Source organism: Lontra canadensis, unplaced genomic scaffold (genome assembly GCF_010015895.1).
Source record: "Lontra canadensis isolate GAN:19392208 unplaced genomic scaffold, GSC_riverotter_1.0 scaffold3, whole genome shotgun sequence".
Classification (NCBI taxonomy): Eukaryota; Metazoa; Chordata; class Mammalia; order Carnivora; family Mustelidae; genus Lontra; species Lontra canadensis.
In genome coordinates, this window is record NW_022630997.1 from 45,622,376 (window position 1) to 45,874,020 (window position 251,645).

Here is a 251,645-nt window from a genome sequence, read left to right on the forward strand (position 1 = left end):
CTCTGCTTAAAAGGGCTCCCTTCCACACTTGCCTCTACAAAGGGCACCCCACCCATCAAATAAGGTGACATGCCAGGTTGCCTCCAAGCCCGCTATGGTTTCTGGTGGACGAGAGTAAATGAGCCATATGCACACACCACCAGCTGGCTTCATTGATTAGTCCACACCCCCTTTTTTGGTAGTTGTTCTGCAGGAGTCTAACTGGATGGGTGCTACAACCAGCTCAAAGGGTGGGGGACTCACCATCTAACAGAGAGCTAGGGGGGATGAGGCACAGACTTGGGGTCAGAAGATCTAGACTCTTATTCTCTCTCCACCATACAAACTGGGTGCCTTTGGGTGAGTCATGCCAGGTCTCTAAAGCCTCAGTTTCTTCATACATGAAATGGGGGACTGATCTCTGACGGTGCTGCCTCACGGACCTGTGTGTCCTAACAGTTCATGATCCTGCCATGGCAGTTGCTGATGACAGTAGGATTCGAATTGGGTTGCCCGAAAGAGGAGATCACAAGAAAAGTCACATATTAGAACTTTGAGTAATATTTATTTTTACTTCCTGGGTGCAAATTTCTTTGGAGGTGTGTTTGATAATGCCTATATCATCGATTGTATTCATAACTGGTTGAACACTCACTGCATGCTCATGGTGATGGCTTTACAGGAATTCAATGATTTAAGTCCCAAGAGGTAGGTCCTCTATTATTATCCCCCTTTTTATTTTTTTAAAGATTTATTTCTCTTAGAGAGAGGAGGGGGGAGAGAGAGGGGGCAGGGGAAGAGTTAGAGGGAAAGGGGGAGAGAGAATCTCAAGCAGACTCCATGAGGACCATGGAGCCTAACGTGGGGCTCGATCTCATGACCCTGAGATCATGACCTGAGCCCAAGCCAGGAGTCAGATGCTCAACCAACTGAGCCACCCAGGTGCCCCTATCCCCCATTTTATGGGGGAGAAAATGGAGGTGCTACAGAGAGGCTGAGTCGATAGGCCCATCTTACACAGCTATGAGGTGTGAAAGTCCACACTGAAACCCAGGGCACATGGCTCAAAAATCACATTTTCTTCTCCACTACTTTTTCTGCCCGGTACCAAAAGACATCCGTAACTTATAATAAACCCTATTTTGCATATGTTTTATATTGCATATAAATGTGAAGAGTAAGGAACAGCTATTATAACATATCATTATATATAATAACATATCATTATGTTTTTGAAGGGTGTGCCTGAACTAGTTTTCTGATAATGCCACTTAATAAAAAAAATTGGGACCAACTGCTTTTAGGTCTAAGCAAGGGGCGATATGAAACTCATTACCCTCAAAGCAGAGCAGGGCTGGAGTGAGGCAAGTGGGGTGCCTAGGCACCACATTTAAGAAGGTCCTCACTTTCAATGCTCTGTAAATCTCGTCCCAGCTCCATAGCCCTGATGGGAGCTAGGAGAAGCTGTGGAAGCCATACAAAGAGAAAAACAAGAGAGAAAGGGAAAGTCTCCATTATTTATTGCTGCCAAACTCTTCAGCTCCTGTATCCCCAAGACCCTGACAGACCTGTCCACCTCCACAAAACTCCAGAAGGTGGCAGGATGGAGATCCTGGAGTGTGAGTAGTGGGTAGGGGGCGGGGAAGGTGACACAATGAAGATTCTCTACCAGCTAGCTGGAATGGACACAAGAGAAGAGGAGTGCCACGACCTTGAGCCTCAGAACGCTGGGAAGTAAAGTGGGAATTAGGAAAATCCCTTCCTGGCTCCCCTGGAGGTGGTTTGAGAGAGTGATCTGCCTCTTTCAAAAAAAAAAAATAAAATAAAACAAAATAAAATAAAATAAAATAAAAAAGAGCCACACACCCACCACCAGCTTCCCAGCTCTACCTCAGCACTGGAAGAAATGAAGGTCTGGAAGCCTGGCATCAGTAGGCATGCTGCTACTGAATGTCACAGTGGCCCAAAGTCCCCGGTGCCCCAAGAGTTGGAACATGGAGGGAACAGAGGATAGTTTCCTAATATCCTCAGTGCCTACCTTTCCCCACTACCAAGTGGCTCCCAGGACCTCAACTGTTGGTGAAAGACCCTTTGGCCAGAAACTCAGATCTGGGAAACCAAGGGTGGGGATTGGGGCAGGATTAGAGGAGGGGATATGCTCTCTCCCGGTTTCCTCATCTCACAGCCTGAGACCCATTGATAACCAAGATTTCCAAATTTTGCAAAATTTGAAAAGAAAATTTCCTTTACTGGATAGGAACCAGGCCCAGGTGAAATAATTTTCTCCTGGGGGCAGGAGGATAGTGGCAAAGCCAGGGCCGCCAGCCCCCATCCAGTGGTCTCCTCATCACGTCTGTTAGAAAAGCCCAGCTTGGTGAACTTGCATGCACCAAGGAGGTAAGTGGGCAGACGTGTGTGAAACGAACTCCTCCAGGGGTACCGCCCTGCCCCCAGTGCGCATTAGGTGGGTGTCCACTCTTGGGAATCCCGGAATACGGAGGCATCTTCACCATTTAGGAATTGAGAAGCTCGGAGGTCAAGCGAGGGCCAGAGGTCAGGTAGTGCCTTACCGGAAGCTCCGGAGCCTCTGGCCCTCTCCGGTCCTGCCAGGGACCCCTTTCCTGCCTCCTCAGGGTTGGCGCTCCGCGCCCACAAGCCGTGCGCTCTCCTGGCTCCCAGCGCCGCGCCCCGCGGTGCGCCCTCGCGCCAAAAGGCAAGCGCGAAGTTAGAGAAGCCTGGAGGTGGCCTCCCCGCCCGCGGCTGTTTCGGTTTCTTCCGGGCTGGGGAGAGAAAATCGCACAGTTCTGTTTGTTTCCCCAGCCCTGGCGGGCGGGAGCCGGCATATGGACATCTTGCGCTCCGCATCTGTGTCATCGGTCGAGTTTTCTGTGGATGCCTGCGTGTGTGCGTGTGTGTGTTTGAGACCAAGCGCTGGGAACAAACGTGCATCTGTTAAATTTGACAATAACGTCCTAGAGCGAAGCTGCCAAAACGGGGGCAGCAGGTGGGGGTGGAAGGCGGAGGGGGTAGGGGAGAGCGGGAGTCGCAAAAGGCCACGCCAAAGCGCCTGGCCCAGGTATTATGTCGGGAGAAGGTGAGCGGAGCAGCTGCTCCTTCTCGCGGGGTGTGTATGGGAGCGAGGATGCGTGTGTCCCTGTGAAGAGTACACACCAATCTGCTCAACATATGTCGCCACAAATCACAGTACCTCTCCCTCCTCCCAACCCCCTACCCCTCCCGCTGACCGAGGGCAGAACAGAGAGAGGCTCTGAGAAGAGGCGCCGCTCCAACAGGTGTCTTGGTGCGCAATGCACCTTTTCACGCATTCACTGTCTCCGCCGGCGGCTGGGATAATGTGGACACTTTGTTTCCAGGCGCTTTGCGCGAGCTACGGACATCCGGGGGGAGGCGGCCCTGGGCAGGGAGGGGGATCTGGAAATAAAGACCTCGGGCTCTCCTGAGGTCCTGGGCCCTCTCTTGCCTTTGTTAGAGGGCTGCCTGGGATGGAGCTCCCTCCTACGCCCCGGGGGGTGGCATATGGCGCCCTCTCACCTACCCAAGAAAAAGAACCAGCCACCCATTCAAGAGCGCACGAGGTCTCTGCGCCGGGGGAGGAGGAGTCTCTGAGGGAATGGCTTCTCTCCCAAGGCGAATGAGGAGCCCGTCTTATCTCTCCCCACCCCACCTCCGCCATCCCCTCAGCTGGCGCAGCAGCCGTTGAGTAGGGAGCAGCGCGCCTGGGCAGCACCAGCCTGCGGAAGCGCCCCAGCTCCCGGCAGATGAAATATGGGGCTGGTGAGCCCCTGGAGACCATATGCTTTCAATAAAAGAAGACAAATAGGACCGAGATAGGCCTTGCAGTCAACCTGTTATAAATGGGTGGCAATTGGGCCAATGTACACGGAGGCAGGGCCCCCCGGGGGGAAGGCCTGCTCGGTGCCAAATCCATGTGTCAGCTTCTGGGACAGGTGTGCCCAGGGGCCAGGGGCCAGGTCTCCCCCCCTCTGGGTTTATCACGGCAAAGGTAATATTGTGCTAACTATGAGTAAACAGTCATTGTGAAAACGAGGGAGAGTTTATCAGAGGCAAACTAGTTGGGGGGTGGCTTAACAATAAAGTTGTCCGCCTTGGGAGCAGGTGACGGCTGGCTGCGGGACTCCCGCGGTAGATGTTTTCCAAAGCACTCCACTTTACAATCTCTTGTAATTATTTATTAAACGAAATCTATTTATTATTATTTTAGCAAACACTGGAGACAGGTGGGGCTTTCTTTTCATCGTCTCCTTTTGTTTGAAGGGCTGTTTGAAGTGGCCAGTCTCGGCCCAGGCAGCTCGCTCGCCAGATTTTTGTCTTCCCCTCTTTCAGCGCCTAGGCGAAGGCGAGAGAAAGAAGCCCCCTCCTCTGGCAAGCCATTAGCTATTCAGCTTCCCATGGCCCCCCTCTCTCCCGCTTGTTTCTCAAAGAGCCCCCAGTCACTGCTAAGATTCCCCCCGCCGACAGGAAGGCGGCAGGGCGGACCGCTGCCTTCCTTCTTTTCCAATCTGCCCGCGGTCTCCAGGCGTCAGGCCGTCGCCTGTCTCCTGGGCTGCCTCAGCCTCCAGGCTTGCCCAGGTCTCAGAGAGCAGAGGCGCGCGCGTCTGGGAGACCTTACAGGCGGTGGCTGGCCTGAGGCTTCAGGAACCGGCTCTGCTCCCCAAGGGAAGAGCCGTTTCCCAAACACCGGCGGCGCGCGCTGAGTTGTCACTGTTTGCGCCTCCGCCGCCAGAAGCACAGGCATTGACTTTGGAGAGAGGTCTGTGCGTCCCCAGCAGCGAGAGGGAGGACGTGGATCCCGGATCTCTAATCCCCCAGGACTCTGTGACCTCCGGCCCTGCTCTCCTGGCCAGAAGAAGGGCTGTCTGCCGAGAGTTGGTGCGTTCCTCAAGGAGACCGCTGCCCCGGGACGCTGCGCGCTCCTCGCCCTATTTTTTGCGCAAAGTAGTGGTGATTGCTGCCTGCAAAGCCCCAGAGAGCCCTGGGCCGGAGCTGCTCCGGGGAAGCTGGATAAGAATTCCAAGTGGGTCCCAGAATTCTCTCCCAGATAAGAAGGTTCTCAAGAATGCCCAGAATCTTACCCTGGTGCAGGAGGCTCGCCCTTCCGCTCTTGCCAGTACCCATTAGCCGCTTGCGGCAAAACCCAGCCAAGCCAGTCGCCTTTACCTTTTATGCCTTTTATCTCAGGGCCACTGCTGGATGAGAGTCCTGGTTTCCAGCTGCTCTCCAGGATTCCTGCAACCCGTAGGGATGTCTTGATCCTTTGTAGCCAGGGCTCGCTCCCTGGAGAGGGGCTGGGTCTGGAAGCCCTAGGGAAGCATGCTTTGGATTTCCTGTCCGTTCATTAAGTTGCAGGATAACAGAAATCAAGCAAGGCAGGTATATGGGGCAGGAAAGTAGAGAGATGGAACGTGGGTGGACGCTGGCTCCTCTTGGCACTGGGAGATGGGGCCACTATCCCTTTTCTACTCTGACCCTGTCTTTGTCAAAGATACGGGACTTCTATTTTCTGCACTTTGGGGTTCTGGTTTTGCCTTGAAAAAAAAATATATATATTTCCCCCAATCAGGAAGAGGCAGCAGGTACAAAGGTGAATCTACAAGTGAGAGTCTTAGGACCTGAATTCCATGTGGTTCCAGTAGAACTTGCTGTGTGACCTTGGGTGAGTCCCTTCCCCTTCTGGGTCTTGACTTTTCCATCTGCAAAAAGGGCCTTGGGTTCTCATTCTTATGACTAGAAAACACATTTGGAGCAGTTAGTGACCTAAAGAAGGAGCAGTAGCAAAATGTGGAACCTGAGAGTCTCATTCCCTTTGCTGCTACTGAGTCTGACCCCTAGCTTCAGATGGAAGGCAGAAAAGGAAGGAGCATCTGCTTAAGAGCCCACTGGCTGAGATCTGGAAGACAGCGCCCCCATCCCCATACAGTCCTGGAGCCCTCTCTCCCTGGCTCCCAAGAGTATCCATCCTCTCCCTGCCCAGGAGTTAACTGCGCCCTCCAAGCAGCTGGGGCGGGTGTGGAGAGGCAGTCCCGGGGCAGATCCGCAGACTTACCTCCTCCCTTCACCCCATCCCCTCAGTTTCCCAGCCGGGTCCAGCCCCCCTCCTCCAGCTTCCGGCACGCACTGCCTATCTGCATCTGCTGGAAAGTAAAGCCATCTCGGCCTGCGGAGATGTAATGCGGGCCCCACCCTTCCCACGCTCGGCTCCCCCTCCTTCCCACCAGACACGTCCTGGTCAAGAGAGAGCAGCGGAAGCCGCGACCCCTCACCCTGAGTGACCGGAAGCAGAAGACCACGGGGTGTCCGAGGCGGGGACAAAAGGGAAGGGCGGGGAAGGAAGGAGGGAGGATGCGTTCAGTGTCACTTTGGAAAGATTTCCAGACGGCGATAACAGGGGACTTCAGAGTCCCTGCCCGGTGCTCACCGCCGGATCCCGGCCCAACACTGTGGCGCTGGCTGACCCAGTGAGTGCCAGCAGTGCCTGCTCTCCTGAGTTCAGGCAGGAGGATGGAGGGGAGGAAGACGGGATCTGCTTCTCGCTGGGCCAGCAAACCTCGGGCATTTAGAAGACAAGGCCTGACCTCGAGCTCCTGGCCCTCTCCTGACCCATCCTCTCCTGGGCCCTTCCCCATAGGCCCTGGCCGAAATGTGAGGGGGCTGTCCATGACTACTAGTGGTGGAATGTCACCAGAGGTCCCACCATGGCCATCTCCGGTTCCTGAAAGGAGATTGGGGGTGGGGGGGAGAGGTTCTAAGCGCCTCATCTCCAGACACGGTGGTGGGAGGTGGGGTAGGGGGGCTCCTAACCGCCCCCCCCCAGGAAAGGTCTCTAAGTGGCAGAGACATATGCAGAATCACTCTCTCTGTGGTCGCCCTGTGCCCCCCTCCCAGCAAGGAGAGGGTCAGGGAAACATCACCCAGTGTGTGTTTCCTGGCCTGCCCGAGGGTAGGAGAGCAGGGCAGCAGCTGGAGTTAGGGGCACTCCTCCAAGCAAGTAGTCACAACACTTTGCTCCTTGTCCTATCTCTGGCGGAGAGATTTGGGGCGAGCCGCCACCTTCTCTGAGCCTTAATGTCCCCGTGTGTAACACGTGGAAATTAACCAACCCTATAGGCTTCCCAAAGCCTTCTGTGGGGTACCAAAAAATGGTTTGGACAGATGCCAAGGAAAGACAGAATAAGAGCAAAGAGGTAGGGGCGGCCAGACGGGAGCCAGATGAGGCTCTTCTCACCGGGCTAGGCTCTTTGAGGAACCGAGAGTTGCTGGGACGGAGCCCGCAGAGAGGAAAGCAAACAGAGTGGCGCTCCCCTCCCCCGACCCCGGCCCTTTGTCCGGAATCCAGCTGTGCCCCGCGGGGGAGGAGCGGGCTCGCGTGGCGAGGCCCCCTGGCCCCGGCGCTGATTGGCCAGCGGCTCGGGCAGCAATGGGGCAGGCACGCTCCTGGCTGAGGCCGAGCAGATAAAGCGTGCCAAGGGGCACACGACTTGCGGCTCAGAAAATCCGAGTGGTCTCGCAGCCGCTCCAAAGACAGAAACGGTGGCCCGGGAACCCCTTTGCGTTGCGCTTTCCTGGAGCTGGGGAAACTTCAGGCAGCGGCGCCTGCTCTCAGCCGGGCTTGCAGACGAAAAGGCCAGCTCAACTCACCAATTGCTCTCGCTGCCCACCCCCCGCCCTGCTCTCTACCCTTTTGCGCGTGAGAACAAGGTAACACCTGGAGGCCACAGAGCGAGGGCTGGAGGGGGAAAGGGGTCCTCTGATCCGGCGGGAGGGGGGAGGTGGCTCTTTCTGGGCTTTTTCCCACTTGGATCCGGGATAGGGAACTGCGCTAGGGTGTTGGACCCACGCTTACCCCGACCTCTTCCCCTGCTGCAGGATGACGCCTCATCCCTCGGGTACGCCAGCTGTCCAAGTGACCCAGGAGACAGAGCAGCCCTTCCAGGGCGTCTTCGAGGACGAAGTGATCTGCGTGGCGTCGGCTCCGACCAGCCCGGCTCGAGTGCGGGGGAACTGTGCCGACGAGGAAGGGGGTGGCTGCCGAGGGGCCTCGAGGAAGCTCCGGACGAGACGCGCGGGGCGCAGCCGGCCCAAGAGTGAGTTGGCTCTGAGCAAGCAGCGACGGAGCCGGCGCAAGAAGGCCAATGACCGCGAGCGCAATCGAATGCACAACCTAAACTCGGCCCTGGACGCGCTTCGCGGCGTCCTGCCCACCTTTCCCGACGATGCCAAGCTCACCAAGATCGAGACGCTCCGCTTTGCGCACAACTACATCTGGGCTCTGACGCAGGCGCTGCGCATAGCAGACCATAGCCTCTACGGGCTGCAGCCTCCCACACCGCCCTGCGAGGAGCTGGGCTGCCAGGACGGCAGCTCTCCGGGAGACTGGGGCTCCCTCTACTCTCCGGTCTCCCAGGCGGGCAGCCTGAGCCCCGCCGCCTCGCTGGAGGAGCGTCATGGGCTGCAGGCATCTGCCTCTCCTGCCGATCTGCGCCCCAGCGCCCTAGCTCTTTCAGACTTCCTATGAAGGAGACTGTCAGCCACTGGGTGGTGGGTGCTTGGCTGTGGGTGGGGGGCCACAGAGGCAGTCAGGGACCCACCGGGGCTGCAGCGGCCCCAGGGTGAACTTTCTCCTCCAGTCTCCGGCTCCCTGCAGGAGGGAGGGTAACAGGTGGGTTCAATTCCCAGTTCCTCTTCACAGCGCCAGCTTCAGCCCTCTGTTTGCTGCCTGCACAGGGGGCGATTGCAAGCTCTGCGCGTTCCCCTCCCTGCAGCCACCCCAAGTCTCCGGCAAAGGCACCAGGGATTGTGGCACTAAGCAGCTGGAGACACCTGCTGTCTCCAGCCATCCTACACTCACTCAAGTCTGTCAGTCTCTCTTACCAACCCTCCACCAATGTGATTTAATCCAGTATTTGATCTCTCACCGTTTGCTCTCTTCTCCAAAGACGCTGCTGACCTTCTCCTCCAGTCCCTATTAAGTGCTGGTTTCTGGCCGTTCTGATGCCTTACTCCACGGAGGGATCCTCTGCCTTCTCTCGAGCACTTTTTGGAACCATTGCGCTCCTGGGGGAGGGAGACCAGGCTGTGAACTGGGAAAGAGATTGTCTGCCTCCGGAGTGTCTGTCCTGCTTCCCTGTGAGCTGAAGCGCCCCTTTAAAAAAGAAGAAGAAAGAAAGAAAAGTCGTCTTTAAAAAAGAAGAAAAAAGAAAATATCAGCCTGTAAATTATATGGTATCTTTTGAAGTGAATTTTGATACGGTAAATTATATGCCCCCCCTTTACACACTTGTATTTATTGATGAGATTTCACAGCAGGGGGGAAAGTCTATATTTTGTACATAAGATTATTTAGAGACTGGTGAATGAGATTTTGAGCCAATAAAAAAAAAAGCACCCTCAAGAAACCTCAGTTAGGTAACTCAATTATGCAGAGGGGAGGGTGACAGCCTCTGGCTGGGGTGGGGGAGGACCTCAGTCCAAGGAGAGGGGGTCTGGGCACCTTCTCTGATTTGGGCAAAGAAACTGTGGCGCTAGGCTGGTGGCAGAGCAGACTGCGTCCTGAGAGTGAGTCAGCTAAACCCCCATGGAAGGTAAGAGCTGGAAGGCTCTTAAGAAATCACTGGTCCGGTTCCCTGTTTTATTTATAGGGCAGCTACTTGTCATATTCCAAATAGTGGTTTAGATGAAAGACAAGTTTCCAACTAGGGCTACTTGCTGGCCCTGCTGACGCCACTAGCCTGGATTTCGAGCAACTGTTGAATGTGGGGAGGAAGAGTAATAGCCCAACCATAGGGTCAGAGCCCTCAGAACCATGGAACGTGAACTGGATATCCCAGGAATTTTCCCAGAGTGCTTAGAGAGCTAGCCCGCCTTCTGAGCGCATTTTATGCATCGGGTTCTGGGAGGGTGGCATCCTGATGCGTGGAATTGAGCAGCAGGGAGTGGAGAGAGTGGAGATTCCTGCTGAGATCTCTGGCACCCCTGGTACCCAGCAGTCTCGATAGAAAACTTACCAAGAACCTGTTCAAGGTTTCCAGCCACTCTTTACTCCCAAGGTAGAGTTGCGCTGGTGTGTGGCAGGGACTGAAACTTACCCCAGGGGTTCTACTGGAGCACTCCTAAATGGCTTGCGGGACCCTGTACCTCTGGAAGCCGACTGAGGTGTAAGAATTCCCAGATTCTGCCTGACAGGAACAGGAAAATGGAGGGTGGGCACTCTATTCTGTGAATTGAACCCCGGACGCCTTTTTGGATTGGCCGCAGGAAGGAAAGGGCCTAGCCCAGGTGAGTGTGGTGGCTGCCAGGGGCTGGGAGCCAGACCTTAGGTAGCTTTCCAGTTAGAGCACAAAGGTGGAGTCTTACCCGGGGTTAACGCCTCTTGCGTCTCTCTCTTTTGCCCTCCCAGCTTCCAATAGAACTTTTATTCTCCTCTATTCCCAGGAAAGGTAACTCTGAGGAAATATGCCTCAGTTACCAAGGGCTGGATTTGGGGGAGGGGAAAGGGATGCACAAACAAAAGAATGAACAAAGGTGTTGTCTCATTTCATGGCTTTAATCTGGGAGGAGATTAATTGGTTATTGGTGACTTCTGCAGCAGCCAATTTCCACCTGGGGCACCACACCGGGACAGGTGTCCGCAGCTCCTAGTTGCATGGAACAAGCCAATGCCTGCTACTTTCTGTGCCTTTAGGGGAAGAGCATGGAGAGACAAAAAGCAAGAAGATCCATTTCTGTCTTCCCAGGAAAGCGACAAGTATACAGACAAGTATACAGCCAAAATTATGGGTGGTGGGTAGAGGTACAAGGCACAGGATGGAGGTGGGGCTGCTGTTACCTGGGGCTGGACTGGGAGGCTTGCAAGAGAAGGGGGCATTTGGGCCAAGGACTATATGTTTAGAGAAATCCTTAAGTACGAAAATCCTTCTTTCTGTGATTCAAATAGGCAGGGGACTCCCTCGGTGCAAAGGACTCCCTGAAACTCCAAAAGTGTTGTTGGCTCCATGTTCCAGGTTGAGGCTCCCACTGCCCAACCCCCTCCTACCTTTGAGGGTACTCATTAAGGAGCCATTAGTCACCAAACACGCAGACTGGTCCTCCGCCCCACAAATTAAAAAGAAAAAAAAAAAAGTACTGTTTAACCAACTTGACTGCTGGGCTGCCACCTTGGGTCAGGGGTGGATTTGACCCCGGAGCTGTCTGCCAGCTCTACTCTCCAAGTCAAGAGGAAACAGAGAAAGGTTTGGGTTTGCTTGAATCACTGCAAAGTTTAGGGCTCCCTTGCACAGGGTGAGCGCCATCATTGTGTACGGAATTGCACATGGGAGCAATGGGAGACTTTGTCCATGCCTCTTTCCAAAGAGCCACTCACCAAGAAGGCCTCAGAAACATTCCTGTGAGTGGTGCAGACAACTAACTCCCAAAGCCTCACTATCACCACGCCCCATCCCACCCCCAAGACCTCACGGGCATTTGGCTTTCAGAGGCTTTTAAAATCAGTCAAGCTGGTCTCAGTCTTGGCTGGCAGCCCGCACTTGGAGACTACGCCTCACTCGTAATGGTGCGGAGCCTCCCACAGTCTGAGGTCATCCCCTGCACCTCAGCTCTCTGAAATCCGGGCAGGCTCCCGTGCAGGGCCAGGAAAGACCCTCGGGTCGAAAGGCTCTTACCCCTTTTCTGCCTTTGTCTGAGACCAAGACTGACTTCCAGAAAAACGGCACATGAATCTTGTGCCCCTACCCCACCCCCATCCGTGCACACAAGCAGGTAGATTTATGGTGCCCTGCCCCCATCCCACTCCATCCCCAAGCCGGCCTCCGTCGGGAGACAAAGCATCCCGGGGCCATTGGAATGCTAATGTCTGGGAGCCTTGCTGCAGGGCTGGCCCAAAGGCAGGAGGGGCTAGGGGACACGAGACCCCACAGGCGCCCTTTGCCCCTCCTCTCCTCTAAGGGCCACTCTGCCTGTCTGTGTGACCTTGGACAAGTCCCTGAGCCTCAGCTAATTCACTGGAGAATATGAAGGGAGTCCTTAATACACTTTCACTGGATTTCTGGGTGCCTAAGAAAAGGCAGTGCTTATGGTGGACAAAGTTACAGGCTCCCCACAACCAGAATGGTGGAGAAGACCCTTTGGCCTTGGCAGTGGGGACACTGTGGGGAGGGTGTAAGGGAATTTGGCTAAAAATATGTTATGGAATAAGTGCTGAGTATATTATAATTACATTTTTGCATTTACATAATTAATATTCTCAGTTGTGTTTATTTTCCTGCCCCCAATCCTTTTAAAATACCTTCAGGCTGTGCTCAAGAAAAGGAAGAGAGCACTCACTAACTGTACCTGCCTGCTCTGCCTTCGAAGGGCCAAGAGCACAGACAGTGGGAGATTTGAGGCTGGACACTTCTTATCTTAGGTCCCTTCCTACCGTTGGTGAGGAGGACAAGGCGGGATGTTCACACCCATAGACACAGAGACCTAAAGTCTTAGGAAAGTTGGTGACTTCCTCAGGCCCCCCAGTCACTTGGTGAATCACTGAAGCAAGCTAGGACTGCGACCTGGTTCTAGGCTCTGTGCTGTTTAGAGCTCTGTGCTCTAGGCTGAGATGGTTTGTTCCTGCTTTGGCTCTAGCTGGGTCTTCTGGGTCTTGTAAGGCCAAAGGCTCCCTTGCATACTTGCCTTTGATCCCACCCCCATTCTCTTCCAAGGTCCCAGGCTGTTCTTCTCTGCCCCCTCTGCTTCTGGGATCTGAGGGCCAAGGCAGAAGCTGGGGGAGCGGGATTGGGTACGGACTTCCGGAGAGCTGGTGCTCGCCTCTGACCATGGTGCTGAAAGTACCGTGTTCGTTCAGAGGGGGAGACGTTCCTGGCAAAACCATCTATCGACCCTGTCCACGTTTCTAGACCGCGGTCTCTAGGGAGCCCCCTGTGGATATGTGTAGATCCAGAAGAATGTCAGGTTTCCTTGGCGTGGTGGGGAAAGGATGGACTCTGTTGCTGTTAACTGACTGTGTGACCTCAGAAAGCCCTTTTCCTCTAGGCCAAAAGACTCTCCTCTGTAAATGATGGAGTTAGAATCAGTGACTGTGTTAGGGACTTCTGACAGCATCTGAGAGGTCTGAAGTGAAGCAACATTTGGAAGTGTAGGCTGCAGCGCCCCTAACTGGGAAAACTGGTTTGGAACTTGGCCCTCAATTGGAGTCTCATTCTTCAGGTTACAAAGAGCTTTTAGTTATTCCAAGAACAAAGGCTTAAGGAAGCCCCCCAGATGCATACATAGGATGGCAGAGTGGTTAAGAACACTTAGTTCTTCAGAATTGCACAGACATTGTTTGAAGCCTGGTCCTTCTACTGGTAGTTTTCAATAACTGTGAATTTGGGATGGTAAATAGTGACTGCCTAACTGGACTGGTTAATGTGTTCGCTTTTAGTGCAGGCAAAGCTGCCATAGATGGTAATTATTACCATTAGCATCTTCATTTGTCTCAAATTCTTCTTATTCTCCCTGAATTTTTTAAGGAGGGGGTGCTTTTGTTTGAAGTTGAATTTCCTTTGCACCTCTGTACAGTGCAAATTTGCACAATGGCTAAGGGTCACTTACCTTTCTTGGTGACCCTCCTCAGATGAAATCTACCCTTCCTAAACTCTAGGATTATATATCCAGATGTCCCTTGGCACCCCAAATGAGACTTGTCCAGAATGGAATTTCTCTCCCCTAACTCCAAACTAATACCTCCTCCCATTCCTGTCTCATTAAGTATTACTATTCAGGCATCCATACTTGTCTTTTCTCACTACTTACACCCAATTAACCCTTATGCCCAGCTGATTTTTCCTTTGTTGCTATTTCTTGAATCTGGCTGTCCCTTTATTTCCTTATGACCACTACTCTCATTTAGGCTTTCATCCTTCACATGGAGAGACTGCCTAACTGATCTCCCTATCTTTAATCTCAGCACTCTTCACTGTGCTCTCCATGTTACAGCCAGAGTAACATGCAACTATAACATTGTCACTCCCCTGTTTAAAATCTTCAAGTGGTTTTCAGTCATCCCTGGGATAAAGCCCATGTTCCAATAGGGAATGATGGTATAATGTGAGCTGTGAAGTGATACAAATCTGGGTTCAGTTTCCAGCTGGTTCATTAACTATCAGTATGACCATGAACAAATTCCTTAACATTTTTTTCAATTTCTTCATCTGTAAAGTGGAGATAATATTGCTTATAGGGTTCAAGTTAAGGTGCTATAACACAATCACTAATAATTCAGTCTGAGGGAGCATTCCAGGTGGGTGGTAGCTCTGCTTCCTGACATCATTCAGGGACCTAGGTTCCTTCTACGTCCTTTCTCCACCAGTTCCTAGGTCTTTGCCATCCACATAGTTGAGGTTGCATTGTCATATGTTCTAGCCAGTGGGAAGGGAAAATATAGCATGGAGGAACCTCAGCCACAGTCTTAAATCTTAGGCTCTGAAGTAGCACTTTCCACTCACATTCCATAGGGAGAACATGATCATATCACTGTACCCAAACTGGAAGAGTACTTATGTGCCGACGAAGAAGTAAAGTATGGATTCTGGTGAGTAATGAGCAGTTAGTACCACAGGGTTGTTGTCAGATTAAATTACTTTATATATGCTATTATTATTTATTTTTATCATCACAAATCACTTCAGCTTATGACCACAGTCGTGCTGCAACCAGCCTCTTTTTCACAATGCTTTATTTGCCTTGATATTTACCATCCAGAAATACTGACCTGTTTGAGGTTTTTCCTTACACATACTCAGGCATACCTTCCATGCTTTTTTTTTTTTTCTTTTCCACACTGCTCTCTCTGCCCAAAGCCTCTCTCCCTCCTCTCCATCTCCCACCAAACCTCCAACACAGACATTACCTCCTCCCGGGGATTATCTCTGAACTATTCCTCCCTCTTTGCTCCTGTTCCCATAATATTCTGTGCATAGGAATATCCTTGCACTCTCCTGGTAGTATTTTAATTAGCTGTTTATTCACCTATACCTTCCACTGGTCTTCTCTAGGGTAGGAACTGTCCTTCATGAATCCAATGAGTGCCCATTCTCAACCTATGCCACACATTTTTAGAACGAAGTAAGAGTAAGTGAATTGACTAATGAATGAATGGCATGTCAATTAATGTTTGGAAACTTCTATCCTTCCCCAGACCAGCTACCACATAAAGTCAATGAGTATTTGTTGAATAAATGAATAATTTATATGGAGACCCATGACCCTTCCTGCATCATATTCTCCTCAGCACCAAAATAACCTATCCTTGATTGCCTATGGGTCTATTTTAGAAGATGCCCCATCTGGTTAGATGAGACTGGATTATCACCACAGTATGATTATTTCTGAGATCACCAATAACAACGCCAATAATCAGGTTATGGGCGTCCCTCCTGCGATAGTCCTCTCATAGATTTGACATCTATCCTAACTTCACCACTTCCTAATTCTAGCACCTTGAGCAATTTCTTAGCTTTTCCAGTCCTCCATCTTGATAGATGGAGAAAACCACACCTACCACATAGGGTTTTATGAGGATTCAAATGAGAGGACGGATGTGTCCATACACTTTGTGTGCCTACCAGCAATTTGAAGCAGAACCCATGACAGTACCCACTCCATCTCTATCTTATTCCTACAGATGATTAGCCAAGAGGGCATGGGCTAGAACTGACTTTCCCACATTAACTAGGGAAGGTTATATGACTTACCCAAGGCCTGTTAACTATGGAGACAAACTGAGGCTCCTGATACCCTAACATTATTACCAGCTATACTATCTCTGTTGTACTAATTATCTATTGCTCATAACAAATTACAAAAAAAATTTTACCTCTTAAAAAAGATACATTCATTACGTGGGTCTTCTGTGGGTAGGGGCCCTGGCTCCAAGTGTCTCATGCCTGTAGTTAGGGTGTCAGCCAGGAATATGGTCTTATCCAATAGCTTTACTGGGGGTGGATCCATTTCCAAGCTCACTCATTTGAGCTATTAGCAGGACTCAATTCCTCGAGGGCATTGGACTAAGGGCCTTAGTTCCTCAGTGGCTTTGGACCAGAGCTTTCCTCAGTTCCTTGCCACGTGAGCCTCTCCATAGAGCCGCAACTTACAACCTGACAACTGGCTCCCTTCAATGCAAGTGAACAAGAAGACCCAAGACCAAAGCCACGGTCTTTTTGTAATCTAATCTCAAAAGTGACATCCCATTACCTCCACCACATTTTATTTACTAGAAATACATTACTAAATCCAGCTCAAAGCCAAGGGGAAAAGATTACACAGTACACAGATACCGGGAGGCAGGGGTCACTGGGGGCCATCTCGGAGGCTGCCCGTCATATTGGCAGTAGCAGAATTTTGCTACCTGCTTTTCAGACCCCAGAGATGGACAGACACATGTGCATGGGCACACACGTGTGCAGGCACACATACACCACACACACACACACACACACACACACACACATCTCCCCTGGGCCAAATACACCAGGATTCAAAAGAAGAAGGCCTCCGGCGATCTGACTCCTGGGGCTAAAGCAGATGTCTCCAGTGCTGGGTTTGCTTCCAAGGGCCCAGGAGGGGGACCACTAAGTGCACATTGGAGCCATCCCAGCTGATCTCTGACATCCATTTATTGCTTTCACAGGCGTCCCCACCCCCACTCCTGGAGGCAGAGATTTAGGACGTCTGGGGCCTGGACACCGTACCCACCGAAGGGAAATTTACTGCCTCCAGAGAACCAGGCCCTGACTTGGGGTCTTGAATGCATCTTTTTCCCCTTTGCCTCTGCTTTATTAGGTTAATCATTGCTTGAATCGGTTGCCATGGTTTGGGCAAACCCATGGCGACTCTATAATGAAGCCTGAAAGACTCGGACCCCATTTATCATCCCCAGTGTTTGGGAGGCCCAAAGCCTCATTTGCCTCCCCCAAGGTCTGGGCACCACCCTTCTGCCTGGGGCCTCCAGGCCCCTTTTGAATGAGGAATGAACAGGTGGCGACTTGGAAGAGAAGAGGAGACCCACATAGGTGGAGCAAGCAGTGCACTGCACATCCCCCCGCAACTCCCCCCCACACACTTACATTTTTCCACTCCAGGAGTCTGGACACAGACCAAACACATAGGCAGCTCTGCCAGACTTTTTCTTTCTGCAGAGTGGGAGGCAAAAAATGAATCTTCAATTAGAAGGAGTCCATGGCTGTCCTTAGAAAGAGAATTTGTGTCTCGACAGACGGAGGTGTGACCACACTTCTTATCTCCTGGGCATAGACTGCAGTCTTGCAACCCTGCAATGAGTTGGAAACAGATGGGGGAAGGCCCAGTGGAGAAACTAAGGCATACAGACATTCTGTAACATGTTCAAGGTCCCCCAGTGACGGTACAGCCAGGGTAGAACCCGGGGCTGGTAATATTTACCATAGAAAAATTCAAAAATAGGAAGAAGAGTATAATGAAATCTCATGTTATCTATCACCCAGATTCAACAATTATCACCTCGGAGCCAAGTGTGTTTTGCCCACACACTTTCCCACTTCCCCCGGCACTACCTGTGTAGATTACCTTGAAGCAAATTTTAAACATCATACAATTTTAGCCCTCAGTCCTTCCCCAGTGTCCTTTCCTTGCTCAGCATAAATTGCACAGTAGACTAGAGCAGCAGAGGACATTGACTCTGAAGACAAAAAGTCTGGGTTCAAGTCCAAGCTCTGTCCCTTCCCAGCTGTGTGACCTTCAGCCAGTGACCAAATATTTCTGAGCCTCAGTTTCTTCAACGATAGAATGATATGCTGTTACCATTCTCACAGGATAAGGTCAGGGTTCAATGAAAGAAGGCAACCTAAGTGCTCAGCCCCTGTGCCAGGCGCAGAGTCAATGTTTCCATTCTTGCGACCACCACACCATCAGCAGTGGCTGTCATCTAGCAGAAGGTTGGCTTTCGGCCTCTGAAATCCAGGTCTTTCGGCGCAATCTCTTGACATGGAGGCAAGTACCTTGTTACAATACTCTGCCTGGGGCTGACCTCTGAGAACACAGACCTCAATGGTGAGCCTGGCTCTAGATGGTGACCGACCCCAAGCTCTGGGGCTCACAGCCCCACTGAGCTCTGCACCATGATCCCTGCCCCCCAGCCAGCAAGACCAGGTTCCCCCTTCTCCTCTTCTCCTTGCAGCTTTAGACCTTCTAACGTCTTTGCTGCTGGTCCCATTTGCAAGCACGTGTTAATATACCTGCCTGAAGTTTACGTGCGTGTGCACATATGTCTTGGAGTGTGTGTGCTGCTCCACATGGGAACTAGCATATGCTCGCACTTCCTTAGGCTCAGCCTATAAGGGAGACCCCAGGAGGAGCCTGAGTCCTGCCCTCTTGCCTTCATGGTTGACTGACAAGAGACCAGAGGAAAAGTCATCAACGGCATGAAGACACAAGCTTAGCCACTAAGACCTGGAGCAGGTGAGGAGAAAACTAATCTCTGCAGAACACAGGAGGCTGAAAACAAGAAAGGGGCAGGCAGGGCGCTGCACGGAAGCCAAGGGCATGGGACAGGAGACAGCCATCTGGGTTCATTGTTCAGTCAGGGCCTAGCCCCAATAGTGGCCCTCTCCAGGGAAGGATTATTCCAGGGAATCACCCACGACCCCCGGAGAATCAAAGCCCTGAAGGGTCCTCCTGGCTGAAAGGGTGCATCTTCCCCCAAAAGCTCCCTATCTTAACAGCAGCTAATTTCTATAGTGCTTACAATATCTAATCACAGCCCAAGAACTTTCTGTTAATTAACCTATGAGAGCAGAATTATTTCCATTTTACAGATGATGATACTGAGGCTGAGAGCAATTCAATGACATGTTACATGTCACCTGGTAAGAAGTAGAGTTGGATGGAACCCAGGCTCTCCTTAGCTGGAGCTGGAAGTCTTGAACACTGCTACATTGCATCACTGACATGCTCTCCCTTTTGATTTTAGATATTTTCAAGAATGTATAAAGTGGAGAGAGAGAACAAGTGTGCGCCATCAGTCAGCTTCTGTAACCACCCATTCATGGCCCCTCTTGTTCTTTCATTTGCCCCAATCCTATCAACCTCCATCCTGCAAACACATTTTTTAAAAAATATTTAATTAATGTATTTATTTGTCAGAGAGAGAGAGAGAGAGCACGCACAAGCACTGGGAGAGGCAGGCAGGGGGAGAAGTAGGCTCCCCACTGAGAAAGGACCCTGATGCAGGCCTGATCCCAGGACCCCAAGATCATGACCCGAGGCGAAGGTAGATGCTTAACCAACTGAGCCACCCAGGTGTCCCTGAAACATATTTTTTAAATATTTATTTATTTATTTGAGAAAGAGAGAGAGTGTGGAGGAGGGGGGAGAGGGAGAGGGGCTGAGAGAATGTCAAGCAGACTCCCTACAGAGCACGGAGCCTTCAGTGGGGCTCAGTCTAACCACCTTGAGATCAGGATCCGAGCTGAAAGCAAGAGTCGGGCGCTCAACCGACTGAGCTACCCAGCCATCCCCTGGGTGTGTGTGGAATTTTTAATTTTTATTTCTATTTTGTTTGTGGAATATCTTTAAATATATCCCAGATAGCTGTCCTCCCACTTGTAAATACATTTCTAAAGGAGAAGTTATTTTTAAAAAACAGAACCACTGAACCATTTTTATACCTGATGAAATTAACAATTCTGTAATATGATCTAATATCCAGTCATATGCAACTGTTTCTAATCGTCTCTTTCACAAATGAAAAAACAAATGAACAAAGAACCTCCCATTTTGGAATCTCCTCTCTCCCCCCTTGAGCAGGTAAGCCCTGCAGCCCACTGGAGGCCAGGACCAAGGCCAAGACGAAGACCAGCCCAGCCCTGACTCCATGGCTTGGTAGGACTGGCTCTGGGCAAGTCAATTCCCTCCCCAACCCCTCCCAACCAGCCCCACCCTGCAGTCTGGTGACCAACCATCCCGGTTTGGCTAGGACTCTCCCAGTTTAGACATTGCAAGTCCCTGGCAAACCCAGATCGTTGGTCACTCTGTAAGGAGCTGGAAACCTGGTGCCCACTCCAACCCTCCCTTCCTCCCACTCCTCACTCCAGTGTGGTGCTACCCACCCAGAGCAGGGGGAGCCTGCCCCTGAGTTTCAAGGGCCCTCGAAATAACAAATAATTTACCGAAACCTTTGAGGAGAGGGCCCCAAGCTCTCTGTCGCCAGCAGAGAATCAGCATCTTTTCACACCCAGGGGGCCAAATTCAGCAGTCTCCGCCCTCCGTCTCTTCCCCCTCTCCAGATCTAATGACAATCCAAAGAGTTCCTGATAGGGTTTTAAAAAGATGCTCTTCATTCACCTTCCACCAAGCATGAAAATCCAGCTCATTTGTCTCCATTCTTCGCCCTAAAGGCCCGGTCGGCCTCAGGCCTGCAGCCTCAAACTTGTCACTCACTTTCCACATCCTTTTGTGAGTTTGCCTTTATTTCATTCCCAGTCTCCTCCTACGCCCTCCTCTCCCCCTGCTCACTCCATCCTGATCCTTCCCCTCCGCCCTCCCCCAGTGGTCCCCAGTTCCTCTGTCCACACAAAAAAGGCAACAGACCAGTCTGGGAATTTCTTCACAGTCCCTGTGCCCCACCCCCACCGCGGCCTCCTCTCACTCGCTGCTTTTAAAAAGTGAGAGCAAAAAGCCAGCCGCCGCCCAAACGGCTCAGCATCGGGGGAACAAAATTGCCTCATGCCCAGGCTGGAAATGGCCTCAAGGACCCCTGAGTGTGGATCTTTGGCTTCACAGCTGTGGAACCTGAAGCTCGGAGAGGGGAATAGACTAGCCCAAGGTCACACTCAGAGGTAACAGCAGAGCAGTGCCCTGAGCCAAGTGTCCCAGCTTCTCAGCCTGGATTCCCCCATGCAGAATTGACCGCTACTCCTCTGTCCCCATGGCACTGAATTTAGTCCCCTTTTGTGAGTCTTAACTGTCTGGGGTCAGAACTGGAAAGCTATGGCCCCATCCAGGGCATCGCTGTGTCCCTTGAAGGCATAGCCTGTGGTAGGCGTTTGGTGGTGGCAGTGGTGTTTTTAAGGAAATTGAACTGAAGGAATGGGAGTGCCAGGCCCAGGGCTCAAACCACCCCCCCCCCCCCCCCCCCCCCCCCACCCCCGCTTTTTAAAGAGATCTGCCTTTCGGATCTCTTATCAGTCACCTTCTGGGCTGAGGCTTCGTTTTCAGGCTCAGGGAGTCCCCTTAGCCCCAGGGGAAATGAGAGTGAGAAAAGGTAAGAAAAGGGTATCTGTTAAGCAGTCAGACCCCTCACCTGCCATTTCCCCTTCTAAGGACAATCAACACTGGGAGGAGCGGAGTGCTATTCCTACCCTTCTCAGGGGCAAGGCAGATAGAGCTGGAGTCCTTAAGAAAGCAGGAAGGAGGTGGCGACTGTCCTCTTATCTGGAACAACATGAAGCAGAAAGGAGTTGGCTCCCGTCATGATCCCAGAGTCCTGGGATCGAGCCCCTCATGGGGCTCCCTGCTCCGTGCGAAGCCTGCTTCTCCCTCTCCCATTCCCCCTGCTTGTGTTCCTTCTCTCCTCTCTGTCCAACAAATAAATAAAATGTAAACAAACAAACAAAGGAGTGGGAGAGAAGCAGGACAGAGTAAAAAAGGCCCAAGGAGTTCTGAGGGGGGTGTCTGGCCCTGCCAGTGTCAGTGAGTGTCATCAATGTGCCAGGCCCTCTGAGCGCTAAGAAAAGAGGCAGCTGCTGGTGGCGGAGCCCCACGGCCTCCTGGGAAAGAGGGGAAGGTCAAGCTCAAAAGCACATCCCCAGTGGAGCATGGCCTCTCCTCTGGCCTCATTATCATTTGTGAAACAGGGATAATTACAGTACCTTTCTCCTAGGATGGTTATAAAGGTTAAATACAGGATCTACAACACAATAAGTATACGCTAGCTACAATATAATAATATATAAAAGCAGGGGATGGCGTGACAGCTTCAGTGAATGTCATGTGGGGCCATTATCATGATTATGGTCTCTCTGTACTTAAAAATTTTTATTATGTCGGTATATTACTTCAGTTATTTAAAAACTGACCCATCCTTTCTTTTTGGCAGTTTTATCAAATGCCTTAAAATAGTCAGATTCTTGGGCAGGGATTATTGGGTGATGGGCCTTAAGGAGGGCACTTGCTGTAATGAGCTCCGGGTGTTACAGGCAACCGATGCATCATTAAACTCTACCCCTGACCTGAAACTAACAGTACAGTGTATGGTCACTAAACTGAATTGAAAATAAACAATCAAAAAAAAATAGTCAAGTTCTTGGTCCAGAAATTCTTCCTAGAGAAATCTTCAGAAGTCATATAAAAATTTATCAACAAAGGTATTCATAATGTCAGCTTTTATAATGGCAAAAATTAGATACAAAAGAAATGTCCAACCATAGGGGGCAGATTAGAATATTATACATTATATATATATATTGTGTTGAAAAAATAATACTTGTTAACATGGGGAAATATATCACAATATATTGCCAAATGGAAAAAACACACATGATTTTAAGCAAGATGGCAGGCAACACAACTTGCAAACTATGCCACTACAAAATACCTAGAAACTCTGGCTAAAAGCTAACAAACATTATTTTAGAGGTGTAGCATGAAGCTATTTGCACAAAACATACATGCGTGTTTATGTTTGGGAAAGAATCTGGAAAGACATTTAACGATTTATTGACAAGACAACAAACTTGCAGGATTTTCATTTCTACATGTTGTTTGGTTTTTGCCCTGAGCTTGTTTTATTCTTTAATTAGAGGGAAGTGTTGTCTTTTAAAAGCTTTAATGAGGGGCTCCTGGGTGGCTCAGTCAGTTAAGCGTCTGCCTTCACCTCAGGTCATGAATCTAGGGTCCTAGGATCAAGTCCCACATCAGGCTCCCAGACAGAGACCTTTGTAGTGAACTGGCAGGACAAGCAGGGATCAGGAGGCTTGGTGTAGGCACTCAGGGGCTAAGACGTCAATGAGCAAGGAGCAGGAGGGGTGGAATTCTCGGCTCTCTCAACTCGAAAACTAGGGATCCTTCCTCCTGTTCCGGTTTCCCACTGTACCACACGGGGTTTGAGAAAGGGATGGAAGGGAAATTGAATGGGCTCCTTGGTTCAGGATTGGTTGGGTGCCCCCCCCCCACTGTGTGCCCTGCACTGTGCTGGGCACTCTGGAAATTCAAGGTAGATCCAGAGCTCCAGTACCTGCTCTGCCCAGGAAATGAGCTTTCTGTATAAAAACATTTATCAGAAACTGGTTGGTTTGGTTAAACATTAAAGTGGGACTTTTAGGGGTGCCTGGGTGGCTCAATGGGTTAAAGCCTCTGCCTTTGGCTCAGGTCGTGATCCCAGGGTCCTGGGATCGAGCCCCGCATCGGGCTCTCTGCTCCACGGGGAGCCTGCTTCCTCCTCTCTCTCTGCCTGCCTCTCTGCCTAGTTTCTCTCTGTCAAATAAATAAAAAAAATAAAATAAAATAAAGTGGGACTTTTAAAAAACTTATAACCGGGCATCTGGGTGGCTCAGTCATTAAGTGTCTGCCTTTGGGTTGGGTTATGATCCCAGGGTCCTGGGATCAAGCCCCGCATTAGGCACCCTGCTCGGTGAGGATCCTGCTTCTCCTTCTCTTTCTGCCTCTTCCTCCCCTACTTGTGCTTGCTCTCTGTCAAATAAATAAATAAAATCTTTTTAAAAATTTGTTTGTAATCATCTGAGATTAAGAATCTCTCTGTAGGGGAATGACTAGTGCCCCCCCACTTCCCACCTCAGAAGATACGTCCACCAGGAACCCGTAACTGTGACCTTATTTGGAAGAAGGGGTCTTTGTAGAGGTTATTAAGTTGTGGGTCTGAAGACGAGCTCGCCCTGGGTTAGGTGGGCTCTAAATCCAGTGACGAGTTCCTAGAAGAGAGGAGAGAAGAAGCAGATCCTGAGACCCAGGGAAGAAGGCCACATGAAGGCAGAGGCAGTGGCTGGAGTTAGGGAACCCCAAGCAGAGGAGGGCCAGGAGGCACCAGAAGCTGGAAGAGGCAAGGAAGGCGTCTCCTCTGGAAGCTTTGGAAGGACCAGGGTCCTGCCAACAACTTGATTTCAAACTTCCGGCCTCCAGAATTGTGGGAGAATAAATTTCTGTGTTTTAAGTCACCCAATATGGGATCATGTGTTATCGTGGCCCTGGGGAACTAATAGACTTTTTTTTTTTTTAAATACTGCATGTTTCTGTACCTCTTTACACAGAGCACACGCCGCATGCCCAGTGTGTGGGAAACAGCCAAAGTTCAGCAGAGGATGGCTTCCAAGCTCAGCTGTCGTGATGGTTAGGGAGGCATCACAGCTGTCACCTGTGCTCCGGCTCTGGATGCTCCTGGAGCTCCTGAAGTGTGCCCACCTCTCTGACAAGAGCCCCAGACTGCTGTGAGGACTGATCTCTTCTCTCTGCGGTCCTGGCCTCGGCTCTTTTGGGTGGCCTGGCTCTGGAAGCTGGCCACCCACTTTCCAGTCTGCTGCCCCCCCAGTCACCTAGAGCCCGGGGAGCCAGTTATCCAAGCTCTGCGGGATTGCCTGCAAATTGAGAAAAAATGGAATCTAAGTGAGGAGCCGTGGGTCTTTCCCTTGAATGTGTGAGCTTTGGGGTTTGGACTTGATGTCATCAAGATGATGCCAGAAAATGGGAAGAAGGGAGGCCTCATCTAGTGGGATGGGGACCAAGACCCTGAGGTACCAGCTGGAGACTCTCAGAAGTATGGCTAATGAGGATGAATGTGGACTTAACTGTGCAGGGCACAGTGTCAGCCTAAGGGCTGGTCAGAGGACAGGGTTTCTAGAATGACTGAGATGGCCCACAAGAGATTTGGAGAGGAGTCCCAGAAGGCCACCTGGAGGCAGTAGGAACTTGAAGGAAGAAAGAACCTCAGGACAGAGAGGCAAGGACAGACAGTAAAATGAGCATGGGATCTGAGCCCAAAGCCCTGGTTGGAATCCCAGCCCAGTCACTGTCAGCAACGCGCAGATATCCTTGCAGACTTTTATAGAGATGGTGAAGAAAAACATAGGCTCTACTTTTGTCATACTGTCCTTGTTTCACTTAATCTGTTATGAAAATTTTTCAGTTGTAGTGAAATATACATCTATCTTATCATGTGAATTGCTACATTCATTGCTTCCATTTTCTCATCTATAAGATGGTTCTAATCAGAACTGCTATGTTCTTGGGTTTATGGGAGGTTTAAATGAGAAAACTTAACAGTACCACAGAGGCACATTGGAAGGGGAGGTCTGCGTGTGGTTCGTGGACATGGATCAGCCATCCTGCTCCGAGGAGACGTCTGGCCCAGGGAGGGTGGGGGGACAGCGGCGGGACAGAGCAGCCTTGTCCAGCTCATCCATCAGCATTGACAAGCCTGGCCCCAGCTGCTGAGCAACGGCAGGTATGGGGCGGGAGCCCCTCCCTGGGCCCTTGGCACCCTCCTCTTAGGTCAACACACAGAGTGGGCTCTGTCGGCCAGGTGAGGACACAGAAGATTAATGGAGCAGGTGCGGGCTTGAAGGGGGGGCAATCACCTGGCCAGACAAGGTCCCCCCTGGAGACTGAGTGCCCAACACAAGCCAGGAACCAAAGCGGACGTCATTCAGCCTGGCTCAGGCTTGCCTGGAGGGGGGCTAAAGCCAGTTCTGCCGTCTCTGCTACCCACCCCATCCCCAGTCCCCAGCCTCACCTGGCCTCATCCAGTCTCCACCATGGGGGCACACGGGGAGGCCCCCCGAGCCCAACCTGGGGCACTCAGCTTTCAAATAAATGTCTTTGTTTCTTTAATTTCCCAAGTAACTCACCGCAGAAAAGTGTAGATTAACAAAATACTATAAATCACCCATTAATCTCACCACCCAATGTTAACAATGTTAACAACATTAACATTGATATTGATATTGTATCTCTACGCACCCCCAGATACATTATATATTTATGAAGAGAAGAGATACAGAGAATTCACTCTGTGGTCTTCGTCCTATAATCTTCTTTTTACACTTACATATTATGCACATCTTTTGGTGCCAAAGAATTAGCGATTGATTTCATCGTTTTAATTGCTACATATATTCTGACCTGTTCGGGTACAGTATCATCATAGAGGTAATCAAAATCCTCTTTTGGACATTAGGTCATGTCCAATGTTCAGCCCTTTATCAATAACTCTGAGGTGAACTTTTTTGTCATTTCTTGTGGGCAATATTCTAGAAGTGAAACTGTTATGCCCCAGGGTGCGCGCTCTGTAAGGCTCTTGGTGCATATCACTGAAGGTTTATGCCTATGTTTATTGGAGCCTGTGTTTATTTACACCTGTGTTTATTGGAACCTCCTGGTTGGGGTGACGGGGAGAGGTAGGAGCAAGGCAGCCTGTGGGCAGAGGTTGGAAATGAGGCCAATCGAGCATGGATCCCACTGTCTAGGGTTTGTCATCCAACCTTCCCTCCTGCTTCCCCCTCCCCAGGGAGAGAAGTCCTTGAACCGGCAGGTAAGGAACCTCGTGGGCTTGGGAATGAGTACCTGGGAGCCGCACAGATTGGAGGAGGAGAAAATCTTCAGGGGACATGAAGTCAGAGAAGACTTCCCAGAGTAGGTGGCATTTCCGACAGGGGAAGGAACGGAGGCTCAGAGTCTCCAGTGCTACTTGGTGGGCACAGCTGGTGGGCAGCCACGGCTCAACCCCAGGTGTGTCGGACCCTGTCCCTCGAGAACCTTCCCTGGGCCAGGTGGCCACCAGATCTGAGATTACTTCTCAGCATCCTTCGGGATAGAAGTCCTTGAGAGTACAACTGGGGTCCCCAAAGCTGGTTAGTGTGGGATCTGAAGCCATGGAGATGGAAGGCCAGGCCTCCTACAGGCTCCCCCACCCCCTACCACCACCACCACTGGCTGCCTCTGTGTGGGGCAGGCAGCTGGCGACGTGACCTTGTGCCTCTGACAATGATTTAACCACATTAGTGGGGGTTTGGGGGAGATTTGTAAAGCTGTCAGTAGGGGAAGGGCTTTAACTCCAGCCTCTTGGCTCAGCCACTAGTTGGGGGTGGGAGGAACAGGGCCCAGGGAGAGGCCAGGGGACCTTCTGGTTCTGCTTGCCTTTCCAGCATTGGGGTCCACCATGGAACATGAGGGACCCACTGAGCCCACGCAGTTCTGCATCTCTTCCCAAACCCTTAAGTCCAGCTTGCCTTAGGGTAACCCCAGGCAGCTCTGAAAAATTGTCACTCCTCCCCTCTGGCCATGTAGAGAGAGCCCAGCTAGCCACAGAAAATAGCAGAAATCACAGTGGCAGGGAGTCCAGAGACCCGGGCTCATAGCCCAGCTTCCCTGCTGTCAGAGCCGAGGCCACAGAGCCCGTGCTACAGGCACCCGCAGGCAACACACATGAACAGTGGTGGCCAAGCGGAGACTGGTCACCTGGAGAAGCTGCATCCCCTAAGGGGGCCAGCTACTACTTAAGTCCAGCTTCTTAATTTTTTTTTTTTAAGATTTTATTTTTTCATTTGAGAGAGAGAGCATGAACAGGGAGAAGAGGGAGAAGCAGACTCCGCACCCAGCCGGGATCCTGACCTGGGGCTTGATCCCAGGATCCTGGGATCATGATCTGAGCCGAAGGCAGATGCTGAACCAACTGAGCCACGCAGGGCCCCCAGCTTCTTACTTCCAGGCAACAACGAAGACTTAGAATTTCTCAAGAGAAGTGGACATTCAGATTTATACGTGAAATCTTCCCCATGTTACCAACTAACTGGAAAAAAATTCAAACACAGTGTAGGACAAACAAAAATAATTCTGAAGGTAGCCTCAGGCTGGCTTAAACACAAATAATAAAGGAGGAAGGAACCACTATTAGATGTTGTCTAGCATAACCCTTTTGTTTCAGATGGAGAAAATGAGGCCAGACTGGCCAAGAGAGGGATAACCTGACTGAAGTCACACAGGGAGTCAGTGGCCTGGCTGGGCAAGGAATCCAGGCTTTCAGCCCCCAGCCTGTGCCTTTGCATAACGTGCTTGACTGAGGGGGGCCCGTGGGGACACTCTGGGGGTTCTGAGCAGTGGGTGAAGGGAGGAAAGCTGAGCCTTTCCCTCCTTGCCAGACTCACTTAAGGCACCTTCAGTTAGTCCTCCCTGAGCCCCCGGGGTCCAGCAACCAGGTATCTCCTCTTAACCTCTTTGGCAGTTGCTCCCTCTCCGTTCCAGGGCTCACTGTTCAAGCCCCCGTGGTCAACTGCACAAGGCAGGTAGCAGGGGGCCCAGCTCCCAGGTGCCATCAGGGACTTGACTGACAAGCTACCCTCTGTGGTATATGGCTGGGGGGGGGGTGTGGTCAGTATCTCCACAAATACCGATTTTTAAACCAGTAAGAAATCAGACAAAGAAGCAAGGCAGAGAGAGGTCACATTTTCATTTACGATGGCTGAAGATGATTTTGGAAGAACATTGTTCATGCTGTGGGCAAGTAGGCTTCCTGACACGGACACCTGGAATTAGATTTACCAATGAACTCTCGGGCAATCCTGCACCATCTCTATACCTCCCCAACCACAAGAGCACAGCAAAGGTGTGTGCTCCTTGCAGCTTGAGCCAGAAAAAAGGGCTGGGTCACTCAAGCCCCAGGCATCTTTCAGATAAGACACTCAGTACTGGGTACCTGGGTGGCTCAGTGGGTTAAGCTTCTGCCTTTGGCTCAGGTCATGATCTCAGGATCCTAGGATCGAGTCCCTCATCGGGCTCTCTACTCAGCAGGGAGCCTACTTCCCCCTCTCTCTCTTCCTGCCTTTCTGCCTACTTGTGATCTCTCTCTCTCTGTCAAATAAATACATAAAAATCTTAAAAAAAAAAAAAAGAGTTTAAGAAAAATACACTCAGTATTCCCTGGAGCAGAATGAGGGAGAAAGCCGAGAGACTGGGTGTGTTATGTTAATGGGGCTCATTAGACACAGAAGGAAATATTAAGATTTCATTTTATCTCTGCTTTTGGCTTAGTAGCTACACTTGTTATTCTCTTAGTGATTGCTTAAGGACTTACTTCCAGTGGGCTTGCTTCATATCCCATTATCACCGTTGGCCATCCATAGTATTATACCATCTCACATAAAACGTAAGAACTTTACAACTCTACACTTCCATTAACCCCTTAGGTCCTTGGTGCCCTTGTTGTCATTCATTTCTACTGATATTATAAACCTCTAAATATAGCATTATTGTTTTTGTTTTATACAGTCAATGATCTTCAAAATATTTTATACATATGCATATGTTTATCAGTTCTTGCTCTCTTAATTCCTTTGTGTAGATCCAAGGTTCTACCTGGTATCATTTTCCTTCTGAGAAATTTCCTACAACATTTCTTTTTTTTTTTTTAAGATAATTGAGTTTTTATTATTTTTTTAAAATTTTATTTATTTATTTGACAGAGAGATCACAAGTAGGCAGAGAGGCAGGCAGAGAGAGGAAGGGAAGCAGGCTCCCTGCTGAGCAGAGAGAGCCCAGGACCCTGGGATCATGACCTGAGCTGAAGGCAGAGGCTTTAACCCACTAAGCCACCCAGGTGCCCCTCTAATATTTCTTATAGAGCAGATCTGCCGGCAAAAAATTCTGTCACCTTTAATTTGTATGAAAAAATCATTTCATTTTTTTTAAAGATGTTATTTATTTATTTGACAGAGAAAGACACAATGAAAGAGGGAACAGAAGCAGGGGGAGTGGCAGGCAGAGGGAGAAGCAGGTTTCCTGGCTGAGCAGGGAGACTTATGTGGGGCTTGATCCCAGGACCCTGAGATCATAACCCAAGCCAAAGGCAGACGCTTAACGACTGAGCCACCCAGGTGTCCCAATCATTTCATTTTTGTTTTTGAAAGATATTTTCCCTGGGAATAGAATTCTAGATTAACAGGGTTCCACCCCTCCCCCCAGCAGTTTAAAGATGTTGCTTAATTATCTTGCAGCTTGCATAGTTTCTGATGAAAAGTCTGCTGTAATTATCTTTGTTCCTGGGTGCATGTTTTGTTTGTTTTGTTTTTTGGTTTTTGTTTTTTTATGGGGTGTTTTTTTGTTTGTTTTTGTTTGTTTGTTTGTTTTTGTTCTCTGACTGCTTTCAAGATGTTGTCTTTATTGCTGGCTTTCAGCAATTTGATTGACTATTCTTTGGTGCGATTTTACTTGTGTTTATCTTGCTTGGGGTTCTTTGAGCTTCTTTGGTCTGAAGATTTATAGTTTACATCAAATTTAAAACTTTTGGGGCATCTGAGTGGCTCAGTTCGTTGGGCATCTGACTGTTGATTTTGGCTCAGGTCATGATCTCGGGGTCATGAGATTGAGCCCTACTTCAGGCTCTGTCCTGGGCATGGAGCCTCCTTTAGATTCTCTCTCTCTCTCTCTCCCTCTCCCCACCACACTCACTCTCTCCCTCTCTTTAAAAAATCAAATAAAAGAATAAACATTTAAAAAATGGAAACTTTTGCCCATTATTTTTTCAAAAAATTTTTCTGTCTCTACTCTCTCTTTCTGAGGCTTAAGTTTCATGTATGTCAGACTATTTGATATGGCCCTATAGGTCATAGGTCACTGAGACTCTGTTGATACTTTTCTTAATCTTTTTTTCTCTGTTTGCTTCATTCTGGATAGTTTCTAAGGCTGTGTCTCCAAGTCACTGAGCTTGTCTTCAGCAGTGTCTAAATAGCTGTTCATCCTATCCAGTGAAATTTTCATTTCAAATACTGTATTTCTCATCTCTAGGAGTCCGTTGGGGCCTTTTTATCATCTATTTCTTTCCTCATTATGTTCCTGTTTCTTTTTTCCAAATCATTGAGCATATTTGTACAAGTAATTTTAGTATTCTTGAATACTAATTCCAAGATCACTGTCATTTCTGAATATATTTCCATTAATTTATTTTTCTCCTTGTTAAGGGTAACCTTTTTTTTTTTTTTTCCTGCTTCTTTGCTCTTCTAGTCATTCCTGATTGGATGCAATGTAAATTTAGGTTGTTGACTGCTGGTTTTGGTTGGTAGTCCATTAAAGAGGGCAGGACTTTGTTCTGGCATGCCATTAAAAGCCCAGTATGATCTTTCAGAGGCTTGTTTTAAAGCTTTTTAAAGGTAAAACTAGGGCGCCTGGGTGGCTCAGTGGGTTAAGCCGCTGCCTTCGGCTCAGGTCATGATCTCAGGGTCCAGGGATTGAGTCCCACATCGGGATCTCTGCTCAGCAGGGAGCCTGCTTCCCTCTCTCTCTCTCTCTGCCTGCCTCTCTGCCTACTTGTGATCTCTCTCTGTCAAATAAATAAATAAAATCTTTAAAAAAAATAAATAAAGGTAAAACTAGAGTAGCCTTTATTCTAGAGCTAGTTTAGTCCCATTATTGAAATATGACCCTTCTGGTATCTCTCAGAGGGCTTCCCTCATTTGTCTCCCCTCAATCAAAGATAACAATCCCGAGTTTCCTGATTTCTACTGCCTAAAAATTGTTGTATCATACATTTTGTCCAGTTTTCTAAGTAAGTCCATCCCTGTTACTCCCTTATGATTGATAAAAGTCTAGAAGGAAAGATTAGGAGTGAAGAACTGTTTTGTCATTAATAGTTCCAATATAAGAGTGAGCAACAGGGGTGCCTGAGAGGCTCTGTCCATTAAGCATCTGCCTTCGGCTCAGGTCATGATCCCAGGCTCTTGGATGGAGCCCCACATTAGGCTTCCTCCTGGGCAGGGAGTCTGCTTCTCCTTCTGCCTGCTGCTCCTGTGCTTGTGCTTGCTCTCTCTCTCTCACTCTCATTCTATCTCAAATAAATAAAACAAAACAAAACAAAAAAAAGGTGAGCAACAATGAGGACCTGGACCATTTTGGAGATGCTCTGAGGGATGTCCTATTTGAACATCTAGCTGCCAGGATGTGTGGTGCAATGGACAGAATTATGGATCAGGGATATAGTTCTGCCCCTGCACTCTAGTGGCATTTTGCTTTGGTCTGCCCCACATCAACCCCCTCTTCCTAGTCATAACATTTTCTTTCCTTCAGAGAACTGCTCCTCCCCTATTCTATATGGTTCCACTTGGGCTGCCAATTATAGTGCCCTGCTCTCCAGGCAACAGTGATGATTGATCCATGCCCAGCCAATCAGAGCTCTTAATTGCCCTGCCGCAGTCATTGGTTTAGGGATGACTACATGATCCAAGTTGGATCAATCACATCCCTTCCCTAAGAATTTTACATGGATGCTAAGAAAGAGAGTTTTCTCTGAGTCATTGCAAGTCTGGATTGATACAAGCCTATGGTTTCCTGTGGACACATCCTCCTCTTCTTTCCAACTTTCCATAGAAGAGATCAAGGCAGAAGGCCTGAAGCGAAGAGCAGAGGGAGTCCTCTCTCAACACAAATGATGTCTGTACAGTCCCAGAGGCTAGATGCATCTCTGCATTTTCTGTTTATATGATCCAATAAATTCTCTTTTCTACTGGCTTGACTTATTTTCTGTCACATTCAACCAAAAAAAAAAAAAATCTGTTTACATCCTGTTTGAGGTCTTGGTCCAGTGTTTTCAAAGAGCACAGTATATCCTCTTAGGGGTATACAAGATGATCCATTGGTTCATGGGAAGAAAATATAAGATCTATTTATCAGTAGGCATTTTCCAGATGGAAAAGAAGATATTGGCATGGCAGAATAGCATGTGGGACAGCATGGGCACTGGATTCCACCCCCCATGAAGGCTGGGGCAGGATCTCATGTTTATGTCTCCTAACACTGTGCACAGAGTCTGACTCATAGGTGACATCAAAACAATATTTGCCAACCTTCCCATGATACCCAGAGAGGGGTCCACACAACATTGTTCTGGGTTCCTGTTATAACTTAAAGAGAAATCTCACAAGGTCCATAGGCCTCAATGTCCTGCAAATGAAGGATGTCCTCAAATTTCTTGCAGCAAGAACCCACTTGGGTGGCACTAATCTTGACTTCCAGATGGGACAGTACATCTGCAGAAGGAAAACTGATGGCATCTACATCAAAAATCTGAAGACAACCTGGGAGAAGCTTCTGCTGGCAGCTCACACCATTGTTGCCATTAAAAACGTGGGTGTTGTGAGTACCATATCCTCCAGGAACACCAGCCTGTGGGCTGTGCTGACGTTTGCACCTGCCCCCAGAGCCATGCCTACTGAGGCACACTTCACATCTGGAATCTTCACCAACCAGATCCATGCCTACTGAGGCACACTTCACATCTGGAACCTTCACGAACCAGATCCAGGCAACCTCCCCGTGTCTTCTGGGGGTGACTGACTCCAGGGCTAAACACTGGCCTCTCACAGAGGTATCTTATGTTGACCCACCTATCATCGCCCTGTGGAACAGACTCTCCCCTATGCTATATGGACATTGCTATGTCTTGCAACAACAAGAAAGCTCACCCAGTGGGTCTGATGTAGTGGATGTTGGCTGAGAAGTTCTGCACATGCATGGCACCATCTCCCGTGAACACTCATGAGAGGCCATGCCTGATCTCTACTTCTACGCAGAGCCTGAGAAGACTGAAGAGGAGGAACAGAGCAGGCTGCTGACCCAAAGAGAATTTCAGAGTAAATGCACTGCCCCATCTCCTGAATTTACTCCTACCTAGCCCAGGGTCTGACTGGTCTGAAGGCATGCAGGTGCCCAGGGCACCCATCCACTCTGAGGAAGACTGGAGCGCTCAGCTGGCCACTGACGATAGCTCTGCAGCTCCCACTGCTCAGGACACTAAAAGGGTAGAAACAACAGAGTGGTCTTAAACTGTTCTATGGACTCTTAAACAGAAAAAGGAAATAAGGCTGATGTGAAATACAGGTTCTAAAAGTAATGAATGAACAAATAAGCGAATGAATGAATATTTGCTGGGTAAATGAATGAATAAATGTGCAAAGATGAGTGGTGTTTAAACAAGGGCTTGTGCAGGGGTGGGGGTATAGAAGCAAGTGGGCGTGGCAGGGAAAGAGCAAGTGATGTGGGTTTCCATGAGGGACGGGCATAGAAATCTTCAGTAGGGAGATTTTTTTTTTTTTCCTGGCAAGGCAGGGACACAATTCATCAGGGTAGCCTCATTGAGGACAGGAGCTGCAAAGATTGAAGGAGGGGAGGGAATTCAGCTAAAGCAAAATTCCTGAGTCAGGAGCATGCCTGACCCATCTGTAGAACAGCAAAGAGGCTGGCTAAACTCAGATCATGGGTAGGATGCCATAGAGACAAGAGGAAGATGACTGGATCCTATGGGGTGTGTAGCCTTTCTAAGGACTTGAGATTTACTCTGAGGGAGGTGCGGCATTGTTCCAGGGCTTCAAGCAGAGCTGTGGTTAGGTTTGTCTTTGGGAAGGGTCCTCTGGCCACTGCACAGAGAATAGGCTGAAGGAGGGGCAAGGTGGAAGCAGAGTCCTGTTAGGGGGCCATTGGTGGTGACTGAGGGGAGAGAGGACAGTAGCTTGAACCAGTTGCTCAGCAGAAGGATCTGTTGTGACCACAGAGGCAACTAGAGTCCCTGGTGATGACAGAGTATGAGAGAAAGAAGGGTCAGCCATGACCGACCTTGGGGATTTTGGCCAGAGCAATGGCAAGGAAGCAGTAATCACCAGCTGAGGTGGGGAGGGGAAAGGAAAACTGGTGTTACAGGTGTCCAGAAGCTCTTCTAGCCCAGTCTCTGCTTTGGCGGCTGTTTGGGACCACAGGGCTTGTGCCGGAATCCTCATTGGCACTGTCACCATCCCCTTGTGTTCACATCACCCACCTAACATCAGTGCCCTTGAATCATTAATGTAATATCACCTTGTCCTACAGGAGCTTGAGTCTTCTCAGAGAACCTTCTTGGAAGGATCTTGGAGAATCTTCCTTAGGAAGCGGTGGGCTCAGCTTTTGCTAGAAAGACAGGTCCACCTTGCTCTGGCGGTCAGGAACCCAAAATATATTGGCGGGACTGTGTTCCTTATGCAACCTCTAGGGGTTTCCTTGGTTCTTCCAGCTTCTAGAGGCTGTCCCCATTCCTTGGTCCGTGGCCCCCATATCAGTCCCCCCAAAGGACTGCTTCTGGTACCACCTTCTCTCTAGTAGGGAGATTTCTATAGTAAAATTTGGGGGTAGAGGGCTCTCTTTGCAGGAGAACGACCAAGCAGTGACACTTGTTAGGGACCCCCTCAGTCAGGTGTGAAACAAGGTACATGTCGGGAATGGGGAGCTGACATCAGAGAGATTTAAGAGGAAGACCCACCCCAGCGACTGGGTGTTGGGGTAGTATGACAACGGGCTGGGGGTAGGTCTGGGTCAGAGAGGGGGATCAGAGGTGTCAGGGCAGAAGTGGATCAATGAAGACCCAGGAGTTTCCATTTGGGGATCTTGGGACAGAAAGTTTCATGGTGAGAAGACAGTTTGGAGGGAACATGACTTCCATCGATGGTCTCTGGTGTTTTTGAGTTGAGACATCCAGGGGGATGTGTCCTAGAGGCCATGGCTTATCAGGGATGGAAGTAAGTTTGGAGGTTGTCAGGGAAGAAATACTATTAAAACAATGAGACTGAAAAACAACAACAACAATGGGACTAATTATAGATGAGGAGCCTAAGGAATGAACCTGAGGCACATTCAATGCATGGCACTGCAAAATTACATCACTCCAGAAGGCACCTGCTGTCTAGAGACATATTCAGTACACATATTCAATACACACAGAGACATATTCAATACACACACACACACACATGCACACATACACACAGGCACATACACAGCCCTGACAACAGATACCTGGGCAGAGCCCAGAAGAACACACCCATGGTGTGCTCAGAACGGTAGGAGGAGACCAAGGAGACCGTGGTGTCCGGAGCCAAGAAAGACAGTGTAGAAAGGCAAGGCTTTCAACTGGATGGAACGCCACAAGGAAGAATAGGGACTGGAAATGGGTGGATGGCAAGGAAATACAGGGCGAGCTCCGTCCTGACTGGCTGGTGTTCTTGAGCCGGTCACCAGCCTCAACTACCTCCTAGAGCAGGGAAGGGTAACTAGCTGGGCCCCCGAAGCGCCTGGCACGTGCTGAGTGAATGTCTGGGAAATGCAGGCTCCTGCTTTACTGATTATGATTATTCTCTTTTCACCTTCTCTAAGCCTCCTTGCCTGCTCCAGCCTGTGCAGACGACCCCCACCTTCTTTGGACCGCCCTGCCCTCTCTGCCTCCTTTCTCAAGCATTGAACTAACTGGAGAGCTCCTGAAGCTTTGGGGGTGTCCCTGGGTCTATCTTTCAAACCTGTATCACCCAAATCTCCGCTGGCCCACCATTCTGAAGGTACAGGCATCCTGGAAGAGCAGGAGGGAGCAGGAAGTCCTCAAAGCCCAGAGGGGTCCCTGATTGGTCCGCGGTTGCTGGGCGGGGCTTATTCTGAGCCACACCCCTAGAATGCACTGCCCCTCCCCTAACCTTCCCAGTTTGCCCAGATTTCCGGGGTCTGGGAAATGGGGATGTGTTGTCCCACCCTTCTGTTGTGAACTCTTCTGGGGCCAAAGCTCTCCACAATGCCCCCATAAATTAGAAGGGAGCAGTGTTTCCTGTTTGGAGAAGGCACGGGCAAGGACACCTCTAAAATCCTGAATCCCCCATACCTCCAGGTCACTGTGCCTCAGGAGACTCCCATCCACGTGTGCTGGAGAAGAGAGCTCAGTTAGCTGGGAATGCGGGAAAGGGGACGGGGGGGGGGGGGGGGGGGGGCCCGCCCCGGGCGGCGGGGGGGGGGGGGGGGGGGGGAGCCGCCAAGCGGCGCACAGTGTCGCAGGATGATTTGCTGCTGTGGCAGGGCTGGAGGAAGGAAATGCTTACTTCTTCCAGAAGAGAGTCTGCTTTCCTTTCTCCCAAGTCCAAAAGGGAGGGAGAGGGGGAGACAGAACCTTCTGTTTGCCCTGGGACCAAGATCCTTCCCCACAACCCCCAGGCTCCTCACACCTTCTGGGACCCCAGTGAGCACAGAGAGCAGTTCCAGCCAATAACGCAGTAGGTCCCCACTTTGCCCCTATTTCCCACTCAGCAGGGGGACATACCAAGTAAAAGGACAGAGGACTGAAGTCACCATAGTCATTGCCTCAGGGAGCCAGGGCTGGGAGGGCCTAGCCAGGCTTGTGCCACTGTTGAAAAGGAGGGGGAGGGAGGTGTTCATTTTTTAAATCCTCTTAATCCTCTGGGATTCAGGATGAGGAAAGTCTGGGATTGTTGCAGACACTGGCTAACGCCCACGCCCAACGAGCTTTGGGCTTCCAGCTCCAAAGCCCTTGGCCGCTCCACTAACTAGCTGAGGTTTAACAACATTGGGGTGTTTGAACTACATTTGTTATTAGAATTAACTTCTACTTCCTCTCTTTGCAGTTAGGATATAAACTTTTCCACTTAAACACTAAGCTTCAGTAATACACTTTATATAAGATTAAAGAGGGGCACCTGGGTGGCTCAGTTGGTTAAGCGTCCAACTCTTGATTTCGGTGAAGTTCATGATCTCAGGGTAGGGAGATGGAGTCCTGAGCTCAACACCGAGCATGCTTAAGATTCTCTTTCCCTCAGGGGCTGGCTCTCTCCCTCTCTCTCTCTGTAATGAATAAATAAGTAAAATCTTTTAAAACAATAAATAATTTTAAAGAAAAAGGATTAATAGCTTAGGTGGATTCGATGAAGACCAAAAGTGTGTAGTGGGCACCAGATAACTCAAGTCTTGGAGACCCTGGTGTGATGGGAGGAGAGTGGGGTTCGGAGAGGCTGGGGTTTGCCTGGAAGGAGCTGGGGCATCTCCGGGACCAGTCCCGCGGCTCTGAGGTGGAGGCCTGGCTGCCCAGATACTCCCAGGACCTGGAGCTTCCCAGGCAGAGCCTCTGGCCGACTGGAATGAATTAAAAACCCCCAATCCCACCCTCCTGCCTGCTTGCCTATCCCCCAGGTCTCCTAGGGCTGAGGGCTTTGTTTCTTCCTGGCTTAGATGGGAGCCTCCCTACAAACACACACACACACACACACACACACACACACACACACACACACACGCTCTGCTGCCTCTCCCGAGATCTCCCCCTCCCCTTCTCTCCCTAGGCTAGGAGGCCCCTTCGGGAGCCCCTTTGTAAGGTAATTGGATTTCTCCTCTTGTTAGTTTGCAATGAAAATGTCATCTATTCGGGCCACCGCCAGGGAGGGGCAGGGCCCCATTCAGCAAGGCTGGAGGAGCTGTGAAGCTGTCCGGCCTCCCTGCCTCCCTGTCTGGCAGCTGGCTGCTTCCCCCTCCCCCCTGCACCCCCACCCCTCTCTGTGTGCTCAGCCTCTCCCGCCGAGGGCTTGGGGGTCTAGAGTCTGAGGTCCCCGAGGTCACCACCACCCACCCACCGCCAGCAGGCGGGTATTGGAAGTACTTGATTTTCCGAGTATCCCCCACCCCTGAGTGTGGGTACTTGGAAAGGGCGGGACCGAGGGGAGGGGCTAGGCTTCCCAGAGGGAGAAAATGCGCTAAGTTCTAAGAAGTTAGGGCACATGTCAGGCAGATGGGGAAACGCCACTGGGCAGGTGCTGGGGCAGAAGAGAGGACACTGTGACTACCCTTGGGAGATTGTGACAGTACAGATGCCATGGGGGAGCTATGTTTCCTCAGACAGACACAGGGTGGATACGGTGCTCACTCCTCACCCTCAGCGCTCCTGGCTGGAAACACAGCAGGAGAAAAGGGCTCAGGATGTATCCAGACAACCACCAGTCCTTCCCCCAAGATCTCACCGTTTGGTGAGATCATGCCGGGACTATCGCCAGAACTTCCTGTGATGTGACTGCCCAAAACTCATATGTTGAAGTCCTAATCCAAGTACCCCAAAATATGTCCTAATTTGGAAATGGGGTCACTGTAGATGTAATTAGTGAAGATGAGGTCATACGGGAGCAGGGTGGGCCCCTAATGCAGCATGACTAGTGTTGCTATAAACAGGACAAGCACAGACATGAGAGTTCATGCCACCAGCCAGCAGCTACTAGCAGGGAGAGGGGCTGGGACTACATCCTCCCCTCGTGCCTGCGGAAGGAGCATGGCCCGCCCATGCCTGGATCTCAGACCTCTAGCCTCCGGAATTGTGAGACATCTGTCACGCTAATGCACCCTGTGTTTGGTGTTTTATCACGTCAGTCTGGCAAACTGCTATGCTCCCTAACTGGCTCCTTGCTGGCCTTGGTCCATCTCCTCGAAGCTGCTGGAGGGGTAGACAGTCCAGATGTGACCTGTCACCTTCCTGCTTCAAAAGTCATCAGTGGTTCCCACCAACTTCAAGGGCAGATTCCAAGGTCTGACCTAGCCCCGCTTTACGGCTCCAGCCCGGGACACTGTCGCTTCTTCCTTACACCGTAGTCCTCTGCTACGTGCCCTGGTGTTTCTCACTGTCTGCAGTGCTGGAATATTCCTCCTTTGCCCATCCCACTCGTTCTCTTGAAAGATGCCTGCTCCATGGTCTAGTGAAACTTCCCAAGACTTCCCTTTCTGGGCAATGACCTTGGTTGGAAGGTACCTGGAGTCAGAATGCCTCATTGCAAATCCCAGCTCAGATGCTTGCTAACGGTGGCTTGGGCAATTTATTTTCCCTCTTGGTCACAGTCTCCTCATCTGTAGAGGGGGGCTAATAATAGCTATTATCTCAAAGGGATTGCTAGAGGATCGAATGAGTTGTTGGTAGCTGATCTCCCAAGATAGCTGCATGAAAGCTGGTTCTAGGTAGTCTCCTCCAACATTGAACCTGAGCTGGCCTGGGACTAACAGAACATGGAAAGAGTGTTTCTATGTCAGTTCTGAGCCTCGTCTTCAAGATGACTGGCAGCTCGTGCTCCTTCCCTCTTGGATGGCGTGGCCTTGAGTTGCCACAGAAAAGGTCTAGCTCTCCTGCTGGAGGGGGAGCCACTATAACAGGTCATTGAGGAGGAGGCCTGAGACTACACGGAGAAGGAGCGAGGACCAGCCAGGCCGACATTCGAGAATTGCAGTCAAGCCTCCAAATGACCTCAGGCCCAGCTGTTACTTGATTGCACCTGCATGAGACACTCCAAGGAAGACACGCAGAAGAACTGTCCAGCTGAACCCAGTCATTCCACGGAACTCTGAGGGATAATTAAGCCACTAAATTTTCAGATGGTTTGTGACACAGCAGAAAATAACCAAAGCAGAGTTAAGCAGGTAATAGGCTAGGAACTCTGTCTGGCTCACAGTAAGTGTAAGGAGTTGGCTCATTGCCACTTGCCCTAGAATCCATAAGGCTGTCATCTATACCCAGCTCTTAGAGACCAGGGCAAGAGGCCAAAGGAGGAGAAAGGCACAATCAGGACAGGCCCCCTGGGGAAGGCAGTTCTTGATATGGGTTGGGTTGGAGAGCTGATGCCTGGCTTGCTGCTAGAGGCAAACAAACCAGCTGGAGTTCCCTTCTTCCAAAATGGTGTGGAGGTTGGTTTCAAGGTCACTCCCACCATCACTGGTGACCATGATGCCCTGAGCCTCCCATATCTTCCTTACCGACCCCAGTCCTCCATACCCACATAAGGTCAAGACTTATTCTCCGGAGTATCTCTAAGCCTATGGGTCCTGAGGGGCAGGAACCAGCCCCCGTTAAGTGCTCTGAGGCCTTGGATCCAGGGCTGGTTTCTCAGGGAGGCACTTCAGACACTGAGTTGGCTAACGGGGAAAACGTTTCGGCGGGGAGGAGGTGGGTAGAAGCCCTTAAATCACACTGGATATTCTATAAGTTTAGAAAGCAATAGTTCCTTTCATTTATTGTTTGGTTATTCCGTAGTACTATTCATATAAGAAAATCAGTATAAATGCTTGATGATTTCCATTTATTTATCAGGTTTTTAGACAAAGAATTGGTTTTCTGTCATCCTTCAAAAGAAACACATTAATTTTGTGGGTTTTTTTTCCCTTCAGTATCATTATGAACTCATGAGTCAAATATCTGATTGATTTCAATCCATTATCATTATTGTCATCATTGACACTCAAATTGTCCCATTTTGGCCAGTGGAGACCTCTTTTAGTTGGCTCCTGGGTCCCTTTGACGTAACTTTAACAGTTTGATAAACTTATCTCTATCTAGTATAACAAGATGTTCCCGATTCATCTTAGATGTTTCCTATCCCAAACTAGGAATCTTCTGTTTCTCGAAAACCCTGATTTCCTTTCAGGGGAAATGGGAAACATTATAATTCCGGTCCTAGGAATACTCACTGCTGCTGAGTGGGTCATTGTTTCTAGATGTTTTCTGTGGACAGCGATAAGAAATGTAAATTAAAAATACATAAATTTTTTTAAAAGGTTTTATTTATTTAATTGACAGAGAGCTAGAGAGAGAGCACAAGGAGACAGAGCAGAGGGCAGAGGGAGAGAGAGAGAAGCAGGATCTCCGCTGAGCAGGGATCCTGAAGTGGGGATCAATCCCAGGACCCCGGAATCATGACCTGAGCAGAAGGTAGCGACTCAACCAACTGAGCCACCAAGACACCCCAAAAATATATAAATATTTTAAGATGAAATAATTCCAACAGTTTCATACTGGCTCTTCCGATTCAAATCCAATGTTACAGAGTCGTTATTTAACCTCTCCTGTATTATACCAGTATCTCTTTGGTCCATATCAGGTTTCCTAGTTCCCAAGAAGCAATGAAGGATTAGAATAGCTAATAAAGATTTGCTATACCACACTTGGCGTACACAACAGTATCAGAAGAGCAATCCTATTATTACCACAACTAATGGGATTACTGAAAATGGTTTAAACTATCTTTGCATATGCTCCCACAGTCTTTTGCTGCCCCCATGATCTGTTGCAGATGGTGGAAGGAACGCGAGACCAGTGGGAATCAGCCACCCACCAATGAGGAACGTCTGTTTGGATCTTTATATGAGTAAGAAATAAAGTTGTATTGTGTGAAGCCCCTGAGATTAAGGAGGGAGGCTACAGCAAGTAGTATCGCCTTCTTAATACTGTAACCAACTAGAATTTTAGCTAGTTAAAAGCTCAGCGGGGAGCCTGCTTCCCCCTCTCTCTCTCTGCCGACTTGTGATCTCTGTCTGTCAAATAAATAAATTAAATTTTTTAAAAAAAGCTAAAAGCGAAACTACTCAACCTGCTGGCTGAGTCAGGAGAGTGTGCAACTCTTGGTCTTACGGTCATGAGTTCCAGCCCCACGTTGGGTATGGAGATGACTTAAAAAAAAAAAAAAAACTTAAAAAATTTTAAATAAAAATGATCTTTTCATCATTGAATTAAGCCAATGAAGACAATGAATTAAGATTAAGTGAATACAGCCTATAAAATCTCTGCTTTTTGAAATTTTTTGAAATTTATTCTTTGTGACCAAGTAAAGAATACATTTTTGTTAGTGTCTCATATAGTTTTACATGAGACAAAACAATGTCAGATGCATATATAGGTACATATAAGTTGCATTTATGTATGTATATAAGAGGCATTTAGGTACGATCTTGTTATTTTAATTATTCAGATCCTCCGCTTCCTTGCATAGTTTCGTCTACCGAATTGTCAGATTCTGAAAGCTTTGTATTTGGGTCGCCAACATGACGGTGGGCTTTTTTCAGTTCCTTGTTTTTCAGCTCTGTAGTTCTGGAAGTCTTTACTCTGTTTACTGAACTGCTGTGTAGTTCAGCACATAAAGGTTTACAACCGTCTTATGTTATTCATGGGGGAGTAATTTCTCTTCTAGAAACGGTATTGAAATTGATCTATCGACACACTGTAACTAAATCTCCTAACGCTGGACTATGGAATGAAGCCCTCCTGAGCGCTGATATATGAGCTTTGGTTCCTTAATTTTAAGTGCTGTGCAATATTCCACTGCAGGTACATATCATCAGGTGTCTTCTCACTCTCTTTTGGTAAACACTTAGGAGTTTCCCCATTTTTCACATTACAGTGTTGTAAGGGAACTCCTTGTAACCACTCCAAGGGCACCTATGTGAGCATCTCCAGGGCTCGCCCGCCCGTGTACCCAGGGGGGTGTCACAGGCAGTTGAGATTCTGGTGTCTGAAGCCCAGCGCCTGGGTGCCTTTACCCTTTATTCTGAAATTCATAAATATTATCACTCTCTCTATAAGCATTGAGGAAAGTTAGGAAGAATTGCCATAAGGCTTACACATTTTCAACTCTACTGGATTCTCTCTTTTCAGTCAAGAGTTTACTGCTTTTATAACTTTATTGCCTGTTTCCTTTATTCCCTTCTCCCGCCCCTCCGTGTGTGTGCACACGCATGTGTGTGCATGTGTGTGCGTGTGCACATGTCTGGTGGAAGGCAGAGAATGCGTGTCTCTCAGGTGAGCGTCCCGTGGCCCTCATCCTTGTCTGTTCTTGGTACTTCTCTGTCCTTAGGCTTTTCCTTTGCATCCTGGAAATGTTTCTCCATCTGGTCCCTTGTATCTTTCATTGGAATTTTACACTTTCCATTGACTCCCAATTGCATCCAGTGCAAATTTAAGCAAGTTGCTGTATTTTTGTTCATCACGGTCTCTCACCATAAACTGCCCTTCCTTCATAGAAGCAGTATTCTCTTGCAACTTATAGAGCCTGAAGTACAAATATTCTAATTTTGCCAGTAAAATCTATTGCTGAGGAAGATTATTCTCTGGGTTATGTACTTATTTGCTGTCTTCATTGAGCACCTGCTATGTGTTTGTGAGATGCTAGAGTGACAGTGATCATACAACCCAGCCCAAACCCTCTGGTCCTCCTTTCCTCTTTGCTGCACCTTTTTACATGGCCCCATATATTTCTCTTGAGGACTCTTCCTCCAATGAAGTTCTTCTCCCATCCTTTGTCAAATGCGTGGATTGCCCCAGCTTCCACATGGGACCCTCAGACTCTGAGGGAATCTTCCTCACAGATCTAAGGTGGGAAATGTTGGGATATGTGGTACTCAGCTGTGCCCCGAGCCAGTATTCTCCACATGCTGGTTCCCCCTCCAGGTGTGAGACGTTGCACTAATCTTCCAGACAGGGTCAGCTGTGAGCCTTTGGATGGGATCTGTCTTCTGCTCCCACTGCCCGCTCTCTGATTGGCCAGGTTTTCCCATTGAAATTGGCTCTGAGACCCACGTTTGCTGCCACAGGGTCCACATAGGTCGGAAGGGATCTCTGCTGGAGGTCCCGTTCTGGAGACTACCCGGCATCCCCCAGGTCAGCATCAGGAGGACAGCAAAGCCAGTCATAAAACCCCATCCAGGCGGCTCAGCCCCTCATGAATGGCATCTTAGTCTGGGTCCTTGCTAGAAGCTTCCTCAAGATCTGCCCCCAGCACAGACCCAGTTTCTTAAGTTGATACAGATACTGTTTTTATTTGTAGCCACTCAGGCTTTTCATTATGTATTGGAAAGGGGAGAGGCAGCCATGAGGAGGAGGGACACAGTTGGAGATGGAGGAAGGACACAGTTGCGGGGAATGGGAGGGGACACTGTGGCCATCTGAAGGGGGGGCAGGTGGGGTTAAAGAGCATCCTCACATCTGGCACGATTACTCCCTGAGCCATCACATCTGGAAACCATTAGATGTCCCCTCCAGAGAGGAGGGAGAAGCCCTAAGAGGGACATAGATTTGACCAGGTGGACAGCCCTTGACCCTCTGGGGTTTACAGATGGAAGGTCCTGGGGCCCACTGGGTCCTGGTGGCTTGCCCAGCACAGGTGCCACACGCTCCTGGCCATTTCCATTCCCTCAGTGAACACCCACCGTGCACGAGGCAACATTTACTAAGCAATGGGGGAGACGGCATTGTGTGGGGCAGAGCTGAGCCCTGTCTGCCAGCAGAGGAGACCGCCAACAGCAAAATAAATCAGTAAAATAGGGGACACCCTCTGGCCTCTGGCAATCTACACACACGGTCTCCGGTCACACCCCACGGACCTGGCCAGGTGGGAGTAATTTTACTTCTTTTCCAGACAAAGGAACTGCCCTCTGGAGTGGCCTCACTGGCTCATTCTGAGAGTTAAGTCCCTGCCTCCCTCCCCAGGCTCATTCCAGGCCTTTCCGTGGCCCTCTAAAGGCGGAGGTTGCCCTCGGAAGGTTGCAGTCTGTGCTGCCTGAGCAAGAGAGGGGTCCTTCTTTGGGGTCCTGTTTGGGGTGGGGAGGGGGGCACTGGAACCAACAGGTGACCTTGCTCAGACGCAGGCAGAACACAGAGTGATTCAAACCCTGGCTCCTCCCTTTGTTCCACTAAACTGGCCTCTCTAAGCCCTAGTGTCCTCACCTGCAAATCGGAATAATGAAGCACCCGCCTCGTTGCTGTGTCAACTGGACAGGATGCCACTTACTAGTGTTGGGATCTGGCCTCAATTTCCTAGCCTATAAAGTAGGGTTGGAAAGTCTCGTCTATGCCAACTTCACAGAATGGTCACTCATTTAACGACTATTGAGCGCCTTACTGTATGCAGCATACAGTAGGCGCTGGTTATGGTATTTTAGGCTCCCTCACCCTGCAGCTCAGTCCTTGGGACGGGATAGGAAGCGCACTCCAGCTGCTGCTGCTGCGACCTCCGGCGGCGGTGCGCCCAGGCTCTGAGAGGAGAGGATGGAGGGAGTTCGAGTGCCGGGCTCCAAGTCGCGGCCGGCGGCGCCACCTAGTGGCAACATGCAGCCATGCCGGAAGACTTGTGCCTTCTGTCTTTCTGGGCTCTCAGGACTGCAAATCTGGCTCCCTTTAGGGGCTCACGGAATGTGGGGAGCCAGGAGCCGGTGCCAGAGCCAGCGATCCCATATTATTTATGGGCGCTTCCCACGCCCCAAGATGATGGTAGGCAGAGCAGGGGCTTGGAAGGAGCCAGGCTCTGGGGTTGCTGGCAAAGCCTCTTGGCATACAATTTACTAGTCTGGTCTCGGTTTCCTTCAGGCTGGCACAATGTGTGGGAGCAGGGCCTGCCTGGGGTTTATCCCCCTGCGCAGTGTATCTTCCCAGCTCATTCTTTCCCCTCATTCAGACACTCTGAGCTGCTACTGTGTGTCAGGCACTGGGCTGGGTTGCGGGGAATGCCGTGGGGACCGACACCTCTCTGTTGCATTCTGTCTAGGACTGCCTTGCCTCCAGCCTGCCCTGGGGCTCTTCTGGGGCCAAGGGTCTGAAATGCCTGCTTGGAACTCAAGCATGCACAACTTAACGTGCAGAGAAGTTAGGCCCTTTGGGGGCCGCTCTTATTGGGAGCTGATGGAGAAATGTTTCCTGCTTTCATCCTGGGGTGGGGAGAGTTCATTCCCAAGCCTTTTGATGGGGTCTCAGGGGAGTGATCAGCCTCACTGCAGTGGGAAGCAATAACACATTCTTGTATTAGCTTTCTCTTCTTCCTTGTCTCTTTTTCCCCTTGTTCCTCACTCCTGCTCCCAAATAAATTGCATGTATGAGGCATTGGTCTCGGGTTCAGCTTTCAGGAGAACCCAAGCTCAGACAAGCAGTGAACAAAACACACAAACATTCCCACCTTCACGGAGCATTCACTCTGCTCAGAGACAGGAAATAAGCAAGGCCAACACGTACAGAGCAGGTCCCTAGTGATAAGGGCTGGGAGAAAGACAAAGCCAGGCTGTGGGGGGGGGGGGGAGAGGGATGGTGGGCAGAGAATTAAGGAAGGAGACAGCCATTTTATTAAGGGTGGCCAAGGATCTCTCACCAAGCAGTGGACATTTGACCAGATGAAACTGAGAGCCAGCCATGCAGACATCTGAGGGCAGAGCCGTCCAGGCAGAGGAAATAGCAAATGCAGAGGTCGGGTGCATTCCAACAGCAGTCAAGTCTGGCTCCAAGGTCATTGGCCTAAGCAACCAGAAAGATGGAGTGGTCATTCCCTGAGATGCAGAAGGACAGCTACAGGTATGTAAATGCATGTGTGTGCCCATGCGGGCGCTTGTGTGTGTGTGTGTATTATGTGTGTGCACGTGTGTGTGTGTTTTGTGAGTGTGTATATATGTATTGTGGGGGGTTATGTGTGTTTGTATGTGTGTATACACACCCACAGAGTCAATGAAACATTATCAACCTTAAAAAAAGGAGGGGCGCCTGGCTCCCTCTGAAGAGCATGTGACTCTTGATCTCGGGGTTGTGAGTTCCAGCCCCACGTTGGGTGTACAGGTGACTTTAAAAAGATTAAATAAAATATTTAAAAAAAAGAAGGAGAGCTTGCCACTTGCAAAAACATAGACGGATCTTGAGGACATTATGCTAAGTGAAATAAAGCAGAGAAAGACAACTACTGATCTCATATGTGGAATATAAAAAAAACCCAATTTATAGAAACAGAGAACAGATTGGTGGTGAGCAGAGGTGAGGGCGGGAGTGGGTAAAAGGAGTGAAAGGGATCAAAAGGTACAAACTCCAGTTAAATAAGTCCTGGGCAATGTACGGTATAGCACAGAGACTATAGTTAATAATACCATATTGTGTATTTGGAAGGTGCTAAGAAAATAGATCTTAAAAGTTCTCATTACAAGAAAAAATTAGCTACGTGTTGTGATGGATGTTAACTAGATTAATTGAGTTGATCATTTTGTGATATATACAAATAGCGCATCATCTTGTACCTCCGAAGATAATGTTATGTATTGCTACATATATGGATATAATGATATTATAATGTTATATGTCAGTTATATCTCAATTTTTTAAAAAAATAGTAAGTGAGGTGATAGATGTGTTCATTAACTCAATGGTGGGGATCCTTTCATAGTGTGAAGCAAATCATCACATGGTACACTTTAAAATGTTAGAATTTTATTTATCAATTATACTTCAATACAGTTGGAAAATAGTTATTAATAGAATGAAGAAATTAATAAGCGAAGCTGGAAAAAAAAAGGTGAATGAGAGGCGAGGAATTGGACAGAGTATGGACACTCTTTCCAAGTGGTTGTGGTGGAGGGAAGGCCAAAAATTGAGGGGTGAATGAAGGGAAGTGAGATCAAGAGGTTTGCTTGTTTGTTTCCAGATAGGAATAGCATAGCTTGTTTATACACTCATGAGAATGATCCAGCTGGTTCTTTGAGAAGATCGATAAAATTGATAGATCCCTGGCCTGACTCATTAGAGAAAAGAGAGAAACGTCAAATTACCAATATCAGGAATAAAAAAAATGTGATCGGTATATATTCTGCAGATATTAAAAGGGTAATAAGGGAAAATTCTGAAAAACGTTATGCCAATGAATTTTATATCCTACATGAAATGGACAAATTCCTTGAAGGACTAAACTGTCAAGTTCTAGAAAGAAAGGAAGAAAGAGATAAAGAGAGAAAGAAAGAAATAGAGAAAGGAAAGAAGAAAAGAAAAGAAAAGAAAAGAAAAGAAAAGAAAAGAAAAGAAAAGAACCTAGATAGCCTGATATCCATTAAAGAAATTGAAAATTTTTTTGAAGATTTCATTTTTAAGTAATCTCTACATGGGGCTCAAACTTACAACCTCAAGATCAAGAGTGGCATGCTCTGCAGACTGAGCCAGCCAGAAACTCCAAGAAATTGAAATTATTGTAAATAATTGTAAAATCTTCCTACAAAGAAGGCTCCAAGTCCAAGTAGCTTCACTGGTGAATCCCATCAAACTTCTAAGAAAGAAATAACACCAATTCTACAAAAATCTCCCAGAAAATTGAAAAGGAAAGAATACTTTGCTGCGAATTCTATGAAACCAGCATTCCTTTGATTCCAAAACCAGACAAAGATATTACAAGTAAATTACAGCCCAACATCCCCCCTGAACGTTGATGCAAAAATCGTAAACAAAATGCTAGCCAATCACACCCAACAATTAAAAAGTGAGTGGAAATTATTTGAGGAATGCAAGGTTGATTTAACATTTGAAAATCAATTGATGTAATTCACCATGTAATTCACCATGCATCTTTTAAAAGACGCAGAAAAAGCATTTAACAAAGTCCAATATCCATTCTTGATTAAGAAAAAAAAAAGTCTCAGTAAACTAGAAATACAACAGAGCTTCCTCAATCTGATCAAGAACATCCATGAAAAACCCACATCTAATGTTATATTTAATAATGAAGGACTCAACACTTTCACAGTAAGATCAGGAGTAAGATAAGGACATCTATTCCCACACTTTCTATTCAGCAGTGAATGAAACAGAATAGAGAATCCAGAACAAACTTACACATCTGTGGACAGCTGACTTTCAGCAAAGGCAATTTGGTAGAGAAAGGACTGCCTCTCAACACATGGATATTCATCTACCAAATAAATAAATTTTGATCCATACCTCACACCATATAAAAATTTAACTAAAAAATGGGCCATTGACCAAAATGGAAGTGTTTTATATAATTACAAAACCTCTAAAAGAAAATATAAGAGAAAATCTTTGTGACCCTGTGTTTGGCAAAGATTTCTTAGATGTGAGGGGCACCTGGGTGGCTCAGTGGGTTGAGGCTTCTGTCTTCGGCTAGGATCATGATCCCAGGGTTCTGGGATCAAGCCCTGCATCGGGCTCTCTGCTCAGTGGGGAGCCTGCTTCCTCCCCCTCTCTCTCTGCCTGCCTCTCTGCCTACTTGTGATCTCTGTCTGTCAAATAAATAAATAAAATCTTTTTAAAAAAAGATTTCTTAGATGTGATACCAAAAATATAATGCACAAAAGAAAAAAAATGATAAATTGGATTTCCTCGAGTTGAAAACTTCTGCTTTTTGAAAAACACTGTTCAGAGAATTCAAAGATAAGCCATAGATGGGGAGAAAATACTTGCAAATCATCTATCTGCTAAAGAACTTGTATATAGTCTAGAGAAAGAATTCTCAAACCTCAATAAGAAAACTAACAATACAATTTTGAAAGAAAGATTTGAACAGATACTTCAAGGAAATTACACCCGTGAAAAGATATTCAACATTGTCAATTATTGAGGAAATGTCAACTAAAACCACCAGAAGGTATCATCACACACTCACACCAAATACTGGCCGGGACATGGAGGAACTGGGACTCCAGCATGGCTGGTGGAGATAGAAAATCATGCAACCACTTGGGAGAATACTTCTTGTAAACTGAACGATTTGGCTAGTCTACTCCCAGATATTTACCCAAAAGAAATGAAAGGGTATGTCTATATGAAGACATGTACGTGAACGTTCCCAGCAGCTTTATCTGTAATAACAACAACAAAACCCTGAAAGCAACACAAATGCCCATCAGTAGGTGAATGGTTAAATAAACTGTGGCACGCCCATTCAATGGACTATCGATGAGTGATAAAAGGAATGTACCATGGATACATGCTCCAAAGTGAGCAAACCTCAAAATAATGATGTCGTGTGGAAGAAACCCCACACTGTATAAATCCACCGATATAAAATGTTATACAGAATACTGTACAGAAACGGAAAGGAGACCCATGATTGCCTCAGGGGTGTGGTGGGGAAGGCTGTAAAGAAGGCATCCCCAGGGGGCAAGAGGAAATGTTTTTAGTGTGATGGCCATGTTCATTATCTTGATTGTGGTGATGGTTTCCTTCATGCTGTGTTTGTCGCTTTAACCAAGTGTGGTTTATTTTCTGTTGAGTACACCTCAATAAACTGTTAAGAAAATAAGTCTGGGGAATATCGTACTTGGAATTTTTATTCAAAGCCAGTCTTCCCAAATGCAGTTGATTGTTTTGTTTTTCTTCTAGTTATATAACAACAGAAAAGTCTGAAATTAAAGCCTACACATCTCCACCAGTTCCAGGACTTTTGTGGGCTGCAACAATGTGGCCATTTTCTGTAGGCACTGAGGTGAGGGAAAAGGATTCGTCTAGAAGGTCAGTCTTCCATTCTTGTGAGATGAGGGGTCAGGAGGATGATGTTGGCCGTGAGCACCGGAAGTGCAATAGAAGCATCCCAACCACAGGACGGAAAAAGTCCTCTCTGTGTTTCCCGTTTTGCTTTCTAGAGAGGTAAGTGGCTGAGCAAAGTGTCGGTTGGAGCTCAGCCATCTGTGGCCACCCACCCATGACCCCTGCCCTACATCGGCGGCTGTGTTGGGTAGGGGCGTGTCTGCACAAGGTGGAGGAAAGAGGAAGGACAAGGTGACCAGTGGTGTTTGGGTTCCAGGGTCACATGACTTCAGATAAACACACTCAGGGCAGTCCCAAAGCTGTTAGTGCCTCTGCCATCTTGTCACCCCAAAAGCAGCTGCCTCCCCACTCTGTGTCCAGAGAGAATCCTCAGAGAATTAGCCAGAGCCAGACAGCTGGGAGGCCACCAGCCAGACACGGAGTGCAACCTAGCCTTGTGTGCATAAGTCAAAATGGGGACCAGGCGGAGGTTCCAGGAACAGCTGCAGGGGCTACCCCGTGCACAGGGACAGCTGCACTAGCAACCATCGGGGCTTGGCACACCCAGTGGCACACCTGTGTCCACACAGGGTTATTGAGGCAGTAGAACAGAGGGACCGAACGCCAGGGAGAGTCCACCTGGGTTCCCATCATGGCTTTGTCACCAGCCATCCAGGTGCTTTGGGCAAGTCCCTTAACATGCCTCAGTCTCTCCATCAATAAAATGGACATAACGAGAGTGATAACCACACATGGTCGTGAGACTCAAAGGAGCCGGTGAGATGTTTACACGAGCTCCCAGCACAGAGATCACTCGTGGATGTGTTTGCTGTGGTTGCCTCAGTCTGTGCTTTGACAAACCCCTCTCCTGTCCTTTCCCACACCCATCAGACAACTCAGGTCCCTACACAATGCCAACCAAACATCCGACCACTTAGCTTCTGGGGGTGATGGGCAGCTCCCTAACACCCTCAGATGAATTCTTCAGGTCTGGAGGCTCCTGCTGTTTATTTCTATTATTCTGACTACTAAGAACCTCCCAGGAAATCTGGGACCCAAGTCTTGGGGCAGGAAAGCTTTGGTGGGCAGACCTATGCAGGTCCCGCCATCTCCAGCAGGGGGCGATGGGCACCAAGCTTTGCTGGGCATTGTGCGTTCTTCCTCCCATTCCCCAGAACCAAGAACCACCCCACCCCCAACACTGCGTACTGTCAGAGAGAGAGCCTCTCAGGTTCCAAAGCTGTGGGTGGGTTTGTGGGCACAGCTCCTTCCCACACCCCTGACTTTCCTAGTTTCCATCAGCCCCACTTCCCAGAAGAGGAGCCTCTTCCCATTGGAGGCTTTGCCTCAGTTTCCCAGTATATAAAATAGGTGTGGCCATCTTTGCCCCCTCCAGAGATTTCCCACAGGTGAATCCCTAGCAGGAAGGAGAGGCTGTCAAAAGCAACACCAAGAATGGGAGAGGCCATTCCAAACCCGGAGCAGGCAGCCTCCAGCCAGCTGCCCACCCCCCTGGGCCGCAGGGTCCCAAGCCATCCAAGATCTTGGTCCCAGGGTGCCCCCTTCAATCTTTGCACCAATGAGGGGCTTCCCAGCCCAAATGGAGGACTTCCCCACCCCCCTCCTGACCCAAAGAGCACAAATGAAACACCATAATAAAAAATCATGTGTTTATTGCTTGATTAATAAACTGACTCGGAGAGGCAAGAGTGGGGTGTGTGGAGAACCACCCAGCTTTGATTAGTCAGAAACTCCTGTTAACTGTGTACAAAATGAATGTTACAAAAATCAGGTAGAAAACAGGGTCAGCAAAGCAGCAGTCTTGGGGAGGGCTCAAGGTCCCTGGGAGGCTGTGAGATGGGCCCAACTTGGCCTCTGGGGTGTGGCTGAGGGACTCCAGGGCCCTGGAGGGGCCACACACACCCCCTTCCCTACACAGCACATATGGTCTCTTCCGTCCTCGCTTATGCATTACTACAAAATTACCCTCAAAGGGGCATAAACACCACAGGCCATGGCATTGCCAGAAATGAAACGGGCCCTGAGCTGAGCAATGAGCACCCCCTTCCCCAGAGGCCTGGCCTGAGAAGGGGTGCCCTTGATCCCCACGCCAAGGAGGGTGGGCAGGCACAGGACCTCAGAGCTGGGGAGGGGCTCCACTCCCCAGAGAGGCAGTGGCCGTGGGAGGCCTGAACAGGCCACCAGAGCCAACACAGCCGTGCTTCCGGCCAATGCCAAGTGTAGGGAGAATAACCACAGTCCCTTTCGGCCGCCCGCGCAGAGGCCCGAGCGGCGCAGTCCCGGCACCATCCAGATAGGGGCGCTAATTGGGGTAGCACATGCAGCACCCCGTGCCTGCCGCCTCCACGCTGGGCTTGGCGCCTGGCCCCAGGAGTCCGTCGGTGACAGAGTGCTCCATGATGATGTCCTCCACCCGGGTGATGTACAGGAATGTCAGCAGCACCCCCAGGAACTGAGGAGCAAGGGCAAGGTGGGTGAGAGCCTGCTGGGGATCTGGGTGGCTCTGGCAGCCCCCAGCCCGGTCCCTTCTCTATCCTCCCAGGAAATCCCAGAGACCCTCCCTGTGCCCCATCAGCAGAGGCCCCACCATTCTAGGACTCCTGTCTCCACCCCGGCTCTGCCACTCATTATCAAGGGGACCTTGGGCAAGTCACTTAACCTTGCCAAGCCTCAGTTTCCTCCTCTGTGAAATGGGCATGATAATAGTACCTACCTCACTGGATTGAAGACGGTGGTGCCTACAAAGCACTTGGAAGAGCTTTATAAGCAAACTCTTGTCATTGGTGCTCTCCTTCTGGCCCTCCAGCCCAGACTGATGGTAGGAGAGCCTTCGTCACCCCGCCCTCTCTGAACCGACACCTTGCCCACCATTCCACTTCTAGCTCCCTTCCCGGGAGGGACAGGGTGGGGCAGGGCGGGGGGGGGACAGCCCACCTGGGGGAGCAGGATGCCCAGCAGGAGGCCCGCCATGATGGTGTAGTTGTCCATGAACCAGATGAGCACGGCGTTGGTGCAGCCCCGCACGTAGATGACGTCCTGCACGCTGAGCCGCTGCTCAGGGAGGAGGAGCCTGGCTGACCCGCTCGCCTGGCAGAGCCCCAGCCCCAGCCCCGCTGCTCGCTCCTCGTCCACACAAGTCCCTCAACCTGTCTGAGCCTCGGTTTCTCACACGCAGTAGGAGCAGATGGCTCCAGACCACTGGGTCTCCGTGGCCGTAGCGTCCCCTAGAGAGCACTGAGGACATGGTGGTGGCACTTGTGGCTGGCACGGCAGCTGGGTTTGGGGAGTTGGGGGATGCGGAGCTAAGGACAGTCGTACTCCACAAACAACTGCCCTGCCCCCCTGCCTCTCAGAAGTTGGCCGGGGCATCCAGACGGCTGAAAACCCATCCAGAATTACCTGAGCCGAAAGGACAACTCCAGGGACGCATAAACACCGAAGTGTTTTCTGTGTGGTTTTGCCACGTGCAGATACACAGCACACACAAGTATATACACTCTATGTAATTTTGCAGAAATACTACCAAAGGATATACATTCAAGAATTATTATATTGTGTTTGGAATTTTATCAAGAATTGTCTGCCATTTTAAAGACCCCAACTCGGCAAAAATAATGTCCGTGGTGTTGGCCTTACCAGCACGGCTCCCCCTCCCACGAGCCAGCTGCCCCTGTGGGGCAAACCCTTCCGTGCTGTCCTCTGTTGTATCTAATGCCTGAGCATTTCCATGTGTAATATGCTATCTGATTGCAAATTGTTCTATTTCTCCTTTTATGTCAGATCTGTCACTTGTTCTGAAATTAGGTATGTAGGCAGATTATGTTATCTGTGAATTTCGAGATAATTAACTAGGGCATTACAAGATGATTATTATAAAATCTGGCCTTCGGGTCTGTTAGCTTGAGAACCTCTGCTAGTCCACGACTCTCCAACAGTAATGGGGATCAGAAGCACCTGCGTTTCTAAACAATTGTTCCTAACAAGTCCCCCAGGCTACTGTCACTGCTGGTTTGGGGACCTCACTTTGAGAACCAATACACACAGGCATCTCAAGTCGACGTGATTTTTAGCTCCCTTCTCAGCACCACGCCAGTGTCACTCTTAGCCTAGTGGGGTGCTGGGCTAAGGCAGGCTGGGCTGGGCAGGACTGGGCACATGGGGATGCAGGTTAGGGCGACGGTATGGGCAAGGGCTCGGTGACCTCCCACAGGCAGGCCATAGTAGGTGCTCAGCAAACACAGCCAGGCAGGCTCTCCCAGCCTGGGGGGTTCTTGGCTCCCTGAGTCCTTCTGTGTCTGGGCACAGATGGAAAACTCTGGCAGTCCCCGACTCCAAGCCAGGAGCCTGGCCCCCTCCCCCCGCCCAGGGACCCTTCGCATTCCTCTGGGGATGGGACAGGAAGAGCAACCTTTCTCAAGGAAAGAGACTGCAAAGACATTACCTCCTTGTCAATGGTTTTGTAGCCGCACATGGTGTTGACCACTTCTGTCTGAAACAGAAATGGGTATTAGCTGCCACTTACATCGTGCTTACTGCGAAGGACTGTTGTTCTCCCCTTTTCCCAGGACTTGGTCTGCGGGCAAAATAACCTCCCTCCGCCTAGACTATATCCCAGGTGCCCTCAGACCCAAATCCACCCAGGGTCCACTTAACACTGCTCAGGTTTTGTGGTTTCTCTAGGCGGTGCATGCAAACCCCATGGAGAGGGTCAGGCCCGGGAAGCAGGTGCATGACAGAATGACGGGAACTGTGTTTTCTACACTACGTGTCTGCTCTTCCATTCATCGACTGAACAAATATTAATTGGGCACCCGTTATGTACCAATCACTGTTCTTAGGTGTTGGGAATGTATGAGAACCAAGGAAAGTCTTTGCCTTCACAGAACTTATATTCTAGAAAGGGAGACTCGCAATGAGCATAATAAGTACGTAGACGATATGGGTAGAGGAGTAACCACGTGGCACTGTGCTTCCCAGCCCTCTAGGCAGGGTCCCTGTCCTCAGACCCAGACCCCTCCTCTGAAATCACCTCCCCTGCCAGGAGAGCCCCTCCAAGGAGGGCGATAAGAGGCATCCATGGTCTTTCCAAAGGTAAAGCCTGCCTGGATGTGCCCAGAACCAAACTCTCTAGAGTCTCTGCTGAAGCTTCCCAGGCCCCGACACCAGCTCTGCTCTGAGGCTGCTCTGCGGCCTCGTCCATCTGGCACAGGGTCAAAGTCAAGAAGGGGACTCCTGAGCAGCCCAAAGACGGACACAGCAAAGTTCACGAGGGCTCTTCATGCGTGCTTCCTCTCGCTCTGGCCCAGGGCTGATGAGCTGGGTTATCGGAGGTCTGGCAAGTGAGTGGGAAGGGGAAGAGAGAGCCCTGGAGGGACAGGCCCCCAAAGGGTTGCCAAAAATGAGCGAGTGGAGAGCTCTACAAATTGGACATGAGCTCAGAGGCAAGCTGTCGGAGACCATTTAATGGAGCAGCAAACTGCCTTCCATACCAAGTCTTGGGGACATCAGTTAGTGTAAACAAGTTTCATAACCCTGTACGAACTCCATTGCTTCAAATCCTCTGTGGGAGGCCAGGTAGAAGACATTCCCCTTAAAGCTGAGAGCTAGGGGTAAGGGTGACTTTCCCGGAGGGACTGGTTTGCCTTCTTCTGTTGAATGGTCAGAGCACATCTCCCTTTTTCCTCTGGCTGCCAGGAAGCTCTAAACCACCAAGCACAAGACTCTAGCTTCTGATTTTTTAAAATTTCCTTTTTGTTCTCCTATGTATTTCCTGTGTGTTCATTCAGATCTATGGCTAACTGAAATAGTGGACAGTAAATACGTTTGTACACACATTCTATGAAGGCAGGAGACACAGATTCTATGAAGGCAGGAAACACCCTCTTTTCTATTTAGACAAAATGATGGTGGGATTTTGAGAGAACCAGAGATAACCCACCTCATGATCCCATCCAGACGCCAGCTTCACGGTCCACTTCTCTGCAGGGGGAATCCGTGCTTATACTCCCGGCCTGGACTTCTCCCCCAAACTCCAGCCCCCTATATCCAAGTGCCTTTTTGACCTCCCTGCTGGAAAATCACAGAGGCTCCGTAGACCTGCCTCCCTGCTGTCCCCTCACAGGCGATGGCCGCCCCATCTTTTCTTGTGGCTTGGGCCAAAACCTGGGTGTTCTCCTTGATTTCTCTCTTTCCCAGAATCCCCGAAAGTGTGAAAGCACAATTGGGAGGAGCCTTAGCTGTCAGTCCCTTGTGGTGATTGTCACATGTGGTTGTTGTTTTAGGTGTCAACTTAGCTGGGCCTTGGGGTGCCCAGATTCTTAGTCAAACATTATTCTGGGTGTTTCTGTGAAGATGCCTTTCAATGAGATTAACATTAAATCAGTAGACTGAGTTACAGCAGACTGAGTTAAGGCAGATTACTCTCCCTACAATGGTGGGTTTCAACCAATCAGTTGAAGGCCAGGTAACAGGGAATTCTTCTGCCCCTTCCCCAAGTAACAGGGAGTTCTTCCTGCCTGCCTAACTGCAGACCTGAGCTGAGGACCTGATTAAGTCAGGTCCTCCCTGACTTAATCTGCTACTCTTGAGCCTCCCAGCCTTTGGACAGGAGATAGACCATCAGTTCCCCTGCTTCTCAGGCTATGGGACCCAGACTGGAGCCACACCACTGGCTCTCCTGGATACCCAGCTGGCTGATTCCTCCTACAAACCCTGCTTGCTACCCAGAATCTCAGAGCCTACTTCCCTGACAGTCTGACCTGACATGGACCACTGTGCCAGCTCCTAACCAGACTCCCAGGTCTACTTCTGCCCCTCACAGCAGTCAGAGTGACCCTAAGGTAAGGCCTCAGTCAGATCTGCCACTCAGCTACCAAAGCCCTTCATTTGACTCCCAGGCACTCGCGGGAATACCAAAGTCCTGACCATGCCTTCAGGATACCTGGGTCCTCCCTGACTTAATCTGCTACTTTTCTGCTCCAGCTGGAGCTATGCTGTTTCTCCAACACACCAGGGCAATTCCTACCTCAGGGCCTTTGCACTTGCTGTTCTCTTTGCCAGGAATGCCCATCCTCCAGATATACCGGGCCTCTCCCTTTACTTCCTTCAGGGTTTTACTGAAAACCTATGTTCTCAGTGTCTGAAGTTGCAGTCTTCCACACCCCTGCTTTTTCTCCTTAGCCTTTACTACCTTCAAGCATCCTATCTCTCCCTTATTGCTTGATTTCATCAGTCTTCCTGACTAGAACATCAGTTCCATGCAGGCAGAGGGTCCTCCATGTATTTTCTGCACCCCCAGAGCCTAGAATCACATGGCACATAGTAGGTGCTCCACAAACATCCATTGAATGAAGGAATACACATAGGGCTTGACCTGGACAGCTTGCCTTGGGCACTCAGGTGTCACTGCCCTCGGTGATGAAGTTCAGAATCACCCCCCATGGGCTTCTCTGAAAAGGCTGGGCCCTTCCCCAGCATTCCCCCCTTCCCAGAAAGCTACCCTAAAATGGCAGCTAAAATTCCCAAACAAACCTTCCCTCCAGGCCCAGGCTTTTTTAGGGCTGGTGCACTTGGCCCTGGCTCCCTGACTCATGTGGGAGGTCCCCCCAGCCTCACGGGCAGCTGCTTGGTTTACAGAATACAGGAGTGGGCACAGAATGATAGAGATGTTCAAAAAGAAATTTTCCATGACTGTTCAGGGCATGAGTAATCGCGAAGATCGCCACCTCATTCCAGTCCAGAAACCAGGCGGTTTCGATAGACGTTAGTTAAACACAGAGGACTGACGAAGCCCGTCCTTTGTAAGTGGTGACTACAGAGGACCAGGCTCCCGAGTGGCCGTGGAAGTGACAGCACTGAGCGGGGGGTCCTGCTGGGGAGGGGTTGTGGCTGGCATAACATCCCACACCCCTTCCCAGGTGCCTCCAAGAGAGGGCTGCAGAGCCCGCTGCCCCACGAGTCCTCCCTGGTGGGGACCCATCTCCCCGCCTCCACGTTGGGGTCTGGAGCATAGTTCCCACGATGGCAGCCTGCATCTCATTCCAGCCCCGCCAACCCTGGGCCGGGCAGGCACCTAAAGCTTTGGTGTTCCAACTTCCTCATCTGTGCGGTGGATAAAACAAAAGGATCAACCCCACCGTGCTGTGGAAGGAGCTAAGTGAGTTCCCACGACTAGAGAGCCTAAAACAGACCTGCACGTGGCAAATGTTCAGTAGCTAGTAATGACCGCGGCTAGCAAAGACGACCTTCCCCGCCCCCACCCCCAGATGTACCCCTTCTCGTGGCCCTGGAGACTCTGGACGCCTTGGCAATGACCACCGCCTCCTGCCCGCCCCCCTTCCTGAAGGGAGAGAGGTGTCTGACAGGAGGGGGTGGGTACCGTGTTTCTGACGCAGCAGGTGTAGGGAACCCCACAGGCCAGGGGTCCCGGGCCGTTGCAGTCATGGTACTGGTTTTTGCTCCAATCCCGGTAGTCTTCCCCGCCACAGCACTTGAACTGAGGGGAAAGGAAGCAGGGAAGGGGGCTGCCGTCACCGCCGAGGCCCCAGGCGCACACCAGGAAGGGGCCCCACCAGGAGACCCTGAGGTTTCTGATCGGGTCACCTGGGAGGGGGGGAACCGGAGGCGGTAGTTGTCAGCCAGCTGCCCGAGAGGTAGGGAGCACCCCATCACTGGAGAGGCATGCAAGCCAAGGCTGGGCAGCCTCTCGGAGATTAACTGGGCAAGGGGGACTAGATATTGGAGGGAAAGTCCTCCCTTGACGTTCCCATCTTCATGTCCCATGGCACTTGCTCAACCCTTGAAGGTCCCAGAGACTAGGACTCTATGGATGCCCATAGCCCTGTGGCCCCTATGTCACAGCCACCCATCAGCTCTTAGCACAGGGGAACACACACTTCACGTCCTGCCATGGGCTCGGGACCGAAGGGGTGGCAAGGAGGCCCTCATTTTCCCCTTAGCTTAGCTTCTCCCCCCTGCACTGGTGCCAGTGCCCTGGAAAGTGGTGACTCCACTGAGGGGCTGATGGGCACCAGGCATGATGGTGGGCACTGGAGTGATAGGGTGAGCCAAAGTAACACGGCCGTGGGGGACAGGCTCCGTTGGGGAGACAGAGTAACCGCTACATGGAAAGGTCAGTGGTAGAGCCATGCACCAGGGGCATGGGAAAGGAGAAGGGAGCTGGGGGGCGGCTGTGTGTTGGGAGGTCAGGAGAGGCCCCTCTGAAGAGATGACATTTAATCTGAAACTGGAACAGTAAGAAAAAGCCAGTCAACAGTGCACGGGCCCCGCACATGCGGGCTGAGCTGTAGCGGGGTAGGTAGCACGCAGAGGCTCATGCGTTGGGAGCAGGGCGAGCAAGAGGGGAGGGATGAGGTAGAGAGGCTGGCCCTGGCCATACCATGCGGAGCCTAGTCAGCCAGGATAAGTAGGAAGCCGGGATTGCATTCAGAGTGATAGGGAGTCATGGCAGGTTAGTTAGGGGAGTGATAGGGTCACAGGTCCCAGAGAAACACAAACCAGACAAGACACCCTTCCAGAGTCCCCACAGTGCCCTCTGGCTGTCAGCTCTTAGGACCTAGCAGTGCCTCCCCAAGGTGCGGTTCAAAGGGCATTTGTTTTGAGTTCAAGAGTCAAGAGACCAGAGATCAAATCCTCATCCTCCCATTCTTAGCTGTGTGACTTTGGGCAAGTTGATTGGCCTCTCTGGGCCTCAGATTCTCATCTACCAAGCAGGAAGAGCCCTGCCGGCCTTGCACAGCTGAGCTGAGGATACTGACGTCAGGCTATGCGTGAAGCACGCAGCCTGGGGCCTGGCACCGAGCATGAGTCACCCCGCCATCCCACCCTGGGAGAAATGAAATCCCCAAGCCAGGGGAACGCTGGTTCCAATAAAAACATCACACTTCATCCAGCGGCCGGAGCTGGCCGACACACCCTTGGCAGAGCGGGGCTTCCCAGCAGCTGCACCTGTTGTGACTACAGTGAAGGCCTGAGCCAAGGGAGTGGCCACTGCGGGTGGCCGTGGGCATGGGGAGATGTGGTTCCCCCTGGGGACGAGGCCCGGGAACCAGGACCACTGCAGCCCCCTAGACTGTGTCCCAGGAAGCACCGCCAGGGCTGAGTCTTGCCTAGGAGAACACAGCAGCGGTGCTAACCACAGTCTAGGGGAAGATACCCACCCCCTGCTTCCAATGAGAACCTGAGGCTCAGAACCAAGTGAGACTGATATGCAGAAGCCATCAAGGGCAGTGCCGGCCTGCCACTGCTGTTATTATAACCCCACAGATGCAGGGGATCTTGGGGGGGGGGACAATGTCCCCAAAAGATGATCATTGCATTGAAAGAAGTGTTATGGAAGAAAAGGGGAAGTCATGTTCTGTTCCCCAATGCAGGGGGAAGTGGAATCAGGGAAGAGTGCTATCTAGCTCAGGGCTGTCCCTGATGTGCAGGGACTAAGCTCCCCATCACTGAAGGGACTCAGCAAAAAGGTCTCTGAACTGGGCAGCTTGGAGGACTTTGTCTGCCCCCTCAAGGAAGGAGGATCTTAGGCCACTGGGGAAGTATACCCTGGGACCATGCAAGGTGGCTTGTAGTTAGAGTGGACCTTATTATTTATATATTTATTTATTTTGATGGGGCGGGGGGATATCTATGTGACTAAAGGGAGGCAGGGAGCATAAGGACATTCTGGGCCAGGCACATGGGTAGAGGACTGGTTGAGAAGGTCAGGCCCCACCCTTGGTGCCCATCCATGCCCACGCCATTGCCTCCCAACTTGGCCAGCCCCTGCTCTGGGAATGGATAAGCCACTGCTCCCTATCCCCTGCCCTCCTGAGTGAGGTCCCGAGCCGGGGGCAAAGGGCATGGCAGGCACATCTCTGACCCAGGGCATCTGGCTCACCTTCTTCTGAACAAAGTCCATGATGTTTTTGAAGTCCAGATCGTCATAGTAGTTCTCAATTCCTCTTCGAATGTTGTCATTCAGAAAGTCGATGGTCTATTTCGATGGAGACATTATGAAAGAAACAGACAACTCCCCACCCCCTCAAGGTCCAACCCAAGAGCTCCGAGAATTCAGGACTAGAAGAGAGTGCTCACAAGCCCAAGTAGCCCCCAACCCACCTGCACTACCTTCCTGACCACACACCCCCTCCGCACCCCGGTGCCCATCTGATGCCTGGGTCCCTTTGCCATGTCTAAGGAGGAGTGATTCACCCCCTTTCCTATACAGATCAGAGAGCTCAGGCCCCAAGAGATGGGACTCTGCCTGGGGAAGCAGCCACACCCAGCTGGGACTTGGCTGGCCCGGGTTCCCGGCTGGTGCCCTTTCCACTGCCCAAAGACAGGCCCGAGCTGGGTCTTTGTCCTCCAGACCTCCTCTTCGCTCTTCTCAGCTATCCAAACTCTTGTGTCATGGATAAGGAAACCGAGGCCCAGAGAGGGGGCCTGACTCTCCCAGGGCATGACAGGCTGGTTAGGGCCCTGCCCGGGACTGGAAATCAGCTCTCCTGACTTCCCCAGTGGGCCACTCTTCATGCAGCAGGGCTCGGTGCTAAACGACAAGGCCCAGCTCCCGCCTCGGGCGGGGACGCTCCCCACCGGGAGGGGCGCTGGCACATAGCCTTCTCCCGGTCACACTGGGCCTTCTGGATCAACAGCCCGGCTGTTGTGCTGAAATCCAGGAGCACAAAAGGCCCCACAGCGGGGAGGGGTGGGGGTGGGAGGGTGGGCAGCCCAGCCCCATGCTCCCAGCGACAATCAGGGCTTTCAGCACAGGGAGGCCCACGGATCACCAGAGATTGTGCTGGTACAAAGGGGGCATTCTTGGCTCTGGAGCCAGACGATCTCCGGGGAGGTGCCTACAGGCGCCACTGGGGAAACAGGGCCCTGGGTTCCAGGCCTGGTCCTGCCGCTGCAGTCCCTACCACCACCTGCCCTCTCTGAGCCTCAGTTTCCCACTTGTGAACCAAACCTGCAGGCCTATCTTTGCGATAACTGCCAGCTCTGAGGGTCAGAGACAAGGCTGAGAGGGGCCGTCAAGGCCCACGGTCAAGAACAGTTCCAGCAGCCACCCAGGCCTCAGACACCTCATTTAGCCACCAAGCCTCCACTTCCTTCCCTGCCAAATGCGGAGCACAGCCTCTGCCTGGGAGAGATTTCAGTTTAGATAAACGAAAGCTACAAATGTGCTTAGCAAGGGGCCAGGCACATGGTAGGCCACGGTATTATAGATCTTCCTCTCCTTCCAGGAGACACATACCCTCCAGTACTGCTCCATAACCGTCATATCATCACTGGAAAATGGCTAATCCCAAGGGAAACTAAGGCCTCAGGTCTTGTCCAAAAGGCTTCCTGAGGTGGAAGCGGCCTCCCAAGGAAGAACCAGCCCCTGGCCTCGGACCCCTCACAAACACCTGCAGTCCGGAGAGGTGAGCTGACCAAGGTCGCCCCACCAGTCGTTGGCAGAGAGATGCTAGCAGCAAGGTGGCAAACCCCCAGTGCGGGGTCCTCTCCCCAAACCATCTCCAGTATCAGGAAGAGAGAGGAACAAAGGGTACCTCAGCCACCTCCTTCCTGATACTCACCCTGCTCGGAGTCAAGGCAACAAAGGAGACGGGCTCAGGGAGATCTATCTCTGTGGCCAGAAGGACAACCCTCTGCTGATGAAGATCAGCTGCTCAGAAATAGACTGGGGAGCCCAAAACCTGACATCAGCATCCAGTGTCAGGGGGCACCGGGGACAGGGGCAGGCCCTCTCTCGCGTGAAAGACCGCTAACTTGCCAGCCCTCAGTCCCGCACTGATCCCAGGGCAGGAACCTGCTGGTTGCACAACCTGGGCAGGTCGGGGACCCCACGGCCTCAGGCCCACCCTACTCAGAGACCCTCAGGTCATGAAGGTTTTCCAATCTGGGGTGCCCACTCCTCTAGGGGATGAGGGAACAGGCCAGCCAGCAGGGGTACAGTTGGGGCATCTAAGAAACAGGACATGAGGATTGGGGGGTCAGTCCACCACCCAGGGTAGGGCAAGAGAACAAATTCATTGCATTGAATGGCATGTGGGAGGGGGCCCATGGCTGTACAGAGGTGTGGGGGGGGTGAGCCAAGGTCAGGGTCACATGCATAGGGGTGTGTCAGCTTGTTGCAGCCAACTCTCAGGGCATTGCAGACACAGTCCTGGTCTTCCATGTCCCTCTGCATGCACCCCAGCCCAGTGGCCACCTCCCAGCCCCTCCCCTGCATCACAGATTATCTGGACTCCCCCCAGGGCAGGGGCTGAGGTGCCTGGGGATGAGGGCAGAAGGCCCAGGGCAGGGTCAGCACAGGGAATGCCCAGTGGCCCAATGAGGAAAGGTTCTCGCTCCCTCTTCAGTAAGCAGCTCTGACCATCCTCCCTAAACCAACTCAGTCACTGGGTACTTTCCAAACCTGCTGACGCCAAAAAGGCCTCTGTGAAAATCAGGCCTCCCATCTAGTAAGCTGAGCTGGGCCCCTACAGGGATGGGAGGCCCTGCTGGAGGCCCATCTAAATGGGCAGGAGGGACAGATGGCCCCAGGCTTTGAGGGCAGCAGCTGCCCTAGCCCCCTCAGGGACCTCTCTGGATCAGGCTTGCTCTTGTGTGCTCTCACACGTGTGTGTGCGTGTGTGTGTGCGCGTGTGTATATACCAGAGATGCGAGGAAACTTAGGTGGTCCTTGTGCCGTGACGGGGCTGGGGAGGGATGAGAAACTCCAGTGAGACAAGCAAGCTGCCCAGCTCATGAATTTAACTGTGAAGTGCTCGGCTGTGTTCAGCTACATTCTCCGGGACTGTGGGATTCAGTAGGGAATCCTTATTCCTCTGTTCCTCCCCTACCCCGAGACCAAACTCCCAGTGCCATCCCTGCCCTGCTCGAAACCAGCTCATAGCAGCAGGGCCAGCTCCAACTAGAGCAGGAAAACCAACTCCCCACCCAACATCCCCCTCCCGCCCACCCTCCTCCAAGGCTGGCATAGCTTCAGGGTCCACATGGCCTGGGCTAAAACTAAACTCAGCAAAGGGTAAGCAAACATTAAAGGCCACAGGATTTTCAGAGTACACTGTTTAAACCACTGGAGGCAAGCTGCAAAGAACTGTCCTTTCTAGTTCTTTCTTCTAAATCTAATTCTAAAGCTCTCCAAAGCCTCTGGGCATAGCTTCCAGGAGAGGTGCTTAGTGTTTTTAGATGAATGAGGAATCAAGGGGTTGGGGCATGCAGACCCCCCTCCCCAGGCTGAGGAGCAGGGGGAGGAGGGAGGAGTGGAAGGAGGGCCCTGGGAGCCTCCCTCCTGGCCTCCAAAGATGGACCTTCCGCGGCTCTCACCCTGAAACCCAAGGCTACAGAGGTCCCCGCTGACACCAATACCAGCCCAGTTCTCACAATGTGAAGGGGGTTCCCGGGCTTGGCTGTGACCCCAGCACCCTCTGATCAAGGCCAGGAAAGAGGCCGGCCATTCCTCACCCCTGCCTTGGCAGTGGAGGGAAGGTAGAGTCCAGAAGGTCTGGGTTGGGGGTACAGATGTACCAGCCACAACCCAGCACCCTCTGGGTGTCTCACGCAGCTCTGCCTGACTGGGGACACATGGGCAGCAGCTGCCCTCTCCAACACCCCTGGAACACGCTGGAGTACTGGTAGGTCAAGGTGAGACCCAGACAGTCATGGGGGTCACGTACATTCTCCTCGCACTGGTTGGGGTCAGGGTGTGGCACTGCTGATGCCCGGGCCCTTGGGGTTCCACGTCCAGCTCCTCAGGGCACAACAGAGAAGCCACTCGAGTCTGACCATCAGGTCATGCCCGACAGCGGAAACCCCACCCAAGGTCAGGGATGGAGTCCTGTCTTTATACCCAGGTGTCTGTTGGTGTTCGGCTGCCAGGACAGCCATGCCCTGTTCCCTTCCTGACAACCAAGCGTGAAGCCATTGGCCTACTTTGTCCTCCATCTGGCACCACGAGTGGATTCTTGGATTTAATAGGTAGCCTGTGTGGCCAGACTTGTCAGAGTATGGCTCAGAGAAATGTTTCTTCTCCTGGCCAGGAGAAAATGGAATTGGGGGCTCACTTCCTCCTGGCAGCTGACCTGCATTGCTCCCCATCTCCTCTCTCCACCTCATACAGCCCCTTCCTGCTGCTGTCAACAGCCCACCCTTAGCAGTGGCCAGTCTCATGTTTTATGTTACAGTTGGAAGAGACATTATTTTCCTTTATATGGTATTTCCCCCAATGATTATAAGAAAAAGAGGATTTGGGAATCTTCTTTTGGGAAGAAATGGGAAAAAATGTCAAAGAGAAAATAAAAATCACCATAGCCCCACCCCTCAAAGGAAATAAGAGTTAATATGCAAATAATTCTATTTTCTTCCAGATTGCTCCTATTTTTTTTTAAGATTTTATTTATTTATTTGACAGACAGAGATCACAAGTAGGCAAAGAGGCAGGCAGAGCAAGAGGGAGAAGCAGGCTCCCCACTGAGCAGAGAGCCCAATGTGGGGCTCGATCCCAGGACCCTGAGATCATACCTGAGCTGAAGGCAGAGGCTTAACTGACTGAGCCACCCAGGTGCCCCTCTAGGCCTATTTTTTTATGGCAAAGATCTGACTGCATTTGCAGTTTTGTATCTCAGTTTTTCAGTTATTTTGAATTATGTATCATAAGCAGATGAGAACACGGCTCACCCTGAGCCTCCGAAGATCTGAGAGCCGTGATGGTGGGGGTCCTTCCTGGGCTGCACACAGAGATCCTCTCCTGACAGGACCCCATGAGGGGACATGCCATCCAATCCTCAGGCTTTGGGGATAATGAGATAATGAGAAACTCTCGGCGCTGACCTCGGTCCGTGGAGTCCTCAGCCATGAGGACTAGAGAGCTCAGGAAGAAGGAGTGGTGTCATGGCACCTACTGACCTACAGGGCACTGGAAGATGACAAATCAGCCTGTGTTTGGGAGAGCATGCTGGAAACCAAAATGGCTGCTCATTTAGGGGATGGCTTACGAAAACAATCAATGCTGCTGACCACAACTTGGACCTGGGCTCCAGCTAGGAAAGCACTGATCCAAAACTTCTGGATCCGTGCTGGAGCCCAGTGACTGCACAGAAACACATCCCCACGGACAAATGGAATAAACGCCTCTCTCCCCTCAGGCTGCAGAGACAGGAACCAACACCCCGATCTTCCAGCTCAGAGAGGATGGTCCGAAAGGCGGGAAAGGGGAAAAGGGAGGAGCAGGTAGTGACACCAGACTGGAAAGGTAACTAGGGGGCAAAGAAAAAAGGGAAGTAAAAGAATGTTTTGAGACAAACGAAAATGGAAACACAACATACCACACTTTGGGGATGCAGCAAAAGCAAAAGCAAAAAGCTTAGTTCTCAGAAGGAAGTGTGTAACAGTGAAGATCTACCTTTGAGAAAAAAATAGAGAAAGACTTTGAATGAAAAATCTCACTTTACACCTGAAGAAAACAGAAGAAAAGAAAGAACGAAGCCCAAAGTTAGTAGAAGGAAGGTAATAACAAAGATCTGAGCAGAAATAAATGAAATAGAGACTATAAAGACAATAGAAAATATCTATAAAATTAAGGGATGATTTTTTAAAAGATAAATAAAATTGACAACCTTTAGCTAGACTAGGAAAAAAGAGACAATTCCAATATAAAAGCAGATATGAAAGAGGAGATGTCACAACTGATACCACAGAAATACAAAGAATCATAAGAGACTACAATGAACAATTACCCACCGAAAAACTGGGTAACCGAAAAGAAATGGATAAATTCCTAGAGCACACAGCCTACCAAGGCTGAGTCATGAAGAAATAGAAAATGTGAACAGACCAATAACAAGTGAGGAACCAGTAAACTAGTAAACTCTAGGGCCAGATGGCTTCACTGGTGACTTCGACCAAACATTTAAGGAATAATTAACACTAATCTTTCCCAAATTCTTCCAAGATATTGACGAGAAGGAAACGCTTCCAAAGTCATTATAAGGCCAGCATTCCTCTGATACCAAAGCCAAGTGAGGACACTATAGAAAGAAAGAAAATTATAGGCTAGTATCTCTGATGAATATAGCTGTGAAAATCCTCAGCAAAATACTAGCAAACCAAATTCAACAGCTCATCAAAAGGATCATAGCCATGATCAAGTGGGATTTATCCCTGGGATGCAAGGATGGTTCAACAGCGGCAAATCAGCCTATGTGATACACCACAATAACAATGAAGGATAAAAATACGATCATTTCAATAGATGCAGAAAAAGCGTTTGACAAAATTTGATATCCTTTTCTGACAAAAATGCTCAGCAAATGACGTATAGAAAGAATGTACCTCAACATAACAGGCCATTCATAAATCTGCAGCTGACATACCCAGCAGTGAAGAAGTGAAAGCTTTTCCTTTAAGATCAGGAAGAGACAAGTGTCCACTCTCACTACTTCTATTCAACATAGTCCTGGAAGTCCTAAGCCAGAGCAAGGAACTTAGGCAAGAAAAAGAAATAAAAGTCATCCAAATCAGAAAGGAAGTAAAATTTTCTATTTGCATGTGACAGGATCTTATATAGAGAAATCTTAAAGACCACAGGGGCGCCTGGCTGGTTCAGTCTGCTGAGCGTCCAATTCTTGATCTCAGCTCAGGTCTCGATCTCAGGGTTGTTAATTCAAGCCCCATGTTGGGTACTGTGCTGAGTATGGACAGTACTTAAAAAAAAAAAAAAAAAGGAGAAGAAGAAGAAATCTTGAAGATTCAGCAAAAATCTATTAAAACCAATAAACAAATTCTGTAAAGTTGCAGAATACAAAAATCACCATACAAAAATCAGTTGCATTTCTAAACACTAACAATGAACTATCCAAAAAATAAATTAACAAACCCATTGACAATAGCATCAGAAAGAATAAATTATTTAGGGATAAATTTAATCAAAGAAGTGAAAGATCTATATGCTGAAAATCATAAAACACTGATGAAAGAAGTTGAAGACAACACAAATAAATGGAAAGTTATCCATTGTTTATGGATTAGAAGAATTAATATTACTGAACTATTCATACTACCCACAATGATCTACAGATTTAATGCAATACCTATCAAAATTCCAATAGCATTTTTTTCACAGACATAGAAAAAAATCTGAAAATTTGTATGGAACCACAATAGACCCCCAAAGCTAAAGCAATCTTGAGCACAAAAACCAAGCTGGAGGCATCATACTTTCTGATTTCAACTATATAATAAAGCTATAGTTATCAATAGCATATGGTATTGACCCAAAACATATAGATCAATAGAATATATAGACATAGAGATCAATAGAACAGGACAGAGAGCCTAGAAATAAACCCAGTCATACCCACTAATTTTCTACAAAAATGCCAAGAATACACAAGGAAAAGGATAGTCTCTTAAACGGTGCTAGGGAAACTGGATATTGACATGCATTAGAATAAAGTGGACCGTTATCTTACATCATACAAAAAAATAAACTCAAAATGGATAAAAGACTTAAAGACAAGACCTGGAACTATAAAACTCTTCCAAGAAAGCATGGGGAAAAAAATCCCAGACATTGGTCATGGCAATGATTTCTTGGATCTGACACCAAAAGCACAGGCCACAAAGGCAAAAATAAACAAGTGGGACTATATTAAACTAAAAAGTTTCTGCACAGCAAAGGAAAGAAACAAAAAAATGAAAAGGCAACCTACAGAATGAGAGAAAATATTTGTAAACCATGTATCTTTTAAGAATATCCAAAATGTATAAGCAAAAAAAATGTATAAGGAAACCTTACAACTGAATGTCAAAAGACAATGACAAAAACAAATAATCTCATTAAAAATAGGGTGAGGAACTAAATAGATATTTTTCCCGATGAGGCAGAGATGGCCAACAGGTATATGAAAAGATGCTCAATATCATTCATCATCAGGGAAATGCCAATCAAACCACAATGAGATCTCACCTAACGCCAATTTGAATGGCTATTACCAAAAAGACAAGAGATAACAAATATTAGAGGGGAGAAAAAGAAAGCTTTGTACACTGTTGGTGGGGCTATAAATTGGTACAACCATTATGGAAAACACTATGAAGTTTCCTCCAAAATTTCAAAATGGAACTATACCATATGACCCAGCAATCCCACTTGTGGGAATATATCCACATGGTATGATGCAGCATTACTCACCATAGCCAAGGAATGGAAACAACTTGAGTGTCTATTGACAGATGAATGGATAAAGAAATGAAAAAATGTATATGTAAGTACTCGTTTAACATATTTATCTATTTTTATTTTTATACTGTATTGTATATCTGTCCATTGCATACACACATGCTGGAATATTTAGGCATAAAAAGGGAAGGAAATCCTGCCATTTGTGACAACATCGATCAACCGTAAGGCCATTACGCTGAGTGAAATAAGCCAGACAGAAAAGACAAATACCGCAGGGTAACACTGTAATGCGGAATCTTAAAAAAAGAAAAAAAGGTGGGGGCGGGGAGTCAAACCCATAAAGCCAGAGAGTAGAGTGGTGACTAGCAGGAGGTAGGGGTGGGAAATAGGGAGATGTTGGCCAAGGGTACAAAACTCGCAGTTATACAGTGAATAAGTTCTGTTGTACACAGACTGACTCTAGCGAATACTGTATAGTACACTTGAAATTTGCTGAGGATAGACCTGGAACATTCTCACTAAAAGGAAAGTTCCCACATGAGGTGATGGACTTGTTATTTAACTTCGTTGTGGAGATCATTTCACAATGTAAAAGTAAGCTGAATCATCAGCTTGCACAGTTTAAACATGCTGCAAGTTTACTTGTCAATTACACCTCAATAAAGCTGGCGGGAAGGAAAAAACTGAAACCAAAGACTGAGCTGCCTCTGTCTTGCTGTGTGCCCTGGGGAGGGCTTCCTAACCACTCTGTGCCTCACTGACTCTATTGATATGATGGGACTCTCCCTACCTATCTCCTGCAGTTCATAAAATGGGAAAAAGACCGCTGGACTCCAGGGGTGTAGACAGGCCTGTGTTTTAGGTGCTCCCCTGCTCTCCGCCCCTGGGCCGGGATGCAGCTGCGCCCACGGGGAGTTTGGCAAGAGTCAAAGACCAGGTCATTGGAGGTCTCTGTACGCCCCTGTGTCTAGGATAGCGATGGCTACCCTGGGCTCAGCCTCCAACAAGAGAGACAACGCGGCCACAGCACTCCAGCACCTGCTCAGCAGAATGCCCAAGGGTGCCAGGAACCAAGCTGTCTGGATGGGGCGAGCTGGAGGCAGGGGAGCGGACAGATGGAACAGAACTTACGCAAACTCATCATGCTCCCCACGTCCCACCTCCAACACCAAAGCCAGGATGGAGGCAAAGGAATGAGATTATGAGAGAAATGACAGAACCTTGGGTTGGAAGTCAACCCCACACAGCCACTAGGTTCTTGCGGGACCTTGGGCAAGTTTCTTCTCTCTCCAGGCTCCGGGACAGAGGATTTGTTATGTAACAAGGATCCACCAAGGGCCATAACCACACTGGGTCCTTCACAAGCATTCTCTCCTCAAATCCTCACCCAAAGCGCTGTGAGGGAGGAATCATAATCCCCTGGGAACCTGAGGATCTGAGGGGCTAAATGACTTGCCCAGGCTACAGCCAGTACGAGGCACACACAGCCAGCAACAGAAGGAGTTGGAGACCAGAAGCCCCAAGAACCTCACCTCGAAGGGTCCCTGGTTCTGCCAACTCTTCCAGGACCAAGCCATCATCCCCTCCCTGGATGACAGCCACAGCCTCCAGCTGGTCCCCCCACAGCCCCGCTGCCTCCCTACTGTCCCTTCTCAACTCAGTAGCGAGTAAACTGTAAAGCAGATCACACCACTCTCCGGCAAAACTCTCCAAAGCCTTCCTACTACCTTTAGAAAGAACTCTGAGCCCCCAAAACCATGACCTATGAGGACCTACAAGATCTGCCCTGGTGACCCTTTCCGACTCTGCCTTCTGTCCCTTCCTGTCACTCACCTGCTTCAGCCCAGCAGCCTGCGCGCTGGTCCACAGATCTGCCAAGCTCCTTTCCGTCTCGGTGGTTCCCCCTGCCTGGACCTCCGTTACCCCGGTGCCTCACCTCATTCCCTCATCTGCCCCAGGCACGTACCTGTCACCTTTTCTGTGTTCCTGTTCTCTGGTTTACTCGTTCAGTGCCCATCTCCCCAGTGGAATGGACATTCCACAAGGAATTATCTGCCCTGTTCTCCGCACACCCCAGTTTATAGCCCAGGACACGCACGTGGGTGCCCAGCATACACACGTGGCTGACACCCGCATCAGAGACCCACCTGGTTCCGGAAGATCAAGGCTACCACGCCACCGATGAGCTCAATTATGAGGCAAATCCCAAGGATGTACATGAACTGAAAAACAAAATTCAGAGATTCACTGAGAGGGGCAAGCAAAGGGCCATTTGCTCTAAGGTCAAGTCCACAGGAACTCTAACTGGCTCCTGGGCCTTTTGCTCCTTCTTCCTGTGAAGACACAGGATGTGGACAGATATTCCCCGGGAAAACCCATCTCTAGAGCCAGTCCGCAGTCAGGAAGGGTGACTCAGCTGTCTGGGCCAGATGGCTGTGGAGGGTTGTCTCAGGCGTCCTCAGCAGACTCTGGGTGGAAAAACACCCTTTTGCCATCACCAGCACCACCGTGAGGACAGTGGGTCCTCACTGCAGCTGCCCCAGATGCAGGCCTGGCCCAACGGGAAGGCAGGGGCAGCATCTCCAGCTCTGCCTGCAGAGCCCCTCAGAAGCCACTTCCCAGACCCCCTCAGAGTGGATGATGCGATGTCTGAGGCTTGAGGGACACATACCCCCGCCCCCGGCCCCTTATCACAGGGCAGCCATTGTCCAAACTGATGTCAGCAACTTCCGGCCTCAGGCAGCCCCAGTAGCCTGCTTGTTCGGGCTCTGAGCAGCTTCCCACGTGAGGGGCGACACTGAGGTCAAACACACATGTGGGTGCAGAATGAACAGATCTGCCAACCCAGTCCCCCCAGCTTTGGGGAGCCATTCCTCACTTCAGAGAAAGGCAGCTCGGTGGGGCTGACCCCAGGGCAAGGACTTGGCCCAAGCAGGGGTAACCCCATCCCAGGGTTACCAGGAAAGATCCCCTCAATCCAGAGCGGATGGGTCTGAGGCTGCGGGTGACCCTTGCAAAGACAGCCTGAGGACGGGGAGGCGGCAAGAGAGAGAGAGCCCAAGGTCTAAGCCATGGCGCCAGCATGGGTTTGCTGATTATGTGAGCCAGTGACTGACTCACCACCAATGTTTTTGGGGTTTGCTGGCTCCCATTCCAGTGTGGTTTCTCCTACTTCCACCGGAGAGGCGGGAGCAACACAGTTTAAATAGGACAAGAGTATCCAGACCAGCCTTGACCTGCCAAAGTGGCTGGTCTCTCTTGGGCCAACGTGAACAGGTAGGCTGATCCAGAAAACCCTCTAGAAAGTCTGGTTTAAGGCAAGGACTGGAAAAAACGGGCTGCCCAGGGGCCCGGAGGCAGTCTCGCCAGCTCTCCAGGGAACTCCAAGGACACTCCCCCCTAACCCCGCCGCCCACCAGCTGAGGGGCACCCGGGGCCCACTCACCGCTTGGAGAAGGCACAGGTTGTCACGGAGGGAAGCCAGCACGCCAATGAAGGAGACGATGAACATGATGACCCCCAGGAGGATGAGGATGATGGCTGGAGCCAGAAAGGCACTTTCAAGGGTTTTATATTTCTGCCTCTCCACCTCCGCATAGATGCCCACCGACAGGACCAGGGCGCCGATCAGCTGCAGCAAGAAAGCGGGGAGTGAGAGAGAAGAGGGACTGGCAGTCACTTGATTATCCTACAAAGAGTTCGTGGGGGGCTCTGGTGCCCACCATGGGGGCTCACCCCAGATGACCATACACGAGGGAACCTGCTATGGTCTGAACTGTGCCCCCCACAAAGTTCAGAGGCTGCACTCCTCACCTCACCCCGAACCCAAGTACCTCAGAATGTGACTATATTTGGAGATAGAGCCTTTAAAGCGGTAATTAAGTTAAAATGAGCTCATATGGGTGGGCCTTAATCCCGTAGGACTGGTGTCCTTATAAGAAGAAGAGATCAGGCCACAGACACACACGGAGGGGTAAGCATATGAGGACCCGGGGAGAAGGAGGCCATTTGCACACCGAAGAGAGAGGCCTCAGGAGAAAAAGACCCTGTCAGACCTTGAACTTGGCCTTCTAGCCTCCAGAGCCGTGAGGAAATGAATTTCTGTGGTTGAAGCACACAGGCAGCCCGAGCAAACTGGCACAGGCCCTCTTCAGAGGAAAGTACCCAGGAGCTTGGGGCTCCTGGGATGCCTGTGACACAGGCAGGTTCCTCCCCACGCCCCACCCCGGGGACATTTCAGAGCTGCAGCATGCACCCCCCTAAATGTGGAATGTATTTACACGAGGACCCTCAGGAAGGCAGAGGGCTGGCGAGGGAGGAATTTTGAGGGGATTTTGAAGTCTAATTCCTTGTCGATCAACTTTCCCAACAGTGGAAAGATGACCGAGTTGCACTGTGTCAGGAAAAACCAGGTCACAACGCTCTTTGGAGGGTCCCTCTTGTCTCTCAGCCTAAAAGTCTTGTACTAAATTTTCAGGGAATTTTATCAGCTGACACCACTCCTGAGCCTGAGATGAGTCTGGGGCTACACTGCCGCCCTGGGATCCCACTGTAGTGTCCCGACTGGCCCCTTTGCCCATTCTCCACACAGAGGGACCAGGCAAACCCTTACAGAGCAGGCTGGTTCTCTGTGTGCTAAGAATGAAAGCCACAACCCTAAGCACAGACAACAGTCCCACAGGACCTATCTGAGCTCACCTCTCCCTGCCTTCCCTCCCTCACTCAGCTTTTGCAGCACTGGGCTCCTTACTGCTGGTGGAACACACTAAAGGCACCACCCCAGGGCCTTTGCACAGGCTTCTCCCACTGCCTAGACTGCTCTTCTTCCTGACATCCACAGGGTTCACTCCCTCAGCTCCCTCTTGTCTTTGCTCAGTTGTCAGCGGCTTTGTGAGGCTTTCCCTGGGGCCATCTTATTTAAAAGTAGAAAATCCTTCCCCCTGAAACTGCTGATCCCATTCCCCACCTTATTTTTCTCTTCTGCCCTGACCAGTATTTAACAGGCAGCTTTTTTCTTCTGCTTTGTAATTTTTTGTCTTTCCCCAACAGACTCTAAGCTCCATGTCAGGAGGGATTTTCCAACTGTTTGGGGTATCTCCAGCATTAGGACAGTCTTGACATTTAGGAAGAATAGTCAGGACTTACAATCCATGTGTACTGAGTGGATGTGAGCCAGACTTCCCAGTTAAGCCCCTTGGGTTTGAGCCTGACGCTGTGTACCCCTTCTCCTGCCTGTCCAAGGATTCTGAGTTTCCCTGCCACACTTTCTGAGGTCAAGGACACATCACTAGATACGCTGGGCTTCCCCACCAGGAGATGGTGATGTGGGACAATAACCAGAGCCAGCTAAGGTCCGAGCAAAGGAAGTGAGGGGTAATACCGACAGGATGTTGGTGAGATATACTAGAGTCAACAGCCAGAACACCAAGGAGGCTGCCTCTCCAGTTCCTTAATGGCCTTAAATTGTTCTAATGTGCTCTCCAAACAGATGCCCTTGACTTCCTTCTGAAGAGCACTAAGACCATCCTGGGGAAAGGGAAGTGCCTGCTTTTTCCGAAGCTTTGACAAGTGGCCAGGATGCCAAAAGTCAAACAGAATGAGCTTACTTAGAAACACCGGTAACAGGATGGCCAGGAAGCTGTCCCCCCGGGGACAAGTTGACTATATCAGGAAAACCATGCAAGAAATGATGTCATCGAAAGTACCCACTTGAAAAAAAAAAAAAAAAGTACCCACTTAGGTGAATGTTTAAATTTATAAGCCAGAACACACACACACACACACACACACACACTCACTCTCTCACATGAAACTTTCTACAGGAAAATGGTGACCCCAGAAAGTAAAGTCTACCTTTGACTGAGCTAGATTAATCAGAGGCTATCTGGTCAGTTCACGCTCCAAAACCCAGAACAAGGTGAGATCATTGTTCAAGGCCAGCCTAAGCCCTGTGCGTGCCCTAGAACAAGACTAAGCAGCTGAAAAACAGTCCCTTCTGGCCTTTCTGAATTACCGGACTTCTAAGGAATCGCTCACTCAACCCTAACCCTGAACCAGACACGGAGCCCAGAATCACTCCACCCCAAAGCTGAAGATCATGGTTAAAAAGGACCCCACACAGACGGACAGACGGACAGATGGAAGTCTTGAGAGCGCAGGCAGGGACTGAATTAAATATGCAAGGACACAGCGTACATGCGGGCGACAGAGGAGGGGTTGATCCTCTGGGTGAAGTGTCATTCTTACACTGTCGCTAACCCAACGAGATTACATCATAAGTTTTCAAAACTGATTCCATATACTTCTGAGAATTTTGTGTTTCCCGTTTTAAAGAAAAAAAAAAAAAGTCTTCTGGGCAGGAGAGCGTTTGGCCTATGTCCCTTGTTCATGCCTGCCTAAGGCTATGCTTCTGGGCTAAGGTAGCCTGCTTTGGAAACCACCTCCAAAACACCAGAGCAGAATTGACCCCAGCCCTCTCCATAAAGGCATAAAGTGGCTTCTTCTATTTTTACAAGCTCCCTAGAGCCCCGGGACCCACTCCAGGATGGCCTTGCCCACAGGAAACAATACTTCCTTTGGTGTGCTCTCCTTCCTGGTGCAAAGCATTGCATTTTCCTTGCTCGTCAGCCTTGCAACATTCCCAGACCACTAAAGCCATAGGAAATACTCCTGTGGCAAAAGCATCCCGACTCCCCCCACACTGTGAAAACTGAACCATCACACACGTGTTTCTCCTGGTCCAGCCCGACAAGCCCCGAGGGACACAGCACACACTGCTCTGGGCTCCTCCCTCAAGAGCTCAGGGGGCCATGGGCATGGGGAGAGGCAGCTGTACCCCTCCCAGGAACTTCAACATTTCCAATGATATTTACATCTCCGATGACCTCAGTTTATGTTTGTATTTGAGTATAAAATTAACTGTCAGGGTGAGCATGCAATCCCATCCAGAACTCTCTGCTAATTATAGCCTTTCCCCAAGGCTGCGGGAGACCACTCCAGCCCCAGCCAATAGCAAATGGCCCATTTGTCTTGCAACTTCAGCTAGACAGGGCTGGGAGGGAGGGATGGGAGGGCACATGGCCATGCCCAACTGGGGCCAAGCAGGGGATGCCCCTGGCAGCCCCCAGCCCAGGCCCAAAGCTCCAGGGTTTGCAAACTCTGTGGCATCTTCAACAAGCTGCTCAGGAGCCCTGTGGCCCAGCATAAACCAGCCTGAAGGATCCCGTGGAGCCCTCCAGCTAGGAAGCAGCCTTTCCTCCCCTACAGGGAAAGGCCCAGCTTCATAGGGATGCTGGAAGCAGGAGGCCCTGGGAGGCATTCCAGCACCTGTGTCTCCTCCTCCTGGAAGCATCTGGCCACCGGTCCACTGGCTCATCCCCAGCTGGGGTGAAATCTCACAACATTTTCACCCTAAAGGCACACACTAGTCACCGATTATGTTCCAGGCCTGGAGATCACAGGAGTCACAAGACTAGATAGGGGTAAGACTGGCATAAGATAGGGGTCAGAGAGGCTGGAAATGACCTCTACAGTCCAATGGATGGAATTCAGCAGGTCTCTGAACTGGGGATGGAGAAAAAAAGTCGTATCTTTACTTTTGCTAGCCTCCAGCTGAAATGTTTCTGACACCAAAAATGTGAAGATTCCCTAGTCTGTGTGGGGAAGCAAGCTGCTTCCTACCACAGAGAGGGGCAGAGGGAGCTGGGGATTCAAAGAAAGGTGAGGGGGAGACAGGGAATAGAAGGAAATCAGGGTGAGCTTCCTGGAGGAGTCAGTGTTTCCTGGAAGGTCCCAGGAACTGCTTCATTCTGGAACGAGTTCATGAGGCACTTGAGGCTCCAGAGTTCTCTGTCAGGCCCCAACAAAACATCTTCCTGAGTTTCTAGCTTTTGAAGAATGTAGGAACTCGCTAAACTCCAGGGCCCCAGAGAGACTCTAAATCAGATGGGGTTGGCAGGGCTCCTACATCTGGACCTCATATCCATCAGCCCTTCTGCCCCAGATCCATTCTGCCTGTCCTGGGCAGACGGCCACCCCCTCCTTGGCATGCCCATACCAGTTTGTCTCCTGCACAGAAGGAGAAGCAGAGATGAGACAAGAGATGGGAGCTGGCATTCTGGGCCTCCATTATCACCTCAATGCTCCTGGCCATGTCCCCTTTGGGGCTCGTTTGTCACCTGTGAAATAATAAAGCCCGCTGCCATTTACCGAGTGATGATGTCGCACAGGAGCCGGTGAATGCTAGACCCGCATCACCCCCCTTAACTTTCGCACCCCTCCCACACCCAAGAAAGGACTGGTCTCATGTTCCAGGCCAGGCGCTCATCTAAACCAAGGGACCCAGAGTGTAGGAGAGGCAGAGTCAGGATTCCCCACCAAAAGCCTGTCTGCCTGACCCGCCGCTAAGGCCTCCAGACAGGGCTTTTGAGAAGACCTGGAGAGAAGGGGTCCAAAATGTCCTGGCAAAATACAAAGTAATCACGAGCAGAGCAGTGCTGCCCGGGCAGGTGCTGCGATGACGCTGACTCCCGTCTGCAGCCACCTGCCACGTGCAGCAAGCCAGCTCTTGAAATGTGACTTGTGTGCCCAAGGAGCTACGTTTTTAAAAAGGTTTTTTGTTTATTTATTTGACAGAGAGAGACACAGCAAGAGAGGGCACACAAGCAGGGGGAGTGGGAGAGGGAGAAGCAGGCTTCCCGCTGAGCAGGGAGCCCAATGCAGGGCTGGAACCCAGGGCCCTGGGATCGTGATCTGAGCCCAAGGTGGACACTTGATGACTGAGCCACCCAGGCACCCCAAGAATGACATTTTTAATTTCATTTCACTGTGATTAATTTAAACATGGCCACAGGTAGCTAGTGGGCCACTGTGTGGGACAGCACAGTGCGAGATGTCCCCCATTGGATGCTGTCCCTCACCACTTTCCACAATGCTCCTTTCTGAAGTCACAGTGACCACCCTTATTTAGAAACCATGGCCCCTAATCATCCGGTCACTAGCTGGAGAGGGTTCAATTCATCTTCACTGACCTCATTTGGCAGAAAAGAGTCTCTTCTCCCAGTTGGCCCAAGAAAGCTCATTTCATGTTGTCCCATTCCTCTTGTGCTCAAGGAAAACAGGTCCGGCCTGATGCAGAAGGCCCCGGCAGTGCCCTCAACCCAGACTGATAGAGGGTCTGCTCTGTCTCCTCCAGACCCACCTCCAGGGCCACAGAGCAGTTCCAAGCTCTCTGGTCCTGGAATCCAGCACCCTCGCCCTGGCCCCAGCCACTGCCACGGGCAGCCCATGCCTGCAGAATGGGCTCCTCCCAACTCCAAGTCAAAGCCAGCCCCTTGGGAAAGCAGCAGCTGCTGTCACCTGCTGCCAGCAAAGGAGCCAGTCTCTGGCCTTTGTCACCGGTAATTTGCTGTCAACTCTGCCCTGACCCTGGACAGGACTTCCTTCTTTTAACAAAATATGGACATCAGGTGCAAAGAACCTGGTTAATTGCAGTCCTTGGTCCATGATGCTCTGTGACACAGCCCGCTTTCGCTTATAATGTCATAAGCACCGTTGACTACCCAGTTCTGTCCCCGCTGATCTGGCGTGACCCCACTGTCACACGCTAAGGTCCCACATATGCTTAGGTCTGTTTGTGGCTCCTTACGCCTCCCTCGATCAGTCTGGCAATCCCCAAACAAACCTCCCCACCCTGAAGTACAGCTTCAAAACATGTCTGGGCATCTGAAGGCCACGTCCCTTCCTGTCTTCTTTTGAAGTGGCTACATATCCTTGGACCTTGAGTCTCGCGGATACATTTTAGAGTCACCTAATCAAATTCCAAGAAAAAAACTGCTGAGTTCGACTGGGTCACACTGAATCTGTGGCTCCCTTTGGGGAGGACCGGCATCCCTATCAGGGCTTCCTGCCTGTGAGCAAGCCTTATTCCTTCTTTGCGTCTTCTTTATTATGACTTCTCTATGAACGGTGCTCTCCGTCCCCTTCAAGCTTTTTGGGTAGAAATTGGGAAAGGCCTCAGGAAGGCCGAAGGGCCTCCCAGCTAGGTCCAGGGGTGGCAAATGTGGCCTTTGGAAAACAAACCTCTAGGAAACAAGGTGGGTACACCAGTCTGTTTTGCTTCCCCTTCTGTTGCTAACAGTTAGAGAAGCTTGATTTCAAAGACTCCTAAACGCACACAGCACTTTCCACGCTATGCAAGAGCTGAGCTGGGAGGTTCAGCAGCCCCAGGCAGGGCAGAGAGTGGAATTTCTAATCAAGAACTCCCCACACGTACCAAGCACTGTGGGTAAGAGCTGACCCAGCTGGGACTCTCCTGATGAAGTTGGGGGGCAGACAGGTGGGAAGTGGTAAAACAGATAACCGATAAGGATATTCTGAGACAAGAGGCAGAATTACTTCCTCCTGGGACAGCAGAGCATGCCCCCACTAGAGCCAAGCCAAGAAGGCTGCAAGGGAGTTTGAATTCCCACCACTGGGCCCTCCACAAGTGTAGGGACCACTGGCCCAGAGAACCTGCTGGAGGAGTGAATCTGAGACAGGCTCTTGCTTCAGAGGTCCATAAGCCCAAAGAAGAAACTCTGATGATGGCCTTCTAGAACTGAGCATTCCAAGGCCTATGGATCAGTGACTTGTGGTTCGTCTGAAAACAGGGAAAGAGCCAAGGGGAAGAGGAGAGTCAAGAGCAGCCACCTCCCCACAGCACACCCCTCTCCCTGGTTTTCTTTCGCCTCCTTCTCCAGACCTCTCACTCCCCGACCCATTCACTATGTCAGAACCAAGAGAGCCAGAAGCCGCCCCCCAGGGCTGTGTTCCCATGGCATCTGAGTGATTATCTTCCCAGATCTCCTCCAGGGGTGGGCTCATTAACAGAGGCCCATCAGCACAAGAAGCCTGGAATGCATCCTGGGTGGGAGAGCCTGGCACTGGGGACAGGAAGTCCCCCAGCTCTGGTCATGGCAGGCAGTGTCCCGGGCCTATGGATGGAGCTCCCGCTGAGAGGCGAGGAATGGGGAAAGGAGACTGGGATCTGGGCTTGGGGCTCCTCAGGAGGAAGAGCTCTGGGTCTGCGGGTGCTTCCTGCTTGGGTGCCCACTCGGGAGCATACCCTGGGTCAAACCACCACTGGTTACCCTCTGCCTCTGGCCCAAGAGTGCCTTCCCCTGCAGCACACAGTGTCCAGGGACCGCTGTCACTCTCCCGCTCGGGGCTGTGGGCTGCTGGCAGGAGTGGGGAAGGTGGCCGGGCATCCCCACCTCTCAGACCTTTTAAAAGGAGACACAGGCTCACAGGGGTGACAAGGTGGCTTTGTCCTAGACATCGGCCTCCAGTTCAGATCCCAGGAGTCTTTCAGAACATATATATGCTCATGAGGTACTGGGCCAGGCATCCCCAATTCTTCCACTGGCCTGGGGTTCTTCCCAGAAACAACCCAAAGTGAAGCCAAGAGGAACTTCAGGGACAGGGCTGGGCGTAGGTGGAGGCCTCCTGTGGTCTCATTTCTCCCTGACCCTCTGGTCTGCTGAAAGGAGCACCTGTAAAGGAGGCCACTGCCGAGGCACCTGGGTGGCTCAGTCAGTTACTGCCTTCGGCTCAGTCATGATCCTGGGGTCCTGGGATCAAGCCTTTCATCGGGCTCTCTGCTCAGTGGGGAGCCCGTTTCTCTCCTGCCCCTGCTGCTCCCCTTGCTTGTGTTTTCTCGCTCTCTCTCTCTCTCTCAAATAAATAAAATCTTTTTTTAAAAAGATATTTTATTTATGTATTTGACAGACAGAGATCACAAGTAGGCAGAGAGGCTGGAGGGGGGACGGGGGGGGGGGAAGCAGGCTCCCTGCTGAGCAGAGAGCGCTATGCGGGGCTCCATCCCAGGACCCTGAGACCATGACCTGAGCTGAAGGCAGAGGCTTTAACCCACTGAGCCACCCAGGCGCCCCTCAAATAAATAAAATCTTAAAAAAAAAAAAATGAAAGAAAGAAAGAAAAGAAAAGAAAACAAAAGAAAAGAAAAGAAAAAAGAAAAAGGGAGGTAGCTGCCTGAACAGGAGTGGGTGGGGCGGGGAAGGGCAGTGGGAAGGGGAAGGAAGGATGAAGGACAGTCCTGCATGGGTGCAGAGGGCGCTGAGGCCCCATGGTCCCCTCTTGCCAAGGGTCACCCCGCTGAGTTGGCCATATGTAAATCAAGGGCTGTCTCTACACTCAAGTGTTTCATGTTTCTTATTTTTAATGTTAGACGTAGTTTTTTATCTAAGAAAAAAATGAATCAAATTGCTTTTTATATATATGTGGCCCTTGCTTCATCTTTTCCCCCTTTGCTCCTGACCTGGAGTTGAAAGCGAGAGGGTGCAATCGGACCGCAAGCGTCAGTGCCTGGCATGTGCGGAGCCTTACAGAATGCAAACTGCCTCCACTCCTAGAGCTCAGGACTCAAAAGAGCTCAAAGGACAAAGGGGAAAAGGAGCAGTACCATACATTGGAAAGAGCCCTGGGGGCGATCATAGTCTATCACTAGCTCCCATGTGACCTTGGGCAAGCCCCTTTCACTCTCAGCCCTCAGTTTCCCCACTCCGAAAGGGAGGGGGTTGGCTACAAGCCCTAAAATCCCTTCACTGTTCCAGAAGTACATGGACATTCCTAGGAGGACAGCCCCACCTAGAATCCAGGCCACCAGCAGAAGGAGGGTGGCCCGAACACCCCTTTCCTGGGATCCCCTTACTTTCCTACCTGGTGTAGAATGTCACACTTCAGCATGATAAAAAGCCCTACAGGGGACAGAGGTGCCCTTCCCACCCCAGCCTCCACCAAGGCGCACCCCCCCCAGTACCATCTCCTACAGCAACAGTGGGCAGGACACCAACTGTTTTTCTGGAAATAGTAAAGGTGTAAGGGGCTGATACCCACCTGCCAAAACTAAGCTCAAAGCCCTCCTCCCCTGGGAAGGCTTTCTAGATCACCCCAGCTTCAGGGATCTCTCTCCACTTCTGATCACCTATGAAATCAACAATGGGAAGCCCTCACCAGTACTGTTATTCATCGTATTAATTACGCCCATTGAACAAATAATGCCAAGTGTTTATTACCAACTGCCTGCAGGGCATGGTGGCAGGACCCAGCAACACACACCCCGTCTCTGCCCTCAACAACTTCAAAGTCTACAAATGTCTTAGTTCCACAGGTTCACGGGACATTTGGTGGCTTAACTCCCAGACCACACTCTTCCTACAGAAGCCATATGAAAAGTGCTCGGGACCCAGGCTGGACCACAGTAACCTGTTGAACCACAGTGTCCCTGAAGCAGGATGCCATGCAGAAGTTTCTGGTGTCCGAGAAATGTTATTCCTCCTTACCCAGTAAAGATATAGTACTGTTCTAACACTGACATCTTCAAATAGAGGCCAAAAGCACTCTGCTCCAAGTATAATTCAGGGAAAGGGGAGTGTCTCTTCTGAATTCCAAGGTAGATTTCACCAATTCAACATACATTTATTAAAAACTATTATATACCAACCACTGGGCCTAATGAGATAAGACATAGTTCCCGCCCTAAGGAACTCGATCTGGTAAAGACACACCTGCACACCAGGAAATGAATCAGAGTTAGGGAAACCCTGGGGCAGAAGGGCTGGAGAGGAGGAGACACTAACTCACAGGACAGACTGGAGAAATCTGAGAAGGCTTCCTGGAGGAGGTGATGCTTAACAGAGTTTGTTTAATGCATGGGATAGACAAGCAAAGATTTCTAAATTTCAGATGCCCATGAAGGTGCCAGGGGGACAGCAGGTCCGCACAGTTGGAGCCAAGCTCCAGGTGGCTGGAGAAGGGAAGGAGGCCAGGCAGGCCCCCGGAGGCCAGACCGCCAAGGCCAGGCTCTCAGGTTAAACCAAAATGTTCATTCATTCAACATCTCTTTACTGAGATGTTTAGTGAGATTTACTAAGTGGACTTTTAAGCCAGTGGTCCTCTAAATTTTTGATCTCAGGACTCCTTTTAACTCTTAAAACATTTGGAGGACCCTAGAGTTTTTGTTTTTATGGATATCTATTAATTATTGACTACATAAGAAATTAAAACAAACATACGCTAAATATTTATTAACTCATTAGAAATAACAATAGACTTATATGTTAACACAAATAGTATACTTTTGATAAAATATCTTCTCCCTCACAAAAAAAAAAATGGAATGAAAACAGTGGCATGAGGTTTACTTCTTTTTTTTTTTTTAAAGATTTTATTTATTTATGTGACAGGAGGTTTACATTTTTTTTTAAAGATTTTTTTTTTTTTTACTTATTTGAGACAGAGAGAGCACACGAGCAGGGGTTGTGGGGCGAGTGGGAGGGAAAAGCAGACCTCCCACTGAGCACAGAGCCCAATGCAGGACTCAATCCCAGGACCCTGGGATCATGACCTGAGCCGAAGGCAGATGCTTAATAACTGAGCCACCCAGATGCCCCTGAACTTGACAGTTTTGCAACAGCGTGTGACTGATAGGAAGACGTCTGCGCCCTCCTAGCTGCTCCTTGCTAGGTCTGCGGCCATCATCACCGCCCCATGCCCCGGAATACCCCCACTGAGCACGCCAGGATGACAGTGGGGAAGGCAAGCAATATCTGGTATCCCTATAAAAAGAGGCCTCCAAATGGTTTTGACTTCAGGAACCCCTTGGAAGGATCCCCCCCAGGGATGGCTGGAGCACACTCTGAGAGCAGCTATTTGGGGAACAAGAGGCGGCAGGGGGGCTGGGGTGGGGGGACACAGCTATAGCAGAGAACCAAATACACAAGTCCCAGCTTTGGGGGAGTTCAAATTCTAGCTGGGGAGAGACAAATAAAAAGGACACGGTATGTCATGGTTATAAGTATTATGAAAGAAATAAACAGGAAAGGAGGCTGGGAAGGCTGGGGGAAGAGATTGTCATTTTAAATGGCTTAGTCAGGGAAAGTGACATTTGAGCAAAAACTTGAAGTAGGGGAGGGCTCCCTAACATCCACGTGATGTACGGACGAATGTTCAAGCAGCTTCCAAGACCTTGGAATGTGCTCCTGTGCTCACAGAAGAGCATCTGTGGGGTGGCAGAGGGGGCCCGTGTAGGAGAGAGGTCAGAGGGCAGAGTCAGGGCAGAATAGGTCGGGTGGAGCCTGGGAAGCCACTGAGAGTACTGGGACTTTTGCTCTGAGTGCACGGAAGGCGGGCAGGTTTACAAAGGAACCTCTGACCGACTCTGATATTTAAAAGAGTTACTGGGACTGAGTGTTGTGCTGAGAACAGACTGGGGGCGGGTGTTGGAGGCGCAGAGGGAAAGCAGTCAGGAATCTGCAGTCACCCCAATGCCAGGTGGCAGTGGTCTGGCCCAGGGTGGGCATGGGGAGGGGGACAGAGGAGGGAAGACCTGAGCTATATTTTGAAGTAGCAATAAGGAACTAGCTGAAATAATTTAAGGAGGGAGTCACACGTTCAGATTTGCTTTCAAAAGATCCTTTGTGGGGCACCTGGGTGGTTCATTGGGTTAAGTGTCTGCCTTGGCTCAGGTTATAATCTTGGGATCCTGGGATCAAGTCCCCCATCAGGCTGCCTGCTCCATGGGGAGTGTCCCTCTCCCTCTCCCATGGCCCCTTCCCCCGCTCATCCTCTCTCTGTCACTCTCTTTCAAATAAATAAATAAAATCTTAAAAAAAAAAAAAAAGTCCTTTCATCAAAGAGAATATTCCCACACTTGTCATCCAGGGTCATCCCACACTTGTCATCCAGGGGAAATGCATGTTGACAATGGAGTGGGCTGGCGGGCTGGCTTGGCACGGCCAGCAGCGGGGTGGCTGGACATCATCTGCCTCTGAACGAACATGGCATCCTGGACCTCCCGCCACAGCCCCAGGTGGCGCTTGTACCAGAATCGTGTGGCTGGAGCCCAGGGATGAGGAAACCAAGAAGCAGGTCCTGAGTGCTGGCCTCTGCCGGTCACCAGCCCGGAGCTGTCAAAGGAATCACGGTAGTGATTCTAGTCAATGCACTAGACTGGGGGATTCCCGAGACGCGTCATGGCCAAAGCCAGTGTGTGACCCTCAAGGGCATCCTGTTGAGTAAAAGAACCACCCCCAAGGACATCTGGGAAACAACTGCATAGGAACCACATAGGAGATGAGGTTTTAGTTCACGGAGATTTTTTTTTTTTTTTCTCAGAGAGACAATGCCAGCGCGTGGGAGAACGCCTTTTTTGGAAAGCTGAGCGCTGGAGTATCTAAGGGTGAGGTCATAGTGCCTGCAGCTTTCCTTCGGCTCAGCTGGCAGAAAAGTGTTGTATTGAGAGAGAGAGAGGAATGAGAGAGATGTTAAAATGAGATGCTAACAACTGGTAACCAAGGCATGCAAGGTGTTCTTTAAGCTCTTCTTCCAACTTTTCTGTGGGTTAAAAAAAAAATTTTCTTTTTTCCAAGCTCATTTCCCCTCTCGCAACTTGATTTCGGAACTACTGATTTGAGGATTCTTGGCAACCAGGGTTCTCCGCCTTGCAAGAGAGAAGGGCCTCTCCCTCCCCACGCCAACGCCCCTGGGAGCATCAGAACCAGGGAACTGAAGACCGCTTCCCACATACCCGTGGGCACACTCACTTCCCCAAAACCTGCTCGTACACAGGGCTGTTTGTGGAGCGTCCATGACCTAGCAATGCCTGGGCATGTGGGCAGCCAGCCCTGGCTTGTGCAGCGACCTCCAGCGCCTCCCCCATGGACTGGCAGGTGGCCCAGCCATGTACGGATGGTGATCCGGGGTGGACACTCGGGGAGTCCCCAGTCTGGCTTCCAATGGGACGAAGGCTCCTGCGGGCCCCCACCACCCCTGGATCACATCAATATCCGGTCCCAGCCAGCCTTCCCCTATCCACTTGGTGAATTTCCCTAATAAGCAAGGAGAAGGCAAGGTCCCAGTAGGGGGATTGGTGGATCAGGAAAAGGCAGGCGGGTGACACACAACTGTCCTCCCAGGCCTTCAGGACAGATAACATTCATGGACTCTGAGGTATTTCCACTCACGTTTCAGATGCACTGGGACCTTTTTTGTCAAAATGAGATTCAGGAACAGTGGATTGGATTCTGATTTTTTTTATTTTTTAAATGCACTGTGAAAAATATTTGGGGGACAATTGGAGAAATTTTAATATGGACTTCGTATTTCCCTAAGCATGAAAATGGTAGTTATAGTCAAGGATGTTCTTTTTGTTCTCTTTCAGAAGATGCATCCTGGGATATTTGGAGTGAACTGTCCTAACGTCTGCACCTTTGGCACGGCCGAATGTTTTGATTCTGCTCGATGGCCATCTGAGATGTCCTTGTGTCTTTCCTTCGCCTCAAGCTCCAAGTTCCATTTTTCCCAAGAAGAAGGCTGTTTACAGGTCCGAGTTTCCCTTTGGCCTGGGAAGTGTCTGTGGCCACAGCCAGGGGCCTGCTCACCAGAGGCCGGGGGCGGGGAGCTTCCTGCGGCCTGGGATTAATGCCCTCACCAGATGTCTCGCTCACTGCTAACCTGGGCTAAATATAGGTTATAACAGGAACCTACCAATTATACATCCAAGAAAGCCTACTAGAAACAGGACCCTGAGGCTTCCGGACACGCTCCTTCCTGCGCACAGAAGAGAGGCCTGGGATATGGCAGAAGGGGATGAATTCTATCCTCCTCTGCTTTCAGAAAATTAGCACGAAAGCACACACACACACGGCCAACCAACACGATGCCACCTTGGTGCCAAGTGTCAGCTGTGGGAGGAGGTGAAGGCCACCTGACCGCCACTCACCGAGGCTGGGCTGGTGTGACGTGGCCATGAGCTCACGCTGGCTGGAGGCCCTGCACCACTCAGGAGCTGTGTGACCTTAGATAGGCCACTTCCCTCTCTGAGCGTTGGTTGCACTGCCATTAACCAGGAACGCTAACACCTGCCCCATGGTCCCTCAGAGGACCCCGGGAGATGGGGAAACTCCTATGTAATCTGTAAGGTACTGTAACATGGAGTGAGAATCCCCACTTTTTTCTTTCAAAGTCAACAAAGACCGTGTTAAATGCCTACACGTGACCAGGAGGTGCTATTTCTTAAGTGAAATAATTTATTTTAAAATAAAATATTTTGTTAGTATTTTATATTTAAGTGTTATATACAATATTTCATATTATATCATATATAATATTTCATATTATGTATTATATACAATATTTCATATTATATCTATATAGTATTTCATATTATATATTATATATAATAAAATAAAATAAAAATTATTTAAAATAGAATTTTAAAATTTCTTAAATTGGCTTTTTTCTTAGTAAAATAAACATAATCCTGACCTAACCCATCAATATCTATGAAATCATAGATTTGAGAGAGTAATAATTTTCTTCCACACATATCACACTTCATGCATATCAGTTAAATTATAAAATGTCCCCCCAGGGACCACCTCAAAGCCTCTTGCGAACCGCCAGGAATAAGCAGATGGATGGGTCTCTGGCCCAACCCCCTTGCTTGGCAGATGGGAATGTGAGACCCAGATTGAGGCTGTCACTCCCATGAGATCACACAGCATCCTAGCCATTGGATAGCAGCTGTGACCCAGGTCTCCAGACTCCCAGGCCAGTGCTCCTTGCACCACAAGCTGTCCTCCCTCATCAGGAACGAGAGTTCTCACGTCCTGGCATGCCCTCTCCTGATGGAAAAATTAAAAGGACACTGATGGGCACCGAAGGACAAGGATGCCAACTCCATTTCTGTCTTCCTGCAGTTCCAGAAAGCCGGATGTCGATCTGGGTCCTGGCATCCTGGGCCACTCCCAGCCTGCTCCCTCCTGTCCCACACTGGGCGGCAGTCAGTCCACCTCCATGCAGGAGCCTGGGGCCCTGCCCTGGGAAACTGATCCGCACACCCAGAGCCTTGCTCCTCTAGCAGAGCTTCGGGGAGAATGGAGGGCCCCCAAGTGCCTCAGAAACATTAGATGGCTGCCTAAGTAACCAAGCCAATGAACCAACAACCCCCCAAACAGCCCAAGTCTCCAAAAGGGAAACTGACCCCTGAGACAGAAAGGAACCAAGGGAGAGTGACGTTGGGCTTTTCCTTTCAAGTTCCCTAACCTCTCTGGGCCTCTCTTTACTTCAGTGTAGTATGGGACAATAATAATGAGGCCTCTTTCTGTGGCTGGCCAAGTAAATGAGAGAATGTCTAGCATACAGAGGGAGGGCTCATTGATTGTTAGCTTTAAAAGGACAAAACAGGAGGATCCAGAAGGCACGAGCAGACTGGACAGAGGGCAGCATGGCAGGCTTCCCAAATGCAGAAAGTTCAGTTCTAAGAGAGGCCAGCCCCAGAGTAGTCCACAGGGGAGAAGGAAGATAGGGACAAACAGGCCCTACCGCTGTCACAGGGACTGTGGGTCCCTGAAAAACTCCTGTCCTCCTTGTTTCTGCTTTAATCATGGGTCCCTCCTTCTCGGGGATGGAAAAAGTCAAGTGGCCACTGTCATCTCTATGGGGAGCCCAGAACCCAACTGTCTGTCCACTGCTCCCTCAATGTCGGCGCCAGAGCCTCCTGAGAGCCGCTGGCCCACCCCGCCCCCATCACAGAATGTCTGCAGCTTCCCTGAGCTCTCTGCCAGCACCCAGTGAGTGACAGCCTCTCAGGGGACAGGGCTGGCTCCTCTCTCCCCACAGCCCAGCCCAAGGCCAGGCAAACAGTGATCCTGGGGCAAAGGTTGGGCAGAACCAAGCCGGAGGCTGAGTTCCAAGCTGCTGCCTGAGTTCCCTGTGGCCCTACACGGGCCATCCCTCCCCGCTGCACAGATAGCCACACGGCAGGCCTCTGTCCCCAGGAACAGCGGCAGTCCCATTCATAGGGTGGACCCCCATCCCCCAGATGGAAAGGCTAACCCAGGGGGAAATCACCCAGCAGTACTCATCCTCCCCTCCGAACAATGGGCGTTGTTCCACGGACCACCGAGTTTGAGAACCAGAGGCAGCTGCCCTTGGGGTCTGGCGGATTTCCTCCCCCTTGAAAGGAAGGGGTTGCGCCAGGTGCCCTCCGTGGCCCTTGAAGTTTGGCCCAGCTGGAAGTCCAAGTCACAATCTCCCCGTGCCAGGTAATAGGTGACACTCTGGTTCTGAAAGGCTGAGGGAGAACCCCCCCAAAGGTTTTATGCCCCGCTTGGCAAACTGCTTGTAGAACCAGGAGGTCCTTCCTGAGAGCTAGCTCACATTCCCCTCCCGTGTTACATTCCTTCCATCGGGCTTTCCTCGCAGGAAACCTTGGAGAGCACAACCACCCGCCGGCTCAGCCGGCAGGGGCGGGGCCGGGGGCGGGGAAGGGGCGGGGAAGGACGGTAGGCCTCGCCCCACGCCTGCCCTGCTCCGCCCCCAAGCCCCATCCGGGTCTCCGCAGCCTTCAGCGCAGCCCTGCTCAGTGGGGCCCCGCCTCAGGGAGACAGCCTCGTGGAGCACCGGGGGCTTGTGTGTGTTCCTTGAAGCTGCCTTCAGAGCCCCCGAGTTTGCTGGGGCTACCCCGGAACAGCTGGGTGCCTTCCAGCAACAGCCAGTCTGGAGGTCTGAGGCTTCTCGACCTCCAGGGGTTCTGGGGGAAATCCTTCCCTGCCCCTGCCGCCTTCTGGTGCCTCACTTGCCTCTGCCTCCGTGTGGTCCCAAAGCTTCCCCTGCCTTTTCTTACAAGGATACTTCGCCTTCGATTTAAGCCACGCCTGGATGATCAGGATGATTTCATCTCAAAGTTAAGAACCTAATTATATCTGCCAAGACCCCTTTTCCAAATAAGGTCACACTCACAAACATGAACATACCTTTTTTTGGGGGGGGGGTGGAAGGGTGGGCTGGGTGGGGTGAGGGACCATCAGTTCTTTGCAGAGCCTAGTGGCCAGATTCAGAAATCGAATTCCCATCCTTCCACTAACTTGTCACTTGTTCATCACCACGACCCCACACAAACACATCTCACCTATCTGGAACTGTTTTCCCAACTGGGAAATGGGGATAGGCAACTACCGGCCATGTCTCTCCTATAGGGGTCAGAACTGCAGATCAACGAGATCACAACCAGCATTTCAAACACCATGCCCATGCATCAGCAGTTCTCAAACTGAAGACATAATTTAGGGGGTTGGAAATCATCATAGCTCAACTCCCAAGTGTGAATCCCTGACTCACAAAAATACCCTTCTGGTTGAATATAAACTTCTTAAGTTACAAGGTTAATACAGAGAAGTGTTACCTTTAGAACAGGTGACAGAATGTTGTAAAGATAACCAAAAGGAAAACAAAATTCTAGAACTCAGGGACCACCCCCACTCCCCAGATACAAGCCAGTCCTCTGGAGAAGCCCAGCCTCCTGAGCGATCTCCCAGATTCCCAAAGCTGGCAGTGTCCCTGCCTTCTCACCCAGGCTGTGCCTGTGGACTCCCCTATACCCCTCCCCCCACCCCAGCTAGTCCTTCTCTCCCGTCCTGGGACCAGCACCAGCAGCAAGCCTCTTCCAAACAGTGCACTAACTCCGAGTGCACAGATGCTGTCCAGATTGTCCAGGAGGCTGGGGAATTTCAGCACATCACTCGGAGAGAAAGCTGGCTTGGAAACCAGCCAGTCTGGTCAGGGTCCCCTCACAGGCACCCCACCAGAGTTGTGGCTTCCGTTCCAAGCTGCACATTAGAATCATCTGGAGACGTTTAAAAAGTAGAGGTGCCAGGGCGCCTGGGTGGTTCAGTGGGTTAAGCCTCTCCCTTCGGCTCAGGTCATGATCTCAGGGTCCTGGGATTGAGCCCCACATCGGGCTCTCTGCTCAGCAGGGAGCCTGCTTCCCCCCTTTCTGCCTGCCTCTCTGCCTACTTGTGATTTCTCTCTCTGTGTCAAATAAATAGAATCTTTATTAAAAAAAAAAATAAAAGAAAAAGTAGAGGTGCCTAGGTCCCACCCCATACTTACTGTATCAACACCGAAGATGGGGCCTGGTAGGTACGTGCAAAATCCTCCAGGGCCAGAAGCCTCAAGCCAAGTCGAGGCCCACTGATCCAGAAGGTCCTTTCGACCTCAGGAAGTGACCCAGACTCACAATTTGGCAGCAGCCCAGGAAGCCAGCATCCCACTCCACTCCAGCTGGAGGACTTGGCCCCAGACTGTAATGGGGTGACCCTGGGGGTTGGCCTCTGCCTTCAGCCAAGCACGCAGAGCCCAGCACAGCACCCAGCATGCTATGGGTACACAGGAATGGAGTGTCTGGCCCCAAGCTCCACCACGGTCCCACCACGCTGCCCCCAGCACAGCCCATCCTCTGGTAAGGGACCGGAAACAGCAGAGAAAGCCTATGGGACTGGTCCAAGGCCACACACAGTATCCTGGGAGGCTCTCCCAGCAGGAAGGAGGGGCCTCTGAGCCCCTGAGTCTTGACCAGCCCAAAGCTCTTTCCCTTCTTCTCCTCCATGCAAATGTTTACTTCCCTGTAGGCCAACGTGCAAATGCCTCCCTGGGTGAGAAAGCCGCCTTTGGAAAAAATTAAATACAACACTGCAGGCACTTGCCACAGTGAATAGTTCTGGTCTGGAGGATGGATACAAATGGGGGGTCCTGTCTGTCCCTTCCCTGGTGAGGGCCTCAGTCTCCTCAGCTGTAAAACACAACTAGTGCTCCTGTCTGTCTGGCCCCCGTGGGATGTACAAAGTTCTCCCCTTCCCGCTGATGAGGGACTGAGGCCCAGCGAGTGGTGTCTAACCTGTCCACGGTCAGGCAGCCCATCACTCTCATTCCTCACCCATCACCCTAGTGTGGATGATGGGCACCAGACCCTAATCTGCTACCAGAGGAGCTGGGTCTCCGTGGCCTCCAGGCCCAGCCTCCCCCGGGGTAGGTCTGACCTCCGTGTCCAGGCCCAGCCATCTCCCCCTGCTGTGACTGCCCTCCCTCTCCTGAGGCTCGTCTGTGCTCCTCTCTGTGCTCCTCATTGTCCTCCAAGCCCCCTTTCTTCCTCCTCCAAGTCGTCCCGATGCTCCTCTATAACCCAGGCTGCCCAGGGGGACAGGAAACCAACGGTACGTGCCTTCTGGCTGCTGCTGCCCACTTCAGCTCCATCCTCCTCATGGACTGACCCTCTAGGTGGGGAAGATGACAACTTCGTCGTCTCCATTTCCCCCTCCCGGCCCAGGCCTAGACTGGAGCTGGACAAATGCCCCATGTTGACTCCCAAGGGTGGTGGAGGGCACCTGGCGCAACCCCTTCCTTTCAGCAGGGAGGAAAGCCACCAGACCCCACGCGTGGCAGCTGCCTCTGGTTCTCAAACTTGGTGGCCACTGAAACAATGCTTTTCAGAGAGGACGATGAGCACCACTCGGGGATTCCCGCCCCCAACCCATTAGCCTTTCCATCTGGGGGATGGGGGTCCACCCTGTAAATGGGACTGCCACCGTTCCCCAGGAACAGAGGCCTGCTGTGTGGCTGTCTGTGCAGCCGGGAGGGATGGACCCTGTAGGGCCACAGAGAACTCAAGCAGCAGCTTGGAACTCAGCCTCTGGCTTGGTTCTGCCCAACCTTTGCCCTAGGATCTGGTTACCTGGCCTTGGGCTGGGCTGGGCTGGGGCTTAGAGAGAGGAGCCAGCCCTGTCCCCTGAGAGGCTGTCACTCACTGACTGCTGGCAGAGAGCTCAGGGAAGCTGCAGACATTCTGTGATGGGGGCGGGGCAGGTCAGCAGCTCCCAGGAGGCTCTAGCGGGGATACTGAGGCAACAGTGGCCAGACAGTTAGGTCTGGGCTCCCCGTAGGGATGGCAGTGGCCACTTGACTCTTTTCATCCCCAAGAAGGGGGAACCCATGATCAGTGCAGAAACAAGAGGAAGACAGGAGTTGTGGAGGGACAACTTTATTAAATCCTAGCTAGGTACTGTGGGTGATGTAGGCCTTGACCCTGAGTTCTGTCTGCCACCTGTCTGCCACTCCCTGCCACGGGGACACACTGCCCCGGGGCTCCTGGAAGTACTTCTCCTGGCCACACTGCCCCAGGTGCTGGGACCAGCACTCAGCCTTGTGGGACACTTCTGGGACGGCCTCTGCCTGGTCGTGCATGCCCATGACGTGATAGTTTCTGCTGGTGCCCGGCTAAAGCCCGGGAACTGAGGGGTGGGAAGGACCCACCCCTGAGAAAGGCCAGATGTGCGTCCACTGGGTCAGACTTCTCAGCCCAAGGCTAAGTCACAGACATCTGCTCTAGGCAGACAGAGCATTCCCAGTAGAAAGTAGCCTCCTCTAATAAGGCAGACTCCAGAAGGTCTCCCATCTTAAGCCCCAGCACCCCCCACCCCCGTCAGCACTTCAAGACCCCCCCACAGGGTCGCAAGGCCCTACAGGGTGCCTTTGCATCTCTCCTCTTGCAGAAGCCTCCCCAAGGCCTCTAGTGTGTCCAGAGATGAGAAGTGTGGAAGGCTCAGAGAGGTGGTCCTTTACCCAGGGTCACACAGCAGAAGCAGCCCTTGGACTATGTCTCTAAGGTCCTGACAAGGAAACTTCCAGTTTCAGTAACCCAGACCCAGACTCCTCATATGGCCAGGCCCCTGCCACCCTCTCCACCCACATCCTGGCCCTTCTTAGGCTTCCACATCTGCTTCAACCATGCTGGCCTACCCCTCAGCCTTTGTACTGACTACTCCCTCTATCTGAGATGCTCTCTACAGGCCTTTTTTATGGCTGGCTCCCTCTCATTCCGTGGACCTCCGCTGAAATATCAGCTCCTCATAAAATCCTTCCTTGACCACACCATGGAAGAAGGAAGATTCATCTCCTCCCCTTGCTCCCTAATTTCGCCTTTAGCACCGATCACAAGTTACGTTTCCTTACTGGTGTGTCTGTCTTCTAAGGTCCAGACTAAGTCTGTCTTGTTCATAGCTCTTTCCCAGGAAACATCAGAGCGCCTGGCCTACACACTAGGCATCAAATAACTATTTGTGGACTGAATGAGCAAAGAACCACCTCCACCCCGGAGGGCACGGCAGGTCAGGGCTGGATTCCCCACCTTCCATTAAGATGCAATTCAAACCCTCTCACAACCACAGGTTCTCTCTGCGCAAGAGATTAATCTCAATCTCGTGTGTTCTGGACTGACCCAGAAGACCTCCTTCCCCCTGTACGTGGAGCCAGCCGGTACAGAAATGTCATTATCAGTCTCTTATCTGGTTTACTCTGAGCCCCAGCCCAGGCTGGCACTGTGAGTCACCAGAGAGGTGAGGCACCAGCCTGGGTAAGAAGGACAGGTTGTTACTCCTGCGTCCTGGGAACAAACAGTCAAAGACAGGGAGGTCCCAATCCCTTCCTACAATTTCAAACAATGCCTCTCTTGCAGGAAGAGAAGGGCCCAGGCTCAGAACCCTAATCTAAGGGCAAAGAAACGTGCTTGAGACTTTAGTCTGCTCATCTGTGAAATGAATGCACTGGAAGGTTCTCCAAGCGCCTTCTCGATTCTCTGGATTTGGAAGGCCCCTCAGGCAGGCTGGGAGAAGGGACCCTAGTCCCAGTGCTTCCAGATCCTCTCTGACAGCCCCTTAGGCCTGGTGGCTGCTTCTCCAGGAAGAAGTCACTTTTTGCTTGAATTTCCTGGTTTTCTCTTTGCAATGCTTGCCTAGAACAAGAGGAAAATGGACCTGCCTGAGGATTCAAGCACAATAATAATTTTTTAAATGCGGGAAATAAAGTGTGTACCTATAGGTATGAGGATATGTCCCAGGTGTGTGTTTATCAGTGTGTAACAGGGGCACTCGTCCAGGGCCAGAACAAAGGTGACATCCACTGTCTTCGATGTACTCACCTGAATTACCGGGGTTTTTTTTTTTTTTTTTTTTTTTAATTAACACAACCTATTTTTTTAAAAAAAAAAAAAATGTTTTTTTTTAAAAGTAATAATTCCTAGAAAAAAAATATTCTTCTTTTTTTTTTTTTTTTTTTGTCTGGCTTCTTCCAGTGCTTAACCGAGAGGCCAGGGGCAGGGCTCCTTCCAGAAATGTTATCCTCCACCCACACCTTGGGCCCTCACAGCAGGGGGAAGGCCACGGGGGCAGGGGGAGGGCCGCTGAAGGCTACTGAGACCCAATGCGGTCAGGCTGTGTGGGTCCTGCTCTTGGTCTGTCCCAAACTTGCAATGGGGTCTAGAGCAACTCCCTCCCTCTTTCCAGGCCTGTTTTCCCCGGGGAAAATGAAAAGGTCACTCTAGAGGGAACTTTAAGGACCCTTCGAATTCTCAGTCTATGGGTCTTGAGTTCTTAAAAAAACAGAGAGGAGGGTGGGAAAAGATTGGCTAATCCTTAAGTAGCTGATGGAGTGTTTATGCTACTGGGCCAGGCGCTGCTGTGAGTTCTTTCTACATAGTCCTCCATTTCGGGGTCTCAGCGACTCTCCAGATCACCCACTTTACAGATGAGGCAATGGAGGCGCATGGAAGCCAGTGGCTAAGTCACTCAGCAGACAAATCCCAGAGCTGGGATTTGAACCCAGGCAGCCTAGCACAGGGCCCACACTCTTAAACATTAAACTACAGGAAAACATAAAGCACAGGGCACGCTGATAACGGGGTCCATCCTCGGAGAAGGCAAGGAAGAGTTAACACCGCCTCTGGTACTTATGACCTCCCCCACCTACCCGTGCCCACTTCCTTCCCACTCACCTCCCCCACCCCAAGTCCTTTTCTTCCTGATTAGTCAACATCCCCCAGCCCTGACACTCTTTTGTACCCGACTAGAAATCCTACCCCATTGTCAAGGCAACAGGCTGATGCTTTCTAGAGGGCCAGTGCCTCCGTGATCAGCCCAGGCTGCTCTGCAAATTCAAGGCCTCAGCAAATCCGACCACGGGTTGGCCACACACCCAGCTCGTGCCCTCATCCCGGGGCCCCCACCTCAGATCCTTGCTCACAAGATACAGGCTGGAACTTGACCACCCCAGCGCAGCAAGCCTTCCCCAAGACTTCACCCTGTGGCCGGCCCCAAGAGCAGCACTTGGAAGAGGATATGAACGAGCTACGCCCCTGACCTCCAGGAGCCCAAAGTCCAGCAAGGAAAAACAGTCATGTAAACGGATCTCTAGGATACCCTGTGGTCAGTGCTAAAATTAGAGGTGTGTCCCCAGTGGGCTGAGGGCACATGTGTCAGAATGATTCACGCTCCATGCGGGGAAGAGGAGGCTACGGTGCCGCTGGGTGAGCTCATTCCTTGTGGACTTACCAGAAGGAGCTCGGAAATGGGGCTGAGGAGGGCCTGAGGAGGGCCTGAGGAGATACTCTGAAAACGAGAGGAACCCCAGGTGTGGGTCAGGAGATCATGTGAGGGGCTCAAGGTCATGGTTATACTGGCTCATAGACTGAGAAGAAGTTTCCATTGCTCACGTCCCTTCCCATCCTCCCCATTGCAGCCAGGAGCAAATCTGTTTGGTGTGAGTCTGTCTCCCAGCCTTGCAAACATTTGCCAGCCTGCCTTTTGAACACAGAACTCAGGTCCACAGCCTGCATCACCCACAGGATCCAGCCAGGATTTGAGAACGTTTTGTTTTCCCTGCACGATTTACTGTTACAGTTACACACTCGTGTCAGTGCTGCATGTCGGTTTCCCGTTGGCAGGGGTGATAGAAATCCTTTTAAAAAATAATTTAAGATTAAAAAGTGAGTCAGTTTAAAGTAATGGAGCAAATAAAACTATAATTTGTATAAATTCTATGTAGGGCAATTTTTTAAAAAATCAAAATTTTCAACACGCATACAAAACCAGGCAAAGCAGTACTATGCTAGTAGACATTCTGACTGTGATCACCGCCAGAGGGAGGGGGAGGTGACCGGAAGTGGGCACAAGGGGGGTGCTTCTGGCTTCTGCTCCATTCTAGTGGTTGACCTGGAGGCTGATTATACATGTGTGTTCACTTTGTAAAAATCCGTCAGGCTGCATATGCTTATGACAGGTGCATTTCTGTGTGTATATTGTACATTCGTGTATCCTTTAAACCCACTGGTTCTCTTTCCCCTGCAGATATACACACACATGTGCAAAATAACACATTCAAAGCTCCTTGCTGCACTGCTGTTTGAAGTCACCAGAGATTGGAAACAACCTGAGTTCCCCAGTGGGGGGCTGATTGAATGACTTCAGGCACCAACAGTGAGCTCTGTGTAGCCATTGGACAGGAGGCGGCCACTGCCAGAGCTCTGAAATTCACATGGACTTAAACGTAAGTCAAAAGGTAAGGGCAGAGCTGTGTTATCTTGGGGGAGGTTATATAATGCTGGCACATGTCTGTACCTAGGGCACCCTACGGCTAGGATGCTATCTTCGAAATAAATGATAAGAAACTGATCACAGATGTTCCCTCTGGGCAGGGCTGGCCAGGGGAGAGGAACAGGCGGGAGGTTTGTCACTGATGATTACTCTTTGGGACTTTAAAATCCTTGCATTTCCTATTTGATAAGACTGAAAGCAGGAAGTCTTACAGAAGTATGAGGGTATGGTAAAACTTAGGACCCCGTCCAAACCTGAGTCTGAGATGAAGGTGTTAGTACTTTGGGCTTATAAAGCAAGTAACCCTCAGCCCCATTCCTCACCCCCAAGGGATGGTACCAGAGAAAATGGGCCTTCCAATAAGGGGTTTCCAATCAGGAGCCAGGCCAGTCTAGGGAACCATTACTTCCTCATGCTGGGCCTCTACCCTGCAGTGAAAATCTGGCCCCTAGAGCTGCCCTCGCAGGGTTGGCAGGTGGCTGAGTCCTTGGCAGGTAGGGAGGTTTTAAGCAGAAATACTTCCAGGGATGGGAAGTCCAGGATTTGGTAAGGCAAGCTCAGTTGGCTGGAGAGGAAAGATTCCAAGTTCTGAGTCCCACCCGGCCCCAAGAGAAGCAAAGCAAGGGCTAGTGAGTTGTCCCCTCCAGGCCACGGGGGACAGTGACAGAACAAGACCTTGACAATCAAGTTCAATTGTAACTGTAGGACTCCCTTTTGTACAGCACTAGTCTCATCCACATGTCACTATCTTCCCATATCACTAACACTAAAAACAGTCCGGTGAGACGTGCGGCAGGGTACCAGTTACCCACTTTATAGATGGGAAAATGGAGGTGCAAGGGGGTTAAGAGATCAGTCACGGATTACACATGGAGAGAAGGGGTGAAGCCAGAAACACAGCCCCTGCCTTCTGACTCCCGGTCTTCCCTTATCTTCAAGGGGCAGGCAAAGAATCCCAGAATCAGAACCAAGGGTCCTGGGAGATCATTAGGCCCCGCAGTTTATAATCCTGACTACAAACTAGAATCACCTGGGGAGCTTAGCGTACTTCTCTAGACTGGCAAGTCACTTAACAGCCCTGAGGTCCCAAACAAGGAAGTGACTTGCCTAAATTCTCCCAGTGAGTCAAAAACAGAAGACTAGAATCTGGATCCCTTGCCCACCAGGCAAGGTTGTATCCATAGAGGGGTCAAATGGAAAGTGAAAGCTGTTATCAGACAGATCTAGCTATTCCTGCTAACAGAATAGATCCAGGGATGGTCTGAAGAGAATACAGTGTGTATATGTTTCAGGAGGGATGAGAGCCAGAGATCTCCCCTCCAGTCCCCGGACAAGCCTGGCCTGTGGCTAGTGGGGGCAGGAGACGATTCTAGAGTGGCAAGTCTGGAGCTGACCCATAGAAATATGTTCTCATTTCTAGGTGCGGGTCCAGCCTAGTCTGAAATCTTCATAAAGGACTCAACGTCTGGTGACAGCTTACCAGGAGGGCTCAGCTTCCCAGTCAGTAATAATAATAATAATAATAACAACAACAATAATAATGGCTCACACTTCTTAAGCTCCTCACTGGTCCCACCCAGTGCTGAGCACTGTACTTGGCCTACTTCATTCAATCTCCACACCCATCCTTAAAGTTGAATATAATTACTGTTTCTATTTGCAAATGAAGAAACTATGGCCTAGAGAGTTTAAATAACTTCCTCAAGATCACTCAGCTAGAAAGTGGTAGCGGCAGGATTCGAAGCCTAGTTCATGGCCAACCACCAACACCCTGCCGCCCAGCAATACACAAGAAGAGGTAAGGCTCAGCGGCTGCGGAAGTTACCCGACATCCAGGAGCTGCTGGAGATCTCCCCAGACGTGACCTGGTGGAACCCCTCCCAGCTACTCCGCGGACAAGGTACGCCCATCCTCCTTCCACCGTGGAGGAAACCGAGGCATGGGAGGGAAGCATCTCCTCTGAGACGTCCGCAAGTAGCTAGTGGGAGTCCAGGTTTCCCCGCCCAATCCGGACCACAAAGCCAGACCACTTCTTCCCCACAAGCTGACGCGGAGGCAAACTCTGTAACACCCGGCGGGCGGGTGGGCAGGCGGGCGCGCTCCCCACGGTAACCACGGCCTAGCGCACCAGCCAATACGCAACAGACGAGGAAAACCAACGCTCTGGGCAGGTGTACACAGGTGAGCCAGGAGCGCTCCTTAGTGGTTGTGAACGCGTAGTCAACGCTCCGGACCCATCCGCTGCTGAAATTCCGGCTGAGCCTGGGCGCCAGAATTTCCCGCTTCCCAGGGAGAGTGGGACGAGGAACCAGGCGTGCACTCCCCGCGCCCTGTTTGGAGCAGCCAAGTCTAGACCCTACCCGGGTACGGCGTGGGGGCGGTCCAGGGAGTGTCAGCACCACACCCCCCATCTCAGGGTCTCCCTCGGTCACTCACCCAGAACACCGTGGAGTAGACGACCAGCGAGAACTTGAGCCAGAGGTAGGAGAGGCGCGCGCAGTAGCGCACCTGCTCGGAGTCCCCGCGGGGCATCCTGGGCACTCTCCGCGGGGCTCCGGGGCTCCGGGGCTCCCGGGCTAGGTCCCTCGCCTACAGCAGCCCCACCTGCGGCTGCCAGCCGGGCCGCGCGCCCCGCCACCCGCGCGCGCTCCGGGACTGACATGGGCTGGCGGCAATCACAGCCCCGGCCGGGACCAGTCCGCCCAGCGGCCAATGGACGCGAGGCCGCGGCCCAGCCTCTGGAAGAGGGCGGGCAGGGGGCGGAGCCGTGATCCGGGACCCGCTGTAGGCGTAGGGAGGGGAGGGGGCGAGGGTTATGCAAAAGAAGTCCTTTGCGGCTCTGGAGACGCCTGTGCTTCGGAAGCGGAGCGGGGCGTGGGATAGTGTGCACAAAGGCGCGCCGGGGAGAAAGCCGGCCCACCTAATGGGGGTATGTAGAAACGCGTGCTTTCCACTGTTGGCAAGAGGGAAGACTGTGGGAAGGGAGCTGGAATTAACAACGGCTAAGGGGCTAAAAAGTGTGCAAATGAATGTGCAAGCCCGGAACGGAATAAAGGTGGAGCTGCTCAGCCTGAGGGGGTGGAGGACCCACTTTCTTTAGGAAGGTGTGACAAACCAGGATGGGGGTAGGGGTCCTCTTGGAGCTGGGGCCGCGAGTTTCTTTTGTCACAGATCCCCAACTAACCTTTTTCCAAGTCTCCGGGAACCCCCTTCTCTGAGGCCGGTGGAGATGCCAACCCTGCCCCCCGCCCCCCCCCCCCAGGGCTTCCTCCTCTGGGAAGCCCTCCCGCCACGCATCCTCAGGCCCGGTCAGTGGCCCTGGCCCTTGCTGCACACTCTCAGCCCAGGTCTGACCCAGCCTCTCTTCTCCGAGCGTTTCCTCTGCCTAGGGTCAGAGTCTATCCTCCATTGGCCCAACTTGACTCAGCCGCTGTTTCAGGCCGAGCTCAGCCTGGGGCTTGGGAGTCCGGCAATCGTTTGCGGCATTCAGTTATTCAATGTGTGGCCCATGAGGCGCCTGGGTGGCTCAGTGGGTTAAAGCCTCTGCCTTGGGCTCAGGTCATGATCTCAGGGTCCTGGGATTGAGCCCCGCATCCGGCTCTCTGCTCAGCGGGGAGCCTGCTTCCTCCTCTCTCTCTCTGCCTCCCTCTCTGCCTACTTGTGATCTCTCTCTCTCTGTCAAATAAATAAATGAAATATTTTTAAAAGTAAATAAATAAATAAATGTGTGGCCCAGAGGTCGAGATCAAGGCAATGCTGGAGGCATTGGGGTCCCTGGTGGTGACTGCAGGAATGGCACCCCGGTCTAAGTCCCCTGCCCTGAACTGCCAAGCCTCCCATATATATATACACACGCTCCCAGAGTGAGACAGATCTCCAGACAGACCAGGCCCACTCCAGCCCCCAGGGCTCTGCCTTAGAAGAAAGTAAAGTTGGGATATGGAGTGTTGGAGAGCAAAATGTCCTGTCCCCTTCAAGGTTCTTCTAGCCAGACTAAGAATCAAAGTGACATGAGACAGATTTACAGGAGGAAATCATATGAGGACATATGAGGACTCCAGATAGATGTGAAAATTCCAAAGACGGGCAAAATGAGGTACATGTGTCATTCTGAACTAAGGAGAAAAGGTTAGGGATCTGGGACGTCAAAGAAGAAATGCAATTCACAGGAAGATGAGAAAGAGTAAATGTTTGATAAACAGATATTTGCTGGGTCCCCACCGCGGGAACGATGAAACATAGAGGACTTGGCTCAAACAGGTCTTGCTAGGTTCCTCCCTTTTTACCATACCTAATTTTATCATTATTACTATTATTATTATTATTATTATTATTATTATTATTTAGAGAGAGGGGAAGAGACAGAGGGAGAAGAGAAGAGTATATCTTAAGCAGGTTTCATGCCCAGCGTGGAGCCTGATGGGGGACTTGATCTCACAACCCTGAGATCATGACCCAAGCCGAAATCAAGAGTCGGAGGCTCAACCGACTGAGCCACCCAGGCGCCCCTACCTTGCCTACTTTGTATCAAAATGTGATTATCTGTGTCTTCCTGGAGCAGATTCTCCATCTAAAATTTTTTTGAGGCGGTTGAGAGGGGAGGTAAAGAGCTTTTCCTGAATCTGCTGGGCTTTGATGGTTCTCAGTTCAAAATAACCTTTGTGCCAAAGTGGCCCATCTTGGGGCAGCCTGCCCTTGGCCCCTGCCACTGGAAGGCAATGCCTTGCCCAGAGAAGTAAACGGAATTCAGTCTCCTGGTACAAATGGAGTGCATCCTGCACAGGTGTTTGTGTGGGGCAGGGACGCAGAGCCAGGGACTGCTGCACACTGAAAAGGGTAGCCAAGGGCCACAAAGACATCCTACTAATGTGTTAAAAGTTGTCCTTTGACGGGGCGCCTGGGTGGCTCAGTGGTTAAATCCCCTGCCTTCGGCTCAGGTCATGATCTCAGGGTCCTGGGATCGAGTCCCACATCGGGCTCTCTGCTCAGCAGGGAGCCTGCCTCCTCCTCCTCTCTCTCTGCCTGCCTCTCTGCCTACTTGTGATCTGTCTGTCAAATAAATTAAAAAAATAAAATAAAATAAAAATAAAAATAAAAAGTTGTCCTTTGAAGAGGAGGACACCAAGTCTTTACCCTTCTTTGGGGGACTAGCTTCCCTCCCCTAGCCCTGCAGAGCTCACCTTATACCCTCTCTTTGAGGTACTGGTCTCATCCCTCCGCTCCCCCGGGGGCCGTCCATCTCCTTCTCCCTGGCAGACAGCCTAGCCAAGGAGGTTTTCTTTCCAGTTGCCCTTGGCCTTTGTTTTGGCATCTAGCTAGCTGCACTTCCTCTTCTATTTCAAGTTTTCCCTGGTGACAAGCCCAACTGGAGCAGCCCCTCTGGGCTCTCCCTGAGCCCCTGTAAGTAGTGCCCCAAGGGAAGAGGCTGGGACAGGCATTCAGGGAGCCTGGATTTCTTTGGGATGAGCACACCATTCCCTGGGCTCCTGGGCACCTTTGTTGCCCCCCCCCACCCCAACCTGACCCCAAGTACTGTGGGCTGCCCCCAGTCACTTCTGCAAACACTGAGACCTCATAAGAAGTGACCCCTTATTTGTAACTTTTCCTTCTTTTTGCCAGGAGCTCTGGGCTGGGGGTTAGCCGCCTAGGACCAATCCTGGTTTTGCCATGAATTTTCAGAGAAACTGTTAGAATGTGCAGTATAGATAGTGTGTCTACAGGTCTGAGTGTGACCCTGGCTGCTGTCTACAACCACCTAGTGAGTTTTAAATGGATGCCAAGGGGCGCCTGGGTGGCTCAGTTGGCTGAGCGTCTGCCTCTTGGTTTCTGCTCAGGTTGTGATCGAGAGATGGAGCCCCACATCAGGCTCTACATTCAGCACAGAGTCTGCTTGTCACTCCCCCTCCCCTGGTTTACTTACACTTTCTCTCTCTCTCAAATAAATAAATAAGTAAAATCTTTAAAAACAAAAACGGGTGCCTGGGTGGCTCAGTGGGTTAAGCCTCTGCCTTCAGCTCAGGTCATGATCCTGGGATCAAGCCCTGCATCAGGCTCTCTGCTCGGTGGGGAGCCTGCTTACCCCACACCCTTTCTCTCTGCCTGCCTCTGCCTACTTGTGATCTCTGTCTGCCAAATAAATAAAATCTTAAAAACAAAATAAAAAATAAAATGCAAAGTAAATGGACGCTGATATCCAGACCCCACCCTACCTCAGCGAAATCAGACTCACCACCAGCAGGGACTTAGGGATCAGTATTATCTTAAAGGTCCCAAGTAAGTTCTAAAGGCAGCCAGGACAGAGTCTCACCCATCCAGAGGTAATCATGGGGGGGAGGGGGTCATTTCATCAGATAGGCCACACTCCAGAGGTCACCCGGCTAGCCAGTGGTGTGCTGGTGAAGGCTTAATGATTGCCTCTCCGTTGGTGGGGAGTGGATAGGAGGGCTCCTGCTGCTGGTCTCCAGAGTGGGAATACTTCTACCTGTGGTCCCTGGGCATTAAGAGATATAATCGCTCCCCCCCACCTCTGCACCCCTCCCTCTCTCTGTCCACCCCTACAGCTTTACTGATTACCCCAGGGAACCCTACCCATAATGACAGAATGCATCCACGAAATTCATGTCTCATCATTAGCATAACAAGTATTTTTTTAAGCATTTTATTTACTAATTTGCAGAGAGAAGGAGAGCGCACAAGCAGGGGGAACAGCAGAGGGAGAGGGAGAAGCAGGCTCTCCACGGAGCAGAGAGCCTGATGCAGGGCTCGATCCCAGGACCCTGGTATCATATGCTTATGATATGCAGATGCTTAACCGACTGAGCCACCCAGGTGCCCCAACATAATAGACATTAGAAATGCACTCTCCTTGGGTGAAATCAGTAGTATTCAAGATATGCAGATTATCTAAATGAGACACACACACCCGTTTCTTGTTCAGAGGAAAAGAATTTCACTTGAAGATGATGGATAGGGCTAAATTCTTGAAGATCCCATGTTCCAAGGTACCTGGTTGCCTGATGTGGACAGCAGTCTCTAGAAGGTTGCAGCTTCCTTGGGCAGACCCTTCGGGCAAGGCGGTAGAGCACCTAAAAGCAGAGAGCCGGGCCTTCCCTGACTTTACAGTACGGATTGTCGGAGCCAGTTTTGTGGCTACTTGCCAATAAATGTTTGTTTTATAGATATTTTTATGGATGTCACAATTTGTTCTGAGATCCGTCTTGATGATAACCTGGCAGGCCGATTGTGGGAGGAGATAACTAGCTGCCGCTCTTAGCAGCCACTGCTGCTTATGAGAAAGAACCCAAGGCCATGCAGGACCTACTTGGCTTGCAGAAGTTTGCCTTCCTGCCACTGGGCAAATGACTGTGCCTCTGGTTCCCCATCTGGGAAACCGTGAGGTTCAACACTTTCTCCTCTAGCTCTAACAACCTTAGCGATCGTCCTCATGCTCAAATCGGTGAGCAAATGTAGACTGAGCTTCTCCCGTGAATCAGGCCCTGCCCCAGTTCTGGAATATGTCCGTAAGCAGGACAACCTGCTGTCTTCTATTGGGGACAGAGTTGTGGGGACACAGGAGACAAGCAAGAGGGCTCCCTGCTCAGCGGGAGACCTGCTTCTCCCTCTCCCTTTGCTGCTTTCCCTGCCTGTGCTCTCCTGCTTTCTCTCTGTCAAACAAATACATAAAATCTTTTTAAAAAATAAATAAATAAATAGAGGGGCACCTGGGTGGCTCAGTGGGTTAAAGCCTCTGCCTTGGGCTCAGGTCATGATCTCAGGGTCCTGGGATCGAGCCCCGCATCGGGCTCTCTGCTCAGCAGGGAGCCTAGCCTGCTTGCCTTCCTCTCTCTCTGCCTGCCTCTCTGCCTACTTGTGATCTCTGTCAAATGAATAAATAAAATCTTTAAAAATGTATATAAATAAATATATATAGAGAGAGAGCATAAGCATGAGTTGGGGGAGGGTCAGAGGGAGAGGGAGAAGCAAACTCCCCACTGAGCCCTCAGCAGGGCTCCACCCCAGGACCTCCTGAGATCATGACCTGCGTGGAAGTCAGACCCTTAACCAAATGAGCCACCCAGGCTGCCCTGAGTCAAAAATTCTTAAAACACAAACTCAGGGTTGCCTGGGTGGCTCAGTTGGTTAAGCAACTGCCTTCAGCTCAAGTCACGATCCCGGAATCCCGGGATTGAGTCCCACATCGGGCTCCCAGCTCCACGGGGAGTCTGCTTCTCCCTCTGACCTTCTCGCCTCTCATGCTCTCTCTGTCTCTCTCTCTCAAAAAAATAAATGAATTAAAAAAAAAAAAACCACAAACACAAATACCCATCTCTTTCCTTCTCTCTCTTCCTTCCATTCTTGTCCCAAAGTACTATACTTTCCAGTCTATATGTTTATTCTCAAGAGGGACTCAGTTGTCCTTGGGTTTTCCTTGACTGTTTTCGGTGCCACCCGCTGGCTCAGACTTTAGGCCACTTCTCCATCCCATTTGATGTCTGGTGTCTCCACTTATCCTCTATCAATTATTTGTTTCGCCTCAGGCGCTGAGCTGTGGGCTTTCACGTACTCAGAGCTAAAGTCCTCAAAATCCGTGGGATTTGATCTGATAGATCCCACTTTACAAAGGAGGCTACAGTAGAAGTTCAGAGAAGCAAACTGACTTTTCTCCATTAGGAAGTTCAAGTGTTTTTTGACTCAGCAAGCAGTGCGCCTTCTACGTTAATGGAATTATACCCCAGCTATGCTAGGGTGAAATGAGTTCACTGGTTAGCTTGAAAAGCAACTGAGAACAATACACTCAGCTCAGATACTGACAGTTCGATACTGGTTAGAGTGGAAAATAGAGTTAGTGTAGTTTCTGCAAAATAGAAGTTCCATGAGATTTCAAGCACTTTGTAAAGAAGGATCTATCAAGGAAGTCTGGGATGCTGCAGACATCAGAGCCTTTACCGTGGGAACAGAGGAGGCTGAGAGGGGTATGCAGCCTTTCTCAGCTGTTCCTGATTGCATGACTCAGTTTCCCCTAGACACCAGCTGTAACATCTCAGAGAACCAGGATCCTTCAGAATATACTTTGGGAAACGCTGTCCTGTGGGACTGGTTCCTAATTCTTTTAAAGTTGGAAGTGACCTCCTCAAAGTTAAGAGGAAAATCAGAAACAGATTGTTTTGTGCTTGACCTTGCAAAATTATACAACTTCCTTTGCTGTGATTGTCAGACAACCAGCTCTGTTTGTGATCAGACCTCTTTAGGGCCCTGCATGGGGTGAGGGGCATGTACTTGATGGCCTTGGGGACCAGGTGAATTCCAGACAAGAGCCTCCTACGAAAGCCAGATGCTCATGCTCAGAGGGGCTTGGGCCATTCCAGCCGTTTTCCCATTTTTTTAATATCCCCTGAAGAGCTGCCTCCTTCTGTCCCCCAGGAAGGCTGACTGCCCCCCAGACCCCCACTCCTTCACATCCCACAGCCTCTCTCCTGCCCTTGGCTGCTGGACACCTTCTTCCAGAAGCACTCCCAGACTGCTTCCAAGGCCTTCAAAAGCCACAGGGGACTCAGAAACCTTCTGCTGGGCAGAGGGAACCAAACCACCTGTCCTCCAGGCCCCCTCCAGTCCCAAAGGCCCACTGTGCTCTGCCCCTCCCCACCCTTCCTTCTAGAGACGGGATCCTGGACCAGTTATGCAAACGTTTCCTCCTACAGAAGTCAGCCCAGGCCCTCCTTCCTGCTGTCCCCTGTTGTCCCCACTGCAGGGCTGCTCCTGACCGGCCAGCTAGAGCTGACATCCTCGGGGGCAGCTGTGGGAGGGTACACGAGAAGCAGGGGGGCTGGGAGAGAGATATTAACCGGTTAGGCTAGGTCATAGGGAACTCTGACTGAACGATGGCACATTGAGGGAGGCCTGTGCACACTTTGGAAGTGATGTGGAAAGGCTTAAGTGTGGTGGCACAGGCTCCTCCTCGGACTCTGAGGCTCTGTCTGTTTGGGGGTGGGGGTGGGGGTGGGGCCTGGATCAGGTTCTTCAACGCAGCTTTCCCAGCCTGTTTTTTTCCCTGTTCCCCATGATGGAAGGGGGAAGAGAGCAGTGATGTCGCAGGAGGGCAGGGCCTATGGAGGAAGGGCCTCCGGAAGGGGCATCTCTGGAGTCCTAAGGGGCGTGGCCCCGGCCGGAACGCAGAAAACCAAGTTGGAGGACCCCGGACCTGGCAAGTGGGTGGGTCCTGCAGGGAATGGTCACTACCGGCTGGCATCCCAGGAGCCTTCTGGCGAGGAGACAGGCTCTGACCATGCACTTATGGATGGATGCCCAATTGAAGGGCAGCCCAGGGGAGCATTCATTGTTGGGGTGCTGGGCTTCAGGTGGGGAGGGCCTGTGTGAACCAGAAGGCCTGTCTCATGACAGGATTTGCAAGGGGAGGTGGGAGTGGGGGGGGCAGATGGAGGAAGCAAGATAACCAAAGTTAAGTTCAGTATGATCATAGCTTTTCCCCAGTATGTACCACCCCTCAAGGTGCAGCGTGAGGTCTCACCCTTATGAGAAGGGACCTCAGTTTTAAGAAGAGGGTCGGAGGGCTTCTCCTGAATTGCGAGACCAGCAAAGGTCCAGTCTTTTCCTATACAGCTTGGCTTCCCAGCCGGGGCCCCAGGCATGTCTGCATGGCCTTTGGGATGTCATTCCTCTGCAAGTGACAGGCTACATGTCCCCGAAGATGGTGTGAGGCTCACCGCGGGCATCTCTCCCAGCGGCCCCAGTGGATGGCCCGCGTGAGTCTTCGCTCCAGTCGTGCACCTGCAGCCAGGCCCTGGCCCTCCCATTTAGCTCCCTGGGAACCTGGGAGAGGATCCCCCCCCCCCCGGTCCAGCCCAGGACGCTGACGGAGAGAGGGCTTCCTTCCTTCCTATCTCTCGCCCTCTGGATCCCTCAGTGGGGAAACCGAATGCCCGGGCAAGATCTGTTTCCTTTCTATGTCCCTTCTTTCTGGGATCATCAACCATCCTGAGGGGGGTTTCAGGGCCTGTGGTGGGTTCAGTCCGAAAACCAGGACAGTCCCTAGAAGCCATAACGGTTCGCCTAGAACGGAGCGGTTTCCTGGGCTGCGGAACTTCGATGCTAACACCAGAAAAGTCCTGTGCAAAAGCAGAACAAGTTGGTCCCCCTACTTCTTTCCAGCCTTCCCAGCACCTCATAGGAGTTCAGAGTGGGAAGAGCCAGCATAGGCACAGGAGGGAAGACCTGTGGGACCAGCGGAAGGAACTCCTTCAAGGGAGCCCTGGGGTGGGACCGTAGACCTCTGGGGCATGTGGACGGTGAGCTGGGGGCCCAGAAGCAGCGCAGGGGGTAGGAAATATTTGATTCAGAGTCAGACTATGGGGTAGGTCCCATGCCAGCCCAGCCATGCGTGAGCCAACACAGAAAGAAGACCTGGAAATGTGAGTTACCCTCCCGGAGACCCTCCTCATATGCCCTATTAGGAGTGAGAAAAGAGAGAGGTTAGAACATTTTCCCCAGGGAAATATATTCCCCGTTGGGGGTGGGGAGATTAGCAACAAAGCAGAACTGCGGTCTGGAGGTGCCAGAGCTGGGAGGCTCCCGGGGCATCGCTGTGTCCAACCCTTTTGTGAACAGACAGAAATTCAGCTGCGAGAGTGTTAGCGCCCAGCTCATGGCTGTGTAGTTCATGCCTTGGGCTCTTGCCTACATGTGGGCTCTTAAAATGTCTTTTAAAAGAGACAAATGTTCTCTTATTTTAATTTGCGTTTCCCTGGTAATTAGTAAGGTTGAGTGTATTTTTATATGTTGATTAGCCATTTGTGGCTCTATAAATTTCCTGTTTTTCTCCTCCGCACATTTTCCAATTAAGTAATAGCTTCTTTGAAGCAGGCGATGTGGAGGGCTGACAGGCTGAGAAAATGCCATTCCCACCCTCTCCTCCCCACAGCGAGGGCCCTTCCGAGCTCAGACGACTCCAGGCTGGTCTCCCTGTGCTTGGACGGGGGAAGGGGCTTCAAGCTGGCTGCCAGCAGGGGTTGGCCCTCTTGGGGTTCAGCCAAGCATTCTGGGAAGGTGGCCTGGGAACACTGGCTGATGGGGTGTTGGGCCAAGCCTGCATGAGTCACGGGGAGTGGCCGGGTGCCCAGGCAGCTCGGCCACATAGTAGCTCCACCTGTCAGTCAAGAGGGCGGGGCAGTGGCTCCCAGAAGCCTGGGTGCTGCTGGGGGAGGGGAGCCTCCGAGGAACCCCGCTCTTGGGGCAGTCTGAGGGTGCCAAGAATGGGACCCAGGGGACACAGAAGTAGAGTCTTAGACTTACTCCATCAGCTATTGAAGAAGAGATAGAAGGCTTCAACACTCGGAAAATATCTCTGTATCTGCGGGTCTGTGCCGAGGAAGGTCCTGTTGTGGGTGGTTGCTGTGGGGTCCCCAGTTTCTACTTTACAAAGTGCTTTCACCCACATGTGAGAGCCCTAGCCACTTCCAGACTTGGCCAGATGTCACCCTCCTTCCCTCCTTCCCAGGCTGTTGGCACCACGAGGCAGGGACTGTCCTACCACCAGTGCCTGGGGGAGTGCAGCGCATGGGGTGGTGTGGGGACTGCTCATGGGACATGGAGGCCACCAGTCAGCTATCCCCTTGGCCACATGGGCTGACTCAGCTTGTGTCCCATTTCAGACTGCAACATCCCATCCGTCCCCAGGCTTCCACCAGAAATCCAATCACCTGGGCATTCGTTGACAAACTTGTGGGGTCACCAGGACCCCTTTCTCTGACTTCCTGTGTTTTTCCTCAGGTCATTTCAACTTCGTCTTTCCTGTTTTCCGAGCAATTCAGCTCAGCTGCCGCACCAACTGTCTGTCTGTCCTACCCACATCCCCCTCACTGTGCGCCAAGAAAACAAAAGTCCTTCCATGTGCAACATGCGTCTTCTGTCCCAGACATGTGCCAACCGAACAGTTGCTTTCTTCTCTCCCCTGGTCGTCAGAATAGTGTGATGTGGGACACAAGGTGGGACAGCCTCATGAGAAGACTGTCTCAGAGAGTGTCCCCAAAGTCACACACACTCGCAGCCCATGAGGAGCGGTGCAGGGACTGGAACCCGGGCTGCCTTCTGCCTCCTCCTCCATCACCGCTTCAGCTTCCTTCCCTCCAGCGAGCGGGGATGTGCTCACTCTCCACCTAAGCACGAGGCCCAGAGCATTTCACAGGGACTGTGGAGAAACCAGTCTAGTCTGGGCTTCTTGGGGGTCAGGTGAGAGGGGCTGGGGAGAGACCCCTGGCAGCTCAGATAACAGTTCACTGTTTACCCCTAGAGCATCGTAAATGCCATGGGGGCCTGGTAATTAAAGTCAGCTCGGGGTGGAGCTCTTCCCTCTTCCGTAAAGAACCTAACCCTCCTAGGTCACCTGGTGGCTTAGTGGGTAAGCATCTGCCTTCAACTCAGGTCATGATCCCAGGGTCGTGGGATCGAGTCCCACATTGGGCTCCCTGCTCAGTGGGGATCCTGCCTCCCCCTCTTCCCTCTGCCTGCTGCTCCCTCTGCTTGTGCTCTCTCTCTCTCTGTCTAATAAATAAATAAAAATCTTTAAAACAAAAAAGAATCTAATCCCCTTTTACATTTACCTCCTTGTGAAGTCAAATCACTACCCTGCAGAACGTCCTCCAATTCAGCAGAGCTCGCACACCCTAAAATTCTCCCCAGAGATGTGTCTTACACGTTAGCTCAGTGTGGCTACAAAACGCACGACTGAGCAAAAGTTGCACGAAACACACCCACCCTCAGGGCAGGATGGATTCTTACATTTTCTCTGTTATCCCTTTGTTTCCACACGAATCGTAATCCACTGCTGCAAATCTGTACTCTAATTCAAAGTGCACTTGATCTTGGGGTCCTGAGTTCAGGCCCCGAGGGCTCCCCGCTGGGCACAGAACCTACTTAAAAAACATGAAACAAAGTACAGACAGAATGCCGTCCGAGAAACCCTACTAGGCCTACTGTAGCAGACAGAAGAGCCACCCCCGGACGGGCAACACTTGTTTGTGCAGGAAGTATCCAGGCATGAAGCAAAAGCAAAGCTTTTAGAATCCTGGCTCCAGTGAACTCAATATCAAGGTTGCTTGACTGGGCATTGACTGCACTGATCCCTTACCACCCCTGCCAGCTCACTCACTCTCTGGGTAACAACGAGGAAGCCTGGAGGGGACACTTGAAGGAGGACCTGAGGCCACAGAGAGTCTTGTATCTCCAAGGGCAAGGACAGGTACGGGGCGTCCACTCCCAGTAATATCGATGTGACCTACAGGACTGAAAGCATGAAATAAGACCTAGTACTTCATTATGTAACTGAAAATCTGTGTAAAAGCTACAAGGCACCAAATAATATTATACATTTACAGTATGTATAACACAGAATATATATACAATATTAAGGTAAAAATTCCTAGGCCTACAGACAGATTTAAGAAAATGTTATAGTTGGACATTTTAATATACTTTTTAAAAAAAACTTGGATCAAGTAAGCAAATAATAATTTCATAATACAGGGGATTAAGTACTACAATCGACATGCTCAATTTAATAGGTATGCTTAGAATTTTTAACATCAGAAATAAAGAACATACATCCTTTTCCTATGCCCCTGGAAAGCTTACCAAATTAGCCATGTATTTAGTCGCAGTGGCAACTAATAAATTATACACAAAACTGAGATTTTGCTAACAACATATGCTGATCACAGGCCAATGAAACTAGAAATCATTGAGACTGACCCCCCAATTTCCTCAACTATCTGAAAATTATGAAACATTTTTCTAACATAACTTGTAGATCAATGATAAAATTGCAATTAAAATAACATTTACTAGAAAATAATGAAATAAACCCCCCAAAATCTATGCATTATAATAAATATGTACACAAAGGAAACATTGACCTCAAATTATTTTTTATATAAAACGGAGACTAAAAATGTATGAGTTCCTTCTAAATTTAAAAAAATCAGGGGAAAAAAGGATCAAACATATTCCCTCTCTCAAAAAAAGCAAGAGGGTAGGAGGCACCTGGCTGGCTCAGCCAGTATAGAGCATGGGATTCTTGATCTCAAGGTTGTGAGTTCGAGCCCTGCGTTGGGCATAGAGTTTACTTAGGGAAAAAAAAGGTAAGAGTTTAGTAACTTAAACTTACAAATCAAGAAATACTGTTATTATGTTATGAAGACATGGACATCAATTCCAGAAAACTAGCTCAAAAAATTGAAATCAGTTGCCTCTGGGGACAGGAATTGGGTTAGGGAAGTACTATAAGGAATCACTTTTTATTGTTTTTAAGTTTTATGGTATTGACTAGAATCTTAAACTATATAAATTTAATATTTGGATAAAAATTTAATTTAAAAGGTGCCTGGGTGGCTCGGTCGGTTAAGCCTCTGACCTTGGCTCAGGTCATGATCCCACGGTCCTGGAATCGAGCCCCGTACCAAGCTTCTTGCTCAAAAGAGAGTCTGCTTCTCCCTCTCGATTTACCCCTCCCCCTGCTCATGCTTGTGTGCTCGCCCTTTCTCTCTCTAATAAAAAATAAATGAATAGGGGCGCCTGGGTGGCTCAGTGGGTTAAGCGTCTGCCTTTGGCTCAGGTCATGATCTCAGGGTCCTGGGATCGAGCCCTGCATCAGGCTCTCTGCTCAGCAGAGAGCCTGCTTCCTCCTCTCTCACTGCCTGCCTCTCTGCCTACTTGTAATCTCTCTGTCAAGTAAATAAATACATTTAAAAAATGAATAAATATTTTTTTTAATTAAATTTAAAAATTACTTAAAGAGTGAAGGGAAAGTGAACCTGGGAACTTTGACCCATCCTGATATAGTGGAAAGAACATGGATACCCAGACAGGACTGAGTTTAAATTTTGCCTCTCCTGTTTACCTGTAATAAGATCCTGGGCAGTGCATTTCATCTTTAGGTCAGGATTTCTTCCTTTGTAAAATGGGCACGGACTTATACATCACTATCGGAGAGGACAAGGATGAGCCTCCCCCTCGTGGATTAGGTTAGAAGTCCCCTCCCAAACCCTTCCCTGGCACAGGCAGGACCTCCAGGCACAGATCCTTGTAGATGAACTCACCCATCAGCTCCCTGTTTCCTATTTAGTTAAAATTGTTATTTAGGGGGTACCTGGGTGGCTTAATCAGTTAAGTGTCCGACTCTTGCTTTCGGCTCAGGTCCTGATCTCAGGTTGTGAGATCAAACCCCTGCTGGGACTCTGTGCTCAGCATGGCATCTGCTTGGGTTTCTCTCTCCCTCTCCCTCTGCTCCACCCCTCCTCTCTCTCTATCTCTCTAAAATAAATAAATAAATCTTCTTAAAAAACATTGTTGTTTTGGTTTGAGTCTTCCATAAGCCGCAACATTTGGGATATTTTCCAGAGTCTCAAGGCCTCTGGGCAGATATTAGCCACAGTTTCTATTTTCAAATGGAAAACAGTTTTTTTTTTTTAATGGCTTTAAGGGTATTAAGAACAGATGTCTTTACATCTACATCTACTTTTGAAGAGAAAGTCTATTTCTTTATGCTTCAAGCACTGTAAATAGACTAACTGCAGAAATAAAAACCTGGGACAAAATTCAAAATCCTAAGAATAATAAAACCTACCCCTTGTGTTGGTGTAAAGATTCATCCCACTCCTGGTTCCACACCTCGTGGAGCAGAAGGAGGTGTGGAAGGAGGGGAAGGCAGGCATCTGAAAAAGCAGGAACAATACAGTGTGGTAAGCATCCAGATCCGGGAGGAGCAGTTGCCTGGGTCTGAATGTGTTCTGAGAAGGCTTCCAGGAGGTGGCGATGTTCTCAAAGGAGTCCTGCCAGACTTAGTGGAAGTGGCCCAGATGAAAGCGTGTGGAGGAGGGTCTCCATACAAGACAAGAGTTGTTCCTAAACTTGGTGCAAACTCAAACCACCTGGGGACCTTTCAAAAGCACTGGTGCCTGGCTCCCACCCCCATACATCCTGCCTTAATTGGGCTGTGGGATGACAGGGCATCAGGAGTTTCCCGAGCTGCCCAGGTAATTCTAATGTGCAGCAAATTGTGGGAACCACTGGCTTGCACCAGGGCGAGAGCCTGTGAGTCTCTGTAAATTGAATGGTGAACCGGAGGAGGCCAGACAGTGGAGTGGAAAGAAGCAGACGGGTTGGGATCTGGGGTGTAGAGTACACAGTACTAGGTGATAGCGGGGAGAAAGTGAGGGTGGAAAAGCTGGTCAAGTCCAGGTTTCAGAGCAGGGTAACAAGGTAGATGTGGCCCATTTTCTGAGATGCAGACACAGAAGAAAGGGGTATGCCCAGAAAGGCCTGCTGCTTGGAGGAGGTGGTGCGTGCTTATTACAAGGAAGTTTGTTTCAATAAATAGTAACCCTGGGGGCGCCTGGGTGGCTCAGCGGGTTAAAGCCTCTGCCTTCAGCTCAGGTCATGATCTCAGGGTCCTGGGATCGAGCCCCGCATCAGGCTCTCTGCTCCGCGGGGAGTCTGCTTCCTCCTCTCTCTGCCTGTCTCTCTGCCTACTTGTGATTTCTATCTGTCAAATAAATAAATAAAATTTTTTAAAAAGATATTAAAAAAAAATAGTAACCCTGGCTGTGGTCGAGGTCACCATCACCACCATCCCCACCCTCATCCTGATCTGATTCAGAGGCGGCTGCCTAAAGTCCTCGTGGCCACAGAGAGTAAAGCAGTTATATCGTCCTCTAGTGTCGGTGTCTGTGTACTACAGGTACTCAGGCTGCAGCCAGCACATCTGCTGGGCGGGTCGGGGGGAGTGCGGCGGGGGCGGGGGAGAAGGGGGGTGCGGCGGGGAGGGGAGGGGGTGAGACAGACTGGGCCTAGGGAAGAACAGAAGGTAGAAGTAGGAGCTCGGATGTGGGTAAGACACTGTCTGCTCTTAATGCTCAGGCCAGGATTTCCCAAGGGAGCCCCATGCTTGGCCCAACTGTGAATTAAGGTCTCCTTTGGATGAGCTGCTGTCTCTCAGAAGTGCTCTCGGCATTGGAGGAAGCCCTGGACATAGGAAAGGGCTCTGGACAGGGAGTCTGGAGGCCCCGGTCCAAGGCACGGCTCTGCTCATCCTGGCTGTCTGACCTCAGGGGAGTGCCTTGCTTGGGCACCAGCATCCTTATCCAGACTAGGTGCTTCTGGAGGGCTAAGATTGTGTGCGTTAATGACCACACTGTGGGCAAGACTAATATTTTCTGTCCAGAGAAGAGACAAGGGGCCAGCCAAGTGCCTGTGAGGAGCAGAGAGCAAGTGCCCCAGAAGGCTTCCTGGAGGTGGTGGCATTCCATCCAGACCTGAAAGGAATTAATAGATGGTGTCCACAGCAAGACACCCACCCTTGGGACATTCAGGAGAAACCTACCACGTGGTAAGACAAGAAAGGGTATGGGCTCCGGAGTCAGATCAGTCTTTCACTGTTGGTTCCCCTGACTACATGGCCTCGGACAAATTATTTAACCTTTTTGAGCATACAGTCCCTTCTATGGAATGGGGATATAATAAAATAGCAACAACAAATGCTTAGTTAGTTCTATGTCCCGGGTACTATTCTACATATTTGCATGTATTAACTAGTTTAATCCTCAAAATAATCCTATGAGGTAGTACAACTAACCCCACTCCACAGATGAGGAAGATGAGGCACGGAGAGGTTGTACAACTCATTCAATCCCTCGGCTCATGGGTGGTGCCTATCTCTGCATGGTCTATACTGAAACAGGTGAGCTCTTCGGCAGGACCCAGTCTCCAGTGTGGGCCAGTGTCAGGGAGGGAATTTCACGAGACAGGAAGCGACGTTCTCCAGCAAGCATCAAGAACAGTACAGGATATTTGTGGTCACATGATGATACCCCATGCTCCCTAGGACTTTCCAGATGGGACCATGCAGGCAAGGAAGGGCAAGAGCTCTGACAACTGGCTTCTTCCCACCACCTCCGTGTGAGCACCACAATGCCAAAACCCTAAAAAGGAAGACATTCCCTCTCCCAGCTTCCCGTGCAGCTAAGGGTGTCCTGTGACCTTGTTCTGGCCAATAAAATATGAGGGGCATTTGCTAAGAGGGTCCTGGGAAAGGTTTTCCTTCTGGCCAAAAAAGAGAAGTCTGGAAGAAGAGTTCTCTTCCTTCCTGGGACAGGAAAGCCGTTATGCAGGGACATGATATTTGGAGCTCTTGCAGCCATCTTGCAGGCATGAGGCAAAGGCCAAGAAAAATAAAAATTCCCCAAGAGTGGGGCACCTGGGTGGCTCAGTTTGTTGAGTGTCCAACTCTCAATTTCGGCTCAGGTCATGATCTCTGGGTCATGGGTTCCAGCCCTGCATCGTGCTCGGTTCTCAGTGGGGAATCTGCTGGAAATGCTCTCTGTCCTTCTCCTTCTGCTTCTCCCACCTCTAAAAATAAGTTAAAAAAATCTTTTTTAAAAAATTTCCAAAGAGCTTTGAAATCATTAGGCTATTTAATAAGAGATCACCTACCTCTGGACTTCTGGTCATGTGATAAAAATAAACCCCCATTTGTTTAATCACTATTACTTACGGTAAAAAGTATTCCCAATATTTTATCCAAGTTATTTCAATGTGTTCATTCACTTGTACAATCACTCATGTATTTAATCAGCAAATACCATTGAGCATATGCTATGTGCTAATTACAGTAGAGGGTAGGGAGCTACGGCTATGATCAAGACGGACATAATTCCTGGCCTCATGGATTTCTCAGCTTGGCAGGGAAAATCGCACTTTGAACAAGTGTGATGGGTTGGGATGTTAACAAGAAGGAAAGTTAGGAAAGCTGTCAGAGTATAGGACAAAGAGAGCTAGCCTGGGTAAGCATCCAGGAAGTTCTTGAAGGCTAATCTATCATTTAGGGCTAAGGTCTATACTAGAGCCCAAAGGATGGTGCCTCAAATAAGAGAAGTTTTTTTGTTTTGTTTTGTTTGTCTTTTTCACATAATGGTCCTGCGCTCTGCCACCTCCAATATGGGGCTCTCCTCTCCGGATTCAGGATGGCAGCTCCTGCCCTTGTCATCCCCAGACAGCAGGAAGGGGGGAGTGGAAGCGAAGGGCAATCAGCTCCTTCTTTAAAGATGGCATCCTACGTGCGAGGTTGTGGGTACATATACTCGTATATGGGCCCTGCCCACATCCCATGGCCAGATCTTAATCCTGTGACCACATCTAGCTTGGAAGGGAGGCTTGGAAATGTAGTCATTTGCTGGGCAGCCAGGTGACAGCTAACACTCGGGGAGGTCCTGTTGCTGGAAGGAACAAGGGGGACGTGGTCCCGAAGGAAGGGTAGCAGACGTACCTGTGAGAGGAGTGGGGTGATTTCCTTTTACCCTGAGAGCAATGCAGAGCCATCAAAGGGTTTCCAACAGGAGGGGTATGGTCAGATTTGTATTTTAAAAAGATCACTGGGGTGGAAGATGGAGTGGAGGGGGCCAGCAGGTAAGACCATATACAATGAGGAGGCTAGTGTCGAAACTCTAATGATGACAGTGACCCGGGCCCAGTGGGGATGGACAGAGGGCATGTGGATCCAGGCACATATTTGACCAGTTGAAAATAAGTTTATAACAAAGTATGACAAAGACTGTATGGGATTCCAGTGTGAGTTGAAGACACATGACATCTGTATTCATCCCTGCTTTCCCTTGGTCAGGGATCTTCAGAATCCCTTAGCCTTGTGACGTCATTTCTGCAAAACTACATGTGAGTAACCCCAGCTGATACCCTGTGGGCCAGTCAGCTGTCATTTCTAGGAGAGCCAATGCTGTCACAGGGTCAGGCTATGCTCCCCAGTGCTGGGGTGAGTCAGGGAGAGGACATGTTGCAACACTGAGAGACCAAACCGGGACGACCCAAGACCGCCTGTCGCAGAATCAGGCGTCTGTAAATAAATGTGTTTCATGAAAAGGGTGCCTGGACCGCTCAGTCGGATGAGAGTCTGACTCTCGAGTTTGAGTGAAGCCCCACATCAGGCTCTTGGCTCAGCAGGGCGTCTGCCCTTCTCCCCCTCCATCCGCGCCCCCCTTCCCCGCTCACATGCATGCTCTCTCTCTCTCTCCAAAATAGATAAATAAATCTTTAAAACTAAACAAAACAAAAACACAGCCCTTTGGCCCCAAGAGCACATGCTGGTGTCTCTCTCCCCAACAAGGTAGCACTTGAGGGATGATTGAGGGACCAGTTGGGTGACTTCAGACAACATGTCCCAGAAAGGACATTCAAGGCTCTCCCCAGCGGCCTCCACTCTTCCTCTCCCGCCTCATCTCTGGAGCCGGAGATGGATGTTCCCACCACCTTCATAGGGAAACTTAGCCTTAGTGTCTCCTACACTTCTCTGCCACCCTTGAAGGGTGAAATGACAATATGGTTTTCACTTCTTAGGAAGAGCTGAAGGTTAGCATCTCCAGGCCTTTGGGGAAAGCAGGATGGTCTCTTTGAGGGCTGGTGCTCTGGGCTTTACCAAAGTTGCCGTGGAAGAGTGAGAATCATGGTGAGGTTTGGAAGGAGAGACTGTGAGCTTACAGAAGCAGAACTTCCTTAAGAGGACAGGGAGGAGGGAAGTGGGGCCAGGAGAAGTGAGCATTCCATCCCTGTCCCTGGCGGGGCCCCAGGAGGGGTGACCCAGTGTGGGAAGGTGGGGTGCAAGGATAGGTCACTGGGACCTGATCCCCAGTAAGCCCCAAACTCTCAGGTCGCAGGTGTGTCTCAGAAGTGACAATCCCCTGCTATCAAGGACCCTGCAGAAACAAGAAGAAACAAGAAGAGGCCTCTCCAGAGTGATATGTGTGCATGAATGGCCAAAAATGGTTGCATCCCAGATGCCCTGGCACTATAGACAGCCCCAGGGTAGGGGGGCAGGGGCCCCAGAAGAAATAAAACTGGATTTCCCTGCCAGAGAGGTTTTAGAGAATGAGAGAATGAGGAAATGGGACCTTTCTGGCACTGTGATTTAGTTCACTGTGTGAACTGAGATTTAGGCTTGATCTATCTCCTCGTCCTTTCTGTCAGAACCCTTGACTCCAGCCAGGCCAGTCTGACCTTTCTGTCCAAATGGGGGTTCATTCCATGTCCCAACCTTCATTACTTCCAAGGACAATTCAAGGGGCAGCACCCCCTCACTCCCTGCAACCCCCAAAGTCCTCTCCCTTCCTTTTCTGAAGCTTGAAGTTCATGGTGTCACCCATTTAACAGATGGGTAGGGTGAGTTATCTGGTTCCGCTGGGACTTGGCTCCCCAGGTTGGCCAGGAGTTTCATGAAGGTGGAGACATGACCCTTTCTCCTAACCCTGGGCTGATCATTGGTGAGCCCCTGCCCGATCGAGAGACCTCTGCCAGCCTCTCCTCACCTCATCCCTGCTCCCACACTTGCCGCCACACGTGCCAACACCCCATCTGTAAGACCTAGGCTCCCTCTGGGGTGACCCTGCTGTCCCACCCGCAGGTGGGTGTTGTGATGTCCCCTCCTAGGACGAGCCTTGCCTACTTCCTCCTCCGCCTGCCATAGATGGGCAGATTTTGCTGGAGCTTGATGTGGACAGATGGCCCCATTTTGTGTTAAGAGCCTCTGAGCTCTGTGTACACCAGGACCAAGGCAGATGTAAACACTGGCAGCCTGTCTTCCCCAGCTAGATAAACTTCAGGCTTTCAGGACAAGGCACTGCCCCAGCACATTCACAGTGTTTAAAAAAAGTGTCAGACCCAGCTCATGCTCTTGGCACAGGCCAGCTCTCCCAGTGAAGTCCCGGATTCCAGGCCACCGATGAACGGGCCAGGGAGCAGCGGGTACAGAGCTCCTCTCCCACAGGGGCCAGCCTGGGCCCCTCTGCTTTCTGGACAAAGGGTAGCTCTCCATGAAGAATAAGTCCTATGAAGACCCCGATGTCCTCCCAAGTCCCTACTGAGCTACAAAGACATGTTCTTTCCTTTTGAAGTTTTAGATCCTGTGCAAATAAGAACGTTACTCCCTTCACCCCCAACACAGTGATATTTTAAACTTTTTTTTGCTATTCATCCTTCATTAATTCACCTGCTGTTTGTGGAGCACCCAAGTGGTGCTAACTGCTAAATGTTACACCATCCCCCCCATTCCACGTTGTCTCAAAGCCCACATGAGTGTTCATCCCATTGGTTTAAGGCTTTCATACCTTGTCTGTATATGCTAGATATTGATGATAGATGATAGATAGATAGATAGACAGATAGATAGGAATAATTCCTCAGCCCTCATCCCTGAGTCATATTTTAAATGTAACTCATCATTTTCATTCAACTAACACTTATAGGGCCCCTACAACGTGCTGGCCCCTCTCCTAGACACTGGACGTAAGACACAATCCAGGCCACCCATGTGACAAGGAGCTGACCACAGGCCTTGAGAGAGAGGAGGCAGGCAGGCCAGTGGAGACTGTGTCAGACAGAGGCGATCAGGGTTGGGAACCCACCTCCCAGGCAATGGGGTCTGGGGCAGTTCTTCTCCTCTTGAGGCTCCCAGCCTCTTCTCCCAATAAAGAACTAGGTTGGGGATCCTCTTTGAGTTTCATGGACCGAGAAGATCAGAAACTTAACCGATGGAACTGTGGAGGTCACCGAGATTTTATTCCAATGAGTAAGGAATTTTGGAGAAAAAGGAGAGCAAGCCTTACACCTGCCATCTGCTGTCACATTATTTCATACAAGAAAGGATATTTTAGCCCCGAGGCAGCAAGGGTTAGTCTCGGAATGAAGGCGGGCCTTGCAAACCGGATTCACTTAGCTGAAGCAACAGCTCACTGCCTTGTCATTGCTGTCCTCCTTCTGCCTGGTCCAGGTGAACCCGGGCTGCCTCCGTGACCCGAGCACTTAGTGTCCTGCGGTGGACCAAGTGGCCAAAGCCCAGCACAGTCGCTAGGCTGAAGACATGGCCAGATGACTTCCAGTGACATCTCTCAGACACCACTGACGGGGTGCCCAGCCCACATCACTTCCTGGAATCCCCTTTTCTGTTCCCTCCACTTCCCTCATCCCCGCAGCTGTCCATCTCACCTTCTTCTCCTCTAGACCCCCTGGAAAGCAATTCCTTTCCCACCTCTAGCCGTCAAGCCCCCATCCTGGGGCCAGGCAGCATGAGCCCACAGAGCACTCACATGCACACGCCCCATGTCATGGAAGACGCTGCTATTCCACCATGGAGGACATGGTCCTGGCGTCCCAGATCCCCTGCGAGCCTCTGGCATGCTACCTATAGACTGTCAGTTGTCTCTGGCTTCAGCCATTGCCACGACTGCTGAGGGCTGCCCTGTCCAAGGTCCTGCCCCTTCTTAGGGCAGCCTACAGGCATCGATGGCTGGCTGGCCGCCTTTGTGCAGCACAAGGCAAGGCTAAAGGGCCACTCTAGTTCAGAGCAACCGGACTGGTGGGATCAAATCTCATCTTAGCTCCTCCTCCACCCACTCTGGCTTTCCTCCCCTTCCTTCCCCAGGGGAGCTCCCAAAGCGCTCTCTAACACCCTCTAAACCCCCTGCCTCTAAGGTCAGAATCAGCTCCGCCGACTGGCCAGAACCCATGGGCAGCCTTTCCCCCCATGTGTCCTTCCCATACACAAACCTCCATGAGCAAACTGGAGGCTTCATGTATCTAGAGGAGCTAAAGGACCTTAGAGTTCTTTTCTTACGAACACAAAGCCTAACCTTCCAGACGCTTGTCTAACAATGGACTCGGCGAGTCAGCTCTGAGAAAGCAAGGACACAGGTGCAAAGCTGCAAGATTTAGGGGCGAATGAAAACCCTTAGATTTAATAGTTCCAAAATTGAATCCCCGTCCATATCCATGGAAGGTGGCAAGCTGTCACCGGCGGGGGACCAGGTGCTATTTTGGGACTTCTGGACCCGATGATGTGCTCTCAGGGTTCCAGCCTGGCACTGCGCTTGCCCCTGAGGATCAGCAAATTCTGGCTGTCGGGGAGCAAGAGACAGAACAGCAAAGAGACAAAGGAGGCAGAAACAAGCTTGCAAACTGAGTGGGTGCTGCTGTCATCGCCAGAGGGAGCAAAGGCCCATCCAGAGGGGGCAGATGTCTGGAGGTAGGTGGCCAGCTCCAGAGAGGGAACAGGCCTCTGCCCCCTGACCTGGCCGGAGCTGAAGCCACTTGTGTCTGGACCCGGTGCTGGGAGGGCCCCACAGTGCAGGTGCCCATGCGAGGAGCAGGGACCCTCAAGGGGCAAGGCTGGATTCCCCGAGACCACACATGCTGGGTGCAGTAGCCTCATGGGTCCGCCCCAGCTGGTGACAGAGAGCCCCCTTCTGCTGTCATGGGGGCGGCACCCTGCCCTGCTGAGACTGCCCCCCACATTCAGGGGCCACATCCCCACAGGTGTGCACAGGTGCGCATGTCTGGGTGTGTGCACTTCCACACGTCAGCCACCCACCGTGGCTCAGACACAGCATCACGTGGCAGCATCATGTGCCAGCGTCACGTGGTCTCCTGCTCCCCCCCACCCCAGGCACAGAGAGGATCACCAAAAGCAGACTCCCGCGCAGCCCTCTGGCCTTTCTGGGGTTCACAGAAGAGGCAGCAGGCCCCCTCCTTGTCCCAAGAACTTGCCAGAAGCACTCTGAGTTCTGTCTTCTCCCACCTGCCGAACCCTGAGCCATCTCCCGGGTCCCCTCTGGGGCTACAACTCCCTGTCATGCTTTTTCCGCACCAGCCCCCATGTTAACTAGGCTCGGTGTACGTTATCTCATTTAAAACTCACAAACACACCGTGAGATGTGCCTTGATGTGTCCCTATCTCTGTTCAGATGACAAAGCTGAAGTTCGGTAACCTTAAGAGGCTTGCCTGGAATCACACAGGGAGTCTCAGCCCCAGCCCAGCTCCCAGTGTGTGCTCCTGATCACTTTCTAGATGCAGCCCCTGGCCTGGGCTGGCCGAGAGTGTAAACACGCACCCCCACACCCCAGGATGTTGCCTCCATGCCAGCCCCCACCCCTGCTGTCCCCTCTTTCCCCTGGATCTCTCCCTGCTCTGGCACCCAGTCCTAAATCTTTTCTCAAGAGTCAAGGCTGTGCCATCCAAGCAGGGGGTGGGACGAGGGGTGGGACGAGGGGCGGGAGCTAGAGCTGAACCCCTGCCAAGGCCTTCAGCACCCCACCGGGGAGAGCAGCAGGGAAGGCCGTGGCTCCGAGGGCTGGTAGTTAGCAGAATGGTGAGCTTGTCCCAGACCGCAGGCCAGCCTGCTCCCCAAAGCCTGGAGGAAAGCCCTCTGTGCTGTTGACCTGTGGAATCCAAAGGCTGCTGCCATGGGCTCATCTGATCCAGAACGTTTCCAGAATGGAGGAGCCTGGGTTGGAGTCCTGGTTTGTCACCCACTTACTGAGTGAGCTGGGCTGGGGACGTCCCCTCTTGGAATCTGTCCTTCGTTTCTGCAGGAAAGTGGTTGATTGATGATTGACAAGGATGTTCCCTGCTCTGAAACTGTGTCTTGGGTTCTAGATTTCCATGGGACGTCTGAGAAGTCTGGCCAGGACATGGGAGTCTGAAGGGTGAATGGCTCTGGACCCGATGCTCTGCTCAGCCCAGCTCGTCTTCACTTGAGGCTTGGGAGTGACCCCTGTCTCCCCGAGTGCCTGGCTTTGCACTTACTCCTCTCTCCCCCACATACTCCCACAGCCAAGAGGATTTCTCTTCCGTAGCACATCCGGGCAGGGCACCAGGGCTCAGGAGGAGCGAGGAGGCAAGCCACTTGTCCCAGACCCAGGGGCAGCCATGGGAGCCCATGTCATTGTGACTGACGCCAACATCTCGTTCAGCCTTGAGAGCAACACCACGGGCGTCACAGCCTTCTCCATGCCCAGCTGGCAGCTGGCACTGTGGGCCACCGCCTACCTGGCCCTGGTGTTGGTGGCCGTGACGGGCAATGCCACAGTCATCTGGATCATTCTGGCCCATCAGAGAATGCGCACAGTCACCAATTACTTCATTGTCAACCTGGCCCTGGCTGACCTGTGCGTGGCCACCTTCAACGCCCCCTTCAATTTCGTCTATGCCAGCCACAACATCTGGTATTTTGGCCGTGCCTTCTGCTACTTCCAGAACCTCTTCCCCATCATGGCCATGTTCGTCAGCATCTACTCCATGACCGCTATCGCCGCTGACAGGCAAGAGGGGGCCGTGGGGGAGCTGGGGGAAAGGGTCTCACTTGGTTGGGGCTCAGACAGGGCTGGTGACGTGCCTGCAGTCACACAGCAAGTTAAGAGTAGAGCTCAGGGAATTGCCTCCCGGCCACATTGTGATCCAAGAGGATGCCTCTGGAAGACGGGAGACTGTGGAGCCAAGGCAGGCAAAGCTAAGGTTAGACATAAGAAGAACTTAGTACTGGACGGTTGTTCAAGACCATAGGGAGAGAGCGGCTGTGTTTAGGGACCTTCTGGAATGTTCTTCTCTGGAGCTGATCTTTTTTTTTGGTGTCTTTCATTACAAGGAAATTGTTTATATTGATTTCCTATTCCTAGGTAGATGATATGGGGGAATTGAATATTGCATACAGTTACCGTATAATTATAATGGGTCCAGTTTTCTCCTAATGGTGTTCTCAGGGGGCTGAGGGATCCGTGGACCATGTACAGTCCTTCCGAAGCTGGCTGGGGCCAGCAGGGCACAGTTTGGACTTAGAAGGGGACTGTGTGACCCTGGGGGAGTCCGGTTGAGACAGACAGCAAATGAAAAGGGACACAGAAAGACACCAGGTGCGTGTAGGAGATGGGACGGACCTGGGATCCTCAGAGACACAGACCCCTTGTCAGATGGTTTGAGGCAGCATGAGCCCCACTGTCCCCCATTACCCCCCCAGTCTGCACGGCCCCCCCAACATGTGGCCCAACAACACGTAATGGCTGGCTTCTCTGCTCTGGGCTGTTTTTCTATGGAGTTTTCCTAAATTTGAGAAATGGATTTCTATCAATTAAAAATGAAAAGAGAAGTGTGAAAACCGTTTGTGTGGGCCACGCTTCTGTGTTTGTACCTGGGACATGAGGATCAAGACAAGTAGGATTGCCAGCAAGGCGGGCACAGGGCCAGGGGCCCAAAACCCAGAGCTCTCTGTTCTCAGTAAGGGCACGTCCCTCATCCGACCTCAACCCCTCCCACCACCAGCAACACCTCAGTCCCCCTGGACGTTTCTGCAAGTCCACTAATATTTCCTTTTCATTCACTCGACAAGTACTGGAGTGTTCCTTCTGTTTCAGGCACTGGGGGATATATACCAGTGGGAAAAATAGTCCTGGAAATCAGGCAGGCCTCATGGAACTTCCATTTTAAAGGGGTGTGAGGGGCAGTGGGGGGCACACGGACTGGAGAGGGTGGGATGGGAGCCAGGAGACCAAGCAGGAGGCTGCTGGTAATAATCCGGATGAGAGAGGATGGTGTTCAGAGATCGGGGTAGCAATAGTGAAAACGTATCCTTTCATTTCTTCATTCCCACGTTCCATGCCCACTGTGTACGGATCCTGTTCTGGGCATTAGGGAGATAAACAGATAAAGGCACTTGCCTGGTAAGGATTTAAACAATAAGTGCATGAAGAAATGGTACGTTGTATTTTGAGGTCATGAGTGCTGTGGGAAGATATCAGGGAAGGGCAAGGGGGCCCGAGAGGGCAGGCTGTGTCTTAGGCTGGGGGCAGGCCGTAGGGCCAGACAGGGTATGGAATCGGCCCTTCTATGGGGTAGGTTTGGAGCAAAGATGGAAGGAGGAGGGGAGAGAGAGAGTGAGCCCCATTAGCTCTGGGGAAAGAACATTCCAGGGGGCGGGCACGGGAGCAACAAAGGTCCATGGCAGGATCATGCCCGGTGTGCATGAGGAGCCCCAAGGAAGGCTATCCTCAAAGAGACAGTGTGGAAAAGCTCAGGGCGCATGGAGTCAGTGCTCCTCTTGTGCCCCAAAAAACCAGGATGTGAACTGCCCTGTGCAGGGCAAGGACATCCGATTGTCCAGGCCTCGTCTCAAGGTTTGGATCAATCCCAGAGAGGAAGGCCCAGGCATCATCCAGGACGAAAGCCACTTCTGGTGGATTTAAAGGGAATAAATACATGGGACTAACCATGCTTTCACACCCTAATCCCTACGTCTGCAAGCCTTTCTCAAACATCTCGCTGCCCTTCCACACCAACCACAGGTGCACAAATGACCGTCTGCCCACTTTACAGATGAGGAAAGAGAAGCTCAAGGGGGCTCAGGTGGTTTGTTTAAGACTCTACTGTTGGAATGTAGCTTAGTCAGGATGAATCCAAAGTCCCAGACCTGCCCCTCCACCAACAGGGTAAGAAGAAAAGCTCTCCTCCTTCCCATCTCACTTCCTAGAACAACAAGGGAGCCCAAGTCTGAAGTTTACCTACTAGTCACCTGCCTTATCTGTGGGGAGGGGACCACTGAGGAAAATGGCCTCTCCTCTTGCCCTGCTGAGACCTTCATCCAGGGTCCAAGGCTGCTGAGGTCTGGAGCTGGCCCCAAGCCCAGCCACAGTAATGGGAGAAGGTCAGTGTCTCCGGGAGAAGGTCAACAATCATCTAGCCCAGACGCGCATTACCCATGACCACGAACTGTGCACAGAAATCCCAAGGGATAAGAGCTTCTGTGGGAGTTAAAAATCACCATTATAAACAGAGGCAGTATACCACATTTTGCTGGGACCCCAGCAGTGCCTGGGACAATGTCACCGAAAGAAATCAGAGCTACCTCTGCTGTGCAGAAATTTCCAAGTATCACCAATAACCATCACTACTTAAAAATTACCATGGGTTCCAGACCTCCTGCTAGATCTTGTTGTTTAGTGGATTGATAAAGAAATGTGCGTTTTGCTTTGCCCCAAATCTATTTTATATATATGTTAAGATTCTATTTATTTGAGAAACAGAGAGAGAGAGGAAAGGAGAGGGAGAGAGAATCTGAAGCAAACTCTGCACTGAGTGCAGAGCCCAACATGGGGCTTGATCTCACGACCCTGAGATCATGAACTGAGCCAAAACCAGGAGTCAGATGCTTAACTGACTGAGCCACCCAGGCACCCTTATTTCATGTTTGGATAACTGTATTTTAGGATAGCTGGTTGTCTCTCTAATCTTGTGTAATCTATTCCTATAAAAACCGTAATCTGTGGAGGGCCCATGGACCTTATTGGATGGCCAACAGGTCCATGACACAAAGAGAGCCCTGATGTAATCCCAAACCCTTCCTCTTCCAAGGCAGCAACTAAAGCCGTATGGGGGCACAGGTCGTGTCCTGGGTCTTTGATGGATAGAGCTCTTCAGGTGCTTTGAGCTGGGAAGCAGGCGGCTACCCCAGCTCTCCACGAGACTGCAGAACATTCCCACAGTGGCTTCAGAGGTCCTGGGGGCAGAGGCAAGCCACGCAACTCAGTTCAGAGCCAGTGCTGCCTCTTCCAAGCTCGTTCTTCCTTTTCTTGAAGCCTCTGTCTCCCGGTGCAAGAAAGGGAGAGAGTGACCCTTGCCTGAGATACTCAGCCACCAGGCAGCAGGGTGCCAAACGGCAACCCAGATCCCTGCAGGTTCCCCCGGAGAGAGGCAGGGGCTGAGAAGACAAGCTGCTTCTGGCCGACTTCTTGGAAGAGGTGGCCTTTCACTTGGACTTTAATGAATCCAGAATGAAAGGAGAAATTCCAGGCAGAGGGGGAAGAAATGCTGCTCCCCACCCCCGCAGGTCCCACAAGCAGGGCTATTACCTAACCAGAGAGAGCCAGGGAAGGTGCTGGAACAATGAGAGGGGGCTGGAAAGTGCATTGGCCATGTGCAGAGGGCCTTGAATGCTGAGTTTGAAGGTTTGGACCTGCTCTGTCTGATATTGTAACTAGAGCCATATGTGCCTATTTACATTTAAATTAATGAACATTTAAAATTCAGTTCCTCAGTTGTATTAGTCACGCTTCTGGGGTTCATAGCCACGTGTGGTTACTGACTTCTGCACAGGACCAGGCATACAGAGAGCATGTCCACCACCACAGAAAGCCGGGCGATGCTGGTTTGGGCTTTGTCCGGGAGACTGCCTGCTTCTGCTGAGGTCTCTGAGCACAAGCGGGGCTGAGCTTCAGGCAAATGTCCTGAGAGGACTTTCAGTGTGGCCACACAACTCTCTCGTGTCAGAGGGAGGCAGTGAGGTGGGCCTGGGCTGGGGTTTCAGGGGCTAGGGCTGTGGGAGAGTCACCAGCCTGGGTAGCTCTACTGCAAGTCCCCAGCAGTGGTGGGGGGTGGAGGGGAGTGGGGGTACGGGGTTCTGGAGAAGGGGATGGGGGTTGCTCTGATGGGAGGATGCCCATAGCTCACACAGCCCTCTGCTCATAGGTACGTGGCCATTGTCCACCCCTTCCAGCCACGGCTCTCGGCCCTGGGCACCAGAGCGGTGATCGCCGGCATCTGGCTCCTGGCCCTGGCCCTCGCTTTCCCCCAGTGCTTCTACTCCACCATCACCATGGACCGAGGCGCCACCAAGTGTGTCGTGGTCTGGCCGGAGGACAACGGCCGCAAGACGCTCCTTTTGTAAGGCCTGAGGGGTGGGGAGCATGAGTGTGTGTGTGTGTGTGTGTGTGTACACGTCTGTGTGCATGTGTATGTGCAGGTGCATAGGCTTGAGAATGTTCGTGCTTGTGCATATGCACTTGGGGGTGCTCGTGCGTTTTTGAGGGTGTTTGGGATTATGTGAGTCCATGCGTACACCAAGTGACACTTAGCCCTTCCTGAGAGTCAGGCTTTACACACACGAAGCCAATCAATTCTCCTAACACTATGGGGCACGCAGGTCTTATGGTTCCCATTTTTCAGATGAGTAAAACGAAGCACTAGAAACCAAGTAATGCGCCCACGGTCCCACAGCTGGAAGGTGGTGATGCAAGGGCTTCAATCTGGGCAGAGCCATTTTGGAGCCCCCCCCCCCTTCTGCACCACCCCGCCACTCAGATAAGGACAGGGACGTCCTTAGGTGAGGGTATGCATATGGCACTACTGAGCGGCCAGGATGCACCCACGTGTGTGTGCGTGTGTGTGAGAGAGGGTCCAGGAGCATGTCCGTGGAAGTGGGTGTGCTCACAGGTGTGTGGAAATGTGTGTAGGGGGTGTGTTTGGGGGAGGGCATTTGTGTACATGCTGGGGCCACAGAGGGTCAGCGTATTGAGGCGGAAAGGGCAGGTGTTTTCTGGAAGCTGCCTGTGCCTGTCTCCCGCTGAGGACCAGGCAGAAGAACTCAGACCTGGGCTGGCCACCGTGCGACCCTGGGTAAGTCCTTTCCTCTCCGAGCCTCGGTTTGCTACGTTCTGGCTTCCGGATGCCCCAGGCGTGCGGCTAGGTCATTTAGCAGAGGGTGAAGAATTGGTTGAGGTTTGGAAGGCAGTCGTTGGGAGTCCTGCTCTGTCTCCTGCTGGCTGGAGGACCCTTCGTAGTCACTTTGGCCCCCCTCTCACGTGGGGATTCCTAAGACCACTCGCTGGGGGCTGCTGCGAGCATGAGCCAGGCCGCTGAGCCGATAGCGCCGCGCCTGGCCCCGAACGGGCACCCAGTATGTGGTAGTTTAAGCAGGGGACAAATGAGAGCGAACCTGGAGGTGGCCGATTTCGCCCAACAGAGGCCCAGCCGCCAGAGGCCGGAGGATGTGCCTGCTGTGGGCGCCATGAGGCCAGGTCACCGCAACAACACAGGCCCAGCCTTCTTGAACACCCCTCCCCCAACATCCCCCTCACACACACTCCCCCACCCCCGACACCGGCTCCGTCTCTCCGGAGCACCGGCCAGAAGAGGGCCCCGCTGCGTGGCCTTCAGTGCTACGGAAGAAGCCAGAGAAGCCCGTTCCTGGGGACTGATGAGTTTCGAGGGCGGGCCCTGCCGGGTTTCTGCCCTCCCTCTGCACCCCACCCTGCTCCGAAGGTCTGGTCGCTCCAAGGCTAGTGGCCTTGTAGGGAAGGCTCGGGGAGGGGTGGAGAGCAGAGTATTTTATGGATGACCGCTGGGGGGCAGTGTTTCTCCACCTTATTACATGCCTTTCTCCCTGAGAGGGGGATCAGTAATAAATAACTCTGGGGACCCCCGCACCAGCTTTGCGGGGATGGTGAGTTCCAACCCTGATTCAGGCACCAAGGGAAAACAGGAGGGCAGACGTTGAGCTAGGAAGGCGATACTTCGGTGTTACCTAGAATTCTGCGAGGGTATGGGGAAAGCCTGGTTTTATGTGTGCAAATGTGTTTTTGGTGGAGGCGCTTCTGAGATTTGGAAGGGGGCTGCATCCTCACAATCTCCCATCCTGGGTGTGTAGGCATCTGATGAAATTACAAACGCCCTGTCCAGGAAAACGCACATAGACCCCCAAAATCAAAATACAAAAAAGCCCAGGCTCTGAGAGGAGGCAGTCCTGATTTGTGGCGGACCCCAGATGATCCCCAGGGCCCCTTGGTGCTCATTTCTGCGTAGGAACCTGGCCCAGAGTGAATTCCTATACTGAACCATGTCCCAAGGAAAGAATGTCACTCATACTTGGGAAGGATCTTAGTGATTACCTCCTTGTTTTACAAATGGGGAAACTGAGACCAAGGGACAGGTCAGACTTGCCTGAGGTCACACTTTTTTTTTTTAATAAAGATTTTTATTTATTTGACAGAGAGATAGAGAGAGAGAGGAAGAGAGCAAGCACAAGCAGGGGGAACCGTAGGCAGGGGAGAAGCACCCTCCCCACTGAGCGAGAAGCCAGGACCCTGAGATCATGATCGGAGCCAAAAGTTGCCGCTTAACTGACTGAGACACCCAGGCGCACCTTGAAGTCACACTTTGAAGTGAGAGCCTGAATGAGAACTCAGTTCTGACTTCACAGAGCTGGCTGGCCTTCAGTGATAGGGAAATCCTTTAAGTGTTGATTAAATCTCAGGAGCTGTTTCATATGTCACAGACACTCTGCACCTCTCTGAGCCTCAGTTTCCCCCTCCGGACACTGAGGCAGGTGGCCCTGCTGATCCTCAAGGTCTATCTAGCTCAGACACTCTGTGACCTTACAATAAAGTGAGGGAGGTCTCACATTCACTGCCCTTCCCTGCTCCACAGCCAGACTAGATGAGGATCTGGACATCTAGGGGCACCCCTGCCCACAAGCCTTTTGTAATTAGCATACTTGCCCAAAGAGCAAGCAAACAGAATTCTCAACCCAGGCTTTAGGGAAGACATTTGCTGGAGCCCCCTGCTCCCCGCCTCTCTGAGTGGCAGCTCCTCTGAAAAAGGGGCCCAGCAAGTCTGGCACACTGATCATGGGGCCTTAGGAACACTTCAGCCCTCCTAGAAAAAGGCCATGTGACAGGGCCACAGGTCTCAGGCCCATTCTCGAGGTCTCCCTGCTGCAGCATCTCCCAGAAACCAGAATGGGCAGCACACATCTCCTTTATACTGTCTTTCCAAAAGGAAACGAAACTGCTCCACACAGCCCAAGGTGTCCTCCACAGGGACTAGATGAGTGACTGGCAGTGTGATCTGGGCTCTTGCTCTGAGGTGGTGTGAGAGAAAGCCTGCAGCTGTGAGCTGTGTCCCCAACCAAATGCTGATGGGCAGGAAGAGAGGACCCATAACCTGTGCGGCCCGGAACTCTTGCCCCTGGCCTGTTCCCTGATAAGGATATCGGCAGGGGATGGAACTGTATCAGCTCCAGAAAATCTACCTCTCCAGGCAGACGCAGCAATCTATGTATTGCATATAGAATCTATCTAATGCATATGTACATAGATCCATACACACATATGACTCGGGAAGAAAATATTCCAAATTGTTAATATTGGTGAGAATGAAATTAGTAATTTTACTTCCTCCTTTGTGTTTAATGGCATTTTAAATGTTAAACAAATGTACTATTTGGTTAACTTTTTCATTCCTATTTATTTCCTTTTTCGGTAGTATTTGTCTGTCACCTGGAGGATCACACAGATAAAGCCGGTGTCCCTTTTGCAGCAGGCGAAGCCCTCTTTGGGCATATATGCTAGCCAATGTTGTCTCCCCTCTCCCCTTATGTTAAATCAAGGCCTTTGGAGGTGGCCCGGGGTGGCCGGCCAGAGTTGGCTCAGGGGCGCGAGCGGGGACAGGGAAACTGAGCGCTGGCGGATGCAGAAGTCGCTCCCTGGCCGTCCCGTGCCCAGGCCCTAGCCTTTCCCTCCAGGTACCACCTCACGGTGATCGTCCTTATCTACGTGCTGCCTCTCGTGGTGATGCTCCTCACCTACAGTGTCATCGGCCTCAAGCTCTGGAGACGCGAGGTTCCCAAGCACCAAATGCACGGCGCCGGCCTGCGCCACCTGCGGGCCAAGAGGAAGGTGCGCGCCGGGGGCGGGGCTCGGAGGGGGGCGGGGTCAGTCCGGGGCCCGCCTCAGGGCACCGCCCTTCGGGGCTCGGAGCCCGCCCCTCTGGCGGTGCCCTTGAGGACAGGATCCATCCTAACTTGCCCCAGTGCCAAGCCCCTGCCAGAGCCTGAGTTAGTCCTTCCCAGGAGGACACACTTTAGCCCTTGGCCAAATGCGAAATTGAAGGAACTCCCCCAGAATGTTTTGAGAATCCTAAAGCCCCACAGAATTGCAGGTACTCTCAAGAATCTTAGAATGACTGAATCTCAAAATCTTAGACAAGTTGCGTAATTGGAATGTTGAATTTAAGAAGCCCCACGGAACTCCGGGAGGCTTCCGTATAGAATCACAAGAGAATTCTCAAATGCTGGAATGCATACCTCCCATCCGTGGAGTCCAGCTGCACGCAGTCTGCCTTCGATTTCCAACCCAAGTGCCAGTGTCCTCCCTCCTCCCGGCCACTGGGGCCCTCCAAGGGTCCCGATAGAGCATTCTATGATTCAGACCTCCTCTACTCTCTTCTCGGGGAAGCTTATCTTTGCCGTGCCCTTCCTGTTAGGAGTCCAGGGAAGGTAATGGTTAATCTCAAGTATGAGGTTCCCGTCTTGGCTTCACGTCTGCTACTGGGCATTTTTCATAAGGCAAATCAGGGAAGTAGGCAGACATGGGACACCATCTGAGTGTCCCTCCTCACGATGAACTGGTCTCCACTTGCCATCACTGGCTTGCCCTCCATTCCTCACGGCGCACTGGGCCACGCTCCAGAGGGCCTGCAGACACCAGGCTTGAGTGGGGAAAGGTCAGGGAACTGGCTCCTGGGCAGAGGCTGGGATGCCCAACAAGAGTCTTACTACCTATGGATAGAAGGGCTATGACAGACGGAGAGAGGGGCACCTGAGAACCATAGCTGGCATAGGGGATCCCCCAAGGATTGGGTTAGGAGCTCACCCACTCTGCAGGGAGGGGAGCTGCTCTGAGGGAAGGAGTCTGGGACACCAGCTAGATGAGGCGGCCCCAAGCTGGGCTTCAAGGAGTAAGGATGTGAAAGAAAGAACAACAGTTCGGGCAGAGGTGTAGGGCCCAGGGATCAAGACCGTGAATGCTCCAGGAGACTGAGGGCTTCCCAGGGATGAGGGGCGTCCTGCCGCCACTCTTGGAGGTTGGAGGGGGTGCTGCTTCCAGGCTGAGGTGTGACCTGAGCCTCTCCCGGACCAGTTCGTGAAGACCATGGTGCTGGTGGTGGTGACGTTTGCTATCTGCTGGCTTCCCTACCACTTGTACTTCATCCTGGGCAGCTTCCAAGAGGACATCTACTACCACAAGTTCATCCAGCAGGTGTACCTGGCACTCTTCTGGCTGGCCATGAGCTCCACCATGTACAATCCCATCATTTACTGTTGCCTCAACCACAGGTGAGCCCTCATCCCAGCCCCCCTCTCCTCGGCCCTCAGGGACCCGAAGCCTGGCCCCAGCTGGGCTCCCTGGCACAGCGTGAGCCTGTGCCCTCCACCCCCGCGTGGGTTGCTGTCCTCATACTGAGCCCACAGCACAATCCTCACTCCCGTCGGGGGCCCAGCTCGAGCCCCCTCCTCCTCCCCAAAGCCTTGTCCCGTTGCCCAGGCCATAGCTGTCACCATGCATCTGCTCCTGCCCTCTCTCCAGGGCCTACATCTGGGGCCAGGAGAAGAGAGAAGGGAGGGACAGAGAGATGGAGCGAGGAACAGGGTCAAAGAGAGTCCATAGGACAGACAAAGAGGGAGAAAGGAAGGAGCCTGGTAAAGGAGGGCGGGACTTCTTCTGTCCTGACATGTTTAAGACCTTCCCACAATGAGACGTTTCCTTGAGCCAGGTGACCTGCACCAGCCCCGGCAGTATGAAGCACTCAGGGTGGGGGGGGGGGGAACGGATTGGTGAGGGAGCAGGTTGCTTCCTCAGGAGATCAGAGGGCATTTCCTGCTGCCAGGGGGATTTCTGGGACAGCTGAGGAGTGTGACCTTGGCAGAGACAGTCAGGGAAGAAGGAACCAAGCTGTCACTCCTCAGACACACCTGGTTGTCCCAGCCCCATACTTCTGGAGAATCAGCATTCCCCCACCCCCAGAGGGGCTGGCATTTGCTCTGGGGCACCTGAAGAGGTGGAAGGCTTCAGGAAACCCAAAGGGGGGTCAGGTTAGAGGAGATCAGAGGTGGACACAGTCCTGGTCTCTACAAGACAGCCATGTGGATAAGGTTGGCCGTGGGCCTCTGTGTTCAAGCCTTTTATCACCTGCCTGCCCACATGTCCAGGCCACTCATCATGCCGTTAGGATCTTTGTTGCCCAGATATTCCAGCCACCTGGGCCAGGCCAGGAGGAAGTGAGAGAATTGTGATTTTTTTTTTTTTTTGAGTGTTTAATGTGTGCTAGAACCTTCCATTGTTTCCTGAGAGGTAAGATGATAGGAGGAAGGGAGGTGTTATCCCTTTTTATAGTTGAGGAAACTGAGCCCCAGAAAGGAACACTCCTAAACTCATACGGCAAGCAGTGGAACCAGGATTCCATGAATCTCCAAGGCCTGTAAACTTGACCCCACATCACACCTTTCTCTTGATGTAGTTTCTAGGAGAACTTGGACCCAGGAACTGGCATAATCAGGGAGGGGCCCCCAGCACTCCCTGGATGTGCATGGGCTCTCTCCCGTTACCCAGTGATGCAGTCCCTGAGAGTCTGAGAGTCTGTGAAATAATTCCAGAATCCACCAAGTGGATGAACCACACAGTGTATTAGGCATAAGTTCTATGGAAAAAAGGAACACCAGAGCTGGGGATGGGAGGACAGGAGGTGCTGGGGAAGGAGGCGGCACAGGGGAAGCACTTTTATAGCATGGCCAGGGTTGGCCTTCTTGAGGATTCTTTTGAGCACAGATGAGGATTGAGTGGGCCCTGCAGCTGTGTAGGGAAAGGCATACAGCAGAGGGAACAGCAGAGGCCGTGAAGCACCCACAAGAGAGGCATTTGTTGGGCCGCACCATGGAATCTTGCAGAGCTGCAAAGTGAGGAACCAAAGTCAGGGCTGCTAGTCTGGAACATGGAGCTTCTGTCCCCTGGGAACAGTCAAGTGGCTGTCACCAAGGGTCCCATTGATCTCTGCTCCTCTCTGACAAGCCAGTGTTCTGTTTCTCCCAGGCCACTTCCTCCACTGCCATCTGCCTCCCCTTCTAATTTACCTTTAGTCCGGCCATGGGGAGAGCTATTTTTTTAAGCAAATATACCAAAATGTAGTCGTTCCCTGTGCATGATTTCCCTCAAAGCAGCCCCCTTGGGAAAGCATCCTTACTCTGCCCAAGACGGCCAAAGCTCAAACTTCTTGAGCCTCTAGAATACTCCTTTAGAAGCCAAGGAACAAGTCAAACAAGAAAATCTGTTATTTAAGTTGTATTTGGTTTCTTTCTGTCTGTGATAACAAATGGTCTAATTAGGCTTAATCACCCACTTCACTCATTAGATTTAGCTCCAGATTCTTTCTGGGCATTTCCAAAACTCAAATCCACTCAGGAACAGTGAACAATGACAGACAGGGGTGAGAGGATGACTTTCCTCTGGAGGGGAGATTGGCTCCTGGAGGTGGGGGAAGTTCCCAGACTGTCCCCCTCACCCCTCTGCTCAAGGTAACCCCCTGTCTCCTAGGTTTCGCTCTGGATTCCGGCTTGCTTTCCGCTGCTGCCCATGGGTCACACCAATTAAGGAGGATAAGCTTGAGCTGACCCACACTCCATCCCTTTCTATGAGGGCCAACCGGTGTCACACTAAAGAGACTTTTTTCATGGCTGGGGATACTGCCCCCTCTTAGGCTACCAATGGGCAGGCCAGGGGTCCCCAACATGGGGTGCCTGCTGAACCCTGAAGCCTTGTGCCTGGCACCCGTGGAAAAGTAGCCAGTGGAGAGGTCCAGATCTGAAAGCCTACCCATCCTCCAGCCTTCAGTACAGCAGCGGAAAAACAAGATGGAGCCAGGAGCGCAGTAGATGCGAACTCCAAGAGGGCCCAGGCCCCTCTCTGATGGGGCTTCACATGAGCCAGTAACAGTCCAGGAAGACAGTGTGAGCGAACAGTTATCTAATCCAGGAGTCACAAGCTCAGATGCCTTCCTGGGGCATACAACTCAAGGAGTGACTTCCAGCGCGAGGGTAACAGGGAACAGTGCAAAGTGGAGGGCATATGCATCTAAAGGGGACAGCAGCTGACCAGCTCTGGACAAAGGTTGTCATGAGGTAATGGGCACCCACTGTTGCCAGATCTTCCGGATCCTTCCAGACATACCAGAAATCCAAATCTGTGAGACTTCCAGACTTGTTACATTTGGCTCACATTTGTATAACTATTGGTTAAACCAAACAGAACACAGCTGTGGACAGCCCTCAGCCATGATACTGATTTATTATCAGGCCAAAGACACGGGGAGGGAGCGGCTTATTTTTGGAAAGCTGTGAGTTGACCTGGGGCTTCTCTGCGTCGGCATCTGAACTCAGACCCAGCTCAGTGTAGATGGTGGAGAAAGAGTCAAAAGGAGTCTTGGCTGTGTTGCCTGGGACAAGTCACTCTGACTCTCCGCCCCTTCTACTCCCAGGGGCAGAACTGCCTCAGAGGGATGCTGTGAGGAAGACTGAAGTGAGGCCTGTAAACTAGCGTGCAGTGCTGAAGAACCAGCAGGCGTGCATATTATCGCCCCCAAGTCAGCCATGCTACACAGATGCCTCCAGGGCGCAAGCAGCATTGGTCACCCTCACTCCAGCAGCAAGGTGGCGGGCAGGAAGCGACTCCAGCAGAGCTCCAGGCCTGGCGCGGTGCACCCCAAAGACACACTTCTCCCCACTTGCTGCCTCACCTCGCATGCCCCATTGCCCCTCCAGAAGAACCACGTGACACCGTAAATGCACAGCAAGAGAGTTTAATGCTAGGCACCCCCCCAGAGATCACGGTGCCCAATAAAGGGACTCTGGCCTTAAACCACACAGGGCATGGGAAGTGGGCCGATGTGGGATCCACTGGCGGGCTGTGGGGTGGAATGGCAGCCTCAAGGTTAAGGTGGGAGAGGGACAAAAGGGTCAGGGGAGGCACGGTTTCCTACAGAAGGGATTCATTCGAAGGGGAGAGGAGGACAGTGCAGACAACCTGCTCCCTGGACTGCCTGAGACTTCATCTGCCTTAGAGCAGGGGTCTACACCCTCTGGTCCCTTGGGAGTTGACAGAAGGTGATGAAGGGTGGGGTCTACCTGGGGATAGCCAGTGCCCACTCTCCTCTCATTAAATCCAAACAGCCCCTGGGAGCCCAGAGACCTCCCACCACTTTACCTTCTTAAAGGTGCGGGGTGGGACCCGGGGGCTACAGCAGGGAACTAGCCAGGCGGGGGCTGGAAAACAAGGGCAGACACTAGCTCGGTGACACTCTGCAGAGAACAGAGAAGTTACAGTACTCAGCGAAGGCCAGGGGCTGAAGCACTCCCCCTGCCCCCGCAACCTAGGATCCCCAGGGCTCAGTTTTCTTGGCATCCCCGCATGGCCTCCCCACCTCCAGCCAGCAAGCATCACTCAGGGTCTTTGAATTGGTACAAAGTTTACTAGGTCATACAACATGGCTCACAAAAGCAATGGGGAATTCCAATGAGGGCACTGTTTGTTGGTTTCGTTCCTTTTATCCAAATGGAGACAAGACACTTTCCCGCAGAACTGCCCACCTCCCCTCCCACCCCCAAGACAGACAGAAGGCAAGACTGTCACAACGTGGCTCTGACCAATTCCACGGACATACGATTCAGTGGCATGGACACGTCTCGATGGGAACCTCGGGACGCCAGACAGCAGTGGGGGCTGGGACAGGAGGAAGCCGCTCAGATGCCCCTGGGAGGAGGAGTCCCGGCAGTGTCTGCTGGTGAGAATACATTTCACACGGGGTATGAGTCCCCAAGGACGGGCTGCGGAGGCCCAGAAGGCCTGTCAGATGGCATGACTTTTCATCTTGGGCCAATAAATAACTGTCGGACGAATGCAGAAACCGGAAATGGGCGCCACTAAACTTCACACGTGGGGAGCAGACGACCGGGCTGAAATCAGATCATGCAGAGTGGCAGGGCGGGTGAGGAGGGGGCCGGAGTGGGGAGAGATTATCAATAGCACACGCTCTATTTTGTACCCTACGTTATGCGCCTTAGTTGGCTTGTGTCCCCTCCCCAACGCGGCGATGGCGGGCTCTGGCACCGGCGGCTCCCGGCCCAGCTCGCTGGGAGGGACAGGGGTGGCCGCCCGAAGAGAGACGTGCCGGAGGGGCAGCAGGCCGGGGGACTGGGACCCTTAGCTGCTCGTTTCTTCCCGGAGCCGGACGCCCACTGCCGTGATGAGGGCAGCCCCCTTGCCGCTCCCGTCTTCGGACAGGAGGAAGGACACATTACATTTTGGTGACAGTTCCTTCACGGTTTGGTACATGATTCTGGAGAAGCTGAGAGAGAAAACACACAGAGGAGGGTAAGTGGAGAAGATGCGTAGACATGACGGGCCCACGTGAGGATGCCTCAGGACCCTAATGACGGGGGACAATCGAGATGGGAGGGGCTTCTAGAGAAGGGTTTGGGGGACACTGGATCTGCCCTGATGCTACAACCTCAGTTTCCAGCAGGGAGGAACAGCTGAGAATCCAAACAGAAGTGGACTAGAAGGCCCATCAGGGCCAGGCCAGGAATAATGTGCTCAGACACAGCCATCCCCCAAGCCCAAGGCATCTGGGGAACAGGATACGGAGAAGGGTGCCAGCGCCTGCGTGTGGCCCAGCGCTGGGTCAGTTCAGCTGTGGCCCCTCGAGGTCCCCAGCCCATCACTGTCCATGGCCCAACACCTGGCCTCCAAGCCAAGAGCGGCAGGCCCCCAGTGACAGAGACCCTCAATGACAGGTGACTCTGGGTTCCCACACAGTTTTGGGCAGTAAGACACGGCTAGGCTGAAGCAGCAAAGACCAATGGAGCTCTCAAGGGTGGGCCTGCCTGCCTGCTGTCGGAGCCCTGCAAGGGCCTCCCCCCAACACTTCTATACGACCTTCCAGCCCTGCCCGTGGCCATCAGCCATGAGGACAAGGGCACCTGGCCATGGGGCACTTGAGCATGGCTTCCAAATGATGGTGTGGGGATCACAGCCAAAAGCGTATGGCTCCAAAACCTAGCTCTAAGCCCCACCGGTGTGCTGCCCCAGGGGACACAGAGGATAGCTGTGAAGGTGGAGGGGCAGACAGAGCAGTTGGCTCTCTCCCCAGCCACGGCCATGAGCTAATAAACAGCATATGCCCACGTTGGTTTGGGTGAGGCTGCTTTTAAGGAGAGTGACATTATGGCCCCAATTACCAGGGACGGTCCCAGTGTAGTTAGTAGCGGCAGTCTCTTCACTGGCAAAAGCACCGCAGTTTAGACAATAGTAGGGTCACTCCATTCAGAAGAGCCAAGCTTTGGGATATGTGGTCAATCAAAGAGCAGGCGGGGCCGAGTACAGAGTGTCAGACCCTTGACCATAAGGAGGCACCTCCCCGCTCCTCTTCCTGCCTTGCAAGCCTCTTGAGAAACTGATCTAGCAGGTGAACAAGACCTCCTCCCTCCACCCCCACTGCCTCTCCCCACTTACCAAATTCAGCCTCCTGGCCGGGCTACAGCTACCCAGGCCGATGGGTAAGGCCACACCCACCCTCCCCTCTGATGCTGCCTGACCTGAGGGGGGTCACAGGAGAAGTGGGGAGAGGGAAATCTATGCCACCAGTGTAAGCTGAACCAAGCAAAGCCACTCCTCTCCAAAGATCTCAGTTAAACTTTGGAGCCACTCAGGGCGCCTGGGTGGCTCAGTGGGTTAAGCCTCTGCCTTCGGCTCAGGTCGTGATCCCGGGGTCCTGGGATCAAGCCCCACATCAGGCTCTCTGCTCAGCAGGGAGCCTGCTTCCCCTCCCCCTCTGCCTGCCTCGCTGCCTACTTGTGATCTCTCTCTGTCAAATAAATAAAATCTTAAAAAAAAAACAACAAAAACAAGCTTCGGAGCCACTCGTCAGCTGCTACCAGACAAGGCCCGGTCCCTGAATGCACAGCCTTGGGTCGCCTGTGTCCTGGTGAGGAACTGTCCCCAGGGGGCGGGGGGGACTTACATCCTAGGGGCCCATAACCCATCAAGGGACCTCAGCAGCACAGGACGCCCTGACTACCCAAGCAGAGGCCCCACTCACTGTGGATGAAGCTTGTAGAGCGTTCCGTCCACGCCCACAGTCACGTTGAGGTGGTCCAGCCCTCTGTTCTCACGGATCTTATCCACCACGGCAGCCATGCCCGCCCCACACAGCTGCGCGGCCCTCTTGGACACCACCCCGCACACAGTCTTGACCAGGATACTGTCGTCGCAGGTGCTGTTCAGGCCCAGCTGCTGGAGAATGGCCCGGACCTGGAGCAGCGCTAATCGGTCACTGCGGTGGACAAAAGCCAGAAGGCTGGATGATGCAGGGCCCTGCAGAGTGGCCTGGGAGCCCGCACCAGGAGACCAGCTGCAAACCACTGTACTTAGCATGAGGAGGGCTGTGGGGGCTTCCTTCCTCCAAAACATTTACTTGTTTAGTTTTATTATTTATTTTTTAAGTTAATTTTTTTAAGTGACCTCTATACCCAGCACGGGGCTCGAACTCACAACCCTGAGATCAAGAGCTGCACGCTGAGCCGGCCAGGTACCGCAGCTTCTGCAACCATTCTAAGAACAAGGTGGCTTTTGCTTATGCAGAGCGCCCTGCACCTGCTCTCACGGGCCACCAGGGACAAGGGCAGAGGCAGGGAGGGGGCGGTCCATGCACACAAGAACATAGGATGAAGTGACCCACCCGCCATGGGGCACACTTCCTGTGTGAGCAAACGGCCCGGTTCCGGGCTGCCTTTCAGATGAACGCGGGCAGGACCAGACCTGTGGCTCTTGGCTGTACTGGGCTCAGCCCCCTCGACACAAGTATCTGTGAGGAGCTTCACCCTGACACGGAGTCCTACAGCTTACTCGCCTGACTTCCAACAAACATACATAATGCTCCGAGTGAAGAAAAGGAAAATCGTTATAATAAAATTATATGGCTGCTCAGGGTCTACTACTCCAGAGGAAGGAGGAAGTCCTCACACATGACAAAACATCCTGTGAGGGGCCTCCACGCTCATCACAAATCCCCCCCGGCCCCGCCTACCCTGGGCCCGGCCATGTGGGCCTCTAACAGCGGGGACACCCACCCCCCCATCGCTCACCTCTCAATCTGGGAGAGATATTTGGTCTGAAAGATGCCCCGGGTCTTGAGTGTCTCAGAGATCTGCCCTCGGAAGAGGAAGCCCTTCTTGGTGAAGTCAATCAGGATGTTACGGACGATCTCCCCCAGGTACATACCGCTAATCATCTTCTCGTACCTGAAACACAGGCAGGGGCTGCTGTCTAGGGGCCGCCTCTGGTCTCCCAGCAGCCTCGGGTGCTTTCCTGCCCCTCCAGGAGCATCACCAGCCCACACACCCAGCACTGTGCTCAGCGGAGGCAGAGGGAGGCCAGGAAGGGCTGAGGGGGCCTCAACCCTCCCCAGGCTCGGAACCGGAATCACCAGGGCTGCTGTCTAATTGCTGAACCATCTCCCTCCTGCCTCTGTCTGACAGAACCCCACTCCTGCTCTCAGCTCCAAACTCTCCTCCAAGAGGCCTGTCCTCCTGCCCCCCGACTGGGTTCTATCTGCCCCTCTCAGGCTCCCACACATCGTCCCTTCCCGTCACAAGGCACACAGGGTCACCGCCTCTCTTGGCCCTGCCGCAGAAGCCCCGAGAGGCCAGAACCCGTGTCCCGCTCAGCTTTGGGGCCCAGGGTCTAGCACAGATGCAGTGCTAGGCTCTCAGTCAAGTGCTCAATAAATTATCTGCAGAATAAGCAAACAACCGGTCTGAGTCTTAAAGGGACAAGAAGACAATGAGGGGAAAGTTCCCACTAAATTTCTGGAAGGTTTTGAAAAAGCCCAGAGTGCTGGTCAAGCCCTCAGAACAGGGAGGAAGCCACCCAGGCTGGAGGGTTGAGGCAGCTGCCATGCTCCTGAGGGCAACCTGTTCCTGTGGCTCCTGTCTCCTGCCCTCGTGTGCTCAAGTCCCAGTGTCCCCAAGCTGGGAAGAGTCCACTGGACCCTCCAGAGGATTTCAGGGGCTCCAAAGGAAAACAAACCATGAGATGGTGCTATCGTCATCAGTTCCCCTCCCGTCCTCACACCATCAAGGACACCAGCTCAGTGTGGTGCCGATGGGGCTCTGACCCCTCTACCATCTGCCACTGCAGATTATCATCTGTTTACAATAATCCTGGTTTCCTCCTCGTTCTCCTTCCTTAAATTTAAGTAAAAAATAGAAGCTGACTTAAAGAAAACCATTGAGTAAATAACAGCATGGGTGTATCTGGAAAAGGCGAAGATCTTGAGAGTGGCTGGAGGACAAGTCTCATTTGGGAGGTGCTGCCTGTCCCCACCCCCACCCCAGTGCTTCTTCCTGCTCCTGGGGACACAGCTCGGACCAACCCATCTGGGCAACAGCAGAGGATGGCCTGAGTCCTGGGAGCCCCAGATAAGGAGTCCTTGGCCTGTCCGTAGGGAGGACAGACACTGACATCTCAGACAGGGCATCGGACCCAGGCTCCAAACTGCCAAGAGGAGATGCAGGGGGCTGGGGGACAATGAACAGAAGCCCCCACCGGCCACATCCTAACTCACTGTGCCCTCTGACAACTGCAGGTCAAGTGCATTTTACTTCCGCCAAACAAAACAAAAACCTGCTGACCAAGAGGCTTCTATTAATCTGATGGGGAAGAAACATAGAGCAGTGCAAAGACCAGAATGTTCCAGAATGAACACAGTCACTGAGGGAAGCGGTGTGGCCGCTGCCACCCTGTCCTCTGGGCAGACTCCTGGGCAGAGGCAGCACCTGGCCAGGACACCCACCTGGGCCCACGTGTTCCATGGTTGGGGGGGGGCATCCTCCTGGTTCTCTGCTCTCCTTGAGCCAAAAACAAAGGTCAGGAGGGAATCTGAGGGACTAGTCTCTAAGCCTGTGACCAGACTCCACTCCTACTAGAAGCTTCTTCTATTTCAATAGGCAGACCACAGCCTTCCACCCTCACCGTCCTGGGCCCCCATGTGTCCTCTGCCACCAAGCAGAGTTACCTTTGCTTCCCAGCGTTCAGAGAATACTCGTCCACCAGCCTGTCATAGACCGTTCTGATGTCATCCAGACACCCGTTGTCCCCAAAGGCACCCCACTCCATGTTGATACACATGCGCCCCTCATTCCCCTCCAGCATCTCGACGTTCTTCATTTCTTCCATGTAACAGGCATTGCTGCCAGTCCCTGCAACACACAAAGGGGCAGTGAACGGCCGTGGCCCCCGGACCTGGGGTCGCTGGGAGGGCCTGGGGCCCAGGACTCCAGGGAGAGGGCGGTACATTCTTGCGACAAATAAAGCAACAGCTTTGTTTTCCTACTGTTTTCCAGGAAAAGCTTGAAATAGAAGGAGAGTCAGAGTTAAACTACCCAGAGAGCATCTGATTCACTTACTTGAAACCAGGACGTGAGAATCAAGGACCTCGTGGGTTTACCTGCCTAGGCAGAGCTCCATTTATTTTAACAGAAGAGGGTGTGACAACAAAGAACAAGGTCTTCAGGGTGCCTGAGTGGCTCAGTGGGTTAAGTGGGTTAAGCCTCTGCTTTCGGCTCAGGTCATGATCTCAGGGTCCTGGGATCGAGCCCTGCACCAGGCTCTCTGCTCAGCAGGGAGCCTGCTTCCCCCAACCCCCACCCTGCCTGTTGCTTTGCCTACTTGTGCTCTCTCTCCCTCTGTCAAATAAATAAAATCTTTAAAAAAAAAAAAAAAAGGACAAGGTCTTCAATGGCAAAAGTTTAGGCAGCATTCAGATTGGGAGAATATTTCTCTCCACACATGCACACACGCACACACAACTGCATACACTCACGCATATCTATAAAATAAATACACTGGGGCTGTCTACCATCACAGCATGGATGTCCGCTCATCCTCACGGATCGAATGTGGTCATGGACTGCGCCGGCCCGGTCCCCTCTCCATGTGCTTCAGAATGAAGCTCACAGCTAGCTCAGGGAACGACAGTGTCCCAGCACGTCCATGGCACCTTTCTCAAGGTGGTGGTACCTTGCCAGTCTGATGTCACAGCCCTCCTTGAAAACCTGAGGATGCTCCCAAGAAAAGGGACCTGCGTCTGGGTGCACACACCAAGTCTGACATACAGTTCCCAGGGACCCAGGAGCCTTTGCTCTCCGTCCCTGAACTGCCCAGGCTGTGGGCCCGCAAGGACTGCGATGGGACCACCAACAGTCTGCTGCTCTCATCTCCGAGGAGCTGAGTACGGAAACTGAGAGGAAGTGTCTGAAATGGTCTTGGCAGTTTCTGTCACCACGACATCCCCGTCCCCGGGGTCCTGGGCCTTATCTCTGTGAAGGGACTAGAAAATGTAAAACCAACCAACTAACCACGGAATGCTTGCCCCCATATTTGGATCTGCACCTCGGTCACCTGGGAAGCTTGTTAAGATGCAGATTCTGAAGCGGAAGGTTGGGGGCGGGGCCTGGGACTCTGCATTTCTAACAGAAATTCCAGCAGGTCCCCACTCCCTGTAACCAGGCCCCAGAGCACCACCAACCCGGCCTCGGTGGGAGACAGATAGACTTTCAGCCCCCTTGGGGGACACAAGGCAGTCTCCACTAGCTGGACCAAAAGAGCTTGGATTGTTTTCATTCCCTTTAAAGAAAGGTATGTAGAATTCACCGACACTTCTCCCTGGGGTCACTGGATTATTTGGGGTTTTGTTCTCTCAGCTCCCTTTCACCCTAAAGCATGAAAGAGAAGAAGAGCCCCAGAAATGGCCAGGGGTGCCCAGAAAGCCGAAACATATAAATCATATTTCTTGCCAAATCATATTTCTCGTCAGAAGCAAAGGGATGGATGGGTGGAGGGAGGAGGAAGTGGGTGTGAATGCGGCTGGGGAGGGGGCGGGGCTGGGATAAGCTCCACCCCACCCGCCTGCTCTCACCAGCTGCCGGGAATGGCTCATCAGGCAGCCCTGAACTGAGCAGGAAGGCCAGGCCCAGCCTGGCGGTGGGGAATAATGTGCTGTGTCACTCTGGATCTGCGTGTCACACCTAAGCCCATTCAGAAGCTGAGGTGCTGGGTGGGGTGGGCGAAGAAAGCTTAGCAAAAGGAAGGAAGGAACAAAATAGCCCCAGAGTCAGGCCCCCAAAACCTTACACCTGCAGCTGCTCCCCAGTTTTCAGAATTTCCTCGGGAGCCAAAATGGTTTTACAAATGAAAAGATCTCCTGAGCACCAGGTAGGCAGCCTTCAGGGGCCTTCTCCCCAGCTCCCAGACACTTAGCAAAGGGTCTGCCCAGCAGGCCTGCTGGCCCTCCTTGACCAGGTAGGGCCTGCAGAGGTTGGCCAAGAAACAGGGCCTTCACCCAACATTCGGACACCAGGAGCAGACTCAGTGGGACAAATGGTCTTCTCACAGCCGGAACTGATGTGCTTCCGATATGACGTGCTCTCGAGTCCAGACCCCTCCTGTGTCTGGACTATAAGGGTTCCCTCAGAGCCAACCTCTCTGTGGCCCACCCAAGTGGCTGGGATTGCTCACGGGACAGTGGCTGCTTCGGTGCCCGAAGCTACTCTCTGGCCCTTGCCCACAGTCAGGGGAGAAGGAGGGCTCTGTTGCCTTCCCAGTCATGGGCTCTCACCCCTCAACTCCTGCCTGGTGGCCTTCCCTATAGGCCCAGTGGTTGCCCTGGTGGCCAGGCCAGCCCCAGATACTCCCACCCTGTCCACCCAAGCCCTGTGAGCCATCTGGGGCCTCGTTCCAGGACAGCTCCCTTCTGGCCATCTGGTCGCGAGCCTTGGGGTGAGTGTTGGGAGGAGAAAGTCCCCTGACGGCTCTGCAACCTTGTTCCAAACTCTGGAGTCAGTAAGGGGACAAAAGGGACAGATAGAGTGTCTCCCACAGAGGACTGAGCTGCTGGCTTATGGCCCCACAGAACAGGAAAACCCAGCCTTCCCTGCCCCAAATTGACAGACTTTCCAGGACACCCACCTACGATGAGTCCAACCTCGCAGGTAGGCTCCTCATAAGCACAGGTCATCATGGTGCCCACCGTGTCGTTGACCACAGCCACCACGTCCAGGTCAAATTCCTTTGGAAAGAAAGGGACACAGCTTTAGGGGAGGGACAGTGCTTCCTGGTGCCTCAACTGAAACAGCTTCCTCACCAGTCTTTAAGAGGTGACTAAATATTCCTTCACGAACTAAACACCTGCTATTTATGATGAATTGGACACTGGAGAGCTAAAGAGAGGAAGCATTCCACCCATTTCACAGACACTGCCGAGTACCATGGAGGCAGGCTGGAGGGAACCGCTGAATGGAGAAAAGAGGGACTACGGCCGAACAGCTCCCTCTTGGGAGTTCCGAGTGTTAGAGCCTTCCAGAAGGCAAAACAGAACCACCAATATCCATTCCTCAGAATCCGTCCTCCGGAAACAGCCACACAGGTACACAAAGATATTGACCGCATGACTTACACAGACCAGAAATCTAGATCAAAAGGGGCTATGTGCGAACCTGTGTAAGACATGGTTCCAGCAACCACCGTGCTGCTGTGTGGCCACGGGAAAGGACGTTGGGTCTCTATGTGATGACAGGACAAGATGCCTTCTTTACATTAAGGGAAATAAGCAAGGTGTAACAGCATGAGTACAGTAGGGTTCCTGTTACGAAATGTGCGTACATGGGTCGGTCTCTGCACAGAACGTAGGGTGGAAGAATGCTAACGGGGACAGTGCTGATGTGGGCCAAAGCAGGTCACCAGGTTTCTTTGCGATGGGATATTAGCTGTCTTACGTACTCTGCTGGGTGCAACCAATCCCTCTTTCAAAAACCCATTCACGTCAGCCTTCCCCACAGCTGGTGCATTGGATTACTCTTTTGAACTACAGGCATTCGAACTATTTTTTTTTTTTTTTTTTACTAATTCCCTCATTGATAAATCAAACAACATTTCTGGAATCTTCCATTTTATATTTTTTCAATGTCCTCCAGCCAAAGACCATCAGAAACACACCTACAGTCAAACAGAGCTGGGCACAGGGACCAGGTGCCACGCGGGTGACACAGCTTGTGGGCATCTCAGAACAGGTTAGAAAGCACCCACTCCAGGATTTGAGCCTGGGCTGGTGGTTTCCGGGAGGGCTCAGAGCGGGGCCCACTCTGGCCTGGAGGCTGTCCGGAAGCAGGGCCACTGTCTGAGTGCGTGCTCTGTGCAGACATGAGTACTGACTCCTCTCCTTCCTGTCTAATTCCATCAGTTATGGGGTCACACTCCGTGTTCACCAGGAGCCCAGTCACCAAGGCTGACTGGGCCCGGTCACCAGGGGCTGCTTTTCTCTTCTTCAAGCTGTTGGAGAGTCATGAGTTTACCTTTCTTAAACCATCCTTTAACAACATAAAACCGTTCACCTCCTGTTTACCTGCTGACAGTTTAGGGAATCTCCCTGCCCAGGTCACACACGCTTCTGTATTGTCTGAATTCTTTACGACCCAGCAAGAACAATTTTTATAACCACCCCCCCAAAACAGTGAAGATTTTTAAAAATATCCTTTTTATAGTTACCTCTCTCCTTTTTATCGCTTCCCTTAGTAACGTGGCTACGTCGTGCCCCACGCAGTCAGTTGCCTTAAAACCCTTCGTCCAGGTGATCAAGATTCCCTGAAAGAGGGAAGGCACCAGGAGAGTCCTGTGGCATCAGTCCTTCTGGGCAGAACGTAACATTTCACTCCCTCCCTCCTGAGTAAACATCCGCGAGAATTTACAGGGAGATGAGGTTAGAGCATCTGAGGCCCAAAGAAGGGGCCCTCCACGGGCCTTCCCCCTCCTAATGGTCCCCGTGCCCAGCTGGTCCACAATGCCCATTTCACAGATGGAGAAACCGAGGCATAGAAGGATAATGGTGTGCCCCCTGGTATAACCAACTAGTTCCCCTAAAGAACAGTCTTCCAACAACGTAAGTGGAGAAACGCAAACTTTTAGGAACACTGTTACTGCCTAAAGCGAACTTTCAATTTGAATAAAATTCTACATTTACTGGGTGTGTCCTCGACTACAATGACCAAAGGTGTCAGTGAGGGCGAACTCCTTAAACAATGCAGAGCTTTAAAAACTGCAAAACACAAGTTTATATGGACCTAGCTGCTGAGATGTAAAAATGCTTCAGAGGAAAAACCCCTAAGTCAGCACGGTGAGTTGATTAACTGGCTTCCAGAAGTGGCCCGACTCGCCTCCCTAGCACTGCCTATCGTTTGCCTTAAATCCTAAGGTTCCACGTGAGCACATGCAGCTCCGGGGCTCCCTCCCTGGCCACACCCCCACCTGTGACACAAGGAGGCACCCGTGGCTCCTCCAGCATGACAGGCTCCGTCTTGCATCCCGGAAGAGGTGGATGTGGCAAATGATACAAAATCAATAGAGAAGGGTCTTAAAATGAAGTGGGGGGCATGACGTAAAGCCAGATCAACCCACTGTGACGTGGGAACCGTTCCCGACACCAAAGGGACGAGTGAGGCTGGGGGAAGCCTCAAGGCCAGCACCGTCTGGCGCCTGCAAGAAAGAAACTTACCGCATCCAGGCTCGTCTGTTTGCAGGGGAAGGAGAAGGTGAAGCCCAGGGGCATTCTGGGGCCTTTGATCCCCATGTAGTCCAAGAAGTCCGAGATGCAGGAGACAATGTGGTCAAACAGCTGCAGGAGAAAAGAAGGGATAACCCATGCTCTCTAGCCTCACGCTTCAGGGCACACACGCAAGGGCACATTTCCACGCGTTCACACACGCACACACGCGCCCCGACATGCACAGAGTGAGCGCCCCCTCAGGAACTCCGCAGCCTCCTGAGCGTCAGAAGCCCAGTGCTGTTGAAGGTGCCCAGTGCTTGCAGGCCACAAGGACACGATGGCAGAGCCACATGCACCCCAAGGCAGATTAGGGGCGGACCACAGAGGACACTGGACGTGTGACACACGTGGGCCATTGTGGCATCAAAGCCAAACTGTCTCACCTCTTCCCCGGTGCCCTGCATGATTTCAATGGGAATGGCATAGATCTTGTTGTGCATTTCCACCGTTCTCTTCTTCCCACTGCGGATTTTCACCAGGAGGACACGGAAATTTGTTCCTCCAAGATCAAGAGCCAAGAAGTCACCATGCTCTGTTAGTCAAGAACATAAAGAACATCAAAAACAGCTAAGCACCTGTGGTAGCCAGGAGCCCCAAGACCCGAGCCCTTGTATTAAATACAGGGGGGAAGCCTCAGCTTCTGCTCCCTCCAGCACACAGCTCGGGCTCAGGGAGGGTGGGCACGAATGCTCTGACCGCCACGACCTTCAAGCCTCACTGCAGGGACCGAGGACCCACGGATGAACCACTGGTCCCGATAAACAAACAAACTTCTCTGGGGTTCCTAAAAAGCGTGGCAACAGTGAGCTGATTTTAGGGAAACTCACACAAAAACTGGCAGTTTATATCAATGTGTAGCGTGTTTGTAAAAATGTGCACATTCTCTTTCCTGTACTTTTCCTCTGCAAAGTGACTCTGCAGTTCTTCCCATCGGAAGATGGATTTGGTTTCTCCTCCCCTTGGCTTCAGCCCAGCCCTATGACTCGCTCTGGCTGACAGAGTGTGGCAGAGGCAAAGCCGAGCCAGTCCCAGCCCAGGCCTCCGAGAGCCTTAGAAGTCCCTCCTCTCCTTCATGGGCCCTGATGCTGCCACATGGACGAGCCCAGCAGCCCCTGGAGAATGGGACTCACAGCCAAGGCCAAGATTGCACCCTCGCTGAGTGCTGAAGCTGGATGCGTGAGCAAGGCCTCCCAGCCAGCAAGGCTGAGCCAGCGATTACAGACTCACAAATGCATCCAGCAGAGACCCTCTGGGCCTGGCGCAGAGGAGCAGTAAGATGTGGTTGCTGTTTGAGGCCACTAGGCTTGAGGGTGGTCTTGAATGCAAGGGTGTAACACAGTCATAAGTCACTTACCCATGGGAACCTAATTCCCACCACACATCTGATTTCCAGGTCCACCTGAGAAGCCCCTCGAGTCCCCAGAGCCCTCAGCAAGGTCAGCAGTAAGGGCTGGATTCTGTTCTCCCACCTGCCTGGAGCCCCGGGCCCCTGTCTGCCGCCTGCACACCGTGTCAGGAGCTAGGAAGGGTGCACTGGGCATCTATCCTTCCGCCAGTGAATGTGTTTGGGAGAGGACCCACGGCCATCATAGCGCTGCGGGACCGGCCCAGGCTCACTGCTGGAAGAACACCATCTGATTCTGAGCAGGACTGGTTTGAGAGTTGGTGCTTGCCTGGGAGGCCGGATCCAGGGCAGGTCAAGTGCCCTGACTCATACACTGGGCCAGCCAGTGGGAAAAACGGAAAGCAAAGGGTTTCATTTCTAGTTCCTGCCAAAAATATATGCATCCGCGACTTCCCTGCAGCCCTGCTTGGCCCCTGATGGGAGAAGCAGGAGGGTTGCGTCCACGGCAGAGGCCCTCACCGGTCCCATCTGGAGTGCGCCGGACAAAGGATGGCAGCATCTTGACCACCGCCTTATCGTGCGTCTGCTTCCTCAGGCCCATATCCATCTCTGCCCGCATTCTCTTCTTCACCTCCAGCAGCATGTCCTTGGTGAGGCGGAAGTGGGCCAGGGTCTCCTCGATCTGCCGGTGTTGCTCGGCCAGGCGGTAGGCCACCGCAGTGACCATGGCGGCCCCCTTGCCACTGCCGCTCTCCGAGAGGAGGAAGCGCACATCGGAGTCAGGCACCAAGCGCCGCAGAGTCTTGTGGAACCGCCGGGAATACCTGGGGGCCAGGGGGGAGGGAGCAGGCCACAACAGTTAGACTGAGCCATCTGTCAGGGAGCTCTGGTTGCCCTTTCTTCTCCCACATCTGAATTCCATGTTCTAGACTTGATTTTCTCAGCACCCAAGTCATACATGTGCATTGGAGAAAAGCTGGCAAATGCAGAAAAGTAAAAAGGAAAAATGGAAGGGCCCACAGTCACACACATTAAGACATGAGTATCAAATACAGAAAACTCAGGGTCCACAAAGGGTTCTGTCCTCCATCACGACATGGAGCTGACAACACAGAGGTCCAGAGCCCGGTGTTTGGAAGTCAGACAGATCAGAAGACAAGGACAAGCTCTGCCACCCGCATTAGGTGACCTTGGGCCTGAGACTTAACCTTGGAGTCCATGAGGACTGACAGGATCTGGCGGAGAGATGGGTGATGGGAACTAAGTGAGTTCATTAGTTGCTTATTCGATTGGTTACTGGCTCTGTGAATAACCACTCACTCCTGTTTTCTATTTTCACTTGCCCTCTCCTTCCGCCCCCAAGAGTCAAGACATTCTTTATTGGCCAGAAGAGAACTTTAGGACTCAGTGAGACAAAGAACCTCCCCAAAGTTTATGGTGTGTTTTAAGTGTGGAAGGCTGCCTGCCAAAGGAAACAGGGAAACCAGAACCCCAAAATATTAACAGTGACCAATGCCAGGGGTAGGATGGAAAAAATCCCTTCAATTCTCTGTCATTTTTTGAACTGTCTCAAGCTTCTATACCAACACCTGTGGTTTCTGAAAGAGAACACATCTGATCAAAGTCACTGGTTGTACTTGTGACATTGGAGATGAAGAGCTCGGGAGGGCACTGGTGGGGACTGGTTGCACAACAGTGTGCACGTGCTTGATACTACTGAACTGTATACTCAAAAGTGGTTACGATAGTAAATTCCATAGTGTGTATTTCACCACAATTAAAAAAAAATGTTTAATGTGATGTTGCAAATCCCTTTCTTATCCAAACATTTGTCAAGAAACCACCTATCCCTCAAAAAGATAGCTGGTTTCGTTATCAAAAATTTTACAGTTACTGGGGTGCCTGGGTGGTTCAGTCCTTAAGCGTCTGCCTTCGGCTCAGGTTATGATCCCAGGATCCTGGGATCGAACCCTGCATCAAGCTCCTTGCTCTTCAGGGAGCCTGCTTCTCCCTCTCCTTCTGCCTCTGCCCCTTTCTTGTGCTCATTCCTTCTCTTGAATAAATAAAATCTTTTTAAAAAATTACAAATACTTTAAAAATACAGAGAGATAAAATTATGAACCTAACATATAAGGACATGTAACGAGCTCACGCCCTAGCTGCTCAGTACCAGAACGGTTTCCATTTAAGTCCACATTGGCTTAACTGTGTTTGGAACTGGCTGTGAAGGTCCCACAAGACCACGTCACACACACTTCGTACACAGAGTGCCGGAACATCTGAGGTCTTGTGCAAAACGATCACATTATGGGCAGCTATTGTTAATGGCACAAGACGACTCGGAATTTCATCTTTAGCTTTTGAAAACTGGACAAGCCATGTTCTCCGTACCACAGAAGGCTTCTGCGGCTAAGGGGTTCGGTACATAAGAAGGCAGCCCCTCATAACCAACAGGGACCAGCTCTCACATGCAAAGGTCTACAAGCTGCCTGTTTTCAAAAGGTATGTCTGAGGGCTGGGGGGCCTTCCACAGGAGCTTCCAAAACAAGAATGTGGGCACTGCAACATGACCCAAGCAAGCTACAGTGAGGATGAAGGTCTCTGACACAAAATGGATAAGCAAGAGAATTTAAGATACAGACACATTCCACCCAGTGTTCCTGGGAGCCACAGATGTCTCTAACAAGACAGAAGAAGTGAGGGGGAAAGGACAGTACAGACGCAACACCAGGAGAACTGACTGAGGGTCGGGTACTTCTCAAGTGGGCAATTCTGATCTTTCTGCCCAGAACTACAATTGTCTTGTGTGCCAAAAACCTTCACTGGATGCAAAAGTCTGACCTTGGGAGGAAATCTTCGGCCCAGATGGGCACTGAGTGCCAATGGTAGCAAAGGGCAGACTCACTGTGGGTGCGTCTTGTAAAGAGACCCGTCGACACCAACCGTGGTCCGCAGCCTGGGTGTGCCCTTGTTATCTCGAAGGCGGTTCAAGATGGCGCCCAGCGTTGCAGCCACCAGGTTGGCGGAGCGAAAGGAGACAATGGTACACACATGCTGGACTGAAATACAGTCATCATCAGATGGCTCCACTCCCAGGCGGGTCAGGATTTCTTTGGCATTATGGAGGCCTTCCTTATTCCTGTGAGGTTAGAGGCCAATAACCGTGAGTTAAGGATCCCATTGGGGAGCGCAAAGCACTAAGGGTCCAGAGTCCTGGGAAGGGGAAATCCATTCGCCATGTGTGTGTTGGGGGGGGTGGGATATGGGATTAAGACCGTCAAATGCCTGAGAAGAACACATGAAGGAGTCTCTTCCATAAGAAATACCAGGTAATAAGAGAAAAAACTGTGCTGGGCTGGGACATGACATGCCAGGGCCATGGAGAAAAGTGGAGGTGAGATGTGGCCACCTTCGCCCGAGAGCTCGGTGCTCAGGAGATGCAGGCAAATCTGCTCTTGAGGTCTGTCTGGGAGTCGCCCTGAGATGCAGACACCCCTTTCCTTGAGGTTTTCCAGTCAAATTTGAATTTTCTGCATACCTGTTCTGTGCGTCTTTTCTTAGATTCCTTCTGAGGTACTTTAGGATTTTGTTACTATTATAGACCGTATGGTATAGATGGCATATACCAACATATATACATATATGTATGCTCCCTTTTTTTTCACCTTCATGTACCACAGTAACATCAGATGTTTAGGGAAAACGGAGTCAGTGATACCTGGGAACACTGTGTACCATCTTTGCAATTTTCCTCTAAGTCTACAAATATTCTAAAATAAAAGCCTTATTTAAACACATGCATATTTTAACTATTGCCAATATACAGAAATACAGTTTGACTTTTGTACCTTCTCTCCGGTCAACTCCCTAACCTCTTGTTATTTTATTCACTTGTCGAGGTATTTCTGGTGTCCCACACAGACAATTAACATCTGCAAATAATGATAATTTTACTTCCTTTTTTAAAAATCCTTATGCCTTTAATTTCTTTCCTTCCTTCCTTCCTTCCTTCCTTCCTTCCTTCCTTCCTTCCTTCCTTTTTTCCTTTCTTCCTTTCCACTGGCTAAGACTTCAGAGCAACGCTAAACAAACACGGGTGACACCATCTTCCTGCAGATTGTAAAGAAAATGCTTTGAACGTCTGCCTTGGTGGGATGCTCAGGTTCTGTTCAGACACGTTTATGACAGTCTGCCTGTCTTCTTGCACTCGTTCAAGTGGGCTTTCGTTTCTTGGTAACCAAAGAGCCAACACCAGAAGAGGCCAAAGGGAAGGCAGGCATTTCCTGACTCTGTCAGTGGCTCGGAAGACCCGCCATGGGCCTCCTGCCCCCTCCCTTCCCAGTAGCTAGCTGGGGGGCTCGAGCAGAGAGAGGGCCGGAAGCTCGGAATCTGGTGTCATGCCGACAGTCGCTCTGCCCCAAGAGCTCCTGGGGGAGAGTGATCCGAGGGTAAATGCCCAGGAATGTGAGAGAGGAGTGAGTCCACATAAACCTCTTCCAACTTCCACAGCTGCCTCCTCTGACTGCAGCCCACTGACCTGCATATGCCCCCAGGAGCCGGAGCCAGGAAGCCACCGGATTGATGTCTCTGGCACTCAGCAGGGCAGTGGGAACGACGGCCTTGGGCGGAGATGAACGGACGTCTCTAGCACCCGGCCAGCCCTATCTTTCAGCAGGTGGCCTCGCACGGCTACCTGTCTCCAAACCAGGAACCGAGCCTGGTGGCCCACGGAGGCCGGCCCCGAGACACGAGTCCTTCAGACCTGGAGGCGCCCAACCACATCAGCCTGCCCTGGGATCAAGTTCACCCTCCTCCCTCTCTGGGTTCAGGCCCACAGGGGCACAGATGCCTGGGTTTCTCATGGTGCAGAGGAAAGAGTGCAGTCAGGTGGCTGGCTGGACTCAGTCCTCCCTGTCTATCGGCCTCGTCTCGGCTGCTAACTGCATTTATCAAACTTGTGCCAGGGAACACATCGGGCTGTTAAGAGGTGAGAGAATGGGAGGCGGGCAGCGGGGAGGGTGTTTCAGGCACCACGGAAGTTTGGGAAATTGGGGCACCTGGGTGGTTCCATCGGTTAATCGTCCAACTCTTGATTTCTGCTCAGATCATGATCTCAGGGTGGTGGGATCGAGCCTCAAGTCAGGCTTCACACTGTGCATGGATCCTGCTTGGCTGTTTAGGATTCTCTCTCTCGTTCCCCACACCCCCGTTCACATACGTGCTCTCGTGTGTTTCCCCTCTCTTTCTCTCTCTCAAAAAAAAAAAAGGACTTTGGGAAATTATAAGTCAACCAAAATGAACTGTTTTCTTTAGTGGTAATGAATACTACAGATCTCTCAATGGAGAATAAATATGCAGTATTTCCCAATCCTATTAGCCACAGAACTCTTTCTTCAGGAAACACCCAATTATCTTGAGGTCACCAGGGTTCCCTGGAACAGAGTATGGAGAAGGTCCTCACATGTCCCAGGCGGCTTCCAAGCCCAGGGCCCAGGCTCAGTGAACTCCTTGTTCCCCACTGGAATCTCAGCTTCCTGGCCTCTAATCACCAGCCCTCACATGTGTGGGTGGGCAGGGGTGCGGGGTGGAGTGAAGGGAAAGAGAAAAGCCCGAGGGGCAGCACCTACTTCTCAATGGCTGACACATCACTGGTCCTGAACTTCCCCCTGGTGAGCAGCTCCGGGGTGATCCGCCCTTCAAATAAGAGGCTCTCCTTGGCCATCTTGACCAGGATCAGTCGCACCAGCTCCCCCAGGTACATGCCACTGACCATCTTCTCAAACCTGCAGGAGAAAAGCACATGCCACCTGTCAGGGCCTCCCTACAAGCATCCCCCCAGGGCGGCTCATGAGATGCAGGACAGACAGGCAGGAGGCAGAAGGGAGAAGGAGGAGGCACTGCCTCATCCTCCCAAGCTCACGGGCTCACCAGCAGGCAAAACCACACGTCTGCGTCACTAAATGACCACGACACAGCAGTGGAGAAGGGGGCATCTCCTCCAGACCCCACACCCATTGCCAGGGCAGGGCACGGGGACAGGCAGGGAAGGCTGCCCGGAGGTGAGACTGGGGATGACGAGGAGGCCGCCCCAGAAATGAAGAATACGATCATTTCTTACAAAACACTGCACTATGCTTTTTAAAGGGCCTTCCTGCCCATCACTCCAGCAAGGAGGTCCCCGAGCCCTGTGACAGAAGGTGGCTGGAAGTATTCTCTCCATTTCCCAGCTCAGAAAGGGTAAATGCCTTCTTGGGGTGGGGGGGAAGCTGATGGGACTGAAACACAGCCACACCCCACAGGATCCCTGTCACTGGCCACCCCTCCAGCATCCACGTTCTCCTTCTCTAGCCAAAACGACCATGAATTTGCTTTGGGGAGCCTACTCCTCCCTCACTGACATTACCCTAAGTCCCAGGGGAGGCTTTGAACAGCTCATGGGTAGCCACAGGCCAGTCCCAGAGTATAACCTCTCTCTCTCTCTCTCTTGCCTCCCTGGGAGGTGGCAGGTCTGGAAGTGCAGCAGCCGTTTTGAGCCCAATGCTATAGGAGAGCGGCAACCACGGACCAGGGCTCCGTGCCACCTCCGAGCTAGATTTGGGCCCCGTGTGCTGGTGAAGCAGGGGCCAGGAGGGAGCCCTGAGCGGGACAGACCACAGCGGCAGGCCGACATCCAGGAGCCTGCCTCTCCCCCGAGGGAGCCCAGCTGGCACCCCTAGAGCTGCCTGTGACACAGCAAAACATGCTGCTCCCCCCGGAGCCAGCCTGGGTGCTGCTGGGACCTGAGCACCTGGCCCCCCTTTGCCCCAACACGGGCACAGAGAAACTCGGTCCACATTGTTCCCGCTCCGGACAGGACCAGACACGACCGCCCCAGCCAAGGTTGTGTCGGAGATCCCTGGCAGGAGGGCGCCTCTCTGAGGCCCGGCCGCTCCGCCAGCACCCCAAGGACCTGTGGAAACTGCCTCTGTGTAGTCCCGATCAGGAATCTCAAAGCAGGCAAGAGCCAGACTGTCTGGGCTGCATCCTGGCTCTCCACTGACCATGCTCTCTACTCCCTGCTTTCCTCACCTGGATACTGGGGAGAGGGGAGGGCCCGCTGATGAGGTCACCGTGCAAGGCTCATGGGGGGGACGTGCTACCGTGTCTGTCATCAGGAGCGTCTCACACTTTACTAAGCACGTCACGTGTACTAACTTGCTCCGTGCTCAGTACAGCCCCATGAGGTGGACAACGTCACTATCTCCATTTCACAGATGAGGAAACTGAGGCCCAGAGAGGTCACATCATTTGCCCACAGTCACAGAGCCAAGGGGTAGCAAATCCACACTTGGAACCCAGTTAAGCATGAGAGGCTAGGCTCTCAGCACCGTGCTGTCCTGCCTCTCTTGTGGGCGATGCCATCAAATGTGAGCTATCACTGTTACCAGCTCACTTCCTCCCTAGGCAGCTGGCCCCCTTCGGGCAATGTGACAACAGAAAAGCTTCTTCCCTTTAGCAAGAGCTAAGATCAGCCTCCTGGCACCTTCTACCTATTGCTTCTCACTGTGCCCTCCAGAGGCATACACAATGATCTCGCTTTCCCACAGGACGTCTTTTATGTACACAGATCCTTTGAAGCTGTCAGAGCATCAGGATGAGGAAAAGGCACCTCTGATGGGCCTCACTCGGCCCGCCGGAGGCACACGGACATAGCAGGCTCCTTTCCCACCGGGACCCAGCAAGTGGTGACCTGCCTGGTGGAAGTCAGAGGCTGATGACCACAGGCTGGCAGGAGACACTGTGGTGCTGTGGCCTTCCTGCCCTCTGGCATACACAGGCAGGGCTGAGACCCAACGGGGCCTGGGGACAGGCTGGGAGGGGCGGAATGGGGGTCATGGTCAGACAAAGGAAGCAAGGACTTGCCGGCCAGTCGGGAGCTCCTCTGGCACCCAGGGTGTGCTGGGACCGGCATCCCAGGGACGGAGAGGTGGGACAGGTCTGAGGCCATGCTAAGCGGGACTAGCAGTGTGCAGAGGTCTGCAGAGTAGGTAGAGCGATGGTAAGCATGGGTGTTTGGAGACGGACTTTGCCACCATTAAGACCGAAGAATTCTCCAGGTCGAAGCATCCTGCTCACTGCTGGTCCTGTTTTGTGGGGCAAGTGTCTCCTTGCCTTTTGAAGGATGTGGTAAGGAATCACACCAGGCAATGGGATTCAAAAGTCCAGACACGACACAGAAAAAGATCAAGAAGCCCAAGGAGACAGGAGGGGAGGAGAAAGAGAATTAAAAATGAAAGAAGATGGGACTCAAATCCAGAGTAGGAGATAGGTATGTGACCAGAATTTCAAAGGCCTAGAATACAAGGACAATAGGGAGGGAGCTGGGTGTCTGACCCCTTTTAGAGAGACACCGCCTAACTCTGGGGCCTGGCTGGGGTTGCTGACTACTCTGTGCTGTCCCCTGCTGTCCTGAAAGCAGCAGGTCACCAAGGAAGGCAGGACCCACAGAGCTACCATGCCAATGCCCTTCCCGGCAACCGTACACAGTCGGTACTCGGTGAGTGCAAACTTCAGACAAAATGAATGAGCGGGTGTGTAGGGGTCCAGAGCCCATCTGGGGGTTGGCCTTCGTGCAAATCCCACATGCCTACATTTTCAACCCTGGCTACAAACTGTAATCACCTGGGAAACTCTCACGCTCCTGAGGACAGCAGCCCCAGCCCAGGCCCACTGAGAGTCAGAACTGGGAGGGAGGTGGGTAGGGTGAGGGGTGCCCGGACAGCAGTATGTTCTTAAAAGGCCTTTATGTAACTCTGATATGCACTCAGGGATGAAAAATCACTCCTCCAGACCCTTCCTGATAAACATTTGTCCGAAAATGAGAAGAGCTGACTCTTAGACATTCTAGAAGCTCACTCTAAAAACTCAAATTTTCAAATGGGGCAGAAAACCCTAAACCTAAACCAGATCAAAGCTCAACCAGGACTCTTGGGGCAGCTTGTCCTATCCCAGTGCCTTAATTTTCCCACCAGTCAAATGGAGCTAACACCCCTCCCTGACAAGGAGGACAAAATGGCTCTGAAGAACTCGGCATTACAAAGACGACCACACAGGGAATCCCAAAAACTTAGACAAGGAACCTAGGAGAAGAGCAGAAATTTTTTTGGCAAAAAACTCTCTGACCAGTAGCCTATTTCCAGGAATACATGATGTAACTCAAGACTTTGTCCCTTCTTTAGCCTTCCTCTTAACAAGACCTGACCTCTGGGGCTTGGTTCACAGGGAAACATATTGGAGAAGGTGGACTTCACCCCACCCTTCACTCTTACACCCACTCACCTGTTTACTCACCCACCCATCTGCTAGCCATCTAGCCACGCCCCTCCACCCTCCATCCATCCTCCATCCCCACCATCCATCCATTCAACCATCCACCCATCTCCCCACACCCCCATCCTTCATCTATCCATCCCCATCCACCATCCATCTCTTCATCCCCATCCCCCCTCCGTATCGACTATCCATCCATGCATCCATCCAGCCATCGTTCCAAAAATGCTTATTCCAAGGCAACTGTGAGCCCAGTTCACCGTTCAGCCAAGGGCTATAGTTCAGCCCCTTAGAAAAATTCAGAAATAATTCAAAACGGATGGCAGCGAAATCCAGGTTTCCACCCAAGCCACAGGGGATCCCCCCACCGGGGCCAGGACAGAAGGGCCTGGGTCATATCTGTCAGTTATCCCAGGTAACTGTCCTGCTCCACTGAGAAGGCAGCAGTCCCCTGCCCTTCTGATTAAGGGCATGACGGTCACTACAGCTACAAAATGTCTTATCTAAAACCCCTGGGGTCACATACGCTTGCAAATGTGGAAGCGAGAGGGTTTTAGAGATGTAACATGCTGCATATGTACCTATTACAGAATATCCCCCAGAGGTCCCTGAGACAGCAGGGCCATCGAGTAGAGCCGCAGCTCTCCCGTGAACAGATGAGTAGATGAACAGATTGGGGGAAAAAAACACCTTTGGCTATCAGAGCTTTGACACTGGCATCCTTTATCCCAAGCTGGTACCCCAGTCTCTGGATACAAAGTAGATGTTCAACTCTGGGTCTAAGAACTTGGCATTCTCTAACAAACCCAGGTTACTTGCCACAGCCATTCCCGGTGGAGGGGGCTGGCCATTTACACGATGCCATTAGCTCAGGTGGAAAGCCCCATCATCCAGCCCGGGTTGTGGAGATTTTGGGGGGATGGGCTTCAAAACGACAAATGAACTCCCATGTCTCTCTGGCACAAGATAAGGACTTGTAGCCAAGAGAGTCAGCACGCTGACAGCACCTGACCACAGGGCAAGGCAGCTGGCAGGGCCGGCAGAGAGAGCCAGCAGCCCACCGGCATCACAGAGAAGCAGGAGCACGCACTACAGGAACCAAATAGCTTAAATCAAGAAATGCCCATGCCGCCCTGAATGACATCACTCACACCTCTGCAGCTGAGAGCTCTCGGAGGCCAAAAAGAACCGGCCCAGTAAGTCTGACGCTCGTTACCAACACTGACCCATCTGCCCATACGTAACATGAGGGAAGTTTCTCCATGCTCTGGGCTCCCTAAGGTCTGTATGACTCCAAAGGTTTGCCCCCACTCCTCTGCAGGACAGATGTTCAAATGTGGGACACGCCTCCCCCACTAGCTCTAAGTGCGGGACAGGAAGGGGGTCCTCGGTACTCTCGGAACCCAGCGCAAGGTGCTCAGGACGCTCACTCCCCTGCTCGGCGGCCGCCCTGCCTGCCGCGGGGCCTCGCTTCCCCCCCACCAGCAGTGCGAGTGACTTACAGGGTGCACAAGGGGTTTGAAACCCTAGTTCTATACTAATGCTTCTGTGCTCTTCATCTTCAGAACTTTTTACCAGGACACAATTACAGCGTAATTCAACAAAGAGAAAATCATTCAAAACATGCTTTTTAAAGCTGCAGACGCTACAACTGCGTATCTAGCCAAAGGAATGAAGGATTGTGCAGATTTGATCGGCTTCGGCTTTGTGATCACCTGCCTTTCTGCCCCCTCATCTCAACCCCTGACTCTGCCTAAGTATCCCCAAGGTCACGCACACAACTGGGCAGAAAAGGTGGGACTCACAGCTGCTTCCCAGGGTTGAGAGAGCCACGGTCGATCTCCCGGTCGAACTCGGTACGAATGTCCTCCAGAGACCCATCGTCCCCGAAGGCCCCCCACTCCGTGTTGATGCACATCCTCCCCTCGTCGCCTTCTACCAGGTCGATGTGCCTCAGTTCCTCCATGTAGCAGGCATTGGTGCCAGTGCCTTGGAGAGAAAGAGGGACCAGATCAGGAGCTGCGAGAGTGGGCTGCCTCTGCCTTCGGGAAACGCTGGCTGAGGGCGGGCATGAAGAAAGGGGTGACGTTACCGATGATGAGGCCGACTTCACACTGCTGGTCATCGTAGCCACAGGTCATCATGGTCCCCACCGTGTCATTCACCACGGCCACAATGTTGGCGTCGTAGTCCTGGGGACACAGAATGGGGCTGTCACTGTCCACTTACATGGGAGCAGAGATCACTGGCCTCCAAGAGGGCAGGGCCAGTGAGCCCCCGTGTTCGGAGCCAGCACTGCTCCTGCAGTGAGGTGTGCTGCTGCTCGTGACTGCTGGCCCCCAGACCAACCGGATGAGAGTGCAGTGATTCCAGCACAGAAACTGCACGGTCACCTTCATTACCCGGATTAAGACTCTCTTCCAAGCAGAGCCATAGCCCTCCGCAAACCACGCGCTACAGCCCCGTGCTGACGACCCTTGTTCCAGCCACGCAGGCGCCCCCCGCCTGTGTCAGCTGCCTCCACACAGCCCAGCACTCCAGTCAGAAGGAGGCAGCTCCCGCCCCGGGGCTCAGGATCTCCATGCAGCGCTTCTGGGAACCCCGCTTTGAACCACCCTGACCTTCCGGGCTGTGGACTCTCCCTGTTCATCTACCTGTGTCTTCAGGACACCTAGCATGATGCCTCCGGCCATGCCCAACTGCCCCCAGGAAGGGCCTGGTCTGTTCTCCCCACACCGCCCCACCTCCACACAGCCGGGACAGGTGGCCCCGAGAAGAGTTACCCCGCGCTTCTTGATGGCTTTGTTGAGCAGCTTCACCACATCCATTCCCTCCACTCCACTCGCTTTAAATTTCTTTGTCCAGGTGATCAGGATGCCCTGTGAAGGAGAGCCAGTGGGGGCTGGATGAGGGCTGGGAGTCCTGCAGAACCCCCAGGTCCCTGGGGAGGCTGCTCGAGGGCCGTGAGAAAGCAGAGGCCCAGAGAGGACAGGCGGCTCCCTCCAGATCACAGCGGGCAACCACAGAGCCAGACTCCGTCCCGTCTCCTGTCCACCCACTGGCTGGACGGATTTCTCTGGGGGATGCCACGGAAAGAAACTATGCGGCGCACGCTAGAATCCAGCGTGCAAATCTGCCTGGATGTCAATTACACAGCCAGACTTCAAGTAAAAAGAGAACAAGAGAAATCCTGTTACTACCTGATCCCCCCTCCATGCTGGCAAGCCAGAGCCCAGCTCCCACAGCCCGGAGGGAAGATAGGCAGAGCCAAATGGGGAAGAGAAACAAAATGTCAGGAGAATTCTTGGCTACTGAACTTCTAAAGCCAGGTGCTAGAGATTTAAGGATAATACCCAGCGCATATGACTTATGCCTCTTCCCCCAATTTTGGAATTTAACCCCCATTTGTAAGCAGCAACTCCACTAATGGGTCCAATAGGCCCCATTTCTGTTTGTGTATTAATGGAGACATATCAAAAAGACTAGACAGCCAATGGTCACTCACTTGAGAATCGGGAAGGGTAGGAATTTTATTAGTCTTTGCTTTACATCTTTATATTATCTATATAAATAGCATTATATAATTGCTTTTGTATTTTTTTTTAATCAAAGAGTGAAAAAAATAAATGTTATACTTGACTATTTTCTCTCTGAATGGAGAAATTTACCCACACGTGCGGCAGGGTGGGAAAGAGCTGTGGTTCAGGCCCCGTGGGCCTCTGAGGGTGCCACAGGGGTGGGTGCTTGCCCACACGCAGCCCGCCCCCACTCACAGTGAAAGCCACACAGAACGGGGTGGTGCTTAGGAGACGTGGTTCTCTGTGGCTCTTTGTTCAGCAGCAGCCTGCTCCTAAGCCAGGCATTCCAGAAACCCCTAGACTCTGTCTTCTTCCCCTCAACCCCAACCCCCAAAAGCCTCAGAGAGTATGTTGTGGAAAGAATATGGAGCTGGAAGTCAGGAGACCAGTCCCATTCTCACACCTCTGCCCACATCCTTGTGAGCAGCTCCCCGGATTCCTCTGAGGGTCACTTTGCTCATCTGGGGAATAAGTCAGCTGGTTTAGATCTGGAGAATCCAGAAGGTTCCAGGCAGCCCTGAAGAGTGTGCATAGCATCCGCCCCGCCCATGAATAATTAGTCTCACCGGCTTCCCAGCAGGCAGTGCAGCCCAGCTTAGGAAGCCCTCCTCGGATGGGGGTCAAGACCGGGGAGGGGGGGCCCTCTCACCCCTCTGCTCACAAAGCCCCTCTAGCAGACACATCTGCCCTGCCCTGGGGGGCTCTCCTGCCTCTGAGGATATTCTCTCCCCCTTCTGCAATGCCTTCCTCCCCAGAAGATGGCAGCTTCTGTGGGGCAGGCCCCATCTGCTCCCTGTCCTCTCCCAGGGTCTAGCCCGGCTGTACAGGGATGGCACCTAGGCAGTGTCCCTGACGACGGAGCTAGGTCGAGCAGTCTCTGCCCCCCTTTTCCCAGGGGGATATGATTGTCATGTCTCCACTCTCAGAAGCCAAGGAAAACTTAGTACCAAGAACAGGCCTTGAGGAAGGTTCAGGAAGACACCATGGAGGCCAAAGTGATCTGAACACCTTGGAGGTGTTGCAAGCCAGACACCAGAGAGTCTGGACAGGCCACGGCAGTCCTAATGGGGACAGGGACAGCAGTGTCCCAGAGGTCTTCAATGGGGGGAGGGGGAAGGAACGGGTGACAGGAATGTCTGGGATTCTGGTCCTAGGTCTGCCATTAATAAGCCCTGTGACCTTGGGAGGTCTGGTTCTCCAACTGGGCACTGACTGGTTTGCCCTACTAAGCCCTCAAGCCCCCTCCTGCTCCAACATGATGTGATGACACAAATGGCACAGACAGAAGGGCTCCGAGGGCATGAAGCAGTGGCCAAGACAGGGCGCTTACCCTACCGATAAAGACATACAGGGGAGCTGCCCAAAAGCGTGGAGGGGGCCATATGCAACGACGCTACTCTCCTGCAGGGAAGCAGACTGGTTAGGAGCACCGGCCCGGGAGCCAAACTGCCCAGAGTGAGTCTGGGCTCTGCTGCTTCCCGGACGGGTGATCCTGGGCAGGTTCCTGACCCCTGCCAGCCTCAGTGTCCTCATCTGTAAACTGGGAATCACAAGCATGTCATGCATGGGCATGTTTGAAGATACCCCATGTTCACTGTGGGGTGCGTGTTCGAACAGAGAGCCTGGCACCTGACAGCCCCTCGGTAACATGAACTCCCAGGGTCCCTATTATGAGAGGTTTGTTCACAGGTCGCTGCGTGTGTGTTTTCTGTCTCTCATGTCGCATCTACTCATTCTGTCTCCGTGCCGTCCGAGGCACAGTGGTGCCCTGGCGTTCGTCTGAGTCCCTCCCTGCTGAGCAGGTGAATGAATCAACAATGACCCACAACACCATGGGCACGAGGACCCAGACAGAGGTCACAAGGGGCCTCTCTGGGGATGGAGCTGCTCATGTGCGAAGCTTTGGACATGAGCTGCTCTGGTGCAGCCCGGGCACCCAAGACATGGGGTCCTGACCAGACTCCCCATTCCCGGGACAGCCTCAAGGTAAACTCCACATTGCACAACCCTGACAAAAGGTTTGCCCGCCTCTCACCACTTTCACCAAACCTACTGTCTTTTCTTTCACTTGCTTGGATTTTATAAATGTCCCCACCTACCTCGTCTCCAGAAATATGGAAATCCCTTAAGTAATCGAAAGACAAACACAGTAACATGATCTCACGTTAATTCCTACAAATGTTTCTTGAGAAATACAAGATAGGTAGAGCAAAAGGGAGAAAGAGTTGGGAAAGGGGGCTCATTTATTTTCCCACTCTGGGGCTTCTGCGGGGCCCGCCAAGCCCAGAGTGTGCTTACCTCGTCTATTCTGGACTGCCGACAAGGAAAGGAAAATGTGAATCCCACAGGTAATTTCTTGTCCTTGATTTTTTTTTTCTCCATGAAGTCTCCCAGGCACTCAGCCACATGATCAAAAAGCTGGAGGAAGCACAAGAGAGCTGTAAGGAGGGAGAGAGGGGAACCCACATTTGGGGGAAAAATGTAAACAATTCCCTCTGCACACACAGAAAAGAGCACGGCCACACCAGCTGCCCATCCCCACGGCACCCTGCAGCACCACACAGCACCCCGCGGCACCCCACAGCACCCCTACAGCACCCCGCAGCCCTACCAGGAAAGCCAGGCCGGGTGTGAATGCTAGAGAGAGTCCCTTAAATAGAGACTTCCTGCAAGACGGCACAGCATAGGAAGCCGTTCAACCCTGCAATCAGAACTAGCCACTGGGTGCTGAGGGAATTTTAAAGTAATAGAAAGTCCCCCCAGCCCTCCATAACAGCGGGGCAGTGGGTCTCTATCATCCCAGGGGTGGCGTGGTGTCTGGCCCCTTCTCTGGATCTGGATCTTTATCTCTATCTACCTCAGTCTGTGCAAATTCCAAAAATTCTATGGGCTGTTCAAGAGCCTCTAGCCCACTGGCATGACTTCACAATCTTCAGACTGTCCTATTTTTACTTTTTACTGAAGTCGGATACACATGCACAGAAAAGTGCACACAGCCAAAGCACAGCGTTCACTGGCTTCTCCCCAGCCCACCTGCCTGTGTCGCCAGCACCCGTGACGAGAAACCCAGCTCTGCCAATGCCCAGACTCCTCCCTCGCGCCCCCTGTGGTCACTGCCACCACCTAACCCCACAGGGGCGCGTGGCGGTCACTGTGACGTCTAGCGCTCTGGATTCGCTCTGCCAACTGTCTACTACGCATAAATGCAAGGAGGGTGCACTCTTCGGTGTCCGCCTTCTCTCCCTCCACATTACGTGTGGGAGAAACATCGACACTGTCGTGTGCCTGTAAACTAGTCATTCTTGTTGCATTCAGTGGATTTCAATTTAAATTCGCCTGCTCCGTGACCCATTGCCTGGGATATGCATATACATCTTAGGAGCCACTAGAAAGAGCACACAACATGATTTCCCTAGCTTCTGCACGAATACCGTCAATGATGGAAGGCTCACCACCTCTAAGGCAACCTTTTTGGATCTCTCTAATACCTCCCCTCATCTCTAAAATGTATCCAGAATTGAATATAATGTTGCATAATGTGTTCTGAACACAGGAGAGCTTAGTTCAACTAAGACTCTCCCTTTTCCTTGGCTCTATACCTCTTAATGTAATCAAAGCATATATATGTTCTTTTGGCAATCAAGCCAGTTTAGGTAACCCTGACTTTTTCACATGGCTGTCGTAACACTAGACCTCCCTTATGTATGGGACTGACAAAGCCACGGAGCTTCCAGAAGGCCAGAAGAAGGCAGTGTTGGCAGGGCCAACCACATGGTCACAGAAAGCAATCCTAGCCCATGTTCCCAGACAAGGCTCTCTTCCTGGAAAGCTTTCCTTGCGGGGATATCCTCAAGAGGGGGCGGGAAGTCATTGTTCCTATCCCCAACTTTCCTCAGAGGCTTCTGACCCAGCTCTACAGTCTGAATTTCCTGTGGGGGTAAAGGAAAACCTGCCAATTTTGATTTAAGAGCCTCTGTCCCTGAATCACCACTACTCAGACTGTGGCTGCAGCCAGTGACTCTGACTGAAAAGACACATGACCACCTTCCCTGGAGGAGCCCAGCTAAGTCTCTGGCGACCTACATTTCTAAGTCACAGAAACCCATTACTAAGTCCGTCAGCGAGCCCCAGGTCATCTGCTCTCACAAGCCCCATGCCCCGCTGTGACCCTCCCAAGAGATGGCCTCCGGGGCAGGAGGAGGGTGGAAGGAAGGCCCAGGCAGGAAGAAGCAGGGAGATGGCAGGCTGCAGAAACAGATTCCCACGGATGAGGCGCTGTAGCGCTCCCAGATCCAAGCCAAACACAGCTACCCCGCAGTGCTCTGTTAAGAAGGAAATGCCCACAGCCCGGGAGCTCCCAGCCTGCTCAAAGAGACCGAAGCCACCACCACACTAACCTAAGCCTGTGACCGGCCAGGGAGGGAAGCTAGCCCTCCTCGCTGGGCTCAAAATTCTTGTGTCTAAAAAGCACGATTTTTTTCTTTCCAAACAATGTAATCATTATTTTAAAAACCCCCAGAGAGTCAGTTTCTCCTCATTGAAAAGGGTAAAAATGATGAAAACAAAAATTTAAATATTATTCAAAATTTCCCAAACTAAATAAGTGATTTTTCAGAAGGCTGCATGGATGTCTCCAAGATTATTAAAGCTGAAAGATGAACTGAACTTTTGGGGATAGCATGTGTATGTGTGTGTGTGTGTGTGTGTGTGTGTGTGTGTGTAAGGGGGCGGGAAGAAGAAAAAGATAAAGCAAATAGTGAATGGTTGGGGAATGTGGATGAGGGTATATATGGGAGGCTCTTGGTGCTTATCTTAAAACTTTTCCATAAGTTTAATAGCATTCCAAATAAAAGGTTTAAAAATCTATTAAAATTCCTGCATGTTCCAGAAGATGAGACCACCACCCCGTGAATTCAGGGCTGTTCAGTCTGAGTCTCTGCTGCTTCACAGGCACGTGGGGCCCTTGGCCTCCTGCCCGATTCTACAGGTCCGTCAGAAAAATGGCCTCTGATACTTACGTCTAACCTCAAACCAAACTTCTGAAGCAGAGTTTCCTGTCTCATCCCTATTTTCAACTGTCAACCCTCTTCCTCAGCCCCTGGACTCTCCTCCACAGCCCTCACATTTCCTCACCAACCAAAAGGTTTAAAGACAAAAAGACAAGACCCAGGCTCAGAGTGGTCCACGTTGCTGAAACCCTAACAACCAGGCCCAGACTACGTGGGTGCAACTCCCAGCTCCACCACTTCTGAGCCGTGTGACCCAGCAGGAGGTTGCTTAACATCTGCACCTCCGTTTTCTCATCTGTAAAATGGGATGGACAACGAGCTGAGGGAGCACAGAGCTCCGTGAAGTACTGCGATAATAACACAGCATCGTTACCCTTATCGCCATCCTCATCGCCTTTTCTTTGCAGACTGCTTGAAAGGGGAAGGGGCAAAAGCAGATAGCAGGAAACAGTGACCCTGGAGCTGAGAAGATGGGGACAGAGGCTGGGACAGAGGAGGTCACAGGGGCACAGGAAGTAGTCGTCACTGTGGAAGTGAATATACAGCCAGGTGGGCCCCTGTTGGGGGCACCCCCTTAATTTACAGACCCTGCTCCTAAAAGGTGAAGCCAAAGTATATAGGACCATCTTAGCACGGGGGACAGTCCTGAGGGCGAAGGCAGCAACGTGGCTCAACCCAAGGCCAGTGGGAACAGACAATGACAGGTCAGTACTCGCTGTCAGATGGAAAGAGCAGGCTGCCACCTGGAGGCTGCTGGTCACTTGCAAGGACAAGGCAGCAGCCACCAGGCTGGACTGGGAGATCCAGCAGCTGGCAGGCCTCGCGCACCATCGGACAGATGGGCCGGTTTCTGCAGCCCAGCAGTGCAGGGATAAGCAGGGGAACCTCCAGGCAGGGCCATCCAATGAGTGACACACTCATCTGTGCTGGAGACAGTGTCCTCTTCAATGCTGCCTGCAACCCGGTTGGAAAAGCTCTGAACCCAAGCCCCCAGGAGCACACGAATGGCTAGGATTAGCCCTTTTCTCTCAGAACAGAAAAAAACAAAAAAACAAAAACCAACAAACAAACAACAACAAAAAAAAAACAGACCCCACCCACATTAACTTAGAAACAAAGTAGAGTCAAGAGGAGAAGGCTCCTGGGGCTCATCTCAAAGTCCAGCTCAGAACAAACAAGTTTTCTGGAGAACTTAGTCATGAACCTTTACGGGAACACACCCTTCCTAAAGCAAACAGTTGGCAAGCTCTGAATACATATCCCGGGCAGCAGCCATGACTCGGGAGGCGAGCTCCAGACCAGAGGGGCCGGAGCAGCTATGGGAGGGCGGGAGGAGCAAACCCCACGCATGGCGGGCTAACAGCACACAGGCTAACTGGAAGCCATGATCTGGAAGCAAGGGCCCCACCGCTCACCACAGCCAGAGAGATGGGGAAGGGCAACAGGCCCTTCCGAACGTGCCCGCAGCCCCTTGGCCAGCTCTGGAAGACAGCCCTCCCGGGGGTGCCCCAGCAAGGAGACGGGCCTCAGGTATCAGATGTTGAGGGAAGGAGGTGGTGCCTTTCTGAACCAAGGACTCTCAGCAGGCTATTCAATCCTGTAGCCAGGAGCCCCTGACCAGCCCTGGGGCCACGAGCTCAAATTGCTGTGGCCCCACAAGGTGACATGAGGCCTGGGCCCCAAATGAGGTGGGTGAGGAGGCCAACAACCTAGAAGAGCTGCTTTCACCCAGGCGCTCTGCGAAACCTGCCCCAGGGAACCAACCCCAGGATCCTTAGGAAATGAATACCTTTACCCACAGAGCTGCCAGGTGCCCTCTTCCCGGGCCCCCCCTCCCACCTGCCAATTTTCCCAGATGGTGGGCTATCTTTCAGTGGTCACACCCTTCCACCCAGCAGCCCCTCTCCGCGTGAATCTATGAGGGACTCCTTCCAGGGGCTCAGACACCAGAGCCTGGGGGGCAGGTTCCCGGAGGCAGGAGCCCACTGGGGCCGATCAGAAGGGCGCAGGGACCCACCTGGCTTCCGCTGCCATGCACGATGTTCTCCGGGGTGTCATAAATCTCGGACTCCATGTGAACATTCTGGTTTTGCTCATGATTCACTTGCACCCTCAGAATTCGAAAGGAAGACCCGCCAAGATCCAGGGCAATGAAATCTCCCTTTTCTGTTTAGGGAGACAACAGGGATCACATCAGGGTCACATGTGATGGGAAGGCTCCACACTCTGCGCGCCTCTTGACAGGGTCCGGCTGGCCTGCCTCCCTCATGCAAACCTCATCCAACCACTGTCTACCTGGAAAACAGGCCAGGGAAACCTCCCCAGCCTGGCTCACGCAGGCCAGCTCCAAGCAGGGGAAGGCGAGGACCAAATTCCATTCAGAGGCCCACCCGGGCTTTCTCTAAAGCCCAACCCCTTCCCCCAGACAGCACCATTAGCCATAAGATAAAAAGAGCATTTCAACTCCAAGAACACCCCATACCTGAGGTCAGTCCCATGCCTTGAGTTCCTAACACACCCCCATTCACTCCCCTTGGGAAGAGAGATAGGGGGTTAAATTGTGGTAAAATCTACATAACATAAAATTCACCACTGGAACCACCTTTAAGCAGTGATAAGTACAATGTTGTGCCTGCATCACCACCACAATCCATCTCCAGAACTTTTCCCTAGAAAACTCTAGAACCATTCCCTGCTCCTCCCCTAACCCCTGGTCACTGCCTCTCGCCTTGCTGTCACCACGGATGTGCCTCATCAGGATGCCTGATTCCAGGAGTGGAATCACACAATACTTGGCCTTGTGTGTCTGGCTTCCCTCACTTTGCATAATGTCTCAAAGTTCATTCTGTAGCCTGTGTCAGAGTGTCCCGCTTCCTGAAGGTGGCTGGTATGAGGTACACGTGGGTACAGAACTCACTGTATGTCGTTACCTCGCTGCCTATCCATCTAGACACCTGCCGGGGAACACCCATGTTGTCTCTACCCAGGGAAGGCGTGTAACAGAAGTCTCTCTTGGTCACGTAGGAGGAAATGGCCTGACATGGTTGCAGCCCTCAGGTCTGATGTGGGCCCTGATGGAGGCGTGCCTCAGTGGGACACGGATGATGGCACCGTACGCAACCCAGGGCCACCAGATGGCAGCAAGGAAGGCAGCCGTGGGAAGGGTCCAAACCATCAAGCCACCATCTAACACTCCTTACCCTCTTTCTCACTGGTAATTCTCACATGCTTCCAGAAGCATGGCGAAAATCTGTGACTTTTACTACTGCTGTGACATCCTCAACTGACCCAGTGGGTATCGGGCCAGGGGTGACAGCACCCCCTGCCACCCAGAGCCCCGATAGTCCCCAAAGTCCCCAATCCTACAGCAGCATAGACATGTCTGCTTGGGATCTCATCTTCCTAGGGAAGCATCTTTAACACTATTTTTCGATAATGGCATCATTGAGATCTAAAGCACCAGACAAGTCACCCCCTTGAAGTGTGCAATTCCACAGTTTGTCGCATCGTCCGTGATGCCACCAGGGCCGCAGACCAGTTTTAGAGTGCTTTCATCACCTCCAAAAAGAAGTCCTGGACTTTTTTTTTTTTTTTAAAGATTTTATTTATTTATTTGACAGAGATCACAGGTAGGCAGAGAGGAAGGCAGAGAGAGAGAGGAGGAAGCAGGCTCCCCGCCGAGCAGAGAGCCCGACGCGGGGCTCGATCCCAGGACACTGGGATCATGACCTAAGCCAAAGGCAGAGGCTTTAACCACTGAGCCACCCAGGCGCCCCAGTCCTGGACTTTTTAACTATCTCCCTCTCAAGCAAGCAACCTCTTCTCCCCCCTGCCCTAAGCAACCATTAATCTGCTCTCCATCTCCACAGCTGTGTCCATTCTAGACCGTCTGTATGAGTGGCATCACACAGCATGTGGCCGCCCGTGGCCAGCGTCCTGGTGTAGCATGGGTCAGTACGTCATCTCCGTACAGCCAAATAATAGCCCACTGCATTTACGCATTTGTCTGCAGATGGAATATCTGGGTGGTTTCTACCTCTGGCTGTCAAGGATAACACTGCAATGGGTATTTCTGCAGAAGTTCGTGTGTGCCCTGTTTCTATTTCTCTTGGGTATATACCTAGAAATAAGACTGCTGTCCAGGGGTAACTCACACTGAACTTTCTGAGGAACCGTCATCGGTGTCTGAGCAGCCGTTCCATTGTCCATCCCTCCCGTGATACGAAAAGGTTCCAATCTTCCACATCCTCAATTCTCATCACCATCTTACTTTAGTTTGGTTCGCATTCCTCTGGCTAATGACAATGAGCACCTTTTCGTGTGTCTCTTGGGGGTTTTTTACCTTCTTTGGCGAAATGTCTATTAGATTCCCAGCTTGTTTTAAAAATTGGGTTGTCTTTGGAGTGTTGAGTTGTAAGAGACCTTCATGTCCTAGACCTAAGTCCCTATCAGATATAGGACTTAAAAATATTTTCTCTCGTTCTGTGGACTGGCTTTCCGCTTTCTTGATGGTGACTTTTAAAGCATGAAAGTGTTCCATTTTGATGAAGTACAATGTATCTGTTGTTTTCCTTTGTTGTCTGTGCCTTTGGGGCCATATCTTAGAGGCCATTGCCAAATCCAGGGTCACAGAGATCCTCACCTACGTTTCCTGCCAGGTGTTTTATAGTTTTAGCTCTTACATGTCAGTGTTTGATCCCTTCTGAGTTGATTTTTCTTTATGGTGTGAGGTAGGGCTCCAACCTAGTTCGTTTATGTGTGGATATCCAGTTATCCCAGTACATTTGCTGCAAGACTGCTCTTTCCTTCATTGAACAGTCCTGGCACCTTTGTCAAAAATCAAGTGACCATACAGGTATGGGTTTCTGAACTCTCAATTCTCCCCACCTCCCCCAATTTTGATATATCATTGATACCCTGAACTCTCAATTCTGATCCACGGCCATCCTTATGCCAGTACCACAGTGTCTTGATTAATGTTACTTTGTAGTAAAATTTGAAACGAGGAAGTGAAAGTGTTCCAACTTTGTTCCTCTTTTTCAAGATTGTTTTGGTGTTTCTGGGTCTCTTGAGCTTTCTTCTTCTCAATTTTTAAGGTAATGGTTAGGAAGAATAAAAAAGCCTCTCTTCTGTAAATCTTGTATTTGATTCCACCACTTTGTCAGCTCTGACACACCACTCTACTTCTGGAACTCAGAATGGTGTTTGATATACAGTGAGAGCTCAACAAATACTTCAACTCAGGAGGGTGGTAAGGAATCAATGAACAAACCAAAGAATTCTCTGAGTGAATTTTCCCCATTCTTAACCTCGCTCTCAAGTTCCTTGAGGGAAAAAAACACAACCTGGGCTTGTTTGCATCTTACCCATGGCACCCAGGAAAGATCAGCAAATGCTCCCCGGATGTTTGGTTATAGGGGCTGGTGACCCAATCATTCACTCACTCAAGGTAGCCCTGCTCATTGGTCATTAAGCACAGAGCAGTGACACTGCTGGCCAGTTGGCTTCTTACAGCTTTGTTGAGAAATTATTCATATAGCATACATCTCATTCATCTTATTTTTTTTAAGGTTCTTATTTTAATTCGTTTGTTACAATTCATCCATTTTAGTGTAGAACCCAGTGGTTTTCTAGTGTATTTACAGAGTTGCACAACCATCACCACTACCTAATTGTAGGACGTTTTCGGCATCCCAGATAGACACTCGGTACCCATGAGCCGTCACTCCCCACTTCCTGGCAACCCCTCTAATCCACCAACAATCACAAATCTACTATGTGTCTCTCTAGATCTTCCTACTCTGGACATTTCATGTCAATGGACGCATACAAGAGCTAGTCTATTGTGGATGGCTTCTTTCACTCTTTATAGCTGATGTTTTCAAGCTTTGTATATGTGGTGGCATGTGTCAGTACCGCATCCATTTCTGGGACCGAATTATATCCCATTGTATGAATATTACAACATGATGCCACTGGTTTTAAATTGCTTCTATGGTCCAAAGGAAACAGACCAAGGGAGAATGCCAAAAAGCAGGTGTCAGAGATCGGTAGGAAACTCTGACCCTGACTTTGTGGGGTGTTCAAATCTATTTAGAGGGCTTTTTTATTTGGGTTGGTTTTTTTTTTTAAGATTTTATTTTTAAGTAATCCCTACACCCAGTGTAGGGCTCAAACTCACAGCCCCGAAATCAAGAGTCACATGCTCTACTGACTGGGCCCGCCAGGCACCATGGTTTAGAGTTTTCTTAGGGTTCCCATCAGAACCCTAATCCCCATGGTGCTCAGTTAAAAAACTGAATTTGGTACAAGGCTGCTCCTCCTCTCAGGAAGACGAATTACTAGAATATCAAAAGCCTTTATTTTACCATCAACCAACATTCACAGAGCCTCCGTGCATTCCAGCTGCTAAGTCCTTCAGATGCATCATTTTATTTTTAACTCCCTCGACCCTATAGGGTAGGTACTACTGTGATCCTCATTTTATAGGTGAGCAAGTAAAGGCTGGGAGGGATCAGACAACTAGCCCAAGCTCACAACCTAAGTGGCAGAGCCAGAATGTGAACCCAAAGCTCAGAGTCATTACCACGATTCCAACTGACTGCTGGACAGTCATGGACACGGGCCCCCAGAGGTTGCTGTGGACTGAGACTCCGGCACCACCAGAATGGCCGCCTTTCTGGGGTTCCTCAACATCAGCGACTCCTCGCGGCTTTTGGGTTAGTTCTGCCTCGTTCTCCAGTGAAGACAACGCACACTCAGTGCGGTAAACAATTCCAACCCATTTGCGCAGATGAACGAGCACAAAGGCAAACACTGTGCTAGCATGAACTTATGGGTGCTTTTTGCTTTGTTTCAACATTTTTTATTGCTTTAATGTTTAAATAAACATTTATTTATTTCCTGTTATACACTGACTTTACATCGTAACTTAAAAAAAAAATAGCATGACCCATTTTTCGGTTGCTAGCCTGGTCCAAAGTCTCATTTCCAGTTGAATCAATGGTCTTAAGTGAAAGCAGCTTCTTATGCTCAGGGGCCCGGGGGCTGGGGGGGGAGGGGGGGGGGGTGCGGAGCTCGTGGTTAGTGGGGTCAGTGCCAAGTCAGATCAGGAGAGAGCTTTCAGATCCTGCTGCGGGAAGGAGTCAGGTTTCAGGCAGCACCTCCACGGAACCCAGACCTGAAGTTTTTCAAGCAGGAAAAGTGCAGATGACCTCAGCTGCCAATAACCAGAAGACTGTGGCCTTCAGGTACATGGGGCTGGGCCCCACTTCCACAACCCTGCGAAGACTGGTGCTCCATGCCAGCCTCCCGCTGTGGTCTGTCCGCTCCAGCTCTCCCCTGCTCTTCTCAACAAGCACAGGTCAACAGGGTCCCATGAAGTTCGAGTCAGACATGGCAACCAGAAAAGGCGACCTTGAGATGTCAGGAAAACACTAAACACTGGACACTCCCCACACCTGGAAGTGGGAGTTGACCATTTGAGGAGGGCCTTTCCCAGAAGGCAGTTTACAGGGGTCATGGTCAAGCCCAGCACAGTTCCTGGTCCCTCCCTGAGCGGTGGCCCTGGTTCCAGGCCATGTTTGTGACTGCCCAGAGAAATGGCACGTCCTTCTGTAAATCGCATTTGCAGCTTGGGAGATGGGGGACAAATATCAACTCATCTTCCTGGTTTCCGGAGAAGGAAGCTCTACCAATCCAGCCGAGCGACCTGCTCCTGGTCACACCTATAGTGGCGCCACAGCCCCTCTCTTTTCTTAGTCGCCCACGCCCACATACTTGCAAATATTGTGATGCTCATTATCTTCTAGGGGTAAGTGGCTTATCTTCCTCAGTTGGATGATAAGCAACTTGAAGGTGAGGGCAATGTAACACGCTTACTTCCTCCCCCTCCACCCCCACTCCCCAAGGCTCACGCAAGGCAGGGAATCAGTGTTGGCTGCTAGTTTGAAAGAACTGTCTGGGTCAAACGTACGCCTGTCTGGTCCTAGTGTCTGCCATGGCAAAAGATACCAAGGAATGATGTCTGGTAAGGGGAACAAGATTTCCAGTGAATTTTGGTGGCTGTCTAGCCTCTCTTTAGATAACTATCCTCCCCATTTTTCATCTGAGGTTGGGGGTAAGCTGAGCCCCTGCTCCCACTCCAGGGGGACCAATGTGTCATCCAGCAGCATCCAGTCTCCCACCTTGGCCATCATGATTGGCTCAGGATGGGCACATGACCTGAGTCAGCCAGCCAATCATCACCCTCTCCAAGACCACGGCTGGGATCACTAGCTCTGAGGCAGGCATGGGCTAGAGCTGGCAGAGCCATCTTTGTCTGCCACCCTGAGGAAGAGGCAGCCCTCAAAGGCAGCCAGCACCCAGACTGCAAGAAGGAACAGGCGAGTCTCGGAATACAGAAGCCAACTTACAACTAGGTTTCCCAGTTATATGAACCTAAAATGTTGCTCTTTTTGCTCATACAAATTTGAGCTCGATTTCTTTAAGCTACAAGGCTCCTGAGCCCGATACTCTTTATTAGGGAAGGAATCCCCTAAACGCCTACTTGCCCTCCATAACAAAGGGCATCTATTTGGATCTCAGGTTGGTTCCCCATTAGAGCTTCGGTGTCCCATCCCCCCACAGCAGAGGAGGAGAGGAGCCCCCAGATCACAGCTCTGGTGCCTCTGCCATGGGGGGATAGGAGTGAGACAGCCTGCTTCTGCTGTCCCCTTTTTTCTGCCTTCTCCCCTAACAGCATCACGGAGAGGCCAGTGAATTCTGAAAAATTCTGAATCTTTTTTGTCCAGGGCTAGACCTACACATTTAGGCCTGATGGTGGGGCTCCTGTGACTGGCTGCATCGGCTGGGAAGGGCCCGCCCAGAAAATTCTTACAAAGTTGGTTGTTAGATGACACTAGCATTAAGGAGGACAAGGACCCACTAGAACTCTCACGGTGGTTGGCAGCTTCCAAAGCACTTTTTGTTTGATCCTTCTGCAGTCTTCTGAGTCAGGGAAGGCAGGGTCTGATAACCCATTTTACAGATGAGGAAATGAGGCACAGGGAAGTTAAGGGATGCCTCCAAGGTCAGACAGATAATAAAGAGTAGAGCCGGAGATTAATCCAGTGTTCTGGGTTGGTTTGGTTTTTTCCCCCCTTTTAATTCAAGTTTGGCCTCTTTTTAGAGCACTGGGCTTCCCTCCAACTACCTCTTCAAAACTTTGGCCTCAACCTTCCTTCCTGCCCCTGTTGCCTCCTACTTACAACTTCTTCCCACATTGCCCATTTCCACTGAAGCCAGGAGAACCGCTCTTCCAGACAAGGCTCATTAAACAAAGCATCTGAAGGGCCTCTGGTGACTTTCCACTTTATGATGACCGCCATTATTCCCAGCAAATAATGGAAAACAAACACAGGGACAGATGTCTCTCTCAAGTCCAGATCTGCACAAGACGGAATACTGGGCAAACAGAAAGCCCGCCTTCAGGAAATGCCTACCTTTGCCCTGTTGGATGAATTGATTTTGTATGTGAGAGGCAAAGGCTCTCCCTGCACGTCTGCAACCCAGCTACTCAGATGACAGTTCTACCACCTCCATCAAAAACCCAACCAGAATCCGAGACACGCAGGTTTCACGGGTGGAGAGACAATCCAATCATCTTCCCAGATCCGGAAACAGAGACAGAATGGGAAGTGACCGGCCCAACTGCCATGGGAAAAGACGGTATTTTCTTTCCCCTGACCAATCTGGGGCCCAAAAAATTAACTGAACACACTGCAAATCAAATATTTTCCAACTTATCCTTTGGGTAAAACGTGTGCTTAGAATCATAAGGCAGAAACAGTGAAATATTCAACTCAATTTACCCTCAAAAACCTTGCCACCTAATTGGTATTTCCAAAATCCTTACTGAGAAATGAGAAGAAGAGAAAAAAGGGGAGGTTTCATGAATGAGACCCAGAACGAGCACTTCTGAGGGAAGCGAGACGTGGAGGTGTGCTGTCCCCAGAGACTCGCAGCTCTGAAAAGGGACCTTCTGTTTAGCCAAGTCACCAAAGTAAAATGGCTTCAATATCTTCCTTCTTTTATTTATTATTCATACCTTTCCTACTCCAAAAAGGATATGCAACAGCTAAAAGCCATTTTAGGGTTTAAAAAAAAAAAATTAACGTATAGATTACTGAAGAGCAATTTAAAGAAAAACCACTGCCCACAAAAGATGTCCAAGGGGGGGGAAAATAATAAAAATGTGCTGATACATTTCCAAAAAATCAGTAGTTTTAAAACTCTGAGGCCAGTTCCCTGGGGTCAAGGTCAGCAGGAAAGGAAAGGAAAGGTTTGTTTCTCCCTTTGACTCCGAAGTCACCCCGCCCTTAGCAGGTGGGGGCATCTCTCCACTGAGCTGAGTCCAATTTATCCCTCAGTGGTTTGGGATTACCACTAATTCTGTCGCTGACTAATTATACAGTTAAAGCAGTGATTAACATTTAAAAAGGGAACAGCACCTTGGTTTACTATCAAGGAGGTCTGCATTCTGACTACTCCAGGGGACTTCCTGGTTGTTGGCTGATAAGCGGGTACAGGTCACAAAGGGACAGGGAGGGGACTGGGGGCAGGTATGCGAGGCCTTCCAGTCAGTGTCAATGCCTGTGTGGGGCTGTAGGGTTGGTTCCAAATGGAGTGTGGGCCCCAGAGCATAGGAACTGAGCCCAACCATGAATATTAGGAGCAGCTATGGGGAACAAGGCCATGGGGTGTGTTAGGGTTGCACTCTGACACCCCCCCCACCGAAAAAGATATACTGAAGTCCTAACCCTTGGGACTCGGAAAGGTGACCTTATTTAGAAACAAGGTCTTTGCAGATGTAATCAGGTTAAGATGAGCCCTGAGTGTGGGGCCTAATCTGATTAGTATCCCCATAAAAGGGAAATGCCCTGTAATGACAAGGGCAGAGACTGAAGACATGCCGCTGGCAGGCTAAGCGCCACCAAGGACTGCCTCCCACCACCGGAAGCCAGAAGGCGCTGGGGAGGCAGGGGTAGGGCTGGGCAGGGTGAGGCAGGGAAGGGAGCTGAGAGCCATCAGGAAGACCCAGGCTGCACAGGAGGGGGGGGTCCTATTACTGCAGAGCTTTGGTTTCGTCACCTGTTAATATCACTCTGCCATCCTCAGAAGCCCTAAGTATTTTGCCCGTCCATACTGGGGAAGAGAGAGGCTCAAAAGGAGGCCTGGGGCCCAGGCTGTGGGCTTCCGTTACCACGCGTGTCTTCACACTGAGAACACGGCTGACGGTCAGACGTGTTCTTTTACACAACACGAAGAAAGAGCGAACACCAGCCATTATCATTTTACGGTGCAATGACAGCACAGTGCACTACAGATTCCAGAGCCATTCAAACTATAAAGTGCCTCAAAATAGATGGAATGTGTAAGAAAAGAGCAAAGGTTACGGGAAAAGGCAGGTAGGCCAGGGTCAACAGATTTCTTTTCTGCGGGACAGCTCAAGGCCTACCGTGTCTTGGCATGTGTTATGAAAGTCTGAGGGAGGGCTGCAGAGGGTTTTTCCCCAGGGAGTCTGAATGCTGGGCCTTATTTTGAAAAATAGCCAATGGGGGTAAATGGCTAGATGACTTGTATAGCTGGATCACACTTAGAGACCCTCAGCTGTGCAAATGGTTTCTGGAAGGGGAAAGAAAAGCACCCCCAGCTGACATACGGTCCTGGCATAGACATATGGTCCTTGGACACCTTAGCCCTGGACCAGTCCCACAGGATCAGGTGCCCCGCGGGCATCAGGTATCCCTCTGCGCTCCCCCCAGCCAAGCCAGAGGAGGGGCCTTCCAGGGGCTGCCCACACCATTACTTCCCCTCTCCCCCTTCTCTTAGCCGGAAGCAGGCAAACCCATGCGTCTTCCAAAAGAACTCCGCTCACCCTGGAAAGGCTCACTGTTCCTAGATGCGGGACCACCCAGAGCAGGGAAAAAACAGGAATGAACCACAAAGCCAGAGACGTCCGGACAAAACCCCAGGCACACCACAGCCCCATGGCACTCCAGGGACCAGAATTTCTTGGGTGATTATTACAAAGTTAAAACTGCTGGTAACCACGACCTCAAGGAACACAAGAGGAGGGAAGTGGAACAGATTTCCAACAGTCAAGAAGCAGGGAGATATGAACGCCAAACCCCACCTGCGCCACAGAGCCAACAGAGCACACAGCCTCCATCGGCGTCTAGATCTCATCCGGGGCTTCTAGAGAGCCCCGCACACAGGGCAGGACCTTCCCAACGCAGCCAGTCAGCTCCAGCAAGTGTGTGCTTGCCTATCCTTGGTGGACACCAGCAACAGCGGTTTTCCTGACACCCGTTCTGCAGGCTGTGTTCCAGAGGCTCCAAATGAAGGCTTGAAACGAAGCCTCCAGAACAGGGAAGAAACCGCAGGGGGGTGTGAGGACCAGGCTCTCAGGGTATGGACTCCCAACCTGAGAGAAACAGGACCTCCCCATCATCTCCCTCCCTCTTATGTGCAGCAGGTGGACCCCAGTCCAGAGCACAAAACACCCCTCCGAGCGGGGTTCCTGGGAGGGTGCCTCGCTGGGGCCACCAGAGGACTCCCCACCGCCCATCCCACACACACTCCCCGCCCCGCCAGAAACTACTGGCTGCAGGTCAGTTGGACAGAACGGCTCCATCGAGCCTGCTGAGCTGTGCCCTCTCAGCCTCCACTCTGCCAAGAGCAGGAGCTAAGCCCGCTCCTGTGGGGAAGGAATACTGACGATCCACGGGGAACCCCCAACTCCCCTTTGTGGGGCACTGAACTTACTTACACAGATGCACACTGACAGGAGAATTTTTTTCTCCAGTTCTACCTCCCTTTGCCATTTGCTCTAGAGGCTACCTTCACATCCCATCTGTAACATTTTGTTAGATGGGAACTTGACTCTCCCCTCTGAGTCCAATACCCAGCTGGCCCCTGGGATTGCTACTTATCTGAAGGGAGGTCTTGGTGCCCTGATGAAGAGATTTCCCTAAAATGAACTCATTTGTTCTGGAGCTTTTCATGTTCTACAGACATAAGAGCAACGCACACAGCATCTATAAGGTCAGGACAGATGATCCTTCCCTATCATTAGCCATTAGACAGTCGGTCCAATGAGGGCAGTATCAGCCTTATCCAACCGTGGTAGCTCCGATGCCTGGCACATGGTAGATACTGAGCAGGCATATGTTGGATGGATGGATGGATGGACGGATAGACGGATGGACAGGTGGGAGAACAGATGGATGAATGAATGAAGGAAATAAATGAACAAATGAAAAGACAATAGACAGGATGTTTTCACAGAGAATTCAGCTCTCAGAACCCAATCTCTGGGTGAGAGACTCACCTGAACCATCGGGAATGGACCTTACAAACGTTGGCAACATCTTGACTGTGGCTGTTGGATTAAAATCCCGGGAGAGGCCATTCTTCATCTCCTTCTTGAAACGAGTCATGATATCTATCAGAGTTTCATCGGAGAGCCGCATGGCATAGAGATATTTGTCAATCTGGGGGAAGGATAAGAAGGAAGGCAAGTGAGGTGACGCCTAAAGGAGGTCATTTCAGCTTAAGCCTGGCTGGGGAGGGACAGGGCAAGGGCGAGGTGCCCGCCTGTGTAGGGCCATCCAGCTCCCACAAGTTCTGACACACCACACAATGGGATGGGCAGTCACACAAATGCCATCAGCCATGTCCCTCAGAGCAGTCTTACAAATGGTCCAAGCCCCATTTCATCCTGCAAAATGAACCAGGTAGCTCCAGTCCTTTCCAATCCTTGAATGCTCCACAGAAGTTGCCCTTTGACCCCCAAGCACACACCAGAGGTGCCTAAGCCTACCCAGGACTCCCTTCTGCTGTGAGAAGTGGCCGGCTCACCCGCAGATGGATGGCAGTGTCAGAGGCTAAGAACAAGGGTGCCAGAGCCAGCCACGTGAGCTTCCACTCCCCACACCACCACTTCACAGCTGTGTGAATTTCAGCTTCCTCAACTGAGAAACAGACTGGAGAAACAGGATCTAACTCACAGAGTTGGGAGTTTTAAGATCAGTTGAGACGGAGAAGCACTTAGAACACAGGAAGTGCTTACGAAACTTGAGCCATCAGTGTTAACGTGAGACAGTGGTGCTGGGGGGATTCCTTGGGCACGATTTCTTGGTAGGCAGAAATAGTGGCCAAAGGGCTGGAATCCTTCAGAACATGGAGTGGCAGGCCCAAGAGCAGGGAGACCTGAACCCCACCACCCCAGAAGGTATGGGGACAGCCCCCAGGATCCCCCATACAGGGGCTGGGGCTGACATGCCCACACTCCCAAGTCATCCCAAGTACTGACCCAATCTGCTGCTCTTCCTGGGCTCCCCATTCTCCTTGGGGTTCCAAGGCTTCTAACTGCCAGACCCCTCGGACTGTCGCTGGCTAATCTTCATTCATGGTATGTTCCCATTTACTCTCTCGGACTGTCGCTGGCTAATCTTCATTCATAGTATGTTCCCATTTACTCTCTCCGAAAGTATATATTGGGCACCTCCTGTGTACCCGGGCTCTAAGCCTTCTTGTCTCACTACTCATTCATTTTGCTTCTCTTCGGCTCAGGAAGCCCCGACAGCCACGTGCCTGGACTTCTCATTCCTCTTTCCTGAGGCTCCTCAGTCACTCACCGGAATGGTTTTCCATCTTCAACCTCACCCCCTTCCATCCCATCTGGTATCCCACTGCCATGGTCTCCTTGGTAAAGTCAACCCCGCTCATTCTTTCCCTCGCTCAAAGCCTTGCATGTCTTCCATGTCCGAGGCGCTAACCCTCTCCAGGTGTGACTTCGAGCTCTCTGAACTCTGGCCCAAACACCTCAACTATTCCTGGTGGGTCCCCGGGCTTTCGCACCGAAAAGCTCTTCCTTCTCCTCCCAGCTCTCCAGATCTCCCCTCCCCTTCCAGGTTCAGATCAAACCTCCCCTTCTTCTGCGACTGTCAGAGTTCCTCAGGCTGGAGAGGACCCCTCCCTCAGCACTGATCTCTCTGCACGGGAGAGCCTGGATCATAGCTTTCTGCCCCGGTCCCCTATTCCAGTGTTTGCTCCGTTCACCTTGACCCCCCTCCCCCACCCAGTGCCCTGCACGCAGTCTTGCACACGGAAGACTCCCGGTGGATGGAGAGAGAGATTTATGACCCGATGAGGTTGCAAAGACCTTGATGCTTATTTGCTTCTGAGAATGGCATCTCGGACTCACTTTGCAGGGTGGCTGGAAATGTCCTGACTCAAGGACACAGAGTCCCCAGCCCTAGGTCTTTTCTGCATATTGTGAGCTGGGGCACCCTTCTTCTCACATGGCCTCCGTGCCTCGTGCTCCCCCAAACCCTGCCTGTCTCCTGTCTCACAAACCATCAGCCCATTGGCAGGAGTCCCCCAGTGTCCTCTGTGGCCGGAGACAAGCCTGCCCCACCCCCAAGCTCTCCTTCCACAACCACCTTTCCCCTTACCCCCTGTAATAAAGCCCTGCAGAGAAGAGCAATCAGAAACCACCAAGAGCTCAAGTAGAAATTGCCAGAATCACGGCCCCAGGAGAAGACACGCTCCGCTCTATTCTACCCCCAAGGCTGGCACCAGACAAGCAGAACTTGCTGCCATGGTGCCCACAGTCTGGCGGGGGGGAGGCAGTCACGAAACAAGGGTGTGTGAGCAGTGCCAGGAGCGGGAGTCTACTGAGAAGGCTTCCCGGAGGCGTGATGTCAGAGTGTGCATCCAGGCACGGTCAAGAGCATGTATGAAGGCCGATGGTGAGGTGGGGGGGGGAGCAGTTTGTGCAAGGAACAGAAAGAAATTCAGTATGGATCGAGCACAGTGTAAAAAGTGAGGCAATTAAGAAGACCGAGAGGAGCTAAATTGTGTAGGATCTTGTAACGCACGTTAACAAATTTAGACTTGATCCCAAGCACAGCAGGCCTTGGGATGACTTTCAGGAGTATTCAACAATGAGATCTGTGGTTCCGCAAGATTGAGCCGGCTGCTGGGGAAAGAATGGGTGAGCAGAGGCAAGACCAGATACTAATCGATAATCGTAGCGTTGTTACTCCTGCATTTGGGGCATGCTTCTGCGATCGCATTCCCCACCCTCCATGCTGCATTTATGGAAGGGTCTATCTCCTCTGATCAACATGTGAGTTCCCTAGGGAAAGGAACTCATCCGGATGCCTGGTACAAAAGAGGAATTTAACTGATACTAAGTGCTAAATTACTACTCTATATTTATCCTATGGCTCACAGCAGATCGAGCGCTTTCATATCCAGTAAGTCCTTTAACCTTCAAAACAGCCCCACCAGGCACATTCTTGATCCCATTTTACAGATGCAGAAACTGAGGCTCCACAAAGCAAAGTGATTAGTTCAAAGACCTATCAAGAGAGTCAGGTCTCATACCTGCAAGTCTGACGCTGCTCCCTACAATCGTTCCCATCCCTCAGGGAAGAAGACCAGTTCCCCTATTCTGTGGAAGCCAAGCCCAAGTAAAGCTGCTGAGGTTTTCTAGCTGGACAGGAAGAAGCATCTAGAAAACCCAAGGCTCCCTGCAGCTCCACAGCCATCCTGCCCCCTGACTCAAGGTGCAGGTTAGTGCAGGGACACTGATCCGAGACCCGAAAAGAGCCTAGAAGCTCAAAGGAGGAAGCAGGCCGGGGACACAGAAGACAAGCCAGCCCCCAAGCATCTATGGAAAGGAGGCTTTCCTCCTCTGGTTCAAGCTCATGAATCATTATGTGGGACAACCCCTCTCTGGAGAGATGTGGAAACAGGATCCAAAAAGAAGGTTTAAGTTGGGGCAGAGTGGGAACTGGGCCTGAGGCCTCCTGGACGTCATGTGAATGAGAGTAAGCAAGGGGAGCCCTTTCCACTGGTCCTCAGGAACTCAGGAGGGGCCTCTGAACCAGCACAGATGCTGGGTCAGGGGTGGGCTGGACAGCCAGGCAGTGCCCAGTGCAGGCCTCAGCGGGTCCACGGCACACAGACTAGGCCCCTTTAAGCAGCACAGGAGAAACTGGATCAAAGCCCACATCGGGGGACACTTGTGGAACAGTCCCCAGGGGTCCAGAGTGCCCAGCGCCTCACCGAACCAGGGGCCTCACTCCCTTCGCCTCAGACTGGCCCTGCCTGGCAGCAGGCTACACTGCCCCATCCACCTGGGAAGGACGACTGGGTCATGGGTGGCAGGAAGGACAGGTGTCGGGCCAATCCCGCCTGTCCGCGTGCTCCGGATCTCGCTGGGGCTGTGCCCCACAAGAAATGCAGCAAGAGAGCGGCCATTCCTTGGGTGGGGCCAGGAGCCCAGGAGCCCAGGAGCAGAGGACGACAGAGGGAGGCAGACCTGAGAAAGGCCAACTTCTGGTCTTCAGGGGCTTGGCCAGAGTCTATGGTCTTTCCAATTTTTCTGTCTCTATTCCCACTCCACGGCATCTCCAGATCCGGCCCCTCCCCGCGTCCCTCCCGCTCCGGCCACGTGCACACACTGCTGCTGCTCGGTGGCTCTGGCCACATGCTGGTGTCCAAAGAACCCCTCCTATGCCTCCAACCCTCTCCCCTCTATGTTTTGGCTACAGGAGGCCATGGCACAGCACCTCCAAAGGCTGCAAGCTGCCAGCCTCAGCGTTTGGATGGTCTGTCACAGGCCAGAGGCTCCCAGGAAGCCGTGACAGGAACCCTAGGGGTCCCAGCGTGCTCCCTCTCGCCTGTGGTATCTGATACGTGCATGCAGGACTCTGGTCAGACTATGAAGGAAATGGGGAGATGCCAGGCTCCTGGACACCGCACGGTGGCCCGTGTCCTGCAGACTCTTGCCCGAGACTGAGAAAGACCCTAGTCACGGCTCCAAGCACCTTTCACCATCCCCTAAAGGGAAGGGGCCCTAATACTGTGCAAATCCTTGTCCTGGATGGTCCCTCTTGTGGACCAAGGAGGTCTGGAAGCTCTGAGCCGCTTGAGAAGCTGGACCATGGCAGAGACAGGAGGAGATATGGGAAGAGAGAGCACGGCCCCCCACCAAGCTTCTCTGCTCAGAGCTGTCCGGCTAACGAGAGAACCCAGGGGCCCCGCACCGGGCTGCACGCAGACATCTCTGCATCTGACCTCGGCCCCACCTCCTGCTCCCAACAGAACATGCACAAAATACCAATTCGAGACAGGACAGGCCCAAGGGAACATGCCCTCGTGGCCAGGAGGCACAGTCACCCCTGGCGACCTGGGCATTTTGACCCCCTCCGTGGACGGGGACATGGCTGGGGACATTTTTCACTCCTTCCATCCTCTGCTCTCCCCTGAGGACCAAGAACAAGGCAGGGCAGCTGGGGTGACTGCAGGTGTCTGGCACCCGCCTCCTGAGTGAACCTTCCATGGGAGACGCTCCACAGTGCGGGGCGGGCAGTGCAGGGTTAAGAAAACTCTTGCCTCGGGTCAGGACAGAGATTTCAACATCAGATTCACTTCTCCTTCTTAGCAAGGTTGACTCAGGAGAGAACGTGGCTGGGTGATGAGTGTCACTTGGATAATAGTTTGAATCTGCTGAGGGCTCTGCCCTTTTTACACAGGACTGTCACACACATTGTCCCGCGTGGATGTTGCAGAAAGAGATGACAGGAGCTCATGGACGCCACGGCCGGGCATGAGGTAGGCACGAGTAACATTAGCTTCCACCACCATGACCTGGGGACAGAGGCAGGAAGGACAGCCTCATCCCCATTTCAGAGTCGAGGAAACACAGACCCACGACTCACACTAGCTCTCCTGGTTTGGAAGCAACAGCAGGGTCTAGAGTCCAAGTCTTCTAGGCCCTCGTGTTGGGCTTCGCCATACACCTTGAAAAGAACATGGAACGGGGTGGAAGAGAATGGGGTTTGAACCTCGGATCTGCCACTCAGTAGCTGTGTGACTGCGGACAAGTTACTTAACCTGGCTGAGTCTTGCCTTCCTCACCATTAAAGGGGATAATAATGCCTTCACCTCAGGAAGCTACTGAGAGAATTTTAAGAATGTGCCAAGAACAAGGTAAACATCAAATAACATTTCCCATCCTCGCATCTAAAGGACCAAAAGGGAGGTCATCTCCCTCCATGCCCTGGCTTACCAACAGTCATGGGTCCTTGACTCCTTTCATCCAGATACCTAGGAGAAATGCACTGATTACCAAATATTACTGCCCCATTCTACAGAAAAGACCACTGAAGGTAGCGCAGCCATATGCCCAAAACCACGCAAATTAAAGACTGGTAAAATTCCTCTGAAACACTGTACTGTTTTATTAGTTGTTGTTTTTTTTTTAATTATCAGTTAAGTTATAGTCACAACAAGCATTATACATTTATTATTTAAAAAATTCACACAACACAAAAATGCATTAAAGTAAAAAGTATAAGTTCTTCCCCGAGTCTTCCCAGAGAAGAGCTAAGAGTTTTATGGACTAGGACGGTTTTTCTATCTAAACACTCATACATACAGACCTTGCCTTTTTTACTTCATTTTTCCTTTTTCATTTTCCAAAAAGGAATCATACGTGGGCAGGGGGGGATGGAATTATAAACACTTGCTCCTTCAAAGCTTAAGCCCACCTTCCTATTCCTCCAGAACCTGCCTTTAAGACTCGCACTAAGAGCCACCCTTGGATTTCTTCAGGACCCTGCCTGGCTCAATGATGAGGCATGGACAGGGTAACATGGACACCCGTGTCTGCCTCTGGCTTTGCTATCCTGTAGGCACCTCAGTTTTGTCACCTGTAATGTGGGTGGGTGTGTTCACATGGCTTCAATTTTATAAAGGCCTCTCTACTGTGCCCAGCACTTTCATAGTGGTCCTCAAACTACCCTGTTGAAAAACTCAGGGCAGGTGCCATCACTTCCAATGCCCTAAGGAAAAATCAGAGGCCCAGGAGGTTCCTCAAACGGCCAAGGTGACCACTGGCCAGCAAGAGAACTGGGGTAGACACCAAGTTCCCTGTCCTGCTCCTGTGCTGCTTCCTCTGTAAGCTTTCTTGCTCAGGCCAAGGAGGACGCAGGCCAGGTAGGGTGTGTGCGAGCCTAACAGCACCCCTCACCCACCCCACCCCCGCCTCCTGCCCCTCAGCAAGATCCTAGCCCCTCCTCCCGCATGCCCAGGCTCCTCAGTGCCCAGCCCCACCTCAAGCTATGGATGGTGGCCTAGGGAACCTGTGTTTCTGTCCTGTTCTTGGCAACTGGGCAGGCAGCTCCTGCTCAGTTCCTCATGGCCACAAGAAGAGACGTTCTTGCCCTGCGGAGTCCCCCAGGGGACCCATCACCCCAGCAGCAGCCTGCCTTCCCTCAGGCAGCCTGGGGTCCTACAGTGGTTCTTCACCCCCAGACGCCCTTCCTCACAGACCACCATCCACTCTGCTGGTTCAGTCTGCAAAGGGCCTCTCCATGCCTCACTCCTCCTTTCTCCCAAAGTCCACCTCCACACTCACCTCCTCCGAGCGGCATGCCATGATCCACCCCACCCAACACCGGCCGCTCCTCTCCACATCCCCTCCACCATCAGTGGTCACTCTGTAGGTATGAATTTGCTCCGGGGGACACATGGCAGCATGAGAGCCTTTCCCAGGAGCTGCAGCAACAAACACATATCTGTGCCTCCCGCTAGTCTGTGGGGGCCCAGGGGACAGGGGCCATGCCTTCCAGGCCCTCTGCGTCCTCTACAAAGCCCTCCGGGTGTCTTTGCCACTGGGCTGGGCACCTGCTCCGGCTGGGCGCTGGGCGGGAAGGCCTCCGGTGACGCCTACCCGGGGAGGTCTCAGAAGGGTTTGCTGGCTCAGATAAGGACGGAGACTCCTCTTCCCTGAATGGCCCAGCCCTTCTCCCAGAACAGCCCCTCACTTCAGCCTCCTGGGGACCTGCGTGGGGCCAACAGCCTCTCCCGGAGGGAGAGTCTTCTGGGAGTTCTCTGGTTATCTAAGCGCCCCCCCCCACCGCCCCCACATCTGTGTCTCAGGGCTGAGGCCCAGAAGGACACAGAGCCCTGCGGGTAACCGAGATTCTCACTCCGCTCTCCAGGCCTGCCGGAGACTGTTAATACCTGAGAGCCTCCAGAGGAAATGTGTTTGGGAAAATAACTTCCACTTTAGAGGCTCCCGAGTGAAAGATGGAAGCGTGAACCCCGCCAGAGCAAACAGGACCTCTCGGCATGTTAAAACCCAGTGAGGCGAGGTTCCCTCTCCCCAGGCTCTTTATGGAGGTTCATCCCCTCAGGCAGCCCAGGGACAGGACAGGGCTCTACACCCTTACCGACCATCTTATTTATGCTTCTGAACTGCTAGTTCCCTTTCAACCAGCATGGGCTGGGAACCACAGATGAGTCATACACACTTCTGTGTACTCACAACAAACCAGGAGGAAAATGGGATCCCTGTTCGAGATGAGAAACTGAGATCTGGGGAAGGGAGGTGTTAAGCAGGGACAGGGCCCACGCTGGGTACGTCAAACAGCACATCTGTGGGGGGGGGCGGTGCGTAGGGACCCCATCTTACACAGGAAGAAGCTGGGGCCATGAAATCAAGGGAGGGGCCCCAAGCACCCAGCAACTGGTGTGACTCCAGTTTGAGCCTCCAAACTCGACACTCCTCCCCTGACTGCCCAGAATCCTCTTGCTAGGAGAACCATGTAAGGCCTTGAGGTCATGCCCAAAGGCCTCCTGACGACCTTAGTACCCACTAATACCCAACAGTAGACACTTTCTCCTTGGCGAGAGAGACCAAGCTACTGCCCAGGATGAGAACAAAGCTGTCACAATGAACTAGCTAAAAATAAAGGAGGTACCCACAGGCCTCAAGAGGAACAGAGCCGCCCTGGAATGTGGCAGGGCAAGAACAACAGGCTTAATTCCCAGCCTGCCCGAGTCCATGGCTTGGGCTGGGGCCAGCCTCCAGACTCACCCTTCCCAAAGTCCCAGGCACCTCCAGACAAGAGAGAAGAGAGGCTCCAAAGGCCAGCTCTGCTTTCACTCTGAGACAACCAGACCCTAATGCCCCGGGGTGCAAACAGCACAGTAGTGTGAGTAGACTGGGCTGGAACCCCAAGGCCCTCAGGCCTCCTCCAGCTACCCTGCCCCACCCCATCACTGGGGGCAAGTCACTTCCATCAGCAAAACAGCAACAAAAAAACTGTCCACTGGCCCTCATAAGGGCTGCAGGAGCTCCAGGCATGGGGGATTACTCTTCCTCCTCTCCGGAGATTACTCCCCCGGCCCCCGCAGTGCCTCTCCGGTGCCTACAGGTGTGTCCCGGCATTCCTACAGCTTGGTGTGCTCTCCAAGTGGTTCCACATCCCTTCTCTAGCTGGATAAACGGGCAGAGGGCAAGGCAGGATCATTCATCCCATCTGACAAATAAGGAAACTGAGGCCCGGACAGCTCGCCGGCCACCACCATACTGCTCAAGCTAGAAGAATCTGTTAGATAGAATGGATTCTAGCCTCCCAGCCTTCCGGATGATGACACTGAGGCCCAAGGACCCCTACAAACCCACCACTTTGAATGCCAGAGTGCCTCTGCCCAAACTTCAGCCATAAAATGCACTGTCTAGCAGAGCTCTGTCCAACAGAAATATAATGAAAGCCACGTATGTAATTTTAAACTTTCTAGTGGCCACATTTTTTTAAAAAGGCGAAATTAATTTTAATAACATTGTACTTAACCCAATATAGCCAAAATATTATTATTATGCTTTTTAAATTGCTAATGAGATACTTTATATATCTTCTTGTCATACAAAGTCTTTGAAATCCTGTGCATACCTGACACCTACTAGCACATCCCCAATCAGACTCGCCACATTTCAAGTGCCCAGTAGCCATGTGTGGCCAGTGGCTACTGTTCTGGACAGCACAGCTCAGCATCCCCATTTTGGGAGCCCTGGGTAATGGTTTCTAATGCGGGCTGTGGCCATGTGCGCAGCCCTGGACCGGGATCCGGGTTCCGCAGGTGCAGCCAGATCTGCCCACCAGTGTCAGACAGGCCTGCAATCCCCGAGCTCATCCAACTGCTTTGCGGCCACCCAGATCAGGTCAATTTCACTTCCTGAGGTTCGCCGGCCGCACGTGTAAGAGGCAGGAAGAAATGCCTACATCCAAGCTGCCTGGAAGGACTCGACTAAACCAAGCCCGTTAGAGTATGTCGCAAACAGAACAGATCCCTGCAAAGGTGAGGACAGTGGCCTGGGTCTCCCACTCCACTCGTCCCACCCACCCAGAGAGACATCAGAGAAGGCACTGGGAGACACCAAGAGAAATGAGGTCAGATCGAATAACAGGGCTGAAGGCAAACCCCAATCAAGGAGACAAGCTGCTCAAAGTGCGGCTGGGCAGATGCTGCAGGTGCCAACGATCTTCAGGACTGTGCATTATAAAAGCATTAGGGGTTCTTCTGGAAGGTTAGGCATGGCCCTTGGTGGGGGTCCTCTTTTAAATGCAAACAAGGATGGGGGAGGAAGACAGGGTACAGGGGGAAATTTGAAAAATGGGACATTTCTAACATTTCACTGTAAATGACTTTATTGGGCCAATTTCCTTCCCAAGGGGAGGGAGTTCAGTCAACACTGAGCAAGAGAAGAGGGGCATGGGGGGAGAAGGCAAGCAAAGCCAAGGTGCCAGTGTTGGGGAGGATAGGGAAGGACAGAAAGAGGCCTGAGGAACCTGCGAGCTGGTGGGGGGGGGGTCCCAGCTCTGCTTCAACTTTCAAGCTCCCTGGCTGTTTCCCTAAACAACGAAAAGGGAGGGTTGGTTGCAGTATGGTGGGAAGAACATGGGTTTCTGAGTTCGGGGACCAGGGAGTGTTCCTGTCCCTATTACTGATGAACTGTGTGGTCTTTGGCAAGTCACTTCACCCCTGGGCTGGGGGGGGGGGGTCTCTGTTTCCTCTCTTCTAAATGGAGAAAGTGCCTTTCTCCAGGTAGATAAAGACAAGGGTTCCCCCAGCAACGCCAGTCCTACACATATGCCCAAGAGGAATAAAAGTCCACACAGGAAAAACACGCACACACACGTTCACAGCAACATTATTCTGAAGTGGGAATAACCCAATGTCCATCAACTGACAAATATATAAACACACTGTGGAATCCGGATACAACTGCATTTTATTCAGCCGCAAAGGACCAATCGATGCTATGGCATGAACAAACCCTGAAAACACAATCCTCAGTGACAGACCAGACACAAAGGCTACATACTGCATGATTCCATTTATGTGAAATGTCCGGAAGAGGTAAATCCGTTTTTATAGAAAATAGATTAATAGACACCAGGGGCTCGGGGGAGGGTGGGATGGGGACCATCTGCTTAATGGGTACGGGGTTTCTTTTGGGAGTGATGAAAATGTTCTGGAATCAGATGGTGGTCAGGGCTGCACAACCTCGTGACTGTACTTGAAGTCACTCCGTACACTTTAAAATGGTGAGTTTTACACTATGAGTATTATACCTCAACTAAAAAAATAATGGGGGCTCTGCCATCACATTCGATGGGTCTGAGTGCTGGCTCTTCTGCAGTTTCCTAGCTGAGCCTCAGGGTCTTTATCCAAAAGTGGAGATCCTAACAGCACCCTTGCACAGGGGCGATGTGGGGATGTGATGTTTTCTGCACAGTACCCGGCAGTGAACACGATGGGCGTTCCATGATGAAATCCTGATGATGAAATAAGACCTGTGTGAGGAAAGACAGGCCCCTAGTCGGCATTCGGTGTCCCTCCAAGGTCCCCTCCCAGTGTCAGCGTCTGTGGCCTGTAACCAAGCCTGTAATCAATCAGATGAACATGATCCAACACTTTCAGCCCAGAAGCAGGGACCTCGGTTTGTAGATGGCTGGGCTGCCCACTTCGCGGTTCAGTCATCCTGCTGTGGGGCACGGCCACCCTCTCCTTTTAGGGATGATAGAGAGGCTGCAGGCCTAAGCGTCCTCTAACAGGGCCAGCCACATTTAGGCGGCTGATAAGACAGCCAGGCCTGGCTCGGCTCCACCCAGGAAGGGAGAGGGTGTGTGGGCAAAAGCCCACATGCATGCTTTAATTCCCGGAAAAGTGCAACGGATTCCCACACTGGAGCACGGGGGGTGGAGGGGGGCTCAGAGAGCCCTCCCCGCCTTTCCCTGCACCTACTCCCCCCCCTTCTCGGAGTGTACTCACGTCCCAGCAGCAGTCAATGGGGCTGGCGCCACTCATGAGAGCTGTCAACCTCACCAGGGCTCTGCTCCATACAGTAAACTAGGAAATGGCTAATTTTAAAGATTTCATTTATTTATTTATTTATTTGACAGAGAGATCACAAGCAGACAGAGAGGCAGGCAGAGAGAGAGGAGGAAGCAGGCTCCCTGCTGAGCAGAGAGCCCGATGCGGGGCTCGATCCCAGGATTCTGAGATCATGACCTGAGCCGAAGGCAGCGGCCCAACCCACTGAGCCACCCAGGCGCCCCGGAAATGGCTAATTTTAAACTAAGGTCCAGTGCTGTAATGTGAATGGAAACAACTGGGAAGAAAGAAGACTCTTTAAAAATTATCTACTTGGGACACCTGGATGACGGCTCATCCATTGAGCGGCTGCCCTCAGCTCAGGTCATGATCCCAGGGTCCTACGATCAAGTCCCTCATCAGGCTCCCTGCTCAGCGGGGAGCCTGCTTCTCCTTTTCCTTTTGCCTGCTGCTCCCTGTGCTTATGCTCTCTTTCTCTCTCTTTGTCAAATAAATACATAATATCTTTTAAAAAATTATCTACTAAAACATGTTACAGGTTTGACTGTACCGAGGGTTGGTGTGGGATGACAGGAACCTGTACAAACTTCTGGTGGGGGTATGAAGTGGCAGGACCCCCGGGGACGGCAATTTGACAAAACCTGGAAAATGGGAAGATGTACACACTCTTCAACCCAGCAGTTCCAGCCCAGATCGACAGCCCCGAGCCCTGAGCGACGCACGTGTGTCCTAGAGATGTGCGTGAGGAGAATCACAGTGGCGCTGTTTCTAATGTCAAACATCAGAAACCCAAATTCCCATCAGAAGAATAGATAAATCCTAAATTGTGGTGTTTTGCACAATGTGAGAGCATGCAGCAGTCCAAATTGATGAAACACAGGTGTGTGCATCGACGTGGAGCAATCCTGAGGACAGATTGCTGAGGCAGAAAAGGCGAGCTGCAAAAGGATACATCATTTACAAAAGCTTACAACTACATAAAGTAACTATAAACTATACACTGTTTATAGACACATGCTCTGTAATAAAGGCATTAAAAACATGCACGGAAATAATAAACATCTACATCAGGACTGAGGTGCTCTGTGGAGGGAGACACAGAATGGGACAGAAGACAGGAAGGCCAAGCTTTCAGTCTGTCTCTAATGTAATTGTAACCGTGTCTGTAACTTCTCAGGCTGAGTGGTAGGTACACAGGTGTTTGTTATGCTGATCTCAAATCTCATTTTTATGCACCTCAAATATTTCATAATAAAATGTGTCTCCTACATATTGACTTGTGGGGAAGAGAATTAAAATACAGATTCCACATTAAATCAGTAAAATGAACAAGGATGGATTTTTCTCCTAGAGGAAAGAAGCAGAGGGAGTAAGAAGAGCCCACTGGAGCCCATTCCAAATTGTCTGAAGACCTTGAGAAAGTCATGTCTCTCTCCATGGGACCTCCAGTGCCTGTTTCTAAATGAGGAATAAAATCCCTGCTTTCCATCTGCAGCATAAAGGGCAGATGGGCGTGGTGGGGTGGGGTGGGGATGCCCAGGGGAGGCGCTGCAAGGAGGGGGAGCGCTGCTCTGGGACACTCAGGAATACTACTACTTCCTGTCCTCACAACCTCACCAGGGGTTTTTGAAAGCATACATACACACAAGCTTGTTAATATACGCGTGTGTATGGTTTGACAGGTGGGGACGCGCACGCGCACACACCTACACACACACACACACACACACACACACACACACAACACCTGATACCTGCTAAGACAGCCATAACTGTTCCGGGATGCTCAGAGATAACAAGCCATTCAGGAGAAAGCAAAACTACATTTTGAGAACTATCCATCTGACTCTCCCTCACCAAGTTTCTAAGTCTAAGACCCATTTGCCCACCTAGGGCCTGGCTTTAAGCCCCTCCTAAGTTAGCACTTTCCCACCCATGATCCGACCACTGGCCCTTTTGCTCTCACAGCCTTCTGTGCTCTGCACTTCTCCCAAGAGAGCAAATCATTAGTGATGCTCCGGGGGAGTAAGGAGCATTTCACACCGAGTTTATACCCCTCACCCCAGCCTAGCACAGCCCTCCGCACATGATAAAGGACTCAACCGTTTCCAAAGAAACTACTGAGTCCCCATGAGCGGACTTGATTCTAAAGGTCGACAGATCAACAAACAGGTGCCCGAAGCCTGGCCACGGCTGCCTCCCGGCCTCGGAGCTGCCTGGCTGCCTCTCTGTCGGCAGAGGCAGGGGTGCCCTCAGGCACGCTCAGAGCTGACTCCGGGGGCTAATTCCATCCCGCAGGAGTCCCTGACTGCAGGCACGCGCGGAGAGACAGTACCAAATCTGTCTTTTCTGGAGAAGGCTGCCCATGCCATTTCCAGAAAACAGCAGGAGCGTGGGAGGACGGCGCAGCATGGCCAGATGTGAAAGTCCCTCGTACCCACCCGGTTTCCCAGTTTATTCCCTCACGACGGTCTCAAATTATCAAACCAAACGAAACGCTGGGGCTTCTCGGGGTGTAGGGGGGGGCTCCAAGAACATCCCTGGTAGCAGGGACAAGGATAATGAGATAAAGAATCACCAAGGAGTGAGGCTCTAACCGGACATCTGTGTAACAGCAGATCAAAAGGTATCTGAGGTATTTTTCGTAACTTTCTATCTCTCCTCTCCCTCACCTCTGGGCAATAAGGAAAGGGCATTTTATTAGTGCTTGGTGTTGCAGCTGGGATACATGGGCTGGGAGAAAATAAACCGTGGGTAGCTCTTTAACTGCCAAGCATATTCTCCCCCACCTTCCTGGGGCAAGCACTCCTGAGTTCAGTTGTTGGACAAATCACACCTGTTTGTTCACCTGCTGATGGGGGTTACTCAGAGTCACAGGGATCCCACTCAGAGAGAACCCACTGGTTGCCATTCTTACAAACTTGAAGGAAAGGAAGCTAGTCCTTACTTTTTTTTTAATTTTAGTTTTTTATTTTTATTCTTTTTTTTTTTTTAAAGATTTTATTTATTTATTTGACACAGAGAGAGAGACAGCAAGAGAGGGAACACAAGCAGGGGGAGTGGGAGAGGGAGAAGCAGGTTTCCTGCCAAGCAGGGAGCCTGATGTGGGGCTCGATTCCAGGACCCTGGGATCATGACTGGAACCTAGGGCAGACACTTAACGACTGAGCCACCCAGGCGCCCCAAGATTTCATTTCTAAGTAATCTTCACACACAACATGGGGCTCGAACTCACAACCCTGAGATGGAGTGAAGCATGGTTTACCGACTAGGCCAGTTGGTCGCCCCAGGGAAGCTAGTCCTTAACAGGCCATGTTCTCACCGTGCTGGACTCATCCTCCTCTCCCAAACAAAGGGCTATGCGCACCATCACCCTCCTCCAGGCTCTTCATGGCGAAGCCAAGTGGAAGAAGCAGGCAAGAGGGCTGGCCTGTTAAAAGTTACTTGGAGGTCAAAGGACCCAGCCTCTAGCTACAGAACTAGCAGATGTCTGAGATTCTGATGAATGGAATCTTTCACAAACACACACGTGCCTTCCTTTTCCTGCTAAAAGCACCAGGAGAGTAAAAGGAAACTATGTCTTGTACTTACTTCAGTCTAACACCAAGACACGCTTTTCTCAGCACCCCATTAACCAACAGCACGCAGATATAGTCTGGTAAATGTGGCTCCACTTGGAGCAGCCAGGCCCTTGGCCTGTTTCAACCCCAGATATATTTACAAAATTGAATTAGTGACATGTCTCACCGGCAATGGAGAGAGAAATGAGAACTCTTTTCATGATCGCGTCTGTATCCTGAGCAATCCCGGAAAAACCTTCCCTGACACCATCCCCGTCTTCCTTCCTCCTACCCCCAGGCCAGAAGGCAAGAAAATGAATGAAGGCTAGCGGGAGAGGCCGGGGCTGTCTTCAGAGCCCCAGAGGCTGCCTAGAGCTGAAGGGCTGAATCATCATGGCTACCCACGCTGGCAGGGTAGGCAGGCGGGGGCTAGCCTCGCTGGGTCCCTAGTGGGTCCCCACTGGGTCGCAGGTAGAGCCTGATTTAGGCAAGAAGAGCAGGGCTTGGAGTCCTACAGCCCCACCCAGCCTTTTCACAGTAAGTGGTGGGTAGGAAGGGCTGCCCTCTACCAAGTCTGGAGTCCCAAGAGAGAAGATGCAGTCCCCCAGCCTCTGTACAGGTGGAGGTGGGGAAAGTGGACTAGGCCATTGTTAAGAGTGTCCACTAGGCTCTCAGGAGGCCCTGGAAGCTTCCTGGGGACCACACCCATGGAGGGCAATGCCACATAGCCCATCATGCAGACCAAGGTGATCCTCTGGCAGGCAGGCACACACACACACACACACACACACACACACACCCTATAGAAAGCAGTTTAAGATGGTCCCCGGTGGGGTGCAAGAAAGCCATCTCGTTCCTAAAACTCTCCTTGGCCAATAATATTACATGATGGAAGCTTTGGCCTCAAGACCCTCCTCCAGCAATGTTCTGAGGCCAGGAAGGGGTGGGGAGGGAAGGCCAGGATCCCAATCTCAGAGCAGAAGGGATTTGAGGAGGACCAATCCATTCAGAAGTCACACACCCAGATGCCTCCAGGAGCCTGGTCGATGGAATTCGAGGGAGGCCACAGTCAACACTGAGTGCCTGACGAAACAATTTTTACTGAGTACAGTTCAAACCTCAACCCAGCGTAGGCCCCGTAGGCCACACAAGTGATGCAGGTATGGATGATGGACGCTTAGAAGAGTCTTCTGGGACCCCCACTCCAGTGGTCTGCTATCTGGAGCTACAGTGTGCGCCATGTGCAGGGGAAGGACCGTGAACTCATCCGCACGGTACATTCCCCACTGGAAATGGGAAGAACAACAGCGGCACACAACACCCCTGGAGAGAGCCTGAACGATACATAGGGGCAGGCACAGCTCCCTGAGCTCCGTGGCCAGGGGAAGCTCCACCGCACTGCCCAGCAGGGAGCAAGGAGTCCCACAGCCAGTCAACTCTAGAGTCACTGTTGCTTCTAGCTGTGAGGGATGGTGGCAGATTTCCAGGCCTGTCTCCTAACTGCCCTGCTTTGGTTCCCCACACAGCACAGGACCCAGGATCCAAGCAGCATCCCCAGGGCCTTGGTCTCAGCACCTCCCCCTCAGCTAACTTCCAGGAGGTCCAAGTTCCCTGTGGAGGGAGGGAGAGACCCGCCTGAGCTCTGCCTCTAACTCACCAGGTGACCTTGATGAGGTCACGGCCCTCAGCAGGCCTACTTCCTATTGGGCCGGAGGGGGCTGTCCTACATAGATGGGAAGAGAGCTGAGTGACTCCAAAGCTTTAGGCTCCCGCCTCTCACCTGCAGGTACTTCCCTTGTCTGAACGCCACAGTCAGGCTCACTTTGTTTGTCCATCCCAGCTTACTCGGGCAGTCCTGTCACCTATGCTGAGTGTGGGGGGGTCAGGAGCCTCTGCCAGGCCTCCGACTGATAAAACGGTTGCTTTTCCCCACAGCCTAGGCTGTTCCTTAAAAACACGGTGGCAAGGCTGGCATTAGGGGAGAGATACACCTTTAAGACCTGCCAGTGGACAGTATTTTCTGCTAGACGGATGTCAAAGGCAGCAACCCCTCAGGGTAGGGAGACGCGTCCCAGTGCGAGTACACACATGTCACAGGCATACATGTCAAGGCCTCTATCTGACTCAGAAGACCAGTCTCCTATTTAAGCTCCCTGGCCTGGCTGGAAATTACAGTTTAAGAGAGCAGTCACGTAGAGGAATAAAAAATTCCATTTAGACATGCCGCTCCCGACCTGAGGCCTATGAGCAAAGTTTCCGGTGGCCTCCGCACCCCTCCCCATTCCGGGAAGCCGGGCGGGTCACCCTGTCCCCAGACTGAGAAGCAGCCGCAACCGCTAGCAGAACAGGGGTGAGAGCCTCTCCGGGCACCCGGCGCCCTCCGCGAGGACCCCCGACTATGGGATGCCCGGCCTCCAGCCGGCACCTCCGCCTGCTGCGCGCTCAGCTCCCCACCATCCCTGTAATCGCTCCTCCGCCCACGGCGCTCAGAACCTTCCGAAGAGGCCTTGAGGACCGACCCACCGGTCCCCCCCCCCCAGCTCAGGCGCCTCCCCGCGTGGCCCGGGGGCCCATCTGACATCCACAGCCCCGCTCAAGGACACTGCAGCAAGCAGCCCCGTCTCGGGGGCCGTCCCCCCAACACACACACAATCCCGGGCAGAATCGAAGAGCGAAGGCTTCCCCCCTCCCCTCCGCCCTGCCGTCCGAGCGGTGCCGGCCTCGGGGAGGCTGGGCGCGGGAGGATGGAGGCGGCGGCGGCGGCGAGCGGATGCCGGAATGCAACGCTGCGGGCAGAGCGCCGGGCGGCGGCGCGGGCGGGGGCGCACCTTTTTGACTTGGTCATCCTTCAGCTCGGTGAAGTAATAGGCCAGGAGCTGCGCTGCGATCATGCTGACGGTCTCGGACGCGAGGCGGCGGGCGTGGGGCCGGCGTCGGAGCTCCGCAGCCCGGGCGAGCCGTGGTCCTCGGGCGGCTGCTCGGCGGCTCCTCCTCCTCCTCCTCCAGCCGCGGCTCCACCCCCAAGGCCCGGGAGGCGGTGGCTCGCGCGCGCCCCGGCTCCGCGCTCCCGTCCCCGGCCGGGTGACAGCCGCCAGCCGACCCACCTCCTCGGCGCCCATTGGCTGCCGCCCGTCTCTGCAGCGCGGGGCGGCGGCGTCCGGGCCCGGGCGGGGGGGCGCGGCGGCCGCTCCCTCCCGCGCCGGAAAGGGGGCGGCGGCGGCGGCGGGGCCGCGGAGTACCCCGCGGTCGGGCATCTGCCGGCACGTCCCCCACGTAGGGAGCCGGCGCGAGGGCGGGAGGCTGGCTCGGGCGCGCAGGGTCGCGCGTGGCGGCGCCCGGCCGGACGGGCGCGCGCGGGGCGCGGGAGGAGGCGCCGCCCGACTCGGACGAGACGAGCGGCCCCCGAGGAGGGCCCGCGGCCGGCCGGGGCGGCCCCCTTCCCGGGAAAACGAGGGCTCGCCCCGGGAGGCTCCGCGGATGGGGAGACGCCGGAGGCGCGCGCAGAAGTGGGTGCGCGGAGCGAGCTGGGCCTGGGCGGGCGGAAGCGAGCGCCCGAGGCCGCGCGGTCCTCGCCGCCGACCCCCGCTCCGGCCGGCGCCTGCGGCTCCGCGGGGCAGAGCGCCGAGCCCCAGCTGCGTCCTCCCGGCGGTGCATCACCCCGAGCGCGGCTCGCCCGGCCTAATCTCCGGCAGGCGGATTTGTGTTGCTAAATCGAGAGCGACGCCCCACAGCGCCCGCCCCGGAGTCCCTGGAGCCCGCGGCTCTGCGGAGGGCTCACGCCCCGGCCTGGCCACAGCACCACCACCCCGGCTTCCTCTTCCCCTCGCGCCCCGAGGCTCGCGGCCATCCGGCCCCTCCGCGGTGCCACCTTTTTCACTTCCCCAACGGAAGTGAGCCGGGCTGGGAGGAATCCTTGGAGAAACGTTCAGCCCTGACGAGGGGGAGGGGAGGTGCGGAATCGGGCGGTTAGGCTGCTGCTGGGACTGTTCTTAGATCGTCGCGTCTGTGTGCGGGAGCCTTACTGCCTCACCACGGGACGTGTAAGGAGCTCAAAGTACAGCGAAGAGGTTACTATCCTGATTCAACAGGTCATCAAGCTGAGGCTCCCAGAGGCCGCGTCTCTGGCCGAACTTCATACCAGGAAGCTGTAGACCCCAGGATTAGGTCCGTGTGTTCTCAAAGCCCGTGCTCGCCCCAGCAGTTGGCTGTCCTTCCTTTGTATGCAGCCTCTCTGCCTCAACAGGCCGGGCTCTCGGGACCAAGGCTGCACCACGTGGGGCCCTGAGAGATGGTCACAGTCCAACTCCCCCCCCACCCAACACCAACACCACCTCTACCCTAGACCTGGATCCGGGGGAGCCCTGGCCAGGCCTCCGTAAAGGTACAGTGGTCTTGGGGGAGAGAAGGCTTAGGTCCAGGACATTCCTTCTCAGGAGCATCAGGGGTCTGACCGCTGTGGTCACCAAGCAAAGAGGACCTCAGATGTGACCCTTGAGGCCCGAGCCTTCAGTCCAGAGCTCAGCACCCAGGGCTGGCTTTCTGAGTCACCCTTCTGAGCTTGCTTCCTCATCTCTAACATGGAGATCCTAAAGCCCACCCACCCGATACAAATAAAATACCTGCTTATTATACATGATAAATGGTGGGTATTATAAGATTGGGTAGCAACGAGGGCTTCTCACTTGTGTTCCTCCCCGTTCTAGGCCCTGAGGAGATTGCACAGCAATTTTATATTTGTAATTTTGAATTGTTTAACCAAAGAGGCTCCCTGAAATTATTTAGGCCTCCAACCCCACAAAGTCTGCATCTGCCTTCAGGATAGTATCGTCATAAACTAGGAACAGAAGTTCTCTGGCATCCATCGAACACTTACACTGCCTACATGGCCATAAAGCAAAATTGGGAGAAAGAGAACACTGCCTTTTGAGCCCTCCAGTGGTGATGCTGGAAGTTCCTAGAGGATCAAGAACCATGCTTTGCAAATTACCCTGGCTCCCACATCCAGCCCTCGGTGGTGGAAGGAGCCTCATGCAGTGGTCAGGAGCATTGCGAGTATACATACCCCTCAACCCGGGCCCCCGCCATCACTGCACCCCCGTTCCATCCATGATCTCTTGGATTACTGAGCTGGAACCAGGGAGCCCCTGAATCTCCCAGTTTTCCGGGCTACCCTGAAATGTTCTTTTTTCAGGCAAGGAAGCTGCCAATACTTTCTCTTTCCTGGCCATGGAGAGAGAAACTGCTTCTCAAGATGACTCCTTCCTCCCCACCCCTTGAATGCACACAGTCCCCAAGGTCCATCAGTATTTCCTGAGAAATATCTCTAGGCCTGCCCCCACTGCTTCCCTTCAACCCTTAGGCCTCATGGTCCCATGCCAGAAATATTACAAGAGTCTCCTAGCTGCCCTCCCTGGTTTCTGGCTTTCTACCATCCCAGTCATTCTGAAGTCCAGGCCACATTATTCCTGCTTTTAAAAAAAAAAAAAAAAAAAAAAGGCGGCCTAATCACATCATAGCGCTGCCCCAAATCCCTTGATGACCCCCTCCTTCCTGACAGAGCCAAATGAAACACTTCAGCCTGATGTCTGAGGCCTTCTGCGATCTGACTCAACTCTTCCCCAATTACCTCTTCCCCCCCCCCCCCCCCCCCCCCCCCCCCCGCCCCCTTCCAGCAGGTCTCTGTATGTCCTTGCTTGCCCCCCCTTCTCCACTCACCACCCCCCAACCAAGTGTCCGGGTCACCCTTTCACCGAGGCCCATCTCGCCCATCCGCCACAGAAAGCCTCTCCTGAGCATGCTACTCACCCCGGTCTCCCAGGCCTCAGCACTTCCACACGGCCAACTCGGACTGTGCTCAGAGTCCATCTAGATCTGGACCAAGACTCTTCTTTACAGACGAGGAACCTGCGACGCAGCAAGTAGGCCATCTTGTCCAGCGTCAGGCCGTGGTGGCGCTCGGGGCTGGGACACAAACCCGGTTCTGATGCCCAGCCAGTTCTCTGTCCATCCTCCCCCACCCCCACGTCACTGCAGCCTGGGCCTCAGATAAGTGAGGCTGAGCCCTAACAGTCAGCCTGATACTGTTGACTGTCTTCTTGGGGGGCTGGCCTTCTCTGCCCCAATCACACAGCTTCCTGAGACCAGAGCCTGTTCTGCACTGCTGCGTCCCCTCCTGGGCTCAGAGCTGGGCCTGTGTCCCCTGATCACCTCAAGCACTTCTTTATCATCCCGCCTCTTTTTGCTGTCTAGCTCTTAGATCCCAGCTGAGCCTGATGAGGGATCAGAAGGGCAGCTGAGGACGAAGCACAGGGGACACCCCATAATCTCCCTTCCACACACACTCCCAGGTGGGCTCTGTATGACATTCCTTTAGGAAACTTCCCACTGTCTGTGTTGATGCTTTGCTAGAGGGAAAAACAGCTTTCACTTGACAATAGCCAGGCCTCCAGTATCCTGAGAGTCTTCTTTAGCATATGAAAGCCCTTTTGGACATCTCCCTTTTTCCTTACTTCCCCTAACTCCCAAATATATAATCAGCGTTCCTCACAACCCCAGTACATCAGCTTTCTGCCCACAGGTCCTGTCGCGGTGCTTGAATAAAACCACCTTTTTGCACCAAAGAGGTCTCAAGAATTCTTTCTTGGCCGTCGGCTCCGGACCTCACCAGTATTCCAGAACTACATCAAGCCCCTTGCTGATTACTCTGTGGACCCCAAGAAAGAACAGCAATGACCTTGACCATTGGAAATCTAGTTCCAGAGGTCTCCCCTCACCCTCCAGGTGCCCTCCCCTCTTACCAAAGTCCCCCGGATTTCCCTGTTACATTGACTGTGCTGGATTACCCTGTTCATTGACTGTGCTCCCTCTTGTATTGGCATTGGGGTGGGGGTGGGGGTCAGGCCATGCCGGGCTGCCAGCCACAAAACCCACTTGCCAGTAGGAAAAGGCAAGCTACAGCCACGTCAGAATGGGACAACTGCCATTGGACCCAGGGCACTGGGAATGGCACTCCAGAAATCCTCTCCCGAGGATCAGAGCTGTACCCCAGCACCTGTGCGCACACTTCTACCAGCAGTGTTTGCATAATACTGACAGTTTACAGAGCATTTATTTTCTCGAATAATGCCTCGTGTCTCCTGATAACAGGCTGGTGAGGTTACCAGGGCAAATATCATTATCCCCACTTAATCACTCAGGGAGGGCTATGGAGGTTTTGGGCGCGTGGAAGGTCTCAGAGGCAGAGAAAGGGAAGAAAGAAGAAGCAAGCCCAGCGCACGAGCCACCGCCGCGTGTTGGAATCCTGAGGCGAGGGGGTGCAGGCAAAAATGCGTTCTGAGAGGAAGCACCTGAAAGGGGGCCTGACCCCACATTTCTATTACTGAGATCTGTGGGTTTCAACCTGGCTATACTGAAGAAACCCTGGGAGAGATTTTACAAATGCTAAGGCCCAGGCCTCAGCCCCAGAGGGCAGCAGAACCGACCTAGAGCGCAGGGCAAACAGCACCTGTCGAGGCTCCAAGGTATGTCTGAGGCGCAGCTAGGAAGGCGAATCGCTGCTTTAGATGCTAACTCTCCAAGGCGACAGGCCCCTCTTGGACAAACCTGAAGGCCGGTCCTCCAGGGCCCTGGAGGCTCTGCAGATGCCGAGACCCGGGGATGAACGTGCACGGTGACTTTCTCATCAACTTGGCAACTGGTTTTGCTCCCTGGAGGGGCCTGGGGCTCTAAAATCTCATGGCGGGGGGAGGGAAACTGGGGGATGGACACTAAGGAGGGCACATAATGGAATGAGCCCTGGGTTTACATAAGACTGATGTATCACTGACCTCTACCTCTGAAACCAATAATACATTATATATTAATTAATTGAATTTAAATTTTTTAAAAAATCACATTCTTGGCCTGCCTCCCATCCTTTTTTATCGCCCACAGTTCCACCCGCTGACAACATCGTCACAGAGTTACAAACTGGCAACCGCCAGGCGCATCTCTTATTCAGCCCGCGGAATATGTTACAAGTATGATGAAACACTGAAAAATGAGATTTCACTTGAAAATCCAGGCTCCCAGCATCTCAGGTCTGGTTATGCTGGGCCCCTAGTATCCCCGGGCCATGCTCAGCTAGCTCTGAGCAGCCTCTGCCCCCTTCAGACACTGCGGGGTGCTGCAGCTTGCCCCAGGCCGCCCCCCGCCCCCGCTCCCCTCCAGGTGGTCCCCCCACCCCCGCACTGAGGCACACTCAGGTCTGGTCCCTGTAGGCTTTTAAGATCCCAATATTTGGAATTAACAGGCAGAAGGCTGTTAATGAGGACCGGGATTAGGATGAGGCAAGAGAGGCAGTGCCTAGGTGTGCGAGATTTCAGGCTTGCTTTCAAATCCTGCACTGTGCGCCCCTCTCTCACTTCCCCAAGTCCCACCCCTTTCAGGTATCCTAAAGCACATCCTCTCTTCCACTGCCTCTAAACCTGATAAGCCTCTTAGGCAGAAAGAATGACCTCCTGGAAGAAGGGTTAACTAGATGGCTGAGGTCAGCCCGGCTCCTTATCTCAGGTCTGCTCCCTCCCCAAAGGAAGCCAGTATCTTGTGCGCACAGAGCAATCTCAAAAATCACCCTGTTGATTCCTCTGAGTTTCCTGGGATAGTTCTCTCCAATGCCACATTCAACCACCTCCCGGGGCCAATGATTCCCTTTAGAATTAGCTCCAAAATACACAAGGAAATGTTCATGCAGGAGAGCCCATGTCAACACCCAGGTAGGATTCCCAGGCTGCGGGGTCTCCTAGGTCAGCAAGTTAAACACACATACAAATAAAAACTAGGTGCTGACTTTTTCATTTTGCTAAGAAAAAATAAACCGTAGTCACAATTTCCATCTCCCTATCACCATCATTGCCTGAAGGAAAGAGATGTTCTAAGCCAGAGAGAGAGAAAAACAAGGGCTGCTTTTTAAACTAAATACCTCTGACTTTATAATATATAATAGCTAGTTCTCAGGGAGAACTCACTGGGGACCAAGTATGGGTCTAAATTCTTATATTAACTTCTTGGACCCTCAGAACAACCCAATGCGGTAAATACCAGTTATATCCCCATTTTATAGATGAGAATACTGAGTCACAGGGAGGTCAGGGAACTTCTCCAAGGTCATACAGCTACTGCAAAGAGCTGGAATGTGTGCCCAGAGAGTCTGACTCAAGACCCACCCCCACCCCCTCGGCTCTAACAAGGTGAAATGCTCATTTCACCATACTGTCCTTATTTCTCTCATTCTAAGCAGGCCCAGCAATACCTCAGTTGCAGATCAGTCCAAAAACCCGTCTTGGGGAGCTCCTCCCGTTGGGTACTGAGTCACGCCTGGTTAGTTTGTAAAGTGAGGAGCCTGGCTGTGCAGAGCCCTCTTATAAAGGAAATTCTCAAACCACACGGGGAGGCAGATTTGCGTGACCCACAGCGGGGCTTGTAAGGGAGATGCAGAAGCAGCTGCCTTTCCCAGTGGGGTGGGGGTGGGGGCATCCGGTTTGGTGGATTCAGCTGAGCTGGCCGAGTGTGCCCTCCTGCCTCACTGTCTTCTGTGGCTCCATCCCAACGTGCCCTACCCAAGGAATCGCTCTTGTCAAGAGCTCCAGCCCCCACTTCTCTCCTGAGCTCCAGACCCGGGTCCCAACTGCCTGTGAACATCAACCCTTAGACCCCACAGACACCTGAAACTCAGGAGGGCTCCCATTGTAGTCATTTCTTCTCGATTCCCCACTTGTCATTTATTCACTCAACAGACATTTGGGAAGCCCCTAGTCTGCCTCTACTTCCTGGTCACTAGAAATGGGCTGGTGAGCAGGACGGAGTCCCTGGCCGCATTCTGGTGGGGTGAGACAGGCAGCAAATAAGTCACAAATTAAAATACACATTAGGTCAGGTGCTAGGAGGAAAAGTAAAGCAGAAGGTAGGCGACACAGCTACCTCCTACAAGATCCATTTCCCCTTTGTTCTGGCTAACGAATCTCTAATTTTTAGCTGAATCCAGCACCCCCCCCCCCATTAAAGACTATATTTCTAGCCTTCCCTACGGCTACATGTGGCCATGGGAGCAAGTTCTGGCCAAGGAGATTAAAGTGAGAGCATCTCGGGTTGGCTTCCAGGAGCCTTCCTTAAGACACAGAGATTAAGCAGCTTTTCTTCTTTGCATTCTTCCTTCCTGCTGGCTGAAATACAGATGCTAGAGAACGGGCTAGAGAACCAGGAACATCTTGGATATTGAAATAAACTTGGAAATGGCAGCCACACAAACAAAGCAACAAAATAAAATAGAAGGAGTTCGTGTCCCTGTCACCACGGTGCCCCATAACAGCACCCCACTGACTGCCTCTAGATTTCTAGAACTTCAGAGGAAAATAAAATTTCAATGTGTTAATTCAACCGCTGTTTTGGAGTTTCCTGTTAATATCAGCCAAATCTGATCGTCACTGATAGCTAGGTTGAACAACAGAGAGTAAGAGTATCCTTTCGGATAGCATGAATAGGGGAGGCCTCTCTAAGGATCTGATATTTGAGCAGAAATCAGAATAAAATAGAGAACACCATGCCAGTGCTTCCTCCTCCCTCTGGAAAAAGTGTCCCAGGTAGAACCATCTTCCCAGCAGCCAAGCTGGAAACCTGAGCATTATCCTTGAGATTTCCCCTCCCAAATGTCCTGCATCTAATCTGCCACCAAACTCTATGGAGTAAACCTGTCTACGTGCCTCAGGAAAAAACAAAACCCATCTCGCCTAGAGCTCTCCAGAATCCATCCTCTTCTCCCCATTCCCTCTGCTAGAACAGGCCTATAGTGGGTTGCACGGTGCCCCCTAAAAGATATACCTTAACTCACAACCTGTGCATGTGACCTTATTTGAAAAAAAAAGGGTCTTTGTGTATTGTCGCTGGGATCTCGAGATAGGGATCTAGAGATAGGATCTTCCGGGACAGGATCTCCCTAGTGGACCCTAAACCCAGTGACCTTCCTGATTAGGAGGCAGAAGAGAAGACAGTAGGGGGGGAAAGGAGAATGGCCCTTGAAGGTGGCTCAGAGATGAGAGAGGGTTCTGCAGCCACAAGCCAGGGGGTGCCTGGAGACATTGAAAGTGAAAGCAGCCAGGAAGAATCCTCCCCGAGAGCCTGCGGAGGGAGCCCCACCCTGCTGACACCTTGATTTTGGACTTCTGGCCTGCAGAACTATGTGATAATAAATTTCTGTTATTTTAAACCACCAAATTTGTGCCAATTTGCTATTGCAGCCCTACAAAACCGATACAAAGCCCTTAGCAAGATGGACTCTCTCCTAGTCCCGGGCTGTGGAACTGGTCAGTTCAGAATCCCCTGTAGCAAAAACATTTTGACCTCATACCTCAACAATCTATACATTTACTTATAACTATCGATGCGTACTGCTGCACTATTATTTATGTTATAAAACATACCTAAAACATAGACATGAAAACAGATGAGACAGATGGGAGTGTAAATTGACACTATTTTGGAATTGTTCGACTATTCCTAATGGAGTTTATCATAGGGATGCCTGGGTGGTTCAGTTGTCCGGGCATCCAACTCTTGGTTTTGGCTCAGGTCATGAGGCCCATGTAGGGTTCCACGCTCAGGATGGAGTCTGCTTGAGATTCTCTCTCTTCCTTTCCCTCTGCCCCTCTCCCTGCTCACATGCTCCCTCCTCTCTCTCTCTCTCTCTCTCTCTCAAATAAATAAATATATCTTTTAAAAAATTAATATATACCTAACCCATGACCCAGTGATTCCATTCCTGGGTATTTACCCAAGAGAAATGAAAGCATATGTCCGTATAAGGATTTGTACACAGATGTTCACAGCACTTTATCAGTCATAGCCAAAACTAGAAACAACTCAAATGTCCATGAGCACACGAGCAGATTAAAAAATTGTACTATATCCATACATACTTCATATGTTTCAACTATAAAGATGGAATGCTCCCCCCCCCTTTGGTAACAGTTTTACTGAGATATAATTCACATACCATATAATTTACCTATTTAAAGTGTACAGTTCCATGATTTTTAATGATTGTCGAGTTATGACATCATCACCACAATCATTTTTAGAGTATTTTCATTATCCCGAAAAGAAACATTGTATCTTAGCTGTCACCTCCCAAACTCCCGTGCTCCCCAGACATAGGCAACTGCAAATCTACTTTCCATCTCTACAGGTGTGCCTGTTCTGGACATTTCATGCAAATGGAATCATACAGATTGTGATCTTTGGTGAATGGCTTCTTGCGTTTAGCATGTAAATGTACTTCATTTACGTTCGTTCACGTTGTAGTACATGTCTGAACTTTGGTCCTTTTTCATTTCTGAATAAGTTCCCATTGTGTGGCTATACCACTCTTTCTTTATCCATTCATCATGGATAGATAAAATATTACAGACTGGGTGAGTTAAACAACAGTAATGTGTTTTCTCACAATTCTGGAGGCTAGATGCCCAAGATCAAGGTGTTGGCAGGTTTAGCTTCTTCTAAGGACTCTTTCTTTAGCTTGCAGATGGCCCCTTCTTCACACGGCCCTCTCCCTGTGTGCAGGCATCCCTGATGTCTCTTTGTGGGTCCAAATTTCCTCTTCTTGAAAAGATGTCAGTCAGACTGGAATAGGGTGCACTCTAAAGACCTCAATTTAAATTAATTAACTCTTTAAAGACCTCCCCATCTCTAAATGTGATGATATTCTGAGGTGCTGGGGGTTAAAACTTCAGCTCATGAATTTGGTAGTAGAGGGACACAATTCAGCCCGTAACAGGTATCATAGTAAGAAACAATTGCCAAATCCAAGATCAAAAACATTCATACCTATGTTTTCTTCTAAGAGTTTTATAATTTTAGGTACTATGTATTTTGAATTAATTTTTGTATATGGTTTGAGGTAGGGATTCAACTTCATTCTTTTGCATGTGGATATCCAATTGTCACAACATTGTTTGTTGAAGAGATTATTCTCACCCCACTGAATTGTTTTCATATCCTTGTGAAAACTGAATGATTAGAAATGTAAGAGTTTACCTCTGGACTCTCAATTCTATTCCATTGATCTATAGGTCTATCCTTATGCCAGTACCATGTTGTCTTGAGTACTGTAGATTTATACATTGTAAAAACAGGAAATGCAAGTTCCTTGAGTTTCTTCTTATTATTCGAGATGTTTCTTCTTATTATTCAAGATATTCTGAGTACCTTTCATCTTCATATGAATTTTAGAATTAATTTGTCCATTTCTGCCAAGATGCCAGCTGGAATTTTGATAGGGATTGTGTTGAATCTGTAGGTCAGCTTGGGGAGTATTGCCATCTTAATATTAAGTTTTCCAATCCATGAACATGGAATGTCTTTCCATTTTTTTTAGATCTTCTTCAATTTCTTTCAACAATGTTTTATAGTTTTCAGAGTATAAGGGTTGGACTTCTTTTAAGTTTATTCCTAAGTGTTTTGTTCTTTCTGGTGCTATTATAAATGAAATTGTTTTCTTAATTTCTTTTTGGGTTGTTCATTGCAAATGTATAGAAGTACAACTGATTTTTCACATATCAACTTTGTATCCTAAAACCTCACTGAATGTGTTTATTCTAATAGTGTGTGGGCTTGTGTGTGTGTGTGTGTGTGTGTGTGTGTGTGTATCTTAGGATTGTTTATATACAAGATCACATATGAATGAACTCGGCACATGCAGCAATATGAAAATAGAAAAGCCAGGTACAAAAGAGTACACATGTATGATTCCATTTACATGAGGTTCAAGAACAAGAAAACTAACCTATGGTGATAGAAGTCAGAACAATGATTCCTTCAGGACAGGGGATGGGGAAGTAGTGACTGGATAGGGACATGAGATTTGGGGGCTGATGGAAATATTTTATATCTTTTTTTTTAAGAGATTTTATTTGTTTATTTGACAGAGATCACAAGTAGTCAGAGAGGCAGGCAGAGAGAGAGGAAGGGAAGAAGGCTCCCCAGTGAGCAGGGAGCCTGATGCAAGGCTTGATCCCAGGACCCCGAGATCATGACCTGAGCTGAAGGAGAGGCTTAACTCACTGAGCCACCCAGGTGTCCAGAAATATTTTATAACTTGAACTGGGTTCTATAGGTATAGACATGTGTTCAAATTTCTTGACCTGACCCTTAGGATGTATGCTTTTGACTGTTAATAAATTATACTTCAATTAAAAAAGGCATATAGATGAGATAAACTGTTTTTAAATGTGGTGGCCTAATGAGACCATTAGCTAATGATCTCAAGGCCCTCTATATACAAAAGAATTAGCTTATCATTAGTGATATAAGAATAAAGTCAGAATTCAAAAAGGCTTTCCTGGTTTTTTCTCTACTTATTATATCTGATCAGATCTTTTCTTTCTTTTAACCCCAAGATGTGGCTGATGAGTAGCTGGTACCAGGGATAGGAAACAAGTCAGTGCTCTTATTTTCTCTTTGTTCATTAGTGTTTTTGTTTTTTTTTTTTTTTTAGCTTCTTATTTTTTAGTAATCTCTACACCCAACATGGGAGTCCAACCCAAGACCTCAAGATCAAGAGTCACTCTCTCTTCCGACAGAACCAACAAGTTGCCCCATTGTTCATTAGCTTTAATCCATAGTTTCTATGCAGAAATCTTCCTAAGCCACTTGCTTATTTTGTGAGGGTCAACTGAGTTAAAGACAGAGAATATGATGTGTAAAACTACTTCAACCAGGCAGTCAGAAGACGGTAATGCCTCATGATATGCTAAAAATGGCCCTGGAAACAAAGAAAGGGACCATGATGTGCCCCTTCTCATGAAGAGAGACCCTGAGCACAAAATGAAACAAGTAACCAACTGCAAGGCTCACCAAGCAAGGCTACCACTGCCGACTGAACTTTAAAAGATTGTTAGCAATGGAACTTGTAAAACTTTCTTCCCATTCCAAGGAATATCATCTTGCATATACACGGCTTCTGGGGAGCTTTCTACACTCATCCCCACTACCTCCTGGCTGGTTCCCTGGAGGCTCAAGGCTCATGCTCCTTGCTGCTGTCAGACAGAACACAATTTAATCACAAGACTCTTCAACCTAAAGGTCTTTTGGGACCCCTCCATAGAGTTCCTTAACTGGACTTAATCTCCAGTGCCAACCCAACCCAAATTCACCAGCCTCCCCTCCCGCCTTCCCCACCGTCAACACACTAGCCTCCCAGCTTCCTTCCATCCTTCACAGACTCCGTGTTTGCCCTAACTGCTGTCTCTGCCCTGAAGGTTCTTCCTGGCTTGCAGAATCCTTCTTCTGCCTCAAGACCTTCTGCCAATCTCACCTCCTCTGCCCAACCTTCCTTCTCTTCCCAAGACAGGATGGATCCCTCCCCCTCGCCTGGCTCTGAAGGTACATGTTACTCTATGTTGTAACTTTTTCCTTTTTTGCATGTTGAGCTTTACTTCTCAGCCATAAATCCTCAAATGCTGAAGTCTCTGATTCATTTTGGAAAGAACAAGAATAGGGCTATTTGATCAGTGGAATAAGAAGCAGAACAGAGGTGGCTACGAATCAGGACCCATACTTGGATCTCACCTGAGACTAGATAAGGGAGGCAGATGTAGCAGAAATCAAAAGTTATTGTACTTTTCTCCCAGCAAGCTGGTTCTCTAAAGCCTCCACCTCACCCCCTTCACATGAAGCAACCCACCTCAGATTCACTCTACTGCAATGTGATAAGCACAGTAAAGCACCCACTTGGGGAATGAGAGGGAAGGTGAGGGCCATCACAGATAGCACAGAAAATTCTGATTTAGAACCACATGGGATATGCCAATAGGGAAGATCTGAAACTTTTTTGGCCCATGTTCCAGCGCAGAGGGGATGGGTACCAAGTTCCTGGCATGCTGGATTCCACACACTGGAAACGACGAGAGGGAAGAGACCCTTCCATTCCCTCTCCCAGGGCCTCTCCCACAGTCAGGAAGCCATACAGCTCCAAGGCAGGAAGGTCCTGCGTTTAGCTCAGACTCTTGGCATTTTGCTCCCAAGAAAGGGTTAAGAGAAGAGCCTCATAACAAAGCCCCCCACCCCACCCCACCAATAAAAGATCTGCCCTGTGGGGTGGGCTGGGCCCAGGGAGGAGCAGTTGAGAAGTAAATGTTCTTCCTCCCCTGAGAATCCACAGTAGGTCTGCCCGGCTCCCTGAAAGCAAGATCAGAATCCCCAAAGGGAATTGCCACACACTATCCCTCTTGTCTAGAAAATGTTACAGAAGGATATGGAGAGAACATTTAGGTGTCTTACCTTAGTTTCAGTAAGCGGGGGTTTGATGGGCCTTTCAGGTGCGTCACTCTTAAAGAAAGACAGGACAAAATGAGGTGTGACAAAGGCATCTTAGCAACTTGTATTCACAACATGTTGCTGCTCATACCTAATCAATCGGGCTCAGAAGCAACAGTAACTACAAGTAAGCCCGAAATCGCTGACGACGTCCTGACTTGATTAACCATCTCAGCAGAGCTCAGAAATGTCCTATTCATGAGATCAATCACATCAGCATGGATTAGGTGCTTACAATTGCACAGGTACAGTGCTGGGAGGAGGGGTTCAACGATGACAGACAAGAGTGGCTCTGCCCACAGGGAGCCCACGTTCCACAAGAGCAGACAGACGTGCCCATCCATAATGAAAGCATGGCGCTGGCTGCGCCGCCAGAGAGGCATGTAGCAGGGCTGGGGGAACACAGGGGTCTGTCCCTGCTAAGCCCCTGGCCACACCATGTCCCCATGATTGTAGGACATGATACTTCCCACATGAACATGGAAGGAACACAGCCATCAAGCAGCAACCGGCTGGATGAGTCAGTATCCTTGATGAATGAGCATCCTGCCCTCTGTATCCCTCTTAGGACTTTCCACACCTCACGGATTTTGGAAGCTGCTCCCAGTCAAAGAGGGGCCCAGGCAGATCTCTCCATGATGGTGGCTGACAGGATAAGGAGGACGTGGTACCTTGTTTGTGGAAAACAGTCATAACACTTCTCCTCCTTGTACCCATGCTCTGTCGTCTCCTCCCACAGTGACTCTGGATTTGGCTGTGTGACTGGCTTTAGCCAGTAGGACAATAATACCTTCAAACACACCTGTGCTAGGGCCTGCCCTCTCTTGCGGCTCTGGGACTCTTGGAACCACCACTCTTTGCACATGAGGAGGGAGGGAGCCCCAAGAGACAGAGCACCACAGGTAACCCCACTTTCTAGAAGGGCTGCATGGCGGCCCACAGGCGTGTAGCCAGGCCGTATAAGAATCAAGGTAATGGGGGCGCCTGGGTGGCTCAGTGGGTTGAGCCGCTGCCTTCGGCTCAGGTCATGATCTCAGAGTCCTGGGATCGAGCCCCGCATCGGGCTCTCTGCTCAGCAGGGAGCCTGCTTCCTCCTCTCTCCCTGCCTGCCTCTCTGCCTGCTTGTGATCTCTCTGTCAAATAAATAAATAAAATCTTTAAAAAAAAGAAAAAGAATCAGGGTAATGCACACATCCTCCCTGAAGGGCAGAGACCATCTTTTCAACCCTTATTGCCCTGCCTCACATAGGGTAGGTGCCCTATAAATGTTTGTTGTTCGTGAACAGAGACAATGTAACCTCTTCGTAGACTGCTATTCAAAGAAGCTCTACAGAAATCATGGTCCTACAGAAGCAAGAAAAGGCATTTTCCATAGACAACCCAAGTGACCAGGGTCATCTCGGCAAGTTTTCACATAGCCAAAAACCGAACGGTCTGGGCTTTACACCAATCCCCCATGAGAGCAAACTTGCTGCTAAAAGGCGCTCTCGTGAAGCCTGACAGGTGTCTATAAGCCTTTCGGAGAATTAAGAGTAAGGAAACGATGCAAAATACTACCTGGGGCTTGGAACAGCCAAGGCGCCAAAGACAAAGAAACGGAATGGACCATATAATTTGGGGCCCTTCCTTAGATTAACAGTGGGAAGTCAATATCCAGAGCACAACCTTTCTAAGCTCGGAACCACTTAAAGTACCAATGTCCCCAGGCAGTTCCTGGTGGCATCCCAATCCTCAACCCCAGCCCTGGGTTTGTCCTGGAGGTAGAAAGAGCACATGGGCTCGGGGTCATAGGGACCTGAGTTTACATCCTAGATTTGTCACTGATGAACCATGTAAAATTAGACAAGTACCTTAAGCTCTCTACGCCTCAGCTTTCCCATCTGTAAGAGGAGAATGATACCTACTTTGTTGGAACTTTGTGAAAATGCAAGGAGACTGTGTGAAGGGGGCGGGCGCAGGGCAGTTGCTCCTTGAATGACAGCAGCTACAGTGAAGATCACGGGCTCACGCAGACCCAAGGGCAATAATCAGAACTCACCCCGGGGCCCCGTGAGAAGACAAACCCATTTCCAACTCCTGGGTTTCCTGCTTGTGTCTGAGATCCTGGAGCCTGGCTTCCTGTGTCCGGACCCCCCAGGACCCCTGAGGACCAGCCAGAAACGCAGAGGCCGACGGGGAACTAAGTCCAAGGGCCAGCGCCTGAGCCTGCTGACTGCCACGTGGCGCCGGGGACACTGGCTGCTTTGTGCCACCTCTCCAAAGCTGGCCTGGCCTGCTGGAAGCTCTCACTGGCATTCTGCCTGAGGCTCACGAGGCCGGGTAGGGGCACAGAAGGGGACAGTGGGGACTGTGAGAGGTGGCAAAGACATCCCAAGCAGACCTCCTGATTTGGAAGTGTTCCCCCTTTCCTAGAGCAGGTAAAACTTTTTTCGCCTTGAGCGTAGAGTAAAGGAGAAGGAAGAAGCCCTGGGGGCCTATGACCCAAGGGGCTTTCAGGTGTACGTGTCAAGTGGGCTCCTGCTCACTGTAGCCCAGGTAGGCGCCTCGGAGTGCCGAGAGGAGACTGAGACGGGAGCCCGAGGCTCCACGTGGGTGTGAGAGTGGGGTCCAACTCAGTTCTCTCAGAGGGTATATCTGGCCTAGAAAGCATGTCTCCTCAGAGATGACAAAGGGGGTGTTTTCAAGCCAGCTCTGTGACAGGACTGGGGAAAGGTGCCAGCCCTCCTCACATAGAGGCGAAAGCCACTCCGGGAGCTTGTGTTCCCTCTTCCCCACTCCCACATGCGGTCTGGGAATGAATTTCCCACCCACAGACTGACCAGGGAAGTCTTCACAAAGCAGGCAGGCCAGGCCACAGCAGTGACCAACAGGCTTGCTCTGAGAGAACCCTGACCCCAGGGTACTGCTTCAGTCCCAGCCCTGTGTGTGTCACTGGGCTGACACCTCATTGTGCCTCCATTTCCCAAACTGGAAGAGGGGGGCCTCATAGCCCTTGCCCCAGCAGGACCGTCTGCAGCACAGGCTGACTGAAAATGAACCAGCTACTCAGAAGAACGTCATTTGTCCCATAAACACTTTCCCGGGCTTGTTTCCACACCCAGGGTTGGGGTGGGGGAGAGTAAAGCTCTCTGTCAGGGGCAAGAGTGGGTTTCTGCTTTGACACGGTCATATACAATCTGGCAGAGGAAGGCTTCTCTTAGAAAAGGTCACACTCCTGTTTTCAACACCCATTCATGACTTTGCAGTATAACGACCTAAGAAGTGATTAACCAAAGGTGATATTTATGACCCTTTGGGTGCCCCTCGCTCAGGACCTATCTGACCCAGTAAAAATTAAACTGCACAGAGAGGGACGCCTGGGTGGCTCAGTCGGTTAAGTGGCTGCCTTCGGCTCAGGTCATGATCCCAGGGTCCTGGGATCAAGTCCTGCATCGGGCTTCTTGCTCAGCAGGGAGCCTGCTTCTCTCTCTCTCCCTCTGCCTGCTTGTGGTCTCTTTCTCTCTCTCTGTCAAATAAATACATAAAATCTTAAAAAAAAAAAAAAAGAAAAAAGAAAAGAAAGAAAGAAAGATTAAACTGCACAGAGAGAGCTAGAGGCCGGATGTGAGTGCTTCCTACCCTACCCCATGACACATCTCTGCTGTGCTCCGGGTCTGGGTTTCCCTCCTAGAAAATGGACCTAGAGGAACACCCAATGGGAGACTGCACTGGGCAGGCCGTGGTGTGTGTGACCCCATGACCTTAGAGGAAAGCAAGGGGACAACTCACACATCCTCCCTGGCAGGCCTGCCCCATGGTGGGAAGGACCCCTGCTGTGCCCGACTTCCTTCTTCTCTGCTGGTTCTCTCTTCTCTTCTGCTCTCAGCGGTCACTCTCAGCAGTTGGGGCTGGGAGGCCTGGAGAAAAGCAAAACCCATAGGAGGAAGAGTGAGGGGATCATCAACCTCACTCCCCTCCTCACCAGCTGGGAAGCAAAACACCCCAATACTGAGGACCAGGGGCAGAGAAGTGGCCCCTGTGTCCAGAAGGATCCATAATCCTAAGTAAAGTGTCATAAGGGTTCTGGCAGGGTATTCTTCTAGAAGACAGTCCCTGGAACCTGGTCCCCATCACCAGCAGCCTCCTCTGCTTACAAAGAAGTCCAAAAACAGGGTCTTACTTTAGGGAAGAAATCCAATAGAAATGGACATTAGCCAAGACAACTTCAAAAAGCCCAAATTTTAAGTCTGATCTTCACCACAGTGTGACGCTTTCCGCCTAATTTAAACAGGGTCGGGTGTAACCCTGGGTAAAAATCACTTCTCTAATCACAAAAGCAAAACACACTCATCAGACACACAAAAAAGTCAGAACATACAGGCAAGTAGTGTAAAAATTAAAATTAAAATTAAAATTAAAAAATCAAAATCACCCTTACTCCTTACAGAAATAAGTTCTCTTAATATTTTGGTCTGTATCCTCCCTTCTATTTTTCTCCAGATAACCACACACCCGTAACAACACAAAAATGGAACCATGCTCTTCTACGTTTTTTTAAATCTACTTTATTTCGTTTAATAAAGATCTAGTCATTTTTAATTTGTTACACTGGGTAGAGATCCTACAGTTCATATTCAGAAAGGCTAACTTAAGAATGATATAATAATAATTCAATAAGCATCAGATATCCTAAGTCAAAATTCATAGCAATTTTTTAAAAAAAGATTTTATTTATTTATTTGACAGAGAGAGAGAGAAAGTGAGAGAGGGAACAAAAGCAGGGGGAGTAGGAGAGGGAGAAACAGGCTTCCTGCTGGGCAGGGACCCCGATGATAAGGGGCTCGATCCCAGGACCCTGGGATCATGACCTGAGCCGAAGGCAGATGCTCAACAACTGAGCCACCCAGGCACCCCTGAAATCCATAGCAATTTTATTAAGTCTCTGCCATATCCTGAGCGGTTTAGAAGTATTATGTGATTTGCCTGCCAATTAGTGTGCTGCAGCGAATCCAAAACCTTCCCTACTATTTAAGGCCTTTTCAGTTTGGAGAGAGTCAGCCAAGAGCCCAGGCTTCTAAACAGTGATGTAACACTGGGCCTCCAGCCACCAAACCCCAGTGGCTCAGGGCTGGGGAATTCTGCTAGAGCTGGTCTTTTTGGGATTCCTAGTTCCCTTGACATCCTGATCCCTCCCTGGCCCAGCTCAGAGGCATAAACAGAATTTGGGGGGTGTCCTTGTTATTTGTTTACATTAACAAAATGTGATTTAAAGCTCATACTTCATTCCTTCATCCCGAGCATTTCTGGGGGAGAAGATACACAGAACTAGGCTGTGATGTGTTCTTCAGGGAACTTGAAAATATCGGTACTTGTCTAATATTTACCCCCTGCCCCCATAAGAGGATAAACTTCCAGGATGCAGGGACTTTGAGCGTCCCCCAGGACTTGGCACATGGCAAGAGTGAAACACAGTGTTGAGGTCAACCTGCTTGGTTTGAAGCCTTACACAGCCATGTAATAGCTTTGACTCTGGAAACATTACTTAATCTATCTGAACCTCAGTTTGCTCAACTGTAAAATGGGGACATTAACAGTAATAATAGAGCCACATGGGAACAGGAGGTCTGTGTATGTAAATAGAGCACTTAGAATCATGTTTTGCATCTCGCAAATACTCGATATGTATCTATTAACTATTATTATTGCTGATTGATTGGCAACGTTACTGAAATTCACAACAGTGGTGAAAGCAAAAAGGGGTCATAAATGGCTTATAATTGAGACATAGACTACCCAGGGGATTGGTTTAAAGAATTCAGTCCATAGGGAGAGCAAAAGACAATTTGTTGGGGTGATAGAAGATATCAGAACTTTTATTTATGACTTTTAAAATTTCACCCTCTAATTTTTTAGGCTATTCTTTGTAACATACACATTATTTTAGTACATTATTAAATGTACATAGTTTTCTTAAATTGAGATACAATTCCTATACCAAAATATTCACCTTTTAGAATACATATAATACGTTTCTTAGTATATTCATAAGGTTGTGCAATTATCACCACTATCTAATCCCAGAACATTTCTATTACCCCAAAAAGGAACCCGTGTCCTCCTCAGCAATCACTTCCCAGTCTCTCCTCCCCCTAGGCCCCAGCAATAGCTTATCTACTTTCTTTCTCTATGGATTTGCCTATTTTGGACATTTCACTATGCGGGATTATAAATGTATAAATCTGAAAAAAAAATTAAGATATGTGTATTGGGGAATGCATCTGCAGAAATATTTTACTGATAGAGTACATGACCAAACAGGTTTGGAGAGCCCTGGCTGAGAGGGGGTAACCTTCTAGGTTTGGTCTCCAGCTCCTCTGAGTTTCCTGTACAGACACTGACACACTGACAGGAGGAGGTCCATCAACCTGTGCTAATTAAAACCCAACAGCTAACACAGACCGAAGCAGAATGTGATCTAAAGACAATATGCATTTTGCTTTGTAATTTATTATTTAACTTTGTTTTTATAAAAAGATCTTCTCCTAATTATGCTTATGTCAGGCTAACAGTCAAAACAGGAACACAGCCTGGGATCTGGGTTCTAATCCTCACTCTGCCACTTACTTAAACTTCTCTGAGCCTAGTTTTCCTTGTTGTAAAATGAGGGAGGTAAGAGGTGAGAAGTAATAACCTTTTCGCCTTTTGCATTAGAACCGAGGGTTAGGTTAACCCTCTGGTTCCATTCCCCCAGCTACCTGGTAATGTGTTTTGTTTTGTTTTTGTTTTTTAAGATTTTATTTATTTATTTGATAGGGACAGAGATCACAAGTAGGCAGAGAGGCAGGCAGAGAGAGAGGGGGAAGCAGGCTCCCTGCAGAGCAGAGAGCCAGATGCGGGGCTCGATCCCAGGACCCCGAGACCATGACCAGAGCGGAAGGCAGAGGCTTAACCCACTGAGTCACCCAGGCGCCCCTACCTGGTAACCTCAAGATCTGACCTTCACTGCTCACCAGCTTGCACTCACCAAATTTGTCCCACATTTTTCCTTAAAGCTCCTCTCTCCAGCTTATCTTTTAATTCAGGCGAAAGACCCTGCAGGCAGATCATCCCCGTGAGAAACTGAAACTACCTCTCACACAGTAATGAACACCCTGACAGAGCTCAGGCTAGTTTGGACTCACACCTGCGTGGCTGGGCCAAATATGTTAGGAGTGACATTTCTTTTTCTCTTATGAAGTATTTATTTATTTATTTATTTGGGCTGTTGGTGGGGGCAGAGGGAGAGGAAGAGAGAATCCTCAATCAAACTCCACACCGGGCATGGAGCCCCATGTGGGGCTTGATCCCATGACCCTGAGATCATGACCTGAGCCGAAATCAAGAGTCAGTGCCTCAACCAACTGAGCCACCTGGGTGCCCCTGTTACTAGGTAACATTTCTGATGATAAAGCTGACCCCTTGTTGTTAGATTACTCCTGGGTTGGAAACATTATGAATACGAGATGGGATGCCACAGCTCTAGGTTTTTCTGAGTGAGATGACTCTTGTTTTGTCCCCTACAGAGACCCTGGAAATTGTCCCTATGGAGTTGTTAGAGGAGAATTTGGCTCCTGCTGGGCAGGAGGCTTCTCCAGCCAGGAGGAATCCTGCATCTACCCAGTGAGAGCTTCTCCCACCGTGGACTGCTGCACAGACGCCCTCAGAAAAGAGACGGTTGGCATTGTCCTGCTCTAGTGGCTCTTAGAGCCCTACAGGCAGCACGGAGCCAAGTGCGGTGGGCAGCTATCTATGAATCTGAACCTTTAGATCTGAAGGTCTAGAACACTCCTGATGGGGTTACAGATTAACTTGTGCAGAGAGCCTGACATACAGTAAGTATTGAATCAATGGCTAAATGTGCTAAATAAATGCTGATTATTATTGTTTTTGGTATTTTGTTTTATCTACATTCACCTACTCATAGTGGGCAAGAGATTATTCTAACTCCAAGAAGCCCAGGTGGGCTATCAGACTGCCAGATACAGGCCCATTATGAAACAGGAGAAAACACCTCTCTATGATTCTGAAAGACAAAATTATACAAATGTCCATTCCACACAAGTATTTATTGAGCACCAACGGCATGCCAATCTCAGTGCTAGACGAGAAGACAGAAAAGATAGACATGGTCCCGGCCTTGCAGAGCTTATAACAGCATAATGACAGTGCATGTGATGCGGGGGGAAGAGTGAGGTAATTTATTCTGAATTACATATATTTGGGAATCCAAGACTTTTCAGGCTAAGAAACCAGCCTTTGGCCATGGCACAGAATCCTAGGTTGGATGAAGATTGGAGCCTCAGTGCTTACCTTCTTCCCCTGCTCACTGTACACAAGGTAGCTTGTTGCAACCATTGGCCTGCCTCTCTCTATCCGGGCCCCTGGGTAGTTCTCAGCCACAAAAACCTGACCTTGGCCAGTGACTTGCTTTGGCCAATTGGACAATACATCACAAGAAAAGACTTGAAAATCTTTTTCAAGATTACTCTCTTGAGTACTTAAGTACAAGCTTACTCTCTCTTGTCGCTCTTGGGAACCCTGCTAGTGCTGTCATGGGAAGAAGCCCCAGTGAGCCGACTGGATGACAAGAGGCCACACGAGGTAGAAATAGCCGTCCTAGCCCCAGTGGAGTATCTTAGCCCAGTCAGCCAGGAGACTAAGATGTGGGAGTAAGCCCAACCCAAACCAGCCACCCCCTGCTCAGCTCTGCCAAACCACTGTGATATTGTGATTTATAGTAAGAACTATATATTTGGTCTTTTCCCCATTTGTGGCACACTGCTCCTAAAATCTTTGTAATTTCCTAAGTTTTAGAAGAATGGGAGCATCTCATCTTTAAATAGTTGGTCTTTTGTCTTCAAATAGCTCTAGTTCCTGAAATAGCTCTGGTGATAAAGGTGGTAGGCATGTCTAGCTACTCAAAACAAGCCCCTTTCAACGACCCTGAGTTTGTGCTAATGAGGATGGGGCTGGTTGCCTGGGAAACCAACCTTGTAATTTAAGGGTGGGAACTTTCTTCAAGGCAGGGGCAGGGGCTGGAGGATACATCAGTCACCAATGGGCAGTGATTTAATCACTCAAGCCTAAATACTGGAACCTCCATAAAAATGTAAAAGGACAAGGTTCAGAGAGTTTCCAGGTTGGGGAACACGAGGAGGTGGGGGCGGGTGACCACCCGGCGAGGGCATGGTGGTTGCGCACCCTTTCCCACATCCCTTTCTTTATGTGTCTTTTCCATCTGGCTGTTCCTCAGTTACATTCTCTTATGATTATGGAGTAATCCAGCAAGTAAACTGTTTTCCTGAACTCTGAGTTGCTCTAGCAAATTAAGCGAACCTGGGGAGGGGGCACTGAGACTCTACAGCCAATGGGTCAGAAGCACAGGTGACAACCTGGCCTTGGGATTGGCATCAGAAAGGAGGGGAGAGAGAAGGCCTGTGGGACTGAGCCCCTAACCTGTGGGATCTGACACTATCTCTATAACTGGGGTGCAGTGTCTGAAAGCACCTGCTCCGCGGGTTCCAAACAGACCAGGTTTGGCCACTTGCCACTGACAAAATCCCAAGGCAGAGACCAGGTGCTGGTGAAAAAAGAAAGGGGTTTATTTCAGCGAGACCGTCACCCAGAAGACAGTGGACTAATGTCTCAAAGACGGTCGCTAAAAGGCTGAATACATGCAGGTTTATATAAGGAAAACACGGGACCAAAGTCAGTGGGTACAAGCAGGTGGGCAGTGAAGGTTAGGTCGATCACCATCTTGGGGCCAGTCCCGCCAGGTCTTGCTGGCTCAGGGCAGCCCCTATCGCTTGAAGGGGTAGTTTTGGCTCCCATCAGGGGATGCTCTGCCCACTCAGTCTTTTGCCTGAGTTAAGAGATAAGCTAGGAAGAACTTAATCGATTAGCAAATACAGACTGAGGTCAAAATGGAGGTCACTGGAGTCCTCTTTAATCTCCAAGTAGAAGTGAGTTAGATCATAAGACATTCCTCATTTGGGGTAACCAGAATGGTTCAGTGAGGCTAGAGCAGGACACACACAAGCGGAGGGCTTCTTTGTTTGGAACACCCAGCTGAGCACAACCCAAACGGCTGAAACGGCATCTTGTGCTTGATCTTGGAGGTCACTCGAGTTTTTTTATGGGGTGCTTTGTATGTAGTAGCAGGTAACTGAGCCCCACGGAGCAGGTCCTCGCCCCTCAGGAGTAGGCTCCAGCGGAGCGGCCCTGAGCTGGAGCCAGGAGCCGGCTCTGGCCCGGGGTCCGCCACCTGCTGCCCATTGGTCTCAGGGACAGTGCTAAAACCTTGCCAAGCCTCTGTGTGCCACCAGATGGCAACTGCTCTCCTGTCAGCCTCCTGGCTGTGGTGAGGCTGTGGTGAGGGTCACATACAGCTCTGTGGCTCCCTCAAGGGGACCATCAGCATGGCCTGAATGGAAGCTGGAAGAAACCTTGTTGCCCGATAACCGTTAATAATGCTGCAAGGAGAAGGAGTTGCATTCAGGGAGCACTAACTGCCTCGTGCTTCTCACACATCTTCTCACGTGATCCTGTCACACCATTACAAGCGGGTAGCAAGACTCTATGTAGGGCTGAAAATGTTGACATGCAGAAGAGGGTTCTGATTTTCTCAAAATCACCCAGCAGGACCCAGAAGAGACGAGCAGGGTGCAGATCTCACAGATTCCAAAGCCCTCTTTCTCCCCACTCCACACGCAGCCTCTCCTCCAGAGTCTGGGCCACATCACCCACCCCTCCTCACACCTCAGTCTCCTGAATGCTGGGGTGCAAGGGACTGTGTGTTCCCCAGCCCCAGGCCCTGGGCAAGGAGAGCCCGCGGGAGCTGCGCTGTCCACCAGCACTCAAAGCGGCACGTCAGCAGATCCCACATGCGCTCTTGCCTTCCATTCTGATACCCGCGTAACTTCCCAAAGCTGGTTCACACACTGCTGCATCACCAAAGCAACCTTGCCAAGAATAAACGCTACACCTCCCCTATCGGCATTAATTTCTTGAGTTCCCAGGGGTCTGTCGAAAGACAAAGATTATGTTATCGTCCTCTTCTTCTGTGGCTTCCTATTCCACAGTTCCATTCTGCATACATAGCCTGCTTTGTGCTGGGGGTTGGCATTCCCCTATCGCTCCATTACCCTTGGAGCCCTTCACTCTCCTCCCTGGGACTTGCACAGATCTCTCCAGAATTCCCTCCTCAGATTCTAAAGCATCTGTGTAAACCAAGTGTTGCCTTTCCCACAACAGCTGGCACAGGCAGCATCATAAAACACTTTCAAAGTAGGTGCTTCATTTCTTGAATCATTTACCTAAATTTAGGGATCTGGATATGCCAGCATTTTAGTAACAGAAAAATCCGTAACTCGTTTGTGTCTCCTGATGGCCGGATTTCTTGCTCGTTTCCAGCCTTGCTTTCTTTTTATCACTTACCCTTGTTTTCAGACACCCTGAACCGCCTCATTGATGGACTTTCCATCTTTCTCTTCAGCAACTCATTCACAGGTCATTCTAACTAGCCTTTTTGAGTGTTTGGTATCTATCAGGCACTGCTACAAATGACTCAAGGCATTAAAGGGCAAGAACCCCTCCTAAGTCACATTATCCTATTTTACAGATGAAGAAATGGAGGCTCAACAAGAGGAAGGGACTTCCTGGCCTCAGACAGCGGGGGAGGAGCAGAGCCAAGCTTTGTCTTCGGGCAGGCTCCAGCTTCCACGCACCCCAGCATTCTATGACGCTCTCCCGCCACGGCGCCCAGCATCCATTTGGATGCAGAGGTTAGTTCAGAAGGGCAAGTGAGCACTCAGGAGAGGGAGGCCTTTTACAGTGTATCAAGCTGTGATGAACACAGTGTTTGCCTTAAAAAAAAAAATCACACTGTAGATAGCATTAGCCCCAACCCTGCGAATCAAAAGACCTAGCTGCAGAATGTTCTGGTCTAGTTACAAATCACCGTGTAAGCTTGGGAAAGTGTTTGTCCCTCCTGGGGCCTCATCAATAAAATAAGTAAAATAAGTGGGTTTAAACCCTAGGAGCTACACTTTGAGATCATGAGACTCGAGTATTTATTTACAGAGAAGGACAGGAAGCTATGTACTACAAAAGGCCCCGGGGCAGGGGAGTCTAGCCCAGGGAGGAGGGAGACCCCCATGGTTTGGCCACTTGCCTTGGGATGGCTTGAGACCCCTCTGCTGCCTCTTCACTTGGTCTCACTCTCATTTTTCCAAAAGGACAACATGTGCTGACTTGCAACCCAACTGTAGATTCTTGGCACAAAGCAGTTGTGGGTGGGTGTATAGCTCTTTTCTTCCTCGGGAACAATGCTCTGGGTACAGTTCTTTAGTTGGTTAGTTGAGAGTCCTGAGAACAGAAAGAGACAAAAGGTGCATTTGTCATAACATCAAGAGTCACCAGAGGACTGGCGAAGGGACAGTGTGCACTGGCATCCTATGGAAAGAAGGGCACAGGCCTTGTTTCTAATGGAGAAGATGGTACGGTGGCCTCGTGGGTAGGGGCTGGGACACTTGGTGTCCTAGACATTCAGAAGGTGCTTTATGGTTATGAAGTTCTTTATCCTACTCATAGAAACCTCATAAAAACCTTGGGTGAGGGGCAGGAATCATGGCGATGTTGAAGAGGTGGGGACGGTGATGAAAGGTGGCCCACGGGCACTGAACCCTCATGACAGTCACCAGAAACTGTGCATTGACTCTAGAAGTTTCCCCCAAATGCCAGGGAGCAGAAGCCACTTCCTTGTGCCTAGGGAAACGGAAGCTTATAGAAGCGAACTCAGGTGCTCATGGAAATGCAATGGTAATGTACATGAAATGTAGCAGAACTGGGGTTTGAACTCAGATCTCTCCCGCCTTGGGGCTTTAACTCTATTTTATGGATGCAGTAGCTGAGGCTTAGAGCAAGCAAAACCAACTCGGGTTTTACAATATGGTCAGAGAAGAAATACTCTGGCTGATGGAAAAATTAGAGACGACAAATGTCTGGTTGGTGCCAGCCAGAACGGGGGTGGATCTGAGCCAAAAATCCTGGAGAATGCCACCTCCTTCCTTCCTCTTCCATTCATGAGGACTTCTTTGGGGGACAAAAGCCCCTGTTCTTCCACTCTCTTCCATAATTCTGGGGATGACCCACCACTCTTACACGCACCCTCAATCCCGGCCACTTTACCTCTTTCCTACGGTTCTTAAGTCTTACTTTCAAAGACCTTTCCTGATAGTCTCTTGGGGAGAGAGATGTTAATTAAGAAATCGCATGAATTACCGTTATAAATTGTGATTTGTGTCTGGTAGCAATCATAAGGAAGTATAGGAAGCCACAGCTTCTAATCCTGGGGATTCATGGAAGGCTTCTTGGAGGAAGTGATTTTGGATCTGGGACACATTAGTCTAGGTCAGAGTTTTCTTTGAAACCGCTGAGGCAGGGACAAGGGAGCCTTAATAAAAGAGGAGGAGAAAATGATAGAGGAGGAGGACGTGTCCTAAAATTTATTAATTCACCACCTGCAGCTTTGGGCCTTGCTGAGAGGAGGCTGGTCGGGGTCTCTGCCCTCTAGGCAGTGGTTCTCTAAGTATGGTCCCTGGACCAGTGGGAGCAGCATTACCTGGGACCTTGCTAAAAATGCACAATTCTCAGGTCCTGCCACAGACTTATCTAATTGAAAACTTCGGGGAAGAAGCCAACGGTCTGTGTTTAAGAAGCCCTCTTGGCCATTCAGCCATCTGTTCAAGTTGAGAGCCACATTCTCTATGTCTACACTCAAACACATTCACTCATCAAAGGTAGGATGATCCGGTTCTCTCCCCCTCTCTCATGCTCTCCACATGAAAGAGGAATTCGCAGATGACATTCTGAGAGAACAGCCAATAAGGAATCTGTAGCCAGAGAGAGAAATGGGACCAGTTGTTCAATGGGATTAGAGGTGGGGACAAAATACAAGGATTTTAGCAAATTGGAGGTTAATTTCCCAGGAGATGAGACTCCAGGAGGTGAAAGCATATTGTTTGAGAGCTGAAAAGAACCTAGCCCATCATGTCCCTCCCCCTGCCCCATCCCAGAATAGACCCAGTAGGCAATATCTCACCCTTAAAAGCAGCTTTTTCCACTGTTGGCAAGTTGTGTCTGAGATGAAATACGCCTCCCTCTGACTTCCTTCCGTTGGCCTTAGTTCTCTGGACTCTCGCGGAAAACCCTTTCCTCCTTCCCCACAACCTCCCAAGGATGACAGTCATGCTGATCAGTGGTTCTTAGCAAAGATACAATCACTGGCCAACCGAAGAGGAGAGAAACCCCAGACTTATAAACCCTTGTGTTAAAGCAAGAGTGAACATGATAGCAACATCAAGTACATGTGTCCTTCGGCTGGGCAGTCTGACTCAAGGGTGGCTGAGCAGACTGGCCCACATTCTGAAGAATGTTAAATAAAGGTCACAAGGAGCTGACTCCTAACTCTGGCCCGAGCCTTGGATGCTCCCCAACTCACTGGGCCCCTCCCATGTGCTTTCTTTTAAGTCCTGCATTCGTGACTTGGACTGTGTATTTAAACCACCCATGCTTATGTGTATTAACTACTTCACAGCCAGGATCTTCTCAGTTTCTGGAGGAAACCGTCCCCAGAACATGTTTCTTGGGTCACTCCAAGGCCCCTCATCAAAGCCAACCAGGTGCAGGTCCGTTCACACGTTCACTTAAACATTCTGCACATGAAGTTCCAGTCTAGCTGGGGCTAAGCAGTACCCATTTCTTCTTCAAACTGAGAAACCCAAGCCTAGGCAAGTTCTACTGTGAAGACTATGCTAACAAAAGACCCAACTGAGAGAAAACAAAATTTGGCAGAGTATAAAAAAGCAACTTAAATTCATTCTCTTTCCAAACTTCTCTCCCCACAGCCTGGGAAGAGGGCAGGGAGGTGATTAGCACTTCTGGGAGGGAGCCAGACTGAGGCCCAGGAGGAAATACAACACAGGGCCCTGCCTCTCAGTCCAGTCGTCCCCCCACCAGTCAGTACCTCCCAGGCCTGGGAAGGCTGGGAGGCTCTCGGGGACACCACTGTCTGGAGATGATGTCAGATCAGCCCTTGAGTGCTGATAGGGAACTTATCCACCGAAACAAAACCTTGAGAAAAACTTACAATGCAATGGGTCTCTGACACTTCTTGCATAAGGATGGTCTTTGGACCATCGAGATCAAAGCTCACTCCTCTGAGGCTGCAGGCACAGCTTCTCTATGCTTCCTGTGATGTCGGACAACAATGTGAACATGAGCTCTTAATCCGGCTTTGCACCAAACGCTGGAAGCAGAGCTCATTTGCCCACCACCTCCTAACAACCAGAGCCAAATCTCTGTTTCATTTTATCATGAAAAAGACTCCATCCTAGCACAACAGTCCTTTACATTCAAGCCTCTACACAGAGGAAGCAAAAGACTTTCTATCTCAAGCAAAAAATGCCAGCTATGTGCTCCCACAGGGTTCCAGTACCCGTGAGGCTCAGGGCATCAGGGATATCACAATGACCTCCCAGCTGACCTACCACTCAGTTCTCCTTTGTATAAAACTGTCCAACAGGGCAGATCCCAAGCTTCAAACCCAGGACAGTCCACCCTGTCCTCCCTGCCAGAAGCATCTCCTGACCTCACAAGCAGACTCAGGAATCTAGACAGACTAGGATCTGGGGCCCACAGACCGGCCACATGCATAGCTCAACTGTCTCAGGGGAAGGATGAATTCCCAGTTTGACCCAGTAAGTGCCGTCTGCTGTGTACCAGGCACAGGAGGGAGAGGATATGGGTGAGTGATGGGGGCTGGGAGCAGAGTGAAATATGAAGTCCTCAAATAGCTCAGAGACAAAACACAGATGAAGCCCACATACACCCAAGAACAACGAGCCAGGCAGCCATCGTATCAGCAGTGAGGGCTTTACAGTAAGTGCTTTAGTTATCAGAGGAAATGCCTGGTGGATCCAAGAAGACGGATTTGACCTCAGATATCAGCTAACCTGCCAGTTTCCCTGGGGAATGTCAGTCTCCTTTCCTCTGGCCCCTCAGGCCTCATCCCACCATCAGATTGACTGTTGCACCCAGCCTTCCCCAACCCTCCCCAACCCTCCTCAGTTGACTACAAAACATACTGTGTTTTTTGTTTGTTTGTTTGTTTAAAGATTTTATTTGACAAAGAGAGAGAGCACAAGCAGGGGGAACGGCAGGCAGAAGGAGAGGGAGAAGCAGGCTCCCCACTGAGCAGGGAGCCCAATGCAGGACTCCTAGGACCCCAGGATCATGACCTGAGCTGAAGGCAGGCACTCAGCTGACTGAGCCACCCAGGCGTTCCCAAGACATAGTGTTTTTATCAGCACCAGGATGCCTAGTGAATAGTATTTCATTTAGGCCTGTAAGAAGCTATTGAAAAAGGAAAAAGATGGGGTGCCTGGATGGCTCACTCTGTTGGGCATCTGCCTTTGCCTCGGGTCCCACATCAGGCTCTCTGCTCACCGGGGAGTCTGCTTCTCCCTCTCCCCTGTTTGTGCTCTCTCTCTCTAATAAATAAATAAAATCTTAAAAAAATTAAAAAGATGACATAAATCCCAATGGCTACCCATGATGTATTGTTAAGCCAAAAAAGTTAGATGCAGTGTAAGGCGTAGAGTAAAATCCCCTTTGTATTACCACTGCTGCAAATGAAAACTACCATATCTGTGTGTATTGGCTGCACCTCGGGAAATGTCTGACTGTGCAGGTGAAAGATGGGGAAGGTTAGAGAAAAGTCATGTGCCATCTGCTCCTGCCTCTCCCTGCATATCACCTGAGACAGTCACTTCCTGCTCCTTCACTCCATGCGGGAGTATCTCAGATCCCAGTACAGGGGTCCATGGAGTAAGATCAGGGCAGAAGGCTTGAGCAGAGCAGAACAGAAAAGCAGGTGAGGCTTGAATGGCCTCAGGTATTACTCACCTATCTCCAGGGGCTGGGAGATGATAACCCAGTGAGATATTCCCTCCCAGTACTGCTTCTTCCTAAGAGACTAAAGGTCAATCCTGGGGCACCTGGGTGGCTCAGTCCATTGAGTGGCTGCCTTAGACTCGGTTTATGATCCCAGCATCCTAGGATCGAGCCCCACATTGGGGGGTCTTTGCTCAGCAGGGGGCCTGCTTCTCTCCCCTCCCTCTGCTGTTCACCCGCTTGTGCTCTCTCTCTCTCTCTGTCAAAAAAATAAATAAAATCTTTATAAAAAAATACAAAAATTAAGGTCAATCCCTGAAACCCTGACCAAGGGAAATACTTGGGGCTAACAGAAATGTTCAGCTGTGGGTTTTGTGGCCCAGGAATCTACATCCTAGAACTCAGCCTCTCCCATCTCCATGAATTCACTGGGACTGCCTCACACTAGGCTCTAGCCTTAGGCTCTAACCCTGTACACATTCCAAGACAGAGCGGCAGATAACCCTTTAGTGAAAAAACTCACCAGGCAACTAATTAGATATCTGAGGAACAAAACTACCTGAAAACAACATCAACAAACCAGGCAATATATACCATTTGAAGCAGAAATATAGAATAGGCAGACCAAGAATGTAAAATAAAGATGATAGATATACTTATTTAAATAAAAAATTTTAAAGGATAGATATACTTGAGATAAAGAAAAATGGTGTGAAATAAGATGAAATTATTTAAATTTGGAGGTATTATACATGAAAAACATAATACAGAGTTGAAAAACAACATAATAGAAAATTAGGCATATATACATATGTGCTTGTGTGTGTGCGTGTCACCAAAAGCTTGAGACATGAAAGAAAAAAACTAACGAACTAAACTAAACTTCATTAAAATTAAAACCTCTTTCTCTTTGGGAGACACTGTTAGAAAATAAAAGGCAAAACATAATAGATGGATACATCTATTAGAATGGATACAGGTGAAGAAAGAATTGCTGAGTTGGAAGACTAGATTGAGGAACTCTCCTAGTAAGTAGTGGGGAAAGAAAAAGAAGTAGAAAAGTTAAACAATATGAAAAAGAGAAGTAGAAGTGTCAATATTTGTATAATAGAGGAGCTCCAGAAAAAGAGAAAAATAAAAATAGAAAATATTTAAAGAAAAAAGAAATACATTTCCTACAATTAAGAAAAAAAATGAAGGACCTCAGATTGAAAAGGCCATTAATGGGCACCTGGACTGTGCAGTCAGTTAAGCATCTGACTCTTGGTTTCAGCTCAGGTCAGGCTCTCAGTGTTATGAGATCAAGCATTGCCTCAGGCTCTGTGCTCAGCTTGGAGTCTGCTTGAGATTCTCTCTTGCTTGTTTTCTCTCTCTCTCAAATAAATAATAAATAAATCTTAAAAAGAAAAGAAAAGGCCATAGAGTGATAAGCAAAAGATAAAAGGGAATATCCACCCTATATTACAGAATATCATAGACAAAACAACGAGAAAAGTCTAAAAGCTTCTAGAGAGATACCAAATCACCCAAAAAGGAATAAGAACTAGATTGACATTAGGCTTCTTAACAACAGAAAGGAACTAGGAAAACAATGAATTTAATGAATTGAAAGGAAAGGATTCTTGAATCTAGAATTTTATACCCAGTCAAATGATCACTTAAGTAATAAGGGCATAGTAAAAATATTTTTAATATGTAAATCTTCAACTTGCTGCATAAAGTCTCTCCTTGAAAATACTTTTGAAGAAAGTAGTCAAGTAAGTGAAAGTTTGTCAATAACAACACAGAACTAATATTCTAGGCTCCCTTCTGCAGGAGTTGGAGAGACCAAAGTACATGAAAATATACTAAAATACTTGTCTTCTTTGGAAAAAGATATACCTTCAACCTCTTAATTCCACTGCCCCAAAAAAGAGAAGAAAAGAGAAAAATGAAATATATGTAAAAGGAAAAATAGGTCAAAATAAATTAAAAGAGACATAAAATCAAAAATAATTTTAAAAAGTTCAAATATGTTGATAATTATAGAAATGTAAATGTACTAGACAACAAAAATACTGCCAGATGCTATTTTGAAGAAGTATGTCTGAAGTGTGACCAAAGAGTTGACTGCAAAAGAATGAAGAAAGATCCATCAGGTGACTTAGTCACCAAAAGAAAGCTGGTGAGTTAATATCAGACAATACAGACTATAAAATGAAAGGCATCATTAGACAAAGAGGGTAACTACAAGGATGTTAAAATTTTAACTTATGAAGAATGTACTAAAGTTTTAATAAACCGGCCTTAAGGGGCACCTGGGTGGCTCAGTCCATTAGCTGTCTGCCTTCAGCACAGGTCATGATTGTCCTGGGATCGAGCCCTGCTTTGTGCTCCCTGATCAGCAGGTAGTTTGCTTCTCCCTCTCCCTCTGCCCCTCCCCAAGCTTGTGCTCTCTCTTTCTCTCTCAAATAAATAATCTTTTTTTAAAAAAATTGACCTTTAAATAATTAAAGTAAAAATTTTGGGGCCTATTGGAAGCATCTAACAATTCTGCATTTTAAGAAGAGATTTAAATATATTTCTCTCTGTTGTTAGGTCGAGCTAACAAGCCAAGTCAACAAAGACACAGAAGAGCTGAACAACAAAATTACAAGTTTAATCTAATAGACATATATAGAACTTTTTATTTAACAGAGATTATATATTGTTTTCAAGCACACATGAAATATTTGCCAAGCAAACTTTAATAGATTTCTAAAACATAAATATAGACTAGGGGTTAGCAAACTACGGCCTGCTGGCCAAATCCAGTCTGACACCTGCTTTTATAAATAAAGTTTTATTTGAACATAGCCATCCCCATTCATTTACATATTGTCTATAGAGACTTCTGTGCTACAATGGTACAGACTATATGATTCACAAATCCTAAAATATTTATTATCTGGCCTTTTACTGAATAAGCTTGCAGACCCCATATCCTATGGTCAACACACAATTAGGTCAGATGTTAGCAAAACGATAAATTTAAAAACTTCATATTTTATGAAAGTAAAAACTTAGAAGTTCTTTTAAATAATGAGTAAAAGAAGAAATCATACTAAGGATTCAAAATATTTGAAACTGGTGGTTAGGCTGTAGAAGTAGCAACAGATGACTCTATTCACTGTAACAGTTGGGAAAAAAATGGGTAGTTGAAAAAATTATATTTCTTTTTAGAGACATTAAAAGCTATAGATACAAAGAAGTCTGATAGAACTAAATTCCAAGGCAGAAAGAACTCTTCTAAGGTCAGTAAAGATTAGCGACTGCTTTCTTCTCTGAGGGCATTTGCTGAGTCTGGGCATGGACTGATAGAAATTGGGTTTCTCAGAAAGGCAAACCTGCTGACAGAGAGAATGAGAGGAAAAAAACAGCTTTTAACGACCATGTAGGTTGGCTTGACAAAGTAGAATCTCAAGAAGGCTCAAGCACACAGCTGGTTTCCCCACCTGCCAGTGCTCCCCCACCAGATTTTTACTATAATCTGGGCAATAGAGGAGTCTAGGGGTTCGAATGGAAATTCAGGGGAAGATTTCCTGAAATATCATGTTTGAGAAAGAGAAGTCTACCTGAAAAAAGGAACTGCAATAAAAACAAGTTAAGCATCAATCTTAAGATATTGGAAACTAAAAGTAAACTGATCCAGCTCAATTTAAAACTGGATTGAAGCAATGATTCTATCATTTCAGCTGTCTCAGAGAAGAAAGGATTGTTCTCTCTCTGGGAAAAACAACATCTACTCAGATTCTATGGCTATTACTACACAGACAGAGAGAGAAAGAGAGAAATAATGCCAAGAAGTAAGAAAATGTGACCTATAAGCAAGAGAGAAAATAGACAATAAAAAACAGTCCTACAGGTCACCCAGAATTGAAATTAGAATTAGTAGACAAGAACTCTAAAATAACTATTATAAATATGTTAGAGAAAATAAAAGATGGGCAAAATGGATGAAAAGATAAAGAATGCCCACAAAGGAATTGCTAAAAAAGAAAAAGAAAAGAAAAGAAAAGAAAAAGAAAGAAAAGAAAAGAAAAACTCATGGATATTCTATAATTGAAAAAACACAGTATTTTAAATTAAGAATTAATTAATCCATCTTTACACTCTCCTTATGCCTCACTCCAGGTGGCCAGTGTCTCCCAGAAAGAAGCTTGGGCACACATCTGGTGCCCCAGGTTTTGCAACTGACACCCAGAGGACACCCCTTGATTATGTGGCTCTGATGGTCAGTAGGCCTTACATTCCAGGTTCTCACAGAACTGTAACAAACAAACAAACAAAACAGTTTTTAAGTGCTTATCCTCTCAGGACACAGTGCAGAGGCAGTAGACTGAAATATCCAGTTTTTCCACCTAAGGCCTACTTAAAGATCTTAAGACTACAGCCTGAGGGTCACTAATTCAACACATATCTAGGGACCAACTGCAATCCCCTACAGGGAAAGAGAGGCTGACAGGTGCAATGTTAACACTCTCCCTTTCTCCTGCCCTAGGTCTCTTGTGTCTCCATAAAAGGAACTTGTGAGTAAGCCTGGCACCCTGGCTTTTGTGACCATAGCCCAGAAGATACAACTCTTGATAGGCTGGCTCTGGTGGCCAGAATGGCTTGTATTCATAGGTTCAAAAGGACTCTAGCAAACACAGAAACAGTTCTTAATGGGCTATCCTCGCAGAGATCAGTGCAGAGGAAACAAAGAGAAATGCCCATCTCCCCATATTCTCCTGAAAGAGGTGTAGTTGCATACCTTAAAAGCTGCTGCCTGAGATGAGATCTTCTAATCAGCCTCCATCTAGATGCTGAAGGAGATTCTCTCTTCTGGGACACTGACACACCTCGGCATGCCCTCAATGACTAGGAGCCACTAAGAACAAAGAAAGCTGCTTGGACAATTACAAAGGTTTGAGAGACAAGCAACAGCTAGGGTAGGATTGAATAATAAAGTTCTTCTCCTACCTGAGGCCACTCTTTCCAGACTGGGAGGGGTGGCTGTATTATCCAGTGCATAGAAACCAACTTAGAGAGTCAAGAAAAATGAGAAACAGAAGAATACATTCCAAATGAAATAACAATATAAAGGCCAAAAAAACACCTCAATGAAACAGAGATAGGGATTAACTTGATAAAGAGTTCAAAATAATAGTCATAAAGATGCTCGCCACTGTCAGGAAAACAAAGCAGAAACAAAAGGAGAATTTCAACTAGAAGATTTAAAATATAAGATAATGCAAAAAATAAAAAATAAATAAAATAAAATATACGATAATGCCAAACAGAAATCATAGAGCTGAAGAATACAACTAAAATGAAAAATTCAATAAAAGAGCTCAACATCAGACTAGATGAAACAGAAGAAAGGATCAGCAAACTGAAAGACAAGGCAGTGGAATGCACCCAATCAGCGAGGCAAAAAAGAAAAAAAAGAATGAAAAAGAATGACTTACCAGTCATATAGAGAACATTCCATCCAAAAGCAACAGAATACATATTCTTTTCTAGCACACATGGAACATTCTTCAGGATAGATCATATGTTAGGCCACAAGATAAGTTTTAATAAATTTAACAAGACCCGAAATCATTTGAAGCATCTTTTTTGATCACAATGGTATAAAACTAGAAATCAATTACAAGAAGAAAACTGGAAAATTCACAAATACATGGAGAATAAACAACATGCTACTGAATGACATGTTGAAAAAAAAAAACAAAAGAGAAGTTAAAAAAAAAATCTTGAGATGAAATAAAATGGAAATATATCAAAACTAATGGGATGCACCAAAAGCAGTACTAAGAGAGATGTTTCTAGTGATAAACACCTACATTAAGAAACAAGAAAGATCTCAAATAAACAACCCAACTTTACACCTAAAGGAAGTAAAAAAAGAGCCCAAATTTAGTAGAAGGAAGGAAATAACAAAGATCAGAATAGAGATAAGTGAAATAAAGACATTAAAAGACTGTAGAAAAGATCAATGAACCTAAAAGCTGTTTGTTTGTTTGCTTGTTTTTTAAGATAAACTAAACAAAACTTCAGCTAGATTCTCCAAGAAAAAAGTAAGGACTCAAATAAACAAAAATCATAAATGAAAGAGGCGATGTTACAACAGAGTCCACAGAAATACAAAAGTTGATAAGATTCTAATATGAACAGTTATATGCCAACAAAATGGAAAATTTAGAAGATATAAATTCTTAGAAGACAAAACTATAGACTAAACCATGAAAAAATATAAAATCTGAACAGACCAATAAGCCCACACATTTAAAGTCAATTAATTTTCAACAAAGGAACCAAGACTATATATTGGGAAAAGGATAGTACCTTTAATAAATTGTGTTGGGAAAACTGCACAGCCATGTAACAAAAAATGAAAGTGGACCACTGTCTTATGCCATACACAAAAATGAACTCAAAATGAATTAAAGACTTGAACCTGAGGCCTGAAACCATACAACTCCTAGAAGAAAACAAAGGGTAAGCTCTTTCACATTATCGCTATATCAAACTAAGATGCTCTGTACAGCAAAGGGAACTACCAACAAAATGAAAAGGCAACCTAAAGAATGAAAGAATATATTTTTAAATCATATGACTGACAGGGCCTTAATATCCAAAATGTCTTTTTAAAGATTTATTTATTTATTTTAGAGAGAGAGAGGAAGAGAGTACACATGAGCCAGGGGAAGGGCAGCGGGAGACAAGCAGACTCCCTGCTGAGTGAGGAGCCCAACATGGGCTCCTTGTAGGGCTCCATCCCATGACCCTGAGGATCATGCCTTGAGCTGAAACCAAGAGTTGGATGCCCAACCAACTGAACCACCCAGGCACCCAGTTAACATCCAAAGTATTTCAAAAACATATATAACTCTACAGAAAAAAAGAATCCAGTTAAAAAACTGATGAGTATTGAAGAGGCTGTCTTTTTTTTCCATTGGACATTCTTTCCTGCTTTGTCGAAGATTAGTTGACCATAGAGTTGAGGGTCTATTTCTGGGCTCTCTATTCTGTTCCATTGATCTATGTGTCTGTTTTTGTGCCAGTACCATGCTGTCTTGATGATGACAGCTTTGTAGTAGAGCTTGAAGTCCGGAATTGTGATGCCACCAACTTTGGCTTTCTTTTTCAATATTCCTTTGGCTATTCGAGGTCTTTTCTGGTTCCATATAAATTTTAGGATAATTTGTTCCATTTCTTTGAAAAAAATGGATGTACTTTGATAAGAATTGCATTAAATGTGTAGATTGCTTTAGGTAGCATAGACATTTTCACAATATTTATTCTTCCAATCCAGGAGCATGGAACATTTTTCCATTTCTTTGTGTCTTCCTCAATTTCTTTCATGAGTACTTTATAGTTTTCTGTGTATAGATTCTTAGTCTCTTTGGTTAGGTTTATTCCTAGGTATCTTATAGTTTTGGGTGCAATTGTAAATGGGATTGACTCCTTAATTGCTCTTTCTTCTGTCTTGTTGTTGGTGTAGAGAAATGCAACTGATTTCTGTGCATTGATTTTATATCCTGACACTTTACTGAATTCCTGTACAAGTTCTAGCAGTTTTGGAGTGGAGTCTTTTGGGTTTTCCACATATAGTATCATATCATCTGCGAAGAGTGATAGTTTGACTTCTTCTTTGCCGATTTGGATGCCTTTAATTTCCTTTTGTTGTCTGATTGCTGAGGCTAGGACTTCTAGTACTATGTTGAATAGCAGTGGTGATAACGGACATCCCTGCCGTGTTCCTGACCTTAGCGGAAAAGCTTTCAGTTTTTCTCCATTGAGAATGATATTTGCGATGGGTTTTTCATAGATGGCTTTGATAATATTGAGGTATGTGCCCTCTATCCCTACACTTTGAAGAGTTTTGATCAGGAAGGGATGCTGTACTTTGTCAAATGCTTTTTCAGCATCTATTGAGAGTATCATATGGTTCTTGTTCTTTCTTTTATTAATGTGTTATATCACATTGATTGATTTGTGGATGTTGAACCAAACTTGCAGCCCTGGAATAAATCCCACTTGGTTGTGGTGAATAATCCTTTTAATGTACTGTTGAATCCTATTGGCTAGTATTTTGGTGAGAATTTTTGCATCTGTGTTCATCAAGGATATTGGTCTGTAGTTCTCTTTTTTGATGGGATCCTTGTTTGGTTTTGGGATCAAGGTGATGCTGGCCTTGGGAGACAAACCATAAGTGACTCTTAATCTCACAAAACAAACTGAGGGTTGATGGGGGGAGGGAGGTTGGGAGAGGGGGGTGGGGTTATGGACATTGGGGAGGGTATGTGCTATGGTGAGTGCTGTGAAGTGTGTAAAGCTTGCGGTTCACAGACCTGTACCCCTGGGGATAAAAATATATGTTTATAAAAAATAAAATTAAAAAAAAAACTGATGAGTACCTGAGTAGACATTTTTTCCAGAGAAGACACATAAATGGCCAACAGGTACATGAAAAGGGGTTCAACATCACTAATCATCAGGGAAATGCAAATCAAAACCATAGTGAAATATCATGTCATACCCGTTAGACTGGTTGTTATCAAAAAGACAAGAAACAAGTGTCGGAGAGGATGTGGAGGAAAGGGAACCCTCAGGCACTGTTGGTGGGAATATAAATTGGTTTAGCTCCTGTGGAAAACAGTATGGAGGTTCCACAAAAATTTAAAACTAAAACTACCATATCACCCAGCAATTCTATTTCTGGGTATTAATTCATAGGAAATGGAATTACTATCTCAAAGAAATATCTGCACTCCCATGTCCACTGCAGGATTATTTACACTAGCCAAGATACAAAAACAACCTCTGTCTATCAGTGAATGGATAAAGAAAATGTGGTATTCATATACAATGGAATATTATTCAGCCTTAAAAAGGAAATCCTGCCATTTGCCGCAACATGGATGGAGACTGAGGGTATTATGTTAAGCTAAGGAAATCACACAGAGAAAGACAAACGTTATATGATCTTAATTGTATGTGGAATCTAAAAAAATTGAACTCATAGATGCAGAGAACAGATAAGTGGTTACTAGGGGTGGGGGTGGAGGAGGGTGGGCAAAATGGGTGAAGGTGGTCAAAAGGTACAAATGCCCAGTTATAAAATAAGTAAGTGTTGGGGATGTAATATACAACATGGTGACTATAGTTAACAAATACTATATTGTATGTTTGAAAGTTGCTAGGACAGTACACTTTAAAAGTTCTCATCATAAGAAAAAAATTTGTTAACTATGTGTGGTGATGGATTTTAACTAATTGTGGCAATCAGCTTGAGATATAGATATATAGATAGATACATATATCTATATAGAGATATAGATATAGATATATCAGCATTATATTTTTTAAATATTTATTTATTTTGAGAGAGACAGTGGAGTGGGGAGAGGCAGAGGGAGAAGGAGAGAGAGAATCTCAAACAGACTCCTTGCTGAGTGGGAAGCCTGATGTGGGACTCAATCTCACAACCCTGAGATCATGACTGAGCTAAAATCAAGAGTTGGACACTTAACCAATTGAGCCACCCAGGTGCCCAATCAGATCATTATATTTTATACCTAAAACTAATATAATGTTATATGTCAATTATATCTCAATAAAAATTATAAATACTACTTGTTTTATCTCATCCTACTCTATAAGACATTCTCTTCTCATCACCCAATAAAACTAGATATCAATATAATATGAAGCAAAAAACATTATCTATTAATCCAATGCTGCTGATAATAATTTTTTAAAAGATTTTAGTTATTTATTTGACAGAAAGAGAGAACACATATGGAGAGGGAGCAGCAGATGGAGATGGAGAAGCAGACTCCCCACTGAGAAGGAAGCCCAACCTGGGGCTCAATCCCAGGACCTTAGAATCATGACCTGAGCCGAAAGCAAATGTTTAATGACTGAGCCACCAGGTGCCCCTGATGATAATCATTTATTGTGGGCACTCCTTAGTCATGTCCTCTGCTAAGCATTTCTCATGCAGTATTTTGTTAAAAAAAAAAAAAAAGAGAGAGAGAGAGAGAGAGAGAGAATTCATTGGCTAGGCTTATGGCAGAATAGATAACAACAGAAAAAAGTCAGTGAACTTGAAGATTGGTTAGTGGAAGATATGCAACCTGAAGCACAGAGGGAAAAAAATTAATGAAAACAGAGTAGAACATGAAAGATGTGTGAGACATGATAAAATAATAGAGTCCTAGGAGGAGAGAGGAGAAATACTGAGACACTAGCCAAGAATTTTCAAAATCCAACAAAGATATCAACCCACAGATTAAAGAAGCTCTCAGCAAATCTCAAGCAGAACAAATAAAAAGAAAGCCACACCCACCCACTTTGTAGTTAAAATGCTAAAAACTAAGGATAAAAGGAAACCTTTAAAAACATCCACAATATAAAAGCCACATTACTTGCAGGAGAAAAATAAGAATGGTGATTGACTTCTCATCAAAAACTATGGAAGTCAGGGGCAACTGGGTGGCTCAGTCGGTTAAGCGTCTGACTTTTTTTTTTTAAGATTTTATTTATTTATTTGAGAGAGAGAGAATGAGAGAGCATGAGAGGAGAGAGATCAGTGGGAGATCCCTGTGTAGCCAGGAGTCCAATGTGGGACTTGATCCCAGGACTCAGGATCATGACCTGAGCCAAAAGCAGTCGCTTAACCAACTGAGCCACCCAGACACCCCAAGCACCTGACTTTTGCATGAGCTCAGGATCATTGGGTCAAGCCCCATGTTGGGCTCTGAACTGAGTGTAGAGCCTTGCTGAGTTTCTCTTTCTCTCTCTCTGCCCCATCCCACGCGTGTGCGTGTGCGTGTGCGTGTGCGTGTGTGTGTGTGCATGCGCATATGTGCTCACACAAAAAACTGTGGAAGCCAGAAAAATATGAAATAACATCCTTAAAATATTGGAAGAAGCTCCAAACTAGAAACCTGTATCCTTCCAAAATGAGGCAAAGAAAAAAAAAAAAAACACAGACATTTTCAGGCAAATAAATGTTGAGAGAATTTACTTCCAGTAGTACTGTATTACAAGAAATGCTAACTGAAGTTTTCCAAGTTGAAGGAGAATGATCCCAGAAGGAATCATATTACTGTACAATGAAAGAAAAAGTAGCTAAGTGGATTAATATAACAGAGTTTTTAATATAAAAAGACTATCAACTCTTTAAAACAACAATATGTGTTATAGGTATTAAAACAAATATATATGTAAACTGTATGTTAACAATAGCATGAAGGGCAGGAGGAAGGTAAATAGATTTATACAATAAAGTTCTTACATTGTCCATGAAATGGTAAAACACTAAGTCAAGGTAGCCTGTGATACATAAAAAAATCCATATTGTAACCCCTAGAGTACCACCTCAGACAAAGTAAACTTTTCCAGGATGAAGATAATATTGTCCACTTGAGTTGTATCAGGGTATGCATTTGTTGAAACTCACCACATGGAAAATATTAGTTTATTCGTTTCATTGTGTGCAGAGTGTATCTCAAAAGAAAATAAAAGCATTTAACAATTAGTATAATTTAAAAGCCAATAGATGAACTAAGATGGAATAATAAAACTACTTTGATTAATCCAAGAAGAAGTCAGGAAGACAGAAATAAACAACAAATAGGACAATTTAAAATACAAAGCATTCAGGGGATGGGATTAAACCCATCCGTAACAGTAGTTACATTAAATGTAAATAGAATAAATGTTCCATTTAGAAAACAGAAATTATCAGGCGACACAAAAACAAGACAAAATAAGATCCATCTAAATGCTGTTTACAAAAGACACACTTTAGATTTTATTTATTTATTTGACAAAGAGAGAGATCACAAGTAGGTAGAGAGGCAGGCAGAGAGAGGGAGAAGCAGGCTCCCTGCCAAGCAGAGAGCCCGATGCAGAGCCCGATTCCAAGACCCTGAGATCACGATCCAAGTCGAAGGCAGAGGCTTAACTCACTGAGCCACCCAGGTGTCCCTAAAAGACACACTTTAAATATAAATGTACACATTGTTGAAAATAAAAAGACAACAAATAATATAACATGCAAACATTAACCATAAGACTGCTGATGCAAATATCTTAGTATCAAACTAAAGTAGACATAAATAAACAACAAAAAAGTCTCTGGCAAAACTGATCAACAAAAAGAGAAAAGGCTTTGAATAATGTAATGAATGAAAATGGGGGCATAACTAGAGATACTCTAGATATTTTTTAAATAATGAGAGAATATTAGTAAAACTCCATGTCATAGCGGTAGGCCTACAGATCAACAGAATAGAACAGAGAGTCTAGAAATAGACCCATCCATTTATGGTCAATTGATTATTGACGAGAGTGCCAGGAACTTTTGATGAGGAAAGAACAGTCCTTTCAAGACATGGTGTTGGGATTCGACAATGGATAGCCAAATCAAAAGAATGAAGTTGGTCCTCTCCCTCACACCATATACGAAAATTAACCCAAAATGTGTAAAAGACCGAAATGTAAAAACGAAAACTATAAAACACAGAGAAAAAAACATAGGGGTAAATCTTGACCTTGTGTCAGGCAAAGGTGTTTTCTAAATACACCACCACCAGCACAAACAAAAGAAAAAATAAATTGGAATTCATCGAAAGTATCACTTGTATGCTTCAAAGGATATTATCAAGAAAATGAAAAGACAAGCCACCACAATGGGAGAAATTGATTGTAAATCATACATCTGAGAAGGGTCTAGCATCCAGAATATATAAAGAACACTTAAAACTCAACAATGAAAAGAGAAATAGCCAAATTTTAATATCGGCTAAGGATGTTAGCAGACATGTCTCCAAAGAGGATATGCAAATGAGCAATAAGCATAAAAAAGATGCTCAAAACCAAGAGTCACTAGGGAAGTGCAAATCCACACCTAGTGAGATACTACTTTGTAACGACTAGGATGGCGATAATTAGAAAGACTGCCAATAACATGGGTTGACAAGGACAAGGTGGTAAAAATGCTCCACTACACACACACACACACACACACACACACACTGCTGTGATGGGAATTTCCGCAATGCAGCCACTTTGAGAAACAATTCACTGTACCTCAAAAAGTTAAAATATAGAGTTAGCATATGGTCCAACAATCCTATTAGTAGATGTATATCCAAAAGAATGAAAATCGTCTGTTCACACAAAAACTTGTTTGCAAATGTTCACAGCAGCATTATCCATAATAACCAAATGCAGATCTGTCAACTTATAAATGAATAAACAAAACGCACTATATCCATACAATGAAATATCATTTGGCATTTAATGGAAGTTTTTTGTTTGTTTGTTTGTTTGTTTGTTTTTTAACAGAGAGAGAGATCACAAGTAGGCAGAGAGGCAGGCAGAGAGAGAGGGGGAAACAGGCTCCCTGCTGAGCAGAGAGCCCGATGCGGGGCTCGATCCCAGAACGCTGAGATCATGACCTGAGCCGAAGGTAGAGGCTTTAACCCACTGAGTCACCCAGGCGCTCCTTAATGGAAGTTTTGACACATGCTACAACACGAAGGAAGCTTGAAAATGTTAAGTAAGAGAAGCCAGACACAAAAGGGGACATATGGTATGATTCCCTCTTGTAAGTGTTCAGAACAGGTGCACCCATAGAGACAGAGGGCTGGGTGGTGTTTGCCTGGGCTAGGGCTCAGGAGGAAGTGAGCATGGCTGCTAATGGGGATGGAGTTCCTTTTGGGACACTGAAAATGCTCTGGGATTAGATGGTGGTGATTTTAAAGAACACACTTTTTTTAAAAAGTGAATTTTATATTGTTTGAATTATATCTAAATAAAAAATTATGTCATTATATTTGAAAAATATGACAATGTAGATACATTCTTGGAAAAACAACCTAATCAACCTTACTGAAGAAAAAATGGAAAGCCCAGATAGTCTCATTATTCAAAAAAATTGAAGCAGTAGTTAAAATCTTAACCCAAAGAAAACACAAGTCCTAAATGGCTTTTGAAGTGGATTCTACAGAACTTTCAATGAATTCTTTGAGAGAATAAAAATTCATTCTGTGAGGCTAGTATACCCACACAAAAACAGTCACAGTATGAAAAAGAAATATGAGAGGTTTATTTCACTCATAAATATAGATGCAGAAATTCTAAATAAAATATCAACAAATCAAATCCAACAGTCATAAAAATGATAATAAATCATGACCAAGATGGGTTTACCTAGCATTGCAGTGGTGCTTTAATGTTATTAAATAGATGTCACTCAACTTTTGTAAGTAAATGAGAAAAAAAAATTTTTTTATACCACATCAATAGTGTAGTCAAATAATTTGATAAAATTCAATACCTGTTTGTGGAAACACAAAGTGTCTTAATAAGCTATGACTTAAAGAGAACCTATTTAAGCTGATAAAAGTTATTCCTAAAAACACCTAAGAATCTTTCTAGGAGGATGGAGCAGAGGCATTGCCTCACGGAGGACCTGCAGGGGCTCAGGCTTCAAGATCCCCAGGTGGGGGTTGCCCCTGAGTGTAGAAGAGACCCCCCAGCTTTTCCTAATCACTCTGTTTTGGCCTCAGTCCAGCAGCCGCCAGGGCCTGTGGAAACCAATCAGAACTTGCCATCAGGAAAACAAGAAGAGATCCCAGGAAATTAGCAAGGGAAAGAGGAAGGAGTGTACCTTAACTACCTCTAAGAGAAAGCAGAGGGACTCTGAGATCACACAGCAAAAGCAGAAGGCAGCTGATGAGAAGTCTGTGCAGATAAGAGAAAAATGCTGAGTGTCTAGAAAGCCCAGCGCTGCTGGCAACTGGGTTTATCACAAGCTCCGTGATCGAGATTTTTGTCAAGGGAACAGTCATTGCATATGTTATAACAGATCCCTATATAACTATTTTAAATTTTACAGCTTGTGTTGGTGTGATGTTTCAGACCCGTTCTTCAAAAATAAAACACTAACCGTGCATTGAAAAAAATCATCCTAAATGAAGAAATGTGTAGTTACATACCCCTTAAAATTAGGAGTCAGACAAAAATCCTCACCACTGCCATTTCACATCAACATCGTACTGTATGATTTAGGTGACATAGACAAGAAATGAAATTAAAAGTGTAGACATAGAAAGAAAAACACTAAACTGATAATATTGGTGGATTATATGACAGTTTATACATAAAATCCAAACAATCTAAATAACTAGAAATAAGAGGAGATTCCTAAATTTGACCATTTCACTGTGATTGTGTAAGAGATTATCCTTGTTCTCAATAGATACATGATAAATCATTTAGAGGTGAAGTGTCACGATCTTTGTAATTCACTCTTGAATGATTTTGCAAAACTAGAATATGAGTAGTAAGTAATCCCTATTACATTACATATGTATCCACACAGAGAGTAAAACAAATCTGGCAGATACTATCTATCAGTGAAATTAGGTGAAGGATAAATGGGCATTCATTGTAACATTCTTGCCTATTTTCCATAGAAAATTTTTTCAAACTAACAAGGTACAAGGTTTCCAAAAGTGATAGAAAAGTCTAGTAAGGTAATTGGATATAAGATTAATAATAAAAATCAATTACATTTCTTTGCACTAGCAACAAATTAGTAACTAAGATTTTTTTTTAAAGACTGCATTTTTTTAAAAAAAGATTTTATTTATTTATTTGACAGAGATCACAAGCCAGGCAGAGAGGCAGGCAGAGAGAGAGAAGGGGAAGCAGGCTCCCCGCCAAGCAGAAAGCCCGATGCGGGGCTCAATCCCAGGACGCTGAGATCGTGACCTGAGCCGAAGGCAGAGGCTTCAACCCACTGAGCCACCCAGGCACCCCAAAACTGCATTTTTAATCACAAATTTGTATCATAAAACTATCGCAAAACTATAAACTACTTAAGAATAAACCTAAGAACAAAAGAATGCAAGACCTATGTAGGAAATTACAAAGGTTTTTGGAAAACATTTGGAAAAACCCAAATCAATGGAGAGACGACTAGCTAGGAAGAATTAGTATCTTAAAGAGATCATTCTCAGGGTGCCTGGGTGGTTCAGTCATTGAGTGTCTGCCTTCAGCTCAGGTCATGATCCCAGTGTCCTGGGATTGAGCCCCGCATCATGCTCCCTGCTCAGCGGGAAGCCTGCTTCTCCTTCTCACTCCCCCTGCTTATGTTCCCTCTCTCGCTGTGTCTCTCTGTGTCAAATAAATAAATAAAATCTTAAAAAAAAAAAAAAAAAAAGAGAGAGGTCATTCTCCCGAAATTGATCTACAGAGGCAATGCGAGATCAACACAATTACCATAAGGCTTTTTTGAATTTTGTTTTTTGTAGAATTTAACAAGCTGTCATGTCATGTCGGTGGTGAAGGAGAGACTATTTAAGAAACAGAGCTTGTAAAATTAGTTACATAAAGGGGGGGGGGATAAAATTGGTTTGTAAATTGTCCATATAAAAAATCATCTTCACTTGGGTTGAGAACAAATGTAAAAAGCAAAACTTAAATCATTTTAATTTTTTACGTAATATCTACACCCAACATGGAGTTTAAACCCATAACCCTGAGATCAACAGTCACATGCTCTACCAAATGAGACATCTAGGCACCCCTCAAAAGCAAAACTTTTTAAAAAATATATTTTATTTATTTATTTATTTATTTGAGAGAGAGACAGAAACAGAGCACAAGCAGAGGATCCTGACATGGCAGAGCTCGATCCCAGGACCCCTGAGATTATGACCTGAGCTGAAGGCAGCTGCTTAACTGACTAAGCCATCCAGACAATACTGTTGGGGGCACCTGGGTGGCTCAGTGGGTTAAAACCTCTGCCTTCAGCTCAGGTCATGATCCCAGGGTTGTGGGATCGAGCCCCACATCGGGCTCTCTGCCTGGCAGGGAGCCAGCTTCCTCCTCTTTCTCTGCCTGCCTCTCTGCCTACTTGTGATCTCTGTCAAATAAATAAATAAAATCTTAAAAAAAAAGAAGACAATACTATTGAAAATTCTTCTGACCTTGAGGGTAAAGAAAGATTGGTTAAGAAACAAAAAAAAATGCTAACTTTTTTTAAAAGATTTTACTTATTTAAGAGAGAGAATGAGCTATCGAGGGTAGAAGCAGAGGGAGAGGGATAAGCAGACTTCCAGTCTGAGCACAGAGCCTGACATTGGGCTCAATCCCACACCCCTGAGATCATGACTGAAGATGAAAACAAGAGTCAGCTGTTTAACCAACTGAGCCAACACAGGTGCCCCCACCAAATGCTAACTTTTTAAAAAAGATTAAGAATTTTGACAATATTAAATTAAGAACTGTGTTCATCAAAACCTTACAGAAAATGAAAAAAGTGAGAAAATATTGGTAATGCCTAAAACTGACAAAGGACTAGATCTATAATATATAAAGAACTCTTATAAATCAATAAGAAGGAACAAAGAGCTCAATTTAAAAATAGGCAAAAGCCATGGCTAAAACATTTCATAGAAGAAGGAAAACATTTGGTCCATAAATATGAAGAAATGTTAAATATCTGGGAAATACAAATTAAAACAATTATATACCACTATACACCTATTAGAATGTCTAAAACTAAAAAGACCAATTAATCAATCAATCAATCCATCAATACAAAGACCAACCAATCCAAGTGTTGGCAAAGATGTGGAAAAACTCAAATTCTCATATACTACTGATGGGAATATAAAATGGTTCAACTACTTTGGAAAATAGTTTGGCTTTTGTCTAAAAATTTAATTCAATGACCTAGCTATTCCACTCCTAGGTATTTACCCAGGAGAAATGAAAGTAGAGGTCCACACAAAGACTTGTATACAATGATCATAGCTGTCTTATTTGTAATAGCCCAAAACTGGAACTAACACAAAAATCCATGAACAGATGAATGGATAAATGAACTGTGGTATATCCATACAGTGGAATAGTCAGCAATCGAAGGAATGAAATCAATACTTGCATCAACATGAATGAATCTCAAAATAAGTATACTGAGTGAAGAAAGCCAGATTTAAAAAGTATACCAACTATATGCTTCTGGTTATTTAAAATTCTAAAAAATGCAAATTAAATTATATAGAAACAGAGAGCCACTCAATAGTTAACTGAGTAAAAGGAAAGTGAAGCTGGGCAGAAAGGAGGAATTACAAAAGGTCACAAGGAGACTTTTGGTGGTGATAGATATGTTTATTATCTTGACTGTAGTAATGATGTCATTGCTTAAAATATGGGCAGTTTGCTGGATGTCAAGGAAAAAAGCTTGCTGTAACTTGACTGTAAGAGAACAGAATAATTCCTTTTAGAGAGAAAATCCCTCTTTTTATTCAAATACCTCAATGGGAACATTTTGGCTGGGAAAGGTGAGGTCCCTTGGGCTGGCATAGGTGTGGGTTGATGCTATAGAAGAGTCATTAGCTCTATGAAACAAAACAGTAAGAATTTTTCATTTTATGGGAAGAGTCCAGAATTCTAATGAGAGAAGGATATGAGAATGAAGCCTGCAGAGGATTTGGGGAGAAATCATAATCCACGTAACCAGCAGAGCCTATGGGGAATGACAGTCTGTGAAAAATTCTCTGGGGTGGAGACAGTCATAGAATTTTGGTATCTAATACTCATATTTAAGTTGCTTCCTATTCTGTGAAGTGGTCCCCATTCCACAATCCCCAAGCTTCTAGCTCAGTCTGTTCCAGACACTGGCCTTGAGTTAATGGTGTTTGGGGAATCCAAGAGGAAGGGCCAGTTCCATACATCAGACAAAACAGAGAGAGAGAGAGAGAGAGAGATTGAGAGAGAGAGGCAGTAGCTGCAGGAATTGTGACATTAACTGAGATGAGCGGAAGCAAACTGGAGGCGGGAATAAGAGGAGTAATTGGAAGATGTAAGTATTCCATTACGGGAATGTTAAATAATAAGTGGAGACAGGCCTCCCTGCAGTATGTAGGATAGAGAACTGAACCATTTCACTGGAGCACTAGAGGAAAGAATGACTCCAGACTGACTGACTGTGAAAGGCCACTCTAGACCATGCTGGCTGTCACAGAGGTAACTCAGCAGGAACTGGGCCACAAACAGACAGTGCTGTAAATGCCACTCCCCACCCCCCCGCCGAATTTCCCTGTGCTGTCAATGTATCACTGCTTTTTAGGTCAGTCCCCCAAACCATTCTGATTCCCTGTATTATCAGTAACCTACCTTGCTATCTCTCTTTCTTATATATTAAAAAAAGAAAAAAAGGAAGAAGATTTTTAGCTTCATTTTCTCACCAGCATCATTCTTTCTCTGGCTGGACAAGAAAGGAATTCAACTCTTCTCCTCTAATTGACCCTCGTAGTTCACCCCAAAAATGAGCTACCAGATCCCTCTACCGTTCCTGACTTGGCCCAAGTCATCCTTCCTCTAACAAAATATGGTTCACGAGGAGTTTCAACTGTGAAACAGTACAAGAGTGTATATATCAAGACAGCAGAGGTGGAGGGAAGGGGTTGTGAGAAATGCATTTCTCCCAATTGCCATTCTTTACCGATCCGCATGTCTGGGCAATCAGCTCGGAAGGACCTTTAGGTTGATGTTCCAGGTGATCATACCAATAAGACCACCACCTAACAGCAGCAACAGCCGTAATGCAACGACTTCACATGTGTACAAGTGGCTCACAGCCGATCCCTGCGTCCACGTATTTAGTTTGTGTAGTTAGCATAACCTTGTTAGATTGTTCTAGCATCCTCCATTCTTAGGGGAGAAAATTGCAGCTCAGAGAGGTTGAA

The 251,645-nt window shown here is 50.1% G+C and overlaps 4 protein-coding genes across 4 annotated transcripts; 2 read left to right on the forward strand and 2 right to left on the reverse strand.

Annotated features, from left to right (window-relative positions):
• Positions 1–7,885: 7,885 nt before the first annotated feature.
• On the forward strand, positions 7,886–8,533 carry NEUROG3 (neurogenin 3). Its single transcript, XM_032878069.1, has one exon. It carries the CDS (start codon positions 7,886–7,888, stop codon positions 8,531–8,533), a length of 648 nt encoding a protein of 215 aa, XP_032733960.1.
• A 44,624-nt stretch (positions 8,534–53,157) lies between these two features.
• TSPAN15 (tetraspanin 15) lies at positions 53,158–101,047 on the reverse strand. Its single transcript, XM_032841450.1, has 8 exons — positions 100,790–101,047; positions 73,540–73,725; positions 72,242–72,316; positions 61,800–61,895; positions 59,277–59,393; positions 55,341–55,388; positions 53,834–53,950; positions 53,158–53,351 (listed from the first exon to the last, which is right to left on the reverse strand). Exons 1-8 carry the CDS (start codon positions 100,883–100,885, stop codon positions 53,202–53,204), a joined length of 885 nt encoding a protein of 294 aa, XP_032697341.1. The 5' UTR covers positions 100,886–101,047; the 3' UTR covers positions 53,158–53,201.
• A 23,853-nt stretch (positions 101,048–124,900) lies between these two features.
• Positions 124,901–137,600, forward strand: TACR2 (tachykinin receptor 2). The gene is given in 5 exon segments (XM_032843100.1): positions 124,901–125,515; positions 129,708–129,902; positions 133,540–133,693; positions 134,936–135,132; positions 137,384–137,600. Coding segments are annotated over 5 exon segments (1,155 nt in total). The 5' UTR covers positions 124,901–125,123.
• Positions 137,601–139,293: 1,693 nt separating this feature from the next.
• Positions 139,294–201,567, reverse strand: HK1 (hexokinase 1). Its single transcript, XM_032841458.1, has 18 exons — positions 201,375–201,567; positions 183,111–183,273; positions 171,756–171,904; positions 167,028–167,147; positions 163,935–164,030; positions 163,244–163,343; positions 162,957–163,140; positions 157,470–157,625; positions 154,748–154,981; positions 152,362–152,666; positions 150,881–151,029; positions 150,447–150,566; positions 149,444–149,539; positions 147,869–147,968; positions 144,918–145,101; positions 142,987–143,142; positions 141,942–142,175; positions 139,294–140,189 (listed from the first exon to the last, which is right to left on the reverse strand). The coding sequence occupies exons 1-18, from the start codon at positions 201,435–201,437 to the stop codon at positions 140,045–140,047; spliced, it is 2,754 nt and encodes a 917-aa protein (XP_032697349.1). The 5' UTR covers positions 201,438–201,567; the 3' UTR covers positions 139,294–140,044.
• Positions 201,568–251,645: the final 50,078 nt, after the last annotated feature.

What these genes read in the sequence shown, in the direction of transcription:
- HK1 (XM_032841458.1), bottom strand. Translation starts at nt 201,437, where the DNA reads ATGATCGCAGCGCAGCTCCTGGCCTATTACTTCACCGAGCTGAAGGAT. An exon ending in TGCATGGCAGCGGAAGCCAG is followed by an intron (nt 167,148 to 171,755) that starts GTGGGTCCCTGC and finishes TGCTTCCTCCAG; the next exon opens with CTTTTTGATCATGTGGCTGA. An exon ending in GGCAGTCCAGAATAGACGAG is followed by an intron (nt 164,031 to 167,027) that starts GTAAGCACACTC and finishes TCTCCTTCACAG; the next exon opens with GGCATCCTGATCACCTGGAC.
- TSPAN15 (XM_032841450.1), bottom strand. Translation starts at nt 100,885, where the DNA reads ATGCCCCGCGGGGACTCCGAGCAGGTGCGCTACTGCGCGCGCCTCTCC. An exon ending in TCTACTCCACGGTGTTCTGG is followed by an intron (nt 73,726 to 100,789) that starts GTGAGTGACCGA and finishes TTCTTGCTGCAG; the next exon opens with CTGATCGGCGCCCTGGTCCT. An exon ending in TGGACTTTGTTCAGAAGAAG is followed by an intron (nt 59,394 to 61,799) that starts GTGAGCCAGATG and finishes CTTTCCCCTCAG; the next exon opens with TTCAAGTGCTGTGGCGGGGA.
- NEUROG3 (XM_032878069.1), top strand. Translation starts at nt 7,886, where the DNA reads ATGACGCCTCATCCCTCGGGTACGCCAGCTGTCCAAGTGACCCAGGAG.